Source organism: Castor canadensis, chromosome 3 (genome assembly GCF_047511655.1).
Source record: "Castor canadensis chromosome 3, mCasCan1.hap1v2, whole genome shotgun sequence".
Classification (NCBI taxonomy): Eukaryota; Metazoa; Chordata; class Mammalia; order Rodentia; family Castoridae; genus Castor; species Castor canadensis.
Window position 1 is genome coordinate 151,825,549 of NC_133388.1, and position 288,358 is coordinate 152,113,906.

The following is a 288,358-nucleotide window of genomic DNA, read 5'->3' on the forward strand; positions in this document are numbered from 1 at the left end:
CACAATGTTAGCCATGTTTTGCATTTTGGAAATATCACTTAAACATGATAATCAGACCAGATTAGAATCTACAACTCAGTTCTTTAAGGAATAATTTCAGAAGGAACAAACACTTGAATTACAGCAGTGGAAGATCTGTGTCGATGTCAAGGATGAACAACATGAGAAGCCAGACCACAAATTTGTACTAAAGAAATCAGCATAACTGTGGAAGCCCAGGGTATTGTACCTACAGGATCCTGCAGTGAGGGCTGTTTTCGTTTTGTTGGGGTTTTTTTGTATTTGTTTTTGTTTTTTTATCCATCATTAATTCTCTGCCTACTCTCAACACCCTCAGTCAAATACTGAATTTCCTAATTTATGAAGAAAAAATTATGGCCAACTGGGAGAGGATAACTAGCAAAGTTTCATGGTAAGCCATACACACAAACATCTCATTATTTTCAGAAAATTGTTTCTTCTCTAAAATCACACCCCCCCATATCCCATACAGGTCAGTTCTCAAACTATCCATTACCTTTTCTCTCTCCATTGCATTATTTCTTTTCAAAGTCAAGCAACCATATTTCCTATAAAAACAAAATTCCTTCACTGACCTGTCTATTCGTTTTTCCTTTTCTTGAAAAATTAGTCTATATTGACTCTATTTTTGTTACTGTTTTCTTTCTAAATTGTTTTTTAAAGCTTGATGTCATTTACTTAAAGAATGTGTGAAAAGGAACAAATACACATCTTATGCCACAAATTCCTTTACAGTAAAGATATTAGTAGACATGTATCTCATGAATAAACACTACCATTGATGAAGTGAAACTCATAACCCCTTCATACAATTTAATTTCTCTCCAGACAAAATTATTTATATATTTCCACACTGATTTTATTTTCTTATCATTTATTTATTTATTTATTTATTTATTTATTTATTTATTTATTTATAGACTAATCATGGTTGCCCTGCAGGTTCTCATCTAGGCTTGGCTCAAACTTGTAATCCTTCTTCCTCAGCCTTTGGAGTGCTGAGAGTACAATCATGTGCCAACCATGACTAGCTTATATTAAAATTTTTTAACGTAAAAGAATATACATGAAAATATATTCAATGTCTTTAGCCATCAGGGAAATGAACATCAAAACTACATTGAGATTCCATCTCAACCCAGTCAGAATGACTATCATCAGGAAAACAAACAACAACAAATCCTTGTAAAAATGTGGTGAGGGAAGGAGTCTTATACACTGTTGTTGGAATGTTAATTAGTGCAGCCACTATGGAAATCAGTATGGAGGTTCCTCAAGAAACTAAAAATAGAACCACTATAAGATTTAGCCACACCACTCCTGGTATATATACTCCTTGGTATATATCAAAGACAGCTTATCATATAGAAACATTTGCATGTCCATGTTTATTGCAATACTATTCCCAACAGCCAAGTTGTATAATCAATCTAGGTGCCCATCAGTGGATGAATGGGTCTTAAAAATGTGAGATATATATTTATATACACACACACACAATATATGTATATATATATACACACACAATGGAGTATTTTTCAACTATAAAAAAGGAGTCAGGCACCAGTGGCTCACACCTGTAATTCTACTACTTGTGAGGCTGAGATAAGGAGGATCATTGTTCAAAACTAGCCAGGAAAATAGTTCATGAGACCCTATCTCCAAAATAACCAGAACAAAAGAAGTGGGCTGAGACATGGCTCCAGTGGTACACTGCCTGCTTTGTAAGCATGAAGCCCTGATTCAAACCCCAGTCCCACCAAAAAAATCCAAAATCATGAAAGTTTGCAGGTTAATGGATAGAACTGGGGGATATCATGTTAAGCAAAATAACCCAGACTCAGAGAAATGCTGCATGTTTTCTTTCATTTGTGGAGTCCAGGGGTAGGGGGAAAAGACATGAAAGTAGAAGGGGGTTTATTATGGAAGAGAAATAGTTGAGGGGAGAAGAAAAGGAGGGTGAAATGATCACAGTACATTATACTTATGCATAAAAATGGCACAAAAAGCAAGTAAATGCAGGTTGCTTCTCAGTCTTTTGAACGAAATCATGCTCCATATACTTACTCATTAGAGAAGTGTTTTTGTTTTTTGTTTTGTGTTGTTTGTTTGAGAAAGGGTCTCCCTAGGTATCCAGACTTGGCTGTGAATTTGGGATCTTCTTGCCTCAGCCTCCAGATTGCTGGTTGTACAGTCATGGACCACTATACCCAGCCCAGCTGAGAAATGTCTCTTTGAAGAAAAAAAAATGTTTTTGCCTGGATGAAGTTTCCCTTGTAGTAGTACTCATACATGTGAAGGGAAAAAAACTCATTTTGTAATTCTGAACCTGTAGGAAATGCAGACATCAGAGACCAGTAATTTTAAATCTTTGATAAAACCAGTTGCTTTATTCCTAAATTAATGCTTATCTGAAGTATGCTATATTTCTTAGGCATTGGTCCACATAAAACCTTTTTTACATTACTTCCTCCTTTCTCCATTAGATGTGGTATTCTCCTTCTAGCCACATTCAATGTGTAAAGAAACATACACTGAGATAAAATGGAGAAATTCAACTGTCAAACATGTCTGTGATAAAAGCAAAAATGAGTTATGTCACTTCTCAGTAATGTCACTTCTTTATAATAGCTTATTTACTAGTAAATAGACTATGAAAGCAAGCTGGTTTTGGCTTATTTTATCACTAATTCAAAAATATCTTCTGCCAATGGTTCTATTAATTATTTTGGTATACTGTTTTAATGATTACCAAAAGAATCAAGTAATTAGACTAGCGAGGCTATGGTTCGAGCCTGTAATTGCAGCTCCTGGGGAGAGAGAGGTTGAAACTGGAGGATCACAAGTTTGAGGCTAACCTCCACAATATAGGGAAACCCTGTTTAACATAAAAAATACAGGACTGGGAGTATGGTTCAAGTGATAGAGCATTTGCTTAGCAAGCACAATGCACCGAGTCCAAATCCAAGTATTGCCAAAAATTAAATTAAATTTAAAAACGAAAGAGGGCCAGGGATATAGTCAAGCAGTAGAGCACTTGCCTACCATATTGAGACATCAGGTTCAATCTCCATAATTTAAGGGGGGAAAAGGAAATATACTAGCACAAATGTTTCCCATGGAAGAGTGCAAACAGAAAAGAAATTTGATTTGAGACATGGAAAATTGTTTGGAGAGTATTGAGTGACTACTAAAGACAGAATTTTCAAAAAATCAATTAACCTAGATATTTCATTTGTCAAGAGTAACATCATTAAGCACTTAATTAAATTTTTCCTTAAACTTGAATTATATTTACTGCTGATGTTGGGGACTTATAATTAAAAATAAAATTTACCAACCCAGAAATTCTCTTCCCAGAATAAAGAAAGAAAACAATTTAATTATTGAGTAAATTTTAAATCAGAATATGAAGCCCATCATAGGAAACAAGGGGCTTCAGTATGCCCCATTTTGTCATCTTAACTTTACCTGTGTCAGCTGTCTTTTTTCCAAATGAAAAATAAACATTTCTGATCTTTATGACAGGAATTAGAAGTGCAACTTGAAACCAGGAAGCCTGCTAAAGTTAGCCTCCTACCCTCAAGCAAAAACTGGGACATAGGGACACTGTCTTCCTTGATGATATTTCAAAGAAATAGATCCTAGGTTTTAAGAAAGAGATTTCTGGGTAACAATACTGACCAAAGTCCTTGTCTATCTCCAAAAAGATTTATATATACTTTTCCTAAAGATAAGAAAAATTTTACAGCTAACTTTTCTAAAAATAAATGGTTCAAAAAGATGTCTAATTCTATCTGATATCATATCACATATATGATATCTTTTGATATATATCTTTTTGAGAGAGATTTTTTAACAGGATTAAGTTTTTTATTTTTAATTTGCATTTGACCTCACACCAACTACACAAAATTAAGCATTTTTGAAAACCTAGGAACTAGGATTCTTGCATCATAATATGTACACAATCTTTTCCCCTTTCTTTTCTTTTTCATGTAATATCATCTAGAAGAAGAGTCTAACCTCAAGGAAATTACCTTTTCATGACTGAGTGAAATAATGATCTAGTAAACAAACAAACAAACAGAAGATAATTACAGCTTATGGAAAGAGCTAAAAATTGAATGGACAGGGAAAAATGTACATGTTGGGGAAAAGAGTTCATGGTTCAAAACACCTTTCTTGGGTGGGAGGGGAAAGGTGGGGGAGGAGGAAATAACTCAAACAATGTATGCACATGTGAATAAATGAAAAAAAAACACCTTTCTTAGAAGCTGAGATTTACAATGTACTAATTATAGACTATAATGGGACAACCACAGGGTGGGGGAAGAACTTTCCAGGCAAAAGGAAACTGGAAAGTAATGAGGCTGAAAGGCAATGGATACTGGTATTGTGACATGGTAGGGAAGATAAATGCAGCCCAGAGCCTAAAGTGCATTTAGGAGCTGGTGAGGAGTTTAATTTTATTCAAAACACAATGGAAAATGCATATGGCTCCATGAAGATGGGTTTATAGAAAAGGGTGGTAAGAGTGGACCATTTAGAAGGCTTGGACTGGAGTGGGGTGGTTTAGAGTCAACACATTTGGTAGTGGGTTTGATATGAAAGAAGGAACAGATTGAGAATTATTCTTGGGTTTAGGACCTGAATAATTTACAAGGTGGGGAAAAATGTCAAAGAATTTTTCATTTGTTTCATTTGATTTGGGGAAGTGGAATGAAGCGATGTTATAAACTCAAGAAGCTTACTGATCATATGACAGTAGTTCAATTATTAGTTCTACCATATATATGAGGAAAATGAGGCAGGAGAGGTTATTGAGATTTTCATATTTGCCTTAGGTGGCCCACCTAGAAATGCACAGAAGAACTCTGCTGAGCCAAACAGTAACTCCATGCACCACTATAACCTTCTTAATCAGCTCTCTTTCTGCTACTAAATAGATTCTTCTTCCTTCATTTGCTAAATCCCTGATGACATATTTTAAGCAGCTGCTATAATGACCCCCAATATTGTGTTCCTTTATACTAAAAGAAACATTAGCATCGCAATCAAAAGGAGCTGACTAAGCAAGACTTACAGATAATCAGTCATAGGTTGTATTAGAATTGATCTGTCCGTATTAGGTCTTCTTTAGAATTTTCTGTGATTGGAAATACATTGCCTAGAAAGAATAGTCATGATGTGGCTCTCAGTCCTCAAGATGCCTATATTCTAGATGTAGGAGAAAACATACACATGCAGGATAGTTAAAATGGTAGATATAAGATATATAATTGCATAGAGATATGTATGCAAAACAGTGGTGGAGACAAATCATTCACTCATAAAACAATAGTCACTATGTGCCAGGCACTATTCAAGGACTTGGTATATAAATACATCAGGAAATAAGACAGACAACAGCAAGTCTCTTTTGTCTTTTTTGGTCACCATTCCTAGACCTTTTATATACAGACCAACCACCTGTGTGATCCCAGTTTCAGGAGGGTTTTCACAAAGAACCCAACTGTCAAACTACAACAAGAACAGAGAACCCAGATTGTATCTTCTAAAACTAGAATTCTTATTTTTGTAAAGTTCTTCACCTTTCAACTGGCATGCTCTTTTTTTTTTTTTTTTACTATTATTCTTTGTAAAGAATCTTTGCAGATGCCATTAAATTAAGAATCTCAAGGTGATGGGTAGAGTCACAGAAGCAAACTAACCAACATACAATGTGCTATTTGGAATTGTCACAATGGATCCTTCTGGACAGTGAATACATCCCAGTAACAATGGGGGGAATGAATCTCAAAATGAGACCATCCTGGATTAACTGGACAAGTCCTAACTACAGTGACAATGTCCTTTTGGGAGACAGAAGAAGAGAAGACAGAGACAAAGGAGAGCCCCTACAAAGAGAGAAGTAGAGACTATTGTGTTGTGTACACAAGCCCACAAGTGCCTGGAGCACCAGAAGCTGGCAAAACAGAATTCACCTTTTCCAGGAGTATGGCCCAGAGGACACATGGGCTTTGGGCTTCTGACCTCTAGAAAGATGAGAAAATAGATTTCTGTAGTTGTAGGCCACCAAGTTTATAATAATCTACTAATGACAGCTGTGGGATGCTAACACATTTCATTTTTAAAAATAGACTGTGTTTTAGGATAATTCATGTTTCCAGAAAAGTTGAAAAGCAAATGCAGAGCGTTCCCTACTCCTTGCACTTAGTTTCCCTCATTTTAACACCTTACATTAGTATGGAACATTTCTTACAATTACTTAGCCAATATTAATATGTTATTATTAACTATGCTCATTGTTGATTCAAATTTCCAACTTTCCTTTTTGTTCCCCAGGATCCTTCTAGGATGTCAAATTCCATTTAGTTGTCCTGTCTCCTTAGGCTTTGCAAAGATTCGTGGGGCATTTTTTGTTTTATTTTCGCAGTACTGAAGTTTGAACTCCGGGTCTCCCACTTGCTAGGCAAGTGCTCTATCACCTGAGAATGCCCCTAGTCCTTTTGCTTAGTTATTTTGCACAGAGGGTCTCAAACTTCTTACCAGCGCTGGCCTCCAACCAAAATCCTCCTGTCTCTCCTCCATATTAGCTGGAATTATCAGATGTATACCACCATGACCATCCCTTTTTGTAAACTTTTTGTTACATCTATTCAACATCCAAGAACTTATTTTAAGGAAAATCTCAGATATATGTAAACATTAAACTAGGATGATGTTTACTGTGACATTGCTTAAAAATTACTAAAAAGCCAAAAGAGGTTTTGATTTTGTGGGCTATATTTATCCATATTTACTAAGGTAGAAATTACAAGTAAAAAATCAAAATGTATTAATTCATTAAAAAATAAGAGACCCAGGACTAGGGAATGTAGCTCAGTGGTAGAGTGCTTGTCTAAAAATAAGAGACCTATTACATGTTAATGCATATTTATGAAAAATAACTGTCTGCCCAAATAAAAAAGATTTGTGAGAAGCACAGAACTGTTTTATATTTTTGCAGATCACTATTTTAAAGATAAGTAGAAAAAAACTGTGTTCTTGAGAAGCACAGAATTGTTTTACATTTTTGCAGATCTCTATAAAAAAAAGATAAGCAGAAGAAAGCAGTGTTCTTATATCACAATCAGTTACAAAATCATGTCATGTACCCACAGAAAACTCCATTTTTCAACTGTGAGAGAATGGGGGAGAAATATAATCTCATCTTAGAATTGCTATAATAGTAAATTTAACCTCATGAACCCCTTGAAAAGTTGCAGTAAATCTCTGGGTAATACTTTGAGAAATGGTGGCTTAAAACAATAAAAAAAAAATGAAAAAATAACAAAAACTTGAAACACAAAATTTTCAAATATTTAAACTTATCATTAAATGACACTCCAGACTATAAAATGAGAACTCACACACTTCAACCACTTTTTTGTATCTTATTATCTTCTCTCTTTTTTGTCTTTTATATCCCCCCCTCCTTCTAAGAAGAATCCCTCTGTTTCTGCATTTCTCCTACTTCTTGGCTTTTCTCTCTAGCTCCTCTCCAGCCATAAGCTCCTTCCAGTAACACATAAACCTGGACTTTTCATAGTAATAATTAAGTTTATCTCTTTCCACCTACTTCCTTTCTCCTTCCTGTTTCCATTTCAGACAGATTTCTTTTCTTACCCCCTACCCCATTTTCTAAAGTAAATGGTAAAATTTTTAAAATTACAGTCATATGCAATATACAAAGTGAAATTAACCCCCATCATGTGAACCATGATTCACAGTCTGGTGATTAGGTTTGTTTTTCCATAAACTAATTACAGATTAAAGAAACAAAATTTGCCTCTTAAACATTTTTTGGCTATATAACTTATAACTTCCATCTTTATTTTAAACCACTGTATGTTATTCCATTATATAAATGTATCAATATTTAACCTATTTTTTGTTGATGGATATTTTAATTTTTCTAACTTTCTGATATTAGAAGCAACACTAATAGGTGTGTATACTTTTTAACATTTTTAAAGTATTAACGTACATATCTAGAAATTGAACTTCTTGGATCAAAAAGTATATATACTGATTAGCATTTTAAATGTTAGTGAATATTGGCAAATTCCCTTCTAAGAACCTGTATTGATTTACACTCTCACAAATACCTACATGGATTATGGCCAGATTTCTTGAAAGACTTGACTATTGCAGTTTTCACTTTTGTACACCCCTAATCCTTCAACCATTTAATCTGGTTTCTATCTGAACCACTTCTCTGAAATTAATCTTGCCCCAAATGACTAACACATCATCTTATTTTCTAAACCCAGAGGAACCTTTTCAATCCTGTTCCTATCTGATGTAGCTGACCACTCTCTCCTTTCTTTGCTAATGGTTCTCTTCCCTTTGTGACACCAGACATCCTTGTGTTTTCTTCCTATGTTGTGATCCTTTCCTGGTCAAGTGATTTAGATATTTAGAATGAGCCTTCCCATGTCCTTTCTCTGTATCATTTCCCTGATCTACCTGATCCCCCTCCATGGTCCTAATTATCATCTAGACATCCACAACTCCCAAAGTCAACCCTTTCTCCTAAACTCCAGACTCACTTCCTACTAGACCTGCCCACATGACTGCTAAACAGGAAACTCCACATTCCAGAACTGACCTTAGCACTCTTCACTGAAACATACACCCCAAATGATTTTTTTCTTATGTTTCTTTTCCCTGAAAATAATATCAGCATCTATTGAAAAGTTTGTTTCTCTGTCCTTCTGCTTCATATTCCCTATACTCTCAAGGCCCCACCATTCATACCCACTAAGTCACAAGACGTGTGGATTCTACTGCTAAAATGAATCATCAAACAACACAGTACCGCCATACTTCAGAACAGCACCTCTTTACCAGCTAACTATCAGCTTAAACATTCATGTGGTATTTAAAAAGTAAATCCACCCAAGTCATCCTGTGACTTAACACACTGGAGTGCTTTCTCATTATGCTTAGGGAAGAAAAATGTATCTACAAGATCTGAGCATGCAGATCTCTCTAAAGCCATGCCACACCACCCTGCTTGCTGCCTCCTCTGGGGTTCACTTCCTTTCAGAAAGGGGATTTTTCTTTACAGGGATCTTCTTCTAGCCCTTCAAGTCTCAGCTCAAATCTCATTCCCTCAGTGAGGCTTTCCCTGAGCACCATATCTGAAGTAGAGATCCAGTTACTCTCTCTTATATCACCCTATGTGTTTCTTTAGTACCATATCTTGAAGTGCAAATATTTTATCTTGAAATTCAAATATTTGGCTTCATTTATTGTCTATTTGCTTTATCATGAATAAATTTCATAAGGATAGGCAGGAGTCATGCCTGTCTTATTCTAAGTACTTTTACAGCTAGCGTTTCCTGGTAGTTCAAAAAAATATTAAATTTGAATTGTTCCCTTCTCTAATACATTTTCCACACGGGATCCAGGTATAACAATGGGGTCTGTCTCTTCCACTTCATACCAGCCTTTTATGGGTTTCTATTGGTGATAAGACACAAAAACCTCTAAATTCTGGCTTCTGCTTTCCTTTGCTTCCTCTTCTTTTCCCAGATTCTTCTGTTGAACTCTACTCACTCAGGCTGTCAGCTGTTCCCATAAACTTAAGATAGCCTATGGGGCTCAGCCTTCTCTGATTCCTATTACCATTTGTCACTTTTCCTTTCAGGATATTGTAAACTTTTCTGAAAGATATTACCTTTGAAATCTACCACTGAGGCAGCCTTACCTGACCCTAGGTTATGGATCTCTGCCCAAAGGCATAGTTTTCTCTTCTCCACCTAGTAAATGCCAACAAGATCCAAATCCTAATCCCTGGAACCTGGGAATTTTCCCTTATACAAAAAAAGAGATTTTGCAGATGGATTAAATGGAGGAACTTGAGATTGGATTATCCTGGATCTTGGGAGTGCACCCTAAATATAGTCACAAATGTCCTTAAAGAAGAAGGGAAAGGAAGAAAGCATGTGATTCAGGAATCAAGGAAAATTTGAGGATGTTATGCTGCTATCTTTAAGATTGAGGAAAGGGCCAAGAGAATGTAAGGAATGTAGCTCTAGAAGTTGAAAAAGACAAAGAAACTGTTCTTCCCCTCAAAACTGTCAGAAACAACCAACCTTGTAGACACCTTGACTTCAGCCTAGTGAAACTAATTTCAAACTTCTAAACCCAGAACAGGAAGAAAATAAATCTGTGTTATTTTAAGCTACTAAATTTGTGACAATTTGTTATAGTAGCAGTAGAAAGCTAACAAAACTGCCTATTACAGTTTTAACTCCTTGCTTTACAATCACCTGCTATTGGTCAGAGCCATACTAAACAAGAACTATACCTTCTTTACAGTAACTTTCAATAAGCCTAGCAGAATGCTTGCCCACAAATGTGCCCAACTGATATTTATTAACAATTATTAAGTAAATTATGACCTATTTCCATAATTTTACATCACTAACATGGAATTATAGAAAAATATTTAATGTCATTAAAAAGTGAGTCGATCTAGTGAAAACTGCAACTTTTCAAAAATATGTATCCTATGATTCAAAATTCATAAATTATGGATATACTATGTGTAGAATATTTAAAAAATAGTAAGTATAATCTTTAGGTTATGGGCTTTGTGATTATTTTATTTTAATATTTTTGGCTATCTGTATTGAAATTTGCTTCTACATTGAAGACGTTTATTTTTTTAGTAGAAAAAATATTATTTTAAAATCAATGCTCCCTAACAATATTTAAACTAACATAAGTCAATATTATAGTACTGTTTTTTTTTCTCGGTGTTGGGTATAGAACCCAGGGCCTCAAGCCATGTCAGGCACCAGTTCTCCTGAGCTACATTTCCAGTGACAATATCACTCTTAACAAGGTAAGTATTTTTTAATGTCCTCTTTTGTATTTTAATTATTAACACATATTAATTGTAAAAATTAATGGGTTTCCTTGTGACATTTACATACATGCCTATATCCTGCCTTGATTATGTCCATCTTCCCTTCTGTCTTCTCTACCTCCAACTCCTGGTTCTCTTCCTTCCCCTTCTTTGAAAGTCCTTCTGCCTTCAGATCATCTTTCTTTTGTTGCTTAGTTTCAAAAAAAGAAGAAGAAGAAGAAGAAAAACATTTGCAATACTGTACTTGTCTTTCTGTGTCTGGCTTATTTTGCTTGACATGGTATACCCTAGTTTCATCTATTTTCCTTCAAATGACAGAATTTCATTCTTCTTTATGGCCGAATAATATGTGTGTATATACCATATTTCCTTTAACATTCACCTTTTTATGGGCACCTAGGCATATATCTTGGCAATTGTGAATAGTGCTGCAATAAACATGGATATTCAGGAGTCTGTTTCATATACTGACTTCATTTCCTTTGAATATACACCTAGGAGTGGGATAGTTAGATTATATGGTGGGTTTATTTTTAGTTTTTTGAGGAACATCTACAGTGTTTTCTGTAGTGATTACATTAATTTACATTCCCACAAAGAGTATATAGGTGTTCCTTTTCTTCTGTATTCTTGCAAGCATATGTTATTTTTTTGTTTTTTGATAATGTCCATTCTGACTAGGGTGAGATGGAATCTCAAGATAGTTTTGACTTATATTTCCCTGATAGCTAAAGATATTGAGTTTATATATATTTATTGGCCATTTAACAAAGTAACTTCTTGCACAGGATATGGAAGTAGTAGCAGACTGTATGTTCAAACCAAAAATAGTATTACTTATCAAACAGTACTGCTCATTAAAATGTCTGTATGTTTATCAAACCTTTTCAGACAATTTTACAAATATCTTAGTTCCATAATCAAAGAAATGGACATGTATTGCCTATATAAGCACAGAATACTGAAAATGTACAGATGTTGGAGTAATCAGACCAAAACCAATGTACTGAAAAATCAAATAAATTATACCAAGATTTTGGTATGAAGCAGGTATTGTTATCATTTATTGACAGATATTTACTGAGTACCTGTTGTTTATTACTAAGTCCTGTGGTTCAATGGTAGCAAATAGAGGCAATATCTCTTTCATTATAGTAAATCTTTTCATTATAGTAAATCAAATAGACAATAAACAAAATCAGCACATGAAATAATTGCAGATTGTGATTAAAGCTTTGATGATCAATGGGGATAATAATAGTGACTAATTGGGAAATTTACATTAAATGCAGTAATTGGGAAAGGTCTCCCTAAGGAGATGTCATTGAAATTGACTCCTAAATAAGAGGCAGTTGCAGCCTTCCTAAAATATGACCGGTAAATAATGTAACAGAACAAGAAATACTACATCACAGATGGAAAAGGCATTTTTTTCCCCTGAGAAATGAAAAGAAGGCCAGTGTACCTGGAACAGTAATAAGAGGAGGTAAAGAAGAACAAGATTATGCCAAGCTTCATAGGGCAGGGAAAGAGAATGCACGTGATCTCAAGTACAAAAAGAACTTCATGCAGAGTTTTTAGAAGAGTAATGGTGTGATAGGTTTGAATTTTTAAAAATCACAAAGGCAGCTGGCCATGTACAAATATGAATGAGGAAGGTTAGACTAATTAGAATACTATTACAATGATCCAGGTGGGAAATCATGCTGACTTGGATGAGGACCTTGGCAGAGGGGATAGAGAGAAATGAAGTCCAGACTTCCATATTGGCTATGAAAATATGGGGTGAGAAGGATGAAAGGGGCCAAGATGAGTCCTAAGGTCTTTAGCTTTAAATCGTAATTGAATAATAGTTTGTTTCCTGAGATAGAAAAAACTGGGAACAACCAGGTGTGGTAAAAAAACGTCAAGAATTCATGATGAGGTAAATTAAGCTTGAAATTGGAGTGAAAAGTCCAAAATATCAAACACAAGTCTGTGATCAAAGAAATTTGAGTCAGATAGGGAAATTTGAGCAGATTGTGGTGGTACACACCTGTAATCCCAGCACTTGGGAGACAAAGGCAGGAAGAGCTTCTGCATTGTCATGGGTGATGGAAGATGACTGAACACATCCTCACTAAGTCAATTAAACAGTCTGCAAATGGAAGATCAGATAGATCCAGTAGCTTCTTCATAGAAAAAATATGATCAATACTTATCATCTCTAATCTTTGCAGATGAACTCTTTGGAATTAGTATACCTTTACCTACAAGGGGAAAATATCGTTCTTTGCTAATAATGTCTCTTTCATCTTGCATACATGTAGCATAAATAATAATCAAGGAATTACACTAATACACCTCTACTAAAATGTCCTTCAGCAATAACAGCCATATTTAGCCAAAGGAATTGGCTTCTAGAAGTCAAGCTAGTAGGACTAAGACTTAGAAAGAAAACAAGTCCAGTGAATCATTTGCCAAGTAAGAAATTTTTAGATTCCCAAGGAAACAACTTTAGGATTTCTCTTTTTCACATTGGTAAAATCCTTCATTAACCATAAACATTTTCCATAGGGAAAACCACATCTCCTTTCCTTTCTTTTTATTTTCTGTCCTTCCTCACTCCTTTTCCCTAAATACAGACACAAGATTCTATATGCCCTGTTGTATTGAAACAATGCTGAGCAATTAGACACAATGCTCTGGGCTTTCCAATTGCATCACGAGCAATACAACTCCAGTTTAGTTAATCAGAGAACTCTGTTGAGAACACAGACAGCTCTCTGAGTCAGCTCATGGAGCACTGAAATTAGATGGGGCAGGGAGCCCATGACTGGGTTTTCCCCATAAGGAAGTTTAACTGTATCTTTCAGTAACCAACCACAATACCTTTTCAACAAGCAGTACACTTTTTCTTTCTGGAATTTCTAAAAGCTTTTCTTTAAAAACCAAGTAACATATCTAATATATTTATATATGTGAAATTTTTGGTTATCTTTCAAATGCTTCTTTACTGATTTATGATGTGAATACAGAATGAGAATGTGGTATAAATGGTCAAATGTTCTGATTGTTCAAAAAGATATAAACACATTGGACATAATACAGACATATTTTCCTGCACTTTAGAAATCAGAAATGATATTCCATTTGTGGACATTGTATATTTTTATGATATGTAGTTTATTGATATAAAACTGAGTAACCTCATGTTCTGGGGATTTATGCTGTGCCTAAGCCACCAAACCTTAATTTTTGCCTTAATAAAATGGAATCAAACTATACCACTTTCTGTCCCATTTCTATAACTGTTTTTGAAAGTTCTTTCACTACTACAATCGGCTTTTGTTAACTTTCTGCTCAATGAGTTTGCAACAGTGATTCATATGGTATGTCCAGTCTGGATAAAAGCCTTTTTAACCTTAAAAAATAAAGACTGTTTTCAAAGACTCGGACAAGGCTTTTATACATTTGAATCCAAGTAAATTTACATTGTGAAGTATTATAATTCTAGTCAATGACACATATGCAAAAATATTTCCTTAATTATTTGAATTTCAAAAATAATTTTGAAAATGTATTTGTATGTTAATATAGAAGAAATGCAGTAACAGTGAATGAATTAATGAATTTACTAAATCACATGAGAAATTTTCAGTAGCCATGGGATATCCTACAATGCTACCAGAAACCAACCTACCCTTTGACAGGAAAGGTTTTTCACTAGAAGACATTGAAAAGATCCCCAGTGTGGTTTTTCTAAGTAAAAAGGAAAATCATACACATTTGCCTCAGATGACTGCCATTGCTAGATTTCTGGACTTCTTGGTAACATACCCTTTGCCTAACAAGGAATGTAATGATGGAATTTACTATTCATTCATTTTATAAATTGTTAGTGAACCCTGAACAACTATCAGAATGGTTCTACAAAGTAGGAATGGAGTGAAAATGGTAAATTTCCTGTCTTCAAAGGCTTTACATTCTAATGGAAGGGAAAGACAAGACACAAACAAGTAAGCAATGGATGAATGTGTCTAAGAGAATAAAATCCCCTCAGACAATGAGTCATGTTACAAAGAAACTAAAACAAAATAATGAGTTGCAGAGGAATTTAGGGAAGTACCTACTTTAGATTTAAAAATGGCCAAGGTACTTCTGTAAAAAGCAAGTTTAGAGAGATTCTTTGACGAAGGGAAGGAGCATGCCTGGTGAATGTTTGAAGGTGGAGTTACTAAGGTAGAACAAAAGTCAATGGTCCAAAAGGGAGATAAAGAGACCAAAAGGAGACCGTGTTACTGGATGGTAGTCGAGGAGGACTCCAGATTAAGAACAGAAGCAACAGTAGTGTGCAGAGCTCAGAATCAAATAGGACTTTTGGGAAGGAGTTTAGATTTCATGTCATGTGTAATAGAAACCACTGGATAAATTTAAGCAGAGAAATGATGACTTTGATTTATGTGTTTCATGGTCACTAAGGCTGCTGTGTAGAGGATGACTGTTAAGGGACAGGAACAGGGAAAGACTAACAATATTCTAGGCCTTTGCACATACTATGTCCACTGTTTACACCACTCATACCATTCCCACTGTATGTGGTTAACCCACCTACTCATCTTTCAGGTTCTTAATTATCAATTCCACCAAGCTTTTCCTGAGCCCACATCTTAGAACCATCCAAACCGCTTTTCATACTCCCGTAGAACTGGCCATTATCTCTATTGTATTGGAGGTACTCATATTCTACTCTCAAGTTTCATTTAAATTGTAAATACCAAGTATCTCTTATCCAATGTTACACTCCAGAACCCAAAGCAACCCTGGCATGTAGTTATCACTCAGTATTTCCTGAATGAATTCAGTGAAGGTCAGGTACTAGCGATGACTGGGAATCTTCAGGGTTATGGTGAGAACTGATGTCTTTTGTCAAGAAGAAGTCCAGTGAGGAAGCCTAGAACCCACAAGTGAAGGTTGGTTTTTGTGATTGCTGTTAATTTTCATTTGTTTCTGTAGCAAATTACCAATACTTAGTAGCTTAAAACGACACACATTCTCACACTTCTTTTGGTCACAAGTCTGACAGAAGTCTCCAGGGCTAACATCCATGTGTGGCAGGGCTGCATTCCTTTGTAGAGGCTCTAAGGGAGACTCCATTTCCTTCCTCATTGCAGTCATTATCAGAATTCATTTCCTTGCAATCATAGGACTGTGGTCCCCCTTACATGCTGCTGGCAGCTGAGGGTTGTTCCCAACTTGCAAAAGCTTCCTACACTTGTTGGCACCTGTCTCCTTACCTCCAGGCTCAAAGCCAGCAAGAATGGACAGAATTCCCCTCACACTTTCTGGCTCCCCTGCCTGCTTTTTAGATAATCCAGGGTAATCACTTTATTTTAAGTCAGCTGATTAGCAACCATAATTCCATCTACTTCCATCTACAACCTTAATTTCCTTAATTAACATATTCACTTTAATGTGATGTATTCACAGGCATAACAATAGGATGCAGATTAGAGAAACCAAAAACCCCTTCCACACTGTTAATGCCTCAGAATTTTTTCTTTTATCACCTAACAAGGATAGGAGAATACTTTTTCTGTAATAGGGAACTCAGTGACTCTTATGTGGCTAGAAATATGCTTGTAGAGAAAAAGAATATATTTGACTTCTTCAAACAAAGACTATACCAGTTGTTTTTAGTTTGGGATGACAAATTTTTAATGGAAGAGAAAAGGAGGGAGGAAGACAGGGAGGGAGAAAAGAGACAGGGAGGGAAGGAATGGGAGAGAGAGAAAGGGAGAAAGAAAGAGAAAGAAGAGGTCTTGGGTAAACGTCTCTCTAAAGAAAGTCACCATCTTTTCCCACAACAAAATCTTCCATTTGGTATTCTTGGACCATTCTTCAAAAATTGTAACAGTATATCTTTCACATATATTCTTCACATTTTTTTGTACTTCTGAACCTACAATTGGCCATATCTTTCTTCATTCCCATTGTGACTGCCACTTATCTGATGTGGTTCATTATGCCACCCCAGACATCATACTTTTTCTACTGGCAAATAAAGCTGGAGTTCTTTTTTTTTTTTTTTTTTTTTTTTGGTGACACTAGGGTTTGAACTCAGGACTTTGTGCTTTCTAGGCAGATGTTCTACCACTTGAATCATACCTCCAGCCCTTTTTCCTTTTAAATATATTTTTCAGATAGGGTCTTATGTTTTTGTCTAGACTGTTATCAGACTGTGATCCTCTTAACTGTGCCTCCTACACAGCTGGACTAACAGGTATGCATCACCATATCTGGTCTTCCACTGAGAATTTTTTTAAGTGGAAAAAGTGAAATTTGCCCCTCTCTCCCAGATTTGTTGATAAAGAAATCAGGGAAACAACAGTATGGGAGTATTGTGAAGATTAAATGAGTTAATACATGTAAAGCTTTTAACAGAATTTGGCATAGTACTATGGTTGCATATATGTCTCAAAGGCCCAAGTGTTAAGAGGCTGATTTCCAGCCTGTGGCACTACTGGTAGATGGTACAATCTTTAAGTGGTAAGGCCGGTGGAAGGAAGTTAGGTTGCTGGGGTGGGGGCATAGCCTTGAAAGGAGTATTGAGATCCCCAACCCTTCCTCTCTTTGCTTCCTGGCTACCATGAGGTGAGCAACTTCCTCTGCAATAGACGCCCACCACAATGTACTGCCTTGCTATAGGCCCAAAACAATGGGGCCAATTGATCATAAGCTAAAACAGAGATTTCCTCTTTTTAAATTGATTATCTCAAGCATTTTGTTATGCTAACAGAAAGCTTGCTAACACACAAAGTAATCATAGTTCACTCACCATAATTCTTGCCTTTGCACTAACTTCAGATTGTAAAGAAACACTCGCTATTGTTGCAATTATCAACCAAGACCAGATAATGCATACTGGGACCTATCAGACGGGTGCCTCACTTCCCTATAGCAAGTTGGGATGGACCCATAAAAATATGCACAGGATTTTCTGGTGTATTCTACTACAGCCAAAGAAGTAAACAGGGTCAACAGATAGGAATTTCTGAGTTCTGTCTAAAGATGTTTTAATTACTAAATCAAAATCTGTGACCAGGGTGGTTTACAAGGGCCTTAACAAATTAATGGGGTGCTTAACAAATTAAGACTGCGACTATGAATAATTCACATGGAGAGGCAGGCTGATAAGAGTTATATCAGGAACTAATTATGTCCACAATATCCTATTATGGACTGATTTCACTTCTTTTCTTTTTTAAGCTTTTATTTCCACCTTTGAGAATATTCCAGCATAGATATACCTAAGCCTGATTCTCAACTCACCAGTTTCATAAATAGATATTCTAATTTCCTATAAAATCAAAGAAAAATATTTTGACAGAACATTGTGGCCTAATGTGGCTTTATAGATGTATAATTAAGTACCTGAGAGGAAATGAACCTACAGAAATGTTTGCAAATACATATGATGTAGGTATTAATTACTTTTTTTTAGGTTTTAATTGGATAACTCAGAGTTCCTTGGTATCTTTCTACCTAAACTATAGAGATCAAGCTAAATTTTGCTATTATCTGTTCACTTTACCAATTTCTTAAGTAGGACAGACTCCATTTTATTTCATTTCAAATCTCTATGTTCTTAGATTAGTGCTAAAAGTAAACTACAGATTCTCAAGAATGAGTTTTTTTTCTATTAATGATTTTCTTTTCTTATTCTCTCTCCCTTCTCAGACCCTCGGTAATAAGGTCCTAACCACGTTCAGTGGCCAATTCCTGTTACAATGGGCATGTCTTGTTTCAGTGGACTAAATCCATCAATTATAGCACCCAGGTGAGAAAAAACAAATATGTTGGAGCTATTGATGCTTTTAAGGCTTGGCTAAGGGAAAAACAATAGTTTCTAATGTTCAGTGGTGCTAAGGAACAGCAGCCAAACTGTCTGATGACTTCTTGATCTTGTTTTCACCACAAACCTATTTCAGGAATCAAATGTTAAAATTGGGACTTTTTTTTAGTTCCATTTATCTTCGTCTAGTTCTACATGAATATGATCATTTTAAATGACTCATCTTTTCCATGATGTGGGAAAGCATGCAGCAGCTCAGTCACATCACATAGTGCACATAGTTGCTGGTCAGGATAATTACATAGCCAAGTACCAATGTGGAAAAGTGCTGAGTGGATGAATACAAAGGGCAAGGAGCCAACTGATGACCACAGCAAAGCAGGCTGCGAAAAATCAATACCCAAGCATACTGTCTTCCCCAGTGTGCTTAAAATCCCTGCATGTCTACCCACTGCAGGCTCCTGGCTAGCCATCGTACCTGTCTTACAATTAACTAGAATAGTAAGCCGAAAGCTGCTCAGCCAACTAATTGAAAAGAGAAAAGAGGATATTAGGGCATGGGTGATTTAGAAGATTGGGGGATTAGGTTTCCAGTTTGTGACAGTGAATAGTAACAATGGAGTAGTTCTTACATTCATTTGAGTCTGGTCTATTTTTATTGAAAGGATAACAACAAATTAGCTTAGCTAATTTTATTGCATTTACTATAACAAATCCTGTGACATTGTTGCTGCTGAGGGAATCATTATTCTTGTCTTGGAGCTGGGTAAACTGGCTCATTCAGAGTGATGCAATGGGAATCCATAAAAGACCACATGCTAGTAAGTGGTTCATTCTCACGTCCACTGACTCCAGCTCCCATGACTTTCCACCATGCGACACTAGTGGTGAGTGGTGAGGTCTACTTTCCAATAAAAGAAATGATTTGGCTCTAGTTTTTCATTTGCTTGTGATTGTCTTATCTAGTGGTTGCACTAAATCTTATCTGGTATCACTTGGTTCTGCCTGTCCTCATCCTACACTTCCTCTTACTAGTGATTAAACAAAATGGCCGATACAATCAGATTTCCAGTCTTCCTGTCTTATTCCTGGCCTTTTGCAGAAGTAAGGAGGGTAAAAAGTACCTCCTTTTGAGTGCCATCTGAATTCTTTCCCCTTCTTGCTATTCATATTTACATAGAAATACCAACTGCTGTGTTTGTAGAACATCTAGCCGATGACAGTTAAAGACATTCATTCTTTACCCCCATGTACCAGGCTGTTTTGTGTGGGCTCAAGAGAAAGGCATCTCCCCTGCAGTTTAAGCATGATCTATGTGGAATAATTAATACTAGCCCCTGCTTAATATATGTAACTTTGTTGTATACCTTAGAGAAACAACAGTTGTTGGTAAGCAATCTTCTCTTGTTCTACTCCTTTTCCTATGTTCATATTGAGGCAAGCTAGTAATAGGAAAAGAAGCGGTGGGACTTGACGATAATATGAAACTCTTTTTCAGTGCATTTCACACTAATCTCCTTATCTCAGCCCAATGCTATCCTTTGCAGATGTAAATTTCTTTCCAATTGCAAATCTGTTGCAATTATAAGACAGAAAGCCTTGAGGACATTCCACCCTAGATTACCTCTCAGGTAAAAGTCCTTTGCTTAAAACATGAATATTGATTACACCTCATATATGTAATTAAGATATCTGAGGGTTAGCATAAATGCATGCCTCAGAGTGCCCCATATTGTATGACAAGACCTTGTTAATCAAATGTGTCAATCACCTGAGCCCATCCCACAAAGAACACCCAGATTTCTCCCACTGTTTTTCCTTTCAATTTATAAAGGCCTTTTGAAACAAAGACAAATGTGTGTGCTTCTATCCCACCTGGCTGGGGCCCACCACTGCTTTTTCTTGTGGCAACTTACCCTCACTTTCAATAAACTTTACTGCATTTTCATATCTTACTTGAATTCTTCTCTTGCAGAGACACAAGTATCTGAAATGTTCTGACGGGAGAGCCTTTAGAGACCACCCATTTGTAACAATATTATCTGAGAACATAAGAGGGGTGCATCTAAAGCTTCTTAAATCAGACTGGAGGTGTGATTCAAGAGGTAGAGTGCCTGCTTTGGAAGTGTGAAGCCCTATTTTTGTGCAAACAAAAAAACTTCTTAAATCTATGAGAGACATAAGCCTAGGACTAGAGATTGACCAGAGACAAACAGGACATGGAATCTAAACCAATACATGCCTCATTCCGTTTTCCTTACTTTTTTTTTTTCATTATTGTTGTTCTGGTAGTACCTTGTGACGTTTACCTCTCTCAGTTTTTCTACACTCCTTTTTGTTTGATGAGACAATCAAGAAGCAAGGTTACCTCTTCTGGAGTTCCTATTAGGGTTTCAAGAGCTTTGAGTCTGTAATCTAAATTGCATGCTACCATTTGTTTTTCTCCAATAAATAATTGTGAGTGAAAATTTTCTTTTTCCCCTGCCTGTACACTGGTTATAGTAACACCATGCTTTAGTTTATATTTGAGGTTTCAGTAACTGTTGTTGTTTTAGGATTTTGAGAAAAAGGAAAAGGGAAGTGGGTATACAGAACTGATTTCTATACTAACAGAGTCATTCTGCTGGCTCTCTTTTAACCACAAAAGTAGACAGTGCAGTCATTCATTTTTCTAAATTCATAATTTTCTGTTTTAGCTGTCCACATATTTGAAAAGGATAATGAATAACAAAGATTTATCTTAATCTTTATATCAATTTGGACCTATTTATACTTCCAAGTCTAAAAGAGAGTTATCTACCATAGCTAGGAAAACTCTTTTCAATGCATTTATATTTCACCATCACTATCAACTCAGTGAAAAATAGATTACTATTAGCAACTACTGAACGGTGATTTTTGTTTTTTCTAATATATGGTACTGTCCTAATCAGTTTTTCATATATGAAGATTTATTTCTATAAACCATTGAAAGGATGAAAATTACTTTTCTTATTGAAAATGTTTATTTCTTACTCCTTTCCTCCCTGGTTGCCCAAGGATCAGCCGCCATCATGAATGACACAGTAACTATCCGTACCAGAAAATTCATGACCAATCATACTTCAGAGGAAGCAAACAGTCATCGATGATCTTCACCCTGGGAAGACAACAGTACCTAAGACAGAAATTCATGAAAAACTAGCTAAAATGTACAAGACCACACCAGATGTCCTTTTTTTTTGCGGTACTAGTGCTTGAACTCGGGGCCTTCACCTTGAGCCACTACACCAGCCCTTTGTGTGCGTGTGGGTATGTGTGTGTGTGAAGGGTTTTTCTGAGACAGGGTTTTGCAAACTATTTGCCAGGACTGGCTTCAAACCTCCTGATCTCTGCCTCCTGAGTATCTAGGGTTATATGTCGTGAGCCACCAATGCCCTGCTCAGATGTCATTTTTGTATTTGGATTCAGAACCCATTTTGGTGATAGAAAGACAACTGCCTTTGAATGATTTATGATTCCTTGGATTGTGGGAAGAAAAATGAGCCTAAACACAGACTTGCAAGACATCGCCTGAATGATAAATAGTGAAAGGCACACAAAAATAGGTTGAAGAAAGTCAGGGGGGCAGCAAAGGCTACTGTTGGTACTGGCAAAAACCCAAAGGAATAAGGATTTTACAATGACTTTAGCTGCAATGAATGTGTGGGTTTTTCCATGAGGATTAATAAACTGTAAACATCTGCATTAGTTATGGGTTTTTCATGAGGATTAATAAACTCAACACTTTCATGTGTCTGGCTCTTTGAAACAAAAAAAAAATTATTTCTTGGAAACACTATAGGTAGAAGATTTTGCTATCTTTTCTACTTATGTAGCATGTCCTTATAGAAAACTTCAGTGGATTGTGGTATTGAGAATCTCAGATTCATAATAATTGCCACTCATTAAGTATTTACAATGTGCTAGACGTGGTGTAAGGATCAGGATTTCATAAATAAGTCACACACAATTCTGTCCCCAAAGAAATCATGCCAAATAAGAAAAATTGTTTTATTCCCAATTTGGAGGTAATTGGAAACCAACTTTTAGTGCAAAATTAGAATTATCTTCATTCTGTAATAACATGGAAAAGGTGCAAAAAGTGTTTCTAGAGAGGTCACCTGTCTAGAGTCAGCTTCAAAATTAGGTAAAGGTAAGGACACACATAGACAGTTCAGTTTAAGGGAACATGTGCAAATCATCTCACATATTTGTTGAAGATTAAGTAAAAGTAAGAAGAAATAAAACTTTCTAAGAATTATATGAAGAGAAAGATAAACTAACCAACAATTATGATCAGGTATGATCAATTTTATAAGGAAAGTGACCAAAAAGACCAAAGAGTGCACAGAGGAGCGCTTTTGCTCAGCTCTGCTGCTTAGAAAGGCTTTCAGAACAATGATTCAGGTAGCTGAGTTTTAATGAACAGGAATTTCCCTATGGCCAGAGAAAGAAGGCACAATGACAGTCGACAAAAGACTACATAGGAGAAGTTATAAGATATAGACTGGATAATTTGTAGTTAGTTATTGGGCACTTACACTGGATATGATAATAACAAGATATACAATAGCTCCATGGTCTTTTAAAAAGGTAAATTGCATCATTTCATTCATTAATGACCTTCCAAAGTGGGTTCCTTTGACAAACACAGTAAATGTTGTGGGTCCTTAGCATAACCCACAATGCCCAACCAGATTAGTCAGTGAAAATTTCTACAAGCTCATATCCTGCAACAACCACTTACTACAGTCCCTCTGGCCTTCTTTCTCTTTCATAGAAAAAAACTTTTACCTCATTCTAGACATTGGCATTTACTGTTCTCTCTGCCTCAAGTCCTCATTCCTCAACACTCAGAACTTGACCCAAATGATTTGAGAAACCTTTCCTTATCACCCTCTGATAGCAGCCCTACTATCCAAGACTAGCTCTGTCCCCTCTCTCTATTTTACTGTCTCAGAGTATTTGTTAATCAACCTTAAAATAGCTATTTATTTGTTTTTTGTGATCTGCCTCCTCCAACAAAACTCAACGGAAATGAAACCTATCTGCCTTATGCACTTCTATAGTCTCAGCATCTAGAAGACTTGCCAATTATCAGTTGGACAAATGAATAATAACCATGAGAGTGAGTAAGCTGTGGAGTATTCATGATCATGAGAAATGAGTAAAGTTTAAAAGGTTTTCCTGGGTGAGGGCAAGCCCAGAGTAGGAAACTGAAGATATAAAAAATAATCCATGAGGAACTATGTTATAAAAGTTTATTTTTATAATGCAGTAAGCATGACTATATACCTTGTGAATGTTTATGCAATCCTGGAATTTTATATCAATGCATTTAAATTTTCATCAGTATAAAACTATAAATGCATTCTTTCTTTCAGTAGGGCATGGCAAACATGATGTATCATCTGGCAAAAGTCAGATCAACTTTTAACTAGATTCTCATTAACTAGATTCTACGCTGTGCTCTCAATTATAGGACTAATGTATTTAAGGAAAACAAAATCTGAAAAACCAAGGCCACTCAGTGTAAGTAAAACAGATGCTATCTGAAAATACCTCACTATAATATTTGAGAATTTTTCCATTAGCATATTGTGATGGTTAACCTTGCTTGACAGCTTGATTAGAATGAGAAACACCTAGGAGCTTAGTAAAATGTACATCTGGGTGTGTCTCTGAGGGCATTTCCAGAGAGGAATAACTATGGTGGGAAGACCTTCCAACTGAATGTGGGCTAGAGTAGCCATCCCAGACTCTCTCTCTTACTCTCTCTGTCTCTCTCTCTCTTCCTCTCTCTCTCTCTCTCCCTTCCACCTTCTTCCCTCCTTCACATTATGATGTGAGCTGCTCTACCCTATCATGAGCCCATAAATTGCTTTTCTCAGGTATTAGCTCACAGTGATGAAAATTCTGACTAATACACATATGTTCATGCATTACTGGTATGGTCTTTTGCTAATTTTAAAAATATAACACCTATGAGGAGCAAAGATGAATTTTTAGAAAGTCATTCTTTACCCAACATTTATTTATGTAGGAATTTGTCATGAGGATAAAGTTAAACAGAAGTGAAAAGATTAAGTGTAACCATGTTAACTATACCTCTATTTGTAAAAGCAAAACTGAACAATAACAAAAGAAAATATGCATCAACTTGATGGAGAATCCTGTAGCTCATACAAAACACAGAGAGATGTTTGTGATGAGATATTTAGATAAAAATAACACAATATAAAAAGCATTCATAGCAGTAGTCCCTTCTTATCCATGGAGGACATGTGGATGCCTCGTGCCTGAAACACCAGATAGTACCAAAACCAATTTATACTGCCTTTTCTATATTAAATACCTATGGTAAAGTTTAATTTATAAATTTGGCACAGTAGGAGATTAGCAAGAATAACTAATAATACAATAGAACAACTATAACAGTATACTTTTTTCTTCTTCTTAACTTTATAAATAGAAGACTTGGTCTTACTCTAGATCTTAGCAACCTCAGCATATAATCTTTTTCTTTATTAAGTTGCAAAATTTCACTTAAAACAAGTTCTTTATGGCTTCTCTTTGGGATACCTGTATTGCCAGCATTACTGGTCTTACATTTTGAGGTCATTAGTATGTAAAATAAGTACCTGTAAAATAAGCACTGTGATACCACAAGAGTCAATCTGATAATCAAATGGCTACTGAGTAATGGGTGGATGGCTACACAGAGCATGGACATGTTGGGAAAAGGAAAGAAGACTCATGTCCCAGGCAGGACAGGATAGAACAACAAAGTCTTTATCATGCTACTCAAAACAGTACACAATTTAAAAGTCAGAGATTGTTTATTTCTGGACTTTTTAATATTTTCAGACAATCTTTGACTACTGGTAACTGAAAACTTGAAAAGAAAAACCATTAGTAAGAGAGACCTACTGTACAGTATGTTTGGTCAAAAATAGACTTTGGAATATGACAATCTTTTCAAAGTCCTGTTTAATGACTTATGAACTATAGGACCATGGGTATGTCCCTTAACCTTACTACATTTGTTTTTTCTCATTTATTAGCTAGAAAAATGAATAGCATTAGCTCTATTACATAGGAACAATTCTTTTGCCAACTGGAATTTATTAAGTTTAAGAATTTTATTTGAATGTTTCATTAAAATATTCATGCAATAGTCAACTGGTGTCAAAAATTTCTTTGCAACACACTTTAAAATTTGAATTCAATTTTTACATCTCAGCATTTAATTAACTGATAGAACCCTGCTGTGTAATCAAGTGTTTGCAGGCCTTTACAACTCTACAGTTTCCCCGTTGAATGATACTTAATAATTAAGACTAAACCATTAAAAATTAAGTGCTAATCATTTAGGAAATTATTGCTCTCAGTTTGTTCTTTTGTATTCCATTCACAGCTCACCATCATAATCTATTTTTCTTAAGAAAAGACTATAATGAAGTTTTACTAGGAAACTTATTTAAGAGAGATTGAACTTATAAAACATGAAAGAAGAAAATAATAACAAATATTAAAAGAGGGACAAAAGCAAAATGAGGGACGGAATGTTTGTTAAGAGAATAGATAAAAAAAAGGACTAATGAAATGGAATTATAATTCTGTAATTTTCACAGATGGCTGTGATTCTAGATATAGTTGAGGGTCTCATTTATACTCACCAGTTTCATTTCAATTCAGCAATTCTAAATCCATAAAATTTAGAAATAATGATATACAACTTAATTCTTTGGGTTCACAGATTTGTCACTGAAGACAATGATACAAAATATATTACCAAGATTACTATGCTGCCTTCTTTCTTCAGTGATAGGAGATGTGGATAAAAGCACATTTGGCTACATATACTAACTAGCTTATTCATTCCTGCATCCTTGGCAGCACTCAATGAATATTATACACATTAACAGTCATGTCCATTGCCTGTTTTGGAAGTTTATTGGGATATTTATAGCCTTTTACCTAGAGATGTTTTTGTTTATGATTGGTGCTGTAAAGCAGAAAATTTGCAGTTGTATACCCCAATCTTTTTCTATCCAAGTAATTGAGAATAGGAGTGGATGTGTTTTTCAGTTGTAAGGCATGGATAAATAATTTTATTTTCAAAAAGAGCTCTCTCTCTCCTTCTTCCTCATCTTCTTCCATTCCTCTGGGCAGAGACCACCACCACCTTTTATTATCATCTCACTGCATCTAAAAAAATTATTTTCTCATTCACTGGTTGCATTTCATGACCAGGTGATGATCAGGTGAAAGATTTCAGGGTTATAATGCTCTCATAAACAGTTGAGTCATGTGTTCACATAGCCCAGTTTTCCTGGGTTTAGGGTTATCTCGAATGTCATAATCAATCAGTTCAGATTCTGTTACTACATAAGCAGAAACAAATTTATAAATCTCATCCCATTGTTTTTATCACTAGCAAAACAAGGAATGGCTAGGCAGTGAAGTAGAACAAGTTGGCTATAATAGGAGAAACTGTAAGCATCTAACTAAAAAGTTACAGCTAATGTAGTAGGGAGCAAAGCCAGGGAGAATAAGCCACCTACTAGCTGCTGTATTTACATAATAATTTATTTTGTTTCCTCTTATCTTCAGCTAAGTCCCTTCTTTCCTGTGTTTTATTGTTTGTGTATCCTCTTTCGTTTGATATTCCCTCTCCACAATGATAAAATTGGAATTAGAATTTCTCTATGTAGAATTCCTGCATATATCTTAGATATATTTACCAGTACCTTCAAGTTTACAAAGAGTTCATGGTAATAGATCTAAGCATACCTTTATTCTTATTGCATGATTTGACTTACAATGGCAACCATGAAAATGCAGCAAATGCTTGTGTGTGTAAAATGAAAGACTTCCCCTTTTCAGTTCCTTTTTAAACACGTGACCATACACTTCTGAATGCATTTAGCAATGTCTCCAGCACAAAACTGAATGTTATTTCCCCTTTCCATTGTACAGGACAGTGTGTTAGCCACCAGATAGTACCTCAGTGGTTAGACACAAGAAATTTGATGTAAGATCTGGTTTTGAATACCAGCTTTACTATCTGACTGCTCTCTGACTGTCCTTAGAAAAAATTACTTAAATCTGGAGTCTGTTTTCCTGATGCGAAATAAAGCTAGTATCAGTTAGTCTTTAGGACAGTTGTTAAAAGTAATAAAACATACGCACGGTGGTACATGCTTATATCTCAGCCCTTGAGAGGCTGAGGCAGGAGGATCACAAGTTGGAGGCCAGCCTAGGCTACATAGTGAGTTTCAGGTCAGCCTGTGCTACATAGTGAGGCTCTGTCTCAAGAACAAAAAGAAAAAAGAATTCAAGGTTAGTATGGGCTACATAGCAATAACTGTCTCACTCAACAAATCAACAGGGGCTGAAGGCATTACTTAAGTACTAGAGGGTCTGTCAAGCAAACACAAATCCCTAAGTTTAAACCCCAACACCATAAAAAATAAAAAAACAATAGGTAATAAAGTAATGAGCTATTACATGGAAAGCACTTAACATAGTGCCTAGAACATAATACGTACTTTTGAAATTTTTAAGGGGGCATGCTTGCTAATCATTAGAAAAAGCACAGAATGAGGGAGGGGGTAAATTCCACTATGATATATTGTAAGAACTTTTGTAAATGTCACAATGTACCCTGAGTACAACAATAATAAAAAAAAATCTAAAAAAGAAAGCACAAATCAAAACCACAGTGAGCTATCACCTCATATTCATTATATGCAAAAAGACAAAAAAAAAAAATAAACCAGAAAATGACAGGTATTAGTGAGGATGTGGAAGAACTAGAATTCTAATACGACTGATGGAATTGTAAAACAGTACAGCAGTGATAGAAAATAGTATGGAAATTCCTCAAAAGACTAAAAATGGAATCACCATATGATTCAGCAACACAACTTCTGGGTATACATCCAAAAATAACATAAAGCAAGAGCTTAAAGAAGTATTTTGTATATTTGTGTTCATTGCTCCATTATTCAAATAGCCAGGGTGTGGAAGCAGCCCAAATGTCCACTGATGGAAGGATGAATAAAGAGAATGTGGCACAAGCACACAGTAGAATATTATTCTACTCTTAGAATATTATTCAGCTCCTAAAAAAAGAGAAAATCTTGTCACATGCTATAACATGGATGAACCTTGAAGACATTATTCTGAGTAAAATAAGCCAGTAATAAAAGGACAAATACTATTTGATTATGTGAGATATCTAGAGTAGTCAAAATCATGATAATTGAAAGTAGGATTGTGGTTTCCAGTGAGGGGGGAAGGGTGAAATGGGAAGTTGTTGCTGAATTTACTCATTCAAGTAAAGAGGTTCAATTTTGTAAGATAAAAAAGTTCTAGAGATATGTTATACAACAATGTGAATACACTTAACTCCACTGAACTATATACTTAAAACAAGTAATGGTGAATTTAATGTTATATGTTTTGGGTACAATTTTTAAAAGAAAATAGAGAAAACTAACAGGAAAAAAGGATGTTATAAGAATGTTCTCTCCAATTCTCTAGATTCAGAATAAAGAATGAGGAGGAGAAAGAAGAGGAAGATAAAGAAATCCAAGAATTCCTTTAAGTTCTAAAACTGTGTTTATGGGGTTTCTTCATGTTAAAAAAGAAAAACCTGTGTAACAGACAGAAAAGGCTGATCTGAAGCACCCTTTCTCCCTCAAATTTAGGTACACTCAAAAGAAGAGATTGGAAACAATCTGTCATAGATAAACAAGTGTGGATGTATTTGTGTAAACGTTTTTCCTCAGAATTGGAACTGAGAAGAGGTAAAAAGAAGGAAACAAAACTTTGGGAGGAAGACGTTGTAGCAAAGTCTACATCTTGGATGAAGATGGAGAACTTGAAAACTCTACTACTTAATCATCTTTTCTAGGGATGACTTTATTCAACAGTCAAGATAAGGATGAAATACTGTTCTAATAGAGATGTGAAAATTAACTCAGATGCTGTGTTTGAAATGTCCTTTCTATCCTATGAAGCATAATACAGTTTACTTACAATTTTTATAAACAAATTCTGGCTAATGACCATCACAAGGATAAACAATAGTTTCTACCTTTAGGATAATTGTTTATAATTTTGATACTTATTGTTAGTCTTGTTTATGAATATTAATATTAATTCAGTATAGGAAAGTATTGGGTAATTCTTATCTTCAAAGTGAAAATGTGACATTAATGGTGATGAATAAATCAATGATTCTTAAGTAAAATAAGGAAACAGTTTAATGTTTCTTAAGGGAAAATGTTTTGAATCATAGTTCAAAAATGTGATTCTATTCATTATTGTTTTTTAAAAAGTAATCTTAAGTACAGTATTTACAAAAGGTTGCAGCAAAATTGTTTCTAATGCCAAAGGAAAAGAAAGAAATTTTACCATACAAAATAGATAGAGGACTTTTTAATAAGACTACTATGATTATGGATTTTCTTTCTCAAAAAGGAAATAGTAGATTTTTTCATGGAGGCTTTTAATTAAAGGTCTTCTACATCCCAAACCTGATGGTAGAAATGTTCATTTGAATGCCTCTTGGAGCGATAGATCACAATACTTAAAAGTTAACATTCTCCAAACTGTTTTCAGTAATGTGACTTTCTGCGTTTTATTCTTCTGTATGTTGTACTTCAATCACAAAATACATTCAGTTGGTCCGTTAGTCTGACCTAATACATTTGGATGATGAACAAGAAAGAGCAGAAGGACATTCTAAGTAGAACTCATTGGATATTTATAGTCATTTGCCATACTTCAAAATGCTCAAACTTGTCTTTTCCCTAATTTCTGTATCAACTTCTTTTCTTATTATAATCGTTTCTCTGCTGGAGTTGGTTTACTTTACCACTAAAAATTCTTAAATATTTTGGATCAATATCTGTTTTATTTTAACATGAAAATTCAATTAGTACCTATAATTTGGGCAGGGAGGTGCATACTTAATATCAAGAACACTCACTTATCATCTTAAGAAGCTCATTAAAGGAAAGTTAATAAGTAATATCAGCATAGTAAAAGTAAATAAGTAAATGAAAGTACAGCTCTACCTTCAAGTAGGTATTGATTTTAGTAGTTCATAGTAAGCCAACATTAGTTTCTTTTGCTAGTGTTCTCTGAATACTAAGAGTAAAGAAATTGTTCTGCTTGTTTCCACTTCAGTAATCTCTTGATTCACATCAACTGTGAACCTTTCCACTTAGTTATCCCTTTGAACCTGCTTTCAACATATCCTGCTCATGTGCAGAGAATGAGAATGTTAACAAAAAAGGCTAAATTGGGGTTCTTTTGCTCTGTCTGGATAAAAATCATGGATAGGCAAGGGGCAGCTCTCTTAGTGTTGGTGACCATAAGTAACAGAACCCCACTGGTTGAGTTTCCAAATCCAGAGACTAGCTTTGTGCAGTGGCAGTATCATAGCCAGTGAGGTTTATCTGAGACATGATTATTGCTAATTGAAAACTTTTCCCAAATCTAGAGGCTTATAGTTCTAATCTTTGAGAACTAGAAGCTTATGGCTCAATGCTTTCACACCAGAGGCTTATTGCTACAGGTGCTCAAGGAAAAGGCTTATTATCCTAGACACAGTGTTAACACCCAATGGCTAATGGTACAGCTCCTGAGCTCTGGGTATAATGTTGCATGGTTCTTTAACCCTTGGTGGCTCTCTCAAACTCTTCTAGCCACCAGGACTTGTACACTCAGTCTTGGCTCCTGCCTTCAACTCCTCACAGCTTCTCATCTTCTATATCTCCTCTGCTGCCTCTTGCCATCTGAATACTTACCTAGTCACCTTTTAGTATTAAAGCCTTGAGCTTTGGGTCTTAGGGCCCTCAGCAACTAGTGACTGTCTAGGACTCTTCAGCTACTTCCTCACTGTGGCTACCACTGCCAGAGATGGAAGTCCCAGGGTCTTCCCTGTTCTTCATGATGCTTGACCCTCAGGGCTTTCTATTGAATCTCTGGCGGAAGTGCTCCCCAAGCTTGACTTAAATGAGAAAAATGCAGGGTCATCCAGAGTTCATGGAAGCTTGTCTTGGAGTGATGTCTTTCAAAATTACTGCAGGTTGTCCTGAGTGTTTGTGACTAGAGCAAGGCCTCCTGAAGCAGGAATTGTGGCCCCAACAGCAGAGGTTGCAGTGTTCCTTGCAGCTGGAGTATAGTTTTCTCAAGTTATCTATGAAGTGTTCAAAGCACCCAGGCTGCCATAATGATGGTCCAATCAGTCACCAAAAGAGGGGCTGCTCAGTTGACAACTCTCTGCTCAAGGCAGTCAGGCATAAGTGAAAAATCTGACAGCTGTCATCAAAGAGTTATACTCACCTGGTGCCTGACAGCTTAGTTCATCAGAAGGAAGAGAAGACATTAAAGGGTGCTTATAATAAAGCATTAACATTAACATTCTCTATAGTATTTAACAATGCTTAACTCCTAGCAAAATACTCTTAGAGAGAGTGGGAACCCACTGATCTGTCTTAGATAGAGAAGAACTTGCATGTGTATATGAGCAAAAAGATGAGGAAATTAAGGATTTCAGGAGTGTAGGAATTTCTATGAAAATCCCCAGCATCTTTCTTTTAAAAACACTGAAAGCAATCTTTGTGAATCATCCAACCTGACTGTTAGCTGTCATCCAGCAATTCCTTTAAGATGAGGAACTTGAACATCTAAATCGAACTAAATGGCATGTGCTTTGTCATGTTTTCTTACTTCTCTAACTAACCCAAAAGTTTGCCATGGAGTTTGCTCTTGAATTAGGCTTCATAACCATTGCATTGTGATTCAGAGAAATAAGCACTAAAATTAGAGTATGTATTCTAGATATAACTTTGTCCAATGGTATGACCTTGGACAATTAATTCACAAGGCCATAAGTACTCTCTGAAGTTGTCTAAAATTTCTACCTTTAGCGATTAAGGAATATTAAATTTAACAACAATTTATGTCTAAATATATCCTTTAGAAAGAAATAAACCAACCTACTCTGAACCCTCATGTGAAGATATCAGTTTGGGTTGCCTGGGCCAGGAAAACACTGGAAGCTCCACTGTGAGATGTGGAAACAAAGAGGAAAGACAGTGGACTGAAGTTGAGTGAGCTCAGTGAAGGGGGACATATGGTGTGCTGTCCTGGAGTCTTTATGCTGCTCCTCTTTTCCCCAAGACCACACACAGATAGCTGCGATGTCTGGGAGTGACATGGCTTGAGAAAACATTACTAAGGGACAAAAGGATGACAAGTGCACGAAGTGCTACTAGGAAGCTAGACAAAAGCCATTGTCCTGATACTTCAGTAAAGTTTGACAGTGAGGATTATGACTAAGACTGCATAAGAAGAGAAGAAAGTTAAATATGGAAGCATGGAAAACATTAAAAAAGCCCTATATCTTTAGTCTAGTGATATGTACTTATTTTTAAAAAGTTGAAGAGCACAGTTATAAAAAGTTGAGTTAAAGATATCACAAAATGTGCTTTATTAAACACAAAAATAGCATTTCACTTCATTTTATTCCAGGTTTTTCATATGTAAATCTATACACGAATACATACTTTTAAAAAATAGACTTATTCAAAAGTATTGTAAGTTTTTAGGTTTAGTAGAAACTGTATCTAATGGACGTGAGGCTTATTTGTTCTTCATGATCAATGGCAAGAATCTTTATTTAGCTAATTAACTAATTAATTTAGCAACAGCCTTTAAATTTGGGAATCTCACATCACTCAAATATGTACTTTGGCATTTGTGTATCTGATTCCACGATCTGTGTATTGTGCTTGCGGGACAAGTCTTTCATTTGGGTATTTATTTAAAATAAAGCTCATATAACTTCTTATATTGTGAAACAGTCAAGAAATCAAGAATCGGTTTCTCTAATTTTCATTTAAAATCTGTTCATCTTAGAAGGACCATTAACTTGTTTCCAAGCCTAAATGTACTTTGAACTCTTTTTACCTTATACGTGCTTAATTCTGCTTAGCGATAAGGAATCTTAATAGTGTATTACACATTGTATTAAGCAGCTATAAGACATAAACCTTTGTCTATAGCAGGCAAAATATTACAGGATTTTTATTTAGACTGTCAAAATGTCAGGAAATTTTAGAGGTAGTGTTTTATTATGAAGAATTCTCAAGTTGTTTGCACATCTAATCTAATTAAAAGTGGGTATAGAAGTTCTGGAAGAAAATGAATTTATGTTCCAAGTACTACTTTCTTTCTTTCTTTTTTTTTTGGTGGACTGGGGTTTGAATCCTGGGCTTCACACTTCCAAAGCTGGTGTCTTATTGCTAAAGCCACACCTCTAGTCCATTTTTCTCTGCTTATTTTGGAGATGGGGGTCTCATTAAGCATTTGTTATTTGCCCAGGCTGGCCTTGAATCATAATCCTCCAAATCTTAGCCTCCCAAGTAGCTAGGATAGCAGGCATGAGCCACTGGTGACAGTTTATTATTTTCTTTATTGAGGTGAAATTCATATAACACATTAACCATTACAAACTGAACAATTCAGCTGCTATTACTATGTTCACAGAGTTGTGTAAACCACTACCTCTGTCTAGTTTCAAAACATTTTCATCAACCCAAAGGGAAACATTAAGCAGTTGCTCTCCATTCTTCCCTTCTCCAAGACCTGGCAAATACCACTCTGCGTTATATTTCATATAAATGGGAAAACAAAAGGGTATTTGCTGCATGTTCCCATCCAATGACCTCTCTTCTCTCTTCTCCTGCTCTCCTGGATCCTTCTATGCCAGAAAACACGGTTCTTCCTGGCTACTAGTTCCCTCATGTCTTTCAAAAATTATGAAAATGAGAAAGAAATTTAAGTTTTGTAGCAGATCTGAAAGAACACTGAAATCAGGGAAACACTGTTTAAGTGATGGACGTGAGGGGAAAATTCTGCTGATCTACATGACTCAGGCTTGTCTCCTGAAAAGAAGAGTTACAGCTACACTGTCAGCGGTGACCTCAGCAGGAGCTATTACATGTGAAGTGTTTCAACACAAAATTCCTCAGAATTTGTGATCATGCTGCCTGTATTTCATCACTAATGACTCACTACTTTCTCTCCCACCTTTAGTGTCTTCTTCTATATTAATATACCTGAGCTACCAACATTGTACTGGGAATCATTTTTAAAAACTCAGACTTTTAAAGGTCAGTTGCAAAAATTTAGCAGATAAGCAAAATCAAGAATAAATTGCAAGTCCTGGTCAGACCTCTATGAATAACAAAAGTAATATCAAAACTTTAAATGAGCTTAGATTTCAGAAAAACAATTAAAGATGGAGATAATAGGCAAAAGGGAATCCTTATTGTTAATGCTGACAGTATAATGTTTAATAGGAGGAAAAAAGAAGAAATACACAACTTACCTCTGAATTTCTTCTTTTCTATCAAGGAAAAGATCTTCAATGAAATGTTAGAACATCTCAAAAGAAAAAAGAAAAAAAAAAAAAAGCCCATTTAAGAAAGAACTGAAGTCTACTTGATAGGTGGGAAATGGTAAGACCATTTAGTTATTTTCATTGATCAAGGGAAATACTTTCCAGAGCACTAAAAGTTGTTGTTGGCAATGGACTGTTGTCCTAAAGTGAAAAATTACAAATAACAGGAGAGATGCAAAAGAAACAGACATAAGATCCTTTGATTTAAGAAGAGAGAAAACATTCTGTCTTTTAGGAACAATTATGGGTGCAGTTATCATGGAAAAAGGAAAAAAGATCAGGAGGGTCTCTGATAGGAGAGAAGGGGGAAAAACTTTGACTCAGATTCCAAATTCCATGTGAACCACAGGATTTTGAAATCCATAAAGAAAAGCATTTTGAAAGGCTTCTGAAAAAAACAAACAACAACAAAAAGAAACAAGGAAACTCAGAAAATGGAAATTTAGCAGGATTTATTTAGTATAACAGGATAAAGTAAGGAGAAATAGAAAAGGGAAAGCCAGCACATATGAAGAACGGACTGCAGGAGGTCCCAAAAGGCGATAATTGGTCAAGGAGACACTTCTTCCCAGGAAACTTCTGTTTGCATCTGAGAGACATCTCTGCCCTCGGCCAATAAAAAAAGGCTATAAAACCCAATTTTCAACCTGACCCATGGGACCACCAATTTCTGGGTCTCCCTACATGCCTCCATGCAGCTTTCTCTTCTCTACAAATAAAATCTTTCTGACCTCTGCTTCTGGAGTCTGCTTGTGCTTTCATTCTCAGAGTGGACCCAAGAACCCTGAACACCTGAAAATTTCTGCGTGTCAACTATGCATCAAGTCCTGCTTGACAAACAGGAGGTAGGAGCATAGCGGCTTAAAAAATGGCAGTCCTTGTTTCAGGTATATATATACTTTCAGAGCTGGGGGGATGGCAGCCTGAACCCTTGCCCCCATCAATTCACTAAATTCCTGTTTTTATCAGTACTCAAACGTGGAGAAAATGCGCTTAGGATAGATCTTATTATTACTCAAAACATGGAGACCAGGGACCTAGGGTGGGTCTGTTACTACCCAAAACATAGAGACAATGGGTGAAACATTTAGGCACTCCTTTCTGGTCTAAGAATTCAGTCACCAGACATGCTTTCTATTCTTGAGTGCCATTATTAATTCAAGGAGAAGGGCGGTAATGGAAAGAGTGCTTGCTGATCTTAGTGATTTTTCAGCTTTACTTCCTTATTGTCTTAATTCCATATATGATAGATATAGTTTTTTTTTTTTTTTTAATTTCCCAGTTACCTTATCTGTCTATTCTGCTTCAAGGTTACTGAGAACCCCAGGAGAGCTCTCTAATAATGGTTACTAATAGAAAGGGGTGGGTAGCTTCCTGCTAAAGCTGGCTGGCTAAATATATGCATTTACCTCTCTTTCAAATCCTATCCAAATACTAAAAGTGCAAAATTACATAAAAATAAATCTAGATAAGTTTTAGGAAATTCAGAAGGGGCTACTGGAATATATTGAGGAATTTCTGCTCTATGTTGATGCTGAAACATAACAAAGCTAAATGACCCACAAGTCCAGGCTATGAAAGAAACTTTTAAAATAAAAGTTTTCCCAGAATCAAAATAAGCAGGGGCTGGCTGGAAGAAATTAGCCCTGCACAAGAGCCAGGTAAGTAGTAAAAGCAGAGCTGTTTCTTACACCACCTAAGAATTGGTATTGATGTGAATAGTGAGTTTTTACATAAGAGACTCAAACTTGACATTGAGTTCAGAAAGTCACCAGCATCTCACAGCAAATGAGAATTGTGTATCCTTTAAAAAATACCATACTCATATCTAAAAGAAAAGCTCACCCTCTCTCTACCACACAAAACCACTTAAGCTGATTGAATCTAAACTTGGGCTCCTAGCCATACAAACAATGACTTTTACACGCTCCAGTTGAGGCAGGCTAGAAGTAGGGAAAGTTTGGGACTTACATGTGGGTTGCCTATGTCTGGTTCAGGGACAGCCCAGACCAACCTCATCTGGCTCAGAATGCCCATGCCCTTCGCCACTCATTGATTATTGGATGGGAATCACCTGGTTCTTCCCATCCCATAGATTAGCCTAAGTTTTTAAAGTACCAGACAAAGAAAAGCACATTCTCTCTGCTTCCAGATTCCACCCAGGCCCTACCATACTCCCCTTTGTATTAACCTCTCCTAACATTTAACAAACTCCATTTAAACGCATTGTCCTGCAATGGATTCTTCCCTCAGGATATAAAGAATTTGGAAGTCTTCTGAGCACAGACTGCACCAACACCATTAACACAGTCACTATTGAAATTAGTATTTTTGTCTACAAATACAACCAAATAATCAAGAGCCATCAACCAGCTAAGAAGACAAAAACAGAAGCACCAAACCAAAAAAGTAAAACTAAAATCTGAAAAAAATATAATATGGGGCAGCAAATAAGTGCTAAAATAAGTTTGTTTAATATCTTCAAAGAAATTTTAGGGAGTTCTGTAAAAAATGAGTGTGAAAAAGGAAGCAGTGATCACTGCAAAGCAGCATGAACTCACAAAGCACATAAGTCATGCTTCAGTTACTTTATTTCCTTTTTTGAGAGGTCATCAGCCTGGTATATCTGGTAATACCAATTGTGTAATGCATCTGGTATCTAGCAAGCCTAATTATTTTATGACATAATACTCTGAAGACAAATTATATCCTACCAGTTATTGATTAATAGAACAAGCTAATAGAAATTTACAACACTTAATATACAAATTTTAAATTTGTCTTCTCTAAATTATAGATTTCTTGAGAGAAGGAATTGTTTTCTGTATTACATTTAGCATATCTTCCTTGCCTAGAGCAATGCTAAACAAATGATAGATTTTCAGTAATACATTTCAGTAATTATAATTTCATTTTATTAAATTATAATTAAACAATTATAATCAGTGCAAAGTCTATGTTTAAAAGCATACTTGAAAGAAATTCAAATAGCCAAAAAACACATGAAAAAATGCTCACCATCTCTGGCCATAAAGGAAATGCAAATCAAAACTACACTAAGAGTCCACCTCACCCCTGTTAGAATAGCCATCATCCAAAACACCACGAACAACAAGCGTTGGGTAGGATGTGGGAAAAAAGGAGCACTAATCCACTGCTGGAGGGAATGCAAGCTGGTGCAACCATGCTGGAAAAAATTTTGGAGATTTCTTAAAAATCTAAACATAGACCTGCCATATGATCCAGCAATCCCACTCCTGGGCATATACCCAAAGGAATGCAACACAGGTTACTCCAGAGCATATCCATTTTTATTGCAGCACTATTCACAATAGCCAAGTTATGGAAACAACCATGATGCCCCACTACTGATGAATGGATCAAGAAAATGTGGTACTTGTACACAATGGAATTTTACTCAGCCATGAAGAAAAATGAAATCTTATCATTTGCAGGTAAATGGATGGAACTGGAGAACATCATTCTGAGCGAGTCAGCCAGGCTCAGAAGACCAAAAATCGTATGTTCTCCCTCATATGTGGACTTTAGATCTAGAGCAAATGCAGCAATGTGGTTGGACTTGGATCACAAGAAAAGGGGAGAGCACATATGGGAGATATAGGAATAGGTAGAATACCCAAAAAGAAAGCTTTTGATGTCCCCACTCCAGAGGAACTAATACAGAAACCTTAAAACGACAGGTTATCATGAGCAGGGGATCAACAACCAACGTAAAGAGCAGTTAGAGTTGAATCAACATGGGTTGTAATGCGTGGGTACATTAAAGCAATAGTAGGAACCTTTCTGTATAGCTATCCTTAATTCAACTAGCAAAAACACTTTGTCTTTCTTATTATGCATATGTCTTTTCTTCAACAAAATCAGTGATAAGGGCAGAACCAACCTGCCTGAAACTAAGCGGGGGAGGGGGGAAAGGTCAGGGAGGGAGACAGGGTGGAGAAATGACCCAAACAATGTGTGCACATGTGAATAAATGAACAAAAAGAAAATAAAAATAAAAGCATACTTGAGATGAAAGAGGAGTAGGTAGCATCTCAGATCATTTGGGTTTTTGGTTGACTTTTTTTTTTTTTGGTGAAGGGTTTTTTTGAGATAGGGTCTTGCAAACTATTTGCCCGAGCTGGCTTTGAAACCTTTCTTCTGATCTCTGCCTCCTGAGTAACTAGAATTACAGGAGTGAGCCACTGGCACCTGGCTTGGTTGATTGCTTAATGTCAACATTGTGTGGCTGACAGCTATAGATAACAGGCTATAGTAATCAAAAAACAGTGAGAAACACAGATAGGAGAATTGTGGCACACATCCAGCTTTCTCTGCCTGATAGGCATACAATGGCTTGCTAGACACTCTGCTCCTCTCCTTTTTGTTTGGACATCCCTACACTTTTCATTACTAGAAGTCCAATGCATATCCATTGCACCACAGAGCCACCTATCCCTACACTTTTTCTCAGGGTTTAGATCAGGTATGAACTTTACAAGAGACCTTTTCTTTCTCTAAACTCCTACACTGAACTCTACCATCACATATCACAAATACCTCACAATTATCTATTGGTCTCCATCTTTGTAGTTGGTCCTGTACACCAGGCTACCACAGAACTCACCAAATGTATAACATACTGATAGCATTCAATGAAATATTTCCCCAGGAAAGCACTAAAGTCCTATTTGAGAGGACAAAAGAGACAAAAGGGAAAAGGCTTTTGCATGCTATTCTGAGGGATCAAATTTCCAGTTCTGTCCTGTGCCAGCTGTGGAACCCTAGACAAGTTACTTGGTCTCTGTTCCTTTTCTGCAATATGTATAAAGTGACAATAATAATAACCATGACATGAAGCTGTTGCAAAGAGTAAGTAATATCAAGTGTAATTAAGTTCCACACAATGTAAGCATTTAATAAATGGTCATGATTATTTTCTGACCCTCACTGGCATTCCCAGAAAATAATAGGTGTTAAATTAATGTTTGATTAATAATTATATAAATTGGTATACTTTGAAACTTGTAAAGGGAATTTTCTTTTCTTTTGGCACTACTGGGGTTTGAACACAGGGCCTCACACTTGCTAGACAGGCACTCTTCTACTTGAGTCACCAGCCCTTTTTGGTTCTAGATATTTTCAAGATAGGGTCTCAAAACTGTAAAACTAGATAAAGAAGGACATTATATAATGATAAAGCAGCCAATTTATCTGGAGGATACAACAATTATAAATCTATATTTATTCAATATCAGAACACTTAAATATATAAAGAAAACATTAATATATCTGAAGGGAGAGACAGATTATAAATAATCTGTCTATACTATTATAAATAATAGTATTGGGCTTCAGTACCCCACTTGCATCAATAGATAGATCATTCAGACAGATAATTTATCAGGAAATATTGGACTTAAACTACACTTTAGTAAGACATACAGAGAACATTCCACCCAACAACAGCAGAATATACATTTTTCTCAAGTATATATGAAACATTTGCCAATATAGATCACATTGTAGGCCATAAATCAATTTTAACAAATTTAAGAAGTTTAAGTCACATCAAGTGCCTTTTCCTATCACAATGGCATGAAATTAGAAATTAAAAATAGGAGGAACTGTGATAAATTCACAAATATTTAAACAACATGCTCCTTAACAACCAGTGGATCAAAGAAGTAGTTAAAAGGAAAAATTTAAACATCTTGAGGTAAATGGAAATAGAAACATAAGATACCAAAATCATGGGATGCAGCAAAAGCAGTTTTAAGAGGGAAGTTTATAATAGTAAATGCCTACATCAATAAAAGAAGATTCCAAATAAACAACTTAAAATAAACTTCAAGGAACTAAAAAAATTAAAACAACTTAAGTCCAAAAATCACAGGAGCAACTAATAAAGGTCAAAGCAGAAATAAAGAAATAGAGATTAGAAAAACAATAGAAAAAATCAACAAAATGAAGAGATGTGTTTAAAAAAGATAAACTGATACATACTAAACTAAGAAAACAGAGAAAATACATACTAAACTAAGAAAACAGAGAAAATTCAAATAAATAAAATTATACATGAAAGAGGAAACATTACAACAGATACCATAAAAAAAGATCATAAGAAACTATTATGAATGATTACATGCCAAAAATTGGGTAACATAAAACAAATGTATAAATTCCTAGAAGCATACAATCTATCAAGACTTAATCATGAGAAATGGAAAATCTGAACAGACCAATGACAAGTACATAGATTAAATCAGTAATAAAAAAATTGTATGTTCATCAAATAAAAGCCCAGAATCTGATGCCTTCACTGCTAAATTCTACCCAACATTTAAAGGAGAGCTAATACCAATTCTTCCAAAAACATAGAGAGGAAGGAAAACTTCCAGACTCATTTTACAAACCAACACTTCCGTGATACTAAAGCCAAACAAGAACACTATGAAAAAGAAAAATTACAAGCAAGCACCCCTAAAATCATAGATGCAAAAGTCATCAATGAAATGCTAACAAACCCAATTAATTTAACAGCACATTAAAAAGATAATTTAGCATGATTAAGTGGTATTTATGCCTGAGATGCAAGGATATTTCAACATAATTCAATAAAAGTGATACACCAGATTAACATAATGAAGGGCAATAACCATATGATCATCTCAATAGATACAGAAAGGACATTCAACAAAATTCTACATTCTCCCATGATTAAAAATATTATCAATAAAGTTAAGTGTAGATAGGATGTACCCCAACAGAGTAAAATATATGACAAGTTCGTAGCTCACATCGTAATGATTCATCATATATAAGGATAAAGAAAATTTCCACGCAAAGGAAAGTGTGTTATCCTATCATTTTTTAACAACATAGATGAACCTGGAGGACTTTGTGTTAAGTGAAGTAAACCAAGCATAGAAAGACAAATAGCTAGCTCATTTATAACCTCACATACACGTGCAGTATAAGAAAGTCAAACTCATAGGAACAGAATGCAAAGTGGCGGTTATTAGATGATGGGATATGAGAGGTTTGGAGAGATGTTGGTCACAGGACACTAACTTGAGTTTGACTGCTGTTGTTTTCACACTGTGCTATAATCACATTAAATATTTTCAGTTATTATAATTTCCATTATAATGATCCTTTAAAATTATGGTTTCATAAAATGTTTCCATAACAAAATTTCTAATTTGATCAATACCTGGTATTATTAAGTGGAAATAAAAGTAATTGAATATAATGAAATTAAAAATAATTGAATTACAAAACATGTGCAAGTATTACAATTTTCAAATCTCTCTATATTATCATCACTAGAGGGAGCTCAGCATTTAATTTGTATCCTAAAGGAGTCCAACCCACTGGCAATCAAAACCACAGTTAGCATTGTGAAAGGCTTCCAAATAAAACACCATTCTTTTCCCCAGAAAATGAAAGAGACTGAGTGCAGTAGCTCTCATGCTTTCCATGGTATTTGGGGCAAAAATAAATGCCTTCATCTCTGTGGCGCCACTGTCAAAATAACACACACACTTCTTTGAAAGCAGCTCCAAAATGTCCCTTGCTCTATGCAGTGGTCCAAAATGGAATGAAGGGATAAAAGATCAGAACACGATGCAGGGCATGCAGCACAATGACAACAGAGACAAGATCTGGCCTCAGATGATTCTTCACCTTTAAATCTGCATTAATACTAGATGTGAGCGACTCATAGATGTGATAGATGCATTTTTTTAGAAACAACGGAGACACTTCTATTGTGTCACCACCATTTATAGCCAAAAGTTACTTGAGCTGAGCATTTTTTTTTAAAAAAGGATTAGATGAACTATTTAGAAGACAAAAAATCTTTGTCAAGTTCTGAAGCTGAGGGCTTTTAAAGAAAAAATAAAAGACAGTTCTTGGTCTCATAAGAAGAACTGAATTAAATGAGCTTGCAAATAAAAATTAAAGGGTAACAACCACACACCTACATTTTCACAAGTCTGGTTTTTGGTGAAGAAGTAAAACATAATAAAAATAAGAGCTCCAGGCATCATGTTCTACTTTCTGTAGCAAGAGCCAGTAAATGCTCTTGTTTACTTACACATCCTGAGGGAAATGCTAAAGTTAATAAAATCATAGAGTCTTAAATTCAGAACTCAGGAGTAGTTGTCCACGCCTTGTCTACACAGAAATCCCTCTTGTCTCCTGGGCCCCTGAATTCTTGGAAAGTTATGGTGTTCACAGAGAGTGGAGGAACCCCCAGCACATATTAACATCGCCTCATTTCTTTCCTATTGGATGGCTCTAATTCTGCCAAAGCAACTCCTCTGTCTTCAGAGCTGGGATTTCCTGCTGTGTGTCTTCATACCTTTATTTTGATTCATTCCTTTGGTAGAAGGTAAAATTGTTTTTTCTTCTTCTCAAGAAAGGCATTGAACTTGAGCACGGGCATATGTTTTACACAGCTGCTCCCTTCTTTCCCAGTCCATGCTCTCTCCCATGGAGGATTTTTATGTCTAGCCAAAATATGATAGTTTTATTTACATTTTTATTAAGTGGCCTCTTGCCATTTCCCCTATGTATAAATCTTTGTAGAAAAATCAGGCAATTCAGACATGAGGAAAATAACCTTACTGCTCAGTAATAATTTTGGTCATCTGTTTTTCTATGCTAACATATACTTATTAAATTTTTCATGAAATAGAGTATTTATTGTTTCTAATCTCTTTTTCTATATAACCACCCAATAAAACATCTACAACATTTTAAAAGTTGAATCCAAAAAAATAAATACATAAAAGTTGACCCCTACAATGGCGTATGTATGTGTAAATGTGTGTGTGTATGTACCATACCTGTTTATATAATTTACTACTGTTGGATATTTAGGTAGTTTTCCATGTATGCTCTTAGAACAAACACTAAAAATTCTTCAAGATCCGTTATTTATGCAACACTTGTATTCTTTTTTTACATATTAATTTCCTAAACTAAATTCCTATTTTTCAGAGATTAAACTTTTCAATTAAAAAATTTTTACTTCAAAAGTAAAAATATGTTCTTTATTTCCTTAACACTTTAACAAAACATCCTCCAAACCAATCAGCATTCTGACCAACCCCAGATTTTAAAAAAATATACCTTTCTCTGAACTTATCCCAAGAAGCCATCCCCCATACCCCTCCAATATTGTTTTGTCATTGAGGCTTTCTGAGCTCCTGGTCTAGATTAGGTCTCTTGTTTCAATGTTTCGTCATACCTTTTGATTAAAAAACACCATGGTGTTTTTCATTATTATAAGTATACAGTTCATTGTATGATGATTTAAATCCACTGATTTAAGGCTTATTAGATTCATAAGAATAAAAATCATGTCTACTAACTCAGTACCTACCAAAAAGTGTGCACTCAATAAAACACTTCTTAAATAAATGGAAAAATGTATAGAATTTAGAGCAGATGGTTTAATTGTAAATCCTAAATCCACAGGATTTAGCCCTAGATATATTGAGAGCTCACATATCATGTCATTTTGCGTCCTATCGATCCATAGTTGTATGATCCCTCACATGGCTAAGGCATTGGGGGAGTCCTTTTACGTAAATATTTCAATCATCTATCTATGGACTTTACTTCTTCACTGTTACTCTCTGCAGGACCTCTTTAGGTCTGTGGCTTTTCAAAGCTTCTAAGACATGTCTGGGACATGTGAATCTTCTCATTAGACTGCCTCCACAAGGTCTACATCTGGATCCTCTCTCTAGGACTTGTCACCTGCCCAGAGGGTGTGAAGAACAGGAGATTACCTTAGTTCAATGACCTCCAATCATCTGTCCTCTTCTATCATGAGCCTGTGGAAACCTATTTCTTGCCTAACTAAAAGATCAATAGAAAAGTGGGTAAAGTTATGGGAATAGTTTACACACACATACACAAACACACGCAATACAAAATATCATCTTTCAACTTGCTAAAATGCAGAGATCTGGATGTAAGAGAATACAATCCTGGTGGGGAGGTACATTAGCCCTACTTTAGGGCCAATAAAAATATAGCTTAAAAGTCTTTGATCCTGGCTCCAGCTGTTCTAGTCCTTCTGGCCCAGGTGCTAGATGTTAGACTGAAGGCATCTGGGTGACTGCCCTTAGCAGCCATCTAATTATAAACACATGGGAAACCTCAAGTAGAAACCACCAAGCTCAGCTCATCAAACCCAGAATAGTGAGAGAAAATAAACTGTTGTTTTAAGTCACTAAGTTTTGAGTGGCTCATATATAACGAGATATAAGTAGAATACACCTTTTGGGAATATAATCTGACAAGTTATCAAATTTTAAAATAAATACGTACTGTAATTCAGAATTTTCATACAGTTATCCTGAAACACATACAAAGTAACATGTAATAAGATATACACTGAAGTTTACTTATAATAGCAAAAAGGATGACAGGTTGAATACATTTGGCATGTTGAAACAGTGTTGTTATTAAAAAAAAGAAAAAGAAAGAGGAGTCACAGTACATTCTAATATGGAATCATGTAGAATAATCCCCAAGTTCCTAAGTTTATAGCAAGGTTAAGGCTGTGTATATATGTTATTATTTGTAGTACAAAATTAATATTCATATGTTGAAGTTTGTAAATGTACAGAATACATCTATAAGAATATTCAGCATCTGAGAGCTAAATACAAACCACAGTTTGGAAATGACTACTCATGGAGATCTTTTCCTTAAGGCCAGGATTCCATAAGCTTATCCTTTTCTCTTGACATCTCCAAGACATACATTTTTTTTTCCTTTCCTATTTCTACTGCTAGACTAAGTCCCTTAGGACTAAATACATATGCATTTATATTTGTTTTAGTTTTCTATTGTCATAGATTACCACAAACTTAATGGCTTGAAACAGCACAAATTTATTACCTTACAATTCTGGATGCTGAAGGTCCAGAATGAGCCTTAATGTTATAAAAGCAAGTTATTGGCATAGCTGTATTCCTTCTGGAGGCTCCACTGGAAAATCCATTTCCTTATTTTTTCCAGCTTCTAGAGACACTCATATTTCTTGGTTCATGGTCTTATTACTACATAGTCAAAGCATATCACTCCAACTTCTTCTAATTGTCTTGTTTCCTTTTATCATCTTTGATCCTCTTGCCTCCCTCTTTTGGGGACAATTGTGGTCGTATTGGGTCTACCTGGATAGTACATGAAAATCTCTCCATCCAAGATCCTTAACTTAATCACATCTATAAATCCCTTTCACAATGTAAGGAAACATTCCCTGATTCTATGGATTAGACAATGGACATCTTCATTTTTCAGCCTACCGTAGTTAGCTTCAAAGTTGAGGCAAGTCTTGTAAACACTGTATATCAATATTTTCATCTACAAAACAAAGATAAGAATGGTACCTATTTCCTATTGTCTCCAAAATTTTAGGGTAAACGTTCTGGAGGTCCCAATGGACCAGGTTCAATCAACCATCCCAAGAAGTCAATCCAAGAGATGAGTAGTGTTGAAGGCAGGAAAAGAGCTTTAGTTTCCATGTGACCACACTGTGAAGAACACAGTAGTCTACTGATCTGACTTTTGGAGCTGAGGAGAGCTTTGAAGTTTTACAGTAAAGTGAACAAAGGGTTGGGTTTTTGAATAATTGAGGAGTTTGCATAGCTGGCAAACTGAGCAATTTTAATCAGGCTGTGCTGTGGTTGATCATTATCTCACAATTGGTCAGGCAGGGCTTTGTCAGATACGCAATTTGCTGCTGCCTAGGTAGTTTAACTTAACACAAGATGTTTATCCATCAGACCTGTTGTTCCTGGAATGACTGCAGGACAGAATGACTTGGAGAAAAGAACAAGTCAGAAAGAGAAGATGGCATTAGCTCCTTCAAGTTTAGGAAAATAACTGCACACTTCTAGATGCTGCCCCAGTGTTCAGGACTAGGGCATTGTAAAAGTTGGCAGTAAACAATCTGTTGATTATGGTGTTCCTGCAAATCTCAAAAATATCTTAGCAAGAACTCTCCTCTTGATGCTTTCCATCTTAAAGTGGGAGGATTACCAACCCTAGACCATACTCCCTAAAAGATTGACATGTCTACGTGCAGAGTTGAACAGAAATCTGACCCAATGTTTAAGGTAGCAAAGATGATGGATGCAAATGGAAACAGAGATGCCAAGCCTTTATTCTGCTTTTAGCTATTATTGGACATCAGCAAGCCCAAGTGACGAGTCACTGTTTCTATCAAAAGTGACCTCTAGCTGAGCACCAGTGGCTCACGCCTATAATCCTAGTTACTCAGGAGGCAGAGATCAGTAGGATCACAGCTCGAAGCCAGCCCTGGCAAACAGTTTCGAGACACTATCTCGAAAAAACCCATCACAAAAAAGAGCTGGTGGAGTAGCTCAAAGTGAAGGCCCTGAGTTCAAACTCCAGTACCACACACACACACAAAAAAGTGACCTCTAGGTCCCTACCACAGTATGGTTATTGTTTGGATTACAGTGATCCTTCTCAATCAGAGGTGGATACATTTCAAGACCCCTCAGGATGTCTGAAACTGGATAGTATTGAACTTTGTATTTGCTTTTTTTTTTCTATAATAGTTTAATCTATAAATTAGGCACAGTTATAGAGTAACAACAATAACTACTAATAAAAAAAATTACAATAATATATATTTTCTTCTTCACAGTTTCATGAATAGATTTGTTCTTACCATAGATTTTAGCCACCTTACCATATGAGTTTTTTATTTCTATCACTTGAAAACCTTTACCTTTTCTCTTAAATGAAGCACTTTATGGCTTCTACTTGGCATATCCAAATTGTCAAGATTGCTATGCTTGTGCTTTGTAGCCATTATTAAGTAAAATAAAGTTGAATACAACTAGTATAATACTGTGACTGACAATGCCATAACTGAGATGGCTTGCAATTAGCAAGCAGATAGCACATATAGTGTAGATATACCAGACAAAGGGACACAGAAGAGTGGAATGAGATTTCATCACACTACTCAGAACAGTGTACAATTTAAGACTTATGAATTGTTTATTTCTGAAATTTTCCATTTAGTATTTTTGGACTGTGGTTAACCACAGGTATCATGTAATTGTGGAAAGGATAACAGTGGATAAGGGAAAATCATGTATGTAAAATTAACATATTTAAAGAGCATTGAACATGGCCTGACACATTGTAAGCACTAGATATATGCTCCTTGCAGTAGTTGCTGTTTTGCTGACCCTTTAATTAATTACCGTGTGAGAGCTGTTTATCAAGGGGATTAATGATCTCTTCTTTCTTCCTTTAGACCTAGCATATGATAAGGATACCGAAGAGTGTTTTTTATTTAATTTTAGCAAAACATACTCTAACAAAGTCAGTTTTGGGGAAAATTAACACACTTAACAAATGAACAAAATTAATTTAGGAAAACAGTTTACATTTTAGTATAATCTCTTTGATCTGTGCATCTTCAAGTACATAACATACATATTGAGTCCTTGTAATCATTCTGAAGTATTTCCTGAGAGTGTGTAGAAAATTTATGACATTAAAGACCCCATGCAATAGGGGTACAAAAGGCAGAGGCACCAACTTCAGGAAATCCTGGATTTTAATAGCTATGAAAAATGGGTCTTCAGAATACCAGTTCTATATCTAGAACTAGATCTGAGGATGTGGCTGGGGAGATGAACTACCAACAGAAAGAAAACACAGAATAGTAAAACACTGCACTGTATGGTAATAGAGTGTTAAATAGTGTAGAATATAACTGCTATAAAACTTCAGATTGAGTAGAACCCCTGTAAGGTGAATTGATCAAGAGTGAATTCTGGATAAAGACAGAAGAAAAAGGTTAACTTTGAGTGTGAGCAAAGATGCAGAAAAAAGTATCCCAGCTATGTGCTGAGGAAGTTGTCACTGAGATTTGTACAAATGGCTTTTAGCATTCACAGCTGGTGGGAGGTAGGAAAGGATTACGGGGGAGGGGGGGGGAATCTGACCGCCATTTCCACAAAGCAGTGTCAAGTCCATATGACACCCCCTCTTCCAAGCCATTCCTAATGTGATAGGAAGAAGCAAAGCAATTTATAACCAATATAGATCAGTTGAGAAGAAAGTAGAGACAGAATTGTCTTTGTCTAAGCTTGAAACATTATGTGAGTTCTGCTTTCTGAGATTACAAATGTAGATATTTACATAGGGTTCAAAACAAGAGCAAAGGGCCAGGAAAGCTCAGCTAGGAGTCTTTGAAAGATACTTATGGAAAAGACAATAATTATTGACTATTTAAAATGTAGCAAGCATGGTGCTATCACTTAACATTATATTAAGTCCTTTTAAAACCCCTCTGAGGTAACACCATTATTCCCACTTCATACAATAAGAAGCCAGAAGGACAGCCAGGAATTTAGCACCCATCCCTTACATACTTATCCTGAGCCCCATACAGGTCCTACCCATAGCAACCTTTCACCACCCAATGATGGATCCTGGCAAAATCAACAAATTGTCTGATTTCTATTTTTGTTTCTTGAAAAACATTGTAAGAGACTTCTGTGAGCTAAAAGTCTTGAGAGAGGCAGAAATCAATAAATAAGAAGTCATCTATGTTTAGTGATCTCAAAACCGTGCAGGCTAAATCCCTTTACATATACACGAGAAGCTGGCAATGATGGACAATTGGGCCAGCCTTGTCTTTTCCATTTGCTTCTTCCAATCATATACAGTAGAAGCAGTCAACCTTTGAGGTGCAGAGTGTTGGGAAGGGATGAAACCCAAGAATTCTGAAAATGGTTCTCATATTTCCAGGAAGAAACAGCTATGCACAAGAGGGCACCCTTGGTTCTATGTAGGTCTGTCATGTCCAAAAGGACTCAGAATGTCTGAGCATCAGCTTCTTGACTGTTGCCTCTATTACTTGAACAAATGAAGGTTTTTTCCTATTTGTTGAATTGAATTTAAATTTTTAGTAAAATCACCTCCTCTTCACCTAGAATTTTAACTCTTAGAAGAGTAAGTCAACTGGAATGCCCCCATTTTCTAAATATTGGTTCAGTTGCCCTGGGAAGACCTGTTCTGGACCTGGTAGAGAGCAAAATGTGGCCATCAGATGCTAAGCTTCACCTCTGCTTAGAGAACTCACCATGTCCTAGAATGTTTCCAGACAAACTCTCAGAAAGATCACTGGCTTTCAAGTGTTGATTTTTGACATACAATTAGTAACTCTCATTAAGAAAAAGAATGAGGCCTTTCATTCATATAATCCTTTCACAAGACACAACTTGATGTTGTATAAGAAAAGCTACATTTATAGACAATTGGATTAGAGCCCTGTGTGTACCAAATAATAAATAACCTTGGGAAGGTCATTTACAGTTTTCAAACTTTGATCTGAAGATATTCCCTGCCCATGTGCAATACAGTATTTTAGTAATAACTGTATAATATTTTTGAATAAAGCAAAATTTCCTAACTCAATGTGTATAAGATAACTTACTTAAGGGCTCACACAAATATTCTAGGACAGTAGGTCTAAGGTAAGGCCCAGGAATCTGCCCTTTTAAGAGGCATCTATTCAATAATAGAGATCAAGGAAGTCAGGAGTTAAGAAACATGAGTGAAAATGTTATTTAAATAGCTACAGATATATAATTTTCCCCCTCAGCAACTTATGAAAGTCAGATTGGTTATTATCTTCATTCTATAGATGAAGAAATTGACACTTTAATAGTAAGATGACAGTGATAACTGTAGATTTCTCCATGGGTGGAGTCTTGGAATGGCAATCTGGGCCAGAAGACTCAAAGACTGGCTTTATAGATGTTACTGTACAGGAGACACAGTGATTTCACTTAGGCTGAATGTAGCTGGGGCTGCTAATGCCCTCTGTGAAGATGTTCACTCTGTGTTACTCTAGTCCATGAAGGAGCTTTCGTAACTTCATTCAGTTCTATGCTGCAGAATTTTAGCCACAGTCAGGACTTCTAGCCCAGCACTCTTACCATTACTGCCTCATCCTGACAAGGCTTGCTTTTGGGTATATAATACCTGTCTGAATTGATACTATCATTTCAGTTTATATTATCCTTAATAAATAAGAAAAGTAATGCATTCTTTAAAAAATAAGGTATTTAATAAAGTATAGGAAACTTTTTCCTAGACATCTGCTTTGTCAACATTAGGAGAAGTCATTAATCAATATTATCATTTTTAATAAGTCCTAAGTCTTTAGGTTGATACAAGATTCACTTTACTGATCTGCTGTGTGCCAGGTGGTATAGCAAGCCCTTTATATACATCTGCTCCTTATAGCAACAGTGTCAGATTTCCATTTTAGGTAAAGAATTGGGACTCAGACTAAATAACTCACTTAAGTTCACATGGTTCACTAGCACAGAATCATTACTTAAAAGCAGGTTTTTGTGACTTTAAGAGCTGAGGAAGTTCCTTCATAGCACGCAGGTTCCTATAATTACATAAGAGAAACCAAAGTAGTCTCATACATAAAATACACATATACTCATCCACTAAACTACACATTTCTTAAGGACAGCAAGTCTTATTAATATTTGTCTCTCATACTTAACAAAATTCCTGACACAGAGCCAGACCTCAATAAATGTTTAATAAAAGAATTATTTTCTAATTTGTTGAATACATATAGAAATATTTCAAACATAGCATACTTTAAAACATTTTTGGTTTTTCTCAATCTACAAAAGTCCCTCCTAAAAAGAAGGAATCTCTGTTAAACTACACTTTCACAAAATAGAAACCTTTCTTTGTTTCCTAACAGCTGAACTAAATGTAACTTTCTCACAGTTAGGGAAGGAGCTATGAGGTCGCTTAGTTCCACCCTGGAATGGAATGCCCACTTGTTTCTTGTTCGGGGAATTGATGATGCCAACTATTCTTTGTGTTGGATATAATCAGACTCTGAAGTTTGCCCAGGCTTCTCTGTTCAGGCTGCCAACACTGGCAGCATCGTTTCCAGATAATTGACCTTGGTTCTGCTGACTCAGAAGGTCAATTCCCAGAGTCAAAACAGGATCTGTATTCAGATGGGTCAATGTTTCTTAACCTTTTTTTGTGGGGGAAGAGGGTTATTTATGAAACTCTGAAATGAAAGGAGAGTCATGTGAACCCTGAAGCCGATGTCCATGGATACCTAAAATAAGATTTAAAAATTAAACTTATCTGCAAATCTTAATATTTTCTCTTTCCCCTTCTAAAATATTTTCTATAAGGAGTTATTTGACTTGAGTAAAGTATTGCTTTCAGTGGATAATCTAATAAATTGAGAGACAAGTAGTGTTTTTGATACTCCTCATGACCCCAAACATAGCTTATTCAACAACAGCTTATTCAAAGCTTTTTTTTTCATTCTGCTGTTGACATTGGCACACTTGAGGAAAGTTTGTATTCCCATCAAAGGGAAACACAGTTACCATGAAAAGAAATTGGGTCTAGAAATTACAAAGAACCCATTGCAAAGAAAACATGACAATATAACTTCATTTCCATTGACCAATCTTGATAAACTGTTTACAAAGTTCACACTTAAAGCTCAATGTATAAGGTGAATTATTGAGGAGGAGGGGTTATATAATCTCTTGTTACATGTTTAAAGGCAGCATTTAAAAACATTTAAAATAAAAATATTTTATATTTATTTATAAAGTAAGAATTGCTCCCTACAGCTGCTCTCAGAGTTAACACAGTGGCCTGATCACCATCTTACAAGTGTTTTTGACTTTGCAATCTCTGCAATGACAGATGGCCACACACAATGTCGCCAACCACTTTCTTTGCAAAACCAGTTTGAAAACCTTTATCCTACTCACAAGGCATGTTTTTCTTTTGTAACATAGCACACTGTGAAGATTTACATGACTAGAAAGGATTGTACCCTATCTAGTATTTCTAGATCAGAGGTGGAATAACACAGAGTATGAACTGATAAGACTATAAAAGTAAGACATATTACCAAGCTCTTTTGAGCTCTTCAAAACCAAGAAAACCACACTTTGGAGAATTTAAGTTACATACCTCAAAATCACCATGGCCAAAAGTGAGAAAACAAATTCAATCATATGACCCCACAATGTAATAACCACATTAACTCCAACATACTTTCTCTAACTGAATATATGTAAAAAAGACTATTATTATTTCAGATACTATGAGAAGCAACAATAGTGTAAACAATACAGAGTGAAAATTAAAGAAACATTTTCTTAAACTTTAGAGTCTGTTTCTATAACCACATTTGGATATAGGTATTGCTAATATTCTGAAAATTCATTGCACTGCTTTGTTCCGTAAAGCCAGAATAGGTAATTAGCTATCTTGACTGAAACAAATCTCACATCTCTTACCCTGTGAATGGCTTTTGGATTTGAAATTTCCAAATCACAAAATGAGACAACTACACTTATGAGGATAAAAAAATTGATTTAAATTAGAATTGTTGGAAATATGTGGTTACTGTTTTTGTAAAATATAAATTAGGGGGATACACAAGAAAGGTGACAATGTTAACAGAGCAGCTATTAGAACTGAAAAATCCAGGAGAAAGTTAAAGGCAAAATTTTATTTTGGATAAGACTACATTCTTAAAGCATTCATAAGCACTAGGCAGGTGACATTTCAATAATAACGACTTGCTAATTCTAGATCACCGAGGAGATGAAAAAAATGCTTGGAACTAAAAAGGCAGCTGAACTAATTTGCAGTGATGCTTTCAGACTGAAATGTTATATTCTCAGTAGTCAGCTAAAGATCTTGGAAAAGAACAGACATATTTAGCATTCTGACAAATATTTTCCATCTACAGGCTTTTAAAATCACTAAAATGCTTGCAGCATGTAATAACAATGGAAAACCTAAATAGTTCAAACTGTTTTGTACAACAACATGGGGTTGTGGTTATCATTAAATAACAATAAACCAACAAAAATATTAAATTAACAATGAAGGCAGCATATATCTTTAGAAAATCTAAAGGAAATTTTAAAAAGGAAAATTAAAAATTCAATATACTAAAAAGTACAGAGAAAAAACAAATCCTCAAACACTCCAAATACAAATAATAATATTTGGTGCATGTTTGTATTTTCTTCCTATCCTTTTTCCAGATATAATATTTGGAATTTCTAGCTACATATAATTGAACTCCTACTGTATACCTGTTTAATATCCTGTGTGAATTTACCATACTTTATTGAACCATTCTCCTGAAGCCAGTGAATATTTTAATTTTTATGAATATTTAAGTAACATTGTTCTGAACATCTGTGTATGTAGACTATTCTGCATTTATTATTATTTACTCAGGAAAGATTCCTAGCAACTGGATTATTGCTAGCAAGAAGACCAAAAGCTATAAACCAGTTAAAATTTTGTCCACCATTGTAAGCTATATTCCATTCCTTCAACAATGCACATTTTCATACATTTTTTAAGTCTCTGAAATTAGAACCAGCATACAACCTATGGAATCTAATGTCACTCTCTTCCAGGAAGCAATTGTCATTGCTTGTGCCTGTGTGGATTCAGTGGTCACACCTGATGGTCACAACTGGATCACTGTAACCCTTCACATTTCAGTCAAAAAGCCTGAACATTTGAAGAGCTAAAATATCACGGATTTTGGAGCCATGGGTTGGTAAAACAATTTACCAAGATGGTGGGTGCTAGTGGCTCATGCCTATAATCCTAGCTATTTGGGAGGCTGAAATCTGAAGGATCACTGTTTGAGGCCAGCTCTAGGCAAAAAGTTTGCCAGACCCTTCTCATTAGAAAAAATCTGGATGTGGTGGTAGATGCCTCTTGTCTCAGCTAAGGTGGGAATCATACAATAGGAGAATCACACTCCAGGCCAGACTGGGCAAAAAGTAAGATCCTGTCTCCAAAATAACTGGTGTAGGGTGGGGCTGGGACAAGGTGGGGGTGTGTGGTCCTAGTTCAAGTTGTAGAGCACCTGCCGGGCAAGTGTGAAGACCTAAAGCCCTTGAGTTCAAATGCTAGTACTACTCTCCAAAAATAAATAAATAAAATTTAAAAAGAATTTACCAAGACAAGTAAGTAGGAAATATTAGAGGTTTATTAAGATACCACTGAAGAAAAACTTTACAAGGTGGTGCTGCTGCTGCTGCTGCTCCAGTATAGGGTTGGAGACAGGCTTTTATGGAGTTACTGGGGATTTTGCTGATTGGCTGTTTCTTTCTCATGGGCCTTGCTAGTTGGTTGGTTCTTCCTCAAAGCATGGTTCAAATTATGGTGTGAGAACTGCTTTACCTTTGCTTTTTTTTCATCCCTCCCCACTACTGGTATTTGTGTTATGTTCTCCCCATGACTCTTTTTGGGGAAGGCTTCTTTTCTCCCAAAAGTAACTTCACCAACATCTGAAGACTTTCCATTGGCACCCTTGGCAAGATCAAGAAAACATGTTTCAAAATTTAAGCCAACAACAATGGGTTTTAGCCACTTGGAGCCAAACACTTTAGGACACTTTACCCATGATGACACAGAGGATTTAGTTGTGTAGAAAAACATAGCCATAACTCCAGGTAAAAGTGACAGAGTGGATTCTGAGAATAAAGATGTATGTTTGCATTTTCCTTTTCACATATCAATAGAAATATAAAACATGTCTAAAGAAGTTTAAAATAACTCAAAACATATAAAACAAATGATAAGAAGTCATCATATCAAAGTATATGGCAGTTTTATTTCTTTCTTAGTGATAAATTAAAAAGTTGCATCTCAGGATTGAAAGAGTTAAAAATATGCCATCCTGATTATTGTCTATTTAAGTTCACAGCACTTGAAAAACAGCAGGTACAAAAAGTTCACTCTGACCTTCATGCTGTTTCTTGAAAGCAAAAGCTGAAATTCCTATGTGAAAGACAGAACATCCTTATCCTCAAGGACAAGGAGTCAAGACCAAGAGAATTCTATATAGAAGTCATTAAAATGACCCTTATCTTTTACGCCCTGATACACATAGTTTAGTTGCTTCTTCACAACTTACTATTCTTAGTACTATTATATATAAAAGTAAATGACTTGATCTGCATCATAGGGTGTCTGTTTCATTATGGAGTTTCCTTTGTCATGTAAAACTTGTATTACTTTGTATGCTTTTCTCATGTTCATCTGTTCTGTGTCAATTTAAGTTTTGGACTCAGCTAAGACCCTAAGGGGATGGAGGTGGAGTCTTTGCAGCCTGTACAGACCATAACATTTTAGATTAAAAAAGCATATGGCATGCCAAATTACTTTTCAAAGGTCTTAACTTACAAACTAGCACCATATCATGGTGCCAAACAATTAAAACCCTTAAAAATCATTAAAATTCTACTAAATACAGAATCCATTAAAATTTTTAAATAGAGTAATAAGATAGGTGTGGTGGGACACATGTTCAGCTGTGGAGGGAAGGAGGGCAGGCCTAGGGTGGGAGGCCTACGCTTTCTCCGGCCTGGGGAAAAGCTAGCTGTCCCAGACTGACCTATGCCAAGAGAACCAAAAAAAATGCATTCAACTTGACCCAATCCCTAGCAACTTCAGTACTGACCTCTTTGCTGATGCAAGTAAGGGTGATTTCCTGCTTCCTGCTGGCACTGAAGATTATATTCATATAAGAATTAAAGAGAGAAACGGCAGGAAGAACCTTACTTACTGTCCATGGGATCACTGATGATTACGATAAAAGTAAACTAGTGAAAACATTTAAGAAGAGATTTGCCTGCAATGGTACTATAATTGAGCATCCAGAATATGGAGAAGTAACTCAACTGTAGGGAGACCAGTGGCAAGAACATATGCCAGTTCCTAGACTGGACTCTAGATTGGAGTGGCTGAGGACAATCAGCTGAAGGTTCATGGGTTTTAAGTGCTTATGACTCTCTGCAGCTGAAGTGAGGATTTCCTTGCAAAGAGTAGAACTTCCCTTCTGTCCCTTGTTCAAGGTTAAAAACTTCATAGCTTGTATAGTGTAACCACTTTTAACTTGGACTAGTGTAACTCCTTCATGCAATAAACTGAAAAGAGCCACAAAAAAAAAAAGTAGGTGTGGTGGTTCACACCTGTAATTCCAGCACAAAGAAGGCTGAAGCAAGAGGAACTGAAATAGAGCATTTTTATTTGATAGAAAAATTCCAAACATGACAATGCAGAAAATGATGTGTTTATATACAATTCAGGGGCATGCAAAATATTATCTATCCAGAAAAGTAAAAATTTACATACTCCTGACCCAGAAGGTTCACTTCTTAGTATCTCTCCAATAGTGATACTCACCCATATGGGTAAGTATATTTGTTCAAGGATATTCTTTATTTCCCCCTGTGGTACTGGGTAGTGAACCCAGAGCTTAACACTTGTTTTTTTTTTTTTTATTTTTTGTTAGGATATATTCATTGTACAGTGGGGATTCATTATGACAGTTCCAAATAGAGCCTAATACTTGTTAAGCAAGCACTCTACCACTTTGCCCCAGATGGCCTCAAACTGGTGATCATCTTGTTTTTGCTTCCCAAGTAGCTGAGTTATAGGCATGTACAACCACACCCAGCTCAAACTATTCCTAATGATATTCTTGATATTATGAAGAATTAAAAAAAATTTGAGGTAAATCAGCTGAGGATTGATTAAATAAATTGTGGTATATTGTTTCAATAGCATAAAATTCAGAGTTTTAAAATAATGAAGTAGATGTGTAAGTAGTGGAAGGGTATCTATGATACGTCACGAGCAAAAAAAGCAAGTTGCAGAATAGTAAGTCATGACACAATTTTTTTTAAGTGCTTCTGTAATGCATAAAGAAAGGTGCAATAGTGGGTTGCAATACACAAGGGCATGGAAGCGATGCTAGGATTCTCTCTGTATAGCTATCTTTATCTCAACTAGCAAAACGCTATGTCTTTCTTATTATTGCTTGTGTCTTCTCTTCAACAAAATTGGAGAACAAGAGGGTGGAACAGGTTCTGCCCCAGGCGGGGAGGTGAGAGATGTCCCAAACAATGCATACACATGTAAGTAAATGTAAAAATGATAAAATAAAAATAAATAAGTTGGAAAAAAATGTGCAATAGAATAGAAACTGAATTGTTAAAAATGGTTACATTTGCATGTAAAAAACTTTACATGCAAAGTTGCAGGGCAAAGTAGAAACAAATTTAATTCAACAAGATTTGATAATTTTCAACTTTTTCTTTCTTTCTTTTAGGGGTGGCATTGGGGTTTGAACTCAGGGTCTCAGATAATAGGCAGGCTGTCTACCACTTGAGCCACATCCCCAGCCCTTTCTGTTTTTGCTTAGTTATTTTTGAAACAGGGGCTCACATTTTTGCCCTGATCTGGCCTCAGAATGTGATCCTTCTACTTTCTCCTCCTGCAACTGAGGATCACAGGCATGTACCACCATGCCCTGCTTATTTATTGAGTTGGGAACTTGATACATTTTGTCCCAGCTGGCCTCAAACTGTGATCATCTAGATCTCCACCAATTTTCAACTTTCTAAATAAAAAAAAAAAAAAACAATTATTTTTTTAAAGACAGAGTCTCACTATATAGCCCAGACTGGATACAAACTGTGTATCCCATAGTGGCGTTGAACTCAAAATCCTCCTACCACTGCTGGGATTACAGGCATGTGAGCACCATACCCAGTGCAAATGAAAATACTTTTAAATCAAAAAGAGATAAAATTTTTCAAACATGTCAGAATATGCATAAGAATGTGCTGTGTGGATGAAAATGGATTTGAGAAAATGTCAAGGAGAGGTTCAAATTAAGGAGCCAGAAATAAACTATTTAGTCCAATTATCTCTCAGTGGGGAGTCCAGCCCTAAAAACTGAAAGGTACTGTCTTTCATTTACATCAGACTCATTACATCAGAATCATTGTATGATGATTTACTTATAATAAAATCAAAGCAGTTCTAAATCTACAATACATTTTTACAAGTGGTAGAAGCACCAGCACACATTTTGTTTGAACGCTCAGGAGCTGATCCTTGTAGAAACGTTTGCAGTTTAACAGAAGTCTGCTCAGGTGCTTTATATCAAAGGGATAAAATTCTTAATTATTCATTAGAATTTAACTAATTTTATCATAGCACTTTATGTCAGGACAACCTTCCCCTGTGCCATGCCCCAGGTGACTCATGAGAACAAAATACAAATAAACATGGGTGATGTTTCTAGAGTCTACACAAGTACTCAGATTCCATAAAATAAATCACTCACAGGAATTCCGATTCATTTTCTGCCTACTTGTTCCTAATTCAGTTGTACCTACCTGTTCTTTAGGCTCCAGATTCTTGATTCCAGTAACCTTGGTTTGATAGCTCACTTTTGGCTCCCTTTAAATGCTGCTTAGTTTCTAAACTCTCCACTTTTTTGTTTGCTGTATTGCCTTGGCACACTTCTACAGTGGTTCTACAGTGAGCTTTGCTCACTTCATTGGCATCTACAATCTTCTACTCCAGCTTAGCTGCTGAATAAACCACTAATCCCCAATACTGACACTTGGAATTCGATAGAAATTTAAAGAAGAAAATATTTAGGAACTTTCCTATATCAACTAACATCCTACTGTGAAGAAATGGTTTCTCCTTTGCTCCCATTGAAATGTAGTCCTCCGTTTTTATATTTGAATTGCCTCTTAATTGTGATTGAGCTTTTTGATTCTAGTTGAGCAGTCTTTAAACTTGAGTTCACATTGAAGGGAGTGGAAATGACATTACAAACAATAATTCATTTCAGTATTCTTTTTCTGCTACTTTTCAGACAAAAAAAAAGGTGAGATATAGGAAAGCATAACTTTTTAAAGGGAATAGTTTACTAGATCTTCATCTTCATCTTAATATGAACACTTTCCCAAGTGTTCTTTACAATGTATATTTCTCAATCATTCCAAGTGGTACCATAATGCAGCAAGTATAAACACCTCCCAGGCACCACACAAAGGGAAACTTGAAATAGGGAGGTTGCTGGTGAGAAATGGATTGTTCTAAACTGGATAGCAAATTAACTTTCTACTTCTTTGCTTTCATCAGAATTGAAGGAGGACCTAATTTCTGGTTGTATAACTCAGAAAGACTTTAAAATAACATTGCAAAAACAACGTTTTTTATATTCATATCTATTTATTTATGTAAACAGTTTCTCACCACTTAAAATACACAAATTAAAATAATAGAAATGAAATTGATACTGAGCCTATTTCATTCTAGCAATTAATAATATTAATGTAGAACTGAAATTTAAGAAACTATACATATTAATGGAAATGGTGCAGTCTCTGATTAGCAGATTTCCAAATTCCTCATGTCCTACCTAGAAGTGTCAAAGTGCAGGACATGTGCATATAAATGGAATTTATTAAAAATTAGGAAGGGGATTACAAAAGGGAGCATGGTGAGCCCAGGTGGAAACTGGAAGCAGAGAGTATTTCTCTTTTCCAGGTGCTTTTAAAACTTATGATAACCAAGGGAAGAACTTGGTGATTCCCAACTAGTAATAAATGAGTGCAGAGGGTCATGGGTGGTCCTTGGTGATAGAACAATAATGTTGCCATTTGTAAATCAGTGGCCATTTTATCCTCAGATCTCAGTTGAGAAACTCCCAAGGACAGCTCTGCCCTTAATAGTAATTCCCGTGCTCTAAGACAGCCCCACCTGTACCAGAGACTCCCATGCATGCACTAACTTCCTTAACCTCCCCCTTCTATAAAAGCCACGCCTGGCCCAGAATCTGTGCTGTGCCATCTTTCCCTGGCCAGCCTGGTGGCTTGAGCCTGCCATTAAACTTTGCTCTTGGACATGAGACTTTTCTTGTGAGCTTTCTTTGTAAGCAGAGTTTTTCCTAACATTTTGGTGCCATGACTTAGATCAGGTGCGCTCCCAGCACTGACCTTGCTTTCTCGGCCTCCCTCACCCCATCCCGCTCTCTCTCTCTCAACTCCCATTCCCTTCCTCTGGGATCTGAGCTGCTTTGCCGGAACCCCCAATTCTAGAAAACGCCACTCTCTTACAGCTCACAGGGAAATTCCTCCGCTCCAGCGCACCTCCAATTGCCATCCACCACTGGCCAATCTTCCCTCAAGGTCCTCTCTCGGTGAGTCCTTCTTGCATGCAGAACTAAGAATTTCCTCTGTCATTTCCTTGAAAACCTAGCGCTAGGTCTTGGCTTGCTCCCATCCCTGGGAACCAGGTTCCCCACTAGGGACTGTAGACCCCCGTGGTGAAGACGTTCCCTCTGGGTATTCCACATCTCTCTCTGTCTCTCCTGAGGACCTGATATTTCAGGGATGTCCACCATATTTCTCCTCAGGTCAGGCCTCACCATGGGAGTTGGACCATCCAAAATTCCTTCAGACTCCCCATTGGGATGTCTTCTGGCCAATCTTGGGCCCCTACACCTCACACCTGATCTTAAGCCCCGAAAGCCCATTTTTCTCTGTAATCAGGCATGGCCTCAATACTCATTAGACAATGTCTCCAAATGGCCACTTAATGGCACTTTCAATCTCAATATTTTAAGGGATTTATACAATTTCTGTGAGTAAGCTGGGAAACGAAAGTAAATACCCTACGCCCAATCCTTTTCCTATCTCTGCACCAAACCCTCCCTTTGTACTCCCTGTTTCCCTGTGTAGGTTCTATTAGCCTCTAAACCATCTTCTAAATGAACCAAATCCTCTCTCAAACCACCTCCTTCCCCATGTAAGCAGACTTCTTGGTGCTCAGACTGCTTGTCTCTTCCTATCTTCCTGAGGGACTTTCCCATCATGATGTCAAGCCACTCCTTGCCAACTCTAGCCTCAAGTCAATTCCAGCTCTGGGAGAGCTCATGCTCCCTCTCTGTGGGCTGAGACCAAGACTGGGGTTTGTTTGGGTACACCTCATGCTACATTGGGGGAGTCCTGTTTGATTATGGCATCTGACGACTGCTTCCCCCCCCCCTCCCCCCGTCCCCCTGGTCTAATGCCCCTTTTTCCTGAGACAGAGACTGGAGAGTGGAGGTTTTGTGTTGCTGAAAGTGTTCCAGTACCAGTCAATGGGAGCGACCTAGAGGCACAGGTGATAGCTAATCCCTCAGGGATGTGTCATGCCTCCAGGCTCTGCCTTCCCCTCCCTTACCTAAGATGTCCAGACACCTTTTCTGCTTCCTCCATGGTCTCACCACGTGTCCTTTGTCTCTGTCTGCCTTCCCCTCCCTGGGCTTACTGGGATCCTGGCCTCCCATGAAAAACTTGCAGCATGTTACCTTATGACTTAAGTTATTCCAACTAGTTTGCCAGGCCTCTCAGTCTAAAGTAAGTTTAAATCAGCTACATGGCAAAAGCACTTACAAAAAAAAACTGCGGCTGCCACACTAATGCCCTAACTCCGCCCCCACAAGGGGAGGAGGGAAAGCAAATAGGTGTGCTTGTGCACAGCGGGAATGCCTACCATAGCTAAGAGAATCCATAGGCCAACCCAACACACATCCTAGGCTGCCAACTGCACATGGCGGTAGCTGTGGCCTGCTGTCACTTCCCCTAGAATAAACGCACGCAGAGTACACAGGAAGGGGGGAGGGGCAACAGGCCTCAGGATCAGGCCTAGGCAGTCAGGCTCGCTTGTCTCAGGTGTGTGTGGAGGGGGTCAGTGCCTTGAGCACACCCTGCTCCTAGCCCTACCTCACACCTTGGGGCACTGGACCCAGCCCTTGTAAGCCAATTGTTAGCTCAAGGTTATAGTCCCAGAAATAGCACATTACTGTGGTCTCTAAACTTCTCATTTAAAATTTTCTATATTTTTGGCCTCAGCATAAATTTTTCCTTCAAAATATTAACACTACTTGTCCTGTATGGTACTGTTATTGGTCCAGGATGCCCTCTGAATGCCCTTCTCTAACTTTACAGATGATTTATTCCTTTGTTAAAAAAGTAGCCTTTATTAAAGAGGCTGCCTGATGTTAACTAAAAGACAGGATCCTAGCGTTCTGTTCTTTCTAGATGGGACCTGCACCGTCCAGTCTTCTGGCTTGTAGATGTTGTAAGCTTTGTACCGAGGCCTGGCCTCAGTATGCCTTGGGTGACTAAGAGAAGTGGCCTTCACAGGGTTCCTTAAATTATAATACCATACTCCAATTAGACCTTTTCTATAAAAGAAAAAAAAGTGAACTGAGGTCCCCTATACAAATTTTCTTTCATCTCAGATTGGCTCTACAATCTGATACTCACACGCTGGCCATTCTTTGTAAGCCACAGCATAAACACCCTCTGCCCTACCTTCTAAGCCACCCTAATATTCATAACCTCCTAATGAGTGCTTCCTCCTTCAATAGGTAATGGTAGGAAGAGGGCAAGTCTATGTCCCCTTCCAGCTATCAGATCTAAGGGAAATTAAAAAACATCTAGACAGCTATATTGATGCCCAGACAAATACATTCAAGCCTTTATTTCTGTGATCTAAACCTTTCAATTTACATGAAAGGATATTATGCTTCTATTAGACCAGACTCTTGTCTCATTAGAAATACAATGGGTTCTGGCCCAGGCCACTCAGGTTGGAAATGATTACCATTTACAATAAGCCCCAATACTAATGGTACCTGGAAATGAGGGAATAAATGTGCCTACCTACAGGGGCACAGGCAGTTCCCTTGACATATCCACACCAAAAGGGGATGGTGATATGGCTCAAGGAGTAAAGTGCTGCTTTGCAGGCACAAAGTTCTGAGTTCAAGCCCCCAGTATAGCCAAAAAAAAAAAAAAAAGAAAAAAAAAATTGGGGGCTAGGGACTTCACTCAGTGGGAGAGTGTTGGCCCAGCATGTGTTCCCCAACATTGCTAAATCAAAAAAAAAATGGTAAGACAGATAAATGGTGTTAATGTCACTTCAGCCATCTCATAGTGGAAGAAAGTAGTTTAACCTAGACCAGATCCCTCATTCTTCAAGGGAGGAAACTGAGGCCCAGAACGGTTCAGAGACCTTCTCTCCAGAATATCACGTGTCAATGTGAAATAATAACTTTGCTTTAGAGCAATGCCCTGAAGAAAATCCTCTTACTTTTCTGCAGCATCTTAAGGACACTATCAGAAAGCATACCACAGTGGACCCAGAGTCACAGGTGAGAGAGGCTCTCCTCAAAGATAAATTTCTAACAGTCAGCCCCAGATATTGTAGAAAACTCAGTCTGCAGCTGATGGAGAAAAATCACTGGATCAACTAATACAACTAGCCATGTCTGTATACTATAACCAGGACATTACTAACAAGAGAGAAAAAGATAAGGGATACCATGACCTCATTGCTGCCCCCACCTGACTGGGGTCTGCATTCTGAACTTGCTACCATGGTGGACAGGAGGGGCACTTCTACAGAGGATGCTAAAAAGGGGGGACAGCATGGGAGTTAGCCCCAACCCCAATTGGGACCCTGCCCTTTCTGCAAAGGTAACCACTGGAGGTCTAAGTACCCCTGCCTCCAGATAGAAGGTGAGGTGCCACCTCCTACAGATTGATGGGTCCTGACCCCCTGTCCATGCTCCAGTTCTTGGCATTAATGTTGAGGAGCCTTATGAGAGTCATTGTGGCAGAAAAACAAAAGATCATTTTCCTCCTAGACAGTGGAGCTGTTTCTCTGTCTTACCATTTTCTCCTGGTCCCCAGTCCAATGACAAGGTTATCATTTGGGGCAAATCTGGTCAGCCCCTAGAGCGCTATTTTACCCAGCCTCTGGCCTGCTCTTGGAGAGACTTCCTCTTCTGTCACTCTTTCCTCATAGTTTCTGAAATTCCAGTGCCTCTACTGGGATGGCATTTACTATCTCAATTAAAAGCTCAAATTCTCCTTCCCCCAGGCAGCTATCTCTGCTGCCCCCTCCTTTAGGAACAAATAGATTCCACACTGTGGACTGATGAGATGAGTGTAGGGTGAGCCAGGCTGGTCCTCCTTATTCAAATAAAACTCAAAGATCCCTCACAGTTTCCACACCCAAAACAATATCCCCTCAAGCCTGAGGGATGATGAGGCCTTATGCCTACCATAAATTCCTTAAAACAACAAGGGCTACTAATTACTTGCTTCAGCCCCTATAATAAATTCAAAATTCTTATAAAAGTTAACTTTAAAATACAAGTTATAAAGTAAACAACTGGAAAGGATATAGATAGGTAGTGAATGTATTTTTTGAGAAGTTAAAGGAAAAAGGAATGTTTTTGGATGAGAAAGGATTTTGTAAAGAAGGGTTTGTCCTAAAGATTGTTTCAAATAGGATGGATAAGGATGAGCCATCAAAGGGTTTAGTATGTTATATAAAGGTCTGGGTAAGTTTTAAAAGTGTATAATAAAAAGCTTTGGTGTGTGTTAAAGTTAAAGCTGACTATAATCTAAGAGTTGCCTAAAAGATTTTTAGGGTCATGTCAAACTAAAATCAAATTCTCTATGTCTATAAAATAACAAGGTTACCTTAATATTGTTCTGCTCTGAGTAACATCTACAGAAAACCATTACAGAGAAAGATTTTATCAAAGAAATCATTTGTGTTTTCTGCTGATCTTGTCAAGCTTTAAGTACTACCAAATCAAGAGTGCATTTACATATTTGCTTATGTATCTTAAGGTGGTCTTAAATGGCCACCTTATAACAGTGTTGTGCCTATCCTAATCTCTCTTTTATCCAAGAGTGTTACATTTAAATCCTGACAGCCCCTGCCTCCCACAGGTCACCTACCTAGGTGTGGCCTTAAAGGGACAGACTCACTCCCTGAGTCATGAGTGAATCAACCCAATCTTCCATTTCCCTCCCCCCTGCCATATCATAAAGCAGCTTACAGCTTTCTTGGGAGTTACAGAATTTTGCATAATTTAGATCCCTAGGCATGCAGTCCCTTAGCAGACACCTTTTTATGCTCCTCCTAATATTCCTATTTGGGTCTTAAATAATGTATGGCCACCCACACATTCTCTCAGAAAACTTGCCTCCAACAGACTCTGCTCCTCTGGCTGACTACCTACCTTATCTTAACCTTCTCAGGGAACTTCTCAGAGAGCATGCAGACCAGATCCTGCCCCACCCTATAACAATTTCTGTTAAACCAGGGGATCTTGTTCTCCTAAAGGATCTTCTACTCTCTCCATTGGAACTTTGGTGGACCAGCCTTCATCTGCTCATTCTCATGACACTCACTGCTGTCAAGCTCAATGGGATCCCCTAGTGGCAGCACCTCTCAAGGAACAGTTAGAAAAACAGAGAAGGGAGTTGGAAGACTCTTGGAATTCTCTAGGGAATAACATTTCACAGAGGTTCTCCTGGCCAATGCCCATCCTAATGCCTATGTTTCTTGCTCTCCTGTTCTTAAGCTTCCTCCCTTGTATCATACCCAGTTGTACCCCAGGGATATCAACCTCTCCAGAAGCGTCCAGAGGACTCCTATGAGGGCCTCGCAGAGTCTGATGATCTCATCCCATACAGGAAGCAGGTAAGAGACCGACACTTCACCTCAATTCCCAATCCTCAGCCCCTACCCTCATCATTATTAAAGAAAAAATGGGGGAATGATAGAATAATGTCACCATTTGTAAATCAGTGGCCATTTTATCCTCAGACCTCACTTGAGAAACTCCAAGGACAGTAATTCCCATGCTCTAAGACAGCCCTACCCCTACTAGAGACTACCGCACATGTGCTAACTTCCTTAACCTCCCCCTTCTATAAAAGCCATGCCTGGCCCAGAATCTGTGCTGCACCATCTTTCCTGGCCAGCCTGGCAGTTCAAGCCTGCCTTTAAACTTTGCTCTTGGACGTGAGACTTTTCTCATGAGCTTTCTTTGTAAGCAGCATTTTTCCTAACACTTGGGCCAGGTGAAGGTGGTTTCAGTTGTCCTTGAGCTAGGGTGGGATAACCTGTACATATTTGCAATTGAAGAGAAGGCTCAGAAAGAGAGAACTGTTCAATCTGAAAACAATATTAAGTCATATATTTTTTAAGAGTCCCAAACTTTCCCTAATTCCAGCCTGCCTCAAACAGAACCATCTACTTCCTTAAGAAGTACAATTCTAATAAAAATTTTATCTTTTTTCATAATTTCATAGGGCACATGTAAAATGATTATTTTATGTACTAATTATTATTGTATTGAAATTTTATTCATGGAACTTTTTTTTTTTTTTGGCTGTACTGGGGTTTGAACTCAGAGCCTCACACTTCCTAGGCAGGCGCTCTACCACTTGAGTCACTCTGCCAGCCTGTATAGAAATTTTAATTGAGAAAAAATGATAATACCCAGAGCTTTTAGATCACAGAAAATAGGTTTTTTTTCTTTCTTTCTTTAGCAAAAGAGCAGAGGTTTATTAAGCAGAGAGGAAAACAGAAGAAAAAATGCTGTATAGGAGGGGTCTCAGAAAAGCTGAACCCAGAAAATAAGTTTTTAAATTCAATTATTGCCAATATTGTGGCAGAGGAGTTTGATAGAGTGATCAAGATAAGATTATCAAGCTTAAATTACATTAAGGGGTTAGGGATATAGCTCAGTGGTAAAGAGCTTACACAGCACACATAAGGCACTAGGTTTGATTCCCAGCACCCCTGCCAAAAAAATAAATAAATAAAAATTAAGATGAGATTATGAAGGAAGTGTGAAATGGTAAAATGAATTCAGAGAGAGAGGAATTCTGTAATATTTAAGACAAAGGGGAGTTTGTTTATCTTTATATAAAATTTATTTTATTATGGAAATTTCAAAGCATATGAAAGGAGAGAATGACACAGTGAGCTTCCATCACCTGGTTTCAACAATTACTAATATTTTCTCAATCTTATTTCATCTATTCCTTTCCACACTTTTTTCCCTAAATTTTTTAGTCAAATCTCAGCTACTTTTTCTTGATAAACCATATATTTTATTTCTAAAGTGAATGATGGTAGTGAGGCAGGCTAGGTTAGGGATAGTTTGGGACTGCTTCCCCTCTTGGCTCAAGGGCTCCTCGCCCTAGCTGACAGGTGAAAGGAGCCAGATAATGATGTAGTGTCTCCCTGCCTCCAAGTTCAAGGTAGTATAAAAACGACCTACCAAGAGACCCCGCCCTTCTCTCCCTTCTACTTCTTCCCTTTCCTCACTTGGCAGAATGGTGACTCCCCTTCCCTCAGTAAAGCTATTCTACTTCACCCCATGCATGTGTTCTGCTTGGATTCTTCCATTTGGATCACAAAAACCAAGATCTTCTGATCATAGACTGCACCAGCACTGTTTACAGTAGGTATTAATTTAATATTGTACTTAGAGTTAGGAACATTGCAAGTAAGCGATATAATAGTTGGATTTTTAAATGTCAATATTTATAATGTAGCTGAAGTCACTGTATTTTATTGATTCTAAGATACACATTTCTAAAAAAGATAACTATGACATTTATTTCTTCTCCCCTTTTGTTTGGCTTTTTAAAATATTTTTTTTAATTTTATATAAGTATAAAATATAGAAATTATGAAAGAATAAATTTAAAATTTTGCTACTACACAGGCATTGTTGGCATCATTATAATTCCATTGTCTCTTCTCTACAACTCCAAAATACAGGAATTCTGAACACAAAAATGCTTTTCCATAATTGTGGTGTAAATTTATTGGACAGAAAAATCTGATAAAATGTATTTATATTTTTAAATCTCATTTTATGTGAATATGTATTTTCTTACAAAAATATTAATGTTTGATTAGATAGTGCTGCCTAAAACCCTGATGGGAATTACTACATGCATGCTAAAAGGCAGCAGATGTTTTGAAAAACACTCTGAGACACATATGACCTTAAGAGTTTCAGATAAGGAATTCAGGACCTATATTAATATACTTTTTATGAAGCTGGGTATGGTGGTGCACAATTATAATCCCAGCACTTGGGGGACTGAGAAACAGGGATCATGAGTTCCAGGTCAGCCTGGGTTACATGGTGATACTTGTCACTATTTTTTGCTTTAATTCAGCTATAGAAAATTCTGTATTTTTTAATTAATTTTTTCACAAATACATGGAAACATAAAAATTGTACACAGTACTAGGGTTCCATGTGATGTTTCAATACATTTTTGTGTTATATAATATTTAAACCAGGTTAAACATACCTATCTCCTCAAACATTTATCATTTCTTTAAAATAACAATTTTAAAATCCTTTCTTCTTTTTAAAATGTACATTTCATTATTGTTATTTATAATCACCCTACTGTGCAATAGCACACCATAACTTCTTGCTCTTATCTAAATATAAACTTGGTACCACTGATTAAAGTTTTCCCATCCCTCCCTTACTCTCTCCAGCTGCTGGTAACCACCATTCTACTCTCAACTTCTATGAGATCAATGTTTCTTATATATTCCAAATATGAGTATGATCATGTAGTACTTTTATTTCTGTGCCTGGGTTATTTTACTTAATGTAACTCCAATTCTATCCGTATTTTCTCAAATGACAGGGCTTTCTTCATTCATATTATGACTAGACAGTATTCCATTGTATCTAGGAAACATATTTTCTTTATCCAGTTCACCAGTTGATGGACACTTAGTCTATTTCCATTTCTTGATTATTGTCAATAATACTGCAATCAGCATGGGAGTGCAGGTAACTCTCTGACATACTGATTTCATTTCCTTTGGAAATATACCCAGTAGTAGGATTGCTAGATCATAAAGTAGTTCTATTTTTGTTGAGGATCCTCTGTACTGTTTTCCACAAACAGTTGGCTAAACTAATTTACATTCCACCAATGTTCAAAGGCTCCCTTTTCTCTGTATCCTTGGAAGCATTTGTTATCTTCTGTTTTTTTAATAAAAGGTGATAGTTCATTGTTTTTGATCTGCATTTCCCTGATTATTAGCTATGCTGAGCATTATTTTACACACCCATTGGCCATTTGTTATTTCTTCTCTGAGAGTTGTTTTAAGTTCTTTGTATATTCTGGGAAAGAGTCCCTGCTAAATGTGTAATTTGCAAGTTTTTCTCCCATTCTGTAGGTTGCCTGTTCACTCTACTGATTATTACCTTTACTTCCAAGACACATTTTAGTTTGATACTATCTCATTTGTCTATTTTTGCTTTTGTTTCTTGTGCTTTGGGGTCTTATTGAAAACATCCTTGCCCACTTCAATGTCATGAAGCATTTCCCTTATGTTTTCTATTAGTAATTTCATAGTTTTAGTTCTTATATTTAATTCTCTAAGCCATTTTGAGTTGATTTTTGTAATTGGTGAAAGAGAGGGGTCTAATTTCATTCTTCTGTAGCTGGATATCCAATTTTACCAGACATTCTGTATTTTAAGTCCACTGTGGCATTACTTCCTTTGCAGTAGGTGGTCTGCTCTTGGTTAAACTAATAAAATGGAATATGGTACAAAGCAAATAAGCACAACATTCATATGACTGAGGACCACAGAAACACAGAAAGCTATGGTTATATTTAAAGACACCAGAGTTTTAAAATAGAACTCAGCTAACATGTAAGTTTTTCTTCCTTTTAGAATTAAACTTATTTTCTCTAAAATAGTAAAAGCTTGCATCAGTATTAGATACATTTATGACTAGAATTAATAATTGACTGATGGCATAAATTAACTCCATACTAGATTTTTTTCATATTGGAAATTTTAGTCATTTTAATTACTTTCCAAACTCTTCCTAACTTCATTTCCCTTATACTCCCCAAGCCCAACAGATATCATTTCAAATAATATATATAGGGTATTTATACCTACAGTAGACAATGAAACACAGTTTCTTTTAGGAAAAAAAATGGACAAGTCTGTGGGAATTTTCCAAAATAGAAACAGTTGGTCTTCTTCACATTTTGACTCTGGCAAAAATTTTACTTACACAATCGAAGAAATGATTCCATTGTCCAATGTAATATCTAACAGTCTACAAGAAACAGAATGAGAGTGTATGTCATGTCAGGCATAATGGCTAATACCTGTAATTCCAGCACACAGGAGGCTGAACTAGTAGGATCATGAGTTCAAAGAACCCTGGGCTACAGTGAGACCCTGTTACAAAAAAAGTAAAAAAAAATAAAATAAATAAAAGTCAAGTCACAGAACCAAGCATGTGAATAACAGAGGAATCATTTAAAACTTTTTTCAATGAGCATAACACTAAAAATAGCAAAAATTAAAGAATAACTTTTATCAGACTATTTGATTTATGCTTTTTCTAACATGTTTAAAAATCAATTCTAGACTGTAAAAAGAATTTCATAAATTATGGTGTTATATTCACCAAGATATTAAAAATTTAGATAATCTCATCATTCAGATACTAATTAAAATTAAAAATTTTAAGACCAATGAAAAATATAAATTTATAAAATTGTGCTTCCCCACCCCTTTTTTGGGCAAGTGGTCAGGCTATTACTTTATTTCAGTGAATTTACTGTCTCAGAATTGTTGCCATGACAATAGGCATTTGTAATGGTCAGCTTTTTGTGTTACTATAACAAAATACCTGACACAGATTACCTATGAAATGAAGAGAAGTTTGTTTTGGCTCATGTTTCTCAAGGTTCAAGTTCAAGATTCTGTGGCATTATTGGTTTGGGCTTCCAGGGAGGATAACACATTATGGCATGCACACATAGCAGACCAAGTGGTCACATTTCTAGACAGGAAGCGAGAGACCAAGAGAAGAGAGAAGGGAGAGAGAGAGAGAGAGAATACTGAGAAGCCATGATTCTCTTCTAGGTCACACCCCCAATCCCCCAATGACTTAAGAGCTAGATTCCAGCTCTGCTTTTATACAGGGGGATTTCATTGTGACATTTCCATATATATATGCATTATGCCCTGGTGCATATAAAGAATATACTTCTTTATTCTCCCTCTTAACCCATTTCTAGTTTTATGGTGACTTCAATAGGTTTCAATATTCCATACTCATACTTGTATAGAAAGTACATCAATCATACTCACCCTCTTTTCTTTCTTCATTTACCTTCCCCCTCCCACTAATGCCCACCCCTTAACATGACCTGTTTTACAGTCCTTTCCCTCATTATTTAAGTGTCTGTTCAGTGGGAATTTCATCTTAGTATCTTGCCTGTAAATATATTGTCTTAAGTCAGACTAGCCCCTCCTCCACTACTCTTCCTCACTCTTTTCCTTCTATCTTGCATCGTTTAAGTTTTCAGTGTGTTTCCTTGTGTCTTGTTCCTACACAGATGTGATACATTTCAATATTACTCACTTTCTACCATGCTTTCTTTTCCTTCTCCCTTAGTCTCCTCTAACAGTCCTATTTTTGGAAACATGTTCTGTATATATTTATATGTACATATGATAATGCTTGTATTTATATTGGATCTATCTTCCACATATGAGAAAACATGCAACTTTCGTCTTTCTGTACCTGCCTAACTTCACTTAAGATAATGTTCTCCAATTCCATCCATTTACCTGGGAACGCCAAAATTTCATTCTTCTTTATGGTTGTATAAAAATCCATTGTGTATAAATACTACTTTTTTTTTTTTAAATCCATTCATCAGTTGTAGGGCATCTTGGCTGTTTCCACAGGTTGGCTATTGTGAATAGTGCTTAGGCCCCAGCTCTTAAAGGTCCACAGCACTTCCTTGTACCGCCACCACAGGGACCAAGCCTTTACACATGGGTCTTTTGGAGTATACTCATCCCAAAAGACCCATCTCATCTTAGCATCATGGGAATAAAGAAGGGAAAATAATTTTAGCCTCATCATTTATAGTCTGGCTTTTTTTTTTTTTTTTTGGTGGTACTGGGGTTTGAACTTAGGGATTTGTACTTGCCAAGCAGGCGCTCTAATGCTTTAGTCATGACTCCAGTCTGAAGGTTGGAATCTTGATTTAAATATTTTCCAGCTGTGTGACTTCGGGTAAACGATTTAATTTCCCAGTGGTATACATTGGACTGTATGAACACTAAAGTACATGGATGGTCAGGTCCTTATATAAATGGCATAATACTTCTAAATATGCAATCCTCCTATATACTTTAAGTCTTCTCTAGATTAGTTATAATACCTAATGTGGTGTAAATGCTATTTTATTTACAAATGGCTGTTGTATTGGGAACAATGAGAAGAAAAAGTTTATACATGTTCAGTATACAATCATTATATGCCTAAGTATATTTTTGTTCCCGCCTTACTCTTAGAAGAAATGAGCAGCCTGGTGGCTCTCTCTGACCTGTTCAGAGCAAACCCTGTGCTGTGGAATGAATATGGTTTTTCCTCCAAAGGGTCATATGTTGGAAGGCCGGTCCTCAATAGTACTCAGAGGTGGTGGAACCATTAAGAGGTGGGGCCTGGTAGGAGATAATCAAGTGCTGGGAACATCACTGTCAGAGGGATTAATGCTCATATCTTGGGAGTGTGTTAAGATATTGCAGAACTGAATTAGGTAGCTTGAAAGTGCGTTGTTACAAACTGAGGCTACCCAACATATTTGACCTCTTTTGCATGTCACTTGTGACTCTCACATGTACTCTTACTATCCATTATGTTGTGACCATCCATGAGAACTATGACAACTTACCCTTCCACTTATGTAGTAGTTTACTCACCCTTTTAAAGCAATTTTTTAATATTTTCCTCTGCCAGGAAAATATTATCAGGATGAAATTAAAAAATTGGGTCCTCCTCTGCTTCATTTATGTCTAATAACTGATATGCAAAAATATTATAATTAGAAATACATTCTGTAATTTTTTCCTTTGTGTTGTTATGAGTTTTACAATGTTCTTAGGAGTCTGACAAGTATTTTAAAGTATTACTTATTATGAGCCCTCTTACTCTTACCCACTAACCCTTAGAATCATCCCTGTCTCCAAATTATGTCAACAAATTAACATAGTATTTCAGTGGCAGCAATTCATTTGTGTAATTCCACTGGACTAAGTTCTAAGTGATCCCAGGTCTCGTTTTAAAAGTTCATCTGGTTCTTTGTAGAGAACCTTGACTCTGCAACATCTAGGCCTATGTGTGGCATATGTGAGATATTTGGAAGTGGCCATGTATTCTTGGTGCAAACTCAATCCCTGTCCTGGTAGTAGAATCCTACTCAAATTTCTATGGGGAATGAAGAGGACTTGCTGAAGGCTTTGGGAAAAGAAGGTTGTAAGCTGTCTTCTTCCCCACTCTCCCTTTCCATTACCAACTATGTTTCTAAATTTTCATTTGGAGTATTTTATTTCCAACCTAGCATATGTAGCCATTATGCCCTGCCTATTAACACAATTATGAGGTTGAATTTTCAAACAATATAAAGGAAATATGGTTCTTAAATATTTCCTTTCAATTTGTTTATAGCTGGTGTTTCTATATCTACATTTTCCACATAGATTTTCTTAACTTTCTGCAGAAAGTAGGATAACACTGCAATCTCAAGTTCTTCAACACCTTTCAAGATTGATCCTAGATAAAGAATTTGCTTTTATGGTAAAGAACCATTTCTCTTACATGAACTTCCTACTTAAAGCACTGACCAAACTGATGTCTAATAGAATCTGTGAAAGTGTGGTATGCATTAGAACACAGCATGGGTTTCTTTCTCCTCTTTCTTTTGAAGAATTTTCAGACCATGGCCTTTTTTTGGAGAGAAGGAATAGATCTGTAATAGAACTAGGGTCATGACCTTCCAGCTTTCTCCACAGAAAACTGGATTACAAAAAGACCTCAATGCTGAGCCTATTCAAACTTGCACTGTACTGGGCGCGCGCGCACACACACACACACACACACACACACACACACACACGAGTGCAGAATAGAATTTCTCTGGTTTAAATATTTAAGTTGATCCCATGTTTTCCCACCTAAATATAAAACAGGGAGGAAAATAAATATGTTAAGAGATAAAAATACATATGTATTATTAGGAAAGTATTAAAATATATTAAAAGAATATTTAATGAAAGCAGCATTTTAAAGTGCATATATGTATGTACATACTCAATATGTATTTATATTGGATGTGTACATTATAGAAAGAAATATGGTTATATTTGGTATGACACAACTCATTTTCAAGAGTTGGTATTGTGACTTCACAAACGATTTTACATCTTTATTGCACCTAAGAGTAATTAGTTGAATGATTCTTATATAGGGAACCTCTTTCTGAAAAAGAATTTATATTCAGAACCTAAGAGAAAAGAACTCTTACAATTTAATAGTAAGAAAACAAACAACTCAATAAAATAATAGGAAAAAGATTTGGATAAGAACTTCACTAAATAAGATAGATGAATTACAAATAAGCAAATGAAAAGCTATTCAACAGTATTAATCATTTCCAAAAAGCTAAGAAAACACAGTGAGATGTATTACTAGATGTCTAAAACTAAAAAGGTTAACCCACAAAGTTTTAGTGAGAACAATGAGCAACTGCAATTCTCATGCATTGCTGAGGATACAAAATGATGTAGCCACTTTGGAAAGGAGGTTGGAAGTTTCTTATAGAAACACATACTTTCACAATGACTTGTATGCAAATGTTCAGAGAAGTTTTATTTTTTTAATGTATATTCATGTAGCCCCAGATGGAAATAACTCCAGTGTCCACTAACTGGTAATAGGTTGTGGTAGTTCATATAATGGCATTCTACTTGGTAATAAAAGGGAGGGCATCCCAAGAAAAGAAGAAAATTAGCACAAAGTCTCAAGACAAGAAATAACTTGGTGTACTGACATAATTACTACGATTTGGAGGTCACTCAGTGGTTTTATTAAGGGCATAAGCAACAGGAAAAATGAACTACATACTTTGTATGCTATGCTAAGACTTAAGATTTAGATTCTTCATGGTTCCAACTCCTATAATTGAATTTAGGCTAAGTAAGACAAACAGGCCCAGAGATAAAATCAATAGAAAATACATGTTCATCAGTACATAAACTGACATATTGTCAAAGAATCCTAATCTGTGCAGGTAAGTAGAGGGTCAAAGACAAGGAAGTAAATAGTGTCATTTGTTATAAATTTCCAGAGGATGTGATTTAAATATATACAACAGATGAGAACCAGTGTGTTTCTATGTAATTTCTGTTTGTTTGCATGAGATGTACAGTTTCTCCAAATTCAGAAAAGCACATCATTAATGATTTAGTGACTGTACTAACATTATCATCAGCAATATTATACCCTTTCAAGTAACCTTAAGACTATTGAAGTTAAAAGAACACAAACTTTCTTCTGTCAACAAGGTAAATAAGGTTTAAAATTTTTTTTTACTTCAGGTTTTGTCTCTAACGTACATCTTCATAAGATGAGGCCAAGAAATTTCACATCCTAACTGAATCAAAGAATTTATGGACCATCATTCAATTTAAGAAAGCAAAATCCTTTGTGGACCAAGACCCATCAGGATTGTTTGGTTTACCGGGTGCCCCATATAGAAATGTAAAGTAGGAAGAAGCTAGATCATGGTTACTAGGGAAATGTTGGGACAAAAAAAAAAAAAAAAAACCCAAAAAACAAAAAACCAGAGTTGGGAAGAGAGGCAATCACCAGACAGTTCCCAGAAAGTCAAGTTTCAATAATGGAGGCTTATTTCTAACTGCTGCCTTTTCACCTAGTTTCCCCTTGGCAGGCCTCAGTGCTCTGTTCAGGCCTGTAGCATCCAGAGGAGGTAAACCAGAGGACCATGTTGGAAGAAAAGACTCTATGTATAAAGGAATCAACTACCAAAAGGGGATTGAAGAGTAGATGCAAGACAATGAATTGGCTCCAATAGGTTATAACTCCTTCTCTAAAGCTTATAACCCACTGGGATTAATTTGTGGCTGTGCCTGATTTGTTTAGCTTGGCTACCTTCTGGCCCAATTCTGGCAGGGAGGCTTCTATTACAGGCCAAAACTCTAATGCCCACTTGGACTTAATTTACATTTAAAAATAGGCCTACTTCGTTCCATGTGAATGTCATTTCCAGTTAGTTTTCCTGTTAGTCTATTTGTAACTCTTAGGTTTTGCTGGTCCCACATCTCATGGAATGGAATCCTGACATTGAGTAACTAATCAGATGTAAATTTTACTACCAAAGTAGTTTTACTGACAAATAATAACGTGTTTATCAGTTGTGAATTCAAATTAAAAGTTTAATCCTTTTGAAAGAAGTAATTATTTTACTGTACTATAGGAATGATGAACAATTCTTTATTTACCATCTTTGTATCCATGATATAAGTAAATGTATTTATAACCGAAAAGTAACATTTCTTTCAGTTAAATTATATAGAGAAGTTACAAGAAACAATAAAACAAGACCTTACTACTCTATTTATATATTAAAGAAATCCATAAATTTTAAGTTAAACATATCAGCCCAGAGCCCAGAAAGAAAGGAGCAGAATATGGGGAAGAAGGGAGTGATAAGTGAGCATGAACAGAAGTCAAAACAACTGACTTTGTACGACAACCTTACTCATGCTTACCTTTTATAGGCCTGCTTTGCACCTGCTACTTCAGAGTAGTTAAAACAAGGTTTTTCGTTTTCCAAAGTTTTTTCATTTAGATGATAAGTTATAAGCTCCTCCTAGCTAATGGACATTTTGAAACCAGATACTATGCTTAATAGTGGGATGTTATGATACTGATAAACATGGACAAAGACTGTCCTGGCCAAAAGACCTAACTATAAGTTCCCTGCAAAAGAGCAGGAGTCATAAAGGGCAGACTCCCTAGCTCAGCATAGGAAACTGCAAGGAATGTTGTCCTCTATCTAAGCTCTTGAGTGGAAGAAAAGTACCAAAAGGAAGCACCTCAGCCTGTAGTTAGCTGTGGACTCCACATTCATTGTTTGCTTGTCTCAAATGATCTTGAACTGAGATATTTACATTATAACTGGCCCAGATATGACAAAACCCATTCATTCAACGTAGGCAGAAGCAAATGTGAAACTGCCCCATGGTTAAGATTATACATCTTAAGTACACAGCATAAGCCCTGAAATCAACTTCTTGCAGAGATGAATTTACAGTCAGGGATGTAATCTGACCTAGGAAATGAAGAACTGTGAAGAAGCATTAGCAGACACAACAAATAGGAAATCACGTGTAAACATTTAGGACTGTCAGTTACTAAATCCTCCGTATTAGATTGTCATCGCTCTCAGGAATCAGGTCCTTTAAATCAGAAACTGTATGAATATTAAAGGAAAAGTAACTATGCTTCATTCTCAGAATTACATAGTAACTTTATAGCAAAATGAATGTATCAGACTGCCAGTAGTTTAGAGAAAACGTTTTTAAAAAAATAAACTCTTAAATATAGATATTGAATCTTAAGGTTCTCTTTAAACTCCGCAAAATCTTAAATACCTACAAACTGCACGTCTGTTTAACAACATTCAGCCAAACTGAAAGAGAACTTGTTTTAATAACTATATTTAAAGACATAAACAGTATTTTAAACTCCCAAAGAATGCGGGCCTTTCGGGGAGCTGGGGGGAAGTTAGAAATACATCTCTGTAAAACAGCATGCAATAGATTCCTTCCATTTACTTTATTTTTGACAAACACCAACTAGGGACACCACTAAGCAGCTTTTCGCTAACTCCCACTGCATCACAATCACCTGGAGGGATTCAAGTGAGTTTCTGCACTCCTCCACCTCCCCCCGCACCCCCCGAAAAAACAAAACCTAAAAACCCTGCCTCAGTAGGTCCGAGGGAACTCCCACCCTTGGGAACGCTGGAAGCCACTTACTCAAAGGAGGCTGACCCCTTCCGGGAAGCCGGACTTCCATAATCGGAACCTGAGGGGGTGGGGCCGGGCTACCTGGGGTTTGGTGAATTTTCCCGGGTGGTTATGATGCGGCACCCAGGGCGAGCAGCACCCGGACCGGCGCCAGGAAGAGCGCTAAGGTGAGTTCTTCGAGGCGGGGGGAGTTCGGGCTTTCCCGGGACCCCCGCGAGGTCGCGAAGGCCGCGCGGACGCAGGGCTTCATCCCTGGCCGTTCCCTTCTCTTTCGCTGGGCCCTGCGCGCGCGCGCACCCGCTGGCCGCCAGACCCGCACGCCACAAGCTGGGCGCACGACCCAGGCCGCAAACGCCAGACGTGGTCCGGGCCCCGCAAAGCGGTGCGGAGGGCCGGCTGTGTTTGCTGCGCCCCTGGCTCACGCAGCCTCCGCTCCGTCAGCCCCGCCCTTCGCGCCGGCTCCACCAATCATGGGCCTCGTCGCTGCAGCCGCACCTGCAAGGAGGAGCCCGCGCGCTGCCGCCGCCGTCGCAGCGTCCCCGCCCCGTTCGCGGCGTCCGGCGATCACACGCCGCGGCGCCCGGCTCCCCGCAGGCGAGGAGCGGAAGCCGCTATCCGGGAGGCGAACGCTGGCCCGACTGAGCCGCGGCAACGGCGAGGTGCGGTGCTGGGACGCTCCGCGGACCCCACGACCCGGAGCGTGCGAGCGCCCCGAGCGGGCAGCCCGGCCGGGGAAGGCGGCCGCGCTCGGGCGCCCCTTGCGCAGCGCTCCATGCCCGTGTGGTGCTGCCGCTGCTCCCTGGCCGGTCATTTCAGGTGACTTCCCCGCCGCGGACGGGAGGGGAGCAAGTTGGGGACTGGGGAGGAGGGCGAGCCTCCTGCCGCCGAGACCCGCCCGGCTGGCGGGCGCTTCTCAGGAAGCCCTGCTCGGCGGTCCCGCATTCCTTTCCCTGCACCGCGCCGGTCACGAGACGGTGAGACCCTCTAGGCCCGTGGAGAGTCGGTTATGGCCAGCTGAGTCTTCAAGTGAATGCTAAGTTTTAGCGAAGGGTTCCAGGGAAGGCCTTCTTAAAAATTCTTATTAAAAATAATTCTGATAAGTGACTGGGTTGAAGCTTGATAAGGAACTATGGTTATGTTCTGATCTAGTTAAAAATAGGTTCCGACTTCTTAATTGTAATCCATTTCAATGTGGAAATTGGGTGAAAAATGTGACAGTTTTACACCCAAATTATGGAAAAGTTTTTAGGAATTATAAAGATAATCCAGTTTTAAAATAAAAGAATATAAATCGGGCGCCAGTGGCTCACCCCTGTAATCCTCACTACTTGGGATGCTGAGATTGTGAGGATCAAGGTTCAAGGCCAACCTGGATAAATAATTCTTGAGATCCACACCCCATATCCAAAATAACCAGGGCAAAATGGACTGGAGGTGGGTCTCAAGTGGTAGAGCGCCTGCGTTCCAAGCGGGAAGTACTGAGTTCAAACCCTGGTCCCTCACTAAAAAAAAAAAAAAAAAAAAAGAATACATTGTATGTCTAGCACGTTGGCCAACACTTCATTCAATTATAGGGAGAAAGACCAAAGACCCTATGAACTGGATTATAACTGTGGGGTGAAGAAGTGTTAAGCTTAGTAAAAACTTAACGACCTTGATTGACATATATCAGTGTTCCAGAATAATTTTAGTAAAATATAAAACTCTTTAATTGAGGCTCATTCATAGAATTTAGGTGGTTCATGAACTTGGTTAGAAAGAAAAGTCCATTTTCACTAAACTGGAAATTAACATTTCCTTCAATTATCAATTTAAGCAACAAATCACTGTGTGTGAGTGTCGTCAGTAGAAATCACGGATATTTTCCTATCACTAGTTAGATATGTAGAAATACTGTTCATACTTATTTCTTCACATATTACAGTAATTATTACACATCACTGAACTTGTTTTTAATGTGTAGAGAAGGAAGGACACACGTATATCCCAAGTTTTTCTAGCTGTATTTTAATGGTTTCTTTATAAGTCCTTGTGTTTAATATCATTCAGAGAGGAGGTCTAGAGGTATCACCAAATTACAGAAGGGATCTAAGGCATAGAGAAAGTTCAGTATTCTTGTTGAAATATAATAGTAACAAACTAGGTTGCTCACCTTTTCAGTGAGTTTTGCTTAAGTCTCTAAATTCTGGCTATTTTAAAAGAAGTTATGTAATAGGCTGCTGGATAATAACTTTTAGACAAATTGTTGATTACTTGACAGATAGTGTATGTATCAGATTCACGTGGAGAATTTTAGAAAGCAGGTTCCCCTCCTGAAAACTTGTTAAATTTAAGCTGGTGGGAAACAAACATCTCTTTTAGAAAATACTGTCCTTCTGACATCTTTGGTATATACAGTTGAACTCTATGAGGACAGCTTGGAATTCGTATTCTTTTGCCTAACACTAGGTGATAAGTACCATCAGCTTATCTGCCTCGTGCATAAAAATTTAGAGTAGAGGGTAAAAAGAAAAGTATTTGCTACATTTGGTCTTGAAAGAAAGGAAAACAAGCTTGCCAGGCTTTCCATATACAAATAGTTATGTTGTGTCTAAAATTTAAGAAGAAAAATTGCCAGCTTCTTTTGGAATATGTTTCTAATTTGCTAAAGCTATTCTTTTTTTGTATGCTTTTTTACTTCATGATGCTCTGGAGGCCTTGTGCATGCTAGGCAGGTGCTCTACCACTGAGCTACATTCCCAGCCACTAATGCTGTTTTTTATGCACTTTCATTAGAAACACAAACTTTTAAACAGATTTTGACAACATCTACATTTTTGGATTTGTCTAATATCTGAATTGATAGGTATTGTAAGAATTATCCACTAACTTTCCAAAGGGAAAATCCTCATACTTCCTATTCTGGAAGATGAATAGTGTGACTACCTTCATTTGTGACTTTTTAGAACCTTCTTGTGTTGATACCATTTTGGTAAAGTTTAGAATCATCCTGCCAAAGGCTATAAAAATTATGGTAGTAATGCATTTTATTTTGTTTGAGTGATCATTTTAAAATTACTGCTATGATATGGGAAAAACCATGTTGTTATCCAAATATTATTTCTGCCATCATTTAAAATTGTTTTAAAATTTCATACTATGATGTTTCAAAGACAAAAAAAATGGAAAGCTTCTAAAATCATCTCAGATAGCTTTTACCTTGATGCTTTGGCAATGTGGTAACTGTTTTTGCATGTACTTCAATTTAATTGGTATCCCAATAAAATAAGATATTGTGTAAAATAAGTTCTTAAATAGAATATCATCAGGTTGGAAATCAACACTGTTGGGCTGGTGGAGTGGCTGAAATGGTAGAGCACCTACCTAGCAAGTGTGAAACCTTGAATTCAAACCCCAGTACCACAAAACAAACAAACAAACAAACAAAAAACCCCAAAAAACTAACACTTTTCATAGTCCTGTGCTGTATTATGTGTGTACTATAAAACATGTACAGCAATATTAAATTTGTAACTTAGGCTTCTAATGCTTTTAGAAAGCATAATTACTAGTTGTCTTGTTTTATTATTGCTTTAGTTTCTGTTTTTGTTTATTTGAGTCATGGTTTTTTCCTAACTTTGAAATCACAAATTTATCAAGTAGCATCCAAATATATTACAGATATTTTGCCACACAAATAGATTACTCCAGTGAGTCCTAAAAATCAGAATAAGTTATTTACCCTATGTTCATTTAGGTAAGCTAATGTATAGAAGGAATTTACATGTACTAAGACTTTGTCTCACTCTGTTTGAATATTGGAGCATACTAAAGTCAGACTTGTTGAAGCCTAGACACACACACAAAGCAAAAGCAAACCCACTAAGACCTAGCAAATGGATTCAGCAGTATTGGAGAATACAAGATCCATGTACAAAAGTGAAGTGTATTTCTATATGCCAACAATGAACAATCTGAAAATGAAATTAACAAAAGTTCCATTTATAATAGCATCAAAAATAATGAAATACTTAGAAATAAATTTGACAAAATACAAAAATGTACAATGAAAACTAGGAAATATTGATAGAAATTAAAAAGTCATGTGCTGCATAATTATGTTTCAGTCACTGACAGGCTGAATACAGTAGTCCTTATGTAAGATTACATTGCCTGTTAACATTGTAGCTGTCATAGTTTGTGTAAATGCACTTTGTGATGTTAGCACAGTGCTGGAATTGCCTGGTGCATTTCTTAGAACACCACAGCCCGTCCTTATTAAAAGCCTGACTGTAAATGGAAAGGTATTCTTTGTTCATACATTGCAAAATTTAATCTTCTTGAAATGATAATGCTCTTTTAAAATCTTTTATTTTATTTTTGCATTAGCATATGTTAATGACACAAGGGAAGTTCATTGTGATAATTCTATATATACATACAGTGTACTTTGAACAAGTTCACCCCTTCCATTATATTTCCATTTCCTCTCATCCCTCTTTCCCCCCTTTTTCAAACAGTGTTTGGTGGATTTCATTATGCTGTCTTCATATGTATGTGTGTAGTGTACTTTCATCCTTTTTTCTGCTCAGTATCCTTTCCTTTTCCCATCCCTTCCTGCCAATCCCCTCTAGACAGTCCCCCATGTACATTCATGTCCCTTTATTGTCATCAGCAAAAATGATAATCATATAATTGGTCTATGGATTCAAATGCAATGTTATTAAAATCTTAGCTGTCTTTTTTGATCAAATTGACAAGCAGATCCTAGAATTCATGTGGAGATGCAAGAAACCTAGAATAGCTAAGAAAATCTTGAAAAAGAAAAAAGTTAGCAGACGCACTTCCTGGTATTCACTGCAGATGCACTTCTTGATGTTCACTATCACAGTGTTGCTAGTGTAAAGATACAGATCAGTGGAATAGAATTGAGAGCCCAGAAATCATTACTTATCTGGTGAGTTGGTTTTTGACTAGGGCACAGAGATGATGAGAAATAACATTATCCTCAGCAAATGTCAGGGCAACTGGATAGCCACAAACAAAAGATGGAATTTGTACACATGCATCATACCATATATAAAAATTACAGTGGGCTAAGGACCTAATGGTAAGAAAACGTAAGAGTAAATCTTGGTGACTGGATCAGGCAGTGGTTTCTTACATACCCCACCAAAAGCATAGGAGCAAAAGAAAAAAATTATATGGACTTGATCAAAATTTAAAATTTATGTGATTCAAAGGACATTATAAAGAAAGTACAGAACAGGGCTGGAGGCATGGCTCAAGCAGAAGAGTGCCTGATTTCATAAGCATGAAGCCTTGAGTTAAAACCATAGTACTCCCCCCCCCCAAAAGTACAAAAAGTCCACAGAATGGGCGAAAATATTTGCAAATCATCTATCTAAAAAGGGACTTATATCCAGAATGAAGAACTTTTAAAGGTCAGTCATTTTAAAAAGCCCAATTTAAATACAAAGGATTTAGATAGATATTTCTCCAAGGAAGATATATAAATGGCAAAAAAGCCCATGGAAAGATGTCTAACATCTTAGGGAAATGTAAATCAATACTGCAGTGAGATGCTACTTCTCACACACAAAAGATACGCGCTGGCAAGGATGTGGAAAATTGGAACTTCTGTATGTTGGGGATGTAAAATGGTGCAGCCACTTTGGAAAATATTTTAGCAGTTCCTCAAGATGAAATACCATTGTCATATGTTCTCTAGGAAACTGAAAACATTTGTCCACACAAAAACTCATGCATCATAGCAGCATTGTTCATAATAGTCCAAGGTAATCCAGATGTTCACCTCATGAATGAATAAACAAAATGTATGTCCACTCAGTGGAATATTATTTAGGCATCAAGAGGAATTAAGTACTGATAGATGCTCTAACATGCGTGAACCTTGAAAACATATTACTAAGTAAAAGCAGACACAAAAGTTTACATACTGTTCGAGAGGTTTCATTCATGTGAAATGTCCAAAATAGGTAAATCTGGTTATTCAGAAAGTTGGTTAGTGGTGTCAATGGCTTGGGGGTGGGGATAATGGTGCATAACTGTTAATGGGGGGGGTGGTACATTTTTTGGGGTGATAAATTTTTTCTGAAGTTAGTGGTGATAGTTGCAAAACCTTGTGAATATACTAGAAACCATTGAATTGGGTACATCAGGAGGGTGAATTTTAAAAAAATACTCAATTCTTCCTTTATTTACTTTGGTCTTAGGCCTGATCAAATATATTGTCTTATATTCTTAACATTTTTGAACTCCTGCTACTTGTTTTTCTTCATTAACAAACACAGCAGAGAACATTTTATTTCTGATTGTCTGACCTCTCATGTTACTTTTTCAAATAAACTTATTGCTTGAGAGGCGAGTCCAGTGAAAACGGTTTGCTTATGAAATATATAGTCAGTATTTGGAAATGATAGCTGTAACAAAATTCTAAGGCTTGCCAGGAAAACAATTGCCTGATATATCTTGATTTAGAATATTACACACTTCCTAATGAGGTATGCAGAGATGGTTCTGTTGTACCTTTAAGTGAAAGTGATTTGACATTTCTTAAGTTATATTTATCCTTACAGCACTTCACAGCATTTATTTGTAGACTTAAGAAAGTGGCCAGGATATTTTAGATCATTGGTTTTGCTTACAAAATCAACTATGGTAACAACTGTGCTGAAGTGTTGTCATTCTCAGTTGTTTCAAAATTCATTAGTTTTCTTTCCAAATACACAGTGCATCGTAATATTTAAGAAATGTCAAGGATCTACCAGACATGGTTCAAGAAAACAGTATGTCTCAAACTCTGCACTATCCTAGGGTAGATTGGTCCCTCTAAAAGTTATAGGGAAGCAGAAATTCCTCTCTGCATAATTCATTTTCAACCTCTGGAATTATCGAGTTGACCTTAGTCCAGTGAAATAGCTGATCCATCTCATACATTTGGGGAATAGTAATAAACACACCCACTATCAGGTACTAATCTTAATATTTCCAGACATTATAGCTGTTTCTGACTATCTGAAGGTGAAAAATAATTTAGGATTCTACACTGAATTAATCTGTAAAAGTAGCAGGCTCAGGAGATCCTCTTTTTCAATGAGCATGTCAGAATACTAAAACTAGTTTCTAGAGAGGCAATTAGGAAATAAAGATTGGAAATCAACCTTAAGATTTTTCTTACTTTAATGTTCTTGAGAATAAAAATGTGTGAACCTCTTTTTTTTTACTAAAATATCTTATTTAATTTATAATATTTTAGCTGCTTTTCCTTAAAATATCTGTGACTATATATTTTCTTTAATGCCTTCACCTCTGAATTTAAAAAGTAGAGGAGAAATGAGCCATTCCTAGGAGATTTCAGATAATTAGAAAATTTTCGATATAATGCTGTTTTTGGTCATTAAAAAGAATTTCTTATTAAGTACTTGCTTACAAGATACTAACGAGAGAGAAACAGCTACATAGACCTTTAGACCTTCAAAATGATGCTGGTTGATGTATAGCTAGCTGTAAATTTGGAGTAATTATTTTATGGCCTAAAAAAGGAATGAGTAAAGATTGATTTTTATAAAGTCTATATTGACTCTCTCTCTCTCTCTCTTCCACTTTTTTTTTTTGAAGAAACTATAGTGACACCGAAACTGAAGGAGAAATTTTTAATTCCTTAGTGCAATATTTTGGTGATAATTTGGGGCGAAAAGTTAAAACGATGCCATTAGTTGAAGAAACTTCTTTACTTGAAGGTTCATCAGTCAGTTTACCTGTGGTAATAATAGGTAAGTTATTGAATTTTATTTCTTACGATTAGTGTCTGACTGCCTTTATTACTTATATAAATCTACAGTTGGGTAGTACAAATTGTTAGAATTGTGTTGAACGTATTCTTATTTCAAAATAGCTGGAGAGAGTATTTGAATGTTCCTACTACAAAGGATTGATATATATTTGAATGTATCTGAGGTGATAAATAATGCCAGTTACCTTGATATGATTATTACACATTGTATAGATACAGTGGAATGTCATATTTTACCCCACAACTATCTACACATACTATGTGTCAATTAAAAATAAAAAATATTTTTCAGAAGGATAAAAGTTTTGCAGAAAAGCTTCTGTGGATGAGGGGAGACAATAAAAGAATTATTGAAAAGTATTCTTAAGTTTGGTATGTTTAATAATCAAGTCTTTGGAGAGAATTAATTTGTTAATCTGTTAAGATGTAATTCCTTTTCATTGAACTGGTATCGGTTGTATCAACTATGTGACAGTATCATGGTTATGATAATAGCCAGTATTATTAGAGCTCTGTACAGGTCATTCTATGTGTATTATTGAATTATACCTTTTAATCCTATAGCCCTCTGATGTTGATATGACACAGAGACAAGGAAACAGACTTAAATTGAGTGACTTGTTTAAGTTGGTAACTAGTGCTCAATTAACAGTGTTGTTACTGTACTCTGTAGTAATGCTTATAATTGCCTTAATCATAATATTACTATTATATATCCTTTGTACTTCCTCAACAGATAGGTATACAATATTAAAAATTATGCTGTTAATAAAATTTGAGAATCGCAAAGCCGAGCATGGTGAGGCATGCCTATAATTCCAGCATTCAAGAGGACAACGCAGGAAGGGATCTTTGAGCTTCAGGCCAGCCTGGGCTGTGTAATGACTCTAGGCCTCCTGATCTACAAGGCAAGATCCTGTCTCAAAAAAACCAAAGCAAAACAACAAAAAAGAGTTACAAAATAGTTTATAGTTGTATGCACTTAATTGCTTCTCATATATATTTTTCCACACCTATTATTCAAACTCAAGAACGTAAAATAATCAAGGTTCTGTAGGGTGAAGCCAAGGCAGAAGAGAGAATTACGGGATATGAATGGTTTGGAGGCATATGACTTCCTAGTTCCTTTGATAACTTGTTTCAGAATCAGTAGGAACAGGAATTAGAGTAGAGTGATACAGGGAAGGAAAGAAGGGAGGGAGTGGGGAGAGCAAGATTGTTCTTTTGTACTGGATTTCTTTTTTGGGAATATGGTAGCAATGGCAGTTTTTGCAGTAGTTTCCATGAAAGATAGATCTCAAGGGCCATTGTGTTGTATTTAATTTTCTTTCTTATTTTTAGCCCTGGTTTTCCACCTTGAATTGAGGAAAGGCATTGGATTCAGAAAAGAAAAAAACTGCCTTTACATCTGTTCCTTCCCACCCTATTCCTCCCCAAATGATCTATCCCTGTTTTACCTTATCTGGCCCCAAAATAGCTTAACAATGTATGGAGGGCCATTACTGTTAGCAGTAGTGTCACGGGCCTGAGCATAGTTTCCTTTATGTATGTGTTTTAATCAACACAAATATAGCAGCTTTAAATAACATAAATGTATTATATTGTTCAGTAGGACAGAAGTTCAACACTAGTCTTGCTGGGCTAAAATTAAGGTGTCAGCAGGGTTGTATTAACTTTTTGGATGCCTAGGAAAGAATCTGTTTCCTTGCCTTTTCCAGTCAGTCCTCTAACTTGGTTCATTTTCAGTATTGTGGTAGCTATACTAGGTTTTTTGCTTCTATATAACTTTTAAAGTCAGTTTCTAATATCCACAAAATATGTTTCTAGGATTTCTTTTTATTAAGATTACATTGAACCTGTACATCAGGTTGACAAGAACTGACAACAATATCAAGTCTTGCTATCCATGAACATGAAATATCTTCCCATTTATGTCAGCCTTATTTCTGTCATCAGAATTTCATGGTTTTCTTCATGTAGAGCTTGTACGTATTTTCATTTTTTGTTAGATTTTAAGTGTTTCTTTTTTGGTGTGTGTTTTTAATGTGAAATTCCACCTGCTAATTGCTGCTATGTAGGAAATTAGTTGACTATTACATATTGACCTGTATCTTACAGTCTTGCTATAATTGCTTATTAATTCCATGAGTATTTTTTGTCATTTCTTTGTGATCTTCTACATAAATAATCATGTCAGTTGCAAACAAAGATATTTTTTCTTTCTTCCTTTTATTCCCTTTTCTTCTGTTTATATTAGCTAGGTCTCCAATTATGTTGTTGAGTAGGAATGATGAGAAAGGGCATTCCTCGTCTTAATCTTCATCTGAGAGGGAAAACATAGTTTCTCACCATTAAGTATGATGTTGCCTGTAGGGTTTTTTAGATGTTCTTTAACATGGTGAGAAAAGTTCCCCACGTTCCCCTCTACTTCTAATTTGTATGTTTGATATTGTTGTATGCTTTTTCTGTTTCTTTGACTTTTTTTTTTTGGTGGTACTGGTTTTTTTTGTTTTGTTTTAATTCAGGGCCTTGTACTTAATTAGGCAAGCACTCTGCCACTTGAGTCATGCCTCCAGCCTCTTTTGCTTTAAGTTTTCAGATTGGGTCTGTGGGGAGTGGATTACGAGAAGCCTATGAGAATTTGTCATAAACACAGTTGTGCTCAATGATCTACAGGCTGAGTTTAGCATGGCCCCATCCACAGAAGAGAACGAGAAAGCAAAATGCAGTACAGCTGCTTTTCCTAAGTTGTTTACTTCAGAGAAAGAAGTAGGAACGCAAGTTTCTCTTGTTACAATGTCCTACCCCTCCCCGAGAACTGTTGTTCCACCTCCTTATTTACCACTGGATATAAAAGACTTGCTGAAAGAGGATGCGAGGTTTTTTGATGGAAGGGTTTTATGGATGGGGGATTTTGGCGGGCTGCTTGCTGAATGTTGCAGCTGACTGCTGCTGCTGAGTTATGTTAGAGATTAAAGGGAACATGGGACAGTGCAAGTCTGCACTGGGAACTTTATACATAGGCTTTAGAAAAACTAAGTTAAAGAAAAACTAAAGAGAACATGGGACGGTCCAAGTCCCATGAGACTTTAAGAGTTATGCTAATGCAGATTTTAGACGCGCCTGCTGTTGTTTGTCTGCAAGTCTGAGCACTGAGACTTTAAGAAAGCTAAAAAGGGAACATGGGACAGTGTGAGTCTGGGGGTCAAGATGCTAAGAGATTATACTTGTAATATATTCATTTGTTTTTTGGGACAGTCTCACTGTGTAGCCTAGGCTGTCCTCAGATTCAGTATTCTCTTGTCTCAGCTTTCCTAGTGCTCATATTATAGGTGTGCACCACCACACCTGTCCAGTTGGCTTTTAGAATTGAGGGATAACATGATTAGGACCGTAACTTACCAAAACTCATCTGAATGTGATATGTAAAATAATTTGTGAGTCGGTTAATCTTAGGAAGGAGAAACCAGAGGGTTTTTTATAAATTTGTGAAAGTAAAGAAAACTAATTAGTGGGAAAATAGGTTTACAACATGAATTTGATTAACTAGGATTTTGCTAGTACATGCTTGAGACGGGATGGGGCTTAAAGAAGGAAAAGGAGAGAGGATCCAAAATGGCGACTGGGACACAGATGCAGACTGTGAGCTCCGTGAATCAGGGACCTTGCTGAGATGCTGGAGACACACTTGGCTGAGGTAAAGAAACAGGGAGAGCTGAAACTTGAGCACCCTGAACCCCTAGCCCGTGGGTTAGGCTTCTCCATGCCATAACACACTGAAAGAACAGGCAGACCACCACCCCTACGCTGCCGCCTGCCCACTGGACCGCCAGCCTGCCATGCCTCCAACCCACCAGCTGCAGCCCGCCAACCTGCTGGCCACTGCTGCCTGCCCAGCAGCCCACTGCTGCCAGCTCCAAATGTGCTTGGGAAACCTTCAGCAGTCCAAACAGAATATTTTCTTGCTGGAGCCACACTAGGCAAAAAAAAGAAAAAAAAAAACAACAACCAAAAAAGAAACAAAACTCCAAAATCCTGAACCCCCATCCTGTAAAAAGCTTCTCCATGCCACGTTACACTGAGAAAACAGCACTGCCAGATGCCAGCTCCATCCTGCCTAGGAGACCCAGACAATGAGAACTGGATGCTAAAGGAGTAGTAACACCAGAACTATTAAGACTGAAATTGTTCTGTTCCTAAACCAGGGATTTTTTTTTTTTCTTTAAGTGTTTATCTTGTTCTCTGTTTGATTGTCCACCATCTCTCCCTGTTGATTTCTTTGGTTCTCCATTTTTTTCTTCTTTCTTTTTCTTTCTCTTTCTTCTCCTTCCTTCTTGGTTTTGTTACTTTTACTATTGTAAGTTAGCTAATACTAAATTACACATAGACCAGGGACAGAAACTGTACCAAGTGGAATGATGGAAAGATGAAAAAGGGATGGAAACCATTCTCTCCCCAAAAATAAATTAGTACAGGATTCAGAAGGAAATGAAGACACTAGATACCCAGATCCAGACTCTAATGAAACAAAGATAAACAAAACCAAGAAACCCAACAAAGCCCACAAGAACACTCTCAAAGAAGAAATCCTGCAAATAATCAATGAGAACTTCATAGAGATGTTACTAGACATGGTGAACCAAAAGTACAGGAGGCACTGAAGAAATTCCAAGACAACAAAAATAAAGAATATGAGAAAACACAAAAACAAATTAATGAACTCATAGGAGCCCTAAATAAACACCAAAGTGAAACAGAAAACACCATAAATAGATAAATGAATTAAGGTCGAGAATTACAGTATTAAAGAGGCAGTGACCCATGATATGGAAAACCTCAGAAAAAAGAATGAAACAGAAATACAAAACACTCTAGAAGGCCACTCCAGCAGACTAGAACAAGCAGAAGACAGAATCTCAGAACTTGAAGATGAAATGGAAATTGAAGGAAAAAACTGAAGAACTATTAGACAACTCAAGACCTGTGAAAGGAATATGCAAGAACTCACCAACTCCATCAAAAGACCAAACCTGTGAATCATGTGCATTGATGAAGGAGAAGAGGTACAAGCAAAAGGAATCCATAATATATTCAACAAAATAATAACAGAAAATTTCCCAAATCTAAAGAAAACTATGCCTGTTCTAGTACAGGAAGCCTCCAGGACACCAAACAGACTTGACCAAAATAGAACTACCCATGACATAATATCATTAAACAACAAGCACAGAGACTAGAGAAAGAATATTGAAGGCTGTAAGAGAGTAAAAAGAACATACAAAGGTAAACCCATAAAAATCACAGCAGATTTCTCAACAGAAACCTAAAAGCAAGAAGGGCGTGGAGTGAGGTATTCCAGGCAATGAATGAAAACTACTTCAACCCTAGGGTACTCTACCCAGCAAAACTATCATTCAAGATAGATGGAGCAATAAAAGTCTTCCACAATAAGCAGAAACTAAAAAAATACATGACCACCAAACCACCACTACAAAAGATTCTTCCAGGAATTCTGCACACAGAAAGTGAAAGCAAACAAAACCATGAAAGGGCAGGCAGTACCAAACCACAGGAGAAGAAAAGGCAAGAAAGTAGAGAGTAACATTGATTCAGCTGCACACAATCAAACCCTTAAACAAAGAAAACTAAATGACAGGAATCACCACATACCTGTCAATACTAACACTGAATGTTAACGGACTTAATTCCCCCATCAAAAGACACCATTTGGCAAACTGTTTAAATAGGAAGATTCAACAATCTGCCACTTCATCAATAGAAACAAGCACTGGCTGAGGGTGAAAGGCTGGAAGAAGATTTACCAAGCCAGTGGCCCCTGAAACAGGAGGAGTAGCAATACTTATCTCATACAAAGTAGACTTCAAACTTAACATTGATCAAACGAGATAAAGAAGGACACTCCATACTAATAAAAGGGGAAATACACAAAAGGAAATAACAATTATCAACCTATATGCACCCAACGTCAGTGCACCCACTTTCATCATACATACTCTGAGGGGCCTAAAAACATATATGGACTCCAACACAGTGGTAGTGGGAGACCTTAATATCCTCCTATAGATAGGTCATCCAAACAAAAAATCAATAAAGAAATTCTAGAACTAAATCACATCATAGATCAAATGGATCTAGCTGATGCCTACAGAACATTTCATCCAACTTCTGCACAATATACATTCTTTTCAGCAGCTCACGAACCTTCTCCAAAATTGATAATATCTTAGGGCACAAAGCAAGCCTCAGCAAATACAAGAAAACAGAAATAGTCCCAGGCATTCCATCTGATCACAGTGCATTAAAACTAGAAATCAACAACAAATACAACAATTAAAAGCATACAAACAATTGGAAGCGGAACAATACATTGCTCAATGATCAGTGGGTCATTGATGAAATGAAAGAGTAAAATAAAAGTTTCCTGAAAGTTAATGAAAATGAAAACATGACCTACTGGAACCTATGGGACACAGCAAAGGCAGTCCTAAGAGGAAAGTTTATAGCCATAAGTGCATATATTAAAAGGTCAGAAAGATGACCTAATGATACATCTCAAACTCCTAGAAAAACAAGAACAAGCAAATCCCAAAACAAGTAGAAGGAGAGAAATAATAAAAATAAGGGCTGAAATCAATGAAATAGAAACAAAAAAAATACATGGAATCAATGAAACAAAAAGCTGGTTCTTTGAAAAATAAATAAGATTGACAGACCCCTGGCAAACCTGACTAAAATGAGGAGAGAAAAAACCCAAATCAGTAAAATCAGAAATTCAAAAGGGGAGATAACAACAAACACCACAGTAATCCAGGAAATCATCAGAGACTACTTTGAGAACCTATATTCTAATAAATTTGAAAATCTTGAAGAAATGGACAGATTTCTGGATAGGACCATCCAAAACTGAACCAAGAGGATATTAATCATCTGAATAGATCCATAACACAAAATGAAATTGAAGCAGCAATAAAGAGTCTCCCAAAATAGAAAAGTCCAAGACCTGATGGATTCTCTGCTGAATTCTATCAGACATTTAAAGAAGAGCTAATACCAACTCTCCTTAAACTGTTCAATGAAATAGAAAGGGAAGGAACAGTGCCTAACTCATTATATGAGCCCAATATTACTCTCATCCCAAAACCAGACAAAGACACCTCCAAAAAGGAGAACTATAGGCCAATTTCCTTAACGAACATTGATGTAACAATCCTAAATAAAACAATGGCAAACCAAATCCAACAACACACCAGAAAGATCATCCACCGTGACCAAGTTAGCTTCATCCCAGGGATGCAGGGGTGGTTCAATATATGCAAATCTTTATATGTAATATATCACATTAATAGAAAGAAAGACAAAAACCACTTGATCAACTCAATGGATGCAGAAAAAGCATTCAACAGGATCCAACACCACTTCATGATAAAAGCTCTAAAAAAACTAGGAATAGAAGGAATGTACCTCACCATTGTAAAGTCCATATATGACAAAACTTAAAGCCAATGTCATAGTTAATGGTGAGAAACTGAAACCATTTCCCTTAAAATCAGGAACAAGACAAGGCTGCCCACTATCCCCACTGCTATTCAACATAGTACTGGAATTCCTATCCAGAGCAATTAGGCAAGAAGAAGGAATAAAAGGAATACAAAGAGGTAAAGAAGTATCCCTATTTGCAGATGATACGATCCTATACCTTAAAGACCCAAAAACTCCTAGACACCATAAACAAGTAGGATATGAAATCATTTTACAAAAATCATTAGCTTTTCTACACACCAACAACGAACAAACTGAGAAGGAATATATGGAAACAATTCCATTTATTATAGCCTCAAAAAAAATTAAAATACCTAGGAGTAAACTTAACAAAGGATATGAATGACCTCTGTAAGGAGAACTATAAACCCCTGAAGAAAGAGCTCGAGGAAGACTACAGAAGATGGAAAGATCTCCCGTGCTTATGGATCAGTAGAGTCAATATAGTAAAAATGGCTATACTACCAAAAGCAATCTACATGTTTAATGCAATTCCCATCAAAATCCTAATGACTTTCATCACACAGATTTAAAAATCCATCCTAAAATTCACTTGGAAACACAAGAGACCACGAATAGCCAAGGCAATAATCAACAAAAAGAACAATGCTAAAAGTATCACAATACCTGACTTCAAACTATATTACAAAGCAATAGCAATAAAAACAGCATGGTACTGGCACAAAAACAGACATGAAGACCAGTGGAACAGAATAGAGGACCTGGATATGAATCCACACAACTATACCCACCTTATTTTTGACAAAGGTGTCAAAAATATACGATGGAGAAAAGACAGCCTCTTCAACAAATGTTGCTGGGAAAAATGGTTATCTGTCTGCAAGAAACTGAAACTAGATTCATGTTTATCACCCTGTACTAGTATCAACTCAAAATGGATGAAAGACCTTAGTATCAGACCCGAAACTCTGAAGTTAGTACAGGAAGGAGCAGGAAACACTCTGAATGTATAGGCGAGGACTTCCTTAATAGAACCACTGCAGCTCAGCAACTAAGAGAAAGAATGGACAAATGGGACTTCATAAAATTAAAAAGCTTCTGCTCAACAAAAGAAATGGTTTCTAAACTGAAGAGACTATCCACAGAGTGGGAGAAAATATTTGCCAGCTATACATCAGACAAGGGACTGATAACAATATACAGGGAACTTAAGAAACTAAACTCTCCTAAAAATCAATGAACCAATTAAGAAATAGGCAGCTGAACTAAACAGAAGTTTCTCAAAAGAAGAAAAATGTAGTCTTATCATTTGCAAGTAAATGGATGGAACTGGAGAACATCATTCTGAGTGAGGTTAGCCAGACTCAGAAGACCAAAAATCATATGTTCTCCCTCATATGCAGACTTTAGATCTAGGGCAAATGCAGCAGTGTTGTTGGACTTGGGTCACATGACAAGGGGAGAGCACATATGGGAGGAAAGGGGATAGGTAGAAAACCCAAAAGTGTTTGATGTCCCCACTTCAGAGGAACTAATACAGAAACCTTAAAGTGACAGAGTTCAACACAAGAAGGGGATCAGGAACCATTGTAAAGATCAATTAGACATGAATGAACTTGGGTTGTAACATATTTGTACATGGAAGCAATACTAGGAATCGCTCCATATAGCTATCCTTAACTTAGCTAGCAAAAACACTTTGTCTTTCTTATTATTGCCTATGTTTTCTCTTCAACAAAATTAGAGGTAAGGGCAGAACAGGTTCTGCCTGGAAGCGAGAGGGGGTGACGGGGAGAGGGTGGGAGCAGGGTGCAGGGGGGAGAAATGACCCAAACAGTGTATGCACATGTGAATAAATGAATAAAAAAAAGAAGGAAAAGAACTCATAAGTTTGCTTTTGAACACATAATGTGTGCTAAGATTTCTCAAAGAAAAGGCAAAGGTCAGAATCATGTGAGACACCTGGTTTTTCAGAGATAAAAAACAGGTGATGGCGAAGAGCCATCCTCAAAGTAGGAGGAAAGCCAAGCAACAATAGTATTAACTTAATGTACCCGTTTGCTTTTTTTAAAAAATAGGAAATGGACCCTCAGGAATATGCCTTTCTTATATGTTATCAGGCTACAGACCATATTTAGCACCAGAAGCAATACATCCAAATGCAATCTTGCATAGTAAATTAGAAGAAGCCAGACACCTTTCCATCGTTGATCAGGTAGTATTTGTTATGTGTCAGTTATTTTTTTGCAGAAACAAGATTAGTTTTTATTTATGTAAGCATTGTTTCTTAGTTGAAAATCCTTTATTCTAAATAACATTGTCATTGTTTTTAGATTCATAAATATATTCTGCCAAGTTATGTCTGTTTATTTTCTTGAATTCATTAGAGCAGAGGTTCCAAAATTATTTGCTGGTGGAGCTTTAATAGGTGCTTTATGTGCAAATAAGCTTGGAAAGTGCTCCTTTTTATTATTTGGACATCATATTTGTTATCTGCATACAGAAGGCATGTTTTGCAATATAAGTATGACTAGCTTTGTTGAAACCCAAATTTTCCCTGTATTTATTTGATCAAAAAATCTTTCAAGATATCATAAAGGAACATCATTGTTGTCTAACATACTATCTGGAAAATGCTGGATTGGAATAATGCCTTCACTATAATCATCGTTGTTTTGGTGTTTTCCAACTCTTACCTACCTTTTGTGCTTTTCATTCAGGACTTAGAGTACTTGTCTGAAGGCCTTGAGGGCCGATCATCCAATCCAGTTGCAGTGCTTTTTGATACACTTCTTCATCCAGATGCTGATTTTGGATATGATTATCCATCCATTTTGCACTGGAAACTAGAACAACATCATTGTATCCCTCACTTAGTTCTTGGTAAAGGACCACCTGGCGGAGCTTGGCATGTGAGTGTATTTCTTTTACCATTTTAGTGTACATGGATTATTACAGATTGTCTTGATAAAACCAACTTGATTCTTAGCATTATAATAATACTTGTATATGATGTCCACTACATTTTATCTGAGAATTGTAATGCTACTTAATTAAATACACACTAATTACCTGTAGTAGTGAAAATTTTATTAATGAATACAGTCTTAGAGTAAGCATTTTTCTATAATACAAGAATTATATAGAAAACCTTTCAGGAATATTTTGCATTGTAAAATTTAAAGTTCATTTTAGAGATTACAGAATCTTACATAATATTTCAAAACCAATATTCATTATTTTCATTTTCAAAATTTTAAAGTACAGTGTAAGAGAAAGAGGTTGTGTTAGGGTTTTTGTTTTAACAAAAAGCATAACCTGGATGATTTAAACAGTAGACATTTCTCAGAAATGTCTGGAAAGTCCAAGATCAAGATGCCAGCCAATCCAATTCCTGGTAAGGGGCCATTTTCCTGACTTTCGGGCAGCTACCTTCCACTGTGTCCTTACCTGGTACAGAGAGCAGTCTCTTACTATTAAGCTATTAATCCAATTATCAGGGACCTACCCTTATGACCTCACCTAACCCTGATTACCTCTCAAAGGCCCCTCTCCAAAGGGCTGATGGAGTGGCTCAAGTGATAAAGCACTTGCCTAGTAAGTATGAGACCCTGAGTTCAAACCCCAATATGGGCAAAAAAAAAAAAAAAAAAAAAAAGGGCCCTCTCCAGATTACAAAACATTGAGGATTAGGACTTCTACCTAAGAATGGGGGAGGGACACAGTTTATTCCATAGCAGAGGTTAAATCACAAAACCAATACATTGAAGATTCATACAGTACATTTTATTAGCTAAAGGGCCACTAATTAATAATTATTCTTCATTTCTCTGTCCTTAGCAGTTAATAAATGTTAATTTAGTTTGCTTTGTTATGAAATACAGGCTCATGGGAACATTAAGTATCAGATTTCTAGTAAAGATTTTATTTGACTCTTCTGTGCAGTGTCATACATCTAAAAATTATTTAATTTATTAAGTAACTGTTTCAGAATGTCAGGGGATATTCCTAATTAAATATCTGACTGATCCCTTTTAAAATCTTAATTCTATTCATGTAATATGTGCAACTATCAAATGGCTTGCACCTTTTAGCTTATGTTGGTTTTTGTTTTTTACCTTTTATTAGCAACATTATTTAAGCATAATTTGTTTACAATAAGCTGTATCCATTTAAAGAATATAACTTGATAAATTGTGTCAGCTGAAACTCAGTATAAGATAAGGAATTTCATTACTTCCAGAGTTTATGTGTTTATATTTGTTCTATGAATGAAAAGCATTCTTACTTTTTGACGGGGGTGGTGCTAGTCATCAAACTCAAGCTTTACTAAGCATACACTGTACTACCGAGCTATATCCAGCCCCTGAGTGGCATTTTTACACGTTTCTTGAAAAAGCTATTACGTGTTGGAGTGGGTGGGGAGGAGGCTCATTAGATTGCCTTCTCTGAATTCCTGAGATTTCACTGTTCTTAAAATTTTCCTGCTTAGAAAATTGTACAGGTAATAATTGGATCTTTGTGATTACTTCATTTCTTCTATTTTTATATATATAGAAAAGGTGAAGTTTGGATAAGCCTTGATTACTCAAAACACATTGCATGAGAAGTAAATCTTAAAATATACCTAAAAAATTTTTTTTCAGGATTTGTTTACTAAAATAGTGATATAAATAGTTGATATTTGAGTTGTGCTGTAGTTGCTAAGGATTACTTTTATGAAGGTTCCTGACCTTCCCCCAAAATTACTTGTTCTCACCTGTGTGTTCCATACCTTATCTTAACCTTACAGTTCTTGTCAGTATTACCATTTATCTGTTTATGCTGCCATCTCCCCTGCCTGTGCTGCATACATCCTAGTTAACCTTAGTCATTACTGAAGATGTATGTAAGCTCCGTAAGAGAGCTGCCCTCTTTCATACTCAGTCTCCACATTGTTCTCCAATTTCTCATCACTTTCCTCCCTTGCAGACTTTGGGAACTATGCCTTCTTGCCCACTATGCTTTTTTAGTAATAAACATGCTTTCCTCCATCTTGAACCATTACAGTCATATGCTTCTCCTTTTCTTGAAAGCTTGCTCTTTGCTAAAGATATAATTTCCACTATCGTCTTGTGAAGTGGAATGTCTTCATCTCCCATCACCCTATATTCTGTCGGGTTGGCTAGTGAGTTTAAAGTGCTCGTTACTCCTCATTACTCTTGTGTAAACCCCCTGTTCCTTTGAACAAATCGTGTCATTTTCTAGTTCCTGTGCCATTCCATACTATGTCCATCAATTACTGAATCTGTGGCACTTAACTCATCTGTTATATCCCAAATTTTATCATTACTTTGAGTTACTTTATATACATGATAATCAACACCTTGATTTCTTGATTTCTTATCTTCTTATTCCCAGTGATTTTATTTTCTTTATTCTTTATTAGCTACTAACTCCAGCAGCTCCACTGTGGATCTTTTCATAGCCATTCAGTTTTTGAAAACTTCACATACCTTATTTTCTGTTCACAATCTCTACTAGCTATATCACTTGGCTACTTATACTGCACCTGATTGCTCAAATACAGAGAATTCTTCACCCCCTTACCCTCCAGCTTAGGTTCTATGCTTCACTAGTCTTATCTACTAGTGAAGATCCTTATCTTCACCCCCTTATCCTCCAGCTTAGGTTCTGTGCTTCACTAGTCTTATCATTTTCCTTAATTCCCTCGACTTACTGTCCTTCCATTTAATGGGTTTGGCAGAAATGCAATTTATCTAAATGTCTGCTTCATCCAAGCTAAGCTGTCCCTGCTCTCCTTTTTCTCTTTCCTGCTTAGAAATGCTTTTGGTTCTTATTTTACAAAGAAAATAGAGTTAATCAGAATGAACCTCTACAGTTCTGCAGTCAAATGTATAAACTTATTTGCATTCATGGTAATTCTTTGTTTCTTGTCCTCTGTTATAATGGAAGACATATTACTTCTAAGGCTCACCTTTCAGCTGTGTTCTGGATATTTTATCTTTTCAAGGACATTATTTGATTTTACTTATTCTATCATAACTTCCCTGCCCACTTTTTTTTTCTTTTAAGGTACTGGGGTTTGAACTCAGGACCTGTGCTGCTAGGGCAGGCACTCTACCACTTGAGCCATGCCCCTGACCCTTATTTTTTTGACAGGGTCTTGCCTTTTGCCCAGGCTAGGCTGGACCTCAATCCTCCTACTTATAGTTCCCTGCATAGCTGAGATGACAGGCACCTACTACGCCCAGGTATTGGTTGAGATGGGATCTATTGCCTGGTCTGGTCTCAATCTGTGATCCTTCCAGTCTCCACCTCCTGTGTAGGTAAGGATTGCAGGTGTGAGCCACTGTGCCCTGCTGTCTGCCAGCTTTTATTGGTCAGTATACAAACATGCTAAAAATTATTTCCATCCTTACGAAAAAAATTAGGTTTCAACATATCTGTATCCTTTTCTTCAGATCCAACTTCTTGAAATGGTTACCTGTACATCCTATGGGTTTGGCAATTCATCTAGCTCCATGCCCTTGCCCCTTATTTCTTAGCTTGCTCACTGTTGCTCTATCACTGGTTTTCCACAGGAACAGTTCTTCTGAGGTCAGTAACTAACTTTCTTGCTTAATTTGGTGATGAGTCTGAAAATTTCCTGACCTGCAGGATTTGACAGTGTTAATATGTTTCTTGGGTTCTCTAAACCTTCAGTCTCCTTGTTCTTCCTGTATGGTCACTCTCTTTCAGTTACTTTTACTTTTGTGCCTTTTTTTTTTTTTCTTATTTGGCAGAATCAAGTAAATGCTTCTAGATATCCACTCCTAGTGGAGTGGCTTAAATCTGCCAACAGTAAATAGTATATCACAAACCATTTGTAGAGTTACCAACCATATATTCCTCATATCCAGGGACTTTTTGTAAATCAGCAATGCTGTGTGACTAACCTCTGCCAGTCAGACCTGTGCCTACAGACCAGTGTAAATCACATTGTTAGGATAAACTTAACATGGTAACACAGCATGGACAACGCCTCAGTAATGCAAAAAAACACACTCAAAAAGTAAAATATGCCAAGGGCTTAGACATTATCTGCTAACAGGCTGTGGTCAAGGCCTAGTTCAAAGACTGGCTGTTATTAGTAATATTATTTATTAGTAATGTGAAAGCTTGGAATAATCTAGGTTTACAGAGCTCTTCCTTTTTGTATCAATTTCTTTTAATTCCTTGATGGACATTTATGTTTCTTCTCATTACTAAGCTGTTACATTAATTTGTATTTTTCCTAGAATAGTCTCTCTTTCTAATGGTACACTTCTCAAAGTTGATTTTTATCCTTGAAAAAACAGGTACTTTGCATATGCTCCTGCAGTAGTTCTATCTGGTTTTCCCTCTCTTTATACACTGTAGTCTCCGTAACAGCAGACATTCATGGCATACAAGTTGCATAGGAACAAAAAGAAAGATGATTGGAAGAAAAATGAAGAGAGCAAAGTACTAGGGCTCACAACAACTGAAAAAAACAGGTGAAGTGATGGTTGTCAAACAGTGGAATAGTTTTGCTTGATGGTGTTAAGTGTTCTACATGGGACTATTACGGCTCCAGAAAATCTCTGGTATATTGGTATATTGGTGTATATATAATATATATATATATATATATATTTTTTTTTTTTTTTTTTTGCGATCCTGGGAATCTAACCCAGGACCTTGCAAATGTGTTTCATCTCCTTGCCACATCCCCAGCCCAACAGTTTCTCTTAATGAACAGTTTATCATCATGATTCTAACCCTATTATCAAAGCCAGTCTGCCTGCTTCAAATCAGTGGCAGCTTGCTGCATTCTCTCCCTGTGATGGTCAAAGTACTATCACAAATAATGCTTCATGGGGCTTAACACACATTAAGTACTCTATAAATGGTAATTAAAGTTAATAATAATAAATACTGGGCTATATAGAATCAGGGCAAGAAGAGTTATGAGGGAAAAAAAACATTTTCTAAAAGAGATGGTTGAAAAAGATCATTGGTAATTGGGATACGTGCCTTGGTCCGTGAGCATTAAGCAAAACAGAAGTAAGTCGGTCAAGCCAACTTAACTCACTTCTGTGATGACATGGTTAACCTCAACAGTGAGTCTGTTTCTCTGGCAACCACTGCTTATTTTTCTTTTCTTAGGGAGAGATGCTGCTGTGTCCAAACCAGTCTAGACTTCAGAATTATAACTGGTGGAGGGAGTAAAGGTTTCCAATTTTTAAAAATAGGCAAATTATATTAAAATGGAAAAATACATAAAATTTTGGAAATTATATAGATTTTCGTTTTGTTTAAAAAGTGAAAATACTGATTTGTTCTTTAATCTGTACATCTGAATGTACATTGATCATAGGCCAAAGCCATCAGCTTGCACTGGCATTGGATAATATTATAAATTCATTTTATAAGTACTTAATTTGGGGGGGGCAGTATAAGGGTTGAACTTGGCCTCATACTTGGCAGGCAGATAATTTAAAACTGCCAGCTCAAGTATATAACATTATGAATGAAGACATAGAGATGGATGATACCATATGATGAAAGTGTGTAAAAGTTTATTGGAGTAAAGTTTCAGAAGAAATTTACACAACCATTTTTGGACAACTTTTAGCACACTTTATCCAGTCTTATTATAAATAGGATGGGTGTGAAAGTCATATTCTGCTTAATTATGTTTTTAACTGTATTTTTTTACCTTAATAGAATATGGAAGGATCTATGTTGACAATCAGCTTCGGAAATTGGATGGAGCTACCTGGACTTAAATTTAAAGATTGGGTGTCTAACAAACGAAGGTAAAGATCAAACTGTATTAAAATTCTTTTGATGTAGGATCAAATATATAATATACATGTCAAATAAAAATGCTTCCTTGAGCTAGTTTCCATTTAGAGATGCTATAAAACTAAGCTTAGAAGTCAGAGATTGTTTTCAGAGTGGTTTCCTTTGACTTTGTTAATTAGGGATTTATCTCTGTCCTGTTATTCACTGTATACTTTCTCTCTACTGATGTACAATTTTCCAAAATTTATCTGTTTTTATTTATATTAGAATAGTGATGTAACATCTGAGTATTTCATTTCCTATTAGGTAGCAGCCATGTTAATCCATAGAAAATTTCCTTCATTTGGTGCAGTGCTTGCCTAGTGTGCGGCAGGTGGTGGGTTTGATCTGCAACACGGCAAAAGTAAAACAAAATGAAAGAAGTCTTCCTTTATTTGAGGAGATTTAAGAAGAGCAGATTCAGATCATGATGGACAATTGAGTTAAATCTCCAAAAAGTTCACCTTAGGTGTTTTAAAAAGGACTTAATATGGTTTTGAAATTTAAAGTTGCAAAATCTGGCAAGTTGTACAAGTACTTGATTGTTGTAAGCACATATGCAAAATTGTTCAGCACATTCTTTTGTACAATATGTAAGAAAAGGGAACACTTTATGATTTTTGTAACAGAAGAATTTATCTTTCTAAATTATGCATGTTTTATCTTGAAATATGCATAATAAGATGAAAATGAGTCCTGTGATTAATATTAGCTTTAGTTCCTGGCTTTCATACTACTGACAGCAGACTTTTATATCTTAGAGATTGGCAGGGCTTGAGTCCTGACTTTGTGACTTCTAATGTTGTGACCCTGGGCAAATAACTTAAAGTAGTTGTCAATTTCTTACTCTGTAAAAGGAGATAATAATAGTACTACATGTGTTTTCTGAACTATTGAGAGGTAATACATTCTAAATCTTAGTTATAATCAATAAACTTAAAAATTTTTAATGAACTTCCAATTGCAATATAATGAATTATGTCAAATGATTATTTTTACTGCTACCTACCTCTGATTGGGGTATAGAGTTTAGGAACATTACTAATCATTGCTTTGAAATTCAAGTATGTACTAATACTCTGTTTTTCATACACAGCAAATTATATTTTTAAATTTCTTGAGTAGGAAAACACAAAGTATTATAACTTATTTACTTAGATTTAAGATGATTTTGTTCAAAAGACAGATCTGAATTACTTTTGGTCATTAAGAAAATCATATCAGGATACTTACATATTATCTTTTAAGTAACACAGCTACTATAATAGACCTGTAATTTCTTAATGATGGTAATCTGAATAACTCAGTTGATAGCTAGATTATAATTTGAGATATACTAGTCTTAATATTATTCACATTTTAATCCTTTTATTTAATGAAATTATCAAGCAGCTGATTGGAGCAGTTATAGTGACACTAGGGAAACAGATGCATTAAAATACAGTTTCTTCTTTCATGGGACTTGATCTGTAGACAAAACTAATTAACATTTTTAACAAAAAAAAAAAAAGAAATAAGGCTTTTTTTTTAATGTGGTAGGATAATTTTTACCTAAGACAGTCCAGAGGAACTAAAAAGGCATAAAGACTTTCTAGGTGTAAAGTACTAATCATGGGAACTGAAAGTACTACCTTCATAGGTTATTTTTCCTTTTCCTTTTTTAGGAACCTAAAAGGAGATCGAGTGATGCCAGAGGAAATAGCTCGCTACTATAAACATTATGTAAAAGTCATGGGTCTTCAGAAGAACTTCAGAGAGAATACTTACATAACCTCTCTATCAAAACTCTATAGAGATCAAGATGATGATAATAATCAAGACAGAGATATTTCAACAAAGCATTTACAGATAGAGAAGTCAAAATTGATCAAGAGAAACTGGGAAATCAGAGGTTATCAGCGAATAGCAGATGGTTCTCATGTTCCCTTTTGCCTCTTTGCTGAGAATGTAGCTCTAGCAACTGGAACATTAGATTCTCCTGGCCACCTGGAAATTGAAGGAGAAGATTTTCCTTTTGTGTTTCATTCAATGCCTGAATTTGGAGCTGCTGTAAACAAAGTAAAGTTGCGTGGCAAAGTGGATCCAGTGTTAATTGTAGGTTCTGGGCTTACTGCAGCTGATGCAGTACTTTGTGCTTACAACAATAATATTCCAGTGATGCATGTATTTCGCAGACGAGTAACTGACCCAAACTTAATTTTCAAACAGCTTCCTAAAAAGCTTTATCCTGAATATCATAAAGTCTATCATATGATGTGTACTCAGTCATATTCTGCAGACTCAAATCTTTTATCTGACTATACTAGTTTTCCTGAGCACCATGTGCTTTCCTTTAAGTCGGACATGAAGTGCATTCTTCAAAGTGTCTCTGGATTGAAGAAAATATTTAAGCTGTCTGCAGCAGTGGTATTGATAGGTTCTCATCCTAATCTGTCTTTTCTGAAGGAACAAGGGTGTTACCTAGGTCATAACTCAAGCCAACCAATCACATGTAAGGGTAATCCTGTGGAGATCAATGCATATACTTACGAATGTGTCAAAGAAGCCAACCTTTTTGCATTGGGCCCTTTGGTTGGAGATAACTTTGTTCGATTTTTAAAGGGAGGGGCTTTGGGTGTTACACGCTGTTTAGCTGTAAGACAGAAGAAAAAGCATTTATTTGTTGAGAGAGGAGGAGGAGATGGGATAGCTTAAAGCAAGTTTACAAGTAATTTAAATGGATAGTTTGCCATTAAAGATTTTTTAATAGTGGTTTTGCAGTGTACTGGCCTGAATTATCTGGACTTGAATTAACTGGAGAAGAGCCTCAAGCTATAGTAATTTCATTTTTTTAACATTACCACAGCTTTGTGTCCTGATTTATAATGTATCAAATATCAAAGGTGTTATTGTTGGACAAATAGAAAACTGCTAACATGGTATACTTTAAGCTTTCACTTAATGAGAGGACATTCTTTTCTTCCAAGACCGATATTTTTGTGTGTGTGATCATGTTTTGTTATTGTTTGATCCCAAAGTATTATAGCTTGGAATCTATAAAACCAGTATGGGCATCAGGCCAGAAATTGTCCTTACTTCCTGTTGGGTTACCTTATTGCTCAAAGGGTGGTCCAAGGACCAGTAGCATCAGCTTTTTCTATAGCTTATTAGTAATGTAGGCTCTTTGGTCCCACAACAAACTTTGCTTAATCAGAAACTACATTCTTACAAGATCCCCAGAGGATGTATGTGTCATTAAAGTTTAAAACATAATGGTCTGAATGAAAATGGGATATAAGGTATGTATGGTGGGGTGAGGTAGGGACAGGAGGCATTTTCAACTCAGGTGTTATTTATTTTGAAATTATCAGTTGAATAAATCTAATTTATTACCAAATATGGTATTTTAAAAAATATTTTTATTGTCAAAACCTTAACAGTACTTCATATTCTTCTAATAATTTAAACATCCCATGATATTGGTATATACTTGGACATCTAAGAATCTGCCAAAATACTTTTCAGAGACTTAATACTTAACCACCATAACATCTACTTTATCTTATTTGCAATTTAATAAATTGTGGATGGAACAACTTACTTGTGTGAACATTGAGTTAATTTCTAGCACTGAAACTTAGGTATTCAGGCTGGTAAGTGCTTCTGAAATGGTAATACAGTTTGGGTATTGTCAGAATTATAAAAGTGAATGTAGAAATAAGATTAAAATTTTTTCCATTTCCAAGGTGATTATTTCTTTGATATCTTTAATAGTTTGCTCATTGGAGATGACATAGCTCATACCATGAGTATTTATTGACCATATCTGCTCTATCTTGAATTATGGTTATTGTGCTTAATGTCTGCATATGTGGACAGAAATTGACAGAATTTTTAGTGTTCAGCACAAAAAGGGAAGAGAAAGGTTGAAAATTTCATTTGGCAAGGAGAATTTCAGAAGACTAATGAAATTTTCAACCTTTCTCTTCCCTTTTGGGGTACAGTTATTTCATCTGGAATGTACTCATTGAACTTCTGTTTTTCTTAAAATAATAGACTATGTCAATTATTCTGTCCATTTTAGTACATTATGTGCTTAAGTTTACTAGGGTCATAATTCACCTTACATATAATTGTTTAGAATGTATTTGCTTCTACCATCTAATTGCTTCAGATGAATTTTTAGTCTCAGTAATTCTCACAACTGATTTAAGATTAATTTGGTTTTATAAAGTCTATAATCACGTTTCCTATTATGGTAATAATGTTTTCAAACTAATTTCACACACTTTTGAAATGGTACATGATTCTATGCTTGCCTGTTTTTGAACTCTGAATGAGTGGGACTGGATGTTTTTCTGAATGTCACTTCTAAATTGAAAGTGACAGTATTGCAGAGATAGTTTGTAGGAAGGACAGACTTGTTGACATTCCCTTACATCTCTAACTTAACTAGTATCTTTTTGTGATGAGAGTATTTGTTTTAAAAACAAAAACTTCAGGGAAGTAAAACTTCATAAAGCTCTCAATAAACCTGGTGAATAATTCTATCTTTCATGCAAACTCCAACTTCTGAAGTCTCCCTCAATTCTAGCTCTCCTGTGCAATATAGAACATTCAGGCCTTTTCTCTGATGTAGTATACTCCTGTGCTCTTTAGATCTTTACTTTTCAGTATCAACTAGCTATTAAAAGAAAGGAAAATTATGAAATACTTGACTAATCATAACATAATGTGAGTGAGCATCTCATTTCATGTCGTTGGTTTATGGCAAACAGTCCACACTTGATAATGAAAGAGTTTATAAAGCACTCCCTCCATAGGATTTTTTAAAAATGAAGTCATGTATGGCAAACATCTATAATTCCAGCAGTGGCAGGAAGATTGAGAATTTGAGGACAGCTTGAACTCTAGCAAGTCTCTGTCTCAAAAAAAAAAGCCAGCAGCTGTGCTCAGGTCTGTAATCCTACCTATTTAGGAGGCACAGATCAGGAGGGTAGCAATTTGAAGCCAAATAACTTCAAGAGACCCTGTCTTGAAAATACCCATTAAAAAATGGACTGGCGGAATGGCTCAAGTGGTAGAATGCCTGTCTAGCAAGTGTGAAACCCTGAATTCAAACCCCTGTACTGCCAAAAAATAAGAAACAAGGAGATAATAAAAATCAGATCTAGTAACAGCTTTGAGTGTTTCAGTCAGCCTGAGTATATAAGCTTCATTCAAATTTACTTTTTGTAAAATCTAAGAAGTTTTATCTTGTAACATGTTTCCATGGCATCGAGTTTTAATTAACATTTTAAAATTGAAAGACATTTTAAAATACTGTATAATCAATAGGGAAACTGGTGAACTCATCATTAACAAATTGCAAACATTTCTAAATCTGTTACTAAATAACAGTTCTGTTAAGTCCTAACTGCTGAAACACTGCCGAACTCAAGGCCATTCTGATCACAGCAGATCATATATATCATTTTAAAAACTCCACTGTATGAATTCCTAGGGGGGAAGGGCTACAGTCCCCAAGTCTAGCTGAAAAGAATATGTAGAAAGGAGGATTAAGCATCTTGAGTCACTTCCTCACCTAGGTTATTTAAGTAAACTACTGTCTTTGGGGAAGGAGCAAGGCAAAAAAGGTAAACAAGACCGAAAAACAAAAAGGAAAAATAACCTAAAATTTTAACATTAAAAATAAAAGTATGACTTTCTGGTTTTAGGTATGATGGATTAAATAGGAATTAGACTCTGCTTTTCTCAACTATAAAACTAAAAAAATAAAGTAGCCCAGGTATCTGTGGCTTATGCCTATAAATCCTAGGTACTTGGGAGAATTTTTCCAGGTAAAATAGGATTGCATGCAGTCCAGGCCTGCCTAGGCAAAAAGTGAGACCCTATATCCAAATTAACTAGAGCAAAAAAGGACCGGAGGTGTAGCTCAAATGGTAGAGCACATGGATAGCAACCAGGAAGCTCTGGATTCAAACCCCAATATACACACGTGTATTATATATATACATATATGTGTACATACACAGGTGGGTATATATGTATATATGTACATCTGTATAGATACATATATCAATATATATCTCTATATCTCAATGTTTTCACAGAAGAGATGGCAGTCCAGGACTGATCTTTAAAACACAAATAGCTTTCTAATCATTCTGACCCTCTCTACCTAAGGACACTTTGCACACTAACACAGGAAATGGGAGTGTGTCTGGGTGGTAGAAAATACTACAGTTGAGGGTTCCTGCTGGAATTTGTTGAGCAAGGACCTGGAAAGGAGGAAGCTGCACAGAGAAGCTCAAGAAATTAGCATAATTTCCTTAAATCTGCTCAGTATTAAGCTGAGTGCAGGGTGAGAGACCATGAGATCTGGCAGAAATCAAAGCATTCAAGACCTACTGAAGTCCATGCTTTGAGAATAGGGTTACTGTAACACTTCAAAAGAAGACAAAATCCAGACTCCCACAACATAGCACCCATGATATCCAGCAGCATATAGAAAATTAGGTGTGCAGAGAAGAAAATGTGGCACACAACCAGGAGAAAAAGCAAGCAAAACATACATGTAAGTAATATAAATGTTGGAACTAGCAGTTGCTTTAAAACAACTAATAGAAGTGTTCAAAAAGGTTATTAGTGAAAAATTTGAATAATAATTCAAAAATGGAACATTTTCCAGTCAAAAAGTGTATTCTGAGATAAGCAATTCACTGGATGAGCTTACTAACATAAAGGATACTGCAGGTAATGGAAGAAGGCCAGTTAATAAAATTTATCCAAACTAAAAAGGTAAAAGGATGAAGAAGCAATTAAACTTAATGTCATGGGAAATTATCAAATGGTCTAATGTACAGTTGGAATTTAGAGGGAGAGGAATGATGAATAGAAAAATACGTATTTTGAGAACTAAAAATGAGAAATTTAGAAATTTAAAAAATAACCCACAAATTCAAGAAACTCATACTGCAAACAGAATAAACACAAAGGAAAACACACCTATGCACCCAACAATATAATTGCTGAAAAATCAGGGGAGGCAATTTAAAAAGCTGTCAGAAGAAAAAAAAAAAAAAGACACCTAACACTGAATGAGTGATAAAAATGAACAAATGACCAGAAAAATTCAAGATAGTTTTTAAATAGTTTTCAAGTGCTGATGTAAAACTGCCAAACTAAAACTCCAGACCCAGTGAGAAATAAAGGTGCAATAAAGGTATTTTGGGGTAAGTGAAAGTTGAGAAAATCTGATACCTGGATACCTACACTACAAGAAGTGTTAAAAGCAGTTCTTTATGTGGTAGGGACATGATACCTAATGAAATGTACATGAAGGAAAGGAATCCTGGAAGTGGCAAGTCTACTTATTTTTCTCATTCCTTAAATTATTTAAAATCTAATTATGGAAAATGTTTAACCAAAAAGTTTAAAACAAATTTAAAAATAGCAAGATTTAGGACATGTGGAAGTAAAATTTCTGATAATTACTGCATAAATAATAGGCAGACAAGTGGAAATATAGTTTTATAAGGTACAGTACATATGAAGTGGTCCTATTATTTTAAGGTAGACTGATAAGTAAAGAATGCATATCCTTACAGCAACTAAAAATAAATACAGCTAAAAAGCCAACAGAGGAGATAAAGTGGAATACTAAAAATATGAGAAGGTTTTGAAAAGAAAAGAAAAAGACTCTGATAATAGACTCTGACTGTCATCAATAATTGTATAAGTGGATTACACATAACCAATTAATTTTTCTCAAGATCATACACAGTGTATTTGTATATGTTATCAATGAATAATTCACCAATTAGGAAAATAATTTCATTTAAAAAAATAAAATATTTAGCAGTTAACAAAAGAAATGCAAGACTTACTTGTACACTGAGAACTAAACCATTATTAATAAATTGAAAAAGAAATGGCCCAATGTATGCACAAATGAATAAATGAATAAAAAAATAGATACAGGACTACACAATTTATTTCTCACTTGTTGACTTTTAGTAGTTTGAGTCATGCAGGAAATAGTTTAGAGTTCTTGTTACGGTTTTACCTATGTCTAAGGGGTCTGTGGTGAGGTCTTGTCTGTTGCCACTCATGTAATCTCTGTTCTGCCTTTTTTCTTGGTCACTCTGGCTAAAAGTTTATCAATTTTACTGATGTTCTCAAAGAACTAGATTTTCACTTTATTAAATCACATATCTATTTTTTTAGCTTATTAGTTTCTACTCTGGTATTACTTCCTTCTGCTTGAGGTTTAGTTTTCTCATTTTTTGTAATTTCACAAATCACTTTAGATTAATTTGAAATTTTTCTTTTTATGTAAGAATTTAAATATAAATACTCCTGCATGAATTGCTTTAGATCTTAACAACCTTTTTTTTTTTTCCAGGAAAGGTACCTGAGATTATTCCAAGATTCTAAGCTTATGTCATAATATATAGCCATATGTGTCTATTTAAATTTAAATTCATTAAGTTTGCTTAAAAGTAAAAAAAAAACCCATTTTTATTAGTACATAATAATTGCACAGGGAGTTGTGTTGTGACATTTTTATATATGCATACAGTGTACCTCAGTTATGTTCATCCCCTCCATTTATTGTTATTTTTTAATAAACTGCTTTAAATCCTTTTGAAAAGAAAAAGAAAAAGATCTAGACAAGTGGTAATACATCCCAGGCTAATGACAATAATAACATTGTTAAGTCTTTAGGGTAACAATACCCTATAAATTGATCTGCAGGTTTAACATGATCTGTATCAAAATCCAAGATGGTTTTTGTGTTCAGAAATTGATCAGCTGGACTTAAAAACAATCTTTCTTTAAAAAAAGAACAAAGTTGGAGGGCTCATAGTTCCCAGTTTCCAAATTTACTACATACTCATTGAGACACTGTGATTTTGGCTCCAGGATAGACATGCACATCAAAACAGTAAAATTGAGAGGTCATATATTCATGTTTAATTAATTATGGATAAGGAAGCTAACCAATTTAAAGGCAAAGATTAGACCAAATAAAAGACTTCAACAATGTTTTAAAAAACTGTTAAATGTTGATAACAATAGTTGGTAAGTGAAAGGATGGAAAAGGACATACCATTCAAACAATAAAGGAGACTTCAAGCCAAGTATCATTATATGGAAATATTTCATATAAAAAGTTTATCATATATATATATATATATACACCTAATTACTGAGTTTTAAGATATATGAAGCAAAACAAGAAACCAATAAAGAACTACAGAGAAAACTTATAAATCTAATTACCATTTGAAATAATTCCTGAGTAATAAGTAGACACACAATTAGAAAGGATGTAAGATTTCAATAGCAACCACTGACCTGACGTTTATAGAATACCTACACTCCTAAACTTTAATATATATAGCACACAGTCACCCAAACAAATTAATCTTATGTTTGCCAATAAAACAAGTCTCTAAACATTTCAAAAGTCTAAAATCTTTCTGAATATGGCTTTGGACCACAGTGGAATTTAATTTTGAAATTGTAACGGAGATAAGTAGCAATTAACTACTGTATGTTTTAGTAGATGGGAAAGTGTGCAAATTGACCACATGTCAATGAAGAAATTATAGGGAATCTAGGACATAACACAAATATCTATATTTGTCACCCATAGCTAAAACAGTATGTAGAGTGAAAATTTAAAGTTCTAAGTACTGATATTAGGAGACAGGTTTAGCATGTATGGAAATATCAAAGTGAAACACCTCATTTTGTATAATTATATATGCTATTAAAAAATTTTAAAACACAGTTTTTGTAAAATCAATGAACTGCAGGGAGGGGTTAGAAAAATGAGAAAATTAAACCCCAAGTAGATGTAAGGAAATAATGGAAATCAGTGAAATAAAGGATAAACAATGAAATGTTCTTCAAAAAAACTTTAATACAACTGACAAATCTCTAGCTAGACTAATCCAGAAAAAAAGAATACAAAGTTCTGACAAGAGTGAAAACAGAAACACCACTACATTTATACAGACATGAAAAATTTACAGGAATATTATGAACTATGACATACTAATAAATTTGACAACTTAGGATGATTTTACTCATCCTAACAAAAAATGCCAAAATTGCAACAAGAAATGAAAAATCTGGATAGTTCTCTAAGATCAGAAATAAGATATTTAACATTACTTTGATGGTTATAATCAACGTAACAAGGTGAGAAAAAGGCAAAATGACTGGAAAGGAACAAATAAAACTCTTTATTCACAGATGACATGATTATATAAATAAAAAATCCTAAGAAAAATACAAAAAAATACTAGAATTATGGTGAATTTAGCAAGTTCATAGGCTTCAAACTCAAAATACAAAAAGTATACTTCTAGATACAACAATAAAAAATTATTGTGAAATGAACTTTTTGAAAGTACCATTCACAACGTCAACATTAAGTGCATTAGAGGTCAATTTAAAACATGCAAGTCTCAGTGAAACTACAAAATCATGCTGAAAGAAATTAACAGTCAAGGAAATGAATGTATGTATGATGTTCACGGATTAGAAGACTGAATATTTTTAAGATGTCAGTTCATCCCATGTTGATTTTTAGATTCAGCACAAATCCAATTAATATCCCAGCAGATTTTAAAAATAGAAATTGACATGCTTGGAGTACTTACAGTATATGATTTCAAGACTTACTATATAGTTATAGTAACCCAAGAAAGTGTGATGTGACTGTTAAGGATGGACAGAAAGCCCAGAAACAGATTCACCTATTATGGTTAACTGATTTATTACAAAGTTTCCAAGATAATTTAATGAAAAAAAGACACTTCATTCAATAAAGTATGAGGAACGAATGGATACTCACATGGCAGAAAAATGAACCCTGACATATTTCACATCACACTCAAATTAATTCAATGTGGATTATAAATACAAATATTAAAATATAAAGTTTGTAGATTAAAATAGAATACCTTTGAATCCTGGAGTTAAATATTTTTGTGATAAGAAAATATCAAAGAAAAAATAGTTAAATTTGACCTTATCAAAATTTAAAGCTATTCTTTAAGAGAAATTAAGAAAATAGTCATGCCACAGGAGAAATATTCTCAACATATATTCTTACATTCAGAGTGTATAAAGAACTTCTATAACTCAATTGTAGTTAGCAGGGAAATGCAAGTTAAAGCCAAAATAAGACAGACACTGCCACTGGCATGCTTAAAAACGAAAAACACTAACAATAGCAATGTTTGCAAAGAGAGGCGCTGTCAGAACTTGTACATTCATTACATTTCCATTGATAAATATCAAGACTGGGGTAGGTAGAGCAGTCTTCCTTAACAAAGGAAGGCCTGTGGACACAACAGGCCAACATTATCTGTCCATTGTACACATACCTGTTAAAATGGAGACTATGTTCCATCAGTTTCTTTAGGCTAATTATGAAGCAAGGCCATTAAGAGACTCAAATGACTCATTTAATCAATTAAAAACCCTGTCAATTTTACTTTTAGGTGTCTCATGTTCTCTCCACTGTCATTCCACTCTTGTAAGTGCTCACAACCTTCCTGTATTATTTCAATAACCTATGAATTGACCTTGATCCCTATAATAAAAAAATCCTACACTGGCTCACCTCATTCTCACTTCCTATGAAGTCCAAGAAAGCTTAAAACCTGTATTTTTTTGACTCCCTTTGTAGCAAGAGTTCTACCTGAAGTAGCAAGTAGGTTAATTAGGTTCTAGCACATAAATGGAAGATGAAACTGAGGTAGAGGCCAGCTTGTATCTTTTGCTGTTTCTACTTACAAGGGAAGTCATGAAAACAGTTTCCTTTAGCAGTGTTCCATCCCTCCTCATTCCCCAGATGATTAGCTGCAATGATTCTTGATTGAAGCTCATTATTTCTGGATCACAGGTACACAGATGTACCGTTGAACACACAATTTTATCAAGGCCTCAGAAGTAAGAGCTATCTGAGGAGGTCTATTCTACGTTACTCTGGGAATTTTTCCCAAAGGGAAGGCCCAGATTAGAACCTCCTCCTATTCTACACATTTTAATCATCTAGTACCTGTAGTCAATCCTTTCCTATTTAACTTTCTTACAGTGGTTTCTGTTTGCTTAATATTTTGTATAGAAATGTGTATGAATTCCATTTCCTAATATACCTTACATAGAATTAACATACTGATTTTGAAATTCCTATTGAGAATGTTGATAACTTCCTCTATAAACTAAAATCCAAACCTCTTGGCCTGATACATAGGGACTCATTTGCTAACAAAGCTGATGCTCCATTTTAAAAAATTTTTTGGCCGTCCTGGGGCTTGAACTCCGGGTTTTCACCTTGAGCCACTCCACCAGCCGCTTTTGTGATGGATATTTTCAAGACAGGGTCTTGCGAACTATTTGTCCAGGCTGGCTTGGAACCCCGATCCTCCTGCTCTCTGCCTCCTGAGTAGGATTACAGGTGTAAGTTACCAGCACCCAGCTGCTAATGCTCCATTTTAAGGAGGTGCTGTTCCCCTAGAGTTTGCTCACACCATATCATCATCTTATAAAGAGAAACAGGCTGATTGAATATTCTAGTCTTACAAATTCTGAGCCAACTGCCTAACCAAAAAATGCAAAAACATCAAGAAGCAAGTAAAACAGACAGCCTTATTAAACTTCAGGAGAAAACTTTACCCAAGTCCCAACTTGCTGTAATCTCTTAAGAAGGAATTTGGTTTGTGATCCTAATTCAGATAATCAGATGCAGACTTCCATTGTGTGACCAACCATAAGGCTTCACTTGAAGAATTAGGAAGAAGTCTTAGAGAAAGATACTTCTGAGGAGAAAGGGAGCTGTGCCCTGGGAAAAATAAGAATATAACATTCTGTAAAGCCTGCTCAGTAACATGTAAGTATGAGATTGTGGCCAAAGGGCAGGCCACTTCCTCCTTTGCTTCCACCCAGCTGGGCTGATCCATAGCTCCTAAAACCCTAGGCTAGAAATGGGGGCACAGTTTCCATTCACCTAATGAAGAAAGGGAAGTAGCACTTTATCCCTGTCCTTTCTCCTAAAGTATAAAGGCTTAGAAAAACTAAGGAAAGCAATGCAAGACATCTTCCATTTATTTTACAGTAGTTTCTATGATAATTAAAACTCAGAAGGAATTGTAACAACAGACTGTCAGTTCTGAGAGTAGAAACCTTTACTCATTAATTAATCTTTGTATTCCTTCACAGTGTTGTAGAAGGCAATACTTTACATGTATGTCTTAATAATGTTTCCTAAACAATGAAAGTTCTTGGACAGGCAGAATAAAACAAAGAAACAGAATTCTATGACACTTACAAACAATATCCATAAAAAGAAATAGTATGTTCTGAGGGTGAGTCAAAGGTTGAAATTATCTTAGACACTATGGCCTCCCTTGATCCCATATGGGGAGAAAATGAATGTTCCATGAATATCTAGTAACTATATATTGATTCATGCTATAATTTTTCATGTAATGCACTAACTTAACCTAAAAAATGGAAAGACTGTAAGGGTGGCAAAACTTACACAGATCAGGAATCTTTCAGTCAGTATAAAAGGCTTATACTTTTTAGAATATAATGCATCAGTCTTCAGAGCTGACAAGATTTCACTACAATTCTAACATACAGTGAAAGTTGAAATCCACTTGACTATATTAATAAATTTGAAAAAAAAAAACATCCATTTTCTGTTACCGTCTCCCTTTTAAGGTATAAAAAAGACAACTTCACCATTTCTACTTTAGGTTGTAAAACCAGGACTCTAAGAAGGTCAAAACAGAGGCACACTCAGCTCAGCAAAACCACCAAAAAGGGATCTAGTCTATTCTGGTGAGATTGTGGTTATGAGTTTGATGACGTCCTCCATATTGTCATGTTTCTAGAACTAGAATAACATGTGGGCGAAATCATCACTACTGAAGTCATTTCATTTGGGTCACATTGGTTTACAGAAGACTACAGTATAAAGAAAAAGAATAAAAATTAAAACAGAAAATTAGGATGATATGCTTATGATCTTCTAATCTATTAAGTGAAAAACAGGAAGGTACAGAACACTATATAAGCTTTGATACCATCTGTGTAGGGAATTACTGAAAAATGATACACATAGGAATTTGAACAGGAATTAAAAATCTGGAAAGACTCACAAGAAATAAGTATTGTAGATCTTTGTGGAAGGAAACCAAATAGATAGGAAAATAGAAGAAGGGAGTCTTTAGTCTTCACCCTTACATACTTTTAGAACTCTGGATTGTAGCTATATCAATACAGCAGAAACACATCTAAAAATGAAAAAGAAATCATGAGATGAAATGATAAAGCTTGAAAACAGAACAAAGAATACTCTTATTATAACAGATGAAAGGAATGAGTTTTGTGCATTTTATTTAACAAATTTAGGCCATAAAGTATTTGTAACTTAACTCTCTTGTACAAAATATTCACTGATCTCAGTTTGCCTAAAGTAAATGTTTGTAGGCGATGTGTTTCCAGAGCTTCCTTTTAATGTTCTTAGTTATCTTCTCCTCTTAACATTAGGATTATATCTGCAAGGAAAGAAATGGGGTTAAATGACATTTAGATAAGGGATCCTAGTTTTTTCACTTTTAACATTAAAGAGCTTTCAAACTGTCAGTGTCCCCAGATTCAGATAAACACATTTGAATTTCCATTTATACCTCTGATGTTTCTTTAATGAATATTTGGTAAAAATGAAACATCAACAACAACTAAAGTCATGCAATACATTAAAAAATAATGAAACACTTTAAAACTCAGTTTAAAAATGCAGTATGGTTTCAAATAGGTCTCACAACACTACCACCTCAAATTAAAGTATACCATTTGCCCAAAAGAGCAAAATGAACCTAAAGTGTAACTGCTACTTTACAAAATCTTCTTCTACAGCAATTAAGCAAATACACTTGAGTAGCTAGATAAGTCTATTTTAACAACTAATAAAAAATCAGCATTGTTTGTCGCATTTTCATCAACAGAATCACAAAAAGTTGATTGCAAAACAGATTAAGAAATACGTACTTTTTTTTTAATCCATTCATTCATTGATGGACACCTTAATTCCATATCCTGACTCTTATAAATAATGCTGCATAAACATGGGAATGCAATTGTCTCTGTGTGATATACTGATTTCACTTTGTATCATGGTTTAGAGCCTAATATCACCCAAAGACCATGTGTTGAATGAAACCTATGGTAGTAGTGGGAGCTGATAGAACTTTTAGCAGGTATAGTGTAGTGGACATTGTAGGTATGCCTTTGAAATACATTCTAGGACCCTGACTCTAACCTCTCTCTCTCCCTGATTTCATGAGGTGAAAAGTTTAATTCTAGCACATGCTAACCTCCATGGGATTCTGCATTGCCACAGGCCCAAAAACAACTGAACCAAGATATCCATGGACTGAAACCTCTTCAACTGAGATCCAAAATAAAAATTTCTTCCTTTTGTGTTATCTCAGATTTTTTTGTCACTGTTGAGTGTAAGCTGAGAAACTTACTTAGGATAAATACCTAGTAGTAGGATTCGTGGATCATATAGTAGATCTATTTTTAATTTCTTGAAGAACATCTATACTGTTTTCCATGGTGGCTATACTAATTTACATTCCCGCCAACAGTGTACAGTATACAAGAGTCTTTTTTTTTTTCCACATCTTTACCAGCATTTGCCATTTTTGTATATTTATTATATTTTTTTATTATTATTGTGCTACATGGGGGTACACTGTAGCATTTACAAAGGTTCTTAAAATGTATCAAATAAATCATACTTGAACTCACCCATTCTATTAGTTTCTTTTATCCATTCCTCTCCCCCCCACCAATTCCTGGAACAGTTTCAACTTGTATCATTTTTTCATTTACATACATGTGTACACATTATTTGCACCAGTCATCCTCCTACCTCCTTTCTCTGCCATCCCCATCCCCCACACTACAGGCAGAAGAACCTGTTCTGCCTTTCTGTTCTCCGAAAAAACATAAAAGATATTAAGAGAAACATGGTGTTTTCGCTAGTTTGAGATAAAGATAGCTATACAGGGAGATTCCTGTGTTATTTCCATGCATATATATGGAACCCCAACTGGTTCATCTCTTACCAGTCCTCTTCACTACTCCCTAGGCCTTGGCCAGTTTAAGATTAGTTTTTGTTCCTGTACAATGAGCACATCAACCACATTCAAATTTTTGGTTTCCTTCCCTTGCCCTATCCCTCCCTTGCACAGCCTCCTCTTAGGGTCACCCGTGTCCAGTAATATTGATATGTTTGTTTTAGGTCTATAATCTGCATATGAGGAAGAATATGTGACTTCTGGCCTTCTGAGCCTGCTAACTTCACTTAAGTTGGTGTTCTCTAGTTCTACTTACCTATGAGTGGCAAAATTTCTTTCTTCTTTGTGGCTGAGTAAAATTTCATTGTATATAAATACATCATCTTTTTTTTTTGCTTTTGCCTTTTTTTTCTCTCTGTTTATATATTCCTATGTACATACATTGGTTCATTTCTCCTCCCTGCTTCCTACCTCCTCCCTCTCCCCTCCACCCCCCAGGCAGAACCTGTTCTGCCCTTTTCTCCAATTTTGTTAAAGAGAAGACATAAGCAATAATAAGAAAGACAAAGCATAGAATTTTTCTTTTTTTTTTTTTGAGGTACTGCGGTTTGAACTCAGGGCCTCACGTGCTTGCTAGGCAGGTGCTCTGCCACTTGAGCCACTCTGCCAGACCTTACCACATCTTCTTAATCCATTTGTCAGTAGTGGGACATCTTGGCTGAGAAATATGTACTTTTTAATCATAATCACTACAACTTCCCATAAAAACCTGCTTTGAAACTCTAATCTAGCCTTTTTGTTTTTATTCCTGTGTTAATTAAAACTAAACAAATGGTCTGTTATCTTACTTGTCTGGATTCAAAATATATTCACTCATAATTCTATTCACATCTGAAGAAAAATCTTACAAATTTATCCAAATTCACCCAGTTTACAAGCTTTTGTGTGAATGCCCAATACAAATTTTAAATACCCTCTGATACAACTAAATTAACTTCAAATTTTGAAACTATATCCAGTAAACGAGGTGCTCAGGTAATAAAAAGAAATACACATATTAAAAGCATAGCATTCTTGGACTGGCAGATTGGCTCAAGTGGTAGAGTACCTGCCTAGCAAGTAAGTATGAAGCCCTGAGTTCAAACCCCAGTAGTAACAAAAACAAAACAAAACAAAGCATTCCTTAGGTGAACAGACTAGGATGTTTATTGTAAGAGTAGGAGAAACAAATATTTAATCAATTTTATAAACATCTCGCCTAAGTACATGAGAAAGGTGAACTCAAACCTTACCTGAAGAGGTCATCAGCAAGAGATTCTTCTTTTGCATGTTGTTTTTGTACCTGTTAAAATTAACATAATTTCAACCACTTGCTCAATCATGATATATAGTTATAAAGTGCTATACTGATAGGTCATACAATCATTCTGAGATTTTCATGTCTAATATGTTGCCAGCGCTGTAATTTTTTTGCCTCTAAAATATCTGTACCATCCAGGAGATTTCTACTTTTCACTTCCTGCTATGATTACTACAAAAGTACTGTGATTAAACAACTGTCTTCCACCAATTTTCTCTCAAAAGGCAACCAACATGTAATGCCAACTTGTTGAGCTTGTATGTATTCTTTCTATTAGAATCCTTTTATTAAATGAAACAAACAGTGGTCTGAGGTCAGACCACTGGAGATGTAACAGGGAAAACCCGGGACTTAATCATTGGGCTGACTGACTCCATTTTGTCTTTCTAACTTACTCTCTTTCCTTTCAGTCATTTCTTTCCCTGGCTTATCTCACGTTCCAGGAAGAGCAGGCTTTTTTAGGCAGGTCATTCCATGACAGGAACAGAAATTCACCCTCTCAAGCAGTAGTGACTTCCCTGACACCAGTAGACCTTAAAGAACCAGACCTGAGATAATTAATGATCAATCAGAGCACAGTTCGGCCAAGTCTACTTGACAACATATACTTTTTGCCCCTGCCCTAGTTCCCTGATATGAAGCTACTGTCAGTACCTCAGAGACAGCAGATCTAGCAGATCTTAGGTTGCTAGACCTTTCTCTGTTTGTCCTGGTATTGCCATACTGAAAGAAATTTTTTTCCCACTTGTGCCTCTCTCTGATGTCTGGACTGTAGTGGAAAATGGCCAAATATGGTTGGTTGGGATTCCTAAATCAGAACCCTGGCTTAGGATTACAGCCACAAATGAGACAGAGAAGGCAGTACTTACTCTTCCTTCAATCAGAGCAGCTCTATAGGTAAAGGGACTACCCTACTCTTGCTCCCAAATTTGGAATTAGCAGCTGTTGGTGAATTGCCTAACCCACAAAATTTTACACACCAACTCTCCAAACTCCTAAAGTACTTTAGAAAATTAGGATTGGGGAAAAACCCTTTGCTGAATACATCTTCCTAGAGTCCAGTTATGATCCTATCATTTGCTATTCAACACCTTTCCATGACTTCTCCTAGCCACCAAAGAAAACACGAACTCCTGAGTTTGACCCTTAAGACGTACAAAGCTCTTTATAATCTGGTTCCATGTTACTTTTGCAAATCACTTTTCACCTCCTCTTCATAGACTGTAATACTTTCTTTTGTTAAGTATAAGAAACAAAAACAAAAGAAAAAATCAGAATTGCCCTCTAATAAGTATTCCATGACTCTCTGCTTTTGTTCATGTTTTTACTTCTGCCCAGAAATTTACCTTTTTCCTCTTCACACATCTAATCACTTTCAAGGTGCATTTATTCAATAATTACCTAGTGCCTACTATGTGTTAAGGAACATGTTCTTCACTTTTTTAACAAAGGCTTCTGATCCTCTTCATTTAAATTCTTCTGTTATGAAGAACTCCCCAAAACCTTGAGTTACAGAACTCCGAGAACGCTTATCAACTTCTACCTTCTGTTTTTATTATTTAATATATATATATATATATATATATATATATATATATATATATATATATATATATATATATATCTCCTATGCTCACTAACACACACATTTAAGTTCATAAATGCAGGCACTAAGAGGATTAGGAGGGCTGGCAGAATGGCTCAAGTAGATGAATGTCTGCCTTGCAAGTGCGAGGCCCTGCGTTCAACCCTAATACCACCAAAAAAGGAAAAGTGTTAGGAGTAATTTTGACTACACTCAGTTTTATCTCACAAACTAGCTTTAGCATGTAATCCTTGATGGTTGGATATGATCAGTGTACACTGTATATACATGTAGAAATATCACACTGAATGTCATTAATATGTACAGTATGTGTTAATAAAAGACAATGTAATTCTTGCATATTTTTATTATCTGTGTGCTTCCAGATACTTTTAAGTTCTTAGTTAAAAAACCTTTAATCTTTGTATTAAATTCATGACTACTCTCACACTGCTATCCCAAATTTAACCAATGAGGAACCAGAGTCTTAAGGAATATGCAGATGATTAAAAAACCATCTAATGGAATGGCTCGGATTTGACCAGGTCTACCTTGTCAAGAGTGTCAGCTCTTACTTGGCTGTTATACCGCTTCCAAGTCATTGGAAAGAGCCTAAGAAAGTGACTTACAGGGATTCAAACTTATATAATGATTTTCTATGCATATCATGAAATGTCAAAATGAAATCACATCTTTTCACATTTTCTATTACGGATAACAGAACATGTATGGGATGACACACAATATGCATAAAACAGCTGTCAAAAGAGCTGCTGGATTATTTTAAATATTCTTAGAGGATTTCTGGCATGGGATGCTAATTATAAAGGTGCAGTGTAGTATGGAAAAAAATCAAATGAGGAGAAATCAGTTTTATTTCATATATTTTAACAAAAATATTCAGATAATATTAAGATACAGAAACGATCCATATTACTGGCATGTTTCAAAGATTTGAGAAAATTACATCTTATAGTCTTTCAAAATTCAAATCAGGTGGAATACAGTTAAAAAAATACTATGTTTAATGTACACAATGAAAATACCCACAAACCAAGGAAACTTTAAGCACTGGACCACAAATTATGAACACTAAGACTGGTCTGCACCAGAAGTAGAAAAGACTAAAAAAGAAAAGGCATGGATACAGGAAAAGAGTTGTGAGGGCAAACCTAGGGAATGAGGTATCAGTACAGTAGCACATTTACATTTATAAGCAGTAGTCATGCAACAGAAGAAATTCTGCTTTATAGAGTAAATCCTACCTACTGTGACTACTATAATCACACTAGCAAAAAGAGATTTGGTGGTATAAATCTAGAACACAGCAAATACCTCTAATTCCTAATGAAATAAACAAAAGAAAGAAAAAAGTCAGCAGTTACATTATTCTTCCAAGTCTTCCCCAATCCCAAACTAACCTAACAAGCAAAACCTGACAGCAGTGACTGAGGAGAAGAATATAACTCTAATCCAGACTTCAAAACTATGGTTGTGAAAAGACCCAAAAGATTCTGATCTAATTGATTCCCAATATTGTCTCAACCTATTAAAAAGGGCCACAGAACTGGCCAAACCTGAAACTTCTTACTGGTGTCTCAAATTTGTGGAAAAAAGTATCCTGAGCAGGGTAAAGAATTACTGGCAGTCTGCTGGCAAGGAACTAATGACACAGAAAGGTGAAAAAGTAGGACTGACACTGACCAAAGGCAAAGGTTCTAGGGATTCCTGACAAAATTAGTGAGCAACCTGAAATGACTGGCTGGTCTCTCCTTGGACAGGGTACAGGATATTTAATTCAAATCCAGGAGAAAGCAAGCTCAGCTTTTCAATAAAAGCAGCACATAGCTCCAGCTAGCCCTTCCTTTTCCTGATTCAATGTCTTCTTTCAGCAATGGAAACTTGATGGGACATGCAACGTGTTTCTAACTGTTCCTCATAGCTGAAGCAGAAGAGAATAGATACCCCTGAAATTGGAACTTTTGACATAGCGAAAGAACTAAGAAAAACAACAGTGAATGCAGATGAAATAAATATGTAGGACAAAGGTTATCCAATAAGAGGATAATTGTGTTTTAAATGTAGAGAGGCTAGCAAATATGAAAATACTTTATGATACACATAAAAGAAAAGTTCCTAAAAATGGAAAAATAACTGCAATTGCAAATCAAAATACCATCTAGTATCCCAGGAAAAATTAATGGAAAATGACTATAACACTCAGATATATTCTGATTGTTACTGATTTTCAGTCTTAAAAAGGAATGTTGCACATATGCAAGTTACCTAGGAAAAACAGGGAGAGGCACAAGAAAGTACAAATAATGTCTCTCACTCTTCATAGAAAGGAGACAATAGCATGTAAAATTGAATAATGCAGTTTAAAACAAAAAAACAAACAAAAGTCTTCAATCTCACAGTGTTTTTTCATACTTTCCCCTAGCCTTAGACGGAATCTTGGGAAATAAATATATTGGAGGGAAGAAATATTTATAAAAATTCACCAATACCTTCAGTTTAACTCCTTTTATCAATCTTTCTGCCTTCCCAGTCTGTCTCTGCCTGTCACCCTCCTCAATTAAGAGAAGTCTGAAATATTATTTACTCAGTATGTTTAAACAGGTCATCTTTGGGTTTAACTTCTTCAGTCTTTTGTTACTGCCATAACTCTTTAGAATGCATATTTATAACATCATAAAGCCAATTATTCTTCCATTCTTTCATTTTTGATGGTAAATCTCCTGAATGACCTTATTCCTAACAACTCTACTTTCATGAGAAACCTTCCTAATAACTCTTATTTAACTCCACTGGCCTTTCAGCCTTTATGGCTGAAATCAACTGTCGTATCTGTTCTTATCAGTTAAATGTCTACATGTCCTCAATCATAGGACCATATATTAAGAGATGGAATAGGACACTGTTCCATCCACTACACACATCAACCTGGAATTCTTGTATTTCTAGGAATGGGTGTAACCTTCTTATACCGAGAAAAAACAAACAAACAAACCCAAAAACCTGATTAAAAAAGAATTTTTAGAAATGAATTGCTGAAAGAGATACTATACTCACAATAAAGCAAAATAAGGAACCTTGACAGCTTAGTAAGTACCACAGCCAGCTTCTGCTCTGCCCTACAGGTATTTGCAAAAAGCCTGGGTTCTTATTTGATGCCTATACAGGGTACAAGTGATACGAAGGATACAGCAAAAAAACTTGCCTATCTCTTGACCCTGGCATGTGGTAAAGGAAAGAATTAAAAATTCTTGTTTGAAGTATATAACAACAGGCCAGGTGTCAGTCATTCTGTTACAAACACATATCAATTGCCTGGGTGATCCAAAAACAACCACGACAGATTTTAATTCAAAATGAGGGGTGAGGATGCAGGAGACCCTAGGTTCAATCCACAGCACCAGAAAAAAGAAAAGTGGTTTCTGATTGGTAGAACAAGACTATACAAAAACTACATAAACTATCTTTTCTCTAGGAAATAAACAGACTAAATTTTAAGGAAATGATTGGTTCACATTACAGATCACAGACTATATACTCAGAGGAAAGAAGTCACCATCAAAGCAGAAAAAAAAATCAACATCTTTTTTGTTAGGCAAAAAACACTGGTAGTGAATAAGAGTTAGAAAAGAAAGAAACAGATTTCCAGTAATGAAACAATACAACAGGTTGAATTAAAAACTGATGCAATAGTAGCCAGAGTTGAAGACAGTAGCAGTAAACTAGAAGATAATCTGAAGAAATTATCAGAAATACAGTCCACAGAAACAAAGAGATAAAATAAGAAAATTTAACTTATGTCAAACTGGTGTTCCAGAAAGAAATAATAGTGAAAATAGGAAAAGGGTAACTGTTCATGAAAATGAGAAATTTTCAGAACTGCTGAAACGCAACAGCTGGATTTGTGAAGGTCAGTTCATTTACATACTATGTCACTAGTGTATTTTGTAGTATATCCCATATGACTACATGGCTATAAATTATGCTTTAATTAAAAAAAAATTTTTGTGGCTTATGTGTTTTTCCCCTCTTTACATTAGGATATAGACTTACTTAATTCAATTTCTTTAGATCCCATTTTCTTCAACCAACAAAAAAAAATCTAGAATCCTCTTAAAAAGACGTTATGGAAAGGTACAAATTAATCTTAATGCTCTGAAACCTAGTAATTTTTCTGCATAAGTGACCTTCGATCATATAGCTTAATTTTGGTTTTTGAGAACAATTTACTCTAAAGAAGCCACAAAGGACCAAAATGCAATCTGAATAAGTTTGGGGACCTTACTTTCTACTGACCTCCATTTCCTGCCTCAGCCAATCTTCTAATTCTGTATTCTTTCGAGCATGATGAGCTATCAGATCTGATCCTCCAATGATGTGTGGAAATTTTCCTGCTCCAGGAAATGTGATCTGTTAACATATTAACAAATTAAGATGAATATTTTTTAAAAAGATTAAAAAGTGAACACTATAAACCATACATAAAGATGCCAAAGATGTTTACATCCTATACATGAATGTGAGACAGATTAATTCTGTGCTACACCTCTGTTTTCGTCTTTTTGTTCTTAAACTATTACTGTATTAAGATTTAGACATGTCACTGGGATTTGCACACTAAGAAGAGTTTAAGAGTTTTAATTTGTAATTATTATTAAAAAATGGCCTCAGCCTACCATGTAGCAATTAAAGCAACTCAATCTGAAACACACATTGTAAGTTAAAACACCAACTTGTTCTGAAGATTTAAAAGTTTAAGCCCTTTCTAGTACCTTGAAAATTTGCTTTTTCCAGTTTATAGACTGTTAGCAGGAAATACTGGAGATGATGCTTCACATGTTGACATTTTAATTGTTTACAAATAAAAGGGTACAAAAAGGCGGAGAAAATCTATGTAGAGTTGAATCAAGCACACTGGTTATACTGTATTTAGGGAATAAGTACTAAATTCTTAATATTTATGGAACAAGCTTTTGAAATTTCAGCATGTTAAATAGAGTTTAAATTAGTTTTCATCATTAAGCAGTATTTTAATAGTATAAAAAAGTTGTCATTGATTTGGAAATTTAATGAAAAACTAAGACAAATTCCTTTGAGACTATCTACTTAAACAGCTTTCTATACAAATTTTGGATTGAATTCCTTCTATAATTTGGACACAATTTTTTTGGTCAAGGATTTCAGTATTTTTAAGGGTTTCAAATCTTTCCACACCATTTTATAAGACGTCTGTACTGCTTTACATCTCTTTAATGTATGAAGTCCCAATCTAAACAACCCCTGCAGGCAGTCATAGATTAGTATTAGAATTGGGAGGACTCTGTCATTATAGACAAAAACCTAATTAATGTTTAAGGTAGGAAAAACCAGGGAAACATCAATGTGTAAAGATTTCAGTATTATGAAATCTGTTTCATTCTAAGTGCTCTATATATTCACTGATTTATTGTCAGTTCATGTCCTTTCTAGAATAATTTTTTTTTTTTTAGCAGTTTAAAGTAGAAGAGATAGCATAGGTTTTCAACATTCTGCTTTTATTACCATTTAGTGACAGGTGTGTTTCTAAAACCACTTCAAACACTGCCCTCTTGTGATACAGTTTAAAAAATACCTACCTTTCTGAATTTCTTGAAATTCTTCAGCTGACCATAATCATTGTTTACCCCACACAGATTTCTGGAAGTGGAGTTATTAACCACCAGTGATCTAAATTCAGTCAGTAACACCTTACTTGGAAGCACCTCACTACTATCCTGAAGTTCATCATTGTTCTTAAATGGGGTTAAAATGGATATAGAAGGAAGAAAAGAAAAATTACTTGTGACTTAGACATCTACAGAAAAAAGTTCAAACACCTGAAAAAAATAGCAAGAAGGGTTATTTTTGGTACCTGAACTTTGTATTTGGAACCAAGTTATATCTATTTCAAATCCAGACAATTAATCAAGTGCTCTATAGCTTTGAAAACATTTACAACACACTCATGTGTAACAGAATATAAAATCCACACAAGTTTATTTTAAACTTAGTACTTAGTCTAATAAATATCACCTCAATAAGTGATTTACCTTCTTGTAAATATTACCCTCACGTGCAATCTTAGTATTTTCATTAACACTGCATACAAAGACTATCATATATTCCATTTTAAAGATCCTTATTTAAGCTTTCACAGATTCTCATTTTTTTTTATTACTTTGATACCTCAAAAATCAATCATTAATTTTGACTACACTTACCTATTAATTGACAAATTGGCTCAATGAGATTCCTTGCTTTATGTTATTTACTACTTTCTAGTTAGTTACACATGAATACTGTAACAGCTGCTTAAGGCTAACCATTTTAATTCTTTGAACTGCCAAACTATGTAATTCCTATGACAGCTGTTAACAGGCTAAGAGAAATGAAGACAAGAGGAAAAGACAAAAGGTTCATCTGATGGTGACAGGATGTAATCACAACCTCAATTAAATAAAATTACCTAATTCTTTTGAAGGTTACAAATATCTCATATCTATTACTATATTTAATATAAACAACAGCCCTGTTGGAAAAGTGTAAACCTCATTTTATAAAAAAAAAAAAGACTTAAAGTTCACAGATGTGAAGATGACTTGGTCAAGGTCACCTATCTATGCAGTAGAGAGCAGGCAATGACACCCAGGCTTCTCTTTATCTTTTTACTGTATAATGGTTTTAACATGATCTATTTCCTGAGAAGGCAAAATCATGAAACAGACTAGAATTATACAAAGAAATATTTAATCCTAAGAATGAAAAATGACAGAAGTTGATGATGATGATCCTTATAAGCCAAATCTTTACAAAAATTAAGTTAAACAAGAATTTCCTTACAGATACGTCTTCTTTAGTGGACCACATTGGTTCTTTCTTGAGCTCACAATTCTTCCCAATTTCATTTTCTTTCTAAAGAACATAAAAAATATTGTTCAAAAGAGTTAATACCTTTTATAAAAACCTTAAAGATATTCATGTTCTGAGCCTCAGTTATTTGACTTTTAAGAAAATCTTTCCTAAAGAAATTATAAGATGAAAGAAAGAGTAAGTATACAAAGATATTTTTCACTATGAATATAGGACCAAAGAACTGGAAGGCATCTAAGTCCATGTCAATTAGAGAATACCTAGCAATATAGGATCATAATGTAAATCAATAAAAAATGGCTAAAACCTTCAATTAACAGTTGACTCAAAGTCTGAAAGATAACATTTAAAAAGAAAATACTAAGGTATTAATTATAGCTGTCTGTGGATGGTAGTATTAACAACAAACTGTTGGCCTATTTTGATACAATCTATAGCATTCAAAAGGTCTTTCAAATAAGGGTCTCCCACTTCCCCCCAACACCCTGTTCTGGGGGTTGAATTCAGGGCCTTGCATTTGCTAGCCAGGTGCTCTACTACTTGAAACACACACCCACCCCCATTCTTGTTTTGCTTTAGTTATTTTTTGGATAAAGTCTTTTGTTTTGATCTGAGGATGGCCTCAGACTGTGATCCTCCTACCTATATCACCCATACAACTGGGATGACAGGAGACCACCACCATGCTCAGCTTATTGGTTCAGATGTAGTCTAATTATCTTTTTGCCTGGGATGGCCTCCAACCAAGATTTTCCCAATTTCTACCTTCTGGATAGCTGAGATTACAAGGCTTATCATGTATGGCCCTCAAATAAACCATAAAAATGTAAGAATAAAAAATAAGCTCACACTAAGTAAAATAGTAAGATCAATGTTAATTTCCTGGTTGTGATACTGTACGTAAGTTATTCAAATTGTCCAGGGAATTAGGGGTAATTGGATGAAGGACCCAGGGGTTCTCCCTATACCATTTCTTACAACTGCATATGAATCAGCAACTATCTCAAAACAAAGTTTTCAAAATACATTACAGTGAAAGCAGAAATGCTTTTGTAAACTAGATTCCTGCTAAAACTAACTTAATGCAAGAATACAGTGATTTAACTGAATATATCCTAAAATGCATTATAATCATATTGCTATTTACTCTCCAAAAGCCTATTACTTATTTTGTTCTGTATTTTTCATTTTGAATGTCATGAGTTTGAAACAGTAAAATAAACACAAAGGAAATTATGCTGTAGATCATGCAGCAAAATAAAATAATTATATTGCTTGTTATCACTATGTAAACCTTGGACATTAAACCAAACATCTTTTCTAGCTCATAAACGACTATTCAGTGGTGCCCATGTCAAGGTGTGTGGTACTCAGTTCACGTCTTTCTCTACTGTGCTCTAATGGCCAATACCCTGAATGATATGAGCTCTGTGAAAATATGCAATGAAAGTAGGTATTGGGAATATTCATTAGTGGGCATACAGGATGGAGGAAAGAGTTCTCTGACTTACTAAAGCCAGTGATTTCCATACAGATCTGTATTCACTACGAGCAGTGGAACAATCTGGGATAGAATTTAAGGAAAAGAAAATAAGGATACCAAAAAAAGAGGAGGTGCTGGGAGAGGTGGCACACTCATGTAATCCCAGCTACCTGGGAGGTGGAGATCAGGAGGATTGTGGTTCAGAGCCAGCCCAGGAAAAAACCTGAGTCCCTATCCAAAACACACTCAAGTGAAAAAGGGCTGAGGGAAGCCTACCTAGAAAGCATGAAGCCTTGCAATTCCCAGTACTGGGGGGAGGGGACTGTACATGTGTGTGTTGGGTGGGGGGCAGAGGTGAGAAAGAGAGACAGAGAGAGAGTGAAAGAAAAGAATCTGTAAATCTTGATAATAAAGGGCCCTCTGCCTAAATTCCCAACTGGCTGCAAAATGGAATGAGGTAACTCAAAATCCACTCTTCCTGATACAACTCTAACACTGTTAGGGCTAGCAATGTGCCAACCTTAAAACACTTCCCAGAATCTCTTCCAGACTGGGGTGAGAGATGTAGAGTAGTAAAAATCATGACTAAACTCTGACCACAAATAAAATTTACTAAGTCTGGTTTCTGAGAAAGCTCCTTAGAAAGTGGGAAAGAATACATCTGGAAAAGATCTTTTCCCTGTCCTCTCTCCATCTCCAATGGTTTGAATGTGGGTTGCCCCCCACCCCAAAAACACCTTCATGTTGAAATTTGATTACTAATGTGGCAATTTTGGAAGGTAGAACCTTGAAGAGGTGATTAGGTCACTAAAAGGGATTAATGTCACTCTCATGGGACTGGATTAGTTACAGTTGTTGTAAAGTTGTTACAATAAAGTGAGAGCCATGGTTTGTCCCTTACACAGGCTCTCTTGCCTTCCATTTTCTACCATGTTATAACAGCACAAAGCCTCTGCCCAATGTAGTCATGTGATCTTAGACATGCACCCTCTGAAAGCATGAATTCAATAAATGCCTTTCCTTTATAAATTACCCAGCATCAACTGTTCTATTATAGTAACAGAAGGTAGACATGAGGGCAGGAGGTGGAACTTTATGTAAGACAACCGGGAAAGCAGTATCATTACCTGCTTCTGGGCTTCTTTCATAGGGAAAAAAAAAAAATCACAACCCTATTTTATTTAAGCTGCTGATTTTAGAATTTTTTAAAAACATCAAAGCAATTTTAAACTAACAAAATGAGTGAACAACCTCTAAGAAGAAAATTACCAATGTATGAAATCAAAGTCTATGGGATTTTTGCCCAGATAATGAATTCTATTTCCGGCCTTGCAACTAAGCTGATTTATTAAATTTTTTATTAGTACATAATAATTGTACAAAGGTATCCATTGTGATGCAGTAATGTGTATTTTTAAAAAACTCATGCACCTGGTCCACAAAAGGGGGTGTAGGATGAACTAGGAAGACGTAACTAATAATGAGGATTCTCTTCTGCTATGGTTTGAATATGAAACATGTCCCACAGCCGCGTGTGTTTAATGCTTGGTCCTCACTGGTGGCAGTGCGTGGGGAGGGGGACCTTGCTGGAGGAAGTGGGTCATGGGGGCGCGTCTCTCTGAGGGCGCATTTCCTGCCTCTCTGCTCCCCACCGTGAGATGAATAGCCAGCCTCCTGCTCCACATGTTCCTGGCTCCACGGTGTTCTGCTTCGCCACGGGCCAGGAGTATGTGGAGCCAAGTGCTAGTGATTCAAAACTCCGAAACCATGAACCAAACAATAATTTTTCTCTTTAAGTAGTTTATATCAGGGTTTTGGTCACAGTGATTCAAAAGTAACTAATACACCTTACTTTATGAATATGCCAATAGATCACCAAATGGGCATACTTTGTTTTTCAACAGTAGTTACAGATTTATGTGGTGAATGATAATACTAGATTCTCAACAACTCAGCAATCAATTTCCACCTTCCATCACTCAATCTTTAGCTTGTCACCTATCCCCGTCCTCACTCTGTGGCTGTTAGAGTGTGCTAGACCCATGTGGGAGACAAGATGTTAATTTCACCAGATCAATGCTTTACCAAGTGAGCTCAGTCTACAGACAGAAGGGCAACTCACTGATACCTAAAATAGGAAATAATGTGGAGAGCTTTCCCAGCCAAAGTGGATGAGATAAATTACCAACACTCATGAAAACAGCACAGGACATTAAAGAAGAAGATGAAAATAAAAATTCCTAGTGATGTCATAAAGGTGCTATCCTAAATATTTCTTTAGTAGGAACAGTTCTTTCCTTTTGCCAACTTCATTCATCTTCCTCTGCCCATTCATTGTTTTAAAGTATCTCCTACACTCACCATGTTGGCCAACTGTATTTTACAACAGTATGTAGCCTAATCTGGACATCTACCCACAAAATCATTATAGGGTTTTTTTTTTTTTTTTTTTGGTAACTTACACTGTTAAAGAATCATTGTAGTTTTAATATTTACCTTATGGGTCAAAAAATTCTTACACTTAATATTAGGTACTAAGATACTTTTTTCCCCTCAAGTAGACTTAATGGATGCTCATACTTTTAACACAAAATCTAACATGCTTTTCAAGTTTCTATTTGTAATGCTTCTCATTAAAAATGCTACTTACAATTATTTTCTCATTTTGTGGTATTGTTTCATCATTAAAATTGCTATTTGTTTCAATATCCATCCTTGGCTTTTTTCTAATATTGACATCTTCTGCTTGTTTTTCAACTTTCACATCAATTTTTAAGTCTGGCTTTGTGTTCTTGAGTAACTGTTCTAATACTTCATCTTCTATAGCCAAATCATGAATTTCTTTTCTTTTGCTTGATCTTAGATTTTCTGAAGAAAGAGATTTATTGGCAGAATTTTTTATACTGTATTGTAAGTCTCTATCATTTGTAAATAAGTAATCTGATTGTTTGTCCACAGGCTCTTTCTGAGAAAGAAGTTGCTCCTTGTTTTTCCACAGTGAGTTATCTGTAAATAAGTTGTCTGAATGATCGTCCATGGGCTCCTTCTGAGATACACACTGCTCCTTATTAGCAGGCTGTGTTTGTTCTAAAAGAGAACAAGACATTTCTATTCTTGCTGATTTGGATGAAGACATTGCTTGATTTTCTTCATCTCTTTCCCTTAGATTTGAAAAAGAAAAAAAAAAAAAACCAGGAAATGAACACGGTAATTTTTTTAGTTTGGCAATATTCACCATGCATATTTAATTTACAACACACTCCTGATTTTATTAACAATATTACTGAAAATCAATCAACAAACATTTGAAAACAGAACACAATTCATGTACATTCTACTGTGTTGACAGAACTGAGGAACACTGTGATTAAAGCAATATACAAAATTCTATTTTCTCCGCTGAAGTAGAATTAGCTGATAAATCAACGTGGAAGAAAAAGGAGAAAAACATAAAAAATACAAGAACCTATTACCAGAATAAAGCAGCCTACTTTATAATGTAGGAAACATATGGGCAGGGAAAAGTTTGACAATATACCTGAAGGGTTAATGAGAGCTGGATTCAAGAAAATAAACAAGATTCTAAATCTAGACTATGGAACCACTGCATAATGTAAACACTATGCGACTGTATCACTAAGACTATTCTACATAATACTGCACCATTCATGTGGTATTAAACACTTTGTTTATGCAAATTGTACTAAAACTACAGATGACTCAAAGACTTGGATTTCTGTTCTCTAGGAGTTTACCAGATTCATGTTGAATTAGGATCATAAAGTTGATGCTCTGTTAACACTAATTTAATGTTAGGATACTGGATAGAGGCCAATTAAGAGGCTTTTAAAATAGTGTAGGTGGTCAGACTTTGAAGTGGGGAGCTGGCAACACAAATAGTAGAGGTGGGATTGAAAAGACACTGAAAATAAGAATCAATCATATTGTTTTGGGGAGTCAGAGGAGAAATAATCAAAGATTACAGTAAGGTAAACTCTCTTCACCTTGTTAGGGAGGTTATCATGGAAAACAGGCAGAAAAGAGTTTGGAACTCAGATGTGGATAAACTCTCCTACAAGAGAAGTGCAGAAAACAAAATGCTAGGTAGAAGACACATGAAGAGGAATCTGTCTAGTGGTCTTAGTGAAAGAGATTACGACCTTTCTAAGAGGGAATGAGCTCAAAGAGCTACGGCTTTCCACAGAAGTTTACTCAAGCAGAACAGACTGAAGAAAATACAACTCTACAATTATATAAAAACAATGTTTTTTCAGTGACACAAGAGGACATGAGTTATTGAAAATATACCTTTTTTTGGAACATGGCTGAAAGTAGTTTTTGATGGAGTTCATCGGCTGCTGCTGAGAAACCCGTTCTCTACTTTTGTTTATACCTGGGAATTTAGCTGGTGAAAGCTGATAGTTTGGAATTTTCGCCCTAACCAGAGTATCTGATAGTGTGTTATTATTTTTGGACCTTGATTTAGGGGGTTCCTTTATAGTAGATGATTCTTGTGAAAGCATTCTCAAGTTTTGTTCCATTCCAGAGATTTTTATTTCTTTTGGTCTTTCACTCAAATCCATACTGTAACAAAAGAACAGAATATAAGGTAAACAATCAAGTTTACAGCAAATTTTCCTAGAAACAGAGATCTTTAAATAGTTCTAATGAACATAACTTTAGATGATCATGTTTTTGACAATAATTCAGAGAATGTATTTTGCCATCCCAACAAAGTAGCTCCCTTGTCAGCTGAGTGCCCTGAAGCAGGATGGTGTCTCATGCCCATCACCTACAGCATAAGCTGTCACACAGGGGACTTTTACCTAGTGTTCTGTTATAAACTAAGCTAGATGATAATACTATGACATTTTTGTTTTGCTTAAAAATTTCAAATTATTTCTACATGAAACTAAAAAAATGGAAAATCAGGGCCAGGCGTAGTGGTCCATGCCTATAATCCTAGCAATTGGGAGGCAGAGGCAGAAGTATTGCAAGTTCCAGGCCAGCCTGGGCTATGAAGCCTAACACTTTTTTTTTTTCTTTTTGTGGTACTAGGGTTTGAACTCAGGGCCTCACACTTGCCAGGCAGACGCTCTACCACTTGAGATACTCCCCCAGCAAGTCTGAACTATGTAGTGACACCCAGTCTCAAAAAAGAAAAAAGAAAGAGACAAAAAGAAGGAAAATTACAATAAAATCCTATTATTACAGTATTACATATAATGAGGTATTTAGATTACTTAGATTGACACAATTACATTCAGCCAGATGGCAGTCTAGTATAGAACTGTAAACTACCATAAAAATATTTCAAATACATGGTTTTATAATGTATGGCTAAATAGACACTTACTTTACTATTCTCTCTCTCACACACACACAGACAAGAGGCAAGGCTATTGTCCAAATGACTACCATAACATTAACAGTATCTCTTTAAAAACGTAAAGTTAGGTTGGGCATGGTGGTACATACCTATAATCCCAGCTACTCAAAAGAGGTGGAGACTGGGAGGACTGTGATTCAAAGCCAGCCAGGGCAAAAATGCAAGACTATTTCTACAAAAAAGCTGAGTATAGTGGCATGTGCTTATAATCCCAGCTGTGCAGGAGGCATAAGTAAGGGGATCTCAGTCCAGGTCACCCCAAGCAAAAAAATAAATAAATAAAAAAGATAACCTATCAGAAAAATAAGTAAAAACAAAAGGTCTGAGAGTTTGTCTAGCAAGTGCAAGGCCCTGAGTTCTAACCCCAGTACTGTTTAAAAAAAAATTAAAATATTGGCATGGGGGCACATGCCTGTAATTGCAGGACTTGGGAAGGTAAGGCAGGAGAATTCTGAGTCTGAGGCCAACTTCAGCAAGTCCTGTCTTAAAACCAAACAAGAAAAAACCAGGTTAAATCTGGTCACAATAAAAAACATGAAGATAACAAAAATTAAAACACATGCTCTAATATAGCACAGATAATTATCTTAATACAAATGCTTCATTACAAAACATTTAAAATAAAATATGCTGTCTTAAATGAAAAATGTCACAAAATACAAGAGAGCCAACTCTTTCCATTAAAATTAAAACAATTTAGATAGCTAGAGTCTATAAATGTCTCCAAAATTATAAGGAATATTTAAATATGGAAAACATTATACAAATATGTAACAGTCTCCCTTTATTTTTAGGGAATATACCCCCAAGACCCCCAAAGGATGCTTGAAGCCAATGTCAGTACTAAACTCTATATATACCACATTTCTTCCTGTACATACAAAACTATGATTAATTTATAAATCAGACACAGTAAGAGATTGGAATAAAAATAAAACAATTATTATAAAGACTATAATAAAAGATAGGTGAATGTGGTCTGCCTCTCAAAATACTATATTGTATTCACTCTTCCTTTTTCTACAATATGAGATGAAACAACCCCTGTGTGATGAGATGAAGTGAGATGAACGATGCAAGCATTGTGGTTTAGTGTTAGGTTACTATGTAAGGATTACTTGAACACAAGCACTACAATACCAAGACAGTCAATCTGATAACCACCATGGTTACTAGTGACCAAAAGGCAGGCAGCACATACAATGTGGACATACTGAACAAAGAGACAATTCACACCCTGGGCAGGATAGTGAGAAATTTTGTCACACTACTCAGAAGCACAATTTAAAACTTAGGAATTGTTTATTTCAGGAGTTTTCCATTCGGTATTTTTGGACCATGGTTTATTATAGGTAACTAAAACTGCAGAAAATAAAGCTACAAATAAGTGGGGACTACTGTATTTTAAACCATTTCACCAGTAACAAATGAAATACTATAATTCCTTTTCATCTTTCATGTACTTTTGCAAGGTATGAAAAATATTTCAAACAGTAAACTACAGCCTGCAGGCCAGATTAGGTCTACCACTTATTTTTGTAAATAAAGTTTTATTGGAACACAGCCACATTAATTCAATTATATGCTATCCATACTACTTTCACATTACAATGGTAGAGTTAAGCATATAGCCCAGAGACTAGTGGCTGTCTGTAGAAAATTTGCTGATCCCTATCCTAAGATACCATTTTCCTGTCATGCCATTCTCCATGTTTTACCTCCTAAGTGATGGGTTGATTAAGGCACCAACTTTACTTCTTCAATTAATTCATTGATAAAATATGGGTAACAGTTTGTTAACAAAAAAGTTTTACCATGTATCTACTTGCTCTGATTCTGTGTTAGCTACATATGTTGTAGTATTCACTGGAGCACTTGGCATTATTTTTCTGTTGACTGACAAGCTTTGTGAAAGGCTTGGCCCTGGAGTTGTTGTCTTTAATCCTGTAAATCATACAATCAAAAAGAAAAAAAAAATCACAATCACTACACACAAGATAGACATCTGATCAGTGAAAACTCTTAAGATTGTGCTATGCTAAGGTGATTAGGTAATACAGCATATAACTGTTTCTAGTTAGCAAAGCCAACAATTAAATTTAATAAAATATACAAGCAAACTATGAGCATCTGTGATGGTCTTATCCAAGCCAAATGACTTTAAAGCTACATCAAATTCTTTGCTGGGAAGTATTGTCAACTTAAATAAAAATAAGATCAATTTAAATTCTAATTCAAATGATGTTTTATGTCAGCAAAACAAATAAATTACATTTATCCCCCATACAAAGTCTACCATCATCAACACAAATCAGCTGTATTTTTAGAGGGAACACATTATTTGAAATGAAGACATGTAACACCATTTTACACGTACTTTTTTGAGCTATTCCAGAAAACCATAGAGATTACTTTATCACTTGTTAACTAAAACAGCAACTTAGTTCTAATACTGCTCTTTGGGGATACTTTCTTTTGAGCCTCCCACTTGAAAGGTCTCCTTATTTTTGCTTCCATATTAACCTGCAAATTACTCTAATAATGATTCATTTATCACTATCTGTGTAATCTGAGTTACTTAACTTCTTAATGCCTTAGTTTTCTCATTTCTAAAATGGGAACAATTATACCTTTTCACAGAGGTGTCTGAGGACAAAATAAATTGATACATAGATAGCATTTAGAAAAATGCTTGGGACATAGTAGGTACCATGTCAGGGTTACTTGACAGCATTACCATTATTCTATTTGCTACCTTTCCTTATCAGACTGGAATCTCCATGGGAATAGAGTGAATCTTGCTCATTTCTACATCTCCAGTGTGTAGAGCAATTATTTCATATATGGTAAATAAAGAGTAAACTGTTGACTTAAAAATCCTACAGTTAACATTTACTAAGTATCTAAGCTAAATTATCAATCTTTTAGGTCCCTATAATACAGACAGAACTCAATAAGTGGTTGTTACTGATTCCAAGCAAGCATTCTACTACTTGAGCCACTCCACCAGCCCTTAGTACTGATTCTAAATTCAGCTACTTAAGTGACATTTGCCACATCCCCTAGGTGACCTCCTCAGAAGCTCAATGGTACTTCCTTAAAGGAACACATCTCTAGAATTCATTTTAGCTTACACAGAAGTTTGCAAAGAATAAAAATTATGAATACTTATATTATTACTGTAAGAAACATTTATAAATCTAATTATCCAGAATAACTGATGCTTGTTGACATCTGTCAACAATTTATTTACAATGTTCTCTTTGCTAAAAATTACCATGAGGGCAGGGATTCAGTCTACTCAATTCTTTATTTGTAGTGCTTAACATGAGTACAGATATGCAACAAATGTTCAACAAACATCTATTGAGTAAATAAATGAATGAATGCATGAATATGAAAAAGCAAGCAGGGGAGGGAAAAAGGGAAAGAGACATATATTTTTTGTTTCCTCAAAACTGATTATTTCAAACTTATTTGACTCAGAGGTCCATGGGCTGGAACTCACATGATCTATCAATGAATATGCGCAAGAATGTACAATGTACCTTTCTATTCATGCTCATGACCTTGTTTCTATATGAAATTATACAAGAAAAACAAATTTTAGTGGTTGGCTTAGCCATGAAGTAGTTATAAAACCTACTTATCTCAGTTTTGATCTTATTTTTCTGATTGTAAATTTTATTAATAGACTCAATTTGAAGAACAGTCATACATTTCTAGAAAAACTGATTAGCTAGTATGAAGAGTTCCCATATACCTTCAGTTTCTCCTTTTATTAACAACTTATGTTTCTATGGTACATTTGTTAGGATTAATGAGCCAATAATTTTCACTAAATAAAATACATAGTTTATTCAAATTTAATTTTTACCTAATATCCTTTTCATGTCCCAGGATACTTATTATATTTACTTATCAGCCTTTACATCTGTTATCTTCTTTCTTTTCTTTTGTAACAGTGCTAGAGATTGAACGTAAGGCCTTGTACATGGTATGCAAGCACTCTACTATTAAAGTGCATCCCCAGCCCCACACCTTATCTTTTTCAATTTTTATTTTATCATTTTTACATTTACTTATATGTGTATACATTATTTGGACCACCTCCCCGCTCCCATGCTCCCGGGACCACACCTTATCATTTAACAAAAGGATCAAATGATCTCTAAGTCCCTCTCACTCATAAACGATAGATGAGAAAATTTTGTTGCTCCATAGTGGCAAAAGAGAATCTTGTGTATCAGAAATTGAGTTCAATTAGCAAATATTTATAACTACTACAAACAAGTACTATGCTTACTGCTATCAGGGTTCAAAACTAAAAAAGGGCTTATAATCAATCCAGTAGCTGAAAGAGCCATGACAACAACTGGCTGCTTTACAAAGTTGGAAGAGATTCTTAAGTTGTAATGCAAAAAAAACCCAGTTACTGGAGTTATTAATTATGACTTAGAGGACTTGGAAGAGAGTAGTAGAGAAAATAACTTACAAAAGCTTCACATGCAGAATGAGTCAGATGTGATGAGCAGTATTTACATTACATAGGAACTGGGGACATGATGATCAATGTTAGGAAGTGAGGGAACTATAAAAACTATGGTTTATGTAGAGAAGCATATAAAAGATGAGAACTGGAGAATGCAGCTAACCTGTTGAGGGCTCACAAGTCTAGACAAAGGGTTTGGGTATTTATTCTATAGACAATGAGAGCTAATAAAAGTTTTTGAGAGAAAGGTGATTCTAGTGGTGTTCTATGAAAACATTAATATATTGATGAGGTTGGTGGGAGAACTACTACTGGGAACAACTACAACAGAACTCTAGAGGGAAGGATATAGAGGATGAAAATAGGACAGTGGCTGTGAGAGAGATGGTAGAGACCTCTTGAGCAAAGCGGCAGAGGGAGAATTTCAATCTTACTGATAAAATGGCAAAGAAAGAATGAAACCTGACTAGAGTTTGTAGCTGTATTTCCTCCATTTATATAAAGGAAAACTCTCTAGGTCAGTCTTATTCTAACCCAGTGGTTCTTGAGGTTTGTATGAGAAACATGAGCTCAAAATTAAACAAAACACCTAGGTGCCTAGGCTACATCCCAGAATATTTTGAATTACAGAAAATGTAAAGTTGCATTAAAAACTGTTCTACACATGTGCCTGGAAGCAATGCTACAAATCTCTCTATATAGCTATCCTTATCTCAAACTAGCAAAAACATTATGTCTTTCTTATTATTGCTTATGTCTTCTCTTCAACAAAATTGGAGAAGAAGGTAGAACAGGTTTTGCCTGGAAGTGAGGGGGTGGGGGGAAGAGGGAAGGGGTGGGGAGCAGGTGGGAGAAATCACCCAAGCAATGTATGCACATATTAATAAATGAATAAAAGATTTAAAAAAGTGGGGAAAAGAAAACTGTTTCTGAAGTGTGTATCTAGTTGAGAATTTGTCTTTTAAAGAGAGGAAGAAAAAGACAGATACCCCATATTCATCATATCTCAGTTCAACCAAATAAATTATTTACTGGTTATTTTTAAAACGTCCCAAGCACTTAAAACTATGTGTATTAAAAGTTACACATGTATAAACACAAACATACTCAGTGGGAGGGGTAGTGCTATCAGATGAATAAACATCCTTAACCAAATAGTAAGATACTAGCTTGTCAATTTTTTTTTAATCAGATGGCCATCCTTTTGCATCTCTTCCTAGTCATCCTATGCCATCATTTTCCAAAACTCCACACATTAAAATATAAGCCATATGCACTGCAGTGTAATAATGTCATGGAGGCTTTGTCTTAAAAGTCAATTTGAATCAGTTATTTGCTGTGACCTCTGGCTAACTTTCTTAACTTCTTTGTACATCAGTTCTCTCACCTATAAAATGCAGAAAATGTCCTCTATCTTAAAAGGACCATTTTACAAAATTCAATTATAAGGATGGAAGCAGAATGCTTATTCCAGTCTCTGCACACTTAAGAGACTACAGATATTATTACTAATCATTATTACTAATGACCCCACACCTACTCAATTCTTGGTTATTAGGCCCTAAATAGCTCACTCCTTCCGAAATCTAGCTTAACACAGTTCTTGGATTGGCAAAATGGCTCAAGTGGTAGAGTGCATGCCTAGCAAGCAGGAGAAGCATGAGGCCCTGAGTTCAAATCCCAGTCCCGTCAAAAAAAAAAAAAAAAAAAAAAGCACAGTCCTTATTCATATAAACCAAACTTGCAGAATGCTCAAAAGGAACACTATGCAACTTTATAGGTGCCATTCAATGGACAATGTCAATGATATCCTCTGTAGTATATACTGATGTGACACAGTTCTCTAACTTATTAGCTAAAGTCCAACAACTGCTTATGAAATAATTATGGTAAGAACTCAGGGAGCAAATAATTGTGCATGGGAATACAGAGTGGATGCTTTGGTAAGACTCTCTAAGGTAAAAATGTACAAGAAAAGAATAATGGAATCATCTTTATGACAGCAGAACCAACTGATTTCCAAAGAAAGTACAAAGATATACAGTCATCCTATCCACACAGGATTGATTCCAGGACCCACACCCAATACAGTTACAAAAACCCTTATGTAAAATGGCATAGTATTTATGTATAATCTGCATACATCTTCCCGTACACTTATGTCATTTTCTTACTTTAATACCTAGTACAATGTAAATGCTAAGTAAATTATTACATTGTTTAGACAACAATGATAAGAAGAATAAACCTCCACATGTTCAATTTTGATGCAATACTATTTTTCAAAATTTAGGGAGGTTGGGTGGAGCAGGGTCTCACCATGTATCCCAGGCTAGCTTCAAATTCTGAACCCTCCTAATTCCTTTCATATGTATACACACACACATGTATATATGTGTATATACATATATATGTCATATTCTCAATGAAAACTTCCCTATATTTCTAAAATAGCCAGGTTCCACTTGTTATCACATCACCTTGTTTGACCTCCCTTTTTGTACTTGGCTCTTTCTGAACTGAAGTGTGTTTGTTTGCTATGTTTATTTTCTGAATCGAAGAGGTAAGTGAATGAATATATAAACAGATGAGTTTTAAAATAAGGTGATTATGGTCAGATCTAGCAAGTACATCAGTGACGTGCATAAAGTCTATCAGTTCATACAAATAAAGGTGCCAAAAAATAAGTAAAGTAAGGCTTCAATTACCTGTACTAGGTTGGCCCTGAGGATCACAATAATTCTTGGTCGTCATGAAAATAACTGCCAATCCAATTTCTGCTTCGGGAATAGGTCTAAGACCCTGCCTATTAGAATAAAACAGTTTAAATATGGTAATATATTAAAACTAACAACTTTTATTAAAATAGTATCAAGCTAAATCAGCAGGTTTTATTTTTTCTCCCAAAGAAGTAACAGATAAATAAAGGATATATACCTTTACAATTCTAAAATTCTATAATTTTTGGAATAAGAAAACAGTAATATCCAGACATAAACAAATCTTTGATTACTATGACCCTAAAATAAAAGAGAGAGAGAAAAAGAAGAGAGAAAGCAAGGAGGGAGAAGTACAAATAACTATACATAAGCTATATAATACACATGTATAAGTTTAGTAAACCAAGTCATTTTAACAAATTTACAACAGATTAAGGCTATATTTTTGGAGATGGGGAGATGGGTGATCCTATGCTGCCCAGGATGATCTTGAACTTTTGAACTGAAGTGATCCTTCCACATCTTCCTTCCAAGTACTGGGATTATATCCTGGCTTAAGATATAAGGAATCGTATGATGAGTCTATTTTCTATTATTTTGTAATATGAATGACTGGCTTTATAAAACAGAGATTATTTAATGCAATTTTAAAATAATGCTATGTAGAAAGTACACCCCAAATTTTAACAGCTACAAAACATCCTTTAATACTCACTGAAAAGAAGCTTTAAGGTTGAGCATGATTGTGCACTAGTACCAGTTACTCAGAAGGCAGAGGCAAGGAGGCCAGCCCAGGTGCAGTTACTGAGATCCCACCTCAGAAACAAAATGAAAACTAAAGGGCTAGAGGTGTAGCCCAAGTGGTAGAGTGCTTGCCTGGTAAGTGTGAGGTACTGGTTCAATCCCCAGTACCACAAAAAAAAAAAAAAAAAAAAAAAGATGTTTTTTTATTAAACTAAAATGCTGAACATATTTTTTGTGTATACTTCATTTACTTTTTTTTTTGGTGGAACTGGAGTTAGAACTCAGAGCTTGCACCTTGCTAGGCAGGCACTCTACCACTTGAGCCACTCCTCCAGCCCTTCATTTACTTAAAATAGGATTTAGCTGGATGTACACTCATAACAGCATTACATTAAAAATAAGATTCTTAAAGCATTATAACTAAGTGATTACATGTATCTTCAGACAATAAAAGAAAAGGATGTTAATTTTTACTCTATTAAAATTAAGGGCTTTTCTTTATCAACATTCTAGAAAGGTAACAGATTATATAATGCACATAACTAAAAAAGGAGAAAAAATACAGAAATCACTACAAATCAAAAAGAACACACAAAAATGTAATTATCATACAGCCTAGTATTTCCATTCCTGGGCATAAAAATAAAAACTTGTGGCCATATAGAAACCTATTTATAAGTGGTCATTGCAGCTTTATTTCTAACAGAAACTGTGAACAATGGAAATGTCCTTCAATGTGTGAATGGTCAATAAACTATGGTATATTCATAAAATGGAATACCACCCAGCAATAAAAAAGGTGAACTATTATTACATATGACTTAGGTGAATCGCTGAGGAATTCTGCTGAGTGAAAAAAAGCCAATACAAAAAGATTACATGCTGTATGATTTCACTTACATGAATTTTTCATAAAACAAAATCATAAAAACAAAATAAATTAGTGACTGCCAGGGTTAAGGGATAACATAAGAGATGTTTGTGGTGATAGAGCTGTTCCTTATGTTGACTATGTGATGAATCAGTGAAATACAGACTTAAATACATACACCAATAATTAAAACTGAAAAAATAAAACTGGAAAAATATAACTACATAACTAGATGTATTAATAATACTGGGGAAATTTGTATTAAGAAAGAGAACACAGGGCCGTGGGCGTAGCTCAGTGGTAGAGCACTTGCCTTGAATGTGAGAAAGCCCTCACATTCAATCCCAAGCATCTTAAAAAAATCCTTTTTAAAAGTAACCTAATTACCTCAACAGAACACAGGGCAAGGAGCATGCAGGTATTTCACAAAAAAAGAAAAATGTATGTCCTACAAATGTGTGAAGACATGTCAGAGGCTAGGTATGGTCATTTACACCTGTATTCTCAGCTACTTGAGGCAGAGATCAGAAGGATCACTTCAAAGGCCAGCCTAGGTAAAAAGTTAGGAAGATCTCTTTGCAACAAATAAGCTGGAAACCCAACTATATGAGAGAAACAGGTGGAAGAACTGGAGTCCAAGGCCAGCCCTGGGCGAAGACATGAGATCACAGAAACCAAATCATAACTAAAGCAAAAAGGGTTGAGGGTGTGGACCTGCCTACAAGTGTAAAATCCCCAGTAATTAAAAAAAGAAAAGTTAATAAATGTTAAGTATCACTAGTGATCAGGGAAATACAAATCAAAATCACAGTGAGATACAATCATAAATCCATTCAATGGGCAAAATACAAACATCAGACAAAACCAAGTGTTGAAGATGATGTTCATCTACTGTAGAGAGGAGTGTAAATGGTTTGATAACACCTAAAGTTGAACATTCACATAACCTATAATCTATCCTGCAGTTCTATTCCTAGAAATGTTCCCCAAGGGAAAACTTGTATAAGTACCAGCAGGAAATATAACAAAAAATGTTTACAATGGAAAAAAATCTGGAAACAAGATTCAAAAACAAGTTGACAAATCTGGGAGTGTGGGAACTGCAATCCACACAATGAAACATATTCTACCATAAAATAATTCATAGCTACATGTAACAGAATAGATAAATTCACATCAGTATTAACATAGGTAAGAAAAATCTCCAAATATTAAATGTAGCATAATAATCATGTAATAAAATTAAATACAACTAAAAGACATATAGGCACTCACACATACATAAAAAAAGCAATGGACACTGTAAATAAAAGAAAGCCTGTAAACAACCCTGGGATTTAGGATGATAGTTATTCCACAAAGGACACATAATTAGTGGTAGGGTATTTTCAAGGATGTAGCTTGTATTTTGGGTGATAGAGTCTCAGGTATTTATTGATTATTATAAATAACTAATTAGTCGATAAACTAAATGGATGTGTATGTACTATGCACAGCTCAATGATGGCAGTATATTGTAAAAAAGAATTGTAATTCATCCAATTTTGTTCAAGGATGAAGAATAGGTGAGGACAGATGATAAGGAAGAAATCTAAGATACTGAAATAATGCAGTACATTTTTGTTATTGTAGTAAGATAGTATTTTTGTTACAAAAATAGTTTTTAAAATAATAGTCAATAAATCCTCGTCAAGTAAAATATTTACAGGACAGATGACTAAAATTTTACTTTTTATTTCAGGAAATCCATTAAAAGAAAAAAATAATTCCCATGGTTAGAAGGACTCCTGTGACCATGAAAAATTAATCCTTTTACAGAGATGTGGCTATGGGCTATAATACCCCTAAAACTACTTTTTGCTACATTAATAGAATTTTAGTCAACAGATTGTCAAGCCTTGTATTTCCACAATACACTTGGGCTTCAACAATGCTAAAATTAATACCAATATAAAGTCTAAGGAAACAGATCCTTGAGGAAGCTCTTTTACAGTCTCCTTTTCTATGACAAATAGTATCCTTGAACATTTAACAGTTTTTCCCACCTTTCCCACAGTATCCATATAAGAGGAAATAAATTTTTAAATGCATTTTAATGGGTAATAATCAAGGGCCAATACATTTCAGTTCTAGAAAATTTCAGAAAATACCTTATTTTTAAATTTTAATCTCAATTGCAATATATTCTGCAGGAAAAATACTATTTCATTAGTTTAAAGGTAAATTCTACAAATTCTGTTAAAGTAATAAAAAAGCAGAAAATATTGAGATAAAATTATATATAAAGATAATCCATTATCTAGCAAAGCATTCACAATTTTCAAGTAGATACATGATAAAACCTACGTAATTCTTCTATCTACTTCTATATTAAGTGAAGTACATCCAAAAAATGTAAAATCTACTTCCATTTTTTTTTGTTTTCATGAATGGTGAGTAATTCTGTACCTTTGGAGTGCATCCATAATTGAATGAATCCATTTCTTCTGAGAGTCAGGAATTAAGATCTGTGTGTTTGTTATTCCTATATCAACAACACAAGTTCCAGGAGCTGAAAAGAAACTATCTTCTTCTTCATTTTCCTCTGTTATCAACCTAGCTTCTCCACCTCCAAAAACAACTGCTGAACTTAGTTTCTTATGCTAAAAATGGAAAGAAACATTTTAAAATGTAATGTAAGATGCTAGATACTGGTGGCTCACGCCTACAATCTTAGCTACTTGGGAGGCAGAGATCAGGAGGACTGTGGTTCAAAGTCAACCCAAGAGACCCTATCTTGAAAAATCCCAACATAAGAAAGGGCTGGAGACATGGCTCAAGTGGTAGGGCACCTACCTAGCAAGCATGAGGCCCTGAGTTCAAACCCCAGTACCCACCCTGCCCCTGACAAAAATAAAAATAAAAATTAACATAAGAGACACAATGAATTTTCTAATTATGTATTTCTTATATAAGAATTTGCTCTGGGAAATAAAACAAAAGTAGGATTCCTTCTGTTTCTTAGTGGGCAATGTGAGCTTCCGCTCTGAGAAAATCCATAGTTCAGCAAGTGTCTCTACAGTCCTCAAATCATTACACTGTCTGCGTTTCCTCATCACACCTATCACACTCTTCTACGTGGGTTCACTGCATGGCTTTTCCACTACTACATAATCTGGAATCACCACTTAGGCACTCACAAGACATTCCATAGGGGTTTACTAACTGAACACACAAAGGACCTGAAAGCTTTCTGTCCTTCCCACTTACATATGTATACACTGTAATCATATACATGATCATGAGGCAGGTTCTGATACCTGGGAACTTTTTTATTCTACTTAACTCATCTAGACAAAAATCCCCAAATAAAATGCATTAACAACTGATAAGACTATTAATATATCCTAATTTACATTTACCTCAGGAAAATTTCACTTATAACATTACCTGTTTGGCATTTAAAAATACAAATGTTTTCCCTTGGAAGATTTGTTTTCTTTCCTGTCGTCCTGAAAGATCAACATTTTTATTTCCTATAGCTGGTTCATCAACAGGTGGATAAAAACTGTAAAAATAAAAGTATACATTCAGACATGTACAATATTTTGATAAAATTCCATTATAGTATAGATGATTAAAATTAAAAACTCTTTAAATGGACTAATCTAAAAATAACTTCATTTATATTAGGATTTTGAGGATAGCTAATAAAAATGAGAAATCACAAATCATGTCAGATACATGAAGCTGTAATTCTGTCTTACCCTTTTCTTGATGACAATGCAAAGATGCAGACATGTCTACACTGAACAGGATGGCATTTTGTTGGGTAAAAAAATAGTATAGTATGTTTCCTGATTGAAATTGAGGACTAGTGATCATGCTTGCTTCAGAATTACAAGAAGAGGTACTTATGTCATCAGGATTCATTAGTTTACTTTCTATCTTTTGTTTCTATCTATCCTTTTGTTATGTATTCCTATTACTAGTGAAATATTTTTAATCAAATCGTTTTTCTATTAATAACTGAGTACTCAGTCAAATAAGTCTGCAAGGAGTATATCAAATGGATTCAGATGAGTACAGGGATTTATTAAGGCAAATGATTAAATATTTTAAACTTGTTTTATTTTTTGAGACAGGATCATAATGACCTTGGCTATAAATAGTAAGACATTATTAATTCCAGATTACTTAAGGGTAGAGGGCCTGATAAGCTTTCACTACTAGCCAGGGCTGTTACATTTTTTTTGGTGGTACTGGGGTTTGAACTCAGGCACTCAGGTTTGCTAGGCAGGCACTCTACCACTTGAGTCCCCAGCCCTTGGGAATCATTATTTAAAGAACTTATGGACTCCCCAAAGGGAGGGAGATGACTAGGCTTCTGGAGAGAATGTGATTCCGTTGAAATATTAAGCAAGTTTGCAGTGTGTTTGTGAAATTTCCTGAGGAGAGACACAGCCTCCATATTCTCACAGGGGGTCTAGTACTCAAGAGAGGTTAAGAACCACCTAATTTAAAATCTGAGAATCTTTTACTAGAGTCCAAAAATATTACAGCATCTGTTAACCAGGTTATAAAACACAAGAAACCTCCCAGGTGAAAACTTAATAAAAGAGAAAAATCTGACTTTTGATTACTGTTAAAAGCAGACATCTATCATCATAGGGGTATAAATACTCCCTAAAAAAAATCTCTGCACTGGGCAAAGTAGCTTTTACTTGCTGGTAATAGTTTAAAATCATTGAAAAAACTCCTAACTTGCAAAACACTAAATTTTTTTTTTTTTTTTTGGTGGGACTGGGGTTTGAACTCAGGGCTTCATACTTGTGAAGCAGGTGCTCTACTGCTTGGGCCACACCTCCAGTTCATTTTTGTTCTGATTATTTTGGAGATGGGATCTTGTGAATTATTTGCCTAACTGGTCTCTAACCGTGATTCCCACTACCCCTCCCCTCATCAAAATCCCAGCTGCCCAAGTAGCTAGGATTTCAGGCATGAGCCACTGGTGCTGGCTTTTAATTTTTAAAACCTCAAATGTTGCCCAGCACCAGTGGCTCATGCCTGTAATCCTAGTATTCAGGAAGCAGAGATCAGGAGGATCACAATTCAAGGTCAGTTCCAGGAAAATAGTTCTCGAGACTATCTCAAAAAAACCTATCATAAAAAAAGGGCTGGTAGAGTGGCTCAAGTGGTAGAGCACCTGCCTTGCAAGTGTGAAGCCCTAAGTTCAAACCCCAGTACTGCCAAAAATAACTATGTAAAAAGGAAAAAACTCCTTAAATATTAAGGTTTCCTATAAAGATAAGACTGTAAAATACCATCAATCTTTTACGTCACATAGACTACAAACTCTTTTAGTGTCTTTTCAAGTAAGGAAGTCCTTGTATAATTAAATTGACTTAAATAACCACCATTTTGTAGCCCCCAGAATCTTTACTAAGTTATTAATATTTTAACAATTCAGCTAAACAGGTATTATTATTATTATTATTTTCCTGGTACTTAGTCTCACTATGTGGCCAAGCTGGTCTTGAACTCTCCATCCTCCTGCCACAGTCTCTCAAGTGCTGGAATTACATGTGTGTGTCCGATGCTCAGCTTAGTCTCATTTTCACAGTGAGGAAAGACACTCAAAAGAAATAAGCTGCACATCCAAGGCCATGGTACTGCAAATATTTGGGCCCTGGACTCTGGCTCCCAAGGCTGCTGCACCATACAATGTTGGGGGCTTCTCACCTATGATGCCTGGAATGGCACTGACACTCTTCTGATCACACCTCACGGCCATTTACTGCTTCCCAAGGTTTTTCTTTAAATATCAGCACTATTTAACATTTGTTTCACAGAGATAAGAAACAATCAACAAGAATTTGGGAAATCCTTTCTTTACATGCCAACAAAAAACTGCTATTAATGACACTGAACTACATTGGAATCTATTACATCTTAAAATGGGCATGATAGAATTAATCTAAATAAAACCACTGCTATCTATTTCATATGCCATATCATGTTATGTTTTATTTGACATACATAGATTACCTTTCAATTTGTGGAAGTTGTTTCTTGGACTGAACTGCTTTGAGAAATTCAGTAAAATACTCTGGCTTTACAACTGGACATCCACAAATGAGTGCACATATTGTCTAAAATGAAGAAAACATACACAAATATATGTACTCATACACTAAATTCTTTTAAAGAAAACTTCTAAGTTATAAGCCACAAAAATGCTATTCTATACTGTCCCTTTCATAGCTCTAAATTTACAAATGAACCACAATGTATAAAACAGAAGTCAGTATTTGGTCACTACTTAATTTCAGAACAAAAATCAACATACAATCACTTGCATTTAATAAGCCACCAATCACAATATAAATTTTAAAACTACTTTTCAGGGGGTGCTGGAACAACCTAAAAATTCATAAATCGTAACTATGTTCCAATTGTAAAACATTAAAAGATTAAAATTTTATCATGAAGCTGAGGAACACATCTGTAAAGTATCTGTTACAGAGAAGACAATATTAAAAAATAAGCATGAGAGAAAGCTTTTCAGCCTAACTGCCTTTCAAAAGGATTCTAACTGTGGAATAAAGACTTTTTGCATAAACAATAGATTAACTATCTGGCATTGGATGAAAGTTCAGAATAAAGGTGAAAAAAAGAAACTTCAGATAACATGTAAATAATCTATAAGTCTCAAATAAGATACAACCATAAAATCTGAAGAGATTAGAAAACTCTACTGCGGGTAACAAAAATGAAAATAAAGATTTGGCAAAGTTCTCGGAAACATCCAACTAAAGAGTTTACAAGTATGCTTCGAATAACAAAGGCATTGCCTAAATAGGAACAAGCAGATTTAGGGTGTCTAAAGAGTAGGAATGAGAGAATTCACTTCCAGCAGAAGCAGTAATGTGCAACTCAACAGTGGACTGAGTAAACCATAATATATTTCACTGAGAAAACACCAATGTTACATTTCTCAGCTTGTTCTTCAAAGTTGTCATTTGGTTCTAATATTCAATGACTTTTTAAAATCATAAGCTAACTTGTACTTTGGAAATTTTATCAAAAATATAATGATAAGATTTTCTCTTTTGGCTTAGGATTGATCAGAAATACTGAAAAAGTTGGGAAATACTGAAAAACTGCACAAAACATGTTGGTGTCTCTAAAGGAGAGATGTACAAGATGACCATTAGCAGGCCAGTCGCTGGAATAATATCCCCTCTGTCAGGCCCAGGAAAATCTCTCCAGAAACATTAGCTGCTTTTGGTCTTATTTCACACTTACAAAGCAAGTGCATGATTACCTATTTCATTTCTTAAGTACTTTAATATCCTAAAGGGTAGTCCACACTCAGATATTCTGATCACTGAAAGGTGTAAATAGATTTATGAATCTACCATCTGTGGGTGTGCCAGCAAAAATGAATACTATGGAGGTTCTAACTATATAAAATCAATTTCATAAACTTGCAGAGATGGAAAAAATCTTTGATCACAGATAACTCAACAGGGTACATAGTTAATAAGAAGTTTAATCCAAGCAGCAAAACTTTCTCTATAACACTTTCAAGAATAATATGCATATTCTAATTAATTATATTAAATGCTAAAGCATTTTTGAATCATCGATATTAGATATTACCCTAAAACAATTCCATATATGCATAGTCAATCTGTTTAGAAGTATATTAATTACTTTCCAATACCACTCTTTAAATAACTTTGGATATAAGTAAGTCTGAAGCAGATGTAAAATCTGAAAACAAACCAAAATATATCACTGTTTAATAAGTAATCAGCATCTTCTAAAGGGACACAACTATGTATCTCTAGGCTGTAAAGATTCATTAAAGAAATATTAAACTGTAAGAAATTAAAAGTCTTTGTGATTAGGGCCTTAAGTCAAATAAATATTATGTAAGACAGCATGAGCTAACTAGATGGTATCAGAAACTAGAAGACAACTTGATAGAGACATGAGATGCTAACTGTGAAGACTGGTAGGCAGTTAATCTGTAGTCTCTGCTTTTTGACTGAAAACATGAACTATGAACTCCAATAACCTTCATGGTAAAAAGAACACAAGTCCTTTCTGAAAATGCCAAATCAAAATCTGAAATCTAAGTTTATGTGTTTCCACTTGTCTCATAATAAACAGATTATCTGAAAAGTCATTTGAGCCTAAATAAAGGCATGGGGTAGACATAAATAAATCTGTACAATTCTAATAGTTTCACAGTAAAAGTTTTAAAAAGTCTGTGTATAGTGGGTTCATAAGCTTAAGTTTACAGAACATATTTTAACATAAAGACATTCAACTTACTTTAATGGTAACTTTCACTGATGCCATGACAAGGTGAGTACATTCTTCTGTCCAGTTGTTTACAGTAAGTCCTCCCAGTTGTAATATAGCTTGATTTAAAGCAGTTTTTCCAGAGATGTCTAAACAAGAAGAGCATATAACCAAAGGCTCATATTCTACTCTGTAAATGAAAATAAGTTACATACATAAGTTATTGAAGTAATTAGAAATGTAATCAGAGATGGCAACTTTTAGTACTTTAAGCTCATAATCCACAGCTATTTTAATTTTATGTATTACTAAACTTTCTGCTCTATGAAATTATCACTTAAGTTGAGTACTAACGAAGAAAAAGCAATGACTGAAGATTACAGTATAACTTCACATATGAAGAATCAAGCAACTGAACTCTCATCAAAATTCTCAGAGGCCACCCAAACTCTATTTCTCTTGTCACTGTGTGTAATTGACAAATGCACTAATCACATGGGGCCCAAGGTTCCCTACTGGGCTAAGTAGGAACTAAATTATATAGCTTTTAATTCTTCAATCATAAATATTCTTTTCTTTGAGAATTTGATTAGTATAAAATAAACTGTTCATTTTAATAACAATTCAAAACTTTTTTTTTTTTGTGGGACAGGGGTTTGAACTCAGGACTTCACACTTGCAAAGCAGGCACTCTACTGTTTGAGCCACACCTCCAATCCATTTTTGCTCTGGTGATTTTGGAGCTGGGATCTTGCAAACTATTTCCCTGGGCTGGCCTAGAACTGCAATCCCCCCAGTCTTAGTCTCCCAAGTAGCTAGTTTCAGGCCTGAGCCACCAGTACCCTGCTCAATTAAAAAATTTCTTTTTCTCAAGTGCTAGGCCCCATGTTCAATACCCAGAACCACGTAACACAAGCAAACAAAAACAAAACAAAAAACTTCTTACCTGAATTTACTTTCAAACACTCCAAAAGTAACTCTATCCCCTGTCTTCAAAGTATGGGAAAGGCCATTCTGCATTTTTTCCTCATTAACAAAGGTACCATACTTAGAATTATCTTTTATTGTTAATAAAGGAATTTCATCTGTTTGACTCTGAAAAAAATGAACAAATAACTTAAAGTCTTTTAGCACTCAATAACATAATTATAAGGGGAAAAAGTTTCAAAAAATTAACAACTTTCTGAGTAGGCAAAAGTGAAGCAGACAATAGTTAACTGTTTAGGTTGCCTTTAAGGAATGATCACTCAACTAGCAATCAGTATTTTCCCTCAAAGCAATTTCTTAATCCTGGGGTTACCTCTTTTTGAACATATATTTTCTTAATTTTTCTAAACCAGTGGTGTTTTTTCCTGACTCCTCAATTTCACACATTTGAAAATTTTTTGCTTTGGTACAATCTCTTTAATATATAACAAGTTATCATCATTCCCTTCCCCCAATTTTTTTTTTTTTACATTATAAAAATCACAGACTAACAACTGGTCCAATGAGAATAAAGACTAGTGTTTCTGAGTTTCAGCATAGATATATACATATATATACATATATATATTTTTTTAAATCAATTTTATCACCCCATGGTTGTGATTGAAACAATCTCAAAGCCATTCAAAGGAACTGCATGGCATAAGTAAAATTTATTAATTCCTACTGTGAAAACTTGGGTTTATATGGAAAATGCCTGTGTTCACACATCCACTATAACCTCATCCACTATATTCCTCTTCAAGAGTAGGAATCATGAAGGTCCATTCACTGTTCTATACTTAGAGGTAGCACAATGAATGATGCAAACTAACCACTTAACAAATGCACTGTAGTTTGCATTTGGAGTATCCTCCAAAGATCCATGGGTTAAAGGCTCACTTGTCAGTCTGTGGAGCTACTGGGAAAGTGACAGAACCTTTCCACCTTTAGTGGAAAGAAGAAGGTCACTGGGTGTGCCCTTGATATTGAGACCTGGGCCCCTTCCTTTCTGTTTGCCTTCTGGCTGCCATGAGGTGAACAGTCTCATACACTAAGGACTGCTGCCATGGGGTTATGTGCTGCTACAGGCCCAGAGTAATGTGGCAAACCAACCACTGTGAGCCAAAATAAATCTTCCCTCCTTGAAACCGTTTACCTTCACCTTCAGTACAGAAAGATTACTGACACAAAATGTTCATTAAGGAAATAAATCACTGAAAGAGTAAAATATTGGAATAGAAACTTCAAATTTCAAAATAAACAATACCACTGCTAATTATGTACAGATTTTTTAATATTGTTTCTTTGTTTTGCTTTTTTTTTTTTTTTTTTTTTTTGTGGTACTGGGGACTGCCAGGGCTTCATGCACAATAGGCAAGAGCTCTACACTGAGTCACACCCCTAGTACCAATGATAAATATTTAATTTTGTTAACATTAAAAAAAATAGCTTTAAAAAATGAAAGATGTTACTGCAAGCTAGAGAAATAAGGTTAGTAACATACCAAGTTGGTTACAGAGAAGTTAGCTAATAACACAGCATGATTTCGACTGATTGACTGATCATCTTCAATTAGAATGGCACAGTTTTTCCTTCCAACAATGTACTCAACACCAGTCAAAAGTCTGTATGGTTCTCCTAAGAGAAAGCAATATAAATTAAAAAATAAAAAGATACAAGTAAACTGAACACACATATATATAACAAATACATGAATATGTACTATATATATGATACAGGCATGACAAAATTTAAATAAAGCACTCTTTGTTTGCTATTTAAATGCTAAACAACTTTATATGTAGCAAGTGTGTGTTTTCTGTAAAGCCTCACAGAAGGATACAAAAGAGTAGCTAAATAGATGGAAGGCTATTATCATTTTTCTAAACAGAAAACAATGTTAACATAAATTTTAATGTATTACCACTGAAATTACATTTTGTTTGGAACTTAATTAAATGGATTCAAAAATTTACTAGGAAAATGTATTCAAGAAAATTGTGAATAGTATTATAGGAATCTGCCCTACCAGATGGCAAAAAGTAAAGGTATGGTAGTAAACTGGAAGTAAACAATACAGACAGATGCAACAATCTATTTTGGGGAGTTGTGTTTCAATGTTAAAGTTAGCGTTTCAAATCATGGGAAATGGTTAATTTTTTTTAAGTTCCAAATCATAAACTGTTGGAGTAACAACATACATGCTGGAGAATTTGGGACTACCTTTCCAGAATGGTAAGGGGAGTAGGGCAGATGAACTAGGTGAGTTGGAAAGGAGTCCAGGAAGGCCTTTTTAAGCAGTTCAGATTTCATCCTGTTAATAGAATTTTTTAAATTTGTTTTATTCTAATTTGGAGATAAGATCACACTATATTGCCTAGGCTAGACTCAAACTCATGATCCTCCTTCCTCAGCCTCCCAAGTAGCTGGGATTACAAGAGTGGCTCAGCTTGCCCAATTCATCAGATTGTGAACCTGGACAGTTTCAAGTAAAAAACTGTTAGTTTACCACACAACACAAAGATGACTGGGGTCTCAGTCCATAACCTCTGTTTGATTCTGAAAAGTTTCTGACTACGTAAATGAATCCTAGCCACTGATGGTAGAAGCATATTCCTTTTGCTATCATCTATTAAACTGAGGCTTAAATCTACTTCCCCAAGTAGTGAACTACACTCTAAGAGTATATTGTATTTTTCCCCTACTTGTTAAACAGGTTATTGCTATGTAGCCCAGTCCAGCCTCAAATTCCCAAACTACTGCCTTAGCCTCCATAGTGCTGGGATTACAGGTTTGCCCGATCAGGCCTGGCAAGATAATACTCTTGTGACTTTATAGGTATTCACTGATCACAGGATGTCAGCTGATGAGACATACCTTATGCACTTGCTGTAAATGAGTCATCATACTATGCCCAAATAAGGCAACTGCTGAGGTGGAACTAATCAAGCTGTTTCTGTACATGACTTCTTTTCTTCTGTCTATAAATATTGCCTGGCCAAGGTGTTGGGTGCAGCTTTCTTGAACCTCTACTAGTTCATTTGTCGGAAGGTTTTTTCTTTTTTCTCTTTTGTTTCTTTCTTGTGTGTGTGTGTGTGTGTGTGTGTGTGTGTGTGTGTGGTGATGGGGTTTGAACTCCACCAGGCTTTTTTGTGTTGGGCATTTTTCAAGATGGGGTCTTATGAACTATCTGCCCGTGGATGGCTTCAAACCTGGATCCTCCTGATCTCTGCCTCCTGAGTAGCTAGGATTATTGGCATGAGCTACCAGTGCTCAATTTAAGGTTTTCTTTTAACAAACCTACAGGAACTCCAAGAGGCAGGCCCCGTCAACTGTTTTCTCAAGTGAACAAAATCCTACCTTCCCACCAAACAAAATTTAGGTTTTACCTTTGTCTTTGAGTCTTTTTGTGTGTTTTTCTCCATCTTCTCTTATATCATCTATCAATCTAGCCTCTTTCCCTTATTTTTTTTTCCTCCCCAATCATAATGTAAACTTCTTGAGGACAGGACCCATTCACAGATAACCCACTTACTCTTCTATCTTCTAATAGTGACCACACATAGGGTGGCAACTAATTAACATGTGAAAACCACTTTCTACTGCTGGAAGTGCAGAAAAGGGAGGAAACAATCAGCTTTTTCCGTTGACTTGATACTATCGGGGAAAGATCTGAAAGAAAATTAGCTTTCCAGCGGTGCCTGCCACGTGGCTGTTCACAAGAGGAAACCATACGCCACAGACAGCGCCATCCTGCGGTCTGGCCGGGATGACTTCACTGTGGGTGTTCCCTAAAAGGGTGAAGGGCGAGATGTCACAGCTGGTAGGCCACCGTGCTCCCTGGGCAGACCATCCCTCTGGTCCACCCTAGGGGAAACCCGGAGCGAGGAGGGGCGCCTGAAGTCACCGCCCACGCCCCCACCCTGGAGTGACCCGCGACTCCCAGACACCAAGTTCCGGTCCCGCGTGCGCTCGCTCCGACCCTCCGGGTGGGACCGCCGGCGGCGCCGGAAGGCGGTGCCAACGGACCGGAAGCAGCCTCCTCGGACTCTCCCGCGACAGCTGCTCCCGGGAAAACCGGGCCCCGTAGTCTCCTTTCTGCCCTTACCTCGGGCCGGGCCCGCAGCGGGAAGCAGCTTCCACATGGGTTCGGCACCTCAACACCCCGGCCAGAGCAAGGGTGCGCAGCCACAGATGTCCGACATACACGGCCACAGCACCGGCTACTCGCGCGGGCTCGGGACGTGCGCGCTCCCTGCAGCCGCGCAAGTCCGCTGGAAACCCGGGGATGAGGGCGGGGTTGGATGTGGGCGCCTGGTCGCCACCTAGTGGCGAGGAGAGGAACAGCGCAGTACATGTTGTGCTTGAGGACAGACCTGGCTTTCTTTAATCTTTGATTCACGGGATATAAGATTATTGCTTTCTCTTACTGTGATGGGAGAGAATGTTACGAATTAGCTCCAAATCCATGTAGGTTTTGATTAGTTATATAGTTACATGCATTTACAGTGCTTTAAACTGTAGTCATTCCTTTGTAGTAGTGATAACGGTGAAGATAAGCGACTCATCCAAAGTCAGTTTATTATATTTAAACTTTTCCACGTTTAAGTCAACTTCTAGCTTCTCCGTTTTATCGGGTTACACTTTGATCTGACCACGTTCTAAGTACTGAAGAGTCTACTTTCTGTATCCACCTGTCTGTGGCCCTGAGACATCACCACCCACCTCTCATACACTGCTACGTAAACCCCTGAGAGCACATTTCTGGACACATTTCTGGTGGACAAAATCAAGCTATAATAGGGGAATAAATCATTGCAAAAGTCTGGATGGCTAGTCTCTGTTATCACCATAGATGCAAAAACCTTAAACACAAGACTAACAGGTGAAATCAAATGGTATTATTAAAAGAACAATTAGCTGGGCATGATAGTATATACCTATAATCTTATGTATATGAGGAGACCTGGGAGAAAAGTGGAAGACCATATTTGAAGAATAAAACAAAGAAAGGGCTGAGAGCAGTAAAGCGCCTGTCTAGCGGTAAGGCCCTGAGTTCAGACTCCAGTACCACCAAAACAGTAAATACATAAATAGGACAAAGTGGGGTTTATGCCCAAAACAGAAAGTATATGTTAATATTTTTGTGAAGAAAATGTAACTCATCACAATTTTTAAAGCTGAAACATCATAATGTGTTTCAATAGTTGCAGATAAAGCATTTGATAAAATTCAACACCTACTCATGATAAAAATTCTTTACAAAATAAGAATAGAGGAAGCATCCTTGGTCAAGGACATCTGTGAAAAACTGCACTTCAACTATACTTAAGGTAAGTTATCGGACATTTGACCTGGACATCCGGAATGAAATAAGAATACATCTGTTCTTATCACTTGTTTTCAGTGTGGTAGCAAATACTCTAGCCAAAAATAAAGGAGATAAAAGAAACAGACTGCTAAGAAAAAAATAGCACTGTCATTCATCAATGGCATAATTGTGTATATTGAAATGTAAGAGGCTACTGGTAAACTTTTAATTAGTAATTGAATTTAATAATGTCAGTGGATGAAATGTCTAGATACAACATTTAATTGTATACCTTTATTTCGGAAATAAATAGAAAATGACATAAATATAAAATATGTAATATAATAGTATCGAGAATCATCAAATACTTAGTAATAAACCTATCAAAAGATGTGATTCAAAACTATATTGACTACAAAATATGATTGACAGAAATGTTTTGAATTTTGGATTAGTTCAGATTTGGGGATGTTTGTACGCACATAATGACATATTGAGGGATGGGACCCAATTACAAACACAAATATGCACATAGCCTGAGGTAATTTTATATAATATTTTTTTTTAAAGTTTCAGTGCTGGGAATTGAACCTAGGACCTCACGCATGTTGAGCACACACTCTACCTCTGAGATACACCTCTAGCTTCAGTAATTTTACCACGAAACAAAGTTTCATGGAATCCAAAGATTTTGGATTTTGGAGAATTTCCAATTTTGGATTTTCAGTTTAGGAATGCTCAACCTATGTTGTGACAAGGCTAGGTAGGAGAAACAACATAGTCTTGGGCCACTTTGTAAATATTTTCTATTATTTGTCCCAGTTTCATGCGAACATTTTCTGACTGCATTTTCTTTTTTGTTTTGTTGTGTTGTGTTTGAGGCAGGGCCTCAGTACATAGTCCAGGTTGGCCTCCAACTCAGTCATCCTGCCTCAGCCTCTCAAATGCTGCAATTACAGGTGTGTGTTACTACACCTGGCTATGACTGTATTTTCTGACATGGATGGAAATGACATTCATCATCTCAGCCGTCTCAAACTGGTTACTCTGCTCCTGAAAGTTTTCACATCTGGTACAACTCTGAGGTTCTTGCTTCATTGAATTGTAGTCTTTTCTTTTTTTTCCTTTCCTAAAAATGATTGGGTTTTCGTAGGGTAATTATGGTGAATTAAATGGAGCTATGAGGGCAACCAAAAGAGACACTAATAGGTACCATTCCTCTGTGTTGTTTTTATTTACTGTCTCGACTGTGCAATTTCACTTTAATAACTTCCTCCTTTGCCCAGGGAACTGAGGTGGATGTTGTACTAACTACCGGGTACCTTCACTTCAGTCTTACCTTTGGGGACTGGGACAATGGCCATCAGATAGGTTCATGTGCTGAGGGGACCCACTGTATGTTAGGACTCTTAATTTTCTGGCTCTAGTATATCTCCACTCTTACTGTGACTACCATAATACTTTGGGGTCATGAGTATTGTGCCGGGATCACAGAGGTCCTTGACCCGAAAGGGCTCAAGAAAGGAATGAATAAGACAGGACATACGAAAGGACTCACTCACTCAGGAAGGGAATGACAAAACACATATCGAGAGGGCCAGCAGGCTGATGACCAGCTGGCAAAATTTTATTTTTCTCAGCAAACTTTATACAAAAGAGGAAGAGACTTAAACATCAAAACACTCTGACCTTGTTACAACCTTTCTGTTTTTGCCATCCTGTATTTTTACCGCCAGTGTCCTTGACTAAGTATGAACTTCTTTTCAGTCAAGGGAAACTATTTAGCGTCCTTCCCACCGTGATAGAGACATGGTGCACCTGCAGATTCCGACCTTGTCGGAATGCTGCTAAGCCACAGCAACCTTGTCAGATGGTGGCTTTTGGCTCCCAACATTGTGGTTTGAATAAGTGTACCCCAAAAGTCCACATGTAAAGCCTTAGTCTCCAGGGTGGCAATATTGCGAGGTGCTGTGGAGCCTAAAGAGGTAAGGCCTAGTGGGAGTTCCTTATGTTATTTGGGACATGCTCTTGAAAGGGATTGTGGGAGTCTCTTGTTTCTGTTTCTTTCTCCTGACTCAAGTTGTGAGCACTCACTGAAACACATGTTTTCACCATGATGTGCCTCAATTGTCAGAGCCACAACTATGCAGACACTCGATCTTGGACTCGAACCTCAAGAACTGAGAGTCAAAATAAATCTGTATTGCATAAATACTCTGTGTCATTATAGTGATGACATTGTAATAGTTTATTATGGTGATACAAAGCTGACTAACACAGAATCAATAATGATCATGTATAACCAACCTTAAAATATTTGTGTCCTTTTTTTCCTTATTGCATGATTCCCAAATGAATGACTATAGATCCCATTGGGGAATAAAGGGGGGTATTAGAAGTCTTTATTCTCATTTTGTTGTTGCAGGGTTCTCCCTCCTGGCTACCCCTGCCTGTCTTTCAGCCAGTGGGTTCTGTATTGGTAAACTGGTTCAAGTCACGAGCTTGAGTGACCGACATTTGTGGGCTGCTAACCTCTGCCACGTGTCCATGATATTTTTTTCATTCTATCGAATGAGCATACCTCATTGGCTAGGTTTTATCTCTTCCCCACCCAGGAATGATATACTCTATTAACTATATGTTTTCCCTGGGACAAAAGCTCTGGATGCCTAGCAAATCTTGCCACTCATTAGGATTGTACCTTTCTAGTGGCTACGTGCCACTAGCTGGCCTCTGTTATTTCATCTTCCTTTGGCAGAGTCTATTCCCCATACTGCTGTGTGTGAACTCAATTCTGTAACAGCATCTTTTATCATCAACTATGATGCACTGAGCAAGCACTATCACTGAGCTACTCAGTGATGCTGTTGCTCTTCTCAACAGAGAATTCCTTGTCACTTTAACAATGTCTGAATCAGAACTTTCACATGAGATGGTGTTCCAGCCTTACCTGTCTACTTCTCTGTACATTTTGACTCCCCCATCTACCATGTATCATGGCAATTCTGGCATTTCTACTTTTAGTGTAGCTTGCCCCTTTTTCTTAAGTTTTTAAGAATATCATAGAAGAATGCTAAAAATGTTCCTCAGGGTCCCTTGTCAGAATGTTAAGTCCTCTCTCCTTGGAGAGTGCTTCCAATTCATTAAATTCTCCCTCATCCTAATTTATTTTCCTTTTGCTTTTTGTTCAGTATCCTGAGAATATATTCCTGTAAGTACTCTCCTTATTCTTGCCAGTACATGTTAGCAGGTCCTGTAGTGCCTTTGGGGTAAAGTCATTACTGTAACAGGCCAATTCCTTCCTACCCAGGTTATATTAGTACAGAATTTATTATCTGATTGCCAGGAGGAATGGCAACAGTGGTAGTAATAAAGAAAAAAAATCAAGGCTCCATGATTTCCATCTTTTGCTTGGTAACACACTACTCTGATTGTCAAAAACCAATTGACTGGGGTCCTTCTGCTCTAACCCAACAGAATTGTGGGTAAGTGTTTCTAGAAACATTGAAAAGAGGAAGCATGATGTAAATATGTTTTAAGATCAATTAGCAAATTGGTCTTATTGCTTCATGCTCTCTGCTTTACTCAGACTGCTGGCATCTCCTCTCTCCTCTGTTCTATTATAAACAAACCCTTTTAGATCTTCAGGGTCTTCATAGAATCTTCTCTCTATATCTGACCTTAAGTGAAACATGGCTCTCTCACCCTAGACCATATCTTCCTTTGGCAGATTCTGGATTGTTTTCTCCATTCCATCACTCACTGATATCCACCATCTCTTTCTCACTGAACACTCACTTTCCACTTCGCCCCACTTGCCAAATCTCTCCTAGGTCGGGATCATTTCATACAACTACTTTTCTTCCATAATTCCTCTCATTGTTACCTATTGCAGGCATATGCATACCATTTGCCCTTATTCACTGTCACCTATCTGAAAAAATTTTTACTCTAACCCAACTCCTGCCATCTTTCTCAAGTAATTGAAAAATATACTGGAAGACCCATTTTACATACTAGGTTTACATTTCTTTACCTTTCTCAGCTCTTGTGACTTTCCTCTCCACATACACACTATTTTCTTACAAGGCCATACTCTGAACTTTCACATCTCCTGAAACTTCTCTATCTTTATGACCCTGCTTTCTGACTGGAGCTTTCTGGTATTCTAGCTTCCTCATATGCATACTGCAGTTATGCCTGCTATTTAGCCTCAGGCATGTCTCCAGCTACTTGTTCCCTCCTTTTTGCCCAGGTTGTCAGTCTCCTTCTATCTTTCTTCCTGTCCAGCTTGAACACTAGGATCTATGGTTTGATATTTTTCTTTTATCTCAACTTAGTTCTCTCACTGAGCTGTAACTCTCAAAACTACTTTTATTTTCAGATATCTTAGCTATCACTCTCAGCTGTACAGATCAATTATCTATAAGCCTTAATATACTCCTATAACAGTCCAAAAAACAAACTTGTCTGCAGAGACTCCAGGTGAAATCTGAATCTTTGAAAATATGAAGCTAATGCAAGCCCAAAAGCTCTAAAATTAGTTGAACTAGGAACCACAATTCATCAGTACTTTTTTCCTACTTTTTAAAGAAAATCTATTATCTATAACCCTCTGAGCAATCTTTGCCAAATTCCTTAAATCTGATTATCCTTTGTCTGACTTTTAAGAATATCGTATCATATCTTATTAAGGACATCAATGCCAAGAATTTCCTTATGATTTCTGCTCCTACTCTGCATCTGTCTCTATAATAAGACAAACTTCTTTTAAAAAAAAATCTATACCCATGTCTTATTCTTGTTCTTATCTCTGGCTTTATAATATAGTTTGGTTTTTTAGTTTAGGACTGAGTCTTCTGTTTGTGGTTAAACTCATCTTATTTCCCCTAGGATTTTGCTTTATCAATTTTCTTTTCTTTTACTTATCTTCAATTCCTCTCTCTGATTCCCTTACCCTATGAACACTTAGAAGACTATCTTGTCTCTAAATTCCATTAATCTTGTTATAAAGATCTAACTAAGGGTTGGCTAATGTATAGGTTTAAGAGAGCTAAGATTTAATTGTTTCAAGATGACACAATGGATAACTAAAAATTAGATGAAGTACTCAAACACTGGAGATATCTAAGACATGTCTATTATTTTATCTTAACAGCATTTTAAAATGATCTCCTTAATACATTAGTTAACCTATAATATTGGTATAAAGTCTAGCTTATCTATAGAAACCACAGATTTTTTTAACACTACAAGAGATCTTAGAAATAATTTACACTATTGCCTCTAATCATGAGGAAAATAAGCCTGATAAAAGTTTATTTGCCTCTTATCTGAAAGCCAATTTGTAGCAGAATCATGACAAGAAAATAATAAGGTTGTCTGATTTTCAGTGTATCTCTCTGGCTCCCTTTAGTCCCAGACTTGACAGAGTCCTTGGAACCCCCTGGGATGTGCAGCCCAGGAGATGAATGCTGGGTCAAAAACCAGAAGTTGAAAAATCAACTTTAACTTGCTTTTCTCAGGCTTAGACTCGTACCTTTAAGGATGCCAATGGTCACATATCTGGTATTACCTACAAGAAGTAGCATAATGCTCTCTTTCAGATGGGCCTTAAGGAGATAGACACCAGTCAAGGAATTCCTCAGTCACTTTATTCTTTCTCTAAGACAGTGCTGAGCAACCCTCTGACCATTTCTGGAAGACATAGTTCTGTATTACTCCAGCAGTCCAAACTGCAGTAATTACACAACTTAGGACTGGACATCAAAGAATTTGCCCTAAGCTCAGTGGCATTGGGGCAATATAATTTTTAAAAAAATCTGTATCAATCCAGAGAGCCTTTCCACAAAGGTAGTTTTATTATTGAATAAGTATTGAGCAACAATCACAGGCAACCTGCAGAAGAGAATGCAAAGTCAGAAAAAGCTCAGCTTTCTGTAGCCTAGCAGATACAACATCTTCATGTATGTTCTTATGATAAGTAGCAGAACTTGAAAACTGAACCTGATGGCATATGCCTGTCATACTAGCAGTTAGGAGCCTGAGGCGGGAAGATTGTGAGTTCCAGGCCAATCTGGGGACTAAAGAGTGAGACCCTGTCTCAAGAAAATGAAGAAGGAGGAGGAGGAAAAAGAGGAAGAGATGGAAGAGGGAGAAGAAGAAGAAGAAGAAGGAAGATTTAACAATAACATAGTTGTTACACATAATTCATTCTAAATTCACTTTGTAATTGGGGTGGCCATCTGTGGTAACTAATTGATTTGATTCAAAGGAAAAATAAATTTCTCATATCTTTATGAAGGAGGCTGGTTTGCAACTTGGAGCCATGGAGACATTAGGCTCCTCCTTGATGATTACGTTTCAAAGGGATGGCTTTCAGGTCCTTGATAAAGACATTATTGGGTCGCAAAGCTCATGAGGCTTACTTATCTTTAAAAATATATATACAAGACACACACGCGCACACATGCTCTGCTTGCTTTTTAGGTGTGTGGTAGTTCCTTGAAGAAAGCAAAGGCTGGACCTTCGACGTCATGCTGCATTTCGGCGACAGGCGGCGGTGTGTCCTGCGAAATCTCAAGGTCCCCGAGGGCTGCTTTGCCTTGGGAAGTGAGATCATGTTTTAAATCGGAGGTATTATTCTGGTTATTTGTGACGCAGCGCCACCTCGATCAGGAACTTAAGCACGCACTTAAAAAATAAACGTAAGAGTTACGGAAAAAGGTACTAGCCCTCGGTGGGTGATTGTGTGTGTGTGTGTGTGTGTGTGTGTGTGTGTGTGTGTGTGATTGTGTGTGTGTGTGTGTGTGTGTGTGTGTGTGTGTGTGTGTGTGATTGTGTGTGTGTGTGTGTGTGTGTGTGTGATTGTGTGTGTGTGTGTGTGTGTGTGTGTGTGTGTGTGTGTGTGTGTGTGACGCGAGTTTCTGCAATGTGCAAACCTGGAGTGGTGGAACCAGTCCACCAACAAGGACTCCGAGACTGCCACTCCCCGCCCCACCATCACCAGGCCTCCCGCGCTGAGAATAAGCGCCCGAAGCCAGAGGGTGCCTGGGCGGAGCCGGGGGTGGCTGGGCCCGCCCCGGAACCCTGTACCCCGGCCCGTCCCCCGCCGGTCCTGGTCCTGCAGCCTCCAGCCCTGGTGTGCAGGCGCCATGGCGTTGCTGGGCCGGCTGTGCGGTGCTCGGGTGACCCGGCTACCCTGGGGCCTCGGCCCGCAGCGGGTAAGGCGGCGCCCAAGGGGCTAAGGGCTGCGCCTCCGACCAGGACGGCGGGACGCGACAGGTTGTCTTCGGGAGTCCGGAGGGTGAAGGTCGTGGTCCCAGGCCAGAGGAACCGGGCCGGCTTCATAGTCCCTATCAGATAGATGCAGGTCTGCTGTGTGTCAGTGGGCAGGCAGGCACGTGGTTTTCGAAGTCTTTGCACTCCTGCAAGTTTCAAAGTGGTGCACCTCGGTAGGAAGGCAAGGAAGGATACAATATGCACTGCTGGCTCCCGTCCGGGTTGGGGGAGGTGGCTCCCAGAGGGAAAACTACCTTATCTGAACTCTTTTTTTTAAATGAGAAAGAAACATTTATGTGTTAGTTGTGCAATTAATAGTTATTACAAACTGTCAAATTTAAAATATAGATACAGACGAATCTTAAATAAAGGAAAGTTATTTTGGAAATAAGCAAAGAATAGGATTGCGATCCAAACAGAAGTGACAGGCTGGGTGACCTTTGGTATGTTCAGGGAACAAGGGTTTTGTTAGGATGGAGAAATCTACCAAGGTTATTTTGGAAGAAAGTTCATTGGAACTTTCCCAAAGTGTCGCTGTTGGCAAGCTCTGATTGGCAGCAAACTAGCCCTAAGGTCATAGCTTGCTGTTCTGTAGTTGGTTGGTCAGAAAAATACCCGCTTAAAGATAAGGTAGTTGTTTCCTTGGGTTGGTTCTGTGAGACAGTTCCCAGAGCAGACATCTCCAGCAGCGTTTTCCTTTCATTCACACTGCCCCTCAACTCTTTTAGTGGGATGAGACATTGAATGACTCCATTTTGTATAACGAATTTTTAAAAAAGAAATCCACATAAAAGAGACAAGAAAATGAAACTAAGGCTGGGCATACCTGGCTGGGCATGCCAGGTATGGGCATAAGTGGCTCATACCTGTCCAGCTGCTGGTGAGGTGGATACCAGATGGGGATGAGGGAATCTGTTCAAGGCCAGCCCTGGCAAAAATTTAGCAAGATCTCTTCTCAACAAGTAAGTTGGATGTGATGGCTACTCAGGGGGCTTTTGGTTGGAGGATCTCTGTAGAAGCCACCAGGGAAAAGATGTGTGACGCTATCCCAGAGATGATATTGGAAAAATAACTAAAGCAAAAAGGGCTGGAGGCTTGGGTCAAGTTGTAGAGTGCCTGCCAGGCAACCAGAGGTCCTCAGTTCAAACTCCAGTACTGATTAAGAATAAGAAAAGGAAAAAAAAAAAAAAATTCAAAAGCTAGGCTGCCTATTGACTCCTCTTCCCAGAAGTAAAGCTGAAAGAGGAGCATGTCATGATGGCTTCCATCTGTATGTCCCCCATACTTCTCTTTTGTCAGCATTTCTCCCCCGGACCTGTAATAGAAATAAAACATGCAAGTGAAGAAAACTAGGGAGGAAAACAAAATTTTTAAAAAGGGCTGGTAGAGTGGCTCAAGGGGTAGAATGCCTGCCTAGCAAGGGTGAGGCCCTGAGTTTGAACCTCAGTACAGGAAAAAAAACAACCCAAAACCAAAAGTAATACCCAAAGCCATCCCTATACCCCAACTAAATTTAAAAATCTTAAACAAATTAAATTAAAAATAAATTTCTTTAGCCAGTTAGAAAAGTTAATCTACCACCTGTTAAAAACTTTTTTTTCCCTTTTTGATAGAGTGGGCAACCATGGTGTATTCTTTAGGAAAGTTTGAGTAGCATTAGTTCCAAGGGAACACAGAATGACTGGTGATTCTCTTAAGTCAGAGAACTTTATTTTATTGATGGGGCTGGACTTGAACTCAGGGCATCACACTTGTAAAGCAAGTGCTCTACCACTTGAGCCACACCTCCAGCACATTTTGCTCTAGTTATTTTGGAGATGGAGTCTTGTGAACTGTTTGCCCAGGTTGTCCTCAAACTGCCATCCTCCTGATCTCAGCCTCCCAAGCTAGAATTACAGAAGTGAGTCACTGGCACTCAGCTGAGAAATATATTTTAAAAAGTAAAATTTGTTCATGGCTACAGGATTTTGTTGATACTATTTCTCTTTTAAAGAGAAGGTTACAGAGCATTATTAAAAAATAAAACAAAAATGGTAAGAGGGAAAAAAGCCCCATGTATTTTCTGATTCCTTCTCTAAGAACTGTCTCATTGGAAATCTACAATAGCTCTGTGAGGTAGAAAAGTTTGAGTTTTTGTTGTGTTTTCTTTGTTTTAACACAAATCATTAGGAATGCAGTAATAAGTTTACACAGACTATATCTCATTCTTCTGACAGTATTAGACAATATATTTTGACAGGGAGGAAGAGAACTTATTTACAAATTTATTATAATTGGACAATTTTGAAGTTCTTTTGCTTAAGACAAAGGTAAATTTTAAGGATTGGGGTTGTGAGTGGAGAGAGGTACTTGCTGATGTGTCTCCTTCATATGTGGAGGTTGGAGTTTGTTCCTGGGAGAAGCAAAGTGTTAACATCTGTGAAGTGGGAGGTTGTTCCAGGGAACATCATGTTTTTGAGGGCAAATACAAGTTGTTACCATTAAAACCCCTGATTTGAATATTTTGTTACAATAACCAAGAGAAATGTTTCATTTGTCAGAAAACTCATTTATGAAATGCAATTTTAAATTGTGCCTTTAGCTAGTAGGCCTCAATTTAATTCAGTAAACATTTATTGAGGGCTGAACAGCCCAGTGCAATGTCCTGGGGATGCAAAAACAGAAAAAAAATCCTGTTCTCAATTGCTCTTGGCTCCCCTGAGGGAAACAATCAATTGTTTATCAGGAATTGCTAATTAAGTACCTTAATTCTTTGGAGATAATCCATAGTTTTAATGAGGAAATAGTCTCATTCATGTTTTTGAAGCTATGGATAACTAATATATTAGCCTTGAAATTAATTTAGTGAAGTAAAAGTGGATTTGAAAAATAGGATTGGGATAAAATAGGATCTATCAGAACTTGTCTCATGGTATATTTACTCTGAAACTTCCAAAATTTACCGTTCTTTGTAGATTCATTCTTTGATAGCTGATACACAACACCATTCTTTTCCCTTTGTTTTTATCAAGAGTAGTAGCTTTACTATCTGTTATAAAAATGATTGCTCACCAATATTAATTTAAGCAATACAGCTAATTAAAGTACAAGTAATATATGACCTTAAACTGGCCACCCAGAAATAACTAGGGTTAACATTTGGTGAACAGAGGTCCAGGCATCTGTTCTGGTAAAAGAGTGACATGATTTTACTTGGCAGTGTTGCATTTATTTTTTCCTTTAGCGTTTAGTCAATATTGTTTCATTGTCTTATAACACTGAATGTTGTAGGGAGAAGTGTAAGGCCTGCTGGAATTGTGTTTTGTTTTGTTTTCTTAGCTGAAAAACCTAAAAAGTGCTTCATTATCCAACTTAAAATTGTAGACAATTTTTATTATAATTGGCTTGTTCACTGATTATTCCTAGTGTAGTGCCTGACACAGAGCAACATTTAAGAAATATCTGTAACATAAGTAAATGTGTACTGTGTTGTGATATAAAGCAAACTTCTTACTATGGTTCACATTCAGAAATTCTGAAAATAATAGTTTAATGATACCATCAGACATCAAGACTGTGAAAATGGTGATGTGTAGTATAATACACATAGGAACAAAACTATGTGTACCTAGAGGCAAGGGAAGAGGTTTCCTGGAAGAAGTGGATCTTAAAACTGACTTTTTACTCAGGAGATGGATTTTATAGGTCCTCAAAGGTAATCTAGACATAAAGAATAGTATATATTAAGAAGTTAAGGAGTATGGCCTATTCCTAAAAATTCCAGTGATTTGGTATTTTGGAGTTTGTGAAGTATGAGGGCAGAAAATGTGCATGGAAAAAGATGGGTCTGGTGTCTGGGGTCAGTGCGTTGGGGGCCCGTATTTGTATAACACATTGATCATTTACTATGTACTATGTACTGGTAAGAAGAATTGCGGATTTTTGGTCTCAAGAAGCTTACAGGCTAATGGCACTGTGGGATAACACGGTGCACATTAGGATAGGTGTTCTTGATCTTGGAGGGGATCCAAAATAAATAAAGCACCTCTTCTTTCCAGTTTGAAAAACAAAGTACAGATGAGTCCCAATTATTATTAGAACCAACTGGCCTGTGAACTGGACTTCCTGAATTAGGCAGCTTAACCTCCTGGCGAGGTTGGAATGCTGCCCTCTGAGAGGAGTTAGCTCCAAAGAGGACTTTACTCTAAAGTCTGCTCATGCTCAATGATTGTCTCAGGGTTCACCAGTGACATAAACCATCCACTGTGACAGGGTAACTAAGGGAGCAGAAAGAAGGCTGGAATTCTCTAAGTTCCCCACAGGAGGGAGACATCAGGACTGGGGAAGAAGTACCTCCTTGCCATGTCCAGTTTTATGGACTATTCTTTAGGTATATCTAAACTGAAACCAGAAGGATGAGTAAGAGCTAGCCAGAGGAAGAGGTATAAGAAAGTTCTAGGCAGGAGAGGCCTGTGGGAAGGTCCAGACTAGAAGTTATTGCTAGAGTGAGGAGGCAGGTGATGAGAACAGATTAGTGAACAACTTGTAGGTCCCATGAAGGAGTTGGAGCTTTGTCCTGAAGGCAGGGGAGTGACCACAAGAGTGGAGACAAATGGTAAATTTTGGGTAACCAATCATCTGTCAATAAGGACATGGCACAGGATATGGAAAGACTCGAAGTAGAGTGAGATTGAGGAGGTGACTGAGAGGCCTTGGCGGATGATTCAAGGCTGGGGCTGGGATAAGGAAAGAAGATCGAGGAGGTGATGTAGAACCATGAAAACTGTGAGCAGGAACTGGGTGTAGTGGTACATGCCTGTAATCTCAACTACTCAGGAGGTGAAGATGGGAAGATTGCCTGAGGCCAGCCTGGGCAATGTTAGCATGAGACCTATCTGGAAAGCAAACTAAAAGCAAAAAGACTGGCATGTGGCTCAAGTGGTAGAGCACTTGCCTAGTAAGCAAGAGACCTTAAGTTAATGTGATCAGGAGCATGATCTCATTAGGATGAGGAATTAGAGGGGGGAGACCAAAACAGAAGTGAGCATTAGGGTTCCTGAGCCCAGTGATTTGGACTTGAAGGTTTGAGCATGTGTTGTATGATGAAGCCCAGCTTCCTTTCTTTGGCTCTTAGCTAGCATGTGGGCTCAGGCTAATTTACATGTTAAATGTGTACAGAATGCATTTTTCCTCTTTATTTCTGCTGCCCTCAGTATCTTTCACCTCAACTAATGTGCCTCCATTTCCTCTTTCTAGTTCACAGTTCAATCTTAATCGTTCTAGAACACAAAGTAACAGATATTGAAATGAAGTTTACACAAATGGAAAAAGTTCTCAGTTGAATGGCCTTGATCTCTTCGATGAACTGGAGGCCTGTTTATCTGTTTTTTAGTGAAATAGGTCAAAGTGTAATCAGATTGGGCTTAAAGCATGAAGAAATAATTGAATTAGGCAATAACAGATGTGGTGGTAACTTCTTACATCCTTGTTTTCTGGAAACTTGCAAGTAATTTTATCCCTTACTTCTTAAGTTATTATCCTGATTTAAGCCATCACCATCTTCTGTCTGGCCTGCTATACAAGTGTCATGGTCTCCCTGGCTCCAGCCTTGTCCCTTACACTCCATTCAGAACAATTCTCTCAAAACATAATGTATATCATGTTAGCCCTCTCTTCAAAACTTTGCAGATGTTTCTCACTCAGCTCAGAGTAAAAGTTTCTGCATAGTGGCTGACTCAGCCTGCATGATCTGGTCCCCGGTGCCTCACTGCCCTCTCCTCTTTTTCCTGTCTCCTGTCATACTGCAGCCATACCAGCTTCCTGCCTGTTCCTCCAAGTGCTAGGCACACTTCCTTCTTAGTCCCTGTGCTCACTTGGAAACTATGTGACTCATCCTTCAGCTCCTCCACATCTTTGCTCAAATGTCACTGTCAGTGAGACCTTTGCTGACCACCCTACTTAATGTAGCAATGTTGTCCCTCTACCTCTGTTCCATGCCTTATTTTTCCCTGCAGCACATACCAACTTTTAATATATGATATATTTCATTCAATGCGTTTGTCTCTTGTTCCCCCCAAATATAAACTTCCTGAGGATGAAAATACTGTGTCTGTTTTGTTCACTGCTGTATTGCCATTGCCTACAATAGTGCCTGGGGCATAGTAGATGCTCAATCAAAATTTGCTAAAAATAAATAAACAAGTGAACTCTATACTTAATCATAATATCATGTTTACCTGTAAAACTTTCTCATAAGTGAATTTCCAAATTAAAACAAGCCTTTTGTAAGAGCGAAGATTCTGATTTTTGGTACAAAAAAGAGAGTCATGGAAGTTTTGGGTAATGGAATAGGAGACTGAAAAGAGGTAACTCAAATGAAAGGCAGACAGGAGTGAAAATCCCAGTTGAATATCTCAAATTCCCTCCTAACTTATCTCTCTGATTCATCTCCCTTTCTTGTGTAGTATTGGGAAGCATCTGTTTGGTCTACATCTAACTGCAGATAGATAAGAACTATAATAAAAATGGGAAGAATACCCTGTAGCACAAAGCATCTGCTCTTTCAAGGACTCAGGTTCACTGCTATGAGATGTATCATTACTCAGAAATGTAATTTCTGCCATGCTACCGGCAACTGCATGATTCAGCCTTGCCATTGGAGCTTGGAGTCCAGTGGGGCATTTTCTTTTATATTTGCTCACCCTTACCTTCAAGTTGCTGTGGCAACCAGATCTGTGCTCAGAATCTCAGCGGCCTCTGCAGTGCCCCGACTTTAACTTAAGGAATGGGCAGATGTGCTCAGGCAATCCACACAGGCACAATGCATGAGCTTCAGATGCCTGTGGAAAGCCGTGGGTGTGGTAGAGTTTGGGCACTTCAGTTTTTTCAAGTTTGCAGGGTCACTGTTGGCATTTGGGGCAGGACAGTTCTTTATTCTTCAAGACTCCTTTTCTGCACTGGAGCATTCCGAAGAGCATCCTACCTGGCTGTCCCTGTATTTTCAGATGTCTCCTGCTAAGAACCACATGCACTATGTGGAAGTGGCAGTGGTCTGGGTACTGAATATGGTACTGGATATGGTCTTATGCTTTTTTGCTTGGGCTGTCCTTAAACCTTGACCATCCCTATCTCTGCCTCTTGAGTAGCCGGGATTATAGGCATGTACCACCATGCTTAGCCTCTTCTGTAGTTTCTTAAAGATGTTTCATAGTTTTAATTAACAAACCTTATACTTGCTGTATTAAATTTATTAGTGTTTTATTTTAAATGTGCTTAAAATAGAATTTTTGTAATTTCATTTTCATCTTAATGCATATCTTTGCCCTCCTCCATGATGCTGAGAATTGAATGTAGTGCCTCACACATGCTAAACAAGCATTCTACCACTGAGCTCCCCCACCACCCCTTAATGCATATTTTTGAACAGAAGTTCTTCATTCCCTTCTCCAAATGAGTTAGTATATCTATTGAATAAATTCCTGAAAATGGAGTTACTGGATCAAATGGTATCTGTATTTAACATTTTGATAAATGTTGCCAAGCTGGACTCCAAAGAACTTGCCACAATTCATAGCATTAGATTTAAAGTATGACTTACTTCTACTTTTTACTAAGATGCTGCTTTCTTGTACTATATATTATAAAATTTTGAACTACAACCCCTCTGGTAAGAGAAAAATGATCTTATTTTGTTTAGATATGCTTATAGAGTTATAAATACACACACACATACACATATATGTTCTTTATGTGGACTACTTTTTTAAGCCATTTGCCCAGTTCTTCTATTAGTAAATGACTCGTTAATACCCACATATCAGTAGATTTGGATTTTCTTTCCCTAAGTATAGGCTAACTTAAGATGCCATGATTTCTGATCATTGGAAATGACTTCTAATTTTTTTTTTTAAATAGCTCTTTGCAAGGGCCGAATTTATATAAAAAATTCATGTGAAACTCTATAGGTCTGTACCTGTGCACTTTTGAAAGGAATGAGAGCCTGGCCATCCAATATTAAATCCAATAAAACAAACATTTACTGATTGCCTAATTGATACCAGAAACCCTGTTAAAGTGATGACTAAGGTGCTCTTCCTGCTTTCCTAGAGTGGAAGCCTGGAGTCTGATGAAGGCAGAGATTCTTTTGCCATTTATAACTGAGGAGACATCTTCTACAGAAGTGTGAAAGGAGATGTTGGTACTTTTGCCTGGTTTTGGAGGCTGATTTTGCTAGGTTGAGAAAGAAGTGGATAGTTCAGGCTGAAGAGAAAGCCAGAGCAGAGGCTAGAGGATGAAAGTGCTTGGCAAATTTTAGGAATGCTGAAGGGTTAGTAAGTACAGAGTTTATCTTTGCAGAAGATAACTGGTAAGAACTGAGGTTAAGAAGATAGGCCGAGGCTATAGTATAAGTGACTTGAATGCCAGGTTCAAGAATTTGATTTTTGTCTTTTTGACTCTGGAAGGGATCAGTATTTTTGAGGAATGGGATTTAATGAGGAGGCCTAATTAATAGTGACAGGGGTGGTGGTGGTAAAACAGTAGGCCAATGGTTATTTAAATATTGACTCCTTCAACTTTACAACTTCCTTATGAGAGTCTGACTTATGAATTTAATAGATTTGAAACTGAATTTTCTTGAAAAATATGTGTAGCACATTAAAATATTATTTTTATACAAATTTGTTTTGCAAAGTTAGGAAACTTACCTATGGTAAAAAGGAAGGAAGGAAGGAAGGAAGGAAGGAAGGGAGGGGGAAGAAGGGTTTCTGGAAGATCTCCCAAGGGGGGCAGTCATGGTTGTACCTACTCATGTGTGTTGACTCAGATTTTCAAAGCATTGGGCAGGCCTCCTAAAACACGTTTGGCCTAGGAATCACCAGTGTATCTCCATATTAGATATTTACTCTAGACATTTTAAAAGTAGCCCAAATCCTTAAGTAATTTAGGTACATACTTTTTATCCTCTAGGGAGGGGTCAAGACTCTTCCAGAATTGCAATTTTGAATAATAGAAGTGTGATTGCCTCTCATTAGTTTAGTTGCTTTAAGTTACGAATGCGTGAAAGAGGAAGATACTGTTTATATGATGTGGGAGACTGATGAGTATGGAGGCAGATTACCCAATCTTCTTGAGGAGAGTTAAAGCTTCTAACACTAAAAAAATAGATCAGTGTTGCTAAAATTGGAAGAGTTTAGAGAGTTTTAAGAATTTTAGGTCACCAAAGATAGACAGAGAAATCAATCTTGATATGAAAGGTATGATTTCCTTTTTTGGCACTTATTTACAAACAACTTATTTGTAGAAAAGCAGCAAAACAAGATTTGAAAATGTTTCAAAGATTACTTTGTATCAACTTTTTGTAATTCAGAAGGAAATGGTCAAATGAAAATTTAGGTTATTTAGGATGTTGCTTTAGAAATGATTCTGTGAGGTCTGATCATCTCTGTGGGTCTTAATGTTGAAATGAACAACTTTTAGGCCAATGCATTCCTTGGCCTAAATATATATGGTGAATTTATATTCACATATATGCTGTGAATTAAAAAAGCAAGGTTTTTTTTGCATTTTTAGATTGGTAGGGAAGTGAAATCATAAGATCAGTATTGATCAGCTCAAATAAAATAAAAGAGGTAGACTTACGTAATTATCTGTTACATCGTAGACACTAACTAGGAATTATTATCCTCAGATGTGACATTTTTTACCTTTATATACTTTTCTGTACCAGTTATGTGGTTGAAAAAATGCTTTGAAGTAAACTTTAAAAGTTGTATGTAAATATCTTGTTTAATTATCTCTCATAAAGCCTTACATCAAATTCCCTACACAAATTAACACTAAGTACATAAAATTTCATGGCAGAGCTTGAAAATTTAGAGTACTTTTTTCATTATTATTATTAGGTAGTAACAAACTTACCAGCCTACTGGTACAAACTTCCTGATTCAATCTCAATACGATAGTTCTGGAGGTGGGTGGCAGCCCTAAGTAAATCTGCCATTTATGTAGAAAAGATTATTGTAGGTTTCTTGGATTATTATGCTTTGGCAAAAGAATGCAAAAAAAAATGCTTTGTCAACATGAATGAAGCTAAAAGAAATAAGACTGGAGTGGAAAATAGACAGATTTGCCAATTTATCTTCACCAGCTATTTTATATACATTCCCAAATTTTGTCTTTCAGTCTGTGTTTTTTTCCTGATTATAGAATCAAATCATATTTACTAGGAAGATTTTGAAAATAGTTAAAACCAACCAAATAGAAGAAAACAAAGAATTACCCATAATCCTATCAATTTGTGATAACTCTAAAAGACAGCTCTGAAAGTCAGGCAAATCACGGGTTTGAGTCTTCTTTACTAACTATTATTATTTGTAAAAGTAGTTTGTTTGATCTTTCTGGGCTTTAATTTTCTCCTCTATAAATTAAGAGAAAATTTTGTAGAATTTACCTCACAAGACTGTCATGTTAGAGGGTCTACTGATGACATTGGCATATGGTAAATATTCAGTCTTGCTTACTGCTGCTTTTTCCTTTCTAACCTTTTTTTCTAATCATTTATTTTTATTTGTAGTTAAGAACATACCGGGGGCTGGAGATGTAGCTCAGTGGTAGAGCACTAGCCTGGCATGCACAAAGCCCTGAGTTTAATTCCCAGCACTGCAAAATGAAGAACATAATGTATATTTATTTCTTTTTTTACTTACCATCACAGCATAAGCATTTTCTTCTGTCATTTCCAGGTGATGGGTGGTCTTATTCTAGATCATTGACCATATTTCCAATTATTAGGGCAAGTTTTTAGATATCCTGGATAAATAGGCTGATGGCAATGTTTTAGCTATAGGAATGCTCTAGGAAGAAGTGACAGTTCTGGAGTTTTGACCTTGTCACCATTAACTGAAGGGAGAATATCACATAACTCCCTGGTGTGATCATTAAGCCTAGCAGGCACTCAGAGAATAGACAAAATGAATGTTTAGGAGTCTGTCAGCCTACGCATGAAAATTGGCCCAGTAACTTTGTCAGTATTTTTCATGTTTTTGAGACCTTCTTGTACGTGGAATAAAAATACACCCATTTCCTATGGTTATTGTGATTAAATAGTTTGATATTTAATCTTGGCCATGGTAAACACTTAATGAACATTGGCTCCTGTGATTTCTTATGTAACTTTTAAAGTTTGTTTTTATAATTAAAGTGTGAGAGAATAATAATTTTCACATGTAGTATGATTATAAATTATAAAATATGAAATGTAGCAATACAAATTTTTTTTAGTTTAAAATGAATTGGACTTAAAATTTATTTGTCAGAAGAAAGCCTTTGATTTAATAAACCTTTTAAAGACATTTGAAAAAACTTTTTCTCAGTAATTTAAAGATGGAATGTGATTTTTATCCAAATTATTATTTTTTTAGTGAGGAGGCTGCCTCCAACCTGAAATCCTCCTGCCTCAGCTTCCCAGGTAGCTGTGACTACCTGGTATATACCACCAAGCCCGGGTCAAGTTATTCTTTTAACAGACAGAAATACTTCATAATTTTTAAACTTAAATTTGAATAAAGCACCTGTAAAAATTAATGCTAGCATTTATATGTGCTATATATGACTATAGTTATTTTACTTATATTAATGCATAGTAATCCTCACTGTGTCCTGTGAAGAAGGTTCTTTTTTGTCCTTATTTTGCAGATGAAGACACTGAGGCACAGATTGGTTAAGTAACACGATTGTGGTATAGGATGTGGGAGGAAATTCTGCTCTATGACTTAGCTCCCTAGCCAAGCTTTTTTTTTTCTGTGTAAACACGTTTGTTACTAGTGTTTAGAATACAGGAAGTAAGGGGGAGAGGGAGGGACGCCTCAACTTCAAAGTGACAGTGAGTCAGGGCCTTCCCACAGCTGAAGGGGACGGCTACTCCAGGGTTTTCGGGTATGTACTGTCCTCTCCTACTTAATGTTAGTGCCCCTAAGCAGAAAACTACCTTACCAGATGCCAATGAGCATGCAAGGGAAAGGGACATGTGTACGGCTTCCCTGTGACCTGGGAACCAGGATATGCAGGCCGGAGGCAGAGGCTCCCAACTCAGTTAAGGGCAGAAGAACAAAAAGGGAATTTTTAGAGTAGGCTTTTTTATTGAGTTATAAAACAGGCACATTATCTAGCGTCTCTCTGTGGCCCTCATGCAGCTGGCCTGGCACCCTGGCATATCCCCTCTCCCACAAAACCAAATAGAACAAGGAGGAAGGCAGAGGGAAGTTCTGAGGGCGGGGAATGCTTGGGTTTCCAGAGACCATCCATAGCTGAGTCAGCCCAAAACAGGAAGGACAGGTGAAAACTCTAGTCCCGTGGAGGGTGGGGGAGTGACAGGACAGAGCCAAGAGGGTGACCTAGATCATTCTGATGAGCCATGCTTTTTTTTAACCACTTCATCATGTTATTGAACATGTTGATTATGGATAATAATTATATGCTTATAATGAGTTTGTATTAATCTAAGAATTTGATTATCATTAAATTCAGGAATAAGTTTTAAAAATTCATCTCTTGTGGAAATGCATAGATGCAAGTTTCAATTTTTCTCCCTTTTAGCTTTTCAGTTATGGAACAAAAACATTGTATCAAAACATCAATGCTCCACAGTCTAAATTTTTTCCACCCCTTCAAAAACTCATGCTGCCACCTAATACTTTTCAAGGAAAAGTGGCATTCATTACTGGAGGAGGTACTGGCCTTGGCAAAGCAATGACAACTTTCCTGTCCAACCTGGGTGCTCAGTGTGTGATAGCCAGCCGGTAAGTTGGTCTGTCTTAGTAAGTTGCTTGCACGTCTGTTGAAGAAATCATCTGTGCCACAAAAGTGAAAACATTGATTACCAGGGTTGTAGGATTGATTTGCATCTTAACCTTACATGAAATATTCTGTAGATTAATTAAATAAATCTTTGGAAAAACTCAATTATAACTTGAGATGATTAAAGAAATGACAATTATTCAACTGCTGACGTCCTTGCCCCAAATCCAGCGATAGATTTTTTTCTGTATTTGAAGATGAAGTTAAAAAGAACTACACTGAGGCCACCTTGTTTTCAGTGGGAGTGATTATTATTACTTCTTCAACTGATAATTAATTTTGTGCCGGGATAATAGATGTAGTCCATTTTCTTTAAGATGGACAGATATTTCAAAACATCAATTGTGTTGAATGTAGAGGAATTTCTTATTTAATCATGCTCTAGTACCTATAAGTAGGTAAGTCTGGAGCTTTAGAGACTGGTCAGAAAATTCACCCTTTCTCCAATTTTGAACAGTCTAAACATTTCGATAGACCAAGTTTAAAATTTTCGGAAGGACAGTCACTGTGTCATTTATAAATGCAATTGGCCAGAACATTTTTGTTCTTATGTCATAATGTTTAAAAGTTTTAAGCAAGACCCTGAGTTTAAATCCTAGTACAGTCAAGAAAGAGAGAGAGAGAGTGAGTTCTAAAATACTGTTTTCATTTTAGTATTGCATAATTTACATTCATGCTTTATTTTTTATGTTTCTTTTAAGGACGCAAGACTAAAGCAAATAGGTTAGCCAGATCCAAAAATTTGGCCTGAAACCTACTAACATTGTAGTGTGAATGTATTCTTTTATAATGCTGGCTTGAGCAGAAGAATAAACATAATGATTATAATTAAGAAAATAATTTAAATCTATGAATAGGTAATGCCCAAGTAACTGGAGTAAGAGTAATTCAATGAATTATGTCAAATATATGAACATTGTTTAAACTTCACTTTTAAAAAATGAATTCATTCAAATTGATTTGTGTGTAGATATAATGTTTGTGCTTTCTTAGAAATATAGATGCTCTGTTCTTTAACTTAAGGAATTAAATATGAAAACATTTTAGAACTTACACAAAGTACTATGTGTTTATTTCTAGGAACATTGATGTTTTGAAAGCTACTGCAGAACAAATTTCTTCTCAAACTGGAAATAAGGTATATTAAGAAGTAGTTATTTAAATTAGATTTAGGAATCATGACATACTTAAATAATTTACTCATGTTTTTGCTTTAGGAAACCTGGAAAATGTAGGTTTCTCTATTCTCTGTTATTTTGCAGGTTCATGCAATTCAGTGTGATGTGAAGGATCCTGATATGGTTCATAATGCTGTGTTGGAACTGATCAAAATTGCAGGACATCCTGATGTAAGTATAATAGAAATGAAGCCAAAGCACAAGGCTTTTGATGTTGAAAACACCTGCCAGGATGCACAAAGGAAATAAACCACTGATGTGAGCAAGGCCTGTGTTGAAAAGCACTTGTTTTCTGTCCCTAGAAAAATACCAGCTCTACGTAAAGCAAGGAAAAGATTTGGTGGACTGCTGTACTATTTCCTTTCAGAAATACTTAAAACAAACATGGATAATCATAGAAAAAAACTGATTTCATTTATTTAATAAGATTATGGAAATAACGAGAGCAGTTATCCAAGAACACAATATCTAGTTTAAATGATTCATGGTCTTTGCTTTTTCTAATAACTTTTGATTAGCCTTCTCAGTGGAGAAGAGCAATACAAAAAGGAAAACTACAAGAAATTCCACATTTATTTTTGTAAGACCTAAGATATAAATTGGTATTTTGCTGTTACTGGTTTAATTCATTAGAAAGAAACCATTTCTTCCAATAATTTCAAAGAGAGCACTGTTCTATGTTAAAGAAAGACTGATGGTATGGCATCTGCTGTAGTATTAAGCAGAATCTTTACTGATGGTAAAGAAACAGGTTACCAACCAAGAATTAATAATAAGTTAAAATAAAATGACACCAGAAATTAAAGGTCATTTTTAAAGATTCCTTGAAATTTACCATGTAGTCACATAGAAAATATGCATAATTTGTATTTGTTTTCTTAATAAAAGAGTCTAACTGAATTTAAAGACAGGTGTCAGGATTCAGAAATTAGGGAATAACCTAGGAAATTTCCACAGACTCAGAAAATATAAAACCAAAACAAATCCCCTGGTATCATTTCATAGCTGACGATGAACCTTCAGCTGTACTATATTATTTGGATTAATAAGCTTCAGAAATAAAAGCCTTAGAGGGAAAATGTTCTTTCTCATTTAAACGTTTTTACAACTTACCTTACTCATTTATTAGATTGTGATAAACAATGCAGCAGGGAATTTTATTTCTCCCACTGAACGACTCTCTCCTAATGCTTGGAAGACCATAACTGACATAGTACTAAATGGCACAGCCTATGTGACGCTAGAAATTGGAAAGCAACTAATTAAAGCACAGAAAGGTATGTTTGTTTATTCTTCTCATGTTTATTGGGCCCCATTCATGCACAGATTCTGTGTTAAGCCCTGTGATACTGAAAAAAGTAAGTGGGACAATCTGTTCTTGTACAGTTCACATTGTAATGATACAGATGCTTAAATAATTACCATAGTTTATAAGTCATAATAAATATGTTTCAAGAGCATTGGAAATACAGAGACAGGAATGAAATGTAATTACAGCTGAATTTTCAAAACTCTGGATGTGGAAAAAGGGACGAGTAAGAATGCCCCTGGATTGAGATCTGGTGGAAGGGAAAAGCTATAAGTGTAGGGAATTAGAGAATTTGATGTGGACAGAGAAGGAGAAAGACATGTAGGAAATGACTATGGTGATTGAGGTGTATTGAAGTGTAACTGGGAATTTTCCCAATATAGAAATATGGAGTTCAATGTCAATTCTTTCCATTAAAGCTGTCTTGTGAAGAATGTGGCTGATTCAGAAGGATTACTAGGAACAATGTAGGGATGGAAAAGATAGAAGATCCGTTAAGGAGAGTTTAAAAAAAGAATTGGGCATGTGGATAGATAGCATGAGAAAAAAATTAGCAGATATTTAGAAGATAAGAGCAACAGGCTTTCCTGATTAGCTAAAAGAGTTTTTAGCTGGGATGAGTAGTTTGGATAATAATGACATTAATAATATTGAGAACACTGGAGAAAGAATATAGTTAGATGGAAGTTGCTAGAATAGTTTTGTTAGTACTATGAACAAAATTATTTTATGTTATATAAGTAGTGAACATGTGTAATGTCTATGTATATATATATGTCTAGAACCTATGTATGTACATTTATTAATTTAACAGACACACATAACTTCTGAGTTTTGTGTACCAGTCCCTACACTGCACACCTGAATAGAGGTGGGCAAGACTCAGTCCCTGAATGGATTGGGGTTGGGACTTGAGGGATGGAGCATTTTCCCAGAGAGGATGGAGCACAGTCTGAACAAACACAAGGAGGAAGAGCCCTCATGGTCTTTAGAGGATGTCCTTTAGGGCTTAAAGGGAAGAAGGAAGACATGGAGCTGGCTGGGTTCTTCCCTCTGGTTCAGAAGCCTATGAGGTTCAGTTTCCTCTTTTGTACAGCATGGATAATCTACAAACCAGCTTCGGAAAGGATGTACAAACTGGTGGAAAGATGACAAAGAGATAGGTTTTTTTTGTTGCTATTTTTTTAATGCTATTAACTTCCATCCCTCTTCCATACACTAACTGAAACTGAAATCCCTGGTCATTCATTTTCACTGCAGCAAAGTGGATATGATTTAGAATTGGAGTTTCAGTGACACTTTTTTTTATTTGTTTATTTTCCAGGATGGATAGATAAAACTGGAGAGGGAGACAGGAAAAAAATGGGCTGACTCCTCTCTCTCACCTTTTCTGTCATTGATTTTTGTGTCTTTCTTCCATCTCTGCCTATGTCTGATTTTCTCTCTCCTCACCTCCTGCTCCTATCTCTATTTCTTTCTCTTTCTGCCTTTGTAAGTAAGCTCTTCATTTTTGGTTCTCTGTTTCTCTCTTTGTCTCTCTCATCAATTTGTCTTTCTCTGCCTCATTATCGCTTTTATTTCTTCCTTTTCCCATCTGTGTGACCCTTAGACTTGTGTCTGGCTTTCTTCTTTTCTCATTATTGTCTTTCATTTTAACATAGACTTTGATCTATTTTTATTCATCACATTGGATTAAAATTCTATGGGCTTCATTAAAAATAGATTAGGTAAGACTTTTAAAAGATGGAAGCCAGTTTTTATTCTTTCACAATTCCTGACAGTTATTGATGCTGTAACATGACAGAGTTTGGAGAACTTGGACCCATAGGCCATGGAGAGTACAGTTCAGAGGGTCTGTTTTGGTAATGGATTAACCAACAGTCAAAGAACTCAGGTGCTAATGATCTTTCAAGTATGTCAATGTGAATAAACCTGGAAGTTGGTTTAAGGGGCAGCAGTATATGGTAATCTGCAATCAGAAGTATGTTAGGTGGTCTAACATCTAGGAAGTCAGTCAAGGAAAGACATTAGGACAGTCAGACTGGTGAAGACAAGGACACCAGCAACTGCAAGATACAAACTCATTTGCTGCGAGTAGGAGCAAATCTAGTTTGTAATCAGATAGGGTCTCTCACTTTTGCCTGGGGTGCCTTGGACTTACCTATGCCTCCCAAGTAGCTAGGATTAGAGGCGTGTACCACATCCAGCCTATATAAATCTTTTGTCTGCTTTTTTCTGCTTTCTTGGTATTAAATTGAAATAATTATTTTTTCCATATAAAGTCATTTTTTGGGTACATATTTTGCAAATTGTTTTTTCTTATTCTGTGGCTTGTCTTTTAATGTCCTTACCAATCTCTTCTGAAGAGGAAAGATTTTTATAGTGATGTTCAAATTATGCAAGTTTTCTTCAGTGGCTTAGCTCAAGCTTTTTCTTTTCTTTTTTTGTGGCGCTGAGGATTGAATCTAGGTCCTTTCCCAATGCTAGGCAAGCCCTCTACCACTGAGCTATACCCCCAGCCTGTGGCTCATGCTTTTGGAGCCTTGTTTAAGAAATCTTTGCCTAATCCAAAGTCATAAGTAATTTAAGAAAATTTTGGAAGTTTTATAGTTTCTATTCTTGCAATTTAGGTCTATAATACATTTAGAGTTTAAAGTTAATATTTATATAAGGTATGAGGTAATGTTTGAGATCTTTTTTTTTTTTTGCATACCACCATCTACCCTATCTTCATTCAATTGAGATTTTTGTTAAAAGTCATATATATGAGTTAATTACTGAAATTTCTACTCTATATATGTCTGTTGTCTGATCTATATTGTCTGCCTTTGATCTATGTATCTCTATCATTATTTTGATTATACATCTCTATAATATAAAAGTGTTTTATGTGTTACATATAGATTACTCCGGCTTGATGTTAATGTGAAATGGAACTTATGTCCTCCAGTTTTATTCTATTTAAAAATGGTTAGAGTACTTTTACGTCTTTTGTATTTTCATAGAAATTTTAGAGTTGATAGTTTTTATTAAAAACAAAAGCTTACTGGGATTTTGACCAGGGTTGTGTTTTAAATTTATATTGCAGAGAATTGACATTTTGACAATATTAAGTCTTCTAGTTCATTGGTATGTCTCTCCTTTTATTTAAGTCTTCTTTAATTTTTGTCAGTGAGCTGTTGCCGTTTTCAGGATATAGCTCTTACATCTGTTTTGTTAACTTTCTTTCAAGTTTTTTGTTTTATTTTCTTTTGGGTGCTATTGAAGATGGTATTTCCTACATTTTATTTTCCAGTTCTTTGTGTTTAGAAATGTAATGAATTACTGTTATGTATCAATCTTTTTTTTTCCTGGAAGCCACTTAAATCTTTTCTGTTAGACTCCTTTGGATATTTTACCTTGATGGTAATGTTATTGGTGAAAAATTACACCTTAAAAAAAATCTTTCTTCCCAGCATGTATGCCCTTTACTTCTTTTCTTGCCCCCCCACCCCCTTTTTTTTTTAAGGCAGTACAGTGTTGAAATAGCAGTAGTGAAAACTATACCAAGAACAAGTCAAACACATTTCCTCCTGACAGCAGAAGGAAAGCACTTAGACTTACATCATCTGGTGTGTTTTTTTTTTTATAAATGTCCTTTACCAATTTGAGGATTTTCTCTTCTATAGCTAATTTGCTGTTAATAGCTTGTTTTTTAAAATACTGGATTGGTATTGAATTTGTCAAGTCCTGCATATTTATCAAAATGACCATATTTTTTAGCCCATTAATATGATTTACATGGGTTAACTTTTTAAATTAAACCAACATTGCATTCCCAGGTTAAATCCTGCTTAGTCATGATACTGTCTATTTTCGTGTATTGCTATGTTTGTTTTACTAAAATTTTCTCATGTTCAGTATTTCGGCTTACAGCTTGTACATTTCATTGAGTTTCTCAGAGCAGTCCTTTAGTGTTTGCTTAGCTCAGGGATGAGCCAAGGATTTGAGGGGAGTTTATATAGGTATTACTTCCTCTTTTCCAGCTGCTGTGTTAGTCTTCACTCAGTCCTTTGAAATGGGTAATGTGTTGGTTACAGTCCTGCCTTTGAAATTTAACCTAAAAACAACAGATACCTCCTGTGCCACTATCAAATACATTAGTGTTCAACGTAGTTGTGATCCTCTTCATATTTGGAGGCTTTTCAGAAACTTAAGTTACTTAGCATTCAAGTAAAATTGCTGGCCGCAAATCTGTTACTATCCTTTAAGAGTACTTTTGGGTCTCATCTAAAATTTTTCTTAAATTTCATTTTTGTTTCTTTTACATGTTTCAGTTAAAAAATATGACAGCCTATCCACCCGCTATTATATTTGATTTGGGACCAGCTTTGGTAATTGAAACACATGAGTTGTTTTATACTCAGAAGCTAGAATTCCTTCCACATAAAACCTTATGAAAATTTTGTATTGATTACTGCAAGTACTCTAATTATTAAATAAAGGCATATAATACAGCAGGTGTTAGGATACAAAAGTGTTATTTATAAGGATCTGTCTTAACTTTTAACAAAATTTTTATTCCTAGCTCCTCTTTGTTTAAACAGCTAACTTAGACTGAGCGCTTATTCTATGTGAAGCTTTAGTCTAACTACTAACACTTACTAGCTTATTTATTACTTGCAATGCCTGTGTAAGACAAGTGCTATTTTACTCCCACTTATAGATATGAGTGGAAACTTAGGCACAGAGTTAATATTTGTTAATAATATATGAGGTGAAGTTTTTGTTTGTTTGTTTGTTATTTGTTTCGAGACAGGATCTTGCTATGTAGCCCAGGCTGGCTTGGAACTTAAATCCTCTTGCTCCCTGCCTCCTGAGTGCTGGAATTACAGATATGTATCATCATACCTGACTTGAGGTAAAGGTTTTTAAAACTCACTTTTATAGATATGAAACTATGGTTTATTAAGCACACAGTAAGTGTTCACTATTATTATTAAAATTGACAGTTGACATAGTTTTAAATTTCTTCTTAGTTGTAAGTAGGAAAAAAAGAAGGAATATGTGGTTTGGTTCTAATCACGGTAACACAGTCTATACCTGACACTTGGACAGATAGTTTAAAGCTACTACTCAGCTTTTTCATATGTAAAAGATGTGATAATAAATTATTCCAATATTTACTGTCAAAGCGATGTGTTAGGTACAAGAGCCTCATGAAAAATATAGACTGCTTTAGAGATGCACATGTGCATTCATGTGAATGAATATATGGTAGTATAGATAAGGTAATGAATTTGTTGGAAATAATTTTAGGAGCTTCAGAGAACCTATGACTAAGGAACAGTGAAAGTGATTGCAGGGAAGCATGAGCCATAGGGAGTCTGTCAGGGAAAAGGAAGGGGTGAAAACTCACTATCCTTGAATACCAATCATGTAAAATGGAGGGGAAAAAGAAAGTAACTAAGAAATGTCTGTAAAAGGAATTAGGAAAGGATGGGTAATTGTTGGAATTTTACCTAAAGTAATCTTACCCACAGTCTTGTGCTAAAGGAAGAGAAGAATAAATGTAAATCACCGACTGGAGAAAAAATGAGAAAAAAAGCCTTTTAGTCAATAGATATAAAAAAATGATTTTCAAGGCCAGAGGTCTTAGAAGCATTGAACTAAATAAAATGCTCTATATTGTTCTTGCAGTTCAGTTAAATTATCAGAAAACATAAAGCTTTTCTTAACCATCCTGCTGTTCTCCTGGAGTACATAAAGTACGAGCTGTGAACACCAAAATAAAATTTCAAAGCATTCTTATTTCCAATATAATAGATATATGTGGTCAGTTACTCTTCCTTCATTTTCCATAATCTGAAACTCTCTGCCTATCCAACCTCATGTCACTGTATAGCAACCCTTCTTTGAAGCTTAAAAGAGCACATGAAGTATGAAGATGAAAGAGAACAGGAGGGACTGAATCCAGAGTGAGACATTATTTTCAGTATTCTGGAATAATGATGATGATCAGGTGGTAACTAAATTGGAGGAGCATGAAGGTCAGTGGAGATGGGAAGATTGGGAGCTGCAATATCTATGATCTTATCCATGTGGATGTTGACATCTACTAGGATGGTGGCAAAAGTTGGGTTTGAGGTGTGAATACCAGTGTAGCTTTGAAGTCAGGAGTCAAATTTTGATGAGAGGCAGAGTATCTGCAAAGTGAAAGATAGCAATAATTGAAGTTACAGGTGAATAAAAATCTGGATATTATTTTCAAAATGGAGCATTTTACATGAGAGTGGATGAGTAATGGGTACAATCTGAGTTCAAGTATCTTCATACATTTCCATCACTGGTCATTGGTCAACTTGTTCATTGATTTAATTTTCATAATGTGTAATGAAATAAGGTTTTAGAACGTTTTTAGTAGTGAAAGTGATAGTAAGGTTTATTAGGAAAAGAATACACTTCCAATAGACTGAAAATGGGTTATCTCTAGAGAGAATGAGAATGACGAGGTTTTGGAACATTTGAGTCTTCTGAAATTTAGACCTAACCTTGCACACATTTTATCATTTTTAATAGGCAGAGTGATAGCTACTATTTCTTTGTTACTATTTTTTTCTGTTTTGAAATAAGGATAGGCTAGCACAACTTTTAAACATTTTAAATTTTTATTTAATATTCATGGCCATGGTTTATTATAGTGAAAGGATACAAAGCAAAGATAATAAAGGAAAAAGGCACATTGAGACAATAAACGAAAAAAGGCATATTGGACCAATTCCACCTTCTAGAATTCTCTCCCAGTGGAGTTGTGCAAGCATGCTTATTCCTTCAGTGACTTGCTGGGGGAAATTTCTGCCCAGGGAAGCTTGTTTGAGCCTAAGTACCTGGAGTTTTTAAAAAATGGTCACATAATTGTACATATTTATGAGGTAGTATGTGATAATTCAATACTTATATACAATGTATAATGATCAAATCAGTGTAATTAGAATTACTTTTGCAAAATGCTCTTCTTGTTATTTTAAGATATATAATAGTTTTAAACTATACTCCGTACTGTGCTATAGAATGTTAGATAATTTATTCCTCGTATCTAATTGTACTTGGGTACCTATTATTTATCCCCTCTCCTCCTTACCCTTCCTAGCCTCTAGTGTCAACTACTCTCGTACTTCTATGTGATCAACTTTTTAAGCTCCCATGTATGAGTGAGAACATGTGGTACTTGTCTTCTGTAGCTGGCTTATTTCACTTGGCATAATGTTCTCCATGTTGCTGAAAAATGATAGAATTTCATTCACTTTATGGCTAAATGACATTCCATTGTATATATGTGTGTGTGTGTTTGTGTGTGTGTGATATTATATAATTTTTATGCATTTGTCCATTGATAGAAACTTCAGTGGATCCCATATCTTGGCTATTACGAATAATGCTATGATAAATACAGGAGTGCAGATATTTCTTTGACATATTAGTTTCACTTCCTCTGGATATGTACCCTGTACTGAGATTGCCATATCATGTGTAGTTCTATTATTAGTTTTCTGAAGAACCTCCATACTTTATCCATAGTGGGTGTACTGTAGACATTCCTACCAATCATGTATGACAGTTTCCCTTTCTCTTATCCTCATCAGCATTTGTAATCCTTTTCTTTATCATAATAACCATTCTAACAGGGATGATGTGATAATTTATTTTGGGTTTGAGTTGCATTACCTTGATGATTAGTGATATTAAACTTTTGTATACTGGTTATTTTACATCTTTTGAGAAATGTCAGATCATTTAACTATTTTAAAATTGGATTATTTGTGCTTTGCTGTTGAGTTTTTTTGAGTTTGGGTATTAATCCCTTGCTAGATTAATAGTTTGCAAGTATTTTCTCTCATTCTGCACATTGAATCTTCACTTGATTCTTTCTTTTGTTGTGTAGAAACTTATTAATTCGATATAGTCACATTTCTCTAATTTTAGTTTTGTTGCCTATGCTTTTGGGTTGTTAGACAAAACATATTCTCCCATACTAGTCTTGAAGTATGTTTTCTATGTTTTCTTCTAGTAGTTTAAGATCTTAAATTTAGATCTTTGATCCATTTTTAATGGATTCTGTATATGGCAAGACTCTAGTTTCATTCTTCTGCATATAGATAGCACATATTCCTAGCACCATTTATTGAATGTTGGCAACTTTGTCAAAAATTGGTTGAATGTTATATATGTGGATTTATTTCTTATTTCTCTATTCTGTTCCATTGCTCTAAGAATTGGTGTTTATAACCTAATTTTCTCTATTTTTTAAATATCAGTAAATAATAGAAAATCACTTCTGTCATCTGCACTAGACTGTTAGAAACTTGCCACTCTACCAATTTCATCCATAGGCAATTACTCTAATGGAAATCATTGGTTTTTTACAGAAGAACAAATGTCTGTGACTAAACTGGGAATCTGTCGGCTCTTTACCTTGGACTTTTAGCACCATAATTCATTTTTTGAAGTTCAGGTGCTAATCGTTTCACCAGGCAACATTTGTTTCTTTTGAAAAAATGCAATGTCAAATTGTTACCTCCTGTTCACACTTAGGAAAAAAAAAGAAAAAAAAAGAGCAGCATTTTATTGTAAGCAGTGAATATCCAAATTGTCTAATCTAAGGAAGTAAAACCCTCAGTAAGAAAGAGAAGAGTGCAGTAACTTTCATTTTCGACATCTAAATTATATTATGATGGTGAAACCCCTCTCACCACACTTGGAGAAACATACTTGTTTAATCTCAATTGGAAGATGGTGTATTTTGTATTGAAGCATTTGCTTTGTGTAATTGTCACTGTTAAAGTAGTTGCTACAATTTTGCTGTAAGAATGATGCCCTTGGCATCTCTTGTCAGGATACTGTAATGGAGCTCACTAATGTTCTACATCCCTTGTTTTTCACAGAGTAATATTTAAAAGGAATTACTAGAATGACTAACATAACCATTATTATTTCTCATCCCTTCAAAATGGTACTCCTGCTACCTCCTTCACCCCCATATTCTCCAGGATGTACTGAATTTTGTTTCTATTCTAAAAAATGATGATGGAAAAAGAAACTAAATTTTTGGAGGAGAGAAAAACTTACCTGATTGTTCTTCAGAATACTTTCCTTGTAGTCTTTCAAATTTAAATTTCTTAAAGTGTGTTTCATGAAGTACATAAAGTATGTTTTGGTCCTTTTGCAAATATTAAACTTAGAGTCTTTACTTATCTAGTGCTATGTCTGAGTAAGAAGTAAAAAATCACTGATTTCTCAGAGCCAAAGATTACTCTTGATCTTTCATTCATTCAGTTAATTTATTGAGAACCTACTATGTTGTAGGCACTGATAATTTATTACAGAATCATTATTAATACACCATTAAAAGTTAGAACACACAAACTTTTTTTGAGACAAAGTCTATCTATGTTTCCCAGGCTAGCCTGGAACTCATTATATAGCCCCCCCACTGACCTCAAACTCCTGCGCTTCCTGCTTCAGCCTAAGGAGTACTGGAATTACAGGTGTGCACCACCTTGCCCATACTGTTATTAGTGGATACATATTGCACAAATAATGGGTTTCTCAAATAGTCCCCTTTCTACATTTAGGTCTTTTTTTAAAAAAAATCTAGACTCCACAAATGAGAGAAACATACAATATTTATCTGAGTCTGGTTTGTTTTGCTCAACATGATTATCTCTAGTTCCTCCATTTTAGAATACCACTTTTTCTTTCTCCATTAGTCCACTGATGGGCACCTAAGTTAATGCCATAACTTGGCTGTTGTGAATAACACTGCAATAAACATGGGTGTGCAGGTATCTCTATTGTATGCTTACTTTGATTCCCAGGAGTGGCATAACAAAATCATATGATAGTTCTACTTTTGATTTTGTGAGGAACTGATTTCCATATTGACTGAACTAATTTACATTCCCACCAACAGTATATAAGGCTCCCTTTTTCTCCATCCTCACCAGCATTTGTTGTTGTTTGCTTTCTTTATGATAGCCATTTTGACAGGGGTGGAATAGAATCTCAATGTAACTTTGATTTGCATTTCCCTGATGGCTAAGGCTGTTTAACATTTTTCATGTATTTATTGGCCATTTGCACTTTTGAGAGCCATCTGTTCTATATATTTGCCCATTTATTGATTGGATTATTTGTTCTTTTGGTGTTCAATTTTTTGACTTCTATATATATTCTAGATATTCTGAATATCAATCCCTTCTCACCTGGATAGCTGGCAAAGATTTTCTCCCATTTTCTAAGCTGTTTCTTCACTCTAGTATTTGCTTCTGTTGCTTTGCAGAGCTTTTTAATTTGATGCAATCCCATTTGTCAACTCTTGCTATTATTTACTGAGCTGTTGAACTTCTATTCAGAAAATAATTGCCTATACCTAGATCTTAAAGTGTTTCCACTATGTTTTTCTTTGGTAGTTTCAAAGTTTTAGGTTTTACTTTAAAATCTTTGGCCGTTTTGAGTTGATTTTTTTTATAGAGTGAGAGATAGTTTCCCTCTTTTGCATGTGGATATGCAGTGTCCCAGAACCATTTGTTGAAGAGACTTTTTCTCCAACATATTTTCTTGGCACATTTGTTGAGAATCAGATGTCTGTAGTTGCGTGGGTTTATTTTGGTATCCTATATTGGTCTACATATTTGCTTTTGTGTTGTGAGACTATGGCTCTGTAGTGTAGTTTGAAGTTAGGTATTGTGATACCTCCAGCATTGGTCATTTTGCTCAGGATTGCTTTAGCTATGTGTGGTCTTTTGTGCTTCTATATGAATTTTGGGATTTTTTTTCCCTATTTCTATGAGGAAGTCATTGGAATTTTATTGGGATTGCATTGAATTTGTAGATTGCTTTTGGTCAAACAGCCATTTGTAAAATATTAATTCTGTGCACTCATCAACATGGGAGATCTTTCCAACATCTACTGTTGTCTTTGATTTTTTCCTTCAGTGTTTTATAGTTTTCATTGTAGAGTTCTTTCACCTCCTTCTTTAGATTTATTCCTATGCATTGATTGATTGAGTGATTGATTGATTGAATAAGCACTGTATTGAATAAGAATGGAGAGAATGAACACCCATGTCACATCACTGATTTTAGAATAATGCTTTTAGTGTTTGTCAATTTAGTTAGCTGTGATTTGTGTATATAGCCTTTATTGAGTTGAGGTATGAAACTTCTGTCCCTAATTTCTTCAGGGCTTTTAGCAAAAGGGACATTAAATTTTGTCAAAGGCCTTTTCTATGTATATCGAGATGACCATGTGATTTTTTTCTGCTTACATGCTTTAATATATTTATTGATTTGTTTATGTTGAACTTTCCTTGCATCTCAGGAATGAAACAGACTTAATCATGGTGTATGATATATTAGTGTGTTGCTGAACTTGGCTTGTAAGCATTTTATTAAAGATTTTTGTTTCTTAAGTTAATCCAGTAAATTGGCCTGTATTTTTCTTTCTTGTTATATTCTTATTCAATTTTGCTCTAATGGTAATACTGCCTTTGTAAGTGAGTTTGGCAATATTCCATCCCTTTTTATTTTATGAAATAGTTTGAGGAATATTGCTATTCCTCAAGGTTGGAACAGAAAGTAAGTAGGTATCTGTGGGTATATAGTTCCAAGGAAACTGCTGTTGAGGAAAAACTGTGAATGCTCAGCAAGCACAGAATTCAGTACTGCACTATGGATGCTGGATTCATTTTTCCTATAATTTTGCCCAACTTCTGCCACAGACATTCAGCCTATCAACAAATCTAAAATTTTCAGTTTTTCAGTTAAATTAAAGTGCATGAACTTTTACTTTACTTTTGGGGCACCATTTGCGTTTTGGAGGGCATATTTTCACTCAGCAGATCATATATGACTAAACACTATTGAGGGTAAAGTGGGAGTGAGTGTGAGTGTCTCCACATCAACTGAGATGCATATTGTATGCATGGGAATTTAAAATATTTGTTTTTGAAATTTCTTTTTTATTTTTAAATTTCTTTTATTTTTTTTACTATACTTGGTCAAAACTGCATGTACTAAATCTGTGGATAAGTCAGGCTTTGTGTACTTATAAGATAAACTAGGAGTTTAAAAATTATTAAAAGGTAAAAGTATTAGTAGGTAATGAAAGTAAGGGAGAATTATAAAGAAAAAAGAGAAGAAATCATATAGGAAAGAGAGGACAAGTATATGAGATGTAGGTGTAAGAAATAATAGTGAGGAAGAACACAATAAAATAAGTGCAGAGAAAGATAAAACAACAGCAAAAACAAAACAAAGCAGTCAATATTTCTTTCTTACTTAGGAAAAGGTGATAGAGATGTTCCATTCCATCCATCCCCCCTTGTCTTTTGCACTTTATTTTCTGTGTGAATGTGTGTATGTAGGTGGGGGAAATAACCATTTTTCTCTCTTAAATTCAAACACATTGGAGCAGAAAAGGCTGCTTGCAAGCTGCACCCCATCCTGTCTTTCTGGCGGGGCTGAATTACTGTCTGTGTTTTTCTGTATGTAGACCTGCTAATGCAGGGAGTGCAGGAGCTGCCTTCAAATTGCTCACACAGCTGAGCCCAAGGACCTATTTGGACCAGAGGTACCCTGCCTGGGAAGTAGGGTATGAGAAATTCCCAAGGTGCAGTCTTTTCTCAAAGTCTCTCTGGCCCTCTGAGCAGCAGTCAGACTGAAGCATCTGCACTGGTGGGGCACAGGCAATGAGTGATCCTCTGTCCCCTGTCCAGGCAGTTCTCTCTCCTAGCATCCCCACTTATACTTATGGTCTTTCTCCTCTTAACCAGAGTTCAGGCTAAAGCAACCCCTAGTATTCACCTTGATTTCCCTCTGTGGTGTGGCTAGCACTTCCCACTGAAGTAGATGTGTGTCTGTGAATCTGAGTTCATGTCACAGTCAGTTTCCTGGGTCCACACTGACTCTTAGCCAGTTTAGAATGGGAAGCCTTTGGGGTTTGGTGATACAAAAATGTGTCTTCTGCCCTCCCTGGCTGAACGATTTGACTGCAAGACCTTTCCTAAGGTGATTGCACTCCACATAAGCTAGCAAGTGCAGGGCCCCTTTGCTAGTGTCTGCTTGCTACACAGGATTCAAATCTCTTATGTTTTGTGGAATGCAAGCTGTGTACCTGTGGAGCTCCGTAAGTCTTACTTTTCTCTTCCACGTGCAGCCCACAGGGACTGGAAGGAAGATTCTTCCCCTTCCCTACCATTTTGCTAATGTTCTATGTTAGGTCCATTATTTCTTCTATAAATATGAAATTCAAAATTCCGGAGTTTCTCCTGGTCTCTGTCTGCTGTTCACTGTTGCCATTTTTGCCTTTCCATGCCACCCACCTTTTCCTGTAGCCATGCACCTGATGTTTTGTTTCAGATTCCTGGAGATACAGGAAAGAATGGGTATCTAATCCACCATCTTCCCTCCTTCGTAGTGTATTTTCATACACTCAGTTATTTTAAAAAGAAATTTAGACTGGGCACAGTGGTTCACTGCTGTAATCTCAGATGATTGGAATGTGGAGATCGGTTTGAGGGCGGTTCAGGTAAAAACATAAGGCCCCATCTTAACAAATAAACCAGGCATTGTGGTTTACTTCTCTAATCCAAGTTACGTGGCATAGGTAGGAGGGTCATGGTTCAAGGCCGGCCCAGCAAAACACACAAGACCCTATCTAAAAAATAATTACAGTAAGAAAGGGCTGGGGCATGGCTCAAATAGTACACTACCTGCCTAGCAAGTACAAGGCCCTGAATTCAAGCCCTAGTGTCACCCCAGAAAAACAAAAAGAAGTTTAAGAAACAAGAAAGATTGTTTTCTATTTAGCTATATATTTACTATTTCAAATATTGACCGTTCTTTCTGAGATCTGAGTTTCTATCTAGTATCATTTTCACTTAGCCTAAAGAAGTTTCTTTAAAATTTATTGTAGTATAGGACTAGTGGTAGTGAATTCTCCCAGCATTTGTGTATTAGAAAATACTACCTTCAGCTGGGAAAGAAGGGAAGAAGAAAAAGAGGGAGGGGGAAAGGGGGCAGAAAAACCCCTCTGTAAAACCCCGGATATTCAGTGAAGTTGCTTAGGACTCCTATATGTGAACCTGTGTGAGGTCTGTTAATTGTTTAGCTTACAGCTACCTGGAAGTTATTCTTTACCTAGCTTTGTGGAATTTCATCTCAACATGCACAGCTTGGCATTTGGCCAGACTCAAGGACATTCTACAAAGATTTATGGAGCTCTATCCTTGCATACTTTCTTCCTTGGAGGAACTCAACTCAGAAATCTGTTTCCTTAGCCTCCCAAAACTCTGATCCTCTGTCTTCTTAATTCAATGTTATTTTCTGCTTGGATTTCTCTTTATGCCACAGTCTATATAATAACTCTAAGTAAAAATCTGAGGTGATGTTACTTTCATTCTATTCATTTTCCTTCTCTTAGGAATCACTGTCCTTCTCTGCCTGCTCTACAGTGTCTTAAAATAACTGTATCATGTGTCTTGTACAGTTCTCTTGATGTTTGTAGCAGGGTTTATGGTAAGACCATCATGGCTGGAGGGAGGCATTCTTGATAATTTAAATTTGATTTAGTCTTATTTAAGTGGTGCTTAGTTAGTGGGAATCTCATCCAGCTGATTATGCAGAGTGTTATAGGGACATGCCTTTGAGATTTGGGCCTTTGTAATGAATGACTCATCAGGTGTGGAATTACAAGTCAGTAAAGACTAGACCATCCTAAAGACAGCAAAATTAGTAGCAAGACATAACAATGTTCTTAGATTATACTCTTGTTATGGGCTAGGAGAGCTTTTTTTTTTTTAAGCTTCAGTTTTTGTTGTACCTTGTTGAATCAGATCCCATTTTTGCAATCATTATTACCTGATGTGAAATGATATTGTTTATATTGCTCATTCACTGTTTCCTTTAAATTTTCAGGAGCAGCATTTCTTGCTATTACAACCATCTATGCTGAGACTGGGTCGGGTTTTGTAGTACCAAGTTCTTCTGCCAAATCAGGCGTGGAAGCTTTGAACAAGTGAGTACTACTGTGGTAATCCTGTTGATCCTTTTCCTGAAGATAAAGTGCTTTGTTAGCTCATGGAACTAATTCCTGCTTTTTGGTGAAAAGTAAAACGAAGACTAGTTTAGTTTCACCAAGAAACACTTTCTCTTCCCTGGATGAGTCCTGATTGTCTGTAGTAGCTCCATCCAATAGAATTTGTTACAGTGATGGAATGTTGTATATACCTGCAATATCCAATGGCCACATGCAGCCATTGGACCCCTGAAATATAGTCACTGTGACTGACAAACTAAATTTAAAAATTTTAGTCACATGTGGCTAGTGTCTCCTTAGTAGACACCACAGTGTCTGTCCCATCTATCTTCACTACTGCCATTCCTAACCTCATATATACATCTTTATCCTTTTATTATACCTACTGTATAAAATTAATGAGACTAAGTCAGACCACTTGCACTTGTGAAGTCTGGTGGCCTTTTCTCCAGAGCATGTGTTTACTTTTCAACCTTGTTTCTCATTGGCCTTTCCCATTGTCTTTGTTGTGATAGGAGGTTCTCATTCTTGTTTGTCTGCCTTACTATAAAAATCCTAGAATATATTTCATTGCTAGCAGCATTTTTATTTTTTATTCACATTCCCACCAGAATTATCTTTATAAAATACATATCTGTTTATGATTTTTCCCTTCCTAAAAACTTAGCTCATTTTTCTTTTTGTGGGAGGGGAGTGCTAGGGATTAAACCCAGGGCCTCACATGTGCTAAGGCAAGTACTTTGCTACTGAGCTATATCCCCAGCCCTTTCATTTTCCTCTTTCATTTTACTCTTTGGGATGAAAGCCAAAACTCTGTATGACAGTCTAAACAGACTTGTCTTGAGATTTGTTTCTTAGTTAATTTATTTGATAAGTGTTTATTGTGTGTCCTTTGTGTACCTGCCATTGTACTAGGTACCAAGAATGTGGCAATTATGGAAATGGAGTAGTCCTTGTCTCACCTATGGTTATATTCTTATATCATTCCATCCATTATTTCTGTGCTTTCATCTCCTTTAACTGTTCCATGTTCCCTTAAGTGTGCCACACATTTTCATACATCTATGTCTGAGTTGTACTGTAGTTGGAATTTTCAATAATATGTGGCCTACTTTCAAAGCTCCCATTGTTATTAACTGATCTGAGATGTTTTCTCCCATTACCTGTATAGAATTAATCATCCATTACTCTCTGTGTCTTGAAACTTTGTTTAATCCAATCTGAGAAGATGAACACACTGAAGATAGATTCTAAAATGAAGACAATGTGTCTTCATTGCAGCAGAAGCACCAAGAGGAGCATAGACTTTAAAAAATAATATTAAAGCTACTTGACTTCCCCACTGGGAACGACAAGACCTTATCTTTTTTTTTTTTTTCTTTCAGTACTGGGGTTTGAACTCAGGGCCTTCACCACCCACCCTTTTTTTGTGATGGATTTTTCAAGATAGGGTCTCATGAACTATTTGCCTAGGCTGGCTTTGTACCATGATCCTCCTGATCTCTGCCTCCTGTGTAGCTAGAATTATGGTCATGAGCCATCAGTGCCTGGCTGAGACCAGATCTTTGAATCCTCATTACCCAATAGGATTTGGTATATAGCCACTGCTTACTTGTGAATTGTATTATTCTCTTCTCTTCCAGGAGCACAAAGTACTTTTACCATTTAGGTCAGTAGTATACATTTGTTTAAGAGAAAAAGCAATACTTTCTTTGTCCATTTTGTACTGCTATAACCAGAATAAGTAAATTATAAAGAATAGCTGGGCACTAGTGGTTCACAATTGTAATCCTAGATACTTGGGAGGCTGAGATCTGGAGGATTGCTGTTTGAAGCCAATCTGCCTTGGGATAGTTAACAAGACCCCATCTTAACCAGTAACTAGGTGTGGTGCAATGCACCTGTCATCCCGAACTATGCAGGAGGCCAAGAGGCTGAGATTGGAAGGATCGTGGTTCTAGGCCAACTCAGTTAAAAAAGTTTGCAAGACTCCATCTCAATGGGAAAAAACTTGGACGTGGTGGTACACACCTGTCATCCTAGTTATGGAGGGAAACTTAAAAATAGGATCATGGGCCACACTAGCCTGGACAAAAAAGCAAGAAGGCAAGACCTATCTCTGAAAAAACCAGAACAAAAAGGGCTGGAGACGTGGCTCAAGTGATAGAGTGCCTGCCTACCAAGCCAGAATCCCTGAGTTCAAATGTTAATACCGCCAAAAATAAATAATAGAGACTCATTTACTCACAGTTTTCAAGGCTGGGAAATCTAATATTAAGATGCCAGCATCAGAAAAGAGCCTTTTTACTACATTATTCCATACCAGGTATGTTTTTAAAACAGATTACTTCAAAGTTCTATTTTTATTATTAGTGTTATTAGTTTTGCTTCAGGACATTTAGTAAGATTTCGTGGGTTCCTATTTCCTTTGAAGCTCAGTTCAACAATTATATTAAAGTCTAGTTAAACATGGATGTGGTTAATATTTTAAATCTTTGTAATTCATCTCTTATTCAATTAAAGTATTTGTAATGCTGCAGACATTGTGATCCAATACACAAGGCTTTAAGTAAAATTATAATAAACTTTGTAAATGCAAGATTCAACTCCAGAAAATGTGAGAGAATAACATGAAACTCACATTTCTATATGAGTTGTGAACACCTCTAAAACTGTATGTTGATATTTAGTCTCTTGTTCTAAAATGTAGATGGTAGGACATTAAAACAAATGTTAGGCCATACAGCACAGTGGTTAAGGGCTCAAGCTCAGGCCACACCATATAACGTAGAGAAGATGATGTATCCTTTCTGTGCCTCAGTCTCTTTGTCTGTAAGGCAGGGAATAGTAATAGCACATATCTCCTGGGGCGTAATCTCTGCCATGTTATAAGCCTTCAGTGAATCTTGGCTGTTTGTGGTTTTAAGCTTATGGTATAATATTTTAAAATGCATTTTATTTATTTTAATTTTTAGGTCTCTTGCAGCTGAATGGAGTAAATATGGAATGCGATTCAACATAATTCAACCAGGGCCCATAAAAACCAGAGTAAGTTTTAATATAAAGATGAAACAGTGATGGATGCATTTTCATTGTGGTGTGAAGAACTTTACAGGAATGCCTAGGGTTGGAACCTTGGTTATTGGGGAGAGGCCTTTGCCATTATTCAGTATAAGAAATGGTGAGGTGGGCAGCAATATAGCAGCTATGCAATATTGTGATTAGGTCTCTTTCAATGTCTTAAATTTCAAAAATCTTTTATGCCATCGATTTTTGGCATTTTTTTCTGATTTGCTCCTATTATGACAAAGCTGTTATTGTCACCATATTTTAAAGATTCTTATTCCTTTGACTGGTATTCTTTTTTTAAGTCAGGAAATATAAGTATATTTTTAATTGAAGGGATGCTCTAGAAATTCATCATGAAGGTTTGGTCTTGTATTGGTGGCATTTTCTTTGACTCATGGCTGTGCTTTTCCCTTTCAGTCAATCATGTGTGTCATCTCACTCCTACATTGCTGTGATTAAAAATTCTTTTGAAGGCATGTCTTATACCTATGATTTATTAACTTTACAGACAGCCATTGCAACTGATAATTATCATTAATGCTGTTACAAGTATTGCTCAGAATGTCCACATTTTCCGTTCTTTCACTTTATCCCAGATGACTTTACACTCCCACTTCTTTTTGTTTTGATGTGAAACAAGAATTTATGATCCCTGGGATGTAGCCTTGAAAACCCTGTCAAAATGCATAAACATGTTAGAAAATAATACTAAGGAACATTTGGGTGAAAAACAGCTCTGGGGTATTAAATGTTAACAGAGAAATTATCACATTAGATTATTTAGCAACATAAAGGAGGAAAATGTAAAGAAAATTACCTGAGCAAGTGAAACTTAATTGAACATGCTGTATATCTAACACTTCAATAGCCAAAAGTCTAATAAAATTAGTGGAGAAATAACTCAAAGTACTATCTGAAAAGAACTCTGTGGTTACAGAAGCTTTTTCTTGGACCCCAATATCTAGGAAAGATTAAGCGCATTTTATGTATTTATTTAACTTGTACTTTTTTAGTGCTCACTTTGTGTATAGGTACTGAAATGACAAAGTGTTTCCCATCAATGAGCTTGTAGTCTAGCAGTAGAGAGATGAGTTCTATCCAAAGCATAGGTATAGGTGTTTTTTTTCTCAATACTGAGGTTTGAAATCAGGCCTCATGCTTTCTAGGCAGGCACTCTACTGCTTGAGCCATCCCTCCACCCCCCAACTCTTTTTTGCTTTAGTTATTTTTCGGATAGGGTCTTAAGTTTTTGCCCCCAGCCAGCCTCAGACAATGATCCTCTTACTTATGCCTCCGAAGTAGCTGTGATTATAGGCATTCACCACCACACCCAGATTAAAAGAACACTGAAGTGTAGAAACTCTCTAAGAAGCTCTGATAGAATGAGGGTAGGGACCAGTTGCTACCCTTTACCCCTGCTGCTTTCTACTTGCCCAGGGAGAGCGGTAGGGCTCACAAGGAACCTCAAGTGTGTGCTCTGTCTCATACCTGTATTACAAGGACAACTGTCACCTAGATTTCAAGACTCATTTTTATTAGTCAATAATATACCTCATCTCAGTCTGTCCCTGCACACCATTAACACGAAGCAAAAATCATGTAGCTGATTTAGTTTTTTTCTCTCTAAGATCTGTCTGCTTGGATTTAATATTCCTACACACTTGTTTTATTCCTTTTCTATTATGTTGGGAAGAAAAGAGAAGAAAAGGAACTTCCTCTTAAATATTTCCTATTTACTTCTATTTACTTTTCTGTGTTTACTAAAGGAATGACAACCACACCACTATTCCCACAACACTAAGTGTATTTCGCATATTTGAGAGTAATTTATACACATTTGCTTATCTGATGCCTACAATGACTTTGTGAGAGAGATAAGGAAGATAGCCTCATCTTATAGAGCAGACACTAAGGACACGGTTACATTCTCCACTGATTTTTTTTAGATCAAATTTAGGTTAAATGACCTGTTTCAGCCAAAGGTGAATGTGAAAAGGTGAATGTGAAGGAATTTGATGAAATTCTGTTTTTCATAGGGCCTTAAATATGACCAGGCTGCTATTGCAGCATTCCATCTTACTCAAGTTTACTTTTTAAGTTTAGTGGGAAAAGGGTTGCTTTTAAACACACACACACACACACACACACACACACACCCAACATCAAAAACTAATTGTTTTCTTAATTTCTAAGGGTGCCTTTAGCCGTTTGGACCCAACTGGAGCATTTGAGAAAGAGATGATTGACAGAATTCCCTGTGGTCGGCTGGGGACTGTGGAAGAGCTTGCAAATCTTGCTACTTTTCTTTGCAGTGATTATGCTTCTTGGATTAATGGAGCAGTAAGCATTTTTGTGTCCCTTGACTTGAGGGGGGATGGGAGACTTACTCTGGAACCAATCCTGACAATGCTGAATGTAAATATGATTTTAAAATACTAGTTAGCTGTAAATAATGTAAGATATCTTATGTATATTGTTTAGCCTATAAAATTTATTCCTCAATAAATTAATCTTGTTAAATGCAAGTTACCCTGGTAGACCTGGCTTTAAGATGATCTTTAAGATGGAGTTGAATTTTGTCAGAAACAAGATTTTAAAAAGAATAAATCAACTTAGATTTAATCATCAGTTTTATTTTTCATAAATTTTGGTTTTGATTGAAAGTGCCAAGGAAACAGTCCATCCAGTTAAGATGTGAAAATGGATCTTTTAAAAGGGACTTGTTTCAGAGATTTTAATATTTTTTTCCTCAGGTCATTCGATTTGATGGTGGAGAGGAAGTGTTTATATCAGGCGAATTCAACTCCCTAAGGAAGGTAATGCCATTTCTTTTATATAACATAATATTAGCAGCTAGGATACTAAGCTTTAATACATGCAAGAACCCAAATAAACTGATGTTTTCTTCTTTCATCAGGTCACCAAGGAGGAGTGGGATGCCATAGAAGGACTCATCCGGAAGACGAAAGGCTCCTAAGGCTACTTTGTCTTCATCTTGGATACAGTAAAAGTTAGGGACTAGAAACAACATAAACTGACTGTAATCTTTTGATTGACAAACTTAATAAGTTGGTTTTTTTTGGTTACTTTTGTGGTGCTAGGGATCAATTCCAGAGCCTCATGCATGTTAACCTATATCTCCAGTCCCAATAAATTGTTAATTAACAGTTCACTGAATTCATATTATTTGCTAGGACAGTGATAAGCTGTTGTGTATTTAAAGATAAATTAAATACGATATCATCTCTTTAAAACTTTTTCCTTTTTTAGTAGCATACAAAATATTGGGCTTCATTATGATATTTTCATACTTGTATATAAGATACTTTGGATATATTCTTCAAAAAATTCAAAAATGTAAAGGAAGGAAAGTGGGTGAAGGCTTTGATAGAGTTAAAAAGTGCTTGGAAGTGCAGAGAAAGCAATAGGTATTTGTGATCTGGAAAATCAGGAGAGTATAGTATTGAGTTACCCCTTACACTATGCCCATTGTAACAGGGCCTATAAAAAAGAAATTAGAGGATCAATACTAAATTTAATGGACTTTCCCTTTTCTTTATATTTCCTTTTCATTTAGACTTGTGAATTATTTTCTCTAGATAGCCTCATATAAATTCAAACTTTATAGGACAAATAAACCTATAAATAATTATATATGATACATTGTGATAAGTAATATTCTAGCAGTATTAATGTGTAGAGGAGGAAGTAATTCATTTTGTCTCCAAAGTTTAGAAAAAGTGGCATCTAGGATATAGTATTCAATGATTTCTCAGAGTAGAGAAGATGAACAAAGCTTATAAAATATTCTGTATATGATTTAACTTAATTTTAAATTTGAGTTGAGTAATCCTAAGAATCAAATTGTAAGAAAGTGAAAGTCTCAAGTCTGTAGTTATAATTTTGAAGCTTTATTTTTAAAAAGTCCATTTTGTTTGCACAGGAATCACTCATAATTTTCTCAGTAACAGCCATTCTAAACCCAACTTAGTTATAAGGGTGACCGTCCTGTACAAGGTTTTACCCTTGGAACAAAGTCTGTGTTTCACGAGATTTTTCTCTATCTACCACCATTTTCAGTTTGAAGTCATTGCCCCAAATTGCCAAGGAAAAGGACCATCTTTCATCTTAACTCATCTGAATATATGTAAAGAGATTTCCTATTTGAATGATAGGCTATAAGCCACTTATGGGAACCCTTTTTACACTGACAGTTGTGTCCATAAATCACATTTATTATGTCTATTTGTGTGCTCACAGGATAATGTTATAGGTCTAAAATAAGTGGCCTTGATGTTTTCTGTTATATTGGCTTGCATTGGACTCTTTATAGGATATTACCACTTTTTCTGCACATACCTCCAGTGCAGATACTCAGTTTCCATTTTATAATATTAACCCTCATTTTCATCTCATTCATTCACATCTTTCCTCCTTTTTTTTCAATACTTATTGTAGTGAAAAAAAAAAGTTCCAGTAGTTGTATGACCTTGAATAAGTTTTTTTTTTTTTTTACCACTTCTGCTTTTCTTCATTTGTACAATACAGGATTATAATATTTGCTTCATGGGGTTATTTTGGGATTGAGTGAGATGAAACAAGTAAAAATACTGGTAGACATTTAAGAAATGTTTGCCTAAAATTGGTAATACAAGATTAATTATCCCTAAAATTACCTATTTTCTCTCCTCCCCTTTCAAAGTTGAAGACACCATGATAAGAATAATATTTTCAGCTGGACATGGTGACACAAACCTGTAATCTCAGCACTTGAGGAATGAGGCAGGAGGATTCTCAAATTAGAGGCCAGGCTGGGCTACACAACAAGTTCACACCTAGTCTATATTGTGATAAAATAAAACAAAATTTAAAAAGAGGAAGATATTTTTCAAAATTTACAGTGCCATCATGATCAACAGATTATCATTCACCAGTTTGACAACATCCTGTTCCAGACTCCTGGAGCAGTGCCTTCAAGTCTCCACCTATCAATCCTTTCCTAATATAAGTCCTCCTCTGTATCTAGGTATAAAAGGAGCTTGAGCCTAGGATGAGAAACATGGTATTTGTTGACGATAGCTTCCCATCTTCTTTGGATTTCCTGGCTTTCCAAGCAAATCTTTTTTCCTACCCCAACAATTTGTCCTCATGTCATTGACCTTTCAAGCAGTGAGTGGACAAACCCAGTTGGGGCATGATAAAACAGATCCTTCTTTTTTATCAGTATGATTTTTAGTACTTTTGGTTTATATGTATCATAACTTATTTGTCTTTACTCTTAGAATTAATTTTTTATTAATTTTTTTCTTCAAGGATGCTTGCTGTTGCCTTCTTTGCCAATGAGTTTTAAAAATTATTGATAGTATTTTTCACTGACAAAAATTGGTGGGATCCAATCTGATACTTTGATATAGGTATACATTATGGAATGATTAAACAAAGCTAATTAACATAACATCACCTGACAGACCTATATAATTTTTATGGTAAGAAATTTGAAATTTGCTCTCTTTAGTTATTTTAAAATATACATTACTATTGACTATAGCTACTCTCCTATGTAAAAGATCTCAAAACGTATTCCCCACGTATCTGATACTTCTTTGATCAACAACTCTCCATCCCACCCCAGCTTCTGTTCTCTGTTTCTGAGTTTAACTTAAATACCACATATAATTGAGGTCATAGATCATTTTTATTTTTTTCTATTATAAATAAAACTATATGAACATCTTTGAGCAAAAACCTTTCTTCCTTTCATGGGACTAGGGTTTGAACTAAAGGGTTCATGGTTGCAAAGCAAGCACTTTACCACTTGATCCACACCTGTAGTCCATTTGCTCTGGTTATTTTGGAGATGGGAGTCTCAAGAACTGTTTACCTAAGCTGGCCTCAAACAGCAATCCACCTGATTTCAGCCTCCCAAGTAGCTAGGATTATAGTTGTGAACCACTGGCACCTGGCTAAAAATCATTTTTACAAATCCAAATTTTTACTTCATGACAGATTCTGAGTAGTATTATTAATCAAAAGTTATGAAGCTTTTGCATACCCTTGATAATTAATATTTACAATTTTTTATTCCAAAAATTTATATGGGTTTATCATCCCTGAGTAGTGTATGATAGTTCCAGTTTCAACAAATACCTGCTAACAGTGAAAAACTGTTTGCTAATTTTATAAGGAAGAAATGGTAACTCCTTTAAAAATGTGTTTGATGGGTCAGGGATTAGGCTAAGGGTAGGGTGCTTGCCTATCATGCACAGTATCTTGGGTTTGAGTCCCCATTATAGCACATGTTACTAATTTAATTACTGGTTGAGTTTGAATACTTTCTTAGGTCTACAAATTTCTTGTTTGTCATTTTACCTTTGGTGCCTTAATCAGGCATTTAAAAATTTTAATTTGCATGAGTTTGTATGCAATTTTTTCTTCTATTAGTCATTTCTGAGTATTTTTCTTATTATTACATGTTTTTACAAGTGGTTGATGAGATAGCAAAATTTGTGAGGATGGCAGAGAGGATCAAAAAGGGAGATCATGGGGATTTCCTCCACCAAGACATTTCTTCCCACCTCTGAAAGAGAAGCAAACATTGATCGATAATCACTATCCTCCATGACAGACCACACTTGGGCTGAAAGCAAATCAATGATTCACCTTAAGAATAATTACTGTTACTCTATTTAGTACTTTTTGTAAGAGTCCTGCTTCCGTTACGCTAATGGAAGAGTTAATAGTCAATTGAAGTGGGGATTATTAGTAATAGTGTCACTCATCTTACAATTAATGTGAAAACCTCAAGGAAATATTTCAGGTATAGAGTGACAGTCATTGTTTCCTTATTGTTCTTGTGAAAACTAAAGCAGCGTGAACAGAAGTGACTTTATTCATATGAATAACAGAATTTTGGAGCTGGAAAAGCCTAAGAAGATAGTCATTCTCCAGTTGAAGAAACTGCTCAAGGCCTGTGCAAGTTACATGACTTGCCCTAGGTCAAGCTTGCATCTCTGCCCCAATTGGATGTTTCTTAAGTGTATAATTTAAATCAAAAAATAATAACAGTGTCTTTATGAGCTACAATTATATTATAAAACCCTTTTTTTTCCTTTTCTTCTTTTATCATTTTTACATTTACTTACATGTGTATACATTGTGCTACCTCCCCCCAACCCCACCTGCTTCCAGGCAGAACCTTTTCTGCCCTCTTCTCTGATTTTGTTGAAGAGAAAACATAAGAGATAATAAGAAAGACATAGTGATTTTGCTAGTTTGGGATAAAGACAATTATATAAAGAGATTCCTAGCATTGCTTCCATGCACATGTGTATTGCAACCCACATTGGCTCATCTCTACCAGACCTCTTCACTGCTTCCTGGTCTTCTCATAGTGGCCTCTGCCAGTTTAAGATTACTTTATTCACTCCTCAACAGTGAGCACATCAACCATATTCAAGTTTTAGGCTTCCTTTCCTTTCCCTATTTCTCCGTGCATGTTCTCCCCTTTGTGTGTGACCCATGTCCAATAATATTACTGCATTTGTTTGGGGTCTATAATCTGCATATGAGGGTGAACATGTGATTTTTGGCCTTCTGAGCCTGGCTAACTTTGCTTAAGATGATGTTCTCTAGTTCATCCATTTACTTGGGAATGACAAAATTTCATTCTTTGTGGCTGAGTAAAATTCCAATTGTGTATAAATACCACATATTCTTGATCCATTCATCAGTAGTGGGGCATCCTGGCTGTTTCCATAGCTTTGCTATTGTAAATTGTGCTGTAATAAACATGGGTGTGCAGGTGCTTTTGTAATAACTTGAGTCGCATTCCTTTGGGTATCTCCCTAGGAGTGGTATTGCTGGACCATATGACAGATGTATGTTTATTTTTTATAAAAACCTTTAAAGGTGAAAAGCCCATTGTTTTTACTTTGCAATTTAAAAAGTAAACAAGTCATGAATTATAAAATGAATATATGCATGTAATCTCTACCCAGGTGAAGAAACAACACCACCAGGAATCCAGAAGCCCCTTCTAGACCCCCATCAAGACTCCCCTGCCTCCTCCCTAGTATTAAAGCACAGTCTTGGCACTTAGCACCATAGTTAAGCTGCCTTTGAAATTTATACAAATATAATCTTGCAATATGTATTTTTCTGCTTTTGGCTCTTTTCTGTGTAGCAATTTTATGCATTCACATTGTTCTATACTATTCTTTTGAATGTATGGTATATATGAATATACTATAATCCATTTGTTACTTCTATTGAAGGACATTGGGGTTGTTTCTTGTTTGAGTCTACCAATACAATGCTGCATGTGAACATGCTAGTTCTTTGTGTGAAAACATAGCATGCTTTTCTGTATTAGATTGATAATAACTAGAAGTGAAATTGCTAGGTGATTGAGTTCGAATACGCTCAAATTTAGTGGATATTACTACACAGCTTTCCAAACTGTTTACATTTTAACCTCCCTCCAAGCAGTGAGAGTTTCTGCTGTACCAAAACAGCAATACTGAGTAGTCAAATTTCTTGAAGCCTTTATGATGAACACATGGTGGGATTTCATTTTTTAAAATTTGCATTTCTTTTAATAAGTGATAAAATTGATTTATTTTTATGTTTATTGACATTCAGTTATCTTCTTTTTGAATTGCCAACTCAACTTTCTCACATTTCTCTGTTGGGTTATATTTTTTAAAATTGCTATTTAAGAGTAATGCTTTTGTATTTTGGACTTATGTTTTTGACAATTATGTGTGTCACAAATATCTTCTCTCACACTGAAAACCGATTTTTAACTCTTTTTTGTTGTTGGTGGTGGTGGTGTTGCAGTTTGAATTTAAGGCCTTGCCTTTGCTAGCAAGTAGTTGCCCACTTGAGCCATGTTCCCAGACTTTTTTACTTTAGTTTATTTTTCAGATTGGATCATGTGCTTTTGCCTGGGATGGTCTTGGACTGTCATCCTCCTATCTCTGTCTCCTGTGTAACTAGGATGACAGGCATGTGTCACCATGTCTGGCCTGATTTTTCATGCCTAAATGTCTCTTTTTGTGATCAGATGCTCTTACTTTTAATGGAGTATAGTTTTTCAACCTGTTTCCTCTTTGTTAAGAAATATTTCCATGCCTGGGACATTGAAGATACTCTTCAATATTGTCTGCATACCTTTTATACTTATTTATTATTTTTTCTTTTATCATTTTTGCATTTACTTACATATGTATACATTGTTTGTGCCCTTTTACCCCCCCAGCCCCCCCTCCGCTTCCCATACCTTTTATATTTAGATTGAACTAAACTTGGAATGTGTTTTGTTCATGATGTGAGGTAGGCATTGTGCTAGTCGTCTTACATTTATGCTCCTGGATTCATTCTTTTAAAATCTCCATGCTGATCTCTGCCCTTCAAAGCAGAACTGCCATATATGTGTAATTGTAACCAACTAGGCCAGGTATAAGAATTTTTTTGTCTGATTGCTCAGGAGCTCAAGTCCACCATGATGTTCCTGGTGCTGGGTGTCTAACAATTGTTACCATCAGCTCTCTAGGAAGTCTCTTTTTTTTAATGTCTAAATTTTTTAAATTGTTGTACTGGATGGGGGTACATTGTGGTATTTACAAAAGTTCTTAAAATATATCAAATATATCATACTTAAATTCACCCCTTCCATCATTCTCCTTTATCCCTCTTATCCCCATCCTGGAATAGTTTCAACAAGAATCATTTTCCATCTACATACATGTGTCCACAGTATTTGCTCTATATTCACCTTCCTACACCCTTTCCTCACCTCCTCCCCCTTCCCACTGGTGCCAACTACCCCAGACAGAATGTGTTCTGTCGTCCTTTTCTCCAATTTTGTAAAAGAAAAAAAAATGACATTTTTATTTAAGATAGCTACACTGGGAGTTTCCTTGTGACGTTCCAGGTATATATGTACTATAACCCAAATTAGTTTGTCTTCTCTATTTTTCTTCTTTCTATCCTAGTCCCTTTGTTATGATAGTTCCAACAGGCTTAAAAATTCTATATTCATTGTTGTATCAGAGCATATCAGTCACATTCATACTCTTAACTTCCTTCATCTACTCCTCCCTCCCCCAATATGTGACCTCCGCTTAGCATGTCCTGATTTCATAATATCACCGTATTTATATTAGGCCCATATTCCACAAATGAGAGAAAACATGTGGCTTTTGGCCTTCTGAACCTGGCTAGCTTCACTTAAGATGATGTTCTCTAGTTCCATCAGTTTACCTGTGAACAACAAAATTTCACTCTTCTTTGTGGCTGAATAAAATTCCATTGTATATAAATACCACATTTCCTTAATCCATTCATCAGTAGTGGGGCACCTTGGCTGTTTCTGTAGCTTAACTATTGTGAATAATGCTGCAATAAACATGGGTATGCAGAAATACTACCATCATACTTTCCTGTTGTGGGTTTTTTTGTTTGTTTGTTTGCTTGTTTTTCCATGCCATTACTGTGACAATGCCAAACCTAGTATAGTTTTGCTGTATGCTTTGTAGTAAGTAAACTATTTTTCCACGCATGAAATATAGGAAAAGTTTTTCCTATTCCTTTGGAGACCTTCATGAAGAAATATTTGACTATATCATTTTGGCAAAAAATTCCAGACATTTGGATGCTTTGAAATTTTTTTGTAAAATTTAGTGTTAGAGATAATTCAAGTAACCATCTAATAATTTATTAAATTAGATTTGCATTTATTTTACTCCTTAGGCTATAATAATTTGAGCATCTTACATGTCTGCCTTGACTGATTATGGATTACATGCCAAATAATATTTTGGAGAAGAAACAAATACAAGAGATTAAGGTTATTTTCTTTATTTATTCTTAATACTTAAACTCTGTCTAATGTCAGTGTTTCCATTTACATGCTACAGGTAAAGCCAATCTACTACTCATGTCATTTGATAAATTTTATTTTTTGGCAGATCTCTTTTCTGTTCATTCTTGAGGGAAAGAGACAGCTCACATTTTTGTTATTTTTATGAAACAGAAAAAGTGTCGAATGGGAACATTCAAGCTGACCCAGGACCATCATTAACTCTTTGGCAGTAACTATAAATTTCACCCAGACACTTTGGTCATTGTTCCTTGCATCACAATCAAAGAATCTGAAGTCACCAACCATTGCATATCAATTATAACCAGTATAGGATAATCTAGCTACAAATATGTGAAGCTGTGACTTAGAGGTGGGTCAAAGGGAGGTTTTAGAATCTCCCTCACTAGATAGGCTAAATGATTACATTAGTATTTCTCTTCAGATGCTATTTTTAATTCATTTGAAACTATTTGTAGATAGAAATAGAACTATTTTGAATGCCAATCTCAATATGAAATACAGAATACACAAAAGTATTGATGATATAACATTCAGTAATCAGGGTGCTATGAATTTTACATTAAAATTCAATTATGTAGTAAAAAATAGAGTTGTTATAGCTAGAAAAAAATATTTTCAGATGGGGCAGATACTCTTGATGGAATGAACAGCTCTACATAGAAAGAAAATCCAGGAAGTATGCAAACTAGACACCAGGATACTCAGCATATTAAATTTAATTGGAGATTACACACACTATATAAGACAGCAGTTTTCTAGGATAATTATAATTGGAAACACATGAAAATGGTTTAGAAAATGGATCAAGACCATACTCTCTGACAGTAGACTCATTGGAAATATAGGTGTGGAGTCAGACAGGTTTTTAATGTCATCTGGTACTACCTTCCCTTGTTACCAGATCTTGAACCAACCATTTAATATGGATCAAGCAGTAGACATGTCATTGTTTAGTAAACTGAAAATCTAGGGAGACCGTTAACTTCATAAAGCCAGTATTAAGTATTTATTGATATGTTGGTATTTTAGATTTAAAAGGACATTTTTACTAATAGTTGGAAATAATAGCTTAGAAGTATTTTGTGGGACAGTTTCATGATTGTCTAAGAATGCTCATTGTATCATTATTATTATCTTATTCAGTGACAAATGTGCATTTACACATTAGAGACTAGAATTTTAGAGGTTATTCCTGGTGAAATTTTTAGGAAAATATTAATGTCCAACTGTATTTATGAAAACAAGAATATGTTAGGTTATTTTTAAAATTGGCTGTACTAACTGGTCTAAGCATAGACTGTCTCCTTTTCATTCATATAGTTACAAAAACTGTACATTACAAACAGTATAGAAACAAGCAGAAAAGAATGTGCCACATATCCTGGATAATTATCTATATGCAGTGAAATTTACAGATATAAAAGAAAATACAGCCTACTCCTTTATAGTGCACAGTTATTTTTTAGATACAATGTATCGCTAGCAAGTGGTTGTAGCCACAAACTCTAGTTGTCCCCAGCAGAAAGAATAAGAGCAAGATCTGTTCGGTACAGCTTCCCTCCATCTGACAAAGCCATTATGCTCTTCTTGTATGTTGGAATATTATTAATATCCAGATCCTGTATACAACACAGATGGCATTGCAATCCAGTTAAATATGGAAGTTAAATTAACTATGGTCCAGTGATAAAATGTAGAATGAAAACTGCTTATTATATCAATCCATTAAGAAAAGAACTGGATGAAATTCTTATACAAATGTGAATAATCACAAGGTTTTATATATATATATATAAACATATATTTATCATGGTTATACTGATTTAGGCCAGAACCAAATTGAGTTAAGAATCAAAATCTACTTCTGCTGCTCTGTAAAATTTTAAAGTAAATTTCCAGAATGGATATATGTTTGCTTCTGGATGGATCCATAAAGTCTACTTAAGAAATAAGTGGTATAGTAACTAAATTACCTGTTTATTCTTCTCACACAGATCTTTCAGTAAAGCATCCAGTTCATTTTCATCTATGTATCCATTGCCATCCTGGGAGAGGAGAAATAAAATAGTACACATCCAACTCCATCCACAGTGAGGAATGAAGTACAGGGGAAAAAACTGGAATTCTCACAAAATCTCCCAACTGCATACTTGGCAGGCACTGTTATGTGAGACCCTCACCTGGGAAGCAACTGCTTCCCAGTTGCAAAATAGGTGAGCTGCTTCTGCACTCACACCTTACATTTTTAAGATATCTTGAACTTTTAAAATAATTTTCACATTTAATATTTTGCTTTATGTTAACAATATCATCTCTTGCTGGACTAAGTAGCCATAAGTTTGTTCCTCTGACAAGTGAAGACACTGAGGCCCAGAGAAGCTGTATGATTGACCTGATGTCACAGAAGGAAGGAGCAGGTATACTCTTGGCCCAAGAGTAGAGAAATTAGAAGAAGCCAAAGACAAGAACTAACAACATCATACACACACTAAAACAACCCTTTCTTCCCACATCTACTATGTGAGAGACTTTTGTGGGGGTATTTTCCCCTAGCTTAATCTTCATTCAACCCTGCAAGTGGTATCATTATCTGTTGCTTACAAATGAGGAAACTGAGGCACAGAGGTTTTTTTGTCCTTTGTTCAAATCCTCATAGCAGATAAATCATGGGGAAGGGTTTGAATCAAGGTTTGTGCAAGGTTTGTGTAAGATACAACATAGTATGTTTCCTATGGAAACAATGGATTTGTTGTGTAATTTTAGAAGCCCAGGTTTCTTTTCATGTGAGTCTTGAGTGTGAGGCTTTTACTTTCCCTTACTGAGTATTTTCCGAATTCTTCTCAAGAATAAAATTATAGATAAAAGCAAACTTTTAAGGCATCCAAACAAAAAAGGAAGAAGTAAAATTGTTCCTGTTTTGCATATAATATGATTTTTATATATAGAAAACTAAAGACACAAAAAAGTTGGTATTAATAAACATATTCAGTAAAGTCACAGGATATGAATCAACATAAAAAAATCAAATGTTTCCATACATTAACAATAAGCCATCTGAAAAGGAGTAGGAAATTCCATTTACAGTAGTACTAGAAAAGAATAAGATACTTAGAAATAAACAAGTTAAAAATCTTGTGCACTGAAAATTGTGAAACAATAATGAAAGAATTTGAAGAAGACAATAGCAAATAGAAAGACTTCTGTGCCAACAGACTGGAAGGCTTCATATTGTTAAAATGTTCTTACTACTCAAATCTACAGATTCAATGCTGAGAATACACAATGGGACAATGATAGACTCTTCAACAAATGGCTGTAAGAGAAAACTGTATATCCACATGCACAAGAATAAAATTAGACCCTAAAGACATGTACAAAAATCTACTCAATACAAGACTTAAATCTTGAAGCTGTACAATTCTTAGAAGAAAACAGGTAAGACTTTATGATAGTGGTCTTAAAATTGAGGTCATGGATATGCAACAAAGGCAAAAATAAACAGTGGAGCTACATTAAACTGAAAAACTGCACTGCAAAGGAACAGTCAACAGACTGAGAAAGCACCCTACAGAACAGGAGGAAATATTTGCAAAACATTCATTTACATAAGGTACTAATTTCCTTGCATATAAGGAATAAAATATTCAAATAGGTAAGGTATTATAACTTAATAGCAAAGAACTAATCCGATTAAAAAATAGGTGGACTTGAATAGACATTTCTCCAGTGAAAACATAAATGGCCTACTAGTCTAAGAAAAGATGTTCAATGTCAGTGACCAGCAAAGAAATACAAATTAAAACCAAAAATAAGATATCACCTCACACCTGTTAAAATGGTTATATCAAACAAAAGGACAAAAGTATTAGTAAGCATGTGAAGAAATTGCAACCCTGTATTCTGTTGGTAGGAATAAAAAATGGTGCAACCACCATGGAAAACAGTATAACGATACATCAAGAAATTTAAACAAAGAACTGCTGTATGTTCTAGCAATCCTAATTCTGGGTATTTATACCAAAGATCAGGATCTATCTTCATAGAGTAAACATGACGCTCTATGTTCAGTGCAGTATTATTTGCAATACCACCTGCAATGTGGAGGCAATGTAAATGTTCATTGGTGGATGAATGGACAAAGTATATACAAAGAAATTATGTACACTGGGATATTATTCAACACTAAAAAGAAGGGGATCCTGCAATGTATTAAAATATAGGTGGGCCTTGAGGACATTATGCTAAGTGAAATAAACTAGTCAGAGGAGGACAAATACCGCATGGTTTCACTTACATGATGTATGGGAACGTAGAATGGTTGTTTTTAAAGTGGGGGGAATGGACTGTCCCTAATCAATGGGCACAAAGTCTCAATTATGCAAGAAAAATAAGTTCTAAAGTTCTGTACATCTTTTCTATACTTAATAATACTATAAGTGTAAAAACACTTCAAATTTTAGGAATATATATTTCATGCTGTGCTTTTACTGCAATTCAAAAAAAGAAAAAATGTTTACCTGATCATATAACTCAAAAGCCTTATTGAACTCTTTCCCACACATTTTGACTCCCTAGGATCAGAGAAAAGACCAGAGGTTAAAATGCTATGACCATATTTCAGTGTTTCTCTTAATAAATCTCCCATATTCTGACTTTTGAAGGAAAATATTGTTTACTGAAGAGAGTAAGATAAATACCTGAAATTTAAGAAGAAAATTCTCCTGCACTGGTAGTAACCTTTTGAAAGGAAAAAATCATATTAAGAGATGAGAGTTTTGAAATAGGACCAGCTTTTTCTAATAACATTTGCACAATTCCTAAACTCACCTGGCCATCTCAGTTAATTCCAGCTTCCCATCATTATTTGAATCAAATAGTTTCAGCTGAAAGATAGAATATTATTATTCTAGCCATTGAGTTAGGATTTTTGAATGACGGAGATAACCACTTAAAATCAAACAGCTTGAGTTACCAAGTTCTTATACAGAACAGCTAAATTTTAGAAACTAGCATCTTTTAAACTTTTTTTGTGGTACTGGGGTTTGAACTCAGGGTCTTTAAACAGGCACTGTACCACTTGAACCATGCACCTCCCTTTCCCCCCACCCCCAGCCCTTTTTTTGTTTTACTTATATTTCCAATAGGGTCTTGTGCTTTTCCCAGGACTGGCCACAGACCCTACTCTTACCTATGCCTCCTGTGTAGCTGGAATTATAGGCATGAACCACCACACCTGGCCCATCTTTTTAACTTTCAATACAAATTTTCAATTCTGTATCTTGTGTCAATTGTTAAACTAACCAACAATAAGAACAGTCAAACAGAAAATACTGTGGTGGTCTTAACTAGGCTTCTAGAGTACTATATTTTTCCTGCAAATATGTTTGTATGTAGATTAAGATGTGAGAGGGATGGTGCCTAGGAGAATATGGCTGAACCTCTTCAAACAATGGTATGAAAACAAATATTTAATTTGTTTCACTCTCTCCCTTTCTTTTGAGGTGCTGGGGATGCCAGGGCTTTGCATGTGATAGACAAACACTCTACTACTGAACTGCACTCCCCAACTCTTGTTTCACCCACTTAGAGAATAAATGCAAACAAAAGCAATAGGGAGATAGCATGAATAAATCTTTAGGGACTAGAATTTGAGTAATATTGAATTGTTTTATTTTCCATTGGGCACTAGATACTCAATAAAGTTCTCTATGTTTCCATTGTATTTACATACACATCATACACTGAGACACATCCAGACACAAATGCACTTTACCTGTATTTGGGGATCATTTGAACTTTTAGAAATAACAACTATTGCATTATGTTATATAGAAATAGCATATTTGAAACATATTACACTATATGAAATATGTATACTATACTAAATGAATACTAAATATGTCAAAATGAAACTGTTTTTCATGAAGAAAGGAATGTGAACAAGCTATAATGGATATAGGCTTAGTGAAGTCTTTTTTTAGGAGGAAAGGAAAAGAATTCTATCATTTGAGCTATTCTAAAAATTATTTGTGGGAAGCAGATTTTTTGTCAGGGTCCTATAATGACACAGCATTTTATAATTCATTGAACACTGTCACACATTGAACATTGTCTAGTACTGATATACTAGACAACTAGATCACACAGTTTAGTGCCCATAGGGAAATATTTCCTCACCTATATATTTAAATTTCTAATTAGTTCTTGATTAATTTGCTTCCTGGATTTGAACTGGTTTATGACTTTTAATCAGATTTGCTGGGCCAGTCCAACAGGGGGAAACTTCTAGCCAAGTGGTTTTTGAAACGCTGCTTCAAATTTCTACCTGGAAAGGAGACTTTACTTTAAATAGACATCCCTTAAGACTGGGGCAAAATAGAAAACTGATAAATGTAGGTTATTGTCCATTTCCCTCAAAAGATTCAGAGTTTAGATCTGCCTACTGTGACACATAGCAAAAAGCCTACCATTTGATTGCTAATGCTATTGTAAGAGGAGATGTAATGAAGAATTAAAGAGGTCCATGGAAAATCTTTTTGGTTGTTTTAAAACAAAAGACTAGATCCACTTTATAATTACTGTCACTAGTGATTAAAGCAGTAGTAAAGTTCTAGTGTTTTGTTTTTGCTTTTCTAGAGAAAGTAAGTAGCCACATAAAATTGAATCAAACTCTTTATAAAATTAAAAATCTAACTTTTTCATCAATCTAATATAGCAAGCAGCTTTTATAATTACAACTGTGTTTTATGGGTTATTTAGTTAAATCATGGAGTAAGAATTCATTCATTGTACCTTCACAGTACTTAAAGCATATATAAATTATGTATCTCCTGGAAGTCCTAATCCTATAATGAGTCAAAATGAGCAAACATCACCTACTTCAGACAAAGTAACTTCATGGGCAATGGATAATTTTTGTTGAGAACTTCAATAATTTATTTGCTTGTTTGTCCCTAAAACATTAAGAATCTATGTGTAAAGAAGTTTTCATGGATGTGTTACCATATGTTATAATACATCTTGGTTGTATTATTTACTAAAGTGTCAGCTTAGGGTGTGCTTGAATTTTCTCACTCAAATCACCAATGCAATACCCCAAAATAACAAAACTCAAGAGACCTATTTTAAGAGGTTTAATGAATAAATGTAGCTAAAAGTTCTCTTTAGACTCTAAAAAAGCCTATGATTTCCTAAGCTGTGATAAAAATGGATTCAGAACCTCTATAATGAGTTTGGGGTGATGTAACTTATAATTCATATATATATATATATATATATGTGTGTGTGTGTGTGTGTGTGTGTGTGTAAAACATACGTGAATAAGCTACATAACTTAGTGATATAATTATGGGCTTTGTAAGAAAAACAAGTCATCTTTTGAGAGATAAAATTAAGTAACTTTATAAGAAAAGAAATGCTCATACATTGAGCTGTAAAACCAATGTCTGCAGCACTCAACATGACAAGATGTAAACATCCTTAAGTATTTCCATTTTTTGGATGAAGTGATACCTGTGCACCTGTCATGCTCACACCATGGCTTATTGTTTCATCCTGTGTAGCCTTGAGAATTAGCAAGAAGAGTGATATCCATGAGCTCTTGGATAAATCTTTTCAAGGTCAGTCTTACCATAAGGTCTGTGTACTCAGCTAGTTTTGTGTCATCAACAGTCTTGTTTGCTTTTTCTAGCAGGTCCTTTAGAAAGTTCTGATAAGACAAAGAACATTCAGATAAATTTCATCAATAATGTGCCCTATCTGCTTCTGTTTCAGCATGACTTGCAATAGGAATACAAAGAAAGCCCCTTTTTAGGTAGAATCAGATGAGGAGAGAACCTCTAAAGCAAGACTAACCCATGTGGTCCTTGTGGCATTCTAGTAATGAAACTTCCTTTGATGGGTACAATATCTGCTTTTCATTCAGACCCAATTTGTTCTAGTCTGAGCTATATTATGCTTTTATTATTTCAATTCCATTAAGATCTAGATTGTGCTTGGCTTCTCTCCCCACTTTGATTATGAGTCAAGTAAAGGATAAGATTCCTTTCTATATATGGCAATGGAAGAGTACATTTGAGTCTTGTGGGACACAGGGGTGTCTCTTCAGAGTGAAGTCCTATATATAAATGTAACCAGAGAGTGGAAGCACTGCACATGTCTGACTTCCTCTCAGATTCTTAGATTTGACCCCCTTTCTTCTCTTTCTCTATCCTTCTATTCTTCCTTCCCTTTATTCTTCCCTCTATCCTTACCTCCTGCCTCTCCTTCCTTCCTTTTTCATTTTTTTATCTTTCAAAATTGTCTACAAGTTCAATGTAACCTAATTTCATCTGCCCCAATATTCTGAGCAGGAAATGGCAAGGTAGGTTTTTCAATTCATTTGCACAGATAAAATACCAGTGCACTTGGCTTTCTGGGAGTCCTAGGGGTCATTGACAGTCTGTGTATCCTGGTGGTCTCAAGCGTTTTCAGTTTTCTCCATTAAGCATACTAATCCACAAAACTCAGAAGTGCTCAGTGAGATGCATCACTCAGATGCCAATACCTGGCTAACAGAGGAGGTATGCAATAGATTCCCACTTAGTATTACTTTTAACAGAAAGTGTACAAGGGGAAAAGCAAGAGCTTTCTGAGATCTCTGTCATCAGACTGGAAGAAATAAAGACCAATATGATTTCTAATGTGCTTTTCAAAAGGCAATTGCTTTCTTTCCAACTGTAAAGGCAGTAGGAAACCTAAAAAATGCAAAGCAGTACAAAAAGGCAAAAGGACAACTGTATACCACACCCTCTTGGTGTTAAATTGTATTTCCTTCCAGTCCTTGTGTTTGAGGTGGAATCATACAGTAGAAATTGTTAGGTAACTTGCTTCATCATGTGTCATTATCATAAACATTTTCCTTGTTATTAAAAAAAAGATCTAGATTGTGCACTGTGTAGAGATGTGAATTAAAACATTAAAAGCCAGCCACCTTAATGGATGCCTTGCTACTTAAATTATATCTTCACAACTATTCGTGTGATTCTTCTGTAAGAAGCATGAAGGCTCTGTAACGTGTGAAAAATTAACAGCAACCAGATGGAGATCTACCTCTAATTTTGAATGCATTTTCTGCTCTCACGAACTGTATTTACATCTCAGTTTATAGTGAGTATGAAGCCTGTTTCTCCAGAGGTCCAGGTGGTTAGTTTTTAGGTTTGACACAATCCAAAGAGCCTTGGTTAAAATGCTTCAGCTGACTATACAAACTAAAACATTTGGTCACAGAGGATGGCATGTAATCCTTGAAGGATATATGAATCATATTAAAATAGAGATTAATGTGGGAAGGATAAGAAAAGATGATTATTAACTTGACAGTTGGAGCTTAGGAGTGAGTTTAATTTTTTTCAACAGATTTAAATTAAAGCTATACAAAGATCTGCCACAGAAATGACAGTGTAACCACTTAAGTATATAATAGTCTTCATCGTGTCCAGTACTGTTTCATTTGCAACTCTTTTATTTTATGAGAAAATGAATTAATGCAATTATGGAAAATGAGTAGATCCTATGCCCAGATAGTATTGAAGGATTGTGTTTCTTTAGTTTAGCAGTGGTTTATATCTCTCCCAAATGTACCACTTCTGCTTGGCTGATTTGACATCACTCTTTTCAAGGAAGGAGACCTTTCCCTTGGTTTGATAAATTTATTTTCACTTCAGACATTCTGCTTCAAATCCAAAGTGAAGCATGGAAAATTGAAAGTTATCTGGTGGCGTGAATTTTATTTTTGAGCCTTCTGAGGCTTTTGTCAGAGATTAATTGGGTTAAAAAGCCTCATCAGAGACTAAAATGGTGGTCACAAAAATAGCCTGGGAGAAACCTTGGGACACTAGGATTCAAAGTCATGTCTGAGAGCAAGAGATGTTTTACTCTATTATGGATCTTAAAATTAGCTTTCTTGAAAGATCCATTAAAAAAGAATGCCAACTTATCTTCAGAATTCCTCAGGGAGGAAGACTTCTATTTAGAATCTCTTTCTGAGAAGAAAATTTAGAACAAAGAAGGAGAATTTTAGGATATTTTGAGGTCAGCGTTAGAAATGAGCTAAAGTTTTCATTATGAACTAAGATGATTTTTGAAAGAATTTTTGGTTTAATAGAATAAAAACCCACTAGTTTCACTGTCACCTTGCAGTCTTGAGTTGCAGAGCAGCAAGGGTGTGAAATACATTGCTTTTGGTAACTTCACGTTAAAAAAATATTTACACTTTCAAGAGGCTGAAAGTGAATATGTTTTAGCAATTTTATAATGGAGCAAATGTCCCAGTTCCAGCTCTAAAATTGTATCCTTCTTAAACAGTGTCAAACTATGGTTAGGAAACTCTTTGCTACTTGTATTTCCCCATGTAGCAGTAGCAGAAGTAGCTCTCAAAGAATGAAGCTTGAAGGCATGTAGTGCTGTAGGAAAGAAGCATTGTAACATTATCAGATAGTATAGGCCCAAACCTAGGCTCCCTTCCTAGGCAGCTGTGGAATCTTGAAAACTTATCTAACCACTCTGAAGTCAGTCTCTCTCTATATGGGGAATGATGATAACTGCTTTGCAAGTTTTCTATGAAGATTAAATGTTAAAACACACTTCTAGCACATAGTACTGCATATGCACATGGGTACATATGCAGGTGCTCAATAAATATTAACTTGCTTTCCTTTTAGTCACTTTTTACTCTGAAATTAAAAGAATGAGGGTCTTTTGGACTGAAACATCTTAAGATTGATTTGAGGAAATGAGATGAAAGATCTGTCCATGTTTCTAAAAGGTCAGTAAGTTGAGTTTATGAATGTCGTATGATTATGCCTTGCGTTTCGTGTGCTGTAACATCTTACTTGAGCTTCACCGTGCATCTGAGAGGAGGGTATTGTTAACCCATCTTAAACATGAAAGTGCATTTTAGTGATGTAGAGATATGCCCTGAGTTAAAACTTGATTCAGGTCTCCTTTCTTCATATCCTCCTCCCACATCACCTCCATAGTACTCCTGTGAGTTATGAAGTGATAAATTCATTTGCAGAATTGCTGTTTTTCAACCTAATTATATTAGGATTTTGTTGATATTGTTGAGAAGTAGCAGGGTGTACAAATGGCCTTTGAAGCAGGTAGGTCTGACTTAAACATTGAAGCCCTGTGCCTTATTTCTGTGTGACCTTTAGTAGATCATGTAAGTCCTCTCAAGCTTTTTGTCACTGGAGTAATAATATCATAGAATCATTTGAAGATTGAATGAGATAATGTATATAAAGTATTTGGCATTACAAGATGTGTCCCATAATTTTTCTTTGTGTTCTTTTGAAATAGAAATTTATTTATATGGGTGTTTAATTATAAAATAAAATTTCAAATTTCAATGGAGAGTGTTGACTTACTGGGCCTGTATAGTTGTTACATCTGTCTGTCTATCTCCTTGACTGTCTATCTTATATAACAATTTGTGTATACCACAGAAAATGCTAATTTCTTGCCTTACTGAATAGAATTTCAAGAAGCACTTGAAGTTTCTTTTTTGATCTGATATTTCATTAGTGATGTGGAAGAGTGGGTGAAAATGTGCCATTGCTCAACATTAGTTTCTTTTGTGGGAGGTTTTTGAAAAAGCTATGAAGCCCTTAGCAGTTCATAATTACATTTAAAATGAAAAAAAAAAACCTTAGCATGAGTTTTTATTTCCTTACCTTAAGTTCCTCAGTTTCTATGAAGCCACTGTGATCAGTATCGTATTTTCTCCAAGTCTGTAAGTAATTTGGATTAAAAAAACAATTTTTTTTTAAAAAGTCCACAATTTTCCTACTTTTAGTAGCTTTCTTAAAGTTACAGTTTTCTACTACCTTCATGAATTCCTCACAGGACTTCAGCTGCTGGCATCGGAAGAGCAGCAGGAAATTCTCTTCTGTGGGTAACACATGAGCCAACTGGAAAATATTTTAAAAGAGAGAAACATTGTGGTGAGGAGCTTGAAAACAAGGATCTGCCATCACCTGCTGCTAAGTTTTGCTTCAACATATTCCCTAGGAACAATTTCATTGCTTAGAAAAGTAGGAAAGGAAGAACAACAGTTGACTTTCCCTTTTTGGTACTTTGTTCCTACAAAGTGCTCCATGTGTTCCCCTGCTTCAGTGCCTTGATTGCCTGGTTCTCAGGTCAGGGAGACGGATACAGCAGGACCACATTTTATCTGCTGCACACACAAGCAGATGAATGTGGTTGCTCAAACCCTTCATGTGTTCTGTTCTGCAGGCCAGGTTACATATCACTCAGGGTAAACAGAATGGCACACACAGGGCACATAAATTTCAGGTGAAATTAAGAAACTGTGAGAAACATAAATGTAGGGGAAAGAAAAAAATGCATTTTCAAATTGGGGGAGAAATCCTACTATGAGATGCAAAGAGAGATTAACCAACGACAATTATAAAACAGTACAAAGACAGGTATAAAACAGTTCACAATGAACAATGGGGAACTGAGCAATAATAAGAAAAGTCCATTTTCAAATTGTTGGTTTCTGCAAAAAAGGTATCCACTGCTTGAATCCAGGGCTTGGGTTAACTTTTGATCTTCACTGTGTGACTATGACATTTCTTCCTTAGATCTCATTTCATAACATTAATACTTCTCTCCTTTTTTTTTTTTTTGGAGGAGAAAGGGCTTCAGAACCCATTTTAAGATTATTATAATCTATTGCATGTAGAGAAGGAAGGAGCTGGATTGATGGCTCCACTGTAGACGTGAGTTCTATTTCTGGTTCAGCTGCTAATGAGCTGTGGTCGCCAGCAACTCCCTTGGCCATTTCTGACCTCAGCACCCTCATCACTAAAATAAGGAGGTGAAGGAGAAACTACTGTCTCTTAAATGTATTGGGTTCAAAACACCTTCTGTTGTAATTATTGTAACTTCACCATTAGCCAATGAACCCACACATATTATACTTAGACTAATTTCCTGAAGCCAATAAATTCCCTGAAGCACAGACATGAACCTTCATCCTTGCAGTATAGATCAAGAACCTTAATCTTAAAGTCAATATAAGTCCTAAAAGTTCCACCAAATTATAGGAGAGATTATCACAGCAATTTTAAAAAAATGTTCATCCTTTGAGGCCAATTAAAAAAATTAATATAAAACGTCATTCACCTTGCATGCAAGCAATATCACTTTCCTTATACTTATAAAATATGTTTTTTAAATTATCCTTTCTTAGATCCTTAAAATATTTCAAATTAAAATGATTCAGTTTATAGACTCCATATGTGGGGATGAGACTAAGGGAAAGGACCAAATATCTTGTTAGGATGTTTAGTATTATCCAGACAGAAAATATATTATTTTGAAGCAAAGTGTGGATAGATGATAATATATCTAAAAGGTGAAGATAGGTGTTTAGGATTTGCCATTTTAGGTTTACATTATTAAAATGTAATCAGGTTTTGGCCCATAAATACTACTTATATTACTACACTCTGTGTGTGTGTGTGTGTGTGTGTGTGTGTGTGCACGTGCATTTGTGATATCTAGGTCTTTTATTAAATTCAAGACTCTTCTGTATTCTTTGATTTCCTTGAATTCTTGAATTATGAAATTATCTACTGCAAAAATAATGTAATACAATTTAATTCAAAGCCCAAATTTTGAGTTGAGACTGCTAAAACCCAGAGAGGTTGAGTGATTTGATTTGGTGATTGGCAAACTTTGAAAATCATCTCAATATGATGATTACTAGTAAATTAAGTCAGCTTCTTGAACATAGCAGCAGAATGGGTTGCTTTGCTTCTTCACTATGGAAATGCACTTGGAAAGCAAATGGTGCATTTATTGGTGATTTTTACATATGACAAGATAGTCTGAATATGGTGAGCTATCTTTCCACTCGTTGAAAACTAGTACACCATCATCTTTATATCATCTTTCTTCCATCACCTGTAATTGTGCTGCTAGAGGAAAGTATCTATAAATGATTTTCATACTAAAGTAGAGAGATATTGAATAAGTAAGGCTTATAGAGTGGGTCTCCACCCAAAGCTAAGGCAGAAAAGGAGAACAAGGAGGGAGAATGCCCAAGGAAGGACTGAGCCTGAAAAGAGTCTCCAGAGGAGGAAGAAGCAACCCTCCTCCCAAAAGCCTTCTGTAAAACCCTGTATAACAATATTTTCCTGAAGGGGTTCTGGAGAATGTTTCTTTTAGGACTTCAAGGTAGATGGGGAGGGAAGGAAGAATAATCCAGGAAAGCAAGGGGAACAATGGAGGAGGAAAATAAAAAGCATATGTTTCCAAGAGGAAAGAAATAGGCCAGAGGCAGACATTTTAAGGAACAAGCTGGTCCATGGAACTAGATGGTCAGTGAGCACTTTGGATGGTTCTGTGTGATACTGGACATCTGCTTGTGTTATAATATAGGTGTGATTAGCAGAAGTATTCACTTAGGAAATAGGAAATAGCCAATACAAACTCTTTATTTATTGGCTTGTAACGTTTTAAGTTTTGTGTGGACCTCCTACAGACCATCCACCTCAAGAGGCAGAGAATGTCTCTTCTCTGCATCCCCTGATCATCTAGTGTTAGGCCCAGCCTCGTATGTGCCTGAAATAAGTGCTTGTGGTTTGTTTGATAGCTTTATTCCCTTAAAAATACCTCCTTTGCATGATGTACAGTAAGCATTTTTTTTACAATCATGGCTTTTTACATTATTTGAATTTTATTATTAATGTAGGTTGCTTTGAACAAAAGCAAAATGAAAATTTCTTTTAAAAATGTACTTCTCTAAATCCACCAACTATATGAAAACAGAAAAAATAACAGAATAAGCTACTCATCAGCAACTACATATAAGAGCAGGGAAATTTAACAATCTTTGTTTCATAAAATTTATATAAATTCATATAAAGTTCAAGCTCTCTACAATGTCAAATACAAAGAGGGCCAAATTGCTGTTTATGACTTGTGCCAATGTGTGTTTCTTTGCCTATGTTGTCTTGGTCTTAATTTGATTATTAAAAAATACTATACAACATACTTGTTGTGTTTTAATTTCACTGAACTATTAATGTTATGCTCAACACAGTGCTATCCTATTTTACAAACACAATAAAGAAGTCCTAAATATGTAAAATATCTTTATAAAACAAACTAACCATAAAAAAAAAGCAATGAAAATGTGGCTATAGTGAATATAAAGAAATTCTTCTTAAGGTGTGTTTCACAATGTGATAGTCCTGTGTTGTCTGTTGCTCCATCTGCTAATGCATATGAATCACTATTCAAATTTCAAGCTGGGCAAGGTAGTTCCACAGCTGCAGTACCTCAGGCCATGTGTACAACCTGTCAAAGGTCTTTCCTAGGTGGTAAGTAGGGCTGCTTTATTCTCAGAGTTGCTAAGTTACTGTGTCCATAAAAGGACCTAGAATTCCCTATTCCAACACTGTTGGTGATTTCTTAGTCCATGGGCTGTCTGCCTGCCCTTTTATGAACTCTCAAAATTTTCATGGGTTTCAGAAGAGAGTGGAGGCTATCAATGGGAAAAATGGAAGGCTGACAGCTGCGGCCACAAACAGAATCTCTCAGATCTTCACTTTAGAAAATTGGTTGCTTATCCCGAAGAACAGAGAAGCAAGCTTTTTTTTCTACTTGCCTGTCTCCTTAAGGATAAAGTTTGTGTTTTCCTTTCTCTTTCTGTGCCCAGAAACTTCAGTAATTTCAGTAAATATTTTATTGATGCAGTGAATGAGGCAACTGACTTTGTATAGGGTTGGCAAAGGCTGCAAATAAGTGGAAGTAAAGTTCTTTTGGAAATAATTCAAATCACTTATTTTTAAATTGCAGGTAGGAGTTGGAGTGGACATTGTGGTATGCTTGCTACCCTCAGGCTGTAGTAGTGTTGCTGTAGTCTCAGCTCTCAAGCCTCTCTCAGGGATTGCCTGGGCTGAAGACAGCTATATCCCCAAGGAAGCTATGTTCTATGACTAATCCACACAGGAATTTCAAGTCCCACTCTTCTCAATCAAAACTTGATAAATTTCTGAAGGGTGATTTCAGCTTAGGAGCATGCTTTGGGGTCAGTAAAAGTCTCTGTTAAGACTGTCAGAGTCCATCATCTACCTTTTTCCAGTCCTGTTCCCTTTACTTTCCTTCTATTGCAAGTGATCCCAAAACACTTCCTATTAATTCTCCTAATGCTACTCTTCCACTCAAATCTGCTTCCAGGAAACTCAATATTAACAGTTTTGTTTTCCATCTCTCTTCGTTTCCTAGCATAATAAAGAGCCCTTGTGTTGTGTTTTGGAAGAGGTTGAATCCCTTACTAAACATAAAGCCACCATGTTGTTTGCTAGCCATTTGCAGATACCACCAGTTAGAATCTTATAGGGAGACAGATAATTTCAAACAATTGTTTTTCCTGGCAATTTCAAAACAGGAGATGATACATTGCTCAAGCAAAGCACTACCATTGAGAAGAGTACACATGAAGAGCAACTCCGTTAGAGAGACAAATGACTGAGACAGATGCTTTAAAGTGCAAAATTTCTAACTTTTAAAGACAGTTGTGGCACATTTAACCTTCTTAGCTAAAAGAATTCGCTTTTTCAATTTGAGAACCAGAGAAGCCTTTTTCCTAGCCAATGAGAAGTGAATCTGGGATATTTGCAAGGCAAATGATCTTCTCATACATTTAATTCTATTTTAGTTTAATCATTTGAATTTCACAAATTATGTAAGAGATGGGAAAAAAAAGACTTGTTATTCAGAACAATAGAGTAGATTTTTCAGTATGTTATTTTTATATTTAATAGTAAAGACAAATACATTTTTGAGTATTTGCAATGTTCCAAGGTTGATCTGTTTGTCATGTATTATCTCACTTGATGCTGACACTCATAGCAACCTTAGGAAGTCAATACATAGTGATCCCTGTTTACATCTGAAGAAAGAGAAGCACAGAGAGGGTCTGCTGTCACTTAGCTTGTTGTTTGAACCAGGTTTGAAGTCAGTCTGACTTTCTTGATTTTGAGATCTTTGTTCCTTACCTTTATCACCATCCATTAAAATTGCTGATCAAAAAACTTTTCATAATAAATCATTAAAAAAAATCTATCTAGCGTGAATTTAAAAAATCAGATTTCATTGTTAGTCATTTTTCCAAATTCTCAGGCAGATAAGTATTCTGTTAGGAAAAATTACATTTGCCCTGACTAAACTTACATGCTTAAATTCCACTGTAGAATAAAGGAGGAAATAGCTAGAGAATTTCCTGCTTCCCTGGGAGGGTTGTTACAGTTTCAGAATTAAAATAGCTCTTAGATCTATTTTTTTTTTTTTTTCAGTGAATGCACTGACCTGGACTGATAGAAACACTAAGGCTGGAGAGATTGGTAGGTTCCCACTCATTGCCCCAAGAGACAGGAGAAAGTTTATAGATTTAACTTCCAGCTAAGGGAGCCTCAGAGAAGAAAATACCATTCCCTCGTACATCGTTCAGTCTTCCTATTTAATTATTTTAATTGGCCCTCTTTGCAGTAGAACTGTTAGTCTGAATAAATTTAAAACATTTTTTATTGTTGTGTTATTTGTTAAATTATCTCAGAATTTCATTGCTCCTGTTTTGAGCTCACATTAACAATCTTGTTATTACCAAACTGTATTTGTATGAAATTTAAAAACTATTTAAAGACATGAAATTACCAAGTTCAGAAGTAATCATAACTGCATATTACTCTCCTTTTTACATGTTTTTTAGTAGGAGATGCATGTTGTTGTAAAATGTCAGTTAACTTTAACAAGTCAGAATGTTGAAAATTAACTATTTTCTAATTTTTAAAATCAATTTGGTTGGTTCCATTAGGGAAGCAGACTACTGCATGGATATTATTTTACTTTGATTAGGTTTTGATGAGTCCATGAATGTAACTGTTAAGTGGAATAACATAAAAGCAAATCCAACCTCTTTTACCTTTGAACAACAAGGTTATGGTGTACTTGATATAAGGAGGGAGAATATTATAAATTTTGGAAAACATGGGGTTTTGTGTTCCTTTATATCTTGCTAAGATTTGTGTATTTATGTCCCATATGCTATAAAGAATTCCAAGCAAGTAATATTATATGTCAAGTTGGATAAAGAAAGGATGAGTTTCATTTAAAACAACTTTCTGGTGACAACATAGTATACATTATAAGTTCAAGTGTGATTGACTTTCTCTTTTCCCATTTTCTATATTATCTGCAACTTTCAACTTTTCAGAACTTCTCTTTTCTTTATTCTTACTTAATGACCCGACACTGAATCAACGTGCGTAAGAACTACTGAAACAACCACCTCTTACTTGTTCTTGCATTCTCTGATTCTCTTCTCCCCAAGTGAATCCATACCTCCTCCCCCAACTCCTTCTTCCTACATCTTGGCTGATAACTCAGGTTCATGAAGAGAATTCTGAAATCAGGGTCAGATCTAGTGCTGTAGATCGTCAGTCCCTCCCTCTCACTGAGACCTTGAACACACCACTCAATCCTTCTGGACTACGGTTTCTTCATCCTTAAAATGAGGAATTTTGGCTTGTTCTTCCCAAGGGTTCCATCTAGCAAAAATTTCCATGTACAAGAACACCAGAACCTTATAATCAATTCTTATGTTTTACTACTCTCCCTTTAGATTCTTCCTGCTTGATAGGATTTGAAAAGTTCTGCCCATACCACATTTCAAGTTCTTTAGCCAAACAAGTTATCTCTACAGATGGTCCCTGACACAAGATGGTTCAGCTTTAGATTTTTCAATTTTATGATGGTGCAAAAGCAGTACACATTCAGTAGAAATTATACTTTTAATATTGATATTTTCCTGGGCTACTAATGTATGATGATGGGCAGCTTCAGTATGTTCTAAGTTAGCCACTCAATCAGGAGATTCTGCAGCTGTACTCCATAGTGCACCATGCTGCTAAGCTACAATGCTCAGTAGGCTAGGTTTACTAATGCATCATCAATTTATGATGCTTTTAACCCCATTGTGAGTTGTGGAGCATCTGTACTTTGTGTATCTCCATTTAACTCAGTAAAACTTAGGTCTTGCTACAAGTAATCTTCTGAAGCTTGAAAATATTTCCTTTTAGTGCAGAAAATGTGCAGATCATCTATTATTTTAAAAAGTAGGCAAAGTAGTTTAGAAAAATATGACTGGGTCCTGACTGTTGTACATTTAGTTCTTTCTTTCTCTTTGACCTTAGGCAAATTCCATTGAAACTTCAGTCTCCCCAACTTCTATCTCCAATAGATACTTATTTCATATTTACGATTTACTTGGTTGTTAATGAGGACCAAATGAGATAACTTATTTGGAAACACTTTATAAATTTTATGTCTCACAGACATAAATTCTTACTCTTATTACCATAAAAATTGCTCAGTTTTTCACTTCAGCCTTCATTATCATCTTCATCTTTTCCTCTTATGTATATTTCCCTCTTTCCTTACATAGAGAACTTTTTCTTCCGGTAACAGTTTCTTATTTCAAACTTGTGGGAAAGTGTCTTTCATCAGACCTCTGAGACAAGGCATCTGTGAACTGACCCCTAGCTCTCATTCACATTAGACGTCAAATAATAAGTCCTAAATGATCAGACTATATCATTTATAATAAAACTTGGATTCAAAACATGCTCATCCATTTTGTCCTTATTGAAGCATAAAATCCATGTGAATAAGAACTATGCTTTTTACTCCACAACTTTGTATCATTGAAGAAATCACAGAATAAATAGCTGAGCCCACTGAAGAAATCACAGAATAAATAGCTGAGCCCACTTGAAGGAATAAATCCTTCAAGGATTATAAAGCTAGAATTTCAGTGATGTCAGATTTTCAAGATAGTTTTGAATAATTAAATATGTCTCATTTCATTTATGTTAGTTTAACATATTTTATCATTTTTAAAATATAAAATGTTTTTATTTTATTTTGAGACGGTCTTGTTATGTGGCTTAGCCTAGCCTCAAACTAGTGATTCTCTTGCCTCTGTCTCCCTAGTGCTGGGATTACTAGCATGGGATTTCCTTCATGGTCTCATATCTTGATTAGTTGGCTTCTATATCAATCTGTAAGACTCATTACTATTATCTACTTTTTGTATCATAATGAGCTACACACAGGCAAAGGGGAAAGTGCATACTCCAGGGAGAAATTTTAATTACAAAGATAATAACAGTATGCCCTCCCTTCATTCAATTTTAGTAGGTATTTAAAAATAAGTATATTTCACACTGGCGTCACAAGTGTCCTAATAAGATCAATTATTTGAAAACCAGGTTAGTTCTCTTAATCAAAGGTGAATTATAACTAAATTTTGTTGAGAGCCAGAACACTTCACAATTAATACACTGACAACACTATATGAAGAACATAATTATGCTTGTGATTTGGCATCTTTTAAAATATGACCTTATTAATTTTTCTGGATAAAACTTTTTACTCAATTTTGCTGAGATAAAGGTAGATGCTATACTGCCTCCAGAGTCTAGAACAGCAGGACTAAGAGGAACAGCTCTTTCAGAAATCCAAGAACGCAGAACAGATTCATAATCAAAGTTTTGCTTTCTTATTCTCAGACAAAATAAATTGTTCTCAATAGGAAAAGTCATTGTCAACAGATAATATTTGACACCTGCAGTTTTAACTTTTAGTGTCTCAAAAGAAATATGTACCTATAACAGATCATACAATTTTCACTCACTTTTGTTTAGTTCTTGTGTTTTTACTAAAACTACCTAACAATCTTAAATAAAATTTCAGAAACCAGGATGCAGCTTTATACCTGATGTCATCATAGGGACTGAAAACATCTAATTTTAAATTTCAACAGAAAAGTGTACACTATTAAAAGTTAATAATTATCAATGAACAGGTACTTACAAACTTTATTGAAATGAGGGTGGGTAGTGCAAAGTGATGGTTACTCATTCGGAAGTTGAGGGCTTATTTCTCTGACTGTACTGCATGACGCAGGCTCAGCACTTCATTTCTCCAGGTCTCAGTTTTATAATATGTTAAACTTTGGCTTTGGATTAGGCAAACTCTTAGGTCTCCTTCATGTCTAGATTTTTTACTTGATACTTTTGAGCTGAAGATAGCATATTACTCAGGTGAAATAGGGATCTCTGAATGAGTCTTGCCATATCATGTTTGACTTGGATACAACTTCAGAATTAAAGCTCATTTATTAAATCAGAAGAACATATAAGTTCCTTACCTCTACAATTCCTATTTTTCCATCATCTCTTTGCCCATACTGATCCACAAAAGTTTTCATCTCAGGCGACAACTCCTAAAATTATATAAAAGCAGGTAAGAAGTTTGTTAAAAACTATGCTCATGATGGGTGTTAGTAAATCATTGCAAAGAAAAACCAAAATTGGTGGGCTTGCTAGCTAGGCACTCTACCACTTGATCCACTCCACCAGCCCTAAGAGGAACAGAATGAATATAGAATTTTTAAACCTGTTGAAACCACCATAGGAAGGGGACTAAGGTAGAAAGAAGAAAGAGGAGATGAACCAATTAAGGTTATAATACATATATACATGGAAATGTCACAAGGAAACTCCCTGTGTAGCTATCTTAAACGAACAAAAATGTCTTTTTTTTCTTTGCAAAACTGGAGGACAGGAGGGCAGAACAGGTTCTGCCCGGGGGCAGGGTAGGTACTAGTAGGAGGGTGGGGAGGGAAGATGGGGGAAGGGCGTGAGAGGGTGAATATAGTGCAAATACTGTATGCACATGTATGAAAATGGAAAAATTATCCCTGTGTGTAACTGTTCCAGGAATGGGAATAAGTGAATTCATGTATGATACATTTGATAAGTTGTAAGAACTTCTGTAAATGTCACAATATACCCCCACCCAGCACAACAATAAAAAAAAAGAAAAACCAAAATTGGAACCATCTAGAATTATGCATACTGATGATCTTATTTTCATGAAAATTAAAGAATTAGCTAATTTCTAGTATTTATTATTTTCAGATGAAATAATTATGAATGATCATTTTATAATCAATCATTATGACTTATCTTCTATTATTAGTTTTGAGAACATGTTATTCTTCAAAAATGTAGTCAGAATTATTCAATTCACAATCTTTAGTAAATGTAAATATGATGGCTATTAATATACTTTAAATATTATTTGCTTCATTAGAGATTATTTTACATTGTTACATTTTGTCCTATAGCAGTGTTTTATCAACAGAAGTAGTAATATGTAGTTTTGATTTGAATGAGTAAAAATAGTGAATTAAAGGATAACTCACTTTAAAATTAAAGTGATTCCAGCATGAAACAGGCATTTATTGTCTAAGTAAATTGAAAAGTTAAATATTGGGGAAAAAGTATGAGATGAAAAACTGACATGACCAATTTGTACTTTTGTTAAGTACTAATCAACAATACTGATAATTTTATTTCAGGCCCTGATTATATGCTTTGACCTTTGCCTCCAGTAGGAGCTCAGGGAGTGGTTTTCCAGAGTTACCTTGGTGTAATTTTTTTCTAAAATGATATTCTCCCTCCCATGTATTTTGGTGTAGTAAAACAAACTTAAAAGTGACAAAATGAATACTATCTTCTCATTTGGCTTTTTGCCCAATATACTCTATTACTTTTATAATCTCTTTACATATTGACAGATTAGAGAGTTATGAACTGTAAACTAGTGATCTGAACATAGAGCTAGTATTCAGGAAGTTTAATTTTTTTTATCCTTGAGTCTCGAACAAAGCCCATTTAAAATAACCCTGTTGCATTAACTGAAACCCATTTAAAATAGGCCAGCCTTTACTAATATCCTAGTCTATGACCTTGGGAAAACAAGTTGAGGTCTCAATTTTGATCATAACTAACAAGGTGGTGGTTACTTTCCACACAAGTTTGTTCTAGGGATAGAGAAGTTAATATAAAGGTTATATTGAGGCTAAATATCATTGGTACTAGTATTTACAAAATCCTTTTGAAACCAATGTAAATATCTTTTGTAGAACTTAGGTAGTAAGTACTAACAATTTAATTACATTGTAATCTTAAAAGAACTGTTGTACTGTGGGTAAGTTGCAACTTGCATTTATTAAATTTTGTTGCAGGAACAATTATAAGAAAATGAAAGTGTCCACTGTATAGCAACAGTGGGATTATGAGTCTCTATGATTTTTATACATACCTTAAAATACACAAAACAAATTCATTCTTAAATCTTAAAACTGTATAGTATCAGGAGTTAGCTAGCTCACTTGATATTTAGTTAGTGAAATTTCTAAGTGATAATTGGGTCAAAATCTATTTTTAAATGATACAAAACATGTAACCATCATCATCTACTAAAAATGTATAAAAATGAATGCAAAGTTAAAGACTAAACATGTGTTTAGTATAAATGGGATTGATTTCAGAAATATATTGGATTGTCATATTTCATTTGTGTCACTCACTGGGTGAAGGTGAAACTTTTGAAATCTAATAATGCTTGTATATAGTAAGTCAAACAAATATTTCCATTAAGGTAAGAAAATCTTCCGTACTATGGCAAGAAGTGCAAAGATGTTGGGCTTATAAGGGCAATCTCTGTGCTTAAAAAGAAGAGAAGAAACATGTATATATAAGTTTATTGCAACAGGAGATAGATAGTATAGTGAAATGTATCTAGTCTATGAACCTCTCAATCCAGATCTTGATTTAGATTTTTAACAATCCAAGGTCTATTTACATGGAACAGAAAAATACCTAAGAGTCTAGGTATTAAGTAACTTGATGTAATCCTATACCTGTGATCAAGTTTAGTATTATTGGGTTATAATTTAATAATTAGAGCTTTATATATTTCAAAATTGGATCAAAGGTAGTAGAAAAAATAATTAAGCTCTAAACTCTTTCCAACTTCAGCGTGAACACATTATCTATAAATAGTGCAAATACTAAAATGGGTTGAGGAAAAGAAAATTTTGAAAAAGTATATGGGCCTCATGAATATTTCTAAGATGAAAATAAATCTTAAAATTGCTTTTAGAAAATTAAAGTGTAATCATTTAGCTGTTGGAAGCACTTTCCAAGATGTTAATTCGAAATTTTATAGAAAAAAAAGACTTTTCCAAAAGACATTTAATAATATATATATATTTTTAAATGAGGACGAGAATTGCTTTTGTTTTGCTAGTCATAGGTTCATCGAGCTATAATGGTAAGCATTGCATGAATTTATTTACATGCTAATGTATAAGGTGGGAGGAGGGTAGAGAGCTTATAAGACTCTCTACAGTCTTAATAGAATGATCTCATTCTATTATACTTCTGAATTTACATTTTACTAAATCTGAATAAAACAATTCCTAGACCATGATCTAGTTTAAAGTCAATTTGATGAATGACTTTAGCAATTGATAGTTCTGTAATGCAATGTAGTACATTTAGACCCCTCTGGGATTCTTTGAATATGTTGTACAGCTGTGTGTCTCACAGAATTTTCAATTTAGATAGAACAAAATGATAGTTCTATTAGTTAATTATATTTATATATCACCCAGTACTAGAGATGATGATCTGCTATAAAATAGAGATCATAGGTATATTATCTGGAAAATAAAAATTTCTTTCTAATCATAGTCCAAAAGGCCAAAAGTCATTAATGTCTAACTAGTCCAAGTCCACCATTGCCTCTGAAAGGTAGTCTTACATAAACCCCAATAGATTTGGTAAAATTCTTAACCTACTTTTGTCTATACAACCATCTCATATGTTTAAAAGCTAGGCATATTTTATTCTTATGCTGACAACATCTTTTCTTAACAGGCTTAAAGGAAATAATTTATAATTAATAAGAATTGTTATTTGTTTAATTAATTAATGGCTTCAGCCACATAGCTTATTTTCAAAACACCACTAATTACTTTTCATCAGAATGCCTCTGCTTTCTTTCTTTCTTTCTTTTTTTTTTTAACAATACATGGGTTTGTTAAAATTGTTTTACTTTTCTAACTTTTGGGTTTTTCCCCTTCCACTTACACAAAATGATGACCTTTTCTTGCTAAATTACTGCTCACTATTATGTTACAATTTGGCCACCTTTCCCCAGTGAGGAGGGTCAAGACAGGACGTTTTCTCATCTCCTCAGCTACATCAGCCATCACAGCAATAATTGGCAGTAGAATAAAAGATCCACAGTCTGCAGATCTGTTTCCTGACCACCAAGTGGCAGAAAAGTATTTCTACCTCCTTACTTCCCGCAGCAGTTAAAGAGAACTTAAAAATTATCTAACTGACTCAATAGCAGAGATAGTGATCTGCTAAAGGGTCTCAGGTATCCCATGCTTTCCTTTTAAGACCTATTTAACTAAGGGCAAGTACAGAGTAAGTATACATTTTAAAGCTCTGATTTAAGTCTAATTTTCCCTTTAGAATCTCTCTCTCCTCCTTCCTCTCCTCTTCTCTCTTGTCCTTTCTTCTCCTCTAGTCTCCTCTCCTCTTTCTCTCTCTGCCTCCCTCCCTCCTCACTACCCTTTCCCACCCCCTCCCTATGCAATTTGGAGAGCTGTTCTTTTTTGCCTTTCTGGGTCAATAAATCTTTACATTCCCTGGGAGAATCCTCGACTCCCCTGGCTTTTTATGAAAAACAGGAATGTTTACGTTTTAGGGTTGAAGGTCTTTTTCCTCCTTCACAAACTTGAACCTACCAAGCCAGCCTTCTTTCGCGCTTGCAGGAGCTCCTGGATCAAGTTCTGCAGCTCCTTTCCTTCCAGGTAACCACTTCCTGCAAAGACAAAGAGGCACCCAGGTGTCAAATATCTCATTCCAAGTTTCTTCTTTCTCTTTCCAAGACAGCTCTCTTTTTGGCAACCTGGGAAGCTCTCCCTTGCCTCCACGTTGGTTAACCAGCAAAGGCTGTAGTCGCTGCAGCGCTCCCCTTGCGGGTGTCAAACTTTAGCTGCTCTGAAGACAAAGGAAGCTAGCTGGGGTGCTGAGAGCAGACATAGAAACTTTTGAGGGAGCAGGGTTCCCCCATCCCTGCACTCTCTCTCCTATCATAACCGTTCCTAGAAAGACAGAAGTTTAGGGTTTGGAGATTACATGCAAGCAATATAAACTTTCAGCGTGATGGTTCGGCAGTTCGTGGGGAGATAAAATTAGGCAGAGTGAGGAAAGAATAGAAAAGGGTGATGGTGGGATGAGGGTGCTCAGAGGAGGGCAAAGGGTGGGAAGGGGAATGGAAACTGGACTTGAAACAGTTAAAAAGAAGATAATCACCATCAGCGTCGAAATGAAGCCAGATCTCGAAAAACTGTGAGGCTGTGATCAAGGATGATTGCAGGTGGGATTCTGCCATTGTAAGGGGGTGCGTGCGCTCGCGACTGTGTCCGTGCGCCAGTGGGTGAGCTGCTGCGGAGGAGAGCTGGGCGCGGGCGCTGTCCTCGGTGCTGCTCAGCTCAGCGATCCTCCCGAGTTCTCTCTGCACCCCCGCACCCAGTTCTCAGTATTTATCACGACGGTCCCAGGCCGGGCCACGCCTCCTCCTGCCTCCCATTCTTCACTCCCCGCCTCTTGCTCTCACCAACCTCCTTCCCCTCCCTTCCAGTTTTCTCTCTTCCCAGGAAAGCTAGCTGGAAGGGGAGTTCTGGAGTCTAAGAAGCAGCAGGTGGTGGGAGATCCTTTGCTCAGAGGTTGCATTCGGAAAACAGACTTGTTTCTCCTCACATACCCCTACTCTAGGGAGACTCTTATCCCTGAACATTATAGCAAAACATTACGTCTGGAAAGGGTTTAATTTTCAAATGGAAGGGGAAACTGCTGAAGGGTAAAACCACATAAATGATTATATTTGCATGTGATTTCTAAAAGACTTTTAAAGTAGGATTATGGGATTTTTAAATTTTCAGTTTGAAGTAGAATTGTAATTATAGAGCAAAATACATTTTAAAATTTTAAGACTTTAAAGAACAGAAACACAATGAGTTACTGCTTTGAAGTTTAGAAAGAGTAAACTAAAGCAAAGGAAAGATAAGATCTGGTCCTTAGGTAAATCAGTGGCTCAACTACAGCCCCACTCAGTGGCCTCAACGCACATACCTCTCCTTATTTCTGTCCCTGGTGGATTTTCAGAAGCTGGAAGTCACCAGAGTTAGAAAAAACTACCAAAGTACATGTCATGTTACATATTTCAATATAATAAATGTATTTAGATTATTATTTATATAAATATTATTTGGTTTTCAATCTTTTGAGAACTTAAAGTCTTCTGAAAGTTATCCCGTATCTGATTGCAGTGATAGAAAAACAAAATGAAGGAATAAGAGAAGATTCAAACCCACCCAATATAAATTAAAGTGAATTAAAGTGAAAAATTCAACAATCTCCATATGTTTTAATTTGTGGTATTGAATATAAGAACCTTCAAGTGTATGTTTCTGAGACTATGGATTCTTCCAGTAGTGCACTTGTGAGACTTTTTATGATTACAATTTCAGAGACCCATCATTTCAGAGCTGGCTTGTTTCAATAATTTTCTCAATGCAGTCCTCACTGCCACAATACTTTGCAGTTCATAGTAGTTACCTTATTTAATTCTTACATGTAATCCCTAGTGGTGATATTGACAAGAGATAAACTATAATTTCAGCGTTTGATAACTTGATATTCTTTGACTTAAAGGGGTTCATTTAACAGCCCCCATTGACTTAAGTTACCTAAGTTATATTTCCACAAAGAAAACTTTATTCCATAGTAGACACTTTGGGGTAGAAGGAGAAATGTTCTGGAACTGAAGGACCAGTAGTGTGTACAAATTTATCCTAATCCTTGAAAAACACTACTTAAAAAGGACCTGTTTGTTATATTTGTGGCCAAGATCTTTGTATGAAAAATAAGATATGAGAATTTGGAGGCCAATACTAGTAGTTAAGCTTTGAAGAGAAAAAAAGGGAAAAAATAGCAGTGATCTTGGAATGATTTGAAGACACACTCTGAACCTTCCTAGTCCTGACCAGAGCTGACATTGTCTAACGCCAGGAAAAAAATGTAAAGGAACATAACTGAACAAACTGATGAAAAGAAAAGTAGCATTTTGATTATTTCTTTGTAATTATACTAATTTCCTTCCTGAAAACAAATGAGAAAAACCTCCTAAATCCCGCCTGCCGTGGTACAAATTTCTAAGTATCTAAATTCTCTTAAACATTTAAATTCTTAAATATTTAAAGGTTTTGGTTTTTAAAAGTTCATCTTAAATTCCAAGTATTAAAAGATAATTTTTAAAAATTTGAAAAAGTTGTATGAAAAGCACTTTTTATTTCACTTCCTTGAAACTCTGACGAGTTCAGGATTTTCCTGTAGGAATGACTGTGTGTTGTGTGTTGATGGGGCTGGGCAGGTGGGAAAGGAATACCAGACTTTCTTGAAGCTGCGTGCAAATGACAAGCACACTCCTGCCTCGTTTGTGTGGAGTGATATTTGCGGTGACTAATATAGATTAAATTACTTTTTAGTGCTGCCACTACCCTGAGGTAATCAGTATTAAAACCTCATGCTTATATAAACACAAAAATACATTCGCATGATTTTTGGTTATTCAGTTTTATAGAAAAGGGATTATGTTCTGCATATTATCCTCTAACTTAAAATTATTAATTCAAGGGCATTCCTCTAGGATTAACATAAACATCTAATTCATATTTTTATAGCTTAATAATATTTTATTGATTTATCAGAATTATAGACATTCTAGATTTTCTAGTGTTTTATTGTGACAATGTTGCAACAAATATCTTTGTACATTCATCTCAGATTCATGTATTTTCTGAATGTGAAGATACTATCCTTAGTTAAAAAGCATGGAAATTCTACACTTTAATAAACATTTTTAGGTTATTTCTTCCAGTTCATAGAAACTTATGCTCAAATTTATGAAGCAAATGACTTTCCTAGTTAGCTATGTATGTTTTTGCCTTTTAAACTTTTGTATTAATCTAATAGGTAAAAAATAAGTTGTTATTCTTACTTTAATTTTCATTAACTATTAATTATAAAGTTTGCCTTTTTGTTTTCTAAGGTGGAATTCTATCCTCTAATTTTTTTAAAGAGCAGAAATGTAATTTCATAAAAATATTTTTTTCCTTGAAACTATTATTTGTCTTCAATGGTCATCTCAAATCAGTACCTCTTTTCAGACTTATTTTTTGGGTCATTTCAAGATTAAATTCTACTTTAAGGTACCAGTGAAGAAGTATGTTTCAGAGATACAGATCTGAAGTAACTTGAGAAATATTCCCCTTTTCATTCCTAAATCCTCTGTTCATTAACCATGGTAGGAAGGACCTTACTTTCCAAGTGCTTAGGAAACCTTTAATTTCTAGGATTCTGGGAAAGGTACAAATGCTTTTCATAATGATAAGATTTTTCCATAAGATTGGAATTTCTAAAAACAGCATTGGAAGCAAAGTGCTTTTATGACTTGTTTTACAGGCCTCATTACCCAACATTAAGGTGAATAGGTTCATGATCCCCTATTATCATAAAAGTAGGAAAAAGCCCTTCAGGGTAACTAAAGTGTAGTTTCTATTTCATGTTAATGAATTACTACATGTTCATTCATATTCAGACTACATATCAGGCAGTTCCAATTCACTATGCAAATTGGAAGACTCAGAATTTCCCAGGTTTAATGAATGCTCGCTTAGCCTTCATTCAGAAAAGAAAACTCTCAAAAGTATTTTACTATAGGTTCACTTGAACAAGGAATATCATGAGTCAATTTTCTTATCTTTTTTTTTCACTTATTCATATGTACATATAAAGTTTGGGCCATTTCTTCTGCCTGCCCCCGGCCCCTTCCCTCATTCAGGGGTTCTTAATGGATTAATTCAGTTTTCTGGAGGGGTTGGTCATGGAGTGGTATTTGAAAGATCTCTCCTTAGCATAATCTTTCCTTTTGATGTAATTTTCTCAAGTCTTGAAGGTTTGCACAGATTTAGTAAGAGGATTCTGAATTCTGGGCTGACCAGGTAACATGGGAAATATATTTCATTCTGGGTGCCACCAAATGTGAGTGTACAGGGTCAGTAGAGAATCTTGGAAACAATAATATATAGAAAGTCATGGAATAGAATTGGCAACTTTGACTTGGAGAAATTACCTGAAGTATCCGTAGGACTTAACCTGAGAACAAGGGCAGGCTTTATCAGAGGGCACTAAAGGTGGCTTTTACTGCTGTTTAAACAGACTTTTAAGATTCCATCTCTTCTGCAAAGATGAACACTCTTATATCAGTGGTATGACTCCTCCATAGGACTCATTCACTCACGCAACCACACTTATTGAGCACAGTTTATTATTCAGGGGCTACCATGGTGATAAAAGCAGGAAACTCTTCCTTATTGGCTTACAGATTATCAGGAAAGAATGTAAAAGTGGAGGCTGAATGGCTGTCTGGGAGGATGGTTGTGGAAGGAAGACCTGCACTGGTGGTGTTTGGACAGCATAGTTTCTGTGATCTTTCTCACCTTCTTACTTCTATAGTTTTGTGACTGTGCTTTTTCTGAGTAGTTTTGAGATAAATAGCATGCATTTACAAAATAGATTCCTAATAAGGAATGTAGACTGTGGCTTTGAGAAATATGTTTTTCTTGATGATAAACTGGCACATTTATGATAATTCTGAAGTTTTTGGCCTTATTAAATTCATTTACTATCTTGCTGAAGTACAAAATGTAGTAAATACTGTTATAAATATTGTAATTTACCTTAACTGTGTGTTCACTTTTTCAAAGATATGGAAACCTTGATTTAGACAGGGAAAGAGACCTAAAAACAGGAGGCAGACTTCAAGTGCTTTTTTTTTATAGTGATATATAAAAGCATCAAGTTTTTGCAATTGATACCAATTCTCATCAATTCTATGCTCCATATTTTTTCACATTTTAATATTTCTGAAATGTGAAGTATCTTACAGTTAAATTTATAATTAGCAGGTTGACATGTGATATTGTCTATTAAAATCTATTGTATTTTAAACTTAAGAAAAATTGTTAATTCCCTTCAAAAATTGTCAGTGGGTACTCATTTGCATGAATAATATAAATTAAATTATTATGCCCAGAATCCAAAGACATGTTTTTCAGTCTTATTTCCAATGCTGTCCCTATAATATCCAACTCCCCAGTCACAAAACCCATCTATATATTTTGAATCTATGTTTACTCAGTTTTTTGGAAATTTGTTTTTCCCCTTTTTTAAATTTCCTTGTTGGAGCAGTACTCATCAGCAGCCTCATATTAGTGTTGATCTTGTCAGGTTATTCTCTCTTGATCTCTTACCAAGAGATAAATACTTCTGTTTTTAGAGTAACTTTGAGTAGTTTCTTGTTCCTTATTTCTCTGTTGGCCTATCAACTGGACGGTGCAGTTATTTATTAAGTGATTTTAAAGGCCAAACTGAAAAGAATTATGTTCAGGAACTATATTCAGCATATAACAGGTAGGGAATCTATTACATCTTGATTTTAACCTGAATTAATACCTGACTACACACATTAATACTTTGAATTTATAATTATACTTTTTTAAGTATACTTTTATAATATTTAAAAAATCTGAAAGAGACATATCTGAAAACCCTCATCAGTATGTGCATTGAACTGAAAAATAGCCTTTTATAAATGTAATAGGAATTAGAAATGGATAAGTGGTTAATGAAGGAGATAAACATGCACTGTCCAAGATTTCTAGTCCTTAACAAAGTCTGATGTCTTCCTTCTCCTTTTCTCTTTTCCAGACACTTGCCCTCTTGCACTCCTCACTCCTTCTGCACTGAGTCTTCTTCCAGGACTCTTTTGTCCTGGGGCATTTGCACATCAACTTTCCTCTTCCTAAGGCCTCTTTATGTACTTAGTTTGTCTAACTTTTGATCACCAATTTGGACTGTAGCCAAACATCCCTTTTTTTCAAGAAGTCCTTTTCAAATATTTTTGGCATTTTATATAACACTGCTAATGCCCAGAGAGCACCCTATGTAGTTCTATCATAATGTCTGTCAGTCTAGTTTTTACTGTCTCGCTTTCCCACCAGTTTCTAAGCTCTGTGAGGACAAGAATCAAGTTTATATTTTCCTTCATGATTTCACAAGTGCCTGGCTCACATTAAAAGCTAGATTAAAAGTTTTTGTTTATTTGTTTGCTTTTGAGTCAGTCTTGCTATATAGCCTAGGCTGACCTCACACTTGTTAGGTAACCCAAGCTGGTCTTGAGCTTTGATCCTCCTGCCTCTACCTCCCAAGCATTGGGATTGTAGCTATGTGCTACCTCAGCAGCCACAATTAATATTTTTAAAGACAATTTATTAAATAGAGGAAAAGATGTAGTTAATTTAAGGAATATCAATCAAAGAGTTCAACTTTCAATACATTGTGTGTTTCTTTCTTTCCTTTTTTTTTTTTGGTCCTGGGGATTGAACCCAGGGCCTCCCTTATTCTAGGCAAGTGCTCTACCACCCAATGTGCTTCCATTTTATACTGAAGTACATGGTTAATGGTTATTTAGTTTTCCAAGCCACAGGAGTCTTTCTGGACTTTCCTGCCTACCCTATCCAACTGGTTTATTCAAAAACAATTATAAAAACCCTCCTCTAGGGTTGGAAATACAGTTCAAGAGGTAGAGTGCCTGCTTTGTAATCATGAAACCCTGAGCTCAAGTCCCAGTTCACACACAAAAAAGAAAAAAATATATAAAAACTCTTTTCTTCACTCCCACAATCACTATTTAATTCTTCCTCTTCAGCCCAGTCAATTAATAGACTGTTTAACATAGCATTTTTTTTTCCTTTTATCCTTTTGGTACCACTTCCCTAGCCCTTTAGCTTTAGCTATTTTTCAGGTAGGATACTGCATTTTTGCCTGAGCCAGCCTGGATGAAGATCCTCTTACCTATGGCCTTCTGTGTAGCTGGGACCACAGGTGTGCACCACCACACATGGCTTATTGATTAAGGTGGGACCTCACTAACTTTTGGCCAGGCTGACCCAGAACCACAGTCCTTCTGATCTCTGTCTCTCCAGTAGCTGGGGTTACAAGTGACATACAGTAGCTTCTTAACTGGTTCCTTGCCTCCACTATGGATGCCTTCTCTAATTCATTCATTTAAAAAACATTTCATAGGAGTATAATTCTTATTTACTAATGGTACATATTTAAGGTGTACCATTTAACAGTTTTGATGATTACTCTCATGAACACAATTTACAACCACCATGCCCAAATTTCTCGTGCCCCTTCTTTCTGTCCCTTACCTCTCACTCCTTCTGGCCACATATTTCTTACCCAACTCCAGGCAACTACTGATAAGCTGCTTAATCTGACTGTGGATCAGTTCGTATTTTCTAGGGGTTTATATAAATGAGATCATGCAATATATTCTCTTTTTGTCTGGCTTCTTTTATTCAGCATAAGTATTTTGAGATCCTTTCGTGTTGTCATGTGTATCAATAGTTTATGTTTTTGCATTGCTGAGTTGTATTCCACGTATGGAATATACTCCATTTACTTGGTAATGTTCATTTGGTTTGTTTGGGGGCATTATATTTCACATTACATGTAAAGCTGTTATGGATCTTCATGGACAAGTGTTTGTAGAGACATATGCTTTCATTTACCTTGGGAATACATTTGGATGTACAATGGTAGAATCATATAGGAAGTGTATGTTTAAACATTTAAGAAACTGCCCAAATTGCTTTCCAAGGTAGATGTGCCATTTTACATTCCCACCAGCATGGAAAGACAGTCCTTAAAGATAGAAGTTATGTATGAATATAATTTGTTGAGCTTGAAACAAAGAGGGTGAAAATTTGAGATTAATCAGTTGGTTTTTTTTGTGTGTGTAGTTTTGTTCTTTATGGTTTCTTTTTAATTCATATGTGCATACAAGGCTTGGGTCATTTCTCCCCCCTGCCCCCACCCCCTCCCTTACCACCCACTCTGCCCCATCCCTCTCCCCCCTACCCCCTCAATACCCAGCAGAAACTATTTTGCCCTTATTTCTAATTTTGTTGTAGAGAGAGTATAAGCCATAATAGGAAGGAACAAGGGGTTTTGCTGGTTGAGATAAGGATAGCTATACAGGGAGTTGACTTACATTAATTTCCTGTGCGTGTGTGTTACCTTCTAGGTTAATTCTTTTTGATCTCACCTTTTCTCTAGTTCCTGGTCCCCTTTTCCTATTGGCCTCAGTTGCTTTTAAGGTATCTGCTTTAGTTTCTCTGCGTTAAGGACAATAAATGCTAACTAATTTTTTAGGTGTCTTACCTATCCTCACCCCTCCCTTGTGTGCTAAAGCTTTTATCATATGCTCAAAGTGCAATCCCCTTGTTGTGTTTGCCCTTGATCTAATGTCCACAGATGAGGAAGAACATATGATTTTTGGTCTTTTGGGCCAAGCTAAACTCACTCAGAATGATGTTCTCCAATTCCATCCATTTACCAGTGAATGATAACATTTCGTTCTTCATGGCTGCATAAAATTCCATTGTGTATAGATACCACATTTTCTTAATCCATTCATAAGTGGTGGGGCATCTTGGCTTTTTCCATAACTTGGCTATTGTGAATAGTACCGCAATAAACATGGGTGTGCAGGTGCCTCTGGAGTCACCTGTGTCACAGTCTTTTGGGTATATCGCCAAGAGTGGTATTGCTGGATCAAATGGTAGATCAATGTTTAGCTTTTTGAGTAGCCTCCAAATTTTTTTCCATAGTGGTTGTACTAGATTACCTTCCCAGCAAGAGTATAAGAGGGTTCCTTTTTCCCCACATCCTCGCCAACACCTGTTGTTCCTGGTGTTGCTGATGATGGCTATTCTAACAGGGGTGAGTTGGAATCTTAGTGTGGTTTTAATTTGCATTTCCTTTATTGCTAGAGATGGTGAGCATTTTTTCATGTGTTTTTGGCCATTTGAATTTCTTCTTTTGAGAATGTTCTGTTTAGTTCACTTGCCCATTTCTTTATTGGTTCATTAGTTTTGGGAGAATTTAGTTTTTTAAGTTCCCTATATATTCTGGTTATCAGTCCTTTGTCTGATGTATAGCTGGCAAATATTTTCTCCCACTCTGTGGGTGTTCTCTTCAGTTTAGAGACCATTTCTTTTGATGAACAGAAGCTTTTTAGTTTTATGAGGTCCCATTTATCTATGCTATCTCTTAGTTGCTGTGCTGCTGGAGTTTCGTTGAGAAAGTTCTTACCTATACCTACTAACTCCAGAGTAGTTCTTATTCTTTCCTGTATCAGCTTTAGAGTTTGTGGTCTGATATAAAGATCCTTGATCCATTTTGAGTTAATATTGGTAAAGGGTGATATAAATGGATCTAGTTTCAGTTTTTTGCAGACTGCTAGCCAGTTCTCCCAGCAGTTTTTGTTGAGAGGCTGCTATTTCTCCATCATATATTTTTAGCTCCTTTGTCAAAGACAAGTTAGTTATAGTTGAGTGTCTTTATATCTGGGTCCTCTATTCTGTTCCACTGGTCTTCATGTCTGTTTTTGTGCCAGTACCAAGCTGTTTTTATCGTTATTGCTTTGTAATGTAGTTTGAAGTTAGGTATCGTGATACCCCAGCACTATTCTTTTGACTGAGTATTGCCTTGGCTATTCGTGGCCTCTTGTGTTTCCATATAAATTTCACAGTAGATTTTTCAATCTCTTTAACGAATGTCATTGGATTTTTAATGGTTATTGCATTAAACATGTAGATTACTTTTGGAAGTATTGACATTTTTACTATGTTGATTCTACCAATCCATGAGCGTGGGAGATCTCTCCACTTTCTATAGTCTTCCTCAATCACTTTCTTCAGAAGTTTATAGTTTTCCTTGTAGAGGTCATTCACATCTTTTGTTAGGTTTACACCTAGGTATTTGATTTTTTTTTGAGGCTATTGTAAATGGAATTGTTTTCATATATTCTTTCTCAGTTTGCTCATTATTAGTGTATAGAAATGCTAATGATTTTTCTATGTTGATTTTATATCCTGCTACCTTGCTATAGCTATTGATGATGTCTAGAAGCTTCTCAGTAGAGTTTTTTGGGTCTTTAAGATATAGGATCATGTCATCTGCAAATAGGGATATCTTGACAGTTTCTTTACCTATTTGTATTCCTTTTATTCCTTCTTCTTGCCTAATTGCTCTGGATAGGAATTCCAGTAGTATGTTGAATAAGAGTAGAGATAGTGGGCATCTTTGTCTGGTTCCTGATTTTAGAGGGAATGGTTTCAGTTTTTCTCCGTTAAGTATAATGCTGGCTGTAGGTTTGTCATATATAGCTTTTATAATGTTGAGGTACTTTCCTTCTATTCCTAGTTTTCTTAGAGCTTTTATCATGAAATGGTGTTGGGTCTTATCAAAGGCTTTTTCTGCATCTATTGAGATGATCAAGTGGTTTTTGCTTCTCTTAATGTGGTTTATTACATTTATTGATTTTCTTATGTTGAACCACCCCTGCATCCCTGGGATGAAGCCTACTTGGTCGTGGTGAATAATCCTTTTGATGTGTTGCTGAATTCAGTTTGCCATTATTTTATTGAAGATTTTTGCATCAGTGTTCATTAAGGAGATTGGCCTATAGTTCTCCTTTTTGGAGGTGTCTTTGCCTGGTTTTGGGATAAGTGTAATACTGGCTTCATAAAATGTGTTTGGCAGTTTTCCTTCCCTTTCTATTTCATGGAACAGTTTAAGGAGGGTTGGTATCAGTTCTTTAAAGGTCTGATAGAATTCAGCAGAGAATCCATAGGTCCTGGACTTTTCTTTTTGGGGAGACTCTTGACTGCTGCTTCAATTTCATTTTGTGTTATAGGTCTATTCGGGTGATTAATTTCCTCTTGGTTCAGTTTTGGATGATCATATGTATCTAGAAATCTGTCCATTTCTTTAAGATTTTCAAATTTATTTGAATATAGGTTCTTGAAGTAGTCTCTTATGATTTCCTGGACTTCCATGGTGTTTGTTGTTATCTCCCCTTTTGCATTCCTAATTCTACTAATTTGGGTTTTTTCTCTCCTCATTTTAGTCAGGTTTGCCAGGGGTCTATCGATCTTGTTTATTTTTTCAAAGAACCAACTTTTTGTTTCATTCATTCTTTGTATGGTTTTTTTGGTTTCTATTTCATTGATTTCAGCTCTTATTTTTATAATTTCTCTCCTTCTATTTGTTTTGGGATTTGCTTGTTCTTGTTTTTCTAGGAGTTTGTGATGTATCATTAGGTCATTGATTTGGGATCTTTCAGTCTATTTAATAAAAACACTCATGGCTATAAACTTTCCTCTCAGGACTGCCTTCTGCTGTCAGCCTGCTGTTGCTGGAGGCATTATTTATGCAGATCTCAGGGGTGAGCTTAGCACTCTCCTGGCCCTGCAGGCTTTATTTGCTCTGATTTCTCCTGTGCATGAACCTCTGCTACAGGCTTTCCCCTTTCCAAGCACACTGGGAAAAGTGACACTGCACCGGCATTGTCAGGCCTGCGTGTTTATTTACAGTTTATGTGGGAGGTGGGTCTTCCCCCACTCCTGTGGAGTTTTCCTCCCACTGCCACTTTCACAAGCTTTCCTGCTCCTGATTACTGGGTGGTGCTGCTCCTGCCAGCCCCCATGTTTGTTTACAGTTCATGTGGGAAGTGGGTCTTCCCTCCTTTCCTGTGGAGTTTTCCTACCTCCGCCACTCTCACAGGCTTTCCCGCTCCTGGTTGCTGGGCGCGTGTCCCCGCTCCCACCAGAGGCTCTCTGGCCAGGCCGGCTTGTTTATTTACAGTCCTGGGAAGGGTTCTCTTCCCCCAATCTTCGGCCTCAGTGTGCCCCACCCTCTTTCCCGCTTGTCTTTATTGCTCTTATTGCTTATTACTCAGTTTCCTTTTTTTTCCCCCAGTGAAAGTTGGTCTGTCCAGGGGACTATGCTGCTCTGGCCCAGGTTTGTCTGTGGGAGTACTGCGGTACTGCGAAGCTCACCTGGTCTGTGTCTTCCCAAGCCGTCTGGGCACCGGCGACTGGCTGGCTACCGGGGGGGCCCTCCTGGTTTCTCCGTTTAACTTGAAGTGGAGATTCTCTGCGCTGGCTGGAGGTGTGGAGAGGTCAAAGTTATGCCTCTTCTCAGTGATTATGCTTGCAAAGTGTGTCTCCAGTGTCTCTCCAAGATTTCACTATAGGAGGCTTGCTTTCTGCTTCCTCTCTCTAGCCGCCATCTTGGAATCCCCACTTAATTTCTTTTATGCTTGTTTGTTATGCAGTGCTGGTCTCAAACCCAGGGCCTCATGCATACTAGGAACCCAGCTTCATGGGCTTATTTTCCATCTGCATTTTTTTCTATCTGTTAAAGGTTTTTATAGATTGGGTCATCTTTTAATTGAGTATGGATTTTTTAACATGTATTTTGGATGTATAATTTGCAAATATTTTCCCTCGGTCCATGATGTCTTTTTATTCACCCTTTTGGAGATCAGAACTTTAAAATTTTGATGAAGTACATTTTATCAATTTTTTCTTTTATGAACCTTGTTTTTAATGCTGTATCTAAGAAATTTTTGCCTGATGTAAGGTCATTAAGATTTTCTGTTATGCTTTCTACATGGCCAGAAGGGTAAGTCTTGTAATTCATTGTTTAAAATGCTGCCAATGCTCTCTCTAAAGAACAAAAATTACCGTGTCCTTTCCATTCATGGCATATGAAGTTCTGTATAATTTTACTTTGAGTTCCATCCATTCCCCAATGTCTTTTTTCTACCCTTCTCCAAAATTTCAGTTGTACTGTATCATTTGCTTTTTCTGAAGTATTGTTTGCTTTTAAAGTTTTTGCCTGCTATTTCTCCTCTCCTTAACCTTTCAGGATTTTCTTTCTTTCATTTTTTTTTTTAAGTCATGGTATTGCTTACAACCCTTTTAGTCCATAATGACAAAGGTAAGGTCTTCCTAATTTTTTGTCTCCTCAGTGTCAAACACCATGGTTGGGACATAATGAATGTTCAGTAAGTTGTTGAAAGAATTAGAATGTACATTGGAATTACTCAGAAAGCTTAAATATTTTTTGATGCCCACAACCTAAGAATATTAAATCAGAATCTCAAAGACTGAGTCCCAGACCTGAATATATTTTAAAACTTACCAAGGTAATTGAAATGCATATACAAGTTTGAATAATACTCCTTATGTAGTAGGTTTTAATGGATTTATTGAAGTATGCAATAAAGTTCACCTATTTTAAGTATATAATTCATTGATTTTTTAATGCACTATCAATGTGAAACCACCACTTTTCCTTCACTTTCTGAATTAATCTTGTTAGTTTATTGTAAATTTGTATTTACACTCCTCGCCCCCCTCAAGGAATCCACTGACTTTCTTTTGTCTCTGTAAATTTCTCTTTTTTTTGGATATTTTATATAGATGGAATCCTGCAATATGTAGTCTATTCCATCTGGTTTCTAGTGTACTAAAGTTCATTCATGTTGTAGCATGTGTCAATATTTCCTTCCTTAATGAAAACCAGATGATCATATATGTTTAATTTCTGAGCCTACATATTATTATATGCCCATATTACACTGTTTTAATAACTATAGCTTCATCATATAATTTGAAACTAGGAAATGTATTATTACTTTAAGTTTGTTTTTTTTTTGTTTCAATTGACATTGCTTTGGCTAATCAGTGTCTTCTGTGGTTCCATATAAAATTAAGTATTTTTTTCTATTCCTGTGAAAAATGTCACTGGATTTAATAAGGATTGTGGTGAATCTAAAAATTATTTTGGTAACATGGACATTTTCATAGTGTTGACTCTTCCTGTCTGTGAGCCTGGGATGGTTTTCCATTTATTTATGTCTTCCATCAATGTTTTATTGTTTTCAGAGTGTAGATCTTTGATCTCCTTGATTTGATTTATTCCCAAGTATTTATTCTCTTTGATGCTATTGTGAATGTGAATATTTTCCTTTTGGGTTAGGTCATTTTAGGATGTAAAGAAATAATGTAATTGATTTTTGTGTATTGATATTGTATCTTGCAACTTTATTGAATCTACTAGCACTTTTTTTTTTGATAGTGCCATTAGGGTTTTCTACATATAGTATCATGCTATCTACAAAAACAGGTAATTTTACTTCCTTCTTATTTGGATTTTTTTTGGCATTTGAATAATTCACATGCTTTTATTTCTTTTTCTAGGGTGATTGCTCTGCTACTGGTTTACATTCCCACTAAGACTATGTAAAGATTCACTTTTTCCACATCTTTGTCACTGCCTGTTATCTTATATCTCTTTGACTCTCCTGGAGTTCTGAAGTCAGATTTGTCTGTACTGAGCCTCCAGCAATTTGTCAATTACAATTCAGATTTTTCTAAACAGGTGCTCATTCCCATAGAAATTTCTGCTTATGATTCTCTACTCAGGTAAATTTGTGACTCTTTCTTTTCACTTGCCATCTCTCCAATCTTAGGACAGTGGTTTGCCCTGTGACTTTATGCTCCTAGGGATCAAGAAGAGCTGTTGATTTTTTCAGTCAAACCAACTTTACTTGTTAGGATAGACTGGAAAGTTCTAATCACCTTATATGGAGAACCAGAATACCCACCATTAGAATTTTAAAAAGAAGGGAATTTGGGTTCTTCTTTTATTTTGGAAATTTCTTTAGAACTCTAACCAAGTTTGTGGGGCTTCAGCCACTTCCACTGCATAATTCTCAAACAGTGTATTTGCCATTCAAATAAAAATTTATAGTAATTCCTTAATGCCACCTTTCAATTATATTCTGTCTAAAAATTTGATGCCTCCAATGTATGCTATTGTATTTTATGAGTTTACATGATAAGGGGGTATTCGACCCTGGCTTAACTTTACTTTTCCCCAAGAATCCTATGATGAAAAATAGTTTATACATATGCCCACAGAATAAAAAGAGGATAATAAAGTGCTGACTTCTTGTTATCACATATTCTGCAGCAGAAAATCCATCTGACTTCATATTCTTAAATTTTCTACCGAGGATGAGTCTGTAAATCTTGGCACTAAGCAGGAGCCTAAGCCAACTAATTCTTCCTGTGCATGGGAAAGTGAAGAGAAAAAAAAAATTAAAAAATTTTTTTTACAGTTTCAAATTTTTTCTCTAATCTTCATAGAGAAAAGAAAGAGTAGATTATGAAGATTATGTAGATTAATGAAGAGTAGATTATGTGGTTTGAGATTGACTACGTTGAAAAAGAGCTAGTACAGAATCTGTGAGTAGGATTCATGGAAATTTCAAAAGAGGGCTTATCTTTATATGAGAGTCTTGTAAGTTATAAAACAATTCAGCATCTCTAATATTATCCTATCATGCATTAAATGATAACAGATATCCTTGATTAGATATGCTGGTATAATAGAAAAGCACAGTCTTTTCAGTTATAGAGACCTATTTAAAATCCTGGTTTTGCTTTTTGCCAATTTTGCCAATACTTATTACTTAAGAACAGTCTTGAAATCTATAAAATGGTGATATCTACCTTATGCTACTGTAAAGATGAGCAAAGGAAGCAACCATATATAAACCTCACAGTAGGGTGATGGTTAGATTAAGTAGTTATTGATTAATGCAGTCATAATAAGCATTTGCTAATGTTAACATATTAAAGCTCCATTTAGATTCAATATTCTTATCTTAAGATGTATCTGAGCCTGATCAATTATGATTAACCAGGGAAGCCATTCTCATGCCCTTTATAATAGCAAAAGTCCATGGCAATTTTATTGGCATATGATTATGGGATTATTATTGTTAATTTCCATTCATTCCTCATAATTCATTAACTAGAAGTGATATTTTCCATGACCTTTTGAAATCTACATTGGCAAACAATGCCAGAATGAAGTAAAGTGAAGTTATTGATCATGGTAAGAGCCATTTACATTTTTGAGGTACAGTCATGCGTCACTTAATGATGGGAATGGGGTCTGAGGAAAGCACACGTAGGCAATTCCATCACTGTGTGAACATCATAGAGTGTACTTACACAAGCTAAGGTGGCAACTTTGTCATTACACAATTTAATCTTGTGGGACCACTGCATACACCGTCCATCGTTGACTGAGACATCCTCATGTGGCTCATAGCTGTGCTTTGTGACCACTGAAGTGGGTTTGTCTTCTGGAAATTTGTCTCTGGACATGCTTCAGAAACATTAATAATGTTCTCTGGTCATTAGAGAAAATTTGAAAGTTGGATTATTTTTTACTTTTTTCTTAGAATAATGAAGCTTTTGTATGTATACTCAGGGCTGAATCATGCTGAAAGATTTTATATTATACCCTTAATTCCTCTAGGAAAGTACTCTGTCTTTATTTTTTTCTTTAAACATCATATATGTGCCCAGGAAAAGCAGTGATAAGCACTATTCAAATATCGTGTTAGATAGATGGAAAGCAATTAGTATGCCTTAGAGGTATTATGCTCAGTATATGGCATTTGCCATGGAAATGCAAATTAGCTAAAATACCGTAATCATAATGTTAATGATGATAAATGTTGTTTAAAAATTATTTGAACACAAGTAAACAGTGCTTTATCTATAAGTAGATAAACATGCACTAAGTACATATGTATATATGCAAGCATATGTAGTTAGAGCTGTTTTTTACTTTATTAAATATATTTATGCTGATAAATTTGGATTAAACTGATTTTTCTGTAAAGCAAATCATATTTTCCAGTCCATCCACTCTTATAATTGGAAATGTTTTTTCCCATGGAAGATAATAAAACTGAGAAGCAAATACTCATCTGGAATTTGTTAATAAATAAAGTTTTTATTTGACAATTTCAGCAATTCTTATGGGCTACTGACTGTATATAAGCTAAGATGCAGTAATAAATCAGATACTTTCTGTGAGTTTTGTTCTTATGTTGGAGACAGATGAGTACACAAAGAATTTCAACACAACATGATATGTGTTGTTAAAAATAATGTATAATACTACAAAGAACACAGGTGGTACCTAACCCATCTAACTGATCTAGGAAGAGATTCTTGGATGAGATGACATCCAAGCATAGTGGGAATTATCTAGGCAAAAGTGGAGTTGAGAATTAGGACCTAGCATGACAAAGTCCTAAGTTAACTCCCAGCACGGCATAAAAAAGAGGGGGCTGCTGGTTGAAGGACTTGAGGAGCCAGTGATGATGGTGGATGTAGTGATGAGGGTGGAGATAGTGATGATGGTACTCGTGTGGTAGTTGAGGAAATAACATGTACAAAAGCATTCAGGTAAGAGGGAGCATTGTATGCTTATGGACTTGCACATTTGAAGTATTGCTGAAGGATTAAAATGGGGGGTGGAATGGAGAGATGTTGATGGTGAGATTTAAGGTTGGAGAAGTAGACAGGGGCCAAAATACAAATCAATAACCTGTGGAAGGAGAATAGCCTTCTGAATAAAATGCTCTGTTTTGTAGAGCTTGCCCATTTCTGTGATCTAAATGCACCACGATTGATTTCATGCTATTAATAGTTTAACAAGAGATATTTAACAATTAACTCATGTATAATGTTATCAGACTGTGGATTTTATTTAAATTTTATGATGTAGTAGGCCTTTTCTGATATGGTGCTCATGAGTAGAGAAGGACACAGCCTCATTACTATTTTTTGAAGGTAGGGAAAACACAAGTCTCCACTCAGCCTCCACTGAAACCCTGAAGTTGGGGTAGAGTGTCTTTTAATTGCTGAATGTAGATGGGCATTCAGTCTCCTAACTAACCCATACTGACACCACTCAGGGTAGGAGGGGATTGGAGGCTTTCTGTTCCCATGTGCTCTCCACTGAACCATGTATGGATGTTGGTTACTATCAAACAGGGATGAGAGTCCTGCCCTTTCTTCCATCTCCTCTGACACTTCCACAGTGAGTGGAGTACCTTGTTACAACCTGCTGAGGGTTAGTCCACGTTCCTCACTTGGCCTTTGCTGGCAGGGTTGGAGCACAGCCATAGTTTCCTTGGTGATATTTGGAGGTAGCTTTCTGTTTTGATAGACTGTCACTTTTTTGGATCCTTTACCTAGAGAGAGTTGGTTTTTCTTATCCCTACCCACTAAATGTCTCCAGATTGTGGACTTCTTAATGCTGGAAATATCCTATGCAATTTGCATATCTTTTTACCTTATATTAAAAAATTATCTAGAAGGCCAAAAGGTAGAACATTTAGGGATTTTAATATCAAAATTTGAGAAAAGCACCAAAAGTTTTGAGGTTCCAGAAATGGAACCTTGGTAGGTGGGTATCTTATATCATTAGCTGCTAAAGGTGAAACTCAAAAAAATCAGAAAGGGGATTGAACTGGGATTTAAAGCCTCCTCCAACTCTCAAGTTTTTGTTTTCTTTTTCTTTTCTTTTCCTTTTTTTTTTTTTTTAAGATAGAGTCTCACTATATCCCAAGCTGGCCTTGAAATCATGATTCTCCTGCCTCAGTCTGCCAAGTGCTGGGATTTCAGGTTGCACCACCATGCCCATTTTTCCAATTCTGAAGTTCTATAATATTCTGAAATCAACAGCTTCAGAAACCCTTTCCCAGAGAAGGGCATTGTGTCATTCAGGCACTACAATTTGAATGTGCACCCCATGACCCTTCCATCCTATCGTGTTTTCTTGTTTGTTAATCCCTATAGGACTATGAAGAGGATGTGAGGATGGGAGAGAATGTTAAGAGGAGACCATTCACCATAGAATGCATATATTTAAGTGGCTTATAAGGGCCTATGAGGCAACATGTTTATGTTGTATGTACCATGCTGTGAACTCAATGATCAATTATATGTGAAAAGTTTTCGAACATTTAGGCCAAATAATTTTTGTGTATTCTGGAAAATCCTTAGGGAAAAAGAAGGCAGCACCCTTATGTAAAATTAGAGTGCTTGTTAATTTATAACAAAAGAACATTTAAGAATATTTGTACCTCAACTAATAAAATACAAAACTTGCCTGCAAGTATTTCATGCAATTCTATTATGTGCTTGTCTGTAAATGAGAGGTCATAATTTTTCCTTGAGAAAATACTAATCTTAGCAACATGTTGAACTTAGAGTGATCCTTAGGAAACAGTAGAAGCCCTGAAATGAATACTGGAAATTATGAATTGTGTAATTCTAAATGTTTTTATTATGGAGCCATGTGATTCAGAAATAAATACATTATAAAATGGGCATCTCAATAAAATTTTATATGGAAAAAACAGTATTCTAAAGTACATAGCCTGAAAAAGTTAACTAGTTAATCACTTGACCCTATGAACTTGAAGTAGGTTTATATTGCCACAAGAAGTGATAAGGAAACTGGTCAGAATAATTAGAAATTGCTAGTGCAAACTTGTTACTCAGCTATGGAATTACCTCAAAGAAATTTGTTTGCTATCTATGTGTATGTTCAGGTAGCCACCTTGGGGACTCCAATAACACTAAAGATCAATTTGGTATTTGTTCACAAGTGTCATTTTCATTAACATTAGTGGGAATGAAGTGTAAACAATAGAGGAAAAATCATTTCCCTTTGCAGATGCCATAAACTGCAAAATGAGAGAAATTGCAAAATTGAAATGTTTCTTTCTTTATTTTGGTGGTACTGGGGTTTTGAACTCAGGGCCTTGTGCTTGCTAGGCAAGCCTTCTATTATTGGGGCAACACCTTCAGCCTTTTTTTATGTTGTTGTTATAATTAGTTTTCAAATAGTGTCTCCCTCTTTTGTCAGGGTTGGCCTGTATCTCATATCTGATATTGCTCATCTGCACCACCATGCCTGGACCTTAAATGTTCCTTTACTTTTAAAGATTTGTAGAACATTATCCCTAGAGAGTTTTGTTAATCAGTGGCTAGAAAACAATGATTTTCAATATTTTGTTTATTTTCAAACTGTGACTCTTATTTAATTTTTATTAGTAATGTATGCAAGCAAAGATTAAGTGACCAGAAGTTACAGTTGGTAAGAACTTCATTGGGCTAATAACATAGTCCTAAATATATAAAAGAGATTACTGCCCTCTGATGAGAATTGGAATGAAAAACATTTAATCTCCATTAAATCTGGGAGAAAATTAATTCAATCAGCTTAATTATAAAAGTTAATTTCAAATCTTGATGTACTACAAATTTTGAAACTTGCATTTCTTTCATATGTCTTTGATGCTCAAATTCCTTTTTCTTTAGTTCAAATTCCCAAATCCAAGCTAATTAGTTGTATCACTAACTGGGTGATCAGGACTCTGAAAAAAAAGTGTGAGGGGGTTTAAGAGTAATATATTAGGAGCAATATTTATGTAAAGAGAGAAGGGTAAAAACGGAAATGTACCTTCAATACTTTCTAGAGTCATATAGCATTGTCATTTGAATTTTCATCAACTCTCCCACCTATGCTCCCAAACTAGAAGTACTGTGTTGTTTTGTTTACTTATGTTTTTGTCAGCTATAATAGTGAAAAATATGCTTCTAAGGTGGAAAAATTTAGGTCTGACCCATGAATTCTAATTTTGGTGATACCAAAATTCATGGTATGGTCTTGAGCAGGCATTTAATTACACTCTGTCTTGTTTTCCTTGTCTATAAATTGAGGAGGTAGGAATGGACTGTGTTTTTAATGTATTAATGTAGGCTACAATTTTTTAGGTTTATAGGACTTGATGTCCTTGAATGGTGACAGAATCCTTCCAGGAGACAGAAAGTCTATTCTTTACTTAAAGCCTGTTTTTGTTCTTTTTTTTTTTTTTTGACATTTATTCTTGTTCCAGTATTTAATGGCCTTCATTTAAAATGAATTTTTCCTTGTAAATAGAATTTAAACTTCTTTCCTGCTATTCTTACTGTGCTGGAGAAAAGAAATGCACAGATTTGACTTTTTGTCCTCAGAAAAATTGAAGTATCTTACCCCATGACTTAGAAAAGATGAAATGGTTGAAAGTGTTACAATAGTTGGTGCTATTTCACTATCATGGTACAATTTAGAGCAAGGGATATTTATGAAAATAAACTAAGCAATTGTTGAGAAAAAGTATATTTACTAGAACATATCTGTGATTTTTAATCACATTTGTTTATGTACCTCCAAATATGCAAAATGTGGTAATTTTCAGTGGGCCTCATCATCATTTGTGTAAATACACAAGTGAATGTCTCCAACTTGTGAGTTCAAGTAGCTGGGAAAAGGTGAGATAACCTTGCTTACTGAATAGTATGCAGAGAATGGTAGCCAATAGGAAGCTAGAATACTATAAGATACTGTGCTTTTATTTAAGACGTTCTAAACCAACTAATTGCTAGGAGTGTTCGAGGAATTGTTTCTTATAACAAGATGGAGAAACTTTTTATGCTATTAGGGTATTAATAGTGATTAGAAAGAAACAACTGATTGGAGTCCCAGAAAAGAATTGGGTAGGTTAAACCAGTCATTGTGCCTTCTTTCTTTTTCCTTTTATAGTGCTGGTGACTTTGAAGCAAGATATTTATTCTAAAAATTTTTTTGAGAGGGATTTTTTTTAGGATGTCATAAAATCTCCCAAATGTCCAAATTAGTTCAATTTTCCTCTTATTCCCTTAGCAAAAATGAAGACAGTAAATAAAGCCTCATTCTCTATCATCCTTTCCTGTTGAGGATACTGAGTCTGAGAGCACAAGACAATTTCCCTGGGGTATTCTGAATTTGAACCAAATACCTAACATTGGAAATGCAATTTTATTCTCATAATATTTTGTTACTTTTTTGTTGCCATAGAGAAGTATAAAGATTAGCTAAGCCCATGGAAGAAGATAGGTTTACGTTCCATACCCTGGATTCCAACAAGAGCTCTGTTACTTGTTAATCAAGAAATCTTGGACCCCATCTACTTGTAGTAGTTTTTAAAAACATAGCTATTCATACATAACATCCAAATGAGTCCAAAGATAAAATAAACTTCATATTGCCTGAAATGTTTGCACCCTAAGAAGTGATTTGAACTGTGTGGAGATAGTATGAAAAGGGAGAAGGCTCAGTTTAGGGTCAGAAACTTGAGTTTAATGCTTGAATTCAATATTTATTACCTTTGTGACTTTGGAAAATTTATTCCAGTTCTTTTATGCCTTCTTTCTCATTTGCAATATGTGTTTAGTCAGACTTATTTAATCTGCTGTCGGATTTAAGTGGGAAGGTGCATGTGGTCCTCTTGGTGTTCTTCTGCTTCTTCACCTATCTTTATTCCTATTGATGAACCAACAATTATTGGGAGCTTCTACCCATTCACAGTACTTCTGAATATACCTAGCCAAACTAACAACTATATCCTGTGAAATAATTAGGCAGTTACCTAATGCTAGAAATATTTTATAGTGAAAATATGCCAAATCACTCTTTTTTGAAATCAAGTAACTATTTTAGCTATATTTTCATCAAATTGGTTGCTGTTTCCACTAGGGAATTAGAATGATAGATATGCATTTTGGTTATTCAGTAGGCTTAGGTGTTAAGAATATTGCTTATAAAAGTTATATTGTAACTTTGTGTTGCATCCACAGATTAGTTTACTAAGCAGAAGGAAATAATCAAAAATGAAATTGTTTATATTACTTAATTATTTATCACAAAAATGAATTCTACCAGAGTCCTATATTTTCCAAATAAAAATATTCCACTCTGTATTTCTGTTCTTTTGTTAGCTTATCATCATCAAACCTGAGATTGATTTAAAAGATAATTAACATAATCATGAACTTTTAAAAATTATTCACATTACACAACAGACAGTGCTGTTTTCATGAACTATTGCATTGGATTGGAGGGGGTAAATATATCCTTGAAACATACAAATCTTTTACACTGCTAGGATTGAGACATTTATTTAAAAGATTCATTTGGTTGGTTGATTTGGTTTCAAAGAATTGCCACACTAACATACACTATATTAGAGGTACTCCTATGGAGGGAAAATATTCCATGTGTCTTTTTTATGCTATTAGTAAAATTTGAATAGTAAGTGAAACTATTACAATACTTTGATAATGTTAGTTTAAGCGTTAGTTTACAAAGAAAGTATATTCAATTGTCATAAAGCATGTTTAAGCTAATGGGTATTTTTAAAAGAGAGAATATACCCAGAATCTTTTGATCAACCTAATGCAAACTCAGATTCCTTTGATTTTATAAGTGGCCTCCTTGGGTAGCTAGAAAATGTAAATGAGCAAATGAGTTTTTATGCCCAAAGTAGCAGAAATGCTTTACACTAAAACCAGTTATTCTCTTAAGTACAAAGTATTAAGCCATCAGTCTTATCATCTGCTGATTTTTGTTTAGCATTCACTTGCAAAAATGAAAATAAGCCTTGATTATTTGTTACTATTATGTGTACAGTATCTTTGCTAAGATTTTCTAGTATCTTGGAGTTATAGATGTTTTATTAGCAGACACTGTTTCTGAAAACCATTAAAACTCAGCTATATTGTAGATTCAACAGCAAAACTGCTTTGCTTCAAGTTGCAAGTATATTCATAAGCTCTAAAAAAATCTTTCATTTTACAGCTGCTCATGGATAATGTAAACATTTACTCACACCAGTGATCTCATTGAAAGGAGTTGGAATAAAAGTATGAGTCAAAATGACTCTCCAAAGAATACTTAAACTTGGTATTGGTATCTCTTATTCTTTCTTTCTTTTTTTTTTTTTTGGTTGTATTGGAGTTTGGACTCAGGGCCTCACACTTGCTGGGCAAGCACTCTACCACTTGAGCCATCCCTACAACTTTTCATTCATTTGTGTTTTAGAATGGAAGATGCTTTCTTGGTAATACAAATCATGATTAAAAGTTTAAAAACAGAAAAATGTAAAGTTCCCTATAACCTCATCTCATAAAAACTGTTTACTATTAATGTTGTAGCATATTCACTTCCGTTCGTAAAATTATATAAATGTATGTGTATATGTAAATGCATATATTATTCATAATACATATGAATATAAAATGCATATTTCACTTAAAGATACTTATGGACCACTTACCATGCTAATACGAAAGAGTGCTTGCTGTACCACTCCTGGGTATTTATCCAAAGGAATGAAGTCAGTGTACAAAAGAGATACCTGAATGCCCATGTCTGTTGTGGCTCTATTCACAATACAGGTCAGGGAACCAGCCCAGATGCCCAGCAACAGATGAACAAATAAAGGAAATATGGTAAGCATATTCAGCCACAAAGAAGAATAAATTTTGCTGGAAAATGGGTGGAACTGCAGATCAACATATTAAGCAAAATAAGTCAGATACAGAAAGAAAAATATTGCATGTTTTCTCTTATTTGTGGAAAAAAAATAAATGACCTGAAAATAGAAGAGGAAGTGTTAGGGAAAGGAAAAGGGTCTAAGGGGAGGGGGAGAGAGAAAGATGATAGGAGGGAGGGTGACATGGACAAAACTTGATATGTATGTATGGAAATGTCACAGTGAAACCCATTAATTTGCACAATTAACATGTATTAATAATTATAATAATAAAGCATTTGGGGCAAATAAAAAGAGTGCTTGAGTTTCTTGTAAACTTATTTAGTGTTTTACAATAAAGAACATTCCATTTGATATTCTTTGCTATTATGTTTCAGTAAACATCTTTTGTAGATATATCTTTGTCCTATCATTTCTGCAAGTATATTCTCAGAAGTAAGTCACTAAGTCAAATAGTACATAAATTTGAAAAATATTGAAACAGCTGTTCTAAAGGTTTTCAAACTATTTTGAAACTTTAAAAATCTTTGCAAGTCTAATAGGTTGAAAGACAATACAACTTTTAATACTTTTATTTTAATTTTATAATTAATGATTAATAAGCAATTTCCATGCTGTTTTTATTCTGCAAATTGCTTATTCTTAGTCTCTGCCTTTTTTCCTATTAAATATTATACATTATGACTATAATGTAATTAAATATACTTTTTTCTCAAAAAGTCAAAATTACTTGCTACATCTAATCTATTCTTTTTTCCCCACTAATTTGAAATGTCTCATTTATAACACAAAGATTTTTATATATTTATGGATTTGTGTCTTATTTTGTCTTTTTAATCTCTTTTCTTGTGCCAGTGTCATACAGTTTTAATCACTGATAGCTTTTTATAAATCTTGTTGTCTAGTAAACAAACTTCTCATTATTCTTTTTCAAAAAGTTTTTAGTCATACTCATGAATTTATTTTTCTCATTGCAATTAACAACAAGTTTGGTATATTACATGCCTTGCATTAGTTTTATAAGGAATTTACTTAGAAGTATATTAAATTTATAAATTATCTTTGAGAAAACTGACATCTTTACAACTATGTTGAGTCTTCGTATCTAACAATCTAGCATGTCATGCATTTTTTTGAAAACCTTTTTACGCCTTTCACTAGACTATTAAAATTTTCTCCACAGAGTTTTATTTAGTTAATTTTAGGCTTCTCTAGGAAAAATATAAGCATTGTTTTAGTAGGACCATGAACAGGACTTTCCCATTCAAACAGCTAAATGATTTTTACCAGTGCTTCATGGTTACTGATCATTGTGTGTTGATAGGATAGTTTAGTCACCCACTACACTGTTACTGCTTTCAAAGTTCTTCATTTGTTTCTCTTGTCTTTTTTAGGTAGATAATTATGTCTTTTGCAATCTATGATAATGTGCTTTTCTTGTGTTTCTGTGTTTATCCCTCTTCTTTCTTTTTCTTGACTCATTGTATTGACTACAAACTTCAGAGCAGTGTCAAGTAATGGAAATGACAGCAAATATCCTTCTTTTATCTCTGACTTTAATAGAAATGCTTCTAATTGTTTCTCTATTAGGAATGATGGTACTTATTTTTTTCTGTTAGTCTGAATCACTTTAAGTAGGTTCCATAGTCAGAATAAAGGGATGGATAAGTTACATTTAGTGTCTTTTTATTATCTATAGAAGTAAGCATATGGTTACTTCTATTGTCTAGCAATATAGTGAAATACTGTATGGGATATGCTAAGTTGAATTATCCTTGTTTTCCTGGAATAAAGTCAACTTGGTCATGTTGTATTATTTTCTATAATGCTGGGTTTGATTTTCTGTGTTTTAATAAAGAATTTTTTCATTGTGCTCTCAAATAGGATTGCTGTATAGTTAGTATGTGGGTGGGTGCTGCTCACAGCATACTAATTTGATAAGTTTTTAAAATTTAAGCTGTGTGAAATTTTTCTTCTCATTCTCTGTAATGTTTTAAATGATATGGGAATTATCTATTCCTTGAAGTTGTCATGATGTCCTCTTGGTCTAGTGTTGTATAGGAAAGGTGAATCACACATTCTCTATGTAAGTCATTATATCAAGCTTGCTATTTTCTACTGAAGTTCCCAGTTTTGTTATTTTGTTTCTACATGTTCTATCAAATTCTGAAAGAAATATGCTAAAATTTCCAATTATATTTGTGATTTTCTTTCTTGCTAATAGTTTTTTGAAATAATTTTGACTAATTGTTTGGAGCAGAAGAGTTATATCTCGTATTAGGTTCTAGGATTCCAGGGTGAATAGTGTCTAAGAAGTACAGGTGGGAGTAGAGAATTGGGACAGAGAAAGTGGGAAAGTCGCCAAAGGATGCGTCAGCAAGCAACTTACCATTGTGAGTTTCTCCTTCTGAGAAACTCCTAGGAGCCAGTGTACAAAATACACATCAGAGTTTTCTTGACCAAAAACTGTACAAACTTGTGAATTTATTGAACCACTCTTGTTAGTTATTGGTTGAGGGACATTCCAAGGGTAAAAGGCATTAGGGCTTCATCTGCAATTAGCATGGGCTCTAGCAGTGAAAGACAATCTTTTTTCCCCCTGAATTTCAAAAGCTGACAGTGAGGAGAAACTGTACCTTGTAGTGGTGTTCACAATTGTTACAGTTTTGTAATGTTTTGTATCTATAATTAATTCATCCATTTATTGAACAAATTTTTGTCTTATCATACATAATTCTAGAGTCATAATTCTTTTCTGGAAGAATCTGTCATGATTTTAGTTATAGATTTGATTTCCAGAGCAATATTTTTTCTGATAATCATTGCTTCTATTGATTTTGTAAATCCTTTTTCTAATTACTTAAAGTATTTCTTTTTTTTTAACGTATTTTTATTGTGCTGGATGGGGGTTCATTGTGTCATTTACAAGAGTTTTAATATCAAATATATCATACTTGAATTACTTTTTTATAGCAGTTTACTTTAAAATACAGTATAAACTATTTCAATTCTCCTTGAGATTTCTAATTAGAATTTTTTAAAAGTCTTCTAGTGTTTCCAGAATTAACGTATTCACTGGTAGTCATTTGTTTGATCAGCAAACTTGGTCATCTTCTGCTTTTATTTATTTATTTTTACATTCCTGGGAATCTTCTCTTGTTTGATCATATTAATAATGATTAAAATGAATTACATTAATTGATAAATTGTAGTAATTATGGACTTTATATGTTCACAGAGAGTAAAAATTGGAGAAAGACATAATATTGTCAATTTAAAAATTTAGGCCAGGTGTAGTGTCAGAGGACTGTAATCCTAGATATGAGGGAGACAGAGATAGGAGTATCAAGGTTTGAGGCCAGGTGGGTAAAAAAAATTAATGAGACCTTATCTCAAAAACAAGTTGTGATGGTGGTGTGCACCTGTAATACCAGCTGCTTAGGAGGCAGAGTAGGAGGACAAGGTCAGGACCGGTCAGACCTTATCTGAAATCCAGCCTGAGTTTTCAGCCTGCTAACCCGCCATACAGACTTTGGACTTGTCAGTTCCTGTAACAGCTATTTTCACATCTTAAAAGTATAACATTTATGTAATTTATGGCAGAGTATAATACATAAATTTACTTACCTGAAGTAATTTTCAGAATTCCATTTTAGATAACTTTAATTTGTTCACCTAAGAATAATTTTTGGTCAACTACATATTCTTTCTAGGAAATACACGTTTAGTGTTATTCTTGAATATCATAGTAAAAATATCAAATCTTTACTAGTCTCACTAAAAAAGACCTTATCTGAAAAACAAATTAAAAGCAAAAGAGCTGAGGGTGTAGCTCAAGTAGAGAGTGCTTGTGTAGCAAGAGTAAGGCCCTGAATTCAAAACCCAAAACCACCAAAAATATTTAATATAAGTAGACTGAAAAGCTGTTATCTACTCCTATCATAGATTCATTAAAGAAACACTTTAATTACTTGAAGTGAGACAGATGTAAATAGTCTATTAAATAGTAAAAATCTGGCAGTATACACACTTTGCATATTGATCTCTTATTTTCTTTCCTCCCCATAGATTATTGGAAACTTTTCGTCTGGTAGGCCCTGGGAGCAAATGTGGACATAGTCTTGTGCTCAGCCTCCCTTTACTCTTGCCAATGAGATGAGTAGTGGTAGTAGTTGTGGGCATTTTCAGGTGCAAAGCTCCACTTCACTTAGTGTACTGCACATGTGGAGTGACCCTAGGATACAAATGCTGTGGTCACACATGTTATCTGAGGAATTCTGATGCGTTTCTGGAAATCCTTCAGTTTACTCTCTCCAGTTGATTCCTAAAGTAGGATATTTTGGAAAAGATGTTTTTTTTCCTCTCTAGCCTCATTTACTATCTAGGAGAATTAGTACTACCCTTCAAAATATTCTCTTTTTATTTCTTGTGACTAAGTCCTAAGCTGGAGTTTACTCAAGGTTAGGTCAGATTTTTAAAATTCTTTTTACAGTTGTCATATGAAAGGGGACTTTTTTTTTTTTTTTTTTTTGCTTTAACATGGTAGAAAGAACATTAAGTTCTTGGTTCTTATTAGTTTAGTGGATATTGTTGAGATGTTTTTATATCCTGTGGCCTCTTTCACAAAAGACCTCACTTTGGCCTTCACAGTTTACAGGAAGGAATGATATGGATATTTTAGGCAATTATGAGGAACATTTATTTAATAGGACATCCTAGTAGGTTCAGGAATGGTTAGATTATTTGAACTTTAAAACTCTGTAAAGTAGTCATTGTGAGGTCGGAATTGTTGATTACCATTGGCAGATAAAGAAATAGGGGCTCAGAATGTTTAAATACCTTGTTCTTTGTCATGGAGCTAATTAGCAAAAAACTTGGATAGAACATGGATTTGTCTGGTTTCTCATAATTTTCTCAATACTCCACTACTTTTTATAATGAATTTATTGAATAGCCATAATTCTTTTACTGCAAGTTTAATGAAGATCTGGCTAAATAATTATTAATGACTTGAATGTTATTATTTTTAATAAGGTTTGATTATTTTAGAGTCTTAATCAGAAATACTAATCAAATTCTTTAGTTGATTCCATCTCCTAGCACAGAAATAACTTTAATCTAATTAGGTATTGTTAATTATTTTAAAATGCTTAATGGAATTTATAAGCTTTTCCATAGAAATAGTTACATACACACAAAAATTTCATATGCAATTTCAGGGGCTTCATGAATCTCTCAGACATCTGTGAGTACACTCCAAGATAGTGTTGTGCTAGGAGGAGATTATTTGATCACTTCTTTTTGTATGACATCAGGTTTTTCCTTAGACTCAATGATTAGTGATACATAAGACTATTTGTGAATTTAAGAGTAGATATTCTGGTAGCTAACAGGAAGTAGGACTTTTCAAGACATACATTTTTCTTTTGATGTACCACCTAAAATGCTTTATTTTTGAGGCAGTTTATAATATATATTTGTGTGTAATGTGTATATGTATATGGATACACACACACACATATAATAAACTGTAGTTTTCATTCCTTACCCTCAATTTTCTAAGCTAAATTAGCTTCCCTTTCCTTAAGGTTTTATTTCTTGAGACATACTGACCTCATGTTTACATGTTAAATTACAGTTGAGTTCAACGACTTCAAAGATTGCTCATTATGGCTCAATAGTTTATTTTATTATTATTAGTTTATTTGTTGGAGTCTCTGTTTGGAGAAGAAATTTAGGTGGCCAAGTCTTTGTGCAGTAATTTCTCATGGGGTGGTAAAGTCTATATTCTTTGTGAATGTGTCTGAATTTGTAAAAAAAAAAAGCTATTGGGTAGGACTTATAAGGCTGTTTTTGGTTACATGTGATGAAAAATATTACTGGTTTTAATGGGAGAATAGTATATTGATCATTATTGTATCCATTCATAAGGCAGGTTACATATAGGCCATGATTGCAGTACTATTCTTTATTAAAATTCTTTTAACATATTGAAATATTTCAGTGGCTACTATTGATGGTGCATTAATGTAATGTTGGTAGATTATTGGACGAATCCATTGTTTCACTATGTCTTTGAACATCAAGCAGTAATTTTGATGGATAATGGCTGTGTATAATTGATGTGCTTAAGAATTTATGAGATCCAGCTCTATAGCCAAATCTGAGGTCAGTGAGATTTAAGGGAGTTGGACAAGAGTCTGAGTTCATGTGATCTGAAAACTTGACTTGCCACAAACCAGCCATATGATCAATGCAGTTTAGACTTGTATAGGATTTTTTGGACTGAACAATACTTTAAACATATTTTAAATTAATTGTCAACATGTAAAAATTAGGCAGTTTTGCAGAAGATACATGTTTTTGTCTTCTGTTTTAAAAATCAGGTGTCAGTAAGCCCAAATAGACTGAATTTTAGCAGCCATATATCATTGGATGTCTATTACTTTCATCTGTGTAGAGGAAGATGAACAATTTCTTGTACTTGTATCTTATCAAATAAGGGAAAAGAAAAGATAAGCAGAAAGGGTAGCATATGGGAGATAGCATATTTCTTTCCAAAAGTGAAAGAAATTGTGCTTAATAGGCAAAATGTGCATTTGTACAAAAATGCAACTTAAAATACCATTATGTAAGCAATCACATTAATAAGTATGACTGATAAATGGAAAACTAGTTTGATATGAGGTTTAATGATCTGATAAAAGGACCCCTCTTTTTTCTGGGTGGTCTGTTTTTGAATTTAAAAATATCTGGGTAATAATAGTGTAAAGTTCAGTTAAGTGTTATCTCCAAAGTTGCCTTAGCATCAGAAACTTTTTCATAGATAGTAAGTTTATAAAGGCATATATATAAAAGACAAAAGAAATTATGTGTCTTAGCCAGAAACAATAATTTAATTCCAACTGGAAAAACGGTTCAGGATATTGAAGAAACAGCTCAGAATCTAACAGATAAGTTGGATGAAGAAGGTTCTGTCGCAGCTGAAGAAAGCAATGTATCCCAAATACAAGTTTAGCTATATTTATATGTATTATAAATGAGAACATAAATGAGACTGAAGAACTTTTGGACGTAAAGCCAACATCACAAAACAAACTGTGTTGAGGAGTAGGTGGCAACTTCATGGTGGTGTATGTTAATGTCAAACTCCTGAGATGATCATCTCAAGTGGTAAAATTTGGAAGGACACATTGTGATACACCAGGAATTACTTTGTACCAAATGGTTAAAAATATGGAGCCTGTTGGGCTTGGAGTAAATAAAATTGCAAGCTGCTGCAAGCTGAAAATGCTTACATGATTTGAAATGTAGATAACTGATGTGCTAGAAGCACAGTTCAGTGCCTGTTGTATTATGCAGAAGCTGGGGTGACTTGTTAATACCACTTCAGCTTGTTGAAGTTGTGTGTGTGTGTGTGTGTGTGTGCGTGTGGGTTTTTTTGTTTTGTTTTTTGCTTCTTTTGCTAGGCAGTTGCTCTACAGCTTAAGCCTCACTGCCAGTGCTTTTTGCTCTGGGTATTTTGGAGGTAGGGTCTTGCTTTTTGCCCAGGTCAGCATGAACTGCTATCCTCCTATTTTAGACTTCCTGCTCTTGCTGGGATGACAATTGTGCGTCACCACACTGAGCATTTTTCTTTTAAGATGGGTTCTGGCAAACTTTTCTTGCCTGAGTTGGCTTGGAAAATCAATCCTGATCTCAACCTCCAGTGAAGCTGGGATGACAGCTATGTACAGTTACACTCAGCTGTTTGTTAAGATGGGGGGCTGGTCTCACAAACTTTTTGCCTGTGCTGGGCTTAAACCATGATTCTCCGGATCTTAGTGTCCCAAGTAGTGCAGTTACAGTGTGAACCACTGGCACCCAGCTGGTAATGGAATTTTTGAACTCAGCGCATTACACTTGTTAGGCAGGTACTTGAGTCACTCCTCCAGACCTTTGTGCTTAAGTTTATGTTATTTATTTATTTATTTTTACCATTTAGTACTTTATTACTAGTTTTTAAATTTTTAGACATTTATTCACATGTGTATACATTGTTTGGGCCATTCCTCCCCCTGCCCCCTGCCCTCTTCCTCTCCTCCCAACACCCCCTCGCTTCCAGGCAGAATCTGTTCTGCCCTTATCTCCAATTTTGTTGAAGAGAAAACATAAGCAATAAGAAGAAAGACAAAGCGTTTTTGCTAGTTGAGATAAGGATAGCTATACAGAGAGATTCCTAGCATTGCTTCTATGTACTAATGTGTTACATCCCAAGTTGATTCATCTCTAACTGACCTTTTCTCTAGTTACTGATCGCCTTCTCATATTGACCTCTGTCGCTTTAAGGTTTCTGTATTAGTTTCTCTACAGTGGGGGACATCAAATACTTTCATGTTTTCAGTTTCTTACCTACCCCGATACCTCCCATATACGCTCTCCCCTTATCATGTGACCCAAGTCCAACAACACTGCTGTATTTGCCATAGATCTAAAGTCCGCATATGAGGGAGAACCTACGATTTTTGGTCTTCTAAGTCTGGCTAACCTCGTTCAGAAAGGTTTTTTCCAGTACCATCCATTTACTAGCGAATGATAAGATTTCATTCTTCTTCATGGCTGAGTAAAATTCCATTGTGTATAAATACCACATTTTCTTAATCTGTTCATCAGTAGTGGGGCATCTTGGCTGTTTCCAAACTTGGCTATTGTGAATAGTGCTGCAATAAACATGGATGTGCAGTTGCATCTGGAGTAACCTGTATCACATTCTTTTGGGTATATCCCCAAGAGTGGTATTGCTGGATCTTATGGCAGATCTATGTTTAGATTTTTAAAAAGCCTCCAAATTTTTTTCCAGAGTGGTTGCACTAGCTTGCATTCCCCTCAGCAGTGTACAAAGATTCCTTTTTTCCCCACATCCTGGCCAACACCTGTTGTTGTTGGTGTTTTTGATGATGGCTATTCTAACAACAGTGAGGTGGAATCTTAGTGTGGTTTTGATTTGCATTTCCTTTATGTCCAGGGATGGTGAACATATTTTCATGTGTTTTTTGGCCATTTGAATTTCTTCTTTTGAGAACGTTCTGTTTAGTTCAGTTGCCCATTTCTTTATTGGTTCATTGATTTTGGGAGAGTTTAGTTTTAAAAGTTCCCTGTATATTCTGGTTATCAGTCCTTTGATGTATAGCTGTCAAATATTTTCTCCCATTCTGTGGGTGGCCTCTTCAGTTTAGAGACCATTTCTTTTTTTTTTATTGTTTTATTATTCATATGTGCATACAATGCTTAGGTCATTTCTCCCCCCTGCTCCCACCCCTTCCCTTACTACCCACCTCCTCAATACCCAGCAGAAACTATTTTGCCCTTATTAGATACCATTTCTTTTGTTATGCAGAAGCTTTTTAGTTTTATGAAGTCCTAGTTGTCCATCCTTTCTCTTAGTTGCTGAGCTGCTGGGGTTCTGTTGAGGAGGTCCTTTCCTACACTTATCACTTCTAGAGTGCTTCCTGCTCTTTCCTGTACCAACTTCAGAGTTTGGGGTCTGATATTAAGGTCCTTGATCCATTTTGAGTTGATACTAGCCCAGGGTGATAAACATGGGTCTAGTTTTGTTTTTTGCAGATGGATAACCACTTTTTCCAACAACATTTGTTGAAGAAGCTGTCTTTTCTCCATTGTATATTTTTAGAACTTTGTCAAAAATAAGGTGGGTATAGTTGTGTGGATTCATATCCAGGTTCTTTATTCCGTTCCACTGGTTTTCATGTCTGTTTTTGTGCCAGTACCATGCTGTTTCTATTGCTATTGCTTTGTAATATAGTTTGAAGTCGGGTATTGCAATACCTCCAGCGTTGCTCTTTTTGCTGAATATTGCCTTGACTATTTGCTGTTTCTTCTGTTTCCAAATGAATTTTAGGGTAGATTTTTCTCTGTGATGAATGTCATTGGGACATTGATGGGAACTGCATTAAACATGTAGATTGCTTTTGGTAGTATAGCCATTTTTACTATGTTGATTCTACCAACCCATGAGCACGGGAGATCTCTCCACCTTCTGTAGTCTTCCTTAATCTGTTTTCAGGGGTTTGTAGTTCTCCTTGTAGAGATCATTCACATCCTTTTTAAGTTTACTCCTAGGTATTTGATTTTTTTTGAGGCTATTGTATATGGAATTGTTTCCATATAGTTTTTCTCAGTATGTTCGTTATTGGTGTATAGAAAAGTAAATGATTCCTATAAGTTGATTTTGTATCCTGCCTCCTTGCTGTAGCTGTTTATGGTGTCTAGGAGTTTTGGGGTAGAGTTTTTTTGGGTCTTTAAGGTATAGGATCATATTGTCTGCAAATAGGGATATTTTGACAGTTTATCTATTTGTATTTCTTTTATTTCTTCTTCTTGCCTAATTGCTCTGGCTAGGAATTCCAGGACTATGTTTAATAGGAGTGGGGATAGTGGGCACCCTTGCCTCATTCCTGATTTCAGGGAAATGTTTTCAGTTTTTCTCCACCAGGTATGATGTTGGCTGTAGGTTTCTCATATCTAGCCTTTACAATGCTGAGGTACTGTCCTTCTATTCCTAGCATTCTTAGAGCTTTTATCATGAAAAGGTGTTGGATCTTGTCAAAGGCTTTTTCTGCATCTATTGAGATGAGCAAGTGGTTTTTGTCTCTGCTTCTATTAATGTGCTGTCTTACATTTAGTGATTTGCATATGTTGAACCACCCCTGCATCCCTGGGATGAAGCCTAGTTGGTGTGGTGAATGATCATTCTGATGTGTTGCTGGATTCAGTTTGCCATTATTTTATTGAGCATTTTGCATCAATGTTCATTGGCCTATAGTTCTACTTTTTGGAAGTGTCTTTGTCTGGTATTGGGATGAATATAACACTGGCTTCATAAAATGAATTAGGCAGTTTTCCTTCCTGTTCTATTTCATGGAACAGTTTAAGGAGGGTGGGTATTAGTTCTTCTTTAAAGGTCTGATAGAATTCAGCAGAAAATCCATCAGGTCCTGGACTTTTCTATTTTGGGAGACTCTTTATTGCTGCTTCAATTTCATTTTGTGTTATAGATCTAGTCAGGTGATTAATGTCCTCTTGGTTCAATTTTGGATGGTCATAAGTATGTAGAAATCTGTCCATTTCTTCAAGATTTTCAAATTTATTAGACTATAGGTTCTCAAAGTAGTCTCTGATGATTTCCATGGTGCTTGTTGTTCTCTCCCATTTTGCATTTCTGATTTTACTGATTTGGGTTTTTTCTCTCCTCATTTTAGACAGGTTTTCCAACAGTCTGTTAATGTTATTTATTTATTCAAAGAACCAACTTTTTGTTTTATTAATTCTTTGTATTTTTTTGTTTCTATTTCATTGATTTCAGCCCTTATTTTTATTATTTCACTCTTTCTCTTTGTTTTGGGGTTTGCTTGTTCTTGTTTTTCTAGGAGTTTGAGATGAAGCATTAGGTCATTGATTTGAGATCTTTCTGTCCTTTTAATATATAAACTCATGACTATAAACTTTCTACTTGGGACTGCCTTTGCTGTGTCCCATAGGTTCCGGTAGGTTGTGTTTTCATTTTCATTAACTTCCAGCAGCTTTTAATTTCCTCTTTTATTTCATCCATGACCCATTGATCATTGAGCAATGTGTTGTTCAGCTTCCAAATGTTTGCATGTTTTTACTGTTGTTTTTGTTGTTGAGTTCTAGTTTTAATGCATTGTGATCTGATAGAATGTATGGGATTATTTTTATTTTCTTATATTTGCTGAGGCTTGATTTGTGTCCTAAGATATGATCAATTTTTGGAAGGTTCCATGGGTTGCTGAGAATAATGTATATTCTGCAGAAGTTGGATGAAATATTCTGCAGACATCAGCAAGGTCCATTTGATCTATGATGTGATTTAGATCTATTATTTCTTTATTGATTTTTTGTTTGGATGGCCCATGTATTGGTGATAGGGGTGTTTTAAAGTCTCTCACTATCCCTGTGTTGGAGCTTATATATGTTTTTAGGTCCTTCAGAGTATGTTTGATGAAACTGGGTGCATTGACGTTGGGTGCATATAGGTTGATAATTGTTATTTCCTTTTAGTGTATTTCCGATTTTATTAGTATGGAATGTCCTTCTTTATCTCATTTGATCAATGTAGGTTTGAAGTCTACTTTGTCTGAACTAAGTATTGTTACTCCTGCCTGTTTTCGGTGGCCATTGTCTTGGTAATCTTCTTCCAGCCTTTTACCCTAAGCCAGTGCTTGTTTCTGTCAATGAGATTGGTCTCCTATAGGCAACAAATTGTTGGATCTCCCTTTTTAATCCAGTCTGCCAAACAGTGTCTTTTGATGAGGGAATTAAGTCTGTTAACATTCATTGTTAGTAGTGATAGGTATGTGGTGATTCCTGTCATTTAGTTGTCTTTGTTGGTTGAGGGTTTGATTATGTGCAGCTGAATCAATGTTACACTCTTCTTTCTTGTCTTTTCTTCTCCTTTGGTTTGGTACTACCTGTTTTTATGGTTTTGTTTGCTTTCATTTTCTGTGTGCAGAATTCCTTGAAGAATCTTCTGTTGTGGTGGCTTGGTGGTCATATATTGTTTTAGTTTCTGCTTATCGTGGAAGACGTTTATTGCTCCATCTATTTTGAATGATAGTTTTGCTGGGTAGAGTATCCTAGAGTTGAAGTTATTTTCATTCAGTGCCCAGAATACCTCACTTCATGCCCTTCTTGCTTTTAAGGTTTCCGTTGAGAAGTCTGTGTGATTTTGATGGGTTTACCTTTGTATGTTATTTGTTTTTTCTCTCTTACTGCCTTCAATATTCTTTCTCTGTTCTCTGTGCTTGTTGTTTTAATGATAATATGTTGTGGGGTAGTTCTATTTTGGTCAAGTCTGTTTGGTGTCCCGGAGGCTACCTGTACCTGAATGGGCATGGTTTTATCTAGATTTGGGAAATTTTCTATTATTTTGTTGTATATATTACAAATTCCTTTTGCTTGCACGTTTTCTCCTTCTTCAATGCACATGATTCTCAGGTTTGGTCTTTTGATGGGGTTAGTGAGTTCTTGCATATTCCTTTCACAGGTCTTGAGTTGTTTGAATCCTGTATTAATTTATTTTTGGGGGGAGAATGGTTTCCATCCCTTTTCCACCTTCCCATCGCTCCACTTGTTGATGTTTCTGTTCCTGGTCTGCATGTAATTTACTATTAGTTAACTTACAATGGTAAAACTAAAACTAACAAAACAAAGCAAGAGAACTAGAGAAAGAAAAAAAAAGGAAACTGAAGAAATCAACAGGGAGAGGTGGTGGACAAACAAACAGGGAACAAAACAAACAAGCAAACAAACACACAAAGAAGTTCCAGGTTTAGGAACAATAGAATTTCAGTCTTAATAGTTCTGGTGTTACACCTTCAGCATCCAGGCCTGGTGTTGGTATTTAAGCAGAAGCTCTGTCTTAGTCTCACCTGGTGGTTGGGGAGTCTCGCCAGTTTTTTTTCCCATCTTTCAGTGGCAGCTGCTTAGTCAGCTCCTCCCTCAGTGATGTGTGGCTTCTCCTCAGGTTCTGCAGATCAGCTCTGTGGTTCACCAGTCATCTTGCTTTTTCCTCACCCCCTTGCTCTGGGGCAAGGTCAGAGATCCATCAGCTGGTTCCCTGCTGTCAGCATGTTATGCTGGTTTGCTGATTATTTTTCATTTTTGCAAAGTCATTTGACTTTGGTTGCTGGTTCTTGGCTCAGGAGATGAGCTTTGTGGACCACTATCTGCCCTATTTCAGGCAGAGGCTTATCACCTGTCCACTGTCAGCTTTTCTGCGTTTCTAGCCTTTGTTTGCTGAAAGTTCCCATAGTAATCAGCACCTTGCCTCTTTCCCCTTCTCTGGTGCACTTAAGGCACCCCACCCCCTCTGCTGCATGTTCCTTTTCAGTTCCTTGTTTATTATTCAGTTGTTTTTTTTGTTGTTGTTGTTGTTGATCATGGTGTCTGTCTGTCCTTGAGGGGGCTGTGCTGGTTTATCTCATGTGTGGCTGTGGAAATACCACATGCTGCTTATTTGCTCACCTGTTGTTGTGCTGGTTGTCTCCTAAGCTGTTTTGGAGCTGGTGTCTGGTGGCACAGGAGCTCTCCTGTTTTCTCAGTGTAACATGGTTTGGAGAAGCTTTGTACAGCTAGGGGGCTCAGGGTGTTGAAGCCCTGATTCCTCTTGGTGTTTTTTTTTTTTGCCAAGTGTGGCTCCAGCATTTCAGCCAAAGTTTTGATTTACGGGGCTCATGTTGTCTTCTTCTGCATTCTAGTCACCATCTTGGATCCTCTCTTAAGTTTATTTTTCATGGAAGGTAGGGTCTTCCATTTTTTACCAGGTCTAGCCTCAGACCACAATCCTACTACTTACCCTCTCCTAGTGCAACCATGCCCAACTTGTTGAAGATTTTTTAAGAGTTGAAAAAAATTAAAATGCTCATACCATCTTGGGAAAATCCTTGCTTTAGCTCACCAGAGACTGTGGGCTGATAAATCTTGGCCTTTTTGGTTGTGTTTTTTGTTGTTGGTGGTGCTAGGGTGTGAACTCAGGGCTTCATGCTTGCTAAGCAGGCACTATACCTCTTGAGTTACTGTGCCAGCCCCTGGGCTTTTTGGTTGATGTTAAATTCACTTCTCTATTATGCAAGGAATATCAGAAATGGTTACAAATGATTTAATGTACCATTTCAAGAAAAACTGTATCTTTGGCAAACCACCTAACATTGGTTTACATTCCCTTGATGGAAATGGTTTCCAGGAGTGACAGTTATGGTTTAGGTGACACTCCACAAATTCAGGTGTCAAGACAGAATTCCAGAGAATATTCTGATTTTAAGATTTATGAAAACAAGTTAACATTCATTTTTAACTCATGCCAACAGAGAAGTTCAAATGGAAGTTTCTGAATTGCAAAAATATGTTGCTGAAAATGGAATAGAACTTATAGAATGCTAGAATTTTACAAATATCCCATGAAGTAGTTTTCTTACTGATAAAAACATTTTGCAAAAATTGTATACATGATCAGATTATTTGTGAGTAGCTATTTTCTTTTCCACAAAAACTAAATAAAACTCCTCAGTTCAAGAACTTAAGGCTGAATTCTTGGTACTTCATGTACCAAGGTAAAATATACAACTAGACACAACCATCTTGGTGTGGAAGAAAAGGGGTAAACTTAAATCAAGCACCAATGAGTTAGGAAAGAAAATTGTTATTAATGGCACTAATTTTTAATATGTATATCTAATGTATCATTTAAAGTATAGTCTCAACTATAAAACATGTGCATTATTATTTATTTGAGCCATAATTTATTATAAATAAAAATGTAACATATTTAGCAGTTGATTTTTTTTAAGCACCCACTTTACTTACTCTTTTATTAACTTGCAGAGTCATTGGCACTTGAGTTTGAGACCCTTCAATGTTTTGCCTCAACAAATGAAAAGAAGAATCTGGCTTTGCTCTTCAAATACCTTTAAAGTAATGACAGGAAACTGATGCTGATTGATTTCTCTGGATGGGTACAGCCTAATTATTATATTTGTCATGACAGTGGCCTTTGGCTGGGTAGTGAATGTTCACTTCATTCACTTTTCCTTAGAATTTCTAAAATTGTTGGTGTTCCTTTCAAGATGCTGCATATTTTAAGGAATTTGAAGCAAGAACTTGAATCAAATATAAATAAATCATGTATTCCTAGCTAAGGTAAAAATATTTCCATTTTTCCTTTTAGAAAAACTTCACATAAAAATAGGAATGTCCTTATTATTTTCATGATGATATCTCTTGTCAAAGTTTATTGTATTCAATGGTCATGATTATTGATAGTTATTATGATTTTTCTTGACTATATTGTAAACACAGGACACCTATTTTATTTAATTAATTAATTAATTAATTTTTGATAATGGGCTTTGAACTCTGGGCATGCTAGACAGGCAGTCTACCACTTGAGCCATGTCCCCAGCCATGGAAAGCTGTTTTGAGTACATTAACTGATGCATTGTAAATACTCAGCAGAGTACTGGCACATAGCAGGTACTCAGTAAATGTCTGTCAATATACTATTTCAGGGATGTTGAAAAAAACCCTAATATTTGTGCAACATCTCCTGGTTAAGATAGACTGAGTTATGTTACTGGTAATAACATCCAAGTTGTAGTGACTTGACATACAGAAGTTTATTTTTTGCTACTGTAATGTCATCAAGGTTGACAGTGCTGTACCTGGGTCAACTGAGGCTTCACAATCTTGTAGCAGTACCTTCTAGAATAGAGTTCTCTATTCACATATCATGGCAGGGGGAAGAAAGAGACTGGACACAGGCTCTTCTTTACTCATTTCCTTAGCCAGAAGTATGTATATATCTTTACCTGGGCACAAAGAAGTTGGGAAATGTTGAGAAACAAATATCTGATGAATGTTACAATCTGTCACAACATAGTATATAATCAACCAACTGATTGTTACCTGCGGTTTCTACATGTAGCCCCTAGAATTGTTGCCAGAACCTTTGAAAAGAACTACATTGCTTAGGAGAGGACCATAGGTAGGCTACTTTGTCATGCACAAGGGTCTCCTAGAAATTAAGGTTAAAGTGATAATTAAAGTGCTCTTTGAACAACTTTGATTGATAGTACTACATGGATAAGCGAATGCTGACCGAAGAGAGGGGATACTGTTGCAGGTTAGGATGGTGGGCATCAAAATTGAGTCCAGAAATGGATGATGAAGGATCAACTCCTTATTTTTTTTAAGCGAAATTTCTCTTTCTGCCCTGAAATAATGACCTCAGAAGTAGCACCTGTATATTTTACTTCTGGTTATAAGGATCATTTTGTTGGTTCTTCTGGTCTTGTGGCCCTGGTCCACCTTTTTCTAGAGGTAGTCACATATCCTGGGTGCTGACACATCAAGGGCTTTCCCTTCTTAAGGAGAAACCTGGAGCTAGCCACTAAGACAGTAACATTGTCATTAGTTTATATGTCTATCTGAGGGCATGTGAAGTTCTGAGATACATCCACATTTTTATTTCGGAGCAAAGCTTGTGAATTATGTACATGCAAGTTACTTTAGGAAAAATTATTTCCATAAAGATGTCATGTTCTTCTAAATGATTCACAACCTTTGCAAGTGGGTGAGGAGCACGTTCATTTGTCCAAAAAATGTTTATTGAGAAGCAAGCTTGTGGTAAGTATGAGAATAACTGATGTGGATGGGTATCATCTAATACTTTTTGCACTCTCTTGCCTATTGTTCAATAACTTACAGTTCCCCAAATTAGCAATGCTTACTCAGGTATTGAAACTCTTAAAAATATTACTGTTTTGGCCTGAAAAGTCTTCTTCTGTTTGTTTGCCTGAAAAAAGTTTACGCATTGTTCAAAACACTGCCTGTCTTTTGCATAGCACTACTCATTGTGTATTACTCTAATATTATAATAGGCGTCACACCACTCTGTTATGCTGTTTTCCCTTTTTGGTTGTAAGCTCTTAGAAGGTAAGGGATCTTATCTTTTTTTTTTTTTTTTGTATAAGTCATCACTTTAATGCCCTGTTTATAGTAGGTACTTTATAAATGTCTTATGAGTAGTGCCTTTATCTTGGAAGGCAGAGGAAATTACCTAATATTTTTGTAGAAAGGAATTAAAAATATTAATTCCGGCACTAGTGTGAAAGAAGGAAGAAAGGAAGGCAGATTCATCCATTTCTTAAGCCAGTTAACTGTTTAACTACTTCAGTGGTCAAAGTGAGACATGAGGATAGTAGGAACTAAGGTGGCAGGAATTTACTACTTCTTAAAAGACCTGTCAGACATAGAATAGAAATAATATGGTAGAAAATTTGTAAATATGAAGGAAGAGCAATTGAAATGGATTTGATGATATTTAGCTTAGACAAATGCCATTAACTGAGATAGAAAATACTAGAAGAATAGGTTTAGAGAAAAGGAAAAGGGAAGGAAATAATAACCAGAGTATATTTCAAGGATTTGGCAGCTCTTTCTGGCAAGGGACATTAACTTTCCATAATAGTAAGGTAACTGTTAGCAAAAGCTTAGATGTCACTATGGCCTAGAAAACCCCTGTGAAAGATGACTTGTATGGATTCTTCCTCAAGAACTCAAAGGAAAGGGAAAGGAATCCAGGTAAATTATATGCTAAATAGTCTTGAAACTTCTTCCATAATATATGTGTTACACAACCAAACAAACAAGTTTTAAGGAAGAGCCTACAACTGTAAGTTCTTCATAAAAATTACGTACCTAAGTAGAGTCAATACTTTTATTTCAGTGATTCTGTAACTGAATTAATTAATATCATACAGACTAACCATGGTCATTGACTTCATTCTGAGTGAAGGTGATAGTTCCTACCATAGCAATGGTATCATAGAAATGATCTCCAGAGAATTTATTCTTCTGTTACAAGATAGCAAAATCTTTTATTCTTCTTCAGCCATTATTGTTCAATAATTATGCAACAGCTAGCATACAAAACTTGTGACCTTTTTCTCTGACCAAAAGTCTTAATGTTCCTGACAAGATTTCAGTTCTGTGTTTCTTACATTGTAGGGGTCATAAATAAAGAGCTTCAAATAAGATGTTGCCTATTACAACCCCTCTTGTGTTGTTTGCTCTGGAAAAATTGGCCTTCCTATTTTGGTTTTCCTTAGAAATAAATTTGGTGGAAATGAATTCATGAGAAATATACTTAATAGGGCAGAGAGTTGAAAAATGAAACCACATTTTATTTCTTCAGAGCATTCCTTACAAAGAAGAGATCAAATAAAATCAGAAGTTATAGGATAATTTAAAAATAACATAAAACCAACACTTCAAAGCCTTGTGATAATTAGTTCAGCAAAGAATCACTTGGTGCATCTGCAAAGCAAAAGTTAAATAGGGTAACTGCTGGTTGGATATGATTTAATTGTGTTTTCCCAAAGGTTCATGTGATTGGTCCCCTCAGTGGTGGTATTCAGAGGTGCTGTGGAACCTTTAAGAGGCAGGGCCAAGTAGGGATCCTTGGGTCATTGAGGGTATGCTCTTTGAAAGTAATTCTGGTGCAACTCTTTGAGTTTTCCTGAGAAGGTTGTTATAAAAAGAGTAAGTCTGGCCTCTTTATACTCCCTGCCTCTGGTTGGAGGTGTGATTACTTGTTTGTTTCTACACACGCTCCATCATTGCTATCTACACTGTAAGGTGATACAGTCAAGAGGTGGCCCTTGTCAAGCCTGTGTTGTCATTTGGACTTTCAGCCTCTAAAACTGTAAGCTAAATAACCTTTTTTTCATCATGCATGCTGTGTCAGATATTTCAATATAGTAATGAAAAGTTGACTAATATAGTGATAGAGAGGATCAAAGGAAAACTGAAGAGGCTAAAACCAAATTCAGAGTTTTGATTTTACCAAGACTCTCACCTTTATTGATGCATGAACAAAAAAGATAAGTGATAGATCCTCATAAAATCTTAAATGTATCAGTAGGCACTAACATGTTGGTAACAGCCATTTGTGGTGATTTTTCTGTCTCATTGTCTTGCTTAAAGTAAGTCAAGTGACATGGTAGAGTCTCAGAATAGATTTACTTTTCCTGTTCTGGTCACTGTACCAGAAAGACAGCTTACAGTGTTCTGATTCCTACAATGGGTTAATGCTTATACTGAACTTTGGGGGTCAAGTGAGTTAGCTCTGAGAGGACACAGTTGCTATCACCCAAGAAAGTACTTACACAGCACATATGGAATCCTGATGTTGTTAGAAGTCTATGCCTTACCTAGAAGAATGCTTCTTTCCCCATACCTACTGCAGAGATTGCACTTCAGATATTGCATACTACAATCTCCTTCTATTTTATCAGCAGGATAGAGCAGATCCTGTAACTGGAGCCTCAGCTGATGCTTGTGGTTATCTTGGAAGCTGCTTGATAGGTTAAGTGATAGTGAAATTAAGTCCCTTAGGCAATGCATGTGCATTGTCAGTTTGTTATGAAGCTGAGTTGAGTATCCCTAAATGTGCAATTGTCAGTAGTTTAAATCAAGACAGAAATCTATTGCTTAAAGGAGTTGTGTTTATTAAGGAAGCATGTCCCTGGCTATGATGGACAAGCATTGTGTTTCCAAAAAATGGGTAAGAGCACAGGCCCTTAACATAGTTGATGCTTGAGAGATATTTTTACTTTATTTTAGCTACAATATAATTTTATGTTTTCCATTTTTTTGTTCAATTCACAATGTTTAGAAGTTATTTACTAAGAGTAGCCATGAGCTGATCATTATAATAGTTTGGCTCATCTTTTTAAAAATTATTTCTATTATTTCTTTTGTAAATATTTAAAATTTTCTGTTAATAATATATTGCAAAAAGTATGCCTTTTAACCAGTTTTTAAATAGCAAGTGATCTTGTGCTGCTGTAAATTCAAATTTCAAATTTGACCTTATAGCTTTTTTACATTATGAAATTTCTGGGTGGGTACACAGTTTTCATTGTATTACCTATCTACTTATCCACACTTATCACTGATTTGGTCTGTTAGTTAATTCAGTCTTTAATATATTTAAGGATGAAAGGAAAATTCATTTAATGAAAGCATGGTATGATCTGGACACTTAAGATCACAATAAGGGTGATATAGTTTCTACTTTTAAGGCATCTGTTTTGTTTTTTTTTTAACCTGTCAGTAGAAGTTGAAAGGCATCTATTTTTTGAAAACAGATATGTGCTACACATCAAACTTTGATAACTATTTTAGCAAAATTTGTTCTGCTATGGTTAAATCTAGCAGGCCTGGAATTACTCTGAGCTGTTTGCTTAAATATGTATCGAATTGACTCCTAGTTAGTGTGTTGCTCTGTAACTATGGGTCAGATGAGTTATACTTACTCTTGGCAGAGAAAAACCAAAGAAAATAAAATGTCAGAAACCAAGGAAGGAGGGAGTTCATGAAGGTTTGAAGCTTAGTTGAGAGCTTAAGCATGAGTAGTGGGAAGTACTCATGTTTTAAACCAGAAGATCAAAGGTGACCTTCTGAAGAAAGATTTCAATTCAGAAAGGACTGGGAACAGAAATTTGGTGGTGAAAGAGAAAGGGGAAGATTAGTTTAGAGCTTAAAGAGAAAGAGCACCGGTGGGAAATTTGTGGACAGTTAGTAAAGAGCTAAAATGCTAGGAATTTGAGGAGAAGGACCTAGAAGAGGTGGGAGTTGAAATACAGAAGATGAGAAGATGTGATGGACAATGTCTTGAACAAGAGGATAAGGATGAAAGCAAGAGGATGCTGCTTCTTTTGTGGAAGAAGTGAAAGAAGAAAGCACTAGTTGTATAACAAAGTAAAATCACCCCACACTATTTGGAATATACCTTAGCCTATCTTCTGTTGCCCTAACAGAATACCTGAGACTAGATAAGTTTTGAAGAATAGAGATTTAGTTTGGCTCATGGATCTAATGACTGAGAAATTCAAGAGCATGGTGTTGACATCTTGGCCCTTGGTAAGGACCTGATATTGCTTCAACTCATGGCAGAAAGTGAAAGGGGAAACGAGTGCAAAAGACACAAAACTTAAGAGGGAAACAAAAGGGAAAATTCATTCCCAAGAGGAAGGCATAAATCTCTCTTAACCTAATCACTTCCTAAAGCCCCACTTAACAATACCACCACAATTGCAATCAAGTTCAATATGAGTTACAGAATATACGCTATATCCAAATCATAGCAGAATATTAAGATAGATGTTTTACCATTTTAAAGTGAATATCACATAGTAAGTAGGTGCCCTGTATCAAAGCGTGACATGTGAGAGTGGAGTGATGTGTTTTCTTGGAGTTTAAAATTCTTACCAATATTTGCTTATCAGTATTTACACTTTCATAGAAATAAGCATTTTCCCATGGGCTCAGACTTTATGCTGGCCATCTTGCTTTACTCTCCTGAGTATTTAATAGCAATGTTATTTTAGGCCCCCAATACTTTCTGTCTCCATAGATGAATGAACTAAGATGAAATTCTATGGTAGAGAGAGGTATGCTTTTAGAAACTATTTTCATGAAAGTTTATAAGTCCCTAAACTGACTCTTTTGGCTATATTACAATATTTTCTTTAACTTGTTCCTCAAGTTAATTAGCCAGTTATTCAAAATTAATCTTTACTGTTACATTTAATTTTCCATTTGAAAATTTGTACTGTAATATTTTTCACATAGAACTTTAATTAACATTACATATAACAGACCATTTATGACTCCAATCAAAATAGGAAGACCAGATTTATCCTTCTTCCTGAAACAACACAAAAATGAGAAAATTATAAGGAATTGTCAAATTTAAGACACTGGACAAAAGAAAATGAAGGACAATGATCCCTGAGAGATTATACAAAATTAAAAATTTTTTTTCCTATGATTGCTTTAGTTTTTTGCTGTGAGAAGATTTCAGGGGATGATGTAGGGAAGAGGAACCCAGATAGAGCCTACCAGACTCACTAAAACAAGGACACAGGATTGACTATCCAGGGACCTTGAGGGGACTGGAGTTCACAAAAATAAAGTATTAGAAAGAAGAGATCTGAAGATTTGCTGATGATATTCCTTGAATAGTCAGATGACTGCTGATCAGCACATGTGTGTTTGGACACTAGCTGAGTCTGTGGAGAGAACTTCCCTAAAATGTCAGGGGTAGCATGCCCAGTGCCTATGCATGCCTGTTACCATTAGGCAGATTGGAAACTTCATATTTCATGGAACATTGGGCAGATGACACAAAAGGTACTTGATAATTAGGAATAACTAACTTCAGACTGACCTCCATCTTACCTAGCAAATCCTAAAAGAAAGACATGAAAGTGTCAAACTGCCTTCAGTTCATCACTTGTGTTTCGAAATTCTAGAGATGAAAGCTGCAATGTTTGAAGTATAAAATAAAACACAATGATAGGATTAATGGAAAATTAGAACTTTCAGAAAAAAATTAGTGAATGTGAAACCAATGGAGACTATTCAAAATGAAGAAGAGAGAAAAGAGAAAAACAAAATAATAACAAAGCCAAACAAATTTAGGATTAATAAACTTTGCAACAACTTCAAGTGGCATAATATATGTGTAACTGGAGTTCCCAAGGGGAAAACAGGAACATGTTTGCAGAAATAATAACCATATAAACGTGCACAGTTTAATAAGTATATGACCAATAGATTGCAGACACCAACAATCCCAAAGTTCTAGAGACATAGACAAAACTCTAGTAATACCCATAATAATATCTCTCAAAATCAGTGATAAAAAGAAGGTCTTAATAAGATCCAGAAGAAATAACTAATATTCCATACCATGGAACACAGATAAATATGGCAGCAGCTTTCTTATTAGAAATAATGCAAGTAAGAAAACAATTGAACGTCATCATCAAGAATTAAAATACAAGAAGATTAAACTTGAGTCTAGCTGTGCATGGTGATGCACACTGTAATCTTAGTGATCAAGAGGTAGAAGCATGAGGACTGGAGGTGAGGTACAAAGTGAGTTCCAAGCCAGCCTGGGCTACATAGTGAATGCATGTCTCAATGAAACAAGGGCTGGTGATATAGATGAGTGGTAGAGCACTCACTAACATGTGGAAGGCCTGGGGTTGACCCAGTATCACAAAAAAAAAATAAATAAAAATAAAAAAACAAAACAAGTTCTATAACCAGTGAAAATATCTTTGGTTTTCAGCAGTTTGACCTAGATATGGTTTTCTTTGTAGTTACCTTTCTGAAAATTAACTGAGCTTCTGTATACATACAATTTATTTGTAGATTTGGAGCATTTTTAGCCATTATTTCTTCAAATTTTTTTATTTCCTATTTCGTCTCTTTCATCATTCTGTCTCTATTACACTATTATACTATTCTCTCTTGTCTCAGAGATCTCTGAGGCTCAGAGCATTTTTTTCATTTCTCTGTTTTTTATCTTCAGCTAAGAAAAATATATAGTGATCTATATTAAAGTTTAATGAGTTTTATTCTCCTACCTCCAATTTAATGTTGGGTCCATCCAGTGTATATTTTATTTTATGTATTGTAATTTCAGTCTAGAGTTCACATTCGGTGTTTTTAATAGTTTCCATTTCTGTGTTGATGCTCTGCATTTGTGTAATAATTACGATGATCTTTCAACTTAAGTCCCTGACTATAATTACTCTACATAATTTAAAGTTCTTGATTGGAAATATATTCTCTGGATCATCTCAGGTTTGATTATTATTTTTTTCCAGGTCAAGTGTCAACACTGGCCTCTTTACAAGTCAATCATTTTTTAACATGTAACTCATATTGTGATTACTACATGTTTTTAGAGTCTATGGTTTTTGTTGTTTTGTTTTGTCTTTTTTTAATGAGTGTTACTTTGTGTTCTGACACAGTAAGTTTAGTGGTGGGTCAGTCTCCTTTTGAGTGTTGTTTTCATTTAATTTAATTACTTAATTTATGATGCTGGGGTTTGAACTCAGGGCCTCATGCTTGCTAGGCAGGCACTCTACCACTTGAGCCATTTTTTGTGTTGGGTATTTTTGAGGTAGGGTCTCCCAGATTATTTGCCCAGGCTGTCTTAAACAACAATCCTCCTGATCTCTGCCTCCTGAATAGATAGGATTACAGGTGTAAGCCACCAGTGCCTGGCTATTTTTAATTTAATAAAAAGAAAGGATCTCATTATGTTGCCCAGGCTAGACCCAAACTCCTGGGCTCCAGTGCTTCTCCTGCCTCAGCTTCCTGAACATCTAGGACGTCAGGACTTTGTTACTGTGCCAAACAACTGAGGGATGTTACTTAGTGCAATGTAGGTAAATACAAAATAGTCTTTTCACTTAACACAGTATTCCTATTCTTAAGGAATTCTCTCTCCTTATCCTATGTATTCTAACTGTAGGTAACTGACAGATTCTCCACTGAGCTTACAGTTCTCCAGCATACCTTAGAGTATCACCCTAACAGCTGAATAATCATTCAAAGACTGGAAGAGACTCCATGTGGATTTCTGGAGTGCCTTCTCTGCTGTGCAGTTGTTTTTCTCTTAATATCTTGCTCTGAAAAATTCAACCATTGCAAAAATCTAAAACGTTTTTCTTCCTCAGGATTTTTTTTCTCCCTGATTGCACTCTACTTCTTTAAAGTACCCTTAGAAAGAGAAAGTTGGGTTGATCTTATGGTGTATCGCATATGTTATTCTCTCAAGGATCACAGCCTTGTACTCTCTTTTGTTCAAAACTTGAAAAGTATCAGCTCATACATTTTTTCATTTCTAGTATTGTTTATAATGGTTGTGCTACTTCAATGTAAGCTAATCCATTATGACTGGAGATGGATGTCCTAATTAATTTCTCTTTCAACATTCAGGATGGTCATCTGAGTTTTTTTGTATGTTGTGAAATAGGCAAATTTCATTTTTTTCTCTATGATAGTCAATCAATCCAGCATCATTTACTTAAATACAATACTATCCCATGAAATTAGAATAGAGTCTTTGTATGCTACTTTTAAAACAATGATATATAATTATATCATTATATTATGATTATAATTATTATATTATGATATAATAATTACAAAAATGTAATATTGTTTAAATACAACTTATTGGTTTTTATTGTTCTGCGCTGTTAGTATTTTTTTGTACATGAAGGTAGTAACCAAAATGGTGGTGAAACCAAATACAGAAACAAGGATTAAGAACTATTTAAGATTATAATGCAAATCAATAGCAAAATTGACTTACAAGTACTCTTAGAATTAACCATTTATATTTTTCCTGTTTTACTAGCTGCTAATTATGATAACGTAAAAATTTCAATTTGGAAACCAGTCCTGTTTTCTTCTGTTATAGCCTTTTTGAAGGAACAGATTAATGGCTATAATACAAAAACAAAATACAAAAAATGCATAAATGCAAATAAGACATAATACAAAAAGCAAAAAAATAATGAAAGCAAACGTTTCATAAATATTATCGTCTCTTTGTCTACTATCATGACTGGTCTCTCTATATAGATGGCCTCCCAATGAACCAAGCCTCTTAGTGCTCATACCCTTTGTAGTCCTCTCCCTTGTAGCATATGGGCTTGCCATGTATGACTAACATAATGCACAAAAGTGACACTATACTAGTTCTTAGGCTGAGTAATAAGAGTATGTGCATCTTTCACATTTTCTTGGAACATGTGTTTTGGGGTAAGCCATCCACCATATAAGAAATGTGCTATTTGAAATCACAGTGTTGTGAGGATAATCAAGCTGTCTTGTGGAGAGTTGCATGAAAAGATAAAGGGAGGGAGAAGGAAGGAAGAAAGAGAAAGAGAGGGAACGAAGAAATGAGGGAAAGAAGCAGTCCCCAGATGTTCCAGGTTTATCAAGTGATGTACAGACATCTGAATGAAGCAGTCATATTGAACATTTGGCTCTGTTGAGCCTTTGTCCCCAGACTCCATCTGACTGTAACCACAAGAACTGCTTAACTAAGCACTTTCAACTCATGAAATGATGACATACAATAAAAATTGTTTTAAGCTGCTAAGTTTATGAGTAATGTAATTTATTGAGTGCCAGATAACCAGATAATTATAGTACTGGCTTCTGCAGTTGAAGTAAGCTATTTATTTCTAAATGATTGTTGTTTGCAGTGAGCTTTTGCAAAATGACAAACATTTTGTCTTTTTTAAAATGACAAACTCTACAGATTATTTTACTATTAAATGGTTGTAATTATTTTTAAAAGTTTTAAAATGACACTTAACTGTGCTGATCAGAACACACTCACATAAATTTAGGGATGAAATGACCTCCTGTTTCAGTTAAAATTGTATAAATTTACTATGATTTTATTGTATAACTCAGAGACTTGCTTTTATGGCACACGGCTTGACTTGAAGAATCACATGATGCCTTTCTTCTTTCTAATGATTTTATTTCTATTTATATAAGATTTTAAAGATAAATAATATATTGTTATTCATTCTTGATCATGCCAGAAAAGAATAATGAGAGTGTTA

At 35.8% G+C, this 288,358-nt stretch overlaps 4 protein-coding genes and 3 pseudogenes across 8 annotated transcripts; 5 read left to right on the forward strand and 2 right to left on the reverse strand.

Annotated features, from left to right (window-relative positions):
* Nucleotides 1–21,835: 21,835 nt before the first annotated feature.
* On the forward strand, nt 21,836–22,530 carry LOC109690125 (small ribosomal subunit protein eS24-like; annotated as a pseudogene).
* An 8,709-nt stretch (nt 22,531–31,239) lies between these two features.
* LOC141421966 (U4 spliceosomal RNA) lies at nt 31,240–31,361 on the forward strand (annotated as a pseudogene).
* A 37,185-nt stretch (nt 31,362–68,546) lies between these two features.
* On the forward strand, nt 68,547–106,775 carry Osgin2 (oxidative stress induced growth inhibitor family member 2). Of its 4 annotated transcripts, none has more exons than XM_074068804.1 (6): nt 68,547–68,569; nt 86,653–86,807; nt 96,427–96,563; nt 97,069–97,260; nt 103,079–103,170; nt 104,863–106,775. In XM_074068804.1, the coding sequence occupies exons 2-6, from the start codon at nt 86,741–86,743 to the stop codon at nt 105,890–105,892; spliced, it is 1,518 nt and encodes a 505-aa protein (XP_073924905.1). In that variant the 5' UTR covers nt 68,547–68,569; nt 86,653–86,740; the 3' UTR covers nt 105,893–106,775. The 4 variants fall into 4 exon arrangements, with proteins under 4 accessions (XP_073924905.1, XP_073924906.1, XP_073924907.1 ...); XM_074068805.1 differs by lacking the exon at nt 68,547–68,569 and adding an exon at nt 79,036–79,199; XM_074068806.1 differs by lacking the exon at nt 68,547–68,569 and adding an exon at nt 79,587–79,848.
* Nucleotides 106,776–113,091: 6,316 nt separating this feature from the next.
* Nbn (nibrin) lies at nt 113,092–158,403 on the reverse strand. The gene is made up of 16 exons (XM_074068803.1): nt 158,221–158,403; nt 155,617–155,750; nt 154,090–154,238; nt 153,174–153,333; nt 150,876–150,979; nt 148,278–148,395; nt 147,297–147,490; nt 143,222–143,319; nt 137,836–137,965; nt 134,941–135,216; nt 133,283–133,793; nt 129,120–129,191; nt 127,877–128,032; nt 126,558–126,671; nt 120,591–120,640; nt 113,092–117,768 (listed from the first exon to the last, which is right to left on the reverse strand). The coding sequence occupies exons 1-16, from the start codon at nt 158,255–158,257 to the stop codon at nt 117,738–117,740; spliced, it is 2,334 nt and encodes a 777-aa protein (XP_073924904.1). The 5' UTR covers nt 158,258–158,403; the 3' UTR covers nt 113,092–117,737.
* Nucleotides 125,054–125,227, forward strand: LOC141421946 (U2 spliceosomal RNA; annotated as a pseudogene).
* Nucleotides 158,404–166,346: 7,943 nt separating the features above from the next.
* Nucleotides 166,347–203,340, forward strand: Decr1 (2,4-dienoyl-CoA reductase 1). Of its 2 annotated transcripts, none has more exons than XM_020156115.2 (10): nt 166,347–166,646; nt 179,278–179,480; nt 180,619–180,676; nt 180,801–180,887; nt 181,846–181,993; nt 196,981–197,080; nt 200,077–200,149; nt 202,364–202,510; nt 202,924–202,986; nt 203,088–203,340. In XM_020156115.2, the coding sequence occupies exons 1-10, from the start codon at nt 166,578–166,580 to the stop codon at nt 203,145–203,147; spliced, it is 1,008 nt and encodes a 335-aa protein (XP_020011704.1). In that variant the 5' UTR covers nt 166,347–166,577; the 3' UTR covers nt 203,148–203,340. The 2 variants fall into 2 exon arrangements, with proteins under 2 accessions (XP_020011704.1, XP_073924911.1); XM_074068810.1 differs by lacking the exon at nt 166,347–166,646 and adding an exon at nt 167,432–167,666.
* A 7,674-nt stretch (nt 203,341–211,014) lies between these two features.
* Calb1 (calbindin 1) lies at nt 211,015–237,576 on the reverse strand. The gene is made up of 11 exons (XM_020156109.2): nt 237,359–237,576; nt 236,788–236,864; nt 232,324–232,398; nt 222,923–223,006; nt 222,770–222,826; nt 218,686–218,763; nt 215,883–215,938; nt 215,753–215,792; nt 215,573–215,626; nt 213,029–213,100; nt 211,015–212,674 (listed from the first exon to the last, which is right to left on the reverse strand). The coding sequence occupies exons 1-11, from the start codon at nt 237,435–237,437 to the stop codon at nt 212,561–212,563; spliced, it is 786 nt and encodes a 261-aa protein (XP_020011698.1). The 5' UTR covers nt 237,438–237,576; the 3' UTR covers nt 211,015–212,560.
* Nucleotides 237,577–288,358: the final 50,782 nt, after the last annotated feature.

What these genes read in the sequence shown, in the direction of transcription:
- Osgin2 (XM_074068805.1), top strand. Translation starts at nt 79,144, where the DNA reads ATGATGCGGCACCCAGGGCGAGCAGCACCCGGACCGGCGCCAGGAAGA. An exon ending in GCGCCAGGAAGAGCGCTAAG is followed by an intron (nt 79,200 to 86,652) that starts GTGAGTTCTTCG and finishes TTTTTTTTGAAG; the next exon opens with AAACTATAGTGACACCGAAA. An exon ending in TTTACCTGTGGTAATAATAG is followed by an intron (nt 86,808 to 96,426) that starts GTAAGTTATTGA and finishes TTTAAAAAATAG; the next exon opens with GAAATGGACCCTCAGGAATA.
- Nbn (XM_074068803.1), bottom strand. Translation starts at nt 158,257, where the DNA reads ATGTGGAAGCTGCTTCCCGCTGCGGGCCCGGCCCGAG. An exon ending in CAGTGAAAGTTACCATTAAA is followed by an intron (nt 150,980 to 153,173) that starts GTAAGTTGAATG and finishes TCTTCATTTTAG; the next exon opens with ACAATATGTGCACTCATTTG. An exon ending in CTTGCTGATGACCTCTTCAG is followed by an intron (nt 117,769 to 120,590) that starts GTAAGGTTTGAG and finishes CTTTCCTTGCAG; the next exon opens with ATATAATCCTAATGTTAAGA.
- Decr1 (XM_020156115.2), top strand. Translation starts at nt 166,578, where the DNA reads ATGGCGTTGCTGGGCCGGCTGTGCGGTGCTCGGGTGACCCGGCTACCC. An exon ending in AAATTGCAGGACATCCTGAT is followed by an intron (nt 180,888 to 181,845) that starts GTAAGTATAATA and finishes CTCATTTATTAG; the next exon opens with ATTGTGATAAACAATGCAGC. An exon ending in GGCGTGGAAGCTTTGAACAA is followed by an intron (nt 197,081 to 200,076) that starts GTGAGTACTACT and finishes TTTAATTTTTAG; the next exon opens with GTCTCTTGCAGCTGAATGGA.
- Calb1 (XM_020156109.2), bottom strand. Translation starts at nt 237,437, where the DNA reads ATGGCAGAATCCCACCTGCAATCATCCTTGATCACAGCCTCACAGTTT. An exon ending in GCTTCATTTCGACGCTGATG is followed by an intron (nt 236,865 to 237,358) that starts GTGATTATCTTC and finishes TTGTCTTTGCAG; the next exon opens with GAAGTGGTTACCTGGAAGGA. An exon ending in CGCGAAAGAAGGCTGGCTTG is followed by an intron (nt 232,399 to 236,787) that starts GTAGGTTCAAGT and finishes ATATAATTTTAG; the next exon opens with GAGTTGTCGCCTGAGATGAA.